Source organism: Oreochromis aureus, linkage group 4 (assembly GCF_013358895.1).
Source record: "Oreochromis aureus strain Israel breed Guangdong linkage group 4, ZZ_aureus, whole genome shotgun sequence".
Lineage (NCBI taxonomy): Eukaryota > Metazoa > Chordata > Actinopteri > Cichliformes > Cichlidae > Oreochromis > Oreochromis aureus.
This window is the reverse complement of record NC_052945.1, coordinates 9,144,354-9,419,209: the sequence shown is the minus strand read 5'-3', so window position 1 is coordinate 9,419,209 and position 274,856 is coordinate 9,144,354. Positions and strand designations below refer to the sequence as shown.

The 274,856-nt window shown below is 39.8% G+C and overlaps 11 protein-coding genes across 19 annotated transcripts; 10 read left to right on the top strand and 1 right to left on the bottom strand.

Moving 5' to 3' along the window:
* Window positions 1–9,239: 9,239 nt before the first annotated feature.
* atp6v0a1a (ATPase H+ transporting V0 subunit a1a) lies at window positions 9,240–23,091 on the bottom strand. 2 transcript variants are annotated; one of them, XM_031729898.2, is made up of 22 exons: window positions 22,927–23,091; window positions 21,733–21,904; window positions 21,186–21,264; window positions 20,906–21,003; window positions 20,691–20,819; window positions 19,802–19,884; window positions 19,470–19,596; window positions 19,303–19,385; window positions 19,121–19,214; window positions 16,288–16,500; window positions 14,938–15,088; window positions 14,533–14,672; window positions 14,234–14,400; window positions 14,039–14,129; window positions 13,750–13,868; window positions 13,436–13,652; window positions 13,229–13,336; window positions 13,030–13,137; window positions 12,456–12,500; window positions 11,841–11,958; window positions 11,538–11,709; window positions 9,240–10,241 (listed from the first exon to the last, which is right to left on the bottom strand). In XM_031729898.2, exons 2-22 carry the CDS (start codon window positions 21,847–21,849, stop codon window positions 10,148–10,150), a joined length of 2,553 nt encoding a protein of 850 aa, XP_031585758.1. In that variant the 5' UTR covers window positions 21,850–21,904; window positions 22,927–23,091; the 3' UTR covers window positions 9,240–10,147. The 2 variants fall into 2 exon arrangements, with proteins under 2 accessions (XP_031585758.1, XP_031585761.1); XM_031729901.2 differs by lacking the exon at window positions 12,456–12,500.
* Window positions 23,092–24,953: 1,862 nt separating this feature from the next.
* Window positions 24,954–42,754, top strand: cavin1a (caveolae associated protein 1a). Its single transcript, XM_031729896.2, has 3 exons — window positions 24,954–25,175; window positions 26,088–27,076; window positions 40,040–42,754. Exons 2-3 carry the CDS (start codon window positions 26,576–26,578, stop codon window positions 40,802–40,804), a joined length of 1,266 nt encoding a protein of 421 aa, XP_031585756.1. The 5' UTR covers window positions 24,954–25,175; window positions 26,088–26,575; the 3' UTR covers window positions 40,805–42,754.
* A 459-nt stretch (window positions 42,755–43,213) lies between these two features.
* On the top strand, window positions 43,214–55,419 carry stat3 (signal transducer and activator of transcription 3 (acute-phase response factor)). Of its 2 annotated transcripts, XM_031729894.2 has the most exons (24): window positions 43,214–43,445; window positions 45,907–46,056; window positions 46,383–46,626; window positions 46,719–46,811; window positions 46,905–46,986; window positions 47,090–47,190; window positions 47,784–47,935; window positions 48,168–48,326; window positions 48,518–48,610; window positions 48,771–48,830; window positions 48,942–48,971; window positions 49,068–49,161; window positions 49,247–49,294; window positions 49,471–49,554; window positions 50,063–50,161; window positions 50,306–50,441; window positions 50,538–50,590; window positions 50,683–50,777; window positions 51,133–51,272; window positions 51,363–51,584; window positions 51,733–51,775; window positions 53,156–53,215; window positions 54,055–54,152; window positions 54,394–55,419. In XM_031729894.2, exons 2-24 carry the CDS (start codon window positions 45,929–45,931, stop codon window positions 54,432–54,434), a joined length of 2,355 nt encoding a protein of 784 aa, XP_031585754.1. In that variant the 5' UTR covers window positions 43,214–43,445; window positions 45,907–45,928; the 3' UTR covers window positions 54,435–55,419. The 2 variants fall into 2 exon arrangements, with proteins under 2 accessions (XP_031585754.1, XP_031585755.1); XM_031729895.2 differs by lacking the exon at window positions 53,156–53,215.
* An 8,134-nt stretch (window positions 55,420–63,553) lies between these two features.
* stat5a (signal transducer and activator of transcription 5a) lies at window positions 63,554–116,029 on the top strand. 4 transcript variants are annotated; one of them, XR_005612795.1, is made up of 21 exons: window positions 63,554–63,719; window positions 96,011–96,067; window positions 98,823–98,966; window positions 99,133–99,289; window positions 100,436–100,525; window positions 102,205–102,379; window positions 103,004–103,134; window positions 104,116–104,267; window positions 104,695–104,850; window positions 108,497–108,676; window positions 109,759–109,846; window positions 110,337–110,459; window positions 110,736–110,828; window positions 111,229–111,435; window positions 112,347–112,441; window positions 112,572–112,714; window positions 112,862–113,017; window positions 113,142–113,193; window positions 113,694–113,804; window positions 113,932–115,697; window positions 115,806–116,029. XR_005612795.1 is itself a non-coding variant. In XM_031729892.2 (20 exons), the coding sequence occupies exons 3-20, from the start codon at window positions 98,839–98,841 to the stop codon at window positions 114,053–114,055; spliced, it is 2,361 nt and encodes a 786-aa protein (XP_031585752.1). In that variant the 5' UTR covers window positions 63,554–63,719; window positions 96,011–96,067; window positions 98,823–98,838; the 3' UTR covers window positions 114,056–116,029. The 4 variants fall into 4 exon arrangements, 3 of the variants coding, with proteins under 3 accessions (XP_031585752.1, XP_031585753.1, XP_039466971.1); XM_031729892.2 differs by having other exon boundaries at window positions 113,932–116,029; XM_031729893.2 differs by lacking the exon at window positions 96,011–96,067 and having other exon boundaries at window positions 113,932–116,029.
* A 10,758-nt stretch (window positions 116,030–126,787) lies between these two features.
* Window positions 126,788–195,671, top strand: si:ch211-210g13.5 (inactive phospholipase C-like protein 2). The gene is made up of 6 exons (XM_031729891.2): window positions 126,788–127,631; window positions 166,166–168,652; window positions 174,531–174,734; window positions 178,913–178,988; window positions 190,851–190,960; window positions 193,944–195,671. Exons 1-6 carry the CDS (start codon window positions 127,329–127,331, stop codon window positions 194,406–194,408), a joined length of 3,645 nt encoding a protein of 1,214 aa, XP_031585751.1. The 5' UTR covers window positions 126,788–127,328; the 3' UTR covers window positions 194,409–195,671.
* An 824-nt stretch (window positions 195,672–196,495) lies between these two features.
* hcrt (hypocretin (orexin) neuropeptide precursor) lies at window positions 196,496–198,002 on the top strand. Its single transcript, XM_031729973.2, has 2 exons — window positions 196,496–196,732; window positions 197,505–198,002. The coding sequence occupies exons 1-2, from the start codon at window positions 196,598–196,600 to the stop codon at window positions 197,868–197,870; spliced, it is 501 nt and encodes a 166-aa protein (XP_031585833.2). The 5' UTR covers window positions 196,496–196,597; the 3' UTR covers window positions 197,871–198,002.
* A 1,507-nt stretch (window positions 198,003–199,509) lies between these two features.
* kcnh4a (potassium voltage-gated channel, subfamily H (eag-related), member 4a) lies at window positions 199,510–213,451 on the top strand. Its single transcript, XM_039610763.1, has 16 exons — window positions 199,510–199,993; window positions 204,203–204,436; window positions 204,600–204,731; window positions 204,857–204,990; window positions 205,397–205,649; window positions 206,558–206,715; window positions 207,167–207,374; window positions 207,762–207,956; window positions 208,044–208,243; window positions 209,139–209,388; window positions 209,496–209,710; window positions 210,917–210,955; window positions 211,392–211,747; window positions 211,836–211,915; window positions 212,055–212,128; window positions 212,327–213,451. Exons 1-16 carry the CDS (start codon window positions 199,918–199,920, stop codon window positions 213,083–213,085), a joined length of 3,363 nt encoding a protein of 1,120 aa, XP_039466697.1. The 5' UTR covers window positions 199,510–199,917; the 3' UTR covers window positions 213,086–213,451.
* A 1,564-nt stretch (window positions 213,452–215,015) lies between these two features.
* Window positions 215,016–226,438, top strand: rab5c (RAB5C, member RAS oncogene family). The gene is made up of 6 exons (XM_031729890.2): window positions 215,016–215,127; window positions 221,051–221,387; window positions 223,142–223,293; window positions 223,529–223,651; window positions 223,757–223,850; window positions 224,923–226,438. Exons 2-6 carry the CDS (start codon window positions 221,222–221,224, stop codon window positions 225,048–225,050), a joined length of 663 nt encoding a protein of 220 aa, XP_031585750.1. The 5' UTR covers window positions 215,016–215,127; window positions 221,051–221,221; the 3' UTR covers window positions 225,051–226,438.
* Window positions 226,439–228,770: 2,332 nt separating this feature from the next.
* On the top strand, window positions 228,771–239,585 carry kat2a (K(lysine) acetyltransferase 2A). Of its 2 annotated transcripts, XM_031729889.2 has the most exons (19): window positions 228,771–228,857; window positions 229,176–229,463; window positions 229,749–229,872; window positions 229,978–230,123; window positions 230,255–230,344; window positions 230,457–230,638; window positions 230,746–230,937; window positions 231,089–231,195; window positions 231,475–231,579; window positions 232,075–232,211; window positions 232,515–232,723; window positions 232,830–232,956; window positions 233,132–233,242; window positions 233,334–233,477; window positions 233,578–233,692; window positions 233,811–233,847; window positions 234,125–234,188; window positions 235,246–235,330; window positions 237,540–239,585. In XM_031729889.2, exons 2-19 carry the CDS (start codon window positions 229,236–229,238, stop codon window positions 237,731–237,733), a joined length of 2,397 nt encoding a protein of 798 aa, XP_031585749.1. In that variant the 5' UTR covers window positions 228,771–228,857; window positions 229,176–229,235; the 3' UTR covers window positions 237,734–239,585. The 2 variants fall into 2 exon arrangements, with proteins under 2 accessions (XP_031585749.1, XP_039467461.1); XM_039611527.1 differs by lacking the exon at window positions 228,771–228,857 and having other exon boundaries at window positions 229,056–229,463.
* A 5,549-nt stretch (window positions 239,586–245,134) lies between these two features.
* LOC116312506 (DEXH (Asp-Glu-X-His) box polypeptide 58) lies at window positions 245,135–249,870 on the top strand. Its single transcript, XM_031729955.2, has 12 exons — window positions 245,135–245,350; window positions 245,515–245,744; window positions 245,839–246,043; window positions 246,119–246,309; window positions 246,388–246,501; window positions 246,871–247,003; window positions 247,128–247,313; window positions 247,438–247,688; window positions 247,799–248,110; window positions 248,206–248,396; window positions 248,484–248,577; window positions 248,672–249,870. Exons 2-12 carry the CDS (start codon window positions 245,568–245,570, stop codon window positions 248,855–248,857), a joined length of 2,040 nt encoding a protein of 679 aa, XP_031585815.2. The 5' UTR covers window positions 245,135–245,350; window positions 245,515–245,567; the 3' UTR covers window positions 248,858–249,870.
* A 3,852-nt stretch (window positions 249,871–253,722) lies between these two features.
* LOC120432704 (probable ATP-dependent RNA helicase DHX58) lies at window positions 253,723–259,633 on the top strand. 3 transcript variants are annotated; one of them, XM_039611641.1, is made up of 13 exons: window positions 253,723–253,842; window positions 255,011–255,133; window positions 255,248–255,477; window positions 255,590–255,794; window positions 255,870–256,060; window positions 256,149–256,262; window positions 257,233–257,365; window positions 257,487–257,672; window positions 257,763–258,013; window positions 258,124–258,435; window positions 258,520–258,707; window positions 258,795–258,888; window positions 258,974–259,633. In XM_039611641.1, the coding sequence occupies exons 3-13, from the start codon at window positions 255,301–255,303 to the stop codon at window positions 259,160–259,162; spliced, it is 2,040 nt and encodes a 679-aa protein (XP_039467575.1). In that variant the 5' UTR covers window positions 253,723–253,842; window positions 255,011–255,133; window positions 255,248–255,300; the 3' UTR covers window positions 259,163–259,633. The 3 variants fall into 3 exon arrangements, with proteins under 3 accessions (XP_039467575.1, XP_039467576.1, XP_039467574.1); XM_039611642.1 differs by having other exon boundaries at window positions 253,731–253,842; window positions 255,029–255,133; XM_039611640.1 differs by lacking the exon at window positions 253,723–253,842 and having other exon boundaries at window positions 254,796–255,133.
* The last annotated feature ends 15,223 nt before the right edge of the window (window positions 259,634–274,856 follow it).

The following is a 274,856-nucleotide window of genomic DNA, read 5'->3' as shown; positions in this document are numbered from 1 at the left end:
GCTAGTTAACTTTTTTTTTTTTTTTTTTTTTTTTTTTTTTTTTTGTCTTGACATGAATCACTTGGATGAGAATATCTTTATGATGCAGAGGTACATATCTAAACATAGACATGAAATATTATTTGTGAAAAAGTTTAAATATCAAATATTTCATGACGATCTACACCGGGTGTCCAACTCCAGGCCTCGAGGGCCGGTGTCCTGCAGGTTTTAGATGTGTAATTGATCCAACACAGCTGATTTAAATGGCTAAATGACCTCCTCATGTCTTGAAGTTCTCCAGAGGCCTGGAAATGAACCAATCATTTGATTCAGGTGTGTTGACCCAGGGTGATATCTAAAACCTGCAGGACACTGGCCCTTGAGGCCTGGAGTTCCTGGAGGGACATCCCTGATCTACACACTATTAGCACGTCCACGATCTCTCTGCTTGTTTGCAGTGTTGTTGCTTAGTTACAATCACCTAACGGCATCTAACAGCGCATACAAAACAGTACTACGTAGAACAGCAGTGACCAGCCTTTAACATTTGTGATTAAAAAATAAGGTATATTTTCTTCTTGATTCCCAGTTTGGGAACAGTGCTCAGTCTTTGTGAGGCTATCATACTTTGTTATCATCCCATTTCGTATTTTGCATGCTGCTGCTGAACAACAGCCCTTTTCATGCTTTCTGTTTAGCTGCTGTCAGTAGTTCACCTGTGTGTCCTTAGAAAAGCATACCAACACAATTACACTAGCTAGGAGCAGATTTCCTCTGAAAGCATCTGTTTTTCTTCTCAATATGTCTTTCTGCAAGCAGCATCATAAATTTACAAAAAAAGAAGCCCCCTCAGGCTAGTCTTCCTTAAATATCCTGCAGCCGCTGTGAACAGGAAATACCAGGATTATGTAAAGAGGAACAAAGAGCAATCCGTTCCAGTGTAATATAGCTTCTTTCCCTTTTTTTCTCACCCCTGTGATTGTTTACTCGTGTCAGTTCAAACAATATCCGTGCCTGCCAATATCCCGAATTCTTGCTTTAATGTCTTCTTCCTCTTGTTGTTGGCATTGAGCCAGTTCATCTCCATTGCAGCCAATAAGGAGACAGCAGTACTTGTTGTAGCGTCCTGGTCTGGTGGCTCTTGGCTGGATCTGCTGTTTCCCTTAAAGAAAATCCTTCTACATGGAGCTGAGGAATGCCAGAAATGTCTCTAACTGGCCTGCTTCCAACATTGTCCTTCCAACACTGTCTTTTATGCCTCTCTTCCCTTTCATCTTCCTTATGGATTTGTTTCCATGCCACAGTGCACACACATAAACATACGCACTTACTAGAAGTCATTGATTAAGTGGCTGTTTCCCAGAAAGAATCAGGTTCAGTTCATGTAACTTTGATATTTGTGGTGACCATTAGGAGATGATTTAAGGCAGATGTGGAGACAGTTTGTACTGTCTTCTAACTTTGAGTGCACTCCAAAATCTGACTGTGTGGCAAACTAGAACTTAGCTCCTACAGATCCAAACAAATATGAAAAGCTGACCAAAGCTTATTATGGAATCCAGATAACCTGCTTTCAGCAGTCTCTGTGGACTGTCACTCAGGTCTTGCTTAATGGTTTTAAATGATATCAGGCAGCAAATGCTGCTTTGAAACACCGAGTCTAAGCAAAAATCCATTTATCTATCTTAAGTCAAACAGCCAAAAAAGATAACATTAAAATAAATACTGTTTTTGCTTGCATTACACAAAACTTTGACTACACATGATTTTGTTGCCATTAAGCAGGGGTTTGATTTTATGGTAACCAGCTGCATATCCTTAAGACACGTCTGTCAATGACAACCACTGTCATATTTTTTCCCTTGAGGTCTGAAAAATTCCAGGACTGGGATTTGCAAAACGTAAATGGAAAGCTGAAAAGGTTGCATTCTACTGTAATGGTCACAATAATCGGTTATATGAGAAAGAATTGTTGACAGCATGGTATTTTGACTGTGGCATTCCCATCCATCTGCAACTGACAGCTTAGGAACACATTACAAAACTGGCATTTGGGAGGTGGAGCAGGGAGGTGGAGGCGCTGGAGCCCGTCCCAGCTGTCATAGGGTGAGAGGCGGGTACCCCCTGGACCGATCACCAGTCCATTACAGGGCTAACATAGACGCCCACATCCACACCTGCAGCCAATTTAGAATCACTATTTGTTTATGTAAAACATTTTTCTCTGACATAGTCAAATATTTTAAGTTATCTGGATGGATGATGACAGCATGCCGAGGAATATCCTAAAATAGCTTATCTAAAACAAGAGACAATTTTCTAACTTTTAAAGAAGTCCTGTTAATTTCCATACTTGCGCACAGAGCCGGGCACTAAAAATAGACACAGAAAAGCGGAAAGTAAAACAACAGCACAGCAGAGAACTTCAAATGGGGAATTTTTGCAGGACTGAGCTACACAGCAACGAGCCACAACAACCAGTGAAAGATGTGCGGCTGTGAATGACATTTATGATCTTGTTGAAATGCTCAATATTTTGTTGGGAAACTTTGTCTCTTGGAAGTCATGTGGATGTTACTTTGGCACATGCAGTAAACATTATTACAGGCCAAGCACTCCTATAGCGATGGCACTCCCTGCAGCAGGATACATACTGCAAAACACCAAACCACAAATACTGAGGAATGGCTTTAGGAACGCAACCAAGAACACAAGGTGTTGATCCAGTCTCTATACTCCTCTTGAAGAATCCACGTACAATGTCAGAGTTGAAAACACCACAGAGCCCCACTGTCCACATCTGTCCATCCAGGTCACACAGAAGTGTGTGGTTCTAATATTGTGGCATTTTTTCTGACTCTCTGAGTCTTGCTTGCACCACTAATGTGGGTATTCTGAGTGTGACATTATCCATCATGCAATTTCCTTAAATATGCTGTAAATGTGCAACAGAACCAACAAGTTTTGAACTGACATTGTCTGTCTTTTATTACAAAGCCTGTCTGGTACACAAGTCCATTTGTCCTGACTAATTACAGAGATTACAGAGATCAGTATTTATATATATTTAGATGTCATACTGCAAAGACTACAACCACAGTACAGTGCAGGACTTTGTTGCCTAGAGCTGCATTTTTGCAAAGCATTCGCTCTGCTTGGTTTTACCAGCAGATTTCCATTGAAAGGTAATTTTCTTGGCCAGCCCCTTAAGTCTACGTTTCCGTCACAAGAAGAGGAGCGTCCCCTGCACCTCATGAGGCATTAAACTCTCTCAATCCCCCCGAACTCCTTCTCTGGTTGTCTCTTTATGTCCCCTTGAAATGCCATGCTTTCTCGCTCACTGTCTCACTCCGTCCCACTATCTCTAGATCTCTTTCGGTGAACCATTTTCTCAGAACTTGTTATCCTACCACCTTACATAAGGGGGAAATTCCTTTATGCTTATGTTCCCGATTACACTGCTATTATAGAAAGTTCAACGCTGTCAAAAAAACACAAAACATAAGTAGATTAGTGTGGTGTGTGTGTTTGGGCATAAAAAAGTATACATACAGGCTCAATTATTATACATACATTTATTTAAATACAACACTACAATGTCTTTTACCCTGACAAGGCCAAGGCTTGTTAACTTGTTAGTGATCATGATCGACTGCATCTGGTAGTTTCTCTTTGCCAACATAAAAAAGGATTTGTTTGATTTTCACTGGATTGACCAATACTCAAAACCAATCCAAGGAAGAATTATAGGCTCATTTTTGAACAATAGCAAATTCAAAGATCATGGTCAGACAAGAAAAGGATTCAGTGTTTTGGCCACAATGACAAGGGATGTGTTTGGAGGAGTAAAGGTGAACCTTTCAAACCTAAGAACACTGTAACAGCTGTCAAGCATGGTGGTGGTAGCATCATCCCCTGGGGCTGTTTTGCTACTAGCACATTGCACAAATGGTTAGTGCAATGAATAGTAAAAGAGGACTACCTCTAAAATCTTCAACTTCTCCTCAAATCAACAGGCGGAAACTTGGACACAGTTAACTGTTTCAACATGAAAACACATGAAAACTGTTTTTGAGCTTCTGGGATGTCCGTCCCCAAGCCCCCATCTCAACCGCACTGAAAATTTGTGAACTATTCTTTAAAGCCGGGACTTTGCCAGGAAAACAAACCAATGAACTCTACTGATTCTGCCAAGATGAGTGGTCAAATAAACAAAAGTGTCTGGTCAATGTCCAATCTACTAAGAGACATTAAATTAACATCACATTCATACCCATGATGAGTGAATGCAAACCTTTGACTACAACTGTGTGTAGTGTCTAAAAGTGCAATTCAGAAGGCTTCAAAAGCAACTTAAATACTGCTTTAAAATATGTACCTTCTTAATTTCTATGTTGACCCATAGCTCTTGACTCCCTAAATCATACAGTCAGTTCAAGTTGATGAATGAAAGTAGCTGACAGTCACCTAACAAAGTTAGTCTTAACCCCAGAATCATGCAGCATTTCCCAGACATAAAGGCAGCCATGAAAATTGAAAGCCTAAATGTTCCCATTCTAGATGTTGACCAGGGCAAACATGGAGAACATTTCTTTCACGTGTCCCGGAGGTGCTTCCAGACGAAAAAAGAAACAGAGAAAAATTTCCAAAAGAGGCAAAACACTCGTAACCGCTGGTAATATGTTTCTCATGGTGGTGCATTCATAGCAGCGAGGGAGGCAAATGCCTTTGGTTAAGCGGAGTTATTTATTCTGTCCCTGGAAACAGTTGAAGAACAACAAAAGTATTCTCAACAAAGAGTAGCACGACCTGATGCTGCTGCCTGTTTTCCTCCCGTCTGTGGTGACTGTCCTTCTTCAATATGGGGGCACTACTGGCACACAGCATACTCAAAAAGCCACACAATAGGCACGTTCACCTCAAAGAGAACTTTTCAACTGTAAAGCTGGAGAAGAAACACTGCTAAGTTGATCCTTCAGGCTCAGTTTCAGTGTGGGTAAGCGCTTGGAAAGAAACAAAAACATTGCCAATTCTGTTGTTTGGATTTGCAGAGCCCGGTGCACATGAATGCCCACTCACATGTACTTAGACTGTAGTTATATACACACACACACACGCACTCACGAGAGTACCCACAATGAACTCTGTCCTCTGACTCACTACAAGTTGGGAGGAAGTCCAGATTTCAAACTGTCCGGGAACAGATTCTGGTGGTCTGGATCTTTTTGAGCTTTTGATTTTCAACGAGCAGCACTCTCTGTATTTACTATGGTCCCTGATCAGCAAGTTACTGTACTTTCAGCACACAAATACAATGCATACAAATGATTTGGTTATATTTCATGTCAACCATGGCTCTCTTTCAAGCAAGACTTTAGTGATACTTCCAGCCATCATGCATAAAGCTAAGACATTTCTCAAATATTATATATTTACGTATTAAAAATATGTAAATATATCAGCTTTGACTTCTAGCTCCAGCGAAGTGCAGGTGGTGGGGTGACACATGACTGATACTTCCATACCTCAACCACCACTGATAACATGGAAAAAGTAGTCTTTTCTTTCAGTACCAAAGAAATCCCCATAAACATACACTATCACAGAGACAACAGGTTAGAGATTCTGGCTATGATCAAGCTTTTCAAACTGGAGACATTTTTTCATTCATATTAAAGACTTTGGGAGCAGCCACTGGCATTTTAAGGCTAATTTTGTTTGTTTTGGTTTGGCTTTCTTTATGACTGGTAACTTTTATGAGCTCTGTGGGTGTTGCAAAAGATTTTGAGGGTAAAAGAGAAGAAAATGTGTCCTCTTCTGGAACTTGGTGACATTTTAGTTGAACTTACCGCCTCCAGGAATATTTTCAGGGTTTCCACAGCAATTAATTAGTCAAAAAGTCAGCTATCATATCTTTTTATGCAATCGACACGTTCCATCCCCCTCTCGTTTTCCATCTCTTCTGGCTTTTTGTGTTACACAACTCTTTTGCACAAAGGTATGGAGCGTATTTGTAAGTTGCCCTTGTGCTCAACATTGTCATTTATGTGTTTGGTTTTTTTATTGTATAAAGCTTCCGGCCAAATAAGTGTATAAAAAAGTGCCTGGAAACAATAGGTGGAGGCCAGACAGGTCATGGAAAACTGCTTAAAGAACAATGTGATCTGGAGAGCTGGTAATAAAGTCCCAGTAGTGCACAAAAGCAAAAACAGGTTCCCAGACTCACCTAGGCCTCCTACTGGCCTCATGGACCTGTTTGTCGTGGTTTTGTAATCCTGCCAAGACAGAACAAAACCTACACTTACATGGTAGAACAGATTGTTTCAGCCCTTCCGAAGGATCAGGTGCAAAGAAACTCTAAGTTCAAAAGTCTTTACATTTGCCATGTTATCTGCGCAGGAGTATCAGTCTTCTTAGTCCATCATTTATGACTGGTGGAGGACATTTAATGACTGAATGCTTAGAGCACAGAACTTATTCTTGGTTGGTATTCTTACCAACTAAGTCTCTGGTCTGACTCCTGGACTGGTGCCATGTGTCAGACTCAGTCTGTTCTGCTTTCTAATTTGCTGCCTCTGCTGCATCTAAATGCATATAGGAAAAAATGCATATAGATAAGTCATTAGAATGATTGTAATGACTGTCTGCATGACAATTAGGTCCCCAGGTGTTTTGACTGTTGAGAACCTCTGACAGTAGTAATAGTATTGATAATTTTTCCATCCCTGTCCTATGGTTTATGAACAGTTCCAAAAGTGGAGAAGCTGCTGAGTGCTAATAGCAGGTTTTGTGCTGATATCCTAAAATAAAATACATAGCACTTTTTTATCACAGCCATCTAAGTCTTTATGGTGTTAAAGACAACATCTTCATGATAATGATATTTAGCTAAGTGCATACTTTTCTCAGTGTTTACTTAAGTTCCTTTAAATCATATTTTAGCACAAAAGCCATGACTAGGGATAGGATTTAGGAAACAGTATTAGGGTATCAATAAATAACTCGCTAATGTAATCCTTGAAAGTGATGGAAATGTGTAACAGCAGCCTAAGAGTAATAAAATTATGTTCCTCTGTCTGAATGAACTTGGATCTTTGTGTTCTTAAGAATACAATAGTAAACTGTATGAGATGTTTGACTTTTATTAATTATCCGGAATTCTAACACCAGGCATGAACATGTGTGGTGGGAAAACAGAAGACCAAATGACAGTATCAATATTATTCCAGCTGCAGTGTACCAAAAAGGTACAGTGAGTCACCCCACAAAGACGCCGAAGGTGCTGAGAGCCATTCCTGCAAGAACAGTCATACAGCAAAGCCACATTTGTGCAATATTATGTAGTTTGGACTTGTTCAGTCTGCAGAGAATCTGCTCAGTAATTAAAAAAAAAAAAAATTACTAAAGTGTAGCTAGGTCTTTGCAGTACAGAAAACTGATTTTGTGCTGTAAGATCTTTAGTTGCTGTTGTTGTAGCTGTCTTTTCCTGACTATACCATCAACCTGTTTTTCTCTGCCTGCATCAAGAGGACACCAAGTCCTAGAACAGCTGAAAAAGCACCTCCGGTATCCTCAAGAAAACTCTACTACAGCTCGAGAAGAAACACAAAATTCCTGGATACTTGTTTCCTGCCAAACTAAAGTACACTTATTTGTGCACATGTTTGCTTTAGATAAAGGAGCAAAGTCATAAGCTCAGTCTCACTGCGATTCTAGCTTTGAAACAGCAGAGTTAAATTCACTGGATGTGTAAACAGCAAGATATCTGGGGCTCTTATGCAAGCTCACTTTTACCCCTGGTTATACATGACACACTGGGAAATATCAAATTAAATGAGTTTTTCTAAGAAGAAGAAAAAAAGAGACGAAGACAAATAAAGAGTTCTATTATTACCCTGTGCTGTTGTATACCAGAAGCCCCCCACCCCCCCTTTATACAACGAAAGCATGTGAATAGAGAACATGATGTTCCTCAACCCGGAGTGGTGGACGATGTTTGTAGTCAGGCCGCTCACGTTGCCAAAAGGATGTTTTAGACTTTGTCTTGGCAAGTCAAACTAAACGGGTCAAAAGTAACTAAGTACATTTATCAACCACTAAAATAAAAAAGGGGGTCTACATAGAACTTTATACTTCCACCACACTGCAGCCAGTTGCCACGATTAACAGAAAACATAATCAAAAGTCATTATTATACATTAAGACTTGGATTTCCAAGATATTCTACCAAAGATGAACAAAATTATACCACCTTTACCTCGTAAAATTCACACATGCACTCAGTAATTATATGATTAAAAGGCTATTTTACATAACGAGCACTCCTACTGTTTGAACTTTATTTTGATGTCAATACTTTTTTACTTTGAGTACGGTTTTAAAAAGGATGACTTCTACATGACACAGATATTTGCTTCAGATAAAGTTAAACAAAATCTTTCAAAATGGGTCAGGACACAAGTGGATACTTCTTTTTGGACTCATTATAGCATAACATCCCTTAAATAAGCACGGTTGTGTTTAAGAAGGGGCCAGTTAAAACATATCTGTTTTCAGTTCATCAGTGCATTAGCAGATACATTTCCTTTGACAGGTAGCATCATTGGTCACAAAGTACTATAATAAAACCAGTAATCCAAATAGTCAAAAACAACTTTAGGTGTATTTATTAGCTCTAGAGGGATCAAATCAATTCTCATTTTTCATGAACCATTGCAGCTGCATATACTGCCCAATAGTGCCACCTAGAGGAGGTTTAAAGTAAAATAAATCATTACACAAAGTTTGAGATTTTAAAGTTTCTAAAAACTTTAAAGTCCATACATCAAGTTTGTCATGATTGAAGAAAAAAGTCAAAATTTATTTCTAAATACACATTTAAAAAAGGAAACGTTTGTATGTAGCACTTTATAACAATTTCACTCTATTAGGGCGTTAGTACGGTAGTAGCAAATGCTTAATTCATCATTTATATAGCATTATTCCTTCTTGTTATGCCATTTATAAAGATGCATTATGCCTGATATGATTATACTAGCAGTGACGTAGTAGCAGTGATAGCTATAGCTGTATATCGTGTAACAGTAACAGATGGATAAACATACATGGATTTATAAATAGCATACTAAGGATGAGTAATGATATATAAATGATGACCTAAGCACTTACTAACACACTTAATAAAGTGCTACCTTTTTGTTTTTGCTCTATTGCTGCAGCAGAAAGTAAGATATGTAAAAATCAAGCCAAACACCACATTTTAAAGCATTTTCCACTTTATTGTTCATGTGATGCTTAATCCTTCCTGACAAATCATGTCTGCTGTATGTGGTTCTTACTGCTTTCTGTGTCAAATCAAAAAACTGAGCATAAATGAAGACATAATACAGGACCCAAAATCAAAAGTGAGACTGATAATGTGCAATGATTTCAGTGCAACATTTCTACAGAAAATCCACCTACTAGGACACCTATAGATTCCCCTTTTGTCATGTAGATCGTCAGAGAGAACAGAGACAAAACATATCAATGGCTCAAATGGATGAAAGTCTTTTCATTTGCAAAGAACTGGTTAACATTCCCTTTAGAGCTATAGAGCTCTGTGTGAGGTTAGTATGCAGCATGGGTATGCATTTTCTTTCTTATTAAACCAAATAGATGAGCTGTGCAGTGCACAAGGTTTTGACTGAGAAACGATTCCGAAAAGCAATGAAAATTAGAATATAACAATACGAAGACATACAAGAATATCAGAAAACAATTCTGTCGTCCCCTAAATCCATCAGCAGCAGATATGAACTTTAAACATGGTGCATATGGTACATAAGTTGCAGTGCAATAAAGGGAGGGGAAAAAAAATGGATAAATAACATTTAACTAAATAAAACCGATAAAATAAAAAGACCTGACTAAAAGAAGACACAACAGATTAGAATCAAGGCTATTAAGGAATGAATAAATAATTATGTTTGAATACATATTCCAGATACCAATTCTAATGGGAAGTTTAAAACACAAGACACGATGACGAGTGACTAAGTAAATAGTATGTAGTAGTTATGTAGCTATGGTAACAAGTAGGTGGAAACTGCATCACACAAAAATCACTATTCACCACCACACAAATTCAACAGATTAGAGGCATGAACTGAGGAAGAGGATTTGTTCAGTCTTCAGCTCTCCCGTCCAGGATGCTTTCAAAGGTGAAAGGTAAGAACTTAAAGCCGTTGCCTGAGTAAAACTTGTTTTGGAACTCCACCCTACGATTAAAGAAATAAATATAAATTAGTCAGAAAAAAAGGACATGCATACTTTCACACAATAACCTTGTCGTGCATACAGTGACGACCGCTGGCAGCTTGGGTAATGCTGAGCAGAGCAGTAGCGGCTGATGACCCCTGCTCTTCATTCCACAGTCTGCACACACCTGCATAAGCTCATGTCTACATCCTGGGACAGACACCTAAGCCTCTTCCCTTCAGGAAAATGATCAGGGTCTATTTTTAAAAAAGGCCAATGCTAAGTGATGGCTGGATGACCTTTTAACTGAGCAGCCATGGATAACATTCATTCCAAAGCCTGTCTGGTGTGGCAAGAAGAAATATGTAGTATTACATATTGCACATTGCGCATATCTTCCTTCAACACTTCTCACAAAAGTCCTTGGAAACACTCAGAGCTGCTCTTTTCTCAGGAAAAATAATTCAAAAGGATACCATTTTTTCCCACAACTAAACAAAACTCAAAAATTGACAACATATTCCATTTAAAAAAATAAATAAGTAACCCTACTCTTGTGCTTAGTTCTGACATACATTGTATATGCAGTCAGAAAGAATTAGTGTTTCATGCACAAGGTCTCTAGGGGATTTTAGCAATTGCAGATTTGCAGTGTGTTTTGTCTACTGAGAACTAAATCTTTGTCAACTTGATGTTCAGTAATTACATGGTTTCCAGATACAATCACTGGAAATAAAAATATTTTGATTGGGGGAGGGGTCGTTTAGTTTCCCTCGCTTAAAATGTAAACAGACTGTCCATGAAGACAATTTGTGAAAACACGCTCAGCCAGCATTCCTGTGTAAAGGACAATTATCGTGAAGGCCGGCTGCAACACAGACATGCTCTGTGAATGTGCCGGTGAACTATAAAACCAGCGTGACATTCAGCAAAGCCAGACAAAGACATTTACGAGGAGGCAACAAAGGCTCATCGGTGCCGAGCCACAGACTGTTCTGCATGCCACGCATAGAGCATAAATGAACAGCACCACATTGACAAGAGCAGACTTATTCCAGGACAGAGGCCAGGAGAGAGAGCAGATGATTGGAAAACCAGTTTGTTAACTTGAGCACCTGGGATGGTCACTGAGTTATTAATTGTAGCCTGCAGGTGGAGCTAGAGCTTTGCTTTTGTAGCAATGACAGTAATTTGCCTTAAGGAGTCCTATCCTTCAACACTAACAAGTTTTCACAAAGGTATTAGTGTATGTTTTATATCAAACCCAAGCAAATACATATACAAATCCTAAAAAACAACATTAAAACTAAACTTACCAATGCAGTCGCAATGCGTGCAGAAACGCTGACAGGCCTTCCATAATGAGAAGAATAAAAACTGTGAGAACAGCGAAGAAGTAAAAGACTATGGCCAGAAAGATGAAGCCTCCAAGGCTGCGAGAATAAAGGCCTATGCGCATCACCATGGACCACAGCACCTCTGACAGCTCTGTGTATAAGAAAGTACATACACACCAACTTTACTACTCTGATTCCTTTGAGAGTCAAAGCATTTAGGTGTTAATACAGAGAGCCATTTTTCATACTAAATAACTGAATACTGCAGGTGAAGCAACTTACGTGCATGAGCAAGACTGAGGGCCCAAAGCCTCAGATAGGAAGCAGTGTTGGAGATACAACCCAGGCAATACTCTATGGTGTGAATGGCCTGATGCACTGCTACATCCGCAAAGTTAAACTGTGGGTAAAAGTTAGTGGTTTCGTTTACTCAGCATAAAAAAGTAGAAAACAACATATCTACAACAGGTCCTGAGGTCCACAAAGGAGAAGTCAGCTTTAATATGTGTCACCAATGATTAAGGGAATTGACAGAAAAGCAATTTTTTATTGTAGATCATCAACCCCGAAAATAAGAAGAGGCATCATCATCATCATAAGAACCTGTGAACCCAAAGAGTCAGCTGCCCTCCTGATGCCTCATGCACATCACCAAGACCATAGGGAAGCACTGGCCTACTGGCACCCACCACATGACGAATCCCTGCCCATTTTCAATAAAATACATTTAGAAGTCACTGACCACACCATACAATGACAAACATTCAGACGCAACTAGTAGCAGCAGGCAATGGTTGACAACAAAGCAGGAGCAGTAAAGGAAAGACTTTGAAGACATGTATATTAACATGAGGGGATAGGGTGCAGGTGGATGTGCAGCATGAGCTCCTGTCCTACCTCTTCCTCCTCACAGGCCTTGAAAGCAGGTGACAAAAGGCAACGCTTGGTTATTGACATCACACACACGGACAGGCAAACGTCAATAAACAGGAAAGTAACAAGAGAAACAGTTAATTATTTAAAAGGAGAATCGAGTGAAACCAATATTAGCGAATGAGCACATTGTGCTTTCAGATCATCTTAAAATAAAACCAGTAATCAGATTACATCAGTAAAATTATGAAGTCCAGGTAAAATAACTCACTACTCGCCATCTGTTCATGGTTGTGTTAAATCTGTGCAGGAATTACAAAAAAATGTATCCATAATGTCTGTATTCATAATTGATGTTGACAGTAAGGGTGGAAATGGAAAAACAAGGCATCAAGTTTCTGTCTCCAACTAAGGTTGAAAGACTAAATTATTCAAAGATGTGAAAAGATCCTTTAACTTGTGCTTCTCCCGAGTTACTCCAGCAAGCTGCTGTCCTGTTGTTATATGCTCTGTATGCAATTATTGTAATACAAAAAAAAAAAAAGCCATTAACTTTTGATGTTAGACTTCAGTGTTATTGTGGGAACACATCTTTTACCTCAGGTTCATCCTCAGATTGCTGTGCGAGCTGGTCATGCTGGATGATTTCAGCCTCATCCTCAGTGGGCCCATTGCCCACCCTGATTCCTCCAAAGTTCTGTGTACCCTGTAACACCGTGAAACTTAATGAAGTAATCTATTTAAATCTATTATAAAAGTATATTGAGTGACTGTGAGTGCAGACCGTTTTATCTTACCAGATGCCTCCGCCACAAATACTGTCTTCGCATAACCAGAGTTTTTACTATTAACATACAGGGGACACATGCCAAGGCGATTACCACCAAAAGGGATTGTATGGCCATCTACAAAAAAAGGTGGAAAGTAAGTACAAGAGAAAAAATAAGGACAGATGGATCTCTTCATTCATGACAAAAAGAAAGTTGCAAGTATGCTGATCTCACCTGTCCTCTGTAGAATGGTTTATTATTGGGGTCATTGTAATTGAACAGGAACATGTTAATAAAGGCAATAAGGAGACTGGGAGCATCCCTGGAAATGCGTGCACTATAGGAGACCCACTTATAAAAGATCAAAATGACTAGGTAGCCAAACAGGCTGGCCATGAAGATAATCTCTGGAATGAAACCCAAGTAAATATTCAGGGGCTTGTTGAAATACCTGAAGAAAACCACAAAAAGCATATTAGAAGTGCACAAATTCAAAAAGAAAAACATAAGAATCAATGCATAATTATACATAGGTATGGAAATCTCACAGGTGGTTGAAGAGACTTAGTGAGACTCCAAACAGCATGTGAATTACCCCCAGGATAACAGACATCTTCATCTTGAAGGAGTTCAGGAATGACAGCTTGTTGACAGAAATGCTCCATATCTGAGGCACAATGCAATTACGAATTATAAACTATGCGAGTATTCGGGTTAGTTTATGTCTGCCAATGACTGTTGACTTTTGTAGATTTTTTTTTGTAACTGTATAGACAAAATAGCTGGCATAGATGTATAACTATGGAGCTCTAAAAGATTAAAAACTAAATGATTTACTGGATCAATGCCAATGGGGTACGGCCCATTGAAGACTCCATCAACTGCTGGGTCCAACTGCAAAACTGCACTGCCATTAAGTGTACCGTCCCTGAACAGAATGAGGACAGAGATCAGACTTCTGAGCTTACATACTGAACAAAAAAAGAAGTCCTTGTGTTAAAGCTCTTATCAATTATTACCAGTGACACTTACGTCCAGTTGCCTCCAACTTTGGAATTGAACATTGGTCTGACACTCCATCCAGACCCAAACACATTTAGGGACTTTGAGAAGCAGTCATTGTAAATAATGCCGGTGTACATTGAGAAGACTCCCATCAGCAGAATTATGTAGCGCCCCCCAAACATCATGTTGAATATCTGTCACAAAAAGATATTGAACTTTCATGAGGAAACTGTGAAAACAAAAATGCACGATGTCCTGTGGAATCAGAGCTTGTGTGTCATCAACAAGGGATGGTTTAGGACTAATGAGATGGTAATGATCCATACCTCATTATCATTCTTCTGCGCCATCAGTCTGCTTTCTCTTAACACAAGGTATAGAGCAGCACAGGTCATGAGTGTCCCATGGCCCAGATCACCAAACATAACCGCAAATAGGAAGGGGAACGTAATGATGGTGTATGGTGCTGGAGACAAGGAGGCAGGCATCATACAAGGGGGAGGGTGGTGTAGTATGTCAATAAAGAAATAAATAAATGAGTGAAACATGCACAATTTTCCAACATGGTGATAATGGTTGATGAGGCAGCTGAAGTAAAAGCCTTTCATTGTCTGTAACTCAATACTTCAGCCAGCTGAGTAAACAGATTATAGAAACCCACTGCCACATAATACAAAAAGGTCCACACAAACCAGCTAGGCATTAACACACAGAATTCATAGTTTGCTTACCAGGGTTAATCTCACGGTAGCTGCCAATTCCATAAGCATCCACAATGTTTTGGAAGCCGGAGGTGAACTTGTTTGTCTTGTTGTAGGTTGGAGGGGTCTGTTTGGTCTGCATTCTATTGAGGATGGAAGGCACAGTAGAGCCGCTCTTCTCCTAAAACCAGAAAAAAATATTAATGTCATGAAAGTCCTAACTTTAGATCATCAAGTCTGGAACAATGCAAAACTAGCTGTTCCAAGGATCAGATCATGTGCTGAGCCATAACGAGTTCCTGTTATTGTTACTATTGTTCACTATTATCAGGATGTCCTAAAAACTCTCTGAAAAGTCTTCAGCTAATCCAAAATGCTGCAGCAAGAGTACTGACAGGGACTAGAAAGAGAGAGCAGATTTCTCCTGTTTTGGCTTCCCTTCATTGGCTTCCTGTTAAATCCAGAATTGAATTCAAAATCCTGCTCCTCACATACAAGGTCTTAAATAATCAGGCCCCATCTTATCTTAATGACCTTGTAGTACCATATCACCCTATTAGAGCACTTCGCTCTCGCTCTGCAGGCCTACTTGCTGTCCCTAGAGTATTTAAAAGTAGAATGGGAGGCAGAGCCTTCAGTTTTCAGGCCCCTCTTCTGTGGAACCAGCTTCCAGTTTGGATTCGGGAGACAGACACCATCTCTACTTTCAAGATTAGGCTTAAAACTTTCCTTTTTGCTAAAGCATATAGTTAGGGCTGGACCAGGTGACCCTGAATCCTCCCTTAGTTATGCTGCAATAGACGTAGGCTGCCGGGGATTCCCATGATGCATTGAGTTTTTCCTTTCCAGTCACCTTTCTCACTCACTATGTGTTAATAGACCTCTCTGCATCGAATCATATCTGTTATTAATCTCTGTCTCTCTTCCACAGCATGTCTTTATCCTGTTTCCCTTTTCTCACCCCAACCGGTCGCAGCAGATGGCCCCGCCCCTTCCTGAGCCTGGTTCTGCCGGAGGTTTCTTCCTGTTAAAAGGGAGTTTTTCCTTCCCACTGTCGCCAAAGTGCTTGCTCATAGGGGGTCATATGATTGTTGGGTTTTTCTCTGTATTTATTATTGTGTGATCTATTGTACAATATAAAGCGCCTTGAGGCGACTTTTGTTGTGATTTGGCGCTATATAAATAAAATTGAATTGAATTGAATATACCACATGTAGAACTAGACAATTTAGCAAAAAGGACTCGACAGTAAAATGAAAAAAAAACAAAAAACAAAAACATTTAGTAGAAACTGATTTTTTTCAAACATGAAATCATCTTCCTTGTAAAAACCTGACTGGCTAGTTTACACCAAATATAAACTGCTCCTCTGTTACTCACCGTCCCCCTACGCAGGGCAAACTGAATGGAGTCCAGGTCTGAGATGGGACACCACACCTCAGCAATCAGACACTTCTGAGTGACATCGATGTTGCACAGGTTGAGGGTGTGGTAGATGGCCTTCATCTTCCTCACCTTGATAAACCAAACTCTTATTGTCTTGGCTGCAGCCTGTAGGACCCTCTGCCTGTGGTCCTCAGTCTGGTTAAGCACCTTTAATGACAAACAAGAGCAGTGATGGCCACAGTAAAAATGAATTTTTTACATGATTTGTGCATGATCAGTGAGATCATGAAGAATTCTTTTGTCCAAATAAATAAATAAATCTATGAATGTCAATGAGACTCCCTGAAAACAGGTTACACAGAAAGCCAACAGCCATTCCTGCCATCATGTTTCAGCAAAAACTGCATCAGTGTAATGGTGGTGCCTTTTTCTCTGAATCAGAAACCCATTATTAAAACTTCTGAGTATAATTTTTAGAAACCATCATGTTCTTCAATGACATTAACCATTCATAAAAATACAATAACAGGTGTGTGAAATATAATACCTTGTAGTGTCACGATGATGGTGTATTAACAATAACCATTGTATTTTAAAAACGAACTAGACATTGTGTAAATGTCCGTATGGTTTTGTACAATAAAGGTTACACACATCTCTGCACCTCAGTACACATTTATTTTCATTTAGTTTCAACTTCAATCGTTTTACTAAAACCAAGGACATGGTTAATGAAACTACTGATTCATTTTAATAATATTATTTATTTATTGTTTTCAAGCTTTCTATATCTATCACAACATTACTATACATTTTTTGATGACCTTGAAGGTAAAAAATCTAATATTACACAGCCCTAATGTTAAACTGAATCCAAAGAAAACAAAAATAGTAGAAATGAATCAGACATTCCTTTTACTGGCATAAATGGTGAGCAAAAGGTCATGCTAAAGAGCAACAGGGTTTCTAATCCATTAAGGGATTCCCATAAGGGAGTCAGAATATTAACAGGTATGTTGCTCTGTGACTAAGATTAAAAGCCCAGCCCATGACTAGCAAAGAGAAGGCTCATATCTATCTCTGTTGTCTCCCACACTCAAATTCTTGCCTGCTATTGAGACAACACTGACATGCCATTCTGTTACGTAGATCTCATGCCCAAGTAGCAACAAGCATAATCCACAAACAGAGATTCACATTCCCCCTGCATGCAGGGGAGCAAAGAAGTATCCATTGATTTGTCATGCACAGGGCATGCTGAGTATCAAGCAACTGTCTTGTGCAAGTTTTTTTTAAACTTCCTGTGGTTTAAACTGTCATTGTTTCATCAATATCCGAGTACCCGGTACATGACACTTGAACAGTGCTGACACATCAGGTTGACAGAGTGAAGTAGCATGTGGGACCTCAGTTATATCTCAGTCTGTGTAACATGACGTAAAACCCCCATAGCACTGCATGTACAGTGGGTAAAATAAGTATTAAAAATAAACATAAAATAGTGTAATAATTAAAAATAACACAGGAAAAAAAAAAAAAAAAGTATTGAACATGCTTGAACTGAGATTTGTTGAATATTTCATATCGAGAAACTAGTCACATAAATTGCTCAGGTAGGATTTTATCAAAAAGGTCTCTGTACATTTTCCCATTAATCCTTCCTTTAATAATACAAACTTCGCTGTTAGTATGGTGTTTTTGGGATGGTATGCGGTGCCTTTTGACCTCCAAACATGGTGTGTATTATGGCATCCAAAGAGTTCAGCTTTGGCCTCATCTGGCCAGACTGTATTCTGCCAGTATTTCACAGGCTTGTCTAAATGTTTATCAGCAGACTTTAAATGTGCTTCAACATGCTTTTTCTTTAGCAATGTAGTCTTCCGTGGTGAGCATGCATACAGGCCATGATAGTCGAGTGCATTGCTTATCGTTTTCTTTGAAACAATTGTACCTGCTGATACCAGGTCTTTGTATAGCTCTCCACAAGTGGTCCTTGGCTCTTGGACAACTCTTCTAACTATGCTTTTTACTTTATGGCCCCAACAGTGCTCATTGCAACCTTCAGTAGTTTAGAAATTCTTCTGTAATCAATGGCATCAGTATATTTTGCAACAATAAGGCTGCAGAGGTTTAGAGAGAGCTCACTGGATCTACCCATCATGACATGTTGGCATCTTGGTAATGAGACAACTTCTTTTAGGTCATCAGTTGGGATTGAACTAGCTAATATTAATTTGAACTAAGTGGCAGGATTGTTTTCTAACTCTAAGATAAGTTTCCACGCCTTTATTATACCTTTCTTTCTTCATGTACTTAATACTTTTTCTACTATGTCATTTCTCATTATTACACTTTATGGACATCTATGGTTTCATTTCTTTTTATGTTGAAATTTTATGTCAACAGCCCCTTTAGATATATATTTACTTAGGAAATGAAAACTGATTTGTGTTCAATACTTATTTTACCTGCTGTATCATTACATGGCCAAGAAGCAAGAGGAGTGTCATTTGCAAAGCAAACGGAAGGAGGGATTTCCTTGAGCCACTTTGTTTGGGAGTAGACAACTGCTATGAGGAGTTAGGAAACACACTGCACTCCACGGCACAAGAAAAACAACAACATGGTTTCCTGTTAAAGGACATGTCTCTGCACAGAAAATAACTCACATCCTCATGAGCAAGAGGAGGAAATGTGGTAACGTCTTCAAGACAAATTAGAAAGAACAATGTCTTGCTGACAGAGCAAAAATGAGAAAAAGAAAGAACCAACCAAATGAAGCTTGCTTTTCAGTGTTAGTGAGACAATTCTGAGTATGTGTATTTACCATTTGCAGGTCATCAATGCGAGCATTCACCCCAGCAAGCATCTCTTTCCTCTCCTGTGGGGTTTCTGGACATGGGTACAGTGTCGCTCTGAATCTAGAAACAGATTAATAAGTAAGCAAAAAAAAAAAAAATCTATTGGTCATCGACACTTCATTAATAGTAGAAATGCAAATTCACGTACCCCTCACAGATTTTCTTCACTCGATTCTTCAGCTGGTCTCCTTGGAAAAATATGATGAAGACAGATTTGTGGACTTGATCACCCTGTGGAAACATCACCAAGTTAAGTTAGAAAACAGAAACATCTCACCTACTTTCACAAATGTTTAATTTGTGAGCAGCACTTACCGTAGTTGGGTCTTCCAAAGGATCTTCAATATCTGCCTGTTTCAGGAACACATTACCTCTGCAAACTCTCCATAGCATCCTCTCAAAGTTGGGAATCCGCTCCCTGCCAATGACTCCAGCAACAAATCTATAGAATATGTTAGAAAGATAAATAAAGTACCCTCTGATTAACTTTAAAGACAAGAAAGCTAAAACAATCAGGAATTCCAAACTGAAGATAGATTTTGCATGGATTTCTGCTGAAGGTGACCTTGGATGCCTGACTAAGATGGGCAACCAGAGCTCATCTGTGGGAGGTATTTAAATTGTGCAGTACTACAAAACAGACTCACCCTAGCCTGAGTGGAGCCACTCTAACGGGCTCATTTGGGTCCAGGAGAATGGATGACTCCTCAAGTAAACTGGGATCCTCCATCTACAGGACAGACAACAAATCATTAGTAACAATGGCAACATAATCATTTCTCTATAGTCTATACACACTCATATGAAAATTGCCATGAAATGTCTCAAACTGTTTTTATTTACAGCAATGTTGACATTAAGATGGGAGCTTAATAAAAAGTTTGTCACTCCAGTTAATGGCTAAACATCTTTTTATCTGGCTTAATGATTCACCTTCATCAAAGCTCATAATAACCTGTAAAAGATGACCTAACGTTGTAAGTCAACAGCCAGTTTTGCTTTCAAAGGCAGTGAAGTGGAATAGGTGCTGGCCAAAGGTGAAAAAGCAAGGATTAAGTCTGACAAACGAACAAAGTGCCTGGAATAAAATCAGTGTCAAGTACTAAACAGCAAGGCGTTTAAAGTACAGGAACTACTGTGAATAACCAGTGTAAATGGGTCAGCATGTGAACAGCAAACACTGCTTTACCAAAGCAGCAATAACAGCAATAAGTGCTTCCGTCTGTATGAAACAGAGACCACACCAGGCAGCCTATCAGCAGACTGTAAGCCATCAATGACTTCTCAATTGCCACAATAAATAAATTTCTAAAAGTTAAGTATTGTTTTCACTATAGCCTGTTCTTGGATACAAAACAATAAAAGCCATTTAACAATTTGCTTCTTCCGATGTTACTAGTTAATTATTTGCTTCCTTTTGATTTACAGTTAGCGATTGTAAATCTAAAAGTCACAATTCCCTTTCTGGCTATGGCAGTGTTATACTGACAGGCTGGAGCGCTCCTGTTTTATAGGCCTGTGTGCAGTTAAGCTGACCTCATCAAAAAATTGTTGTGTGCGACGCAGAATGTGCTTGAGCTCGGTCAGTTCCAGGAAGTTCTTCTTTAGCGCTTCTTGGTTGGTGTTTATTTCCTTCAGTTCATTCTCCAGCTTCTCAAATGTGGCCTATGGGGAAACAATGAGAGGGATGATGAGCTGACTGAAATAGCAGATGACAGCACTTATGGTTATCTTTGAGAAGCAAAAATCACCTCCAGGTCAATCATGTCTCTTGGAAAAGGAACTTCTGGGTTCTCTCCTGTATCGAGTATTGGGATGTTAGCCTTCTTAATTTCTTTTTCCACAAACCCTATGAGAGAGATGTAAAAAACGTTTTCAGAAGGTATTTAAAACAGGGATACAAGTGGATGGTAAAGCTTGGATAATGAACTACCATCCTCATATAACTGTATTTTAATATGTTAAGGGGTGGAAACTTAACTAATGCAGTATTCTTTTGGTATAGAAAAATGAACATTTAAGAGCGCTCACTGAGTTTACGATCCATCTCCTCACATCGTCGTACTTCATTGACAAACTTTCGCTGGAACACATTCACATCGGGATTCAGCTGCAAAGGAAAAACACACAAGGTTCAACGAATATAAACAATTCAATTCAAAGAATAAAAAACAATCATGTTAATTCACTGCAAGCTATAATGCAGGTTTTTGTAAACACTACTTAGACTTAATATATTCTATTAAGTCTAAACTCTGTAATGGGTATAGTTTCTTAAACTGATGGAGACAATTTGATGAAATAAGACATGCTGATGCACAGAGCTTCTGTGTTACGGTCCATCTTACGCTCAAGCACAAAGCTTCCCTCAGGACTTGTCAGGAATGACTTTTCTCATGCACGTATGAGGGTCAGCTGTGAGCACATGATTCAGAAGGCATCCACTTTCTCAATAGTGCCACTAGTGATGTTGTTTACGTCACCACATGCATGACCGTGATAATTAATTAATGCAACTTTCAGATAGTAGAAGATAATAAAAATAATGCTTTAGAAGTTTGATAAAAAACAGACTTACGTCACGAAACTGGACCATCCCAATCTCTCCCAGTTCACTGACACAACAGTAGGCAGCTTCCGACTGGAGGAAGAGCTGAGCCAGCGTCATCTCTTCACTTCTGAAGAGCTCTCCCATGTTGCTACAAGATGTGAGCACTCAGCACCCGTAAATCCACAAATCACCTCAACAACTATAAAAGATTAGAGAACGCTAAAGCAAAAAATGTAGTGGACCTGAACAGTTCTACATTCTGCACTTTTCTCTGTCACTAATGAGGAAGGCCTTTAACAGCGAGGTGTTAGTTTAACACCAATGTGTCAAGTTTTTTTTTTAAGAAAGAAGAAAAAAAAAAGCCAGGCCTCATGCTGATCTCATGATCAGTGCAGGAATGCACTTATGGTCAAAGAGTTTGATCTGCACGACTGCAACACAATAGGACTTCATTTCTGCTGTAAATATAAAACACAGGTTAAGAGCCAAGGCCATGTGAAAGCACCTCTTAAAGAACGTTTGCCTAAAACTAAAAGGTGAAGATTTTATGCTTTGCAGCTAAGCAGTATAATAACCCCCTGCTGTAAAAACTACCACACAAGGCTTATGTTTGGATTAAAGGGGAGCATGTGACCTGTAGCTGTAGTAAGCTTCACCGACTACAAGACCTCCATCACCGCTGATTGTACATGTAACTAAAGCAGGTTTGGAAGCATAAGCAACTACACCTTTTAAACGCCTTGCATTTAGCTCAATAATTAACAGCAGAGGCGCTCAAACACGTCAGACAGGTGGTACAACCACCTGACTACAGAGGCTTCACCCATTACTGCCAAACAAGTCAGAAAGCCTACAAGTAGCTGCTTAGAATAAACAAAACCTTTGTCATTTTTACAAGGTATTGATCCAGCAACACTACCATGACAGAAGAGCCAATTAGCGATGGTGGAGCAATGCAAACACGAGCTGACAGCAGTGCTCAGAGTAGCCAGCGTTACTGGTTAGAGGCTAACTTTAACATTAGGGAAACGACATGCTATTTACTATTATCTACTGACATCGGGCTGTATTAACTTGGATAACAATTAATGAGCAGCCTAGCTAACGCTAATTTGGCACACCTGTTGTTCAGCAATTAGCTTCACTTACTTAGCCCACAAATTAATACGTTAGCGTAATATTAATAAAATCGCTTATAACCTTAAAAATAATTGTCCTTACTGTTTACGTGGAGATTGTCTCTTCCTCTTTATCTTACAGTTCCCTCTTTGCTGTTTGTTGTGGACTGCTCGGCCGTTTGACGGGGTTACTCATCGACTTTCGAAGCGGAAGTGTCCCGGCAACCTATGACGATCAACGACACCGACGAACCATAACCACGTGATCACTATGCAACCACCAGGCCTTCGTTCTTAAATCTATTTGAAACTTTTATTTTGAATGCCCTCGCCGGAAGTATTGACCTTCTGTTTTTTTGACAAATTCCAAAATATATGAATTGAGAGTACACAATTCTAATCCAAAAATGACAGCCTGCACATTAAGAAAACCAAAAGACAGATAAATACTTTAAAAACGTGTAACAGAGACATCAAATGACATAAAAAATTATGACATAATCCTTAACACCACTTATTCATCACACTATGGCGGATTTCTCCATAATATGTCTACAAAATTTTGAACTGTAGACTTATTTAGAATATGTATATGTACATATAACCACGAATAAACCATTACAACTGTTAAACACTGTCCCCACTTTTGTATAATTATCTATTTCAGGATCAGTTAACACTTAATCCAAACTAGTATATACATTCAAAGCAATGGCAAGAATTCTTGCATGTGTGAGCTCTTTTTTCTTGTGGCCCCCACCCCCACCCCTGTCCCAACCCTTCTTTTGAGCTCTCTTTTAATCTAATTTCTAAATGAATTAAATGGATAAATGGATTCTGTTTTATTGTTGCATTATTTCTTTATATTCCGGGCATTTGTGCTTGTAGATAGCCACATAATGTACTCACATTTATACACATTATGTACACATCATTTTTCTCTTCTTACTGACTGCTCACAGTGTTTTTAAGTCACACTGTAACTATCCATTCTTGCAGCACTATATACTATACGCTTTAAGCACTTTACCTACCTCTCATTGATGGGCAATTTGGAATCACCATTATCATAACATGCATGTTTTTGTACTGCGTGAAGAAGCTGAAAACCTATACTAGGTATTCACAGAATGAATAAAATGTATAATATCTATAAGTTATAATATAAAATCTATAAGTTCTTCAAATAAACCTCATTGATTTTGTTTGGAAGGGTTTTGTTTGTTTGTTTGTTTTTGTTTTGTTTTTTTCTTGTGGCAAAGGCCTAATTGTTTTTCAGTCAATGGCCTTAACAAAGTTACTCGAGTAAGAGCTGGATGGATGAACAGACATCAGAACTCCTGTAAAGAAGTAATTTTGGCATTCATGCCTTGCAGAAGTATCAATCTGCTGTTGTCTGTTTTAATACATTGTCGTTTAGTAAGCCCTCCATCACAACTACGTCTGTTCTAAAAGAGCTCCTTAGGAGAGATAGTAATTTTTTATCAGTACATATTATTGTTTTTTAAAGATATATTTTCCATTTATCATAAAAAAGTTACAGTAAATGAAGTTCTAAGAATGTAATTTTTTTTTTTTAATAGAAATCAATGGCTTCAATTTCGCTGCCTAAACAAGACCAAAATTGTTGTTGTTGATCATTTTAAAGAGGTTCAGAAGGAGTGGCACTGTGCCTTTGTGAACAGAGAGAAAGCATCTGATGGAGTACCAAGAGAGGAACTGCGGTATTGCATGAGGAAGTCAGGACTGATGTGGTGAGCTGTGTGGTAGGAGTGGCAGGTGGATTCAAAGTGATGATAAATTTAAAATGTGTGTGAATGAGAGGAAAGCAGGTCTAATGACGAACTTACAATGGGTAAAGGTAGTGAAGCTGGAAGAGTTTAAATACCTTTTGCAGTATATATATTTATATGTGTACAAAATATATTCAGCAATATATAAGACAAGCAGAAAATGAAAGGAGAAAGGCTCATTTGTATTAACTTTATCCTGACCTCTGGTGGTCACAGAGACTCTAAATCTCAGCTCTTACTTTGAACAAACCAAACGGAAGTACTACTGCGCTATTCCCTGTGAAATGACAACAGTAGCGTACAACTGTTGTTCCTCCCAGAGACCACTGGAGGGAAGTGAAAGTCAACCACGTTAGTAAATGATTATCTGAAATTAATAGTATTTGTGTTTTTTGATTAAAGATAACGTTTAGGACCAAGTTTAAGTTGTCAAAATTGTCCAAAAAAAAAAGTCCTCTAATTTTAAGCAAGCCCGCAAGCACGTGCTGGCTCGGTACCCGCTACCACGAGCCTCGTTCGGTTCTTAAGTGAGTTTCCTTTATAATACTAGTCTCAGGCGGTAAGTGAAACAATTAAGGAAACACAAACACACACACATAAAGAAAGTGTTCTGTTTTCTAGAGCAAAGAAGAATTACTATTACTACTACTACTACTATTATTATTATTATTACTAAAGAACAAGTAGTATAAGTATAGGATAAATGCTATGATATTCTTTTCCATTTGGCTCGACATGGTAACTATATTCTGTAAAGATGTCAAACAATTTCGCTTTATAATTTTTTTCAATATTTTGAGAGACTAATACGCTTCATATTTTCATATCACCACAATCAGTTATTGATACAGTTTCTAATAATGCTGTCTTCAACTGATCAGGTGTCACAATGGTAACTACTTGAATAACGTTAGGACAACTCTAGTTTTTTCAAGGATTAAACTCAATGTTGTGCAATGCAGGCCTAAATATTTTCAGAGTCAAACAAAACTATGAGAGAATGTGAATTTCAAAGCTACTCTGTCCTCCCTACATTGGTTCCCTATAAAGTTTAGGGTTCAGTTTATACCCCTCTCTATGTGTGAACTACAAGAGCCATCGATCTGTTAGAACAGCTGATCAGTGCTTGTTGGGGATATCTAAGTCCGCCTTAAGGACAAAGGAGACTGCTTATGAGACTGTGGCTTGCAATATATGGAACTCACTGGAAGTGAAGTAGTCTAAGTTAATAATGAAGAGTGTTCAGGCTTGTTTACGTTTAGTTTTATCCGTTTATACCATTTAAATAGTTGTATCTTAGGTTTTTCCTAAATTGCACTTCTGTTTTTGAAGCACTTTTGTTCTTGAAAAAGTTCTATATAAACTTTACTTACTTACTCTGTTCAGTGTAGCTGTGATTTAAAACTCTTTCAACTGTGTCACATTTCCCCGTGCTGATCAAATGTTTCTTTTTTTGTGATATCACACCTAGTGGCGCTCACCTTTCCCTTTTCCCTGGGAGCACTGTTATGTCACTGCAAGAGGTGGAGTCTGGAAGTTCTGCCTTGTACTTGGGGACAGAATAGGGTGGAGCTGCAGCAGCAGGGGGAGCTATGGGTGGAGGCTGGGTGTGAGAAGGGAAATCTGTGACTGGGTGCTTTCACAGGGAGCAGAGGCATTTGACTCAGGGTACACATGCTTGAGCTGTGAGAGGCCCTACTCCCCTTGGCTGGCTGGCATCCCGGAGCAGAGGCAGAGAGAGACAGAGAAAGTTGAATGCGAAAGACTGAGGGTGAAGAGAATTTAAACTGTAAAGCAAACTACAAAGAGGGAAACAAGTGGTAAAGAAAGTTGTCTGAGCGGTAGGAAAGAGAATAAGGGACTAAGTTGAGTACAGCGTGGCTCCTCTAGATTATTTTTCACTAGGATATTTTTATCTGTAGTGAGCGTGCAAGCAGTTTGTATTTGGAATTGAGAGCAATGGCTGATACAGGTGTCAAGAAGGAGCATGGAGCCCTTGCAGAAGTGTCTTACGATGATGAAGAGGTCGCTCTGGTGGGTGCCGCCACAGAGCCGGCAGTAGATGACGATGATCCAGCTGACGTGACCGATCCGGTGCTGGCCACTGGCCCTGGAGGGAAGAGTGAAGCGCAGATGAATGGGGTCATGATTCTGTCTCTGCTCGACAAGATTATCGGGGTGGTAGACCAGATCCAGCAGACCCAGAATGGGCTGGAGGCCCGGCAAGAAGCCATGGAGAAGTCAGTGTCAACCATCCAAGGGGAGCTGTCTAAGTTGTCCAAGAATCACATCGACACCGCCAACACTGTCAACAAAATGCTGGAGAAGGTACGCAAGGTCAGCGTCAACGTCAAGACAGTACGCAGCAATCTCGAGAAGCAGGCGGGCCAGATCAAGAAGCTGGAGAGCAACGAGTCTGAGCTGCTCAAGAGACGCAACTTCAAAGTCCTCATCTATCAGGTGAAATGGCATCTAAGTGTGTAGATCATAAAGTAATGAAAATTACATGATTAATCTATTAGATCTGGCTGTTATAAATATAAATATGTACTTGTTAGAGATGTGTTGCATTTCCCACATCACAAACAAAGGTTGGGAAGAAGTGTGAAATTCACTGGAAAGGCTCTCAGAACTACCTTTAGACCTCATCTCACCAGAGAGAGAGAGACTCACACTGCAGCATGAGTTGACCCTTGTTGGGAAAATAAAAAGCGGACTAACAGTTTTTTTGGGATGCAGGATGGCTCGCTCTGTGGTTTCCATGACATAAATGTCTGAATCACTTTTTCCTAAACCCTAAATCAGGCTGTGATGTTTACCAAGTATTCAACAGCTTTGCTTTCCACTACACTAGAAGCCGTTGAGTAGTCAGAGATGCATTTGTCCTTCCACAAGTGAAGGGAAAACCAGTAGCTGCCATGGAAAAGAAAGACAGGTAGTGACCTCTCCCACTCCATGCGATTATCCAGTGAAACCATATAAAGATGAGTGGGTGTAAATAAAAATATAAGGCCCATAAAATATGGCATGAAGGGCTACTTGAGACAGAACCAACGCCCCACCCCTGAGTGCCCAGCAGACGCATAGTTGGCAGGCTGCTCCCATGTAAGATGAAGATGTCGTTTTTATTGTGAAGATTTCCCAGAAGAGGAACACACTTAACATTCATGCATTCACGGTGCACAAGTTCACACTTGACCCCATAAGTGATTGAGTGGGAGTACTGGGGCAGGCTCAGTTTTATTTCATGTGGCAAGAGTCAGAAAATATGACATGTGACACTGACCAACTCTTTTTTAGCAAGGCATTTTCTTGTGCTCTTGTGCTGGAATAAATCTCATGACAGCATAAGAAAACTGAATCAGCAGCTTTATGCACGCAACACCAGAGTGTCTGCCTAAAAAAACATTAGTAATAGTGAATCTGAGGGCTGCAAGCCTCGCGTGAGTAGAGCTTACTTCAGGCTCTATATTGGCAGGCACAAAGTTTTCACATCAGCCTCCCGGGATGTCCACTGTGGGAGCAGGTTACACTACTGGCATCTTGCAGAAATCCAATCATAGATCCTAGACCTTTAAATTACACTGCAAAGCAGGTGCCTCCTGCTGTTTTTGACACTGCATGTTGTACTGCAAACCAGTGTGTAAATTTGGTTGTCTGTGTTGCAGATTCTTTGGTTTTTCAAGAAGCTATTAAACGTTTCAAATCAGATTTAAGTAATTTGTTTTGTTTACTTGTGATTGCAGACACAGCGTGAATCACCTCTTGCTATTTTCTCACCTGTGACGCACTTATCGCTGGCTGCACTTGATCGTCGTGATATTTTCAAAGCAGTTGTAGGAGCTGGTGATCCCATGTTGCAGTAGCTGTTTTGGGCTCACGCAGTCTATTTATTGCCAGTGAATGGCTGCACTGTGTCCAGTTTAATTGACTGACAGATATTGGCAGCAGTGCAAATTTAAAGCTGGCTCGCAGTCAAGTTTCACCACTTTCCACCATCTCTTTGTGTGTTAATGTGTTAGAGTGGGAAAAGTTTAAGATTAGAACTAGGTTAAGGATGAGGTAAGGGTTACTGTAAACTATGTAGAGGTTAAGTTAGGTATCTGTGGAATTAGTGTCAGGTAGTGTACCAGCGGGTCAGTGTGTGTAAGTGTTGGTGTGTGTGCGTCTGTGCCAATATCCTCGCTGATATTGGCTTTCACCTACACTGTCAGTGAACGTGAATGAGATAAATGAAACTTTTTCAGTGTGGGATTTTGTACTTTACTTACTTGCATTAACTACAGGTTATTTTTCTTGTGTCTGTTTTTGCTGTTCATTATGAGAATAGCCACATAGTCTAAGATTTCTTGGCCCGAAATGCTTTGACAGGGATGCTTTAAAATTAAACCTGCAAAGGCGATAGCTTTCAGGATACCCTGGTAACAGAAGGGTGTGACGGTGAAACCAGATGGGTGGGGGAGCATTCAGCTCTTTACTTGATTAAAGAGCTCAGTGCTTCCTGCTTGGGTTGGCTGTCGTTAAGGAGGTAGAGCCGGTCATCTACTAATTAAAAAGTTGGTGGTTTGATCTCTGGCTGCTCAAGTCTGCATGCCCAAGTATCCTTGTGCACGATACTGAACCCAAAGTTATAAAGGTGCAATATTGCATATCACAAATATTTAATAATAAATATAATAATAAAGTATTTAGGCCTAAATATATTTTTGTTGATGAAGTTTCTTGTGACAATGAAATATCAGACTCACTGGAGTCACACCTGAGCAGATAAATCACAAAAAGTCCTCATTAACTCCAGAATTGCTCTAATTAAAAGACAGCACTTTCTTTTTTCAGTTTACAATTTAAACTATATCCCATGTACAACGTATGCACCATTCTGGGGTTGTTTTAGATCCATGTCTGTGAGGGTCTCCCTTTTCTCTCAGCATAAGACACACCTGGTTAATCTGTAGGCTTCAGATGACCAGTGTTTTCAATGAGCCCCTGTCTTTCACACCCTTTCTGACTGTTGCATTCGGTATTGCTGCCATTTGTGGATCGCATGTCATGTCAAGAGGAGCAACTGTGAGCCCAGGTTTATTTCCTCATCCCCATTAATCTCATGCAGCAGGCATTTGACTATTTTAGTGCATCCAACCAAGGCACACTTCCTGTTTTTTGTTTGCTGATTGCAGTAGCGGTCAGAGGAAATAAACCCAGAGCCAAGTGATAATTTGATAAATCTAGACTTTAGCTTCTTAATTAAAGCTTTATAGTAGCTGTAATGTTACAGCTGTAAATATTCAAATTTTTTCAGGTGGATTTACATTCCAGTAATGATGGAGTTGTACTTTTTGAAACACAAAAAGAAATTAGCCTTTGCTAAGCATGATTACTATCAAAAATAAAAGTAGAGCTTTCTTAGCTTCCTCCTTTTTTTTCCCAGCTCCATGACAATTATAAAAGAAACAGGTATTTAGGGAGAACCTTCAGGTCATACACAAACAGAGCAGGCACAGCTATGTCAGTGTTGTCAGCCTTTGGGTAGCTTAAGTCAAGGGTGTGTAGTTTATTTTACCAAGGGACCACATGAGAACTTAAACTGTTGTGGAGAGTCATGCCAATAAACTGAACTTAGTTCTACTAAGTTCTGCCCCTTGGGAAATTGCCCACTCCTGGCTTAAGCAGTTGCTTTTCAAAATCCTTAAAAGGTCCTACCACTGACTTAGCCCTACACTATGTCCCATATGGTCTGCCTAGGCAATACTAGAGGACTAGTATCGAAGACGGGGTCCTGCTGTGTCAACTTCAATGGATTTGGTGTCATTTGAGGGAAACGAATAATTAGCATATCTACATGCACAGCAAACCAATCATTTTTAATGAGTGCTCTGGCATCTATCAAGTAAAAACAGTTTAATGTTAATGGAATGGACCGATCATGCATATGTGCATAGTCACTCCCACTCCCAAAGATTGAACCAGGAAAATATGACAAGTACTAGTAGGTATGCAACATTTTGCATAGTTTTTACTTTAAATGTGAAAGTAACCCTGAATTTTAAATTGCTGTAATTCAACCAATCAGATCTGTCTGTGTTTTGTAATGCTAATTATCTATGTAATTATGTGGATTAATCTAGTTTATGCAATATGATAGGGTATGTCGATCAGAGTGTGAGACAGTACTGCTGTGTGTCTGGAATTAGGGTGTGTTTGGCTGCAACTCAAGGACAGTGATATCCATGTGGTCAACTCTATCAGGGAGATGTAAGCTTCTCGGTTACAGGCTGCTTATTCCACACTAGCCCCACAGACCTTCCAGAGCTCAAATCGCAGCCAACAAGCCTCACCACCAGCATAATCCTACTTTTCTCTTATAGCTTTTCACCCTGCCCAGACTGTGTAATAACCCAGTTCAATTTACTCCAAACATAGCGATTCAACCAAAGCTCTTTTGCTCTTTCAGCTCAATAAATCTTTGTTTCTGGGTATAAACTGGGTCTCAGGCTCATTAAATACAGGGTTGTTGTGAAGTACTTAGCAGACTCTTGCAGGCAACAGCAACAAACTCTACCAAAAAGCACTCAACCGGCAGCACAAAGTTAGTGTTGTGATTCATCCGGCTGGCATCTCTCTGCCCCTCCTGCCAGCATACTCACTTGTTCGCCTCCCTCCTCCTCTCCCTTATCACTCCCCATCAACTCTGCATTAGCCCTTTTTACTCCCACTCAGACTTCTAATCCACATTTAAACGTCATTCACTTCTCTCAGCCTCTCTTCTGTCTGTCTTTCTGTACTCCTGTACCCAGAAAGATCCTGCTGACTCTACGTTTAAGTGTTACATCTCACCTACAAAGATGAACTCTGTGTGGATACAGTATTCAAAATGTTCATGTTTGTAGTTTCCCTTTTGTGACTTCATGGAGTCAGAATGCTGTTGCTTTAGGCTTTTCTTTGCCAAATTTGGACGTGCTCCTCCGATCGCTCTCTCTTTCCTTCTCTCACATATTTCGTTGACAACAGGGAACAAATGAGCTAAACCCAATGAGCAACAGTAGCCCTTTTTCATTTTCTTTGGAACTCCTTTTTATTTTTGAGCGCCCTGATCCAATATCCTTTTGCGGCAAAAATACTGCTTTGTCATCTGTGTATCAGCTAGCGTCCTCTGCTATTGTTCGGGTTGACTTTCTGTTTTGTTTGCTTTGGTTTATTTTGCAGGAAACTACATAAATATACAAGATTATGTTGAAAAAGACAGTTATTTAGAACAGTTAAGACTGGCTAAGGACTAGAGGTTGGGTAGGATAATTGGATAAACGATTGACAAACAAGCATACAGGACATTTCCTCTCTGATCTACTTTTTCAGATCAAGTGTACAACACGGTGTGGTTTCACCAGAAGTTGAGGTTGGATTTGCTGAGAGCGTTATTCTATCCCTTCCTATGCTTCTCACGCTAAAGTATACAGTTTATACAGCAGAAAGAGGACCCCTAGCTACTTCAACATGTGAAAACAGTGTACATGTGTATATATAATTATGAATTAATATATTAAATATGGCTGATAATTTTTCCTGTGATTGCTTAAGTTAGCCGCTGTGTCAGCTCAGTCTTACACAGCACTTACAGAGAATATGTGATTGACAGGATGTAGTGCACTAGGGAGATTCTGACATAGTGCATGGTGATGTTGTTTAAAGGAAATGGGGCTAGCGTTGTGTTACGCATGAAAACCAAAAAACCCTCACCATTACCTGTGACATCAGTGTGCATACGTATCAGCATTATCTTTATATCTAATGTTTTCGTGTGAGCTGTTTCCTTTGCTCTGCAAGAGATCATTCTGTGTTGCGTTTTTTAAAATAACTATATTTTATGTGTCCTGAATTCAAGCCACAGCTGCTTTCCCATCTCACCAAACATCCCCATCCCACAGCAGCAGACATGATTTACCAGCTGGGGCACTGATCAGGCCACCCATCAATTTTGTCATTTGTAGTTGTCATCCAGCTTCTTGGCCAGCTAACAGACATGTGTCCTCATACCACATCACAACTTGGTGGAAGCTGCTGATACTCTCCGGGCTGTTTATTCCAAGATTTGTAGGCACTAGGCACACCCTTCATCTACAAGAGCACAGCCAAAAGAAAAAAATGATATGACTTGGTATATTTAAGGAAACTGTTATGTTGCCTGTTGCTATAAATACACCAGTAGCAATGCAACAAAATGCCACAGTGTCCTGTTTCATTGAGTGGGTGTGAGTTTAACAATGTGGAGTACCATTTGATTGATAAATTACATTACAAATGGCAAATGTGGATGTTTCTCTTTGTATTTCTTGTAATTGTGTATATACTGTAAATTGTATATAAGATTTGTTCAATCGAAAGCTTTCCTGTTGAATATTGTTCACATACCTTTACTGTAAGTGGACACTTCACGGCTCCTTGCATATATAGGTGTCTCTTAAAGACATATAGATATGTTTACTATTAATGTGACCAAATGTTATTCTTGTAACTTAACATGAGTGCGTGTGAAAGTAAGGTCTGGACTGTGCAAACCTTCAGTCTAAAGTGGAACAGTCAGGTTTCCCAATGGTATGTTTCACTGCTGCTGTGACGGCTTGCTCTTCTTGTCTCTGGCATGTGAATTATAGGCTGTCACTCAGAGTGTGCCAGGACACCGTGGGTTTTGTGTACCCTTGGCATTAGATTTTGCATGCACATGGATGTTTTGGATGATTAATCTATAAATAATGGAAACAGTACTTAAATTATGTTATCAGTGTAAGAGGCGAACTTTGAAGGTTAAATGTGCTTGTAAGCTCACATATAAGTACATAATTAAGACTAAGTGTACAATAGCACTGATGAGTTACTGAATTGACTGCAATCCCATTTTTAATATATCATCATCATTAATTTGCTCTGAATTAATTGCAGAGTCAGTTACTGATTTGGTTGAGTGTTGTATTAACATGAGTAAAATGCACTTGCTTGATTATAACATTACATAATATTATAAAGTGGTAACTGGCATTTTTCTGCAGAAAAGAATAAGGTTACAATAATAACACTGTCACTTAAAAAAGATATGTTCATAGTAGATTATGCAAATGCATGCATACACACAATGAACATTTTAAAATGTAAGATTTGATCATTTCTAAAACTACATCCTATTCTTACCTTGGATATAATACATTTGGATATAATACCATGTTATATAATAAATTTCCAGCACTCTGGCTTTTAGCTCGTACAGGGACGTAAATGGAAAAGTAAATTTTCCATCTTTGCATGAAACTAACCCAGCTGGGATTCCAGTGGTTTCACAGTAATGGATGTGGGAAGGCTGGGCTGGGGAAAAGGGCTTCCCCATGTATGAAATAACAAATTACTGCAAGAGAAAAAAAACAAGAAACTCCCTTCCTGTGGTATAAAATATAACATGGCATTGCCGTATTGACTGTGTGGTATAAAGAAGTCCTCTTTTTTGCAATGAATGTGACTACAGTCAGAGCTGAAGTGGCTGTTTTTTTCCCCATAACCCACAGGACACTTTAACAAGATGCCATCAGGGCAGGTTGTTTAAAAGAAATAGGGGGGCTTCATGAATTGTATTCTTAGTCACAAACCCCAAACTGCCTGAAGTAGGACGCAGCTAATCTAGTCATCTGTGTGTTGCTTGAGCCTTATTTGGGAGAGCGTGGGAGGCCTCAATATTAATGACCAGAGTACATTAGCGTCCCTATTTTAGTCTCACACTCGTTGGGGATCAAAGCATCGTGATTCAGGCCATTGCAACGCTCTAACACACAAACCTTCTACTCTGCTTCTTGTCAGTCTTTCATTTTGCCTTTTTCAGTTCTCGGGGCGGGGGGCATACGGGTCAATGAGATCACTCATTGTGAAAGCTAAGTGCACAGCTGCAAGGACTGCTAAGGATCAGACAGCTGCTCCTGTGACTCACTGGAGAGGCCTTTCATCACACTGCCTCAAAAGGATTGGTGTTTGTCTGTTTTTCACTTGTGTAGGTGGATCAGGGTTGTCTGTTTTATTGTGCATGGCCTGATTATATAACAATAGTCAGGCTTGCTACATTTCCAAAGGCAACATCAGTTATCAATGAACTGCGTTGTTTTTTTAATTCTGACATTTTTCATAGGTTCAAGTAGGGAAGTAAAAAAAATCAAATGTTTGCAGTTAATCAAAGCAGAACAAAGCCACAAACACCTTTAGATTATGATTACACATACCACAAACTGAAAGCTGCGCAACCACCTTCTAGACAAGTGCTGAGCAGAGAACACAGTCACTGTGTTGTGCATGTACAAAACTTCTGACTTTTAATAATCTTGGCTTGACAAAATTATGCTAAAATCTTGTCAGCTACAGTATAAGTCAGCAAGAATGTTAGTAAGGGTCTTTTAGCAGATAGAAAGACAGCGAGATGCCAGCGGCTTTAGTCAAAACGTCTGTTGTCTCAGTATAGTGCTAATTGAGGACACTGTTTCCTCTGTCCTTGGTAACAGACTGTATGAGTCAGACTAGTAACATTAAGCCTCTGACAATTAAAAAGTGCTGCTGTTGTCATGTAAACAGTTTTAATTAAATTTTATTTTTAGGCAAGTTTTCAACCTTGATTATAAATATTCTTGTTCAATTTTTCATTAAAAACCAATTTCCTCAAAGCCAGAGGGTTTGATCTCCCACAGGTTCTTAGTGTTTTAATCTTTTCCTGCTTCACTTTTCTGTTTCAACTGTTTTTCCGTAATTGATTTAGCTGTTTACCGCCTTTTTCTTTTTCTAGGATTCACGCCATTCGTTGAGTAGAGCATACATACTCGGTCACTTTTCCCCTGGAGCTTATTAGCAAATGCACACAGAAATACAGTGCTCACTTTTCCACAGCTATTAAGTGGAAGGAGTGAGGAAGGTAACACAGAGACGCAAATGGAATTACTATATTTGTCCTCAAGCTCTTAAGGGGCGTGTACACAGGAAGAGACAAACAGCAATGCTGCAACTGTTAAGGAAATCACTCAAAGTCCTGTACAAAAACTTTGCTGCAGTGGAGTGTTTCATGTTGAGTGATTCGCTTTTTATGTAAATCAGTGTTAATCTCTCAACTTGTAATCTCGCTCTTAAACCCAGACAGGTTGTATCACAGTTTCCATAGAGTGGGCTGTATCAGGTTTTCAGAATGTAAACAGTGAAACTTTCCCATGAGCCTAGAAAGGCTAATTGAAGATTTTATAAATGCGAAGTGCGACGCAGTACTCAGATTCATCATTATAATTTCTAACAGAGTTATACTTAGAGCTCACGTAAGCTTGTGACAAATAGATTTGTATATAGTATGTGTTTAAGTCGTAGACTAGGTTTGAGGAATAGTCTTAAATACTGAAATGTTGATCTCTACACTCTAACATGTTACAACTAGACTTATAGGCTATATCGCAAAAAAGAGGCATCCATATAAAGGGTTTTTTTCTTTGCTTGTTATATATTTATGTTTAGGAACCACCTTTAAAAAGACAATCGTGGATTGCAGTGTTGGCCAAAATGTAATTGGTCAAGCTACACTCTCTAGTTTAAAAACAGCAGCTTTTACAGTGAATATTTAGGACAGAAAAAGACAAAAATGAATAAAAGAGAATAGAAAATGCTGAAGGAGCCAACCCTTCTCTTTGTGTAACATGCTTTTTTTCTCCATCAGTTTTAAGTAAAACGTTTGTCATTTTTCTCACAAAAGTATTCCGGCCAGTGATTTGATTTGCATTATATAGCTCTAATGAGGTGTATTATAACAATCAGGCTCTTTCACCATGTTATGTATGATTTCACCTGTTTCCTGCCAGGCACTGCTGTTTTCCATTGGCTCCACACTTTCTTTTCAAGCGCTCAGTATAGCTTCATGGGAAAAACTGTGAATAACAGTGTCTCTGTTTCTGTCGGCTTACATTACTCATACTTGCTCTCAGTTACGCCATTTTCATGCCTTTTCTTTGTGTTATGTCAAAAGCACAAAACACTAATAATATAATGTATATATTTGCACATAAAAGTTCTTCAGGAAAATCTAAGAAGGGGAGGAGGAGCTGGTGTATACTTTCTAAGGTCACCTAAATAAATTAAATCAATTTAATTAAATGAGCACATTTAATTCTGTGTGTTGCTATCCTTAAGTGTGTATATAGAAGTGGTCTTAAATATGAGGTCACGTTCTACATCAACAAATGGGAAAGTGTTGCAGTATTATGTGTTTATGCATTCAAAGATATATTTAATTATCATCGCGTTACACAGCCCTGCTGTGCTCACTGAGCAAACCTGCAAAGCATTTGCAGTATATATTTTAGTTTAAGAACAATATGCTCAGCAACTGCTGAACACATGTCAATATATTGTTGTAGACATGTCAGCTGTTTGTCCAGCTAAACTTCACCACACTACCCACCAGAGACTGCATGAGGGGGTGGTTGCTATGGTGATAGAGCGCTCTGTTTATCTGTTGCTGTGTGGGAGGGGAAGGGAGGGAGCTTCTTGGTGGTGCAGTAGTCAGTAGCCAGAGAACAGTACATGGAATCCAGAGAGCGGGAAAGGCCAGCCTAAAATAAACCCACACAGAGTGGGTCGAGCAGGTCTATACTATATACAGTGCTGAATACGGTTGCAATGTCCATTTTATGATAGGATCGCGTGGCAGTATTTGAATGGTGCAGGGATATGTGCTACTGATGTGATCTGACAGGTGTTTGTCTTTTAGAAGTTAGGAATAAGAACTGATAATACAGGTCACTTAATATTTCGTGTTATACTAGTGATATTACAGTTGTTATATTACAGTAGGAAACTATTAATTATCAAAAAACTATAACTTTCTTAAATTTTGATGACCATGTGACAAGTAAAGGAACCAAAATACAATTTAGGGCCACACAAGAAAAAAAGCACCTGTGTTTGTAATGTGTTATTTCAGAATGGTGGTTTATGCTGGTAGCTAATGCTAATGCAGTGTACTTCAGCTTTTAAAGTCTTACTGACCCCTCAATGTACTTTAGATGTCACATTTATCCAGCATTTGTCTTATGTACTTCAAGCACTTTATCTAGATCACATCAGCAGTCAGTTTAGAATCAGTTTAGAATTAACTTGTTATGTGACGGCTGTGTGCAGGCAGGAAAAGGACCCAAAGTGCAGACTCCGGAGACAGACGTGAACTCAAAAAACAGCTTTAATGCTGAACTCAAAGTAACAAACTTCCAAAGTACAAACATTAACACAGGCCGGAAAACAAAACACACAGCATGAGTGAGGGTAGATAAGAGTAGATCACGACACAGACCAAAGAGAACACAGGGCTTAAATACACAGAGGGAGCAATCAGGAAATGGGAGACAGGAGGGAAACACAGCTGGGGCAAATCAGGCCTAACGAAACAGGGGAAGCAAAACCAGACACATTAACATCAGACATGGACCTTCAAAATAAAACAGGAAACATAACACAGACTGAACTACAGACACAGACTGACTGGACACAGGGAGACAGCAACTAGAGAACACAGAGACAAAAACCATAAGACATAACTCTAACAAAGAAACCAAAGACTAGAAATGATAAATAATATAATGAACTCAAAACCTCTGGGTCAACGACCCAGGCATCCTAACATAACTAAGGAAACCCCCACAGGTACAGGGAGAACATGCAAAAAGCAAGAAAGAACAATGAGTATTCTTGCTGTGAAATGACTGAAATGCTATTTACTCCACCATCAAGTTACCTAAATTGTCATTTAAAGCATAAAAGGGCAACTACTGCCTAGGCAGTATTCGCATTTAAGTTTATGCATTGTAATTATAGCAGCTTATAATAACAGTGACTGACAAATTATTCCCACCTTATTGAAATGTTTCTTTTTACAATTTTCAAATAAAGATGTGTCGTCCCTCATAGTGGAGAAGATAAACAAACCTTTGCTACATGCAAGCAGCGCTGTATCTGTTTCATGTGAGTCCGTGTTCTGCTGGATAATTATTTGTCTGATTGTGGCTCTTTAGCGGACTGATATTAGACAAAATAGATATGAGGCTTTTTATGCCTCTTAAATTAACTTCAGATGTAAACACTCATTGTTATTTGAACCCTAGATGTCAGACTGTGAACATCCTAAATATTCCTAAATATCTATGTTGGTCTCATGAATTACTGATTTTTTTAATGTGTATCTACAAAGTCAGTGACTATAGTGATGGTGCACTGAGGTGTGGTTCAGCAGGGTGGGACGACCGATCCCTCTATCAGTAACTGACAGTTGGGGGAATCACATTTCTATCATAGTACTGCTCCTCCCTTTGTGGATATCTGGAATGACACTGACAGTGTCCTGCCAAACAACATGGGAATGTGGTCTACTTTGTTGACGGGTGTAAAATTAAAAATAATTTAAAAAAAAAAACAACCAGAAAACCTTCTCATAATGCTTTGATTTAAGGTTTTGTTTTTGGTTTTTTGTAACTTGTAGGAGGGTATTCAAATAGATGCACATCCAAGTGGTTTGACAGGGTGATACCTTCCTGTGTAGCTTTGCATAGAACAAATACAATGGTCCTCCTTCTGGCCTTACCTATACAGCAATTTCTGGCCATCTCTGAAACTGCTGCACTTTGCATTATGTGCTAAACTGAAACTATTCTAACCACTAAGTATTTCCAGTGAAATTTAACCACCAGTCTCTATTCTGCATTTTATTATCAACACTTTTCCCGACCAAACACAAGTTGAAATTGTCTACTGAGAGATTTAACTGAAGATTAATTCTTCAAAAGTGGGTTCAGACTTTTATATAGAAATGATATGTAAGTGGCAGGAAATAAACCTGTGGTTAGATGAACAAATTGTGAGCTTCAGTTTCATTATGACTAAAGTTGCAGATAATATACGGTTCCTTTCAAGTCCCATAGTTTTACTAGAGTTTAAAGACATACCATATAATAATTACTGTAAATATGCCAGGCTACATTCTTTTATTTTTCATAACTGAAAATTTGAAACCATTTTGTTTGCACAATAATCAGCATATAAGTGACACCACTAGATGGCACTCCACACCAGCTGCAAACAGTGACATGTTTACACTGACTACTTGATGACGCATGACTCTGCAGAGTTTCAGGCTGATATTTGCAATTCCAATGCACACCTTAAGCCCATTAGCTTAATTTTATATAGGTGGTACATTTGAAAACATATTGAAACACATGCTATTTTTACATTAATCATATAATGCAATTATTGAAACATCATGTCCACTGAAATTTTTGTAAAAGTGGTTGAAAAGCTTGTTTAACTCAGTCTCGCTCACTCTGCTATGGTGGCTTAATGCTCTTCTCTCTTTCTTATCCTTCCTATTTTGTCCCTTAGGACCAAGTGAAGCCACCAAAGGCATCCAAATCCAAGACAGCAGAGGCGGTAGAAAGTAAAACAGCGGAGGGTCTTGAGCAAATCCCTGAAGAGGGACAGGAGGGACTCCAAGACAATCTTAATTCAGATGAAGAGGTGGTGATTGAAGAGGAGCTCATAGAGACTCGTACAAAGCGCCTCCAACGCACCACAAAAGAGCAAGTCGATAACATAAAGAAAGCCTTCTCCAAAGAGAAAATTGAGAAGACCAAACTAAAAACCAAGGAAAACTTGGAGAAGACCAAGCAGAGAACCCGTGAAAACTTGGAGAAGACAAGACAGAGAACCCGTGACAACCTGGAGAAAACCAAGCACAGTCTTGAGAAGAAGATCGGCAAGCTCGGGACCCGCATGACCCCCAACCAGGAGCGCAGGGCAAAGATAAAGAGTTCCAAAGAGAAGATGAAGAAGTCACTCACCCCTGACCACAAGATGTATGCTCGTTCCAAGACCTCCGTGTACCGCGTTCCCCCTTTTACCTTCCATGTTAAGAAGATCCGGGAAGGGGAGGAGGAGGTGGTGCTGAACACGGAGATGGTGGAAGTGAGCGAGGCTGAGGTTCAGCCAGAGGGAGAGGAGAACGGGATGGGTGTGCACGTGGAGGTGGAGGAAGGGGAGCTTGTCAGTGTAGACAGCCCTGAAATGGATACTCTGTTGGAGGTGACTGAAGACTCTGACCTGGTCAGGGTGGATACAGACCACCTAAAGAAAGCCCAAAGTGAATAGAGTCTCATAGCTCCACAGGGCTGTGAAAGCAATTATATAAAGATGAAGAAGGAAACACAATATTGACGAATGAATATAATCACAAAGACACAGTAGGGACTTTATAGATGATTACAATCTATGACATCTTATTTGTTTTCTGTTCTCTTTGTATTGTTCCCAACAGGGATAACTTTCATATTTGTTCATATTTAGCACTCAAATAATGGAAAAAAAAGACAAACCCGGAATTATGTTACAGGCTGACTGGATATGCTACACTTAGAAATTAGAGTATTTGTTGTTTGTTGTTGGTTTGATTAATTGTGTGGCTAAAAGAAAAACAAAAAAAAATATTGTGATTAAGAGACAATATTTAGTGTGGCATTCGCCTTAACAAATATGGGAAAATGAAGTTTTTGGCAAGGTTTTTGTTGTAATGGACGGGTGAAGTGATGTGAATGTGTAAAGAAAAATAAATGTAAAAGTTGTAGACGGATTCTTCTACAGAAGAATTAACAAGTGAAGAAAAGATCTGTTGCACTGGACTTACACTAAGGCGTTTAACTAAACTGTACTCCATATTTCGTAAGATTACAAACATTTTCCCAAATGTTACAATACAGTGTTTCTCATTGTTAAGCACTTAAGTGTGAATGGCTGGAAATAGATGTGCAATTTCTATTAATATATACTAGGAACCATGAACCTGTGACAAATTCAACTATCACAATGTTTAAATGCATAACACCACACTAAAAAGCAAAATATACTGTTGCGTATGTGGGGCGGTAAAATTTTCAGCTCAATTTTCAGCTTTCATTCAAATTAAAAAGGAAAAACTGAATGAAAACGTTAATAAGATTCGGAATGTAACTTTTGCTATAGTATAAACAGTGTTTAATGAGGATACAACGTTTGGCGTGTCTGAACACGTTCTCACTAAGCTGCACATATTGCACTGCTGCACAAAGGGGAGGAAAAAAAGATAGTATTGCCATGGTCACAGCTCATCACAGTACATTTTCATGCCCATTAAAATTTCTCAAAGTAATTACAGACAGAAAAAAAGATGGTCTAAAGAGATGCGAGATGACAGTTTAATGACTGCTGTATGTAATATGGAGAAGCTGAACTATTACAGGAACATCCAAAGCAAAAAACTATGAAAATCTGGTCGTAAATTATACAATTTGGTTGGCATATGATGGAGAAAACAGCCAAGCAGTAATGAATGTAAACTGGTATGGCAATGCGCAGTCAGTCTTCTGATTTTGTAAGGCCGAGCATATCGCTCTCCAGACAAAAACAAGGTGAATGTATGTCTTCCATTTTGCCTCCCTGGAGACTTGAATGACCTTGATGTGGTGCAGACACACACACAGAGGCCTACTGTGTAGCATCGACCACCATTAAAGTAATCAATGGGCGGGGAAATACAATTAAGGAGAGTGCTCGGTCAGAGAACTGCACAAACCAGAGAACATTGAGAAAGACAAAGGGGATATGTGTCTGCGTGTCTATGTGAGGGAGGGAGAGACTAATAAATGGTGACAGTATGTGCATGTCACGTACCCAAGCATGAAGCTGAAATCACACAAAACAATAAAGAAATCAGCTGTGGGCCTGTAAAATCACATGGGCATGTTAGTTTCATAGCATTAGCCTTTTGTTTATTTTATGTTATTTTTTGTAATTTTTTTTGGCAAAGACAACCTTTACTTTATCCATAATACTCGCTGGTTCCTTTAGAAGAAATGTGTGTTTTTGTCACCCTGTTTATTTTGTCTTGTTTTAAGCTGCTGGTTATTCAGAAAATGAGCTTCAACACTCCTGCAACCTTATGTGACATAATATTACTCTTGGTGTTACTGATTTATATTCAAATAATGACGCTTGACTGATTATGTTGTGTTTAAGGCTTTTTATGCCTAACAAATTCAATATAAATAAACGCCTTACTAAATAATATGTAGTGCCTGGCATCATTCTTACGAACCTGGCTGATAATGTTGTCTTGTTTGTCAGTTCATAAGTTTATTTGTGTTCCTTCACCTACCGTGACCAGAGGGTCGAATTATGACTAAAGGTAAATAATGAAGCGCTCTAGTGTTATTAAACTCTCGATGACGTCGGCACTGCCGGTAATTCAGATGACTTCTAGGCTGGCTGTTCCGTGAAAACGTTTGTCCCCCCTCCGGTGCTACCCAGCTTAAACGTCTACTCTGTGGCTTACCCGGGGGGAGGGTGTTCAGAGCAGAACAGCGCAGTTGCGACAGCGGTACAGCGGACCTCCTCAACCAACCTCAAGCTAGTGTCCCGCCTCCTTTGCTTATAAGCTGCATTGTGATTGGCGACAGCAGAGTTGCAGACCACTATTGGCGGCTGGAAATGTCAGTAAAATAGTTTAAGGAGTTTGGCTGGCTGGAAAGTCTGCAATGTAGGGGATGGGTTGACTGATAGATCCGTACTTGCGACGAAGAAGCGTTTCTCGTGTTGGGAAGAGAATATAAAGACTTACGGGGTTTTTTCGAGCGCTTTCCGTCGTTTTTGTGGGTAAAATCTTTACGAAAGTTGCCACTGACCGTTATCGTCAGTGTGTTTTATGAGAAGGGTTACTGTTTTGGCGGAGAAACTTTCTAAATAAGTGGCATCGAGCCAGGTAAGCAAATATAAATCGACTTCTGCTTTTGGTGTAAATTCTATATTTTTAACGTAATGTTAATGCACGTCTACTTCTAATATCGATAACGCTGCTGGGGTACACTTGCAGTACTTTATAGGTTCTTAGTTATTCACGTTGGAGAAACCCCCTCTGCTCACAGTGATACATCATTTATTAAAGTGGTAATAACGTTTTTAAGTGTGTTACAGTTCTGCTCGTTTCTTGTAAAATGTATATTACAGACGTAATATTTAAGAGTTTTTGTGTTTGTGTGCTCTATTTTACTCGTCTACTCTCTAACGCCTCGTTTAATAATGGCAGTACATCTGATATGCTTTAAAAAGGGAAGGTGGGCTTTAACGGGATGCCCCTTTGGACCGAGGAAAATTCAGTTCAGTCCTTTCTGTTTTCTTTAAGCTGTCACGCCCATCACCATGCCATCAGTTGGACAGCACACCCACTACCTAGCCTTATGATTCAAGGCTTGCATTCAATAAATTAGGCTTTACTTGGGGACAGTGAGTTAGCAGATTATTAACTTTTGGCGAGTTTTGAATATGGACGCACATCATAATCAATCAGTATTTTTATTTATTTATTTTTGCCTAATAACACATGTAGTTGTACTATTGTTTTCATCCACTGCCAGTGAAGGTTGACATGCTTACTGTTTCTCGTTGTTGTCTCAAGGAAGTGCTTCCTTGAATATCATAGGTATGAGTTTTAATGAATGGCACTTTGCTTTACCGTTTGTGCCACCTACTTCCGAGCATAGGGCAGTGGACAAGCTGGGTAGACAGGTTTATTTATGATAACTAATTCTGAGTTGTGGATTTTAATTTGAGAGCTTTAGATTTAGTTTTTAAAGCTCAGACATTGATAGAGGTGTGAAAAGAAAAGGAACACAAAATGTGTGAGACCTAAGCAAAATTTCTAAGTTATGCAACCAACAGGTGGGTTGTTTAGACTTTATGGATTCCTTTCATCTGACATAAACAAGCTGCTGTTCTAAAGTTACTCTTGATTAAAAATACAACACAACTATTTCTGTAACAGTACACGTATAATTCTGCAGAGATCTCACAGAAGGGCTTAGTAAGTGTCAGAATAGTCCAGCCATTTCAGGAGAAACGGGATAAGTAGCTTACACAATAAACGTACAACTGCGCCTAAGGGTCATGGAGAACACTTGAAATACTGTTTTGTTTTTTAATTGAGCTGATAATGACTTGGCTATTCTTTGATTTGATTCTCCCAGGGTTTTTACATGCCCAGAAATCTACACCATGCATGAATGCATCTTTTTCATATGTTGTGGAAAGAGGAACATGGGTCTATGGGAATATGGGACAGTTAGTTATGTGGCTTCACTGCTTAAAATAGCCACGCAATATTAGTGAGGGTTAGTGAGGGTATTAGTGGTTTTGTTTTTTGGGGTTTTTTACCGAAACTAGTGGCTTGCCTTGAACACTGATTTCAGTGAATGTTGGAAAATCCACTTTCTGTTGGTGTTTTAAAATGATGCTTTTGAGAAGGCATTATGTTACTTTGCACTCACCTCCATGTGTATGAATATGGAGCCTACATAGCGTTGATTTGAATAATGCTAATACCTAGACAGATGGAAATTCAGGTCCGTGTTTTAACCTATTCAGATATGAACAGCACTATTTCAGTGGTATGCTTTCTGTCAGCAGAAGAAAATCTTTACATTTGGAAACAGAAAGTGAAGTTTTGTTTTTTGTCAAGTACATTTCTGTGTCAGCAGATACCAAGCATGAAAGCTTTGTTAAACGTCTCTGCCTATATTTTAAGTTGAACTTTAAGTGTATTAGAGAACACAGTATACACATTCAGTGGAAGGATGTTACTGCAACACTATCCAACATGTTATGTAAGGATTAAACAAAGGAAATGGCTTCCTTTTGGATTTATTGAATGTCTGGTTATTGTTAGTGTACAGTAGAAAATTCTTCAGGGAATGGTGTACCCTTTAGGTGAAAACATGAGAAGGCTAGCAGAACATCTCAAGTGGATCTGATGGAAAAGTTATAGTTACATAACCTAGATAAGAGTTATATCTGATATCAGGTTATTGAAAATAAATGAAAGACTATTACTCAAATTGCAAAGTACAGAAAGTGCAGTGAGATACCTTCGAGGCAAAGTTACCACCAAAGATCATTAACTCCTGTCTGCTCAGGGAGTCGACAGCTGTTCATGTTGGCCTAAATTTCTTGGTGGAGGCGTAGTGTTTCAGTGAACAGGAAGTGACTGTACTGAATAGGAAGCCTCTCATGGGCCTGTCATCGTTTTCAGAGAAAACTTGATATTTAGCTATTTCCCTACAGTTAGTTTTACTGATTCTATCAGGAACTGTGGCAGTATGTATTATCAGTTTGTATTTTCATAGAATTTTTGCAGAATTTATGTTGTCTCACTCATATTTTTTATGTAGGCCAAAGGAGGTGAGTGTCAAGATGGCCCAGTGGAACCAGTTACAGCAGCTGGAGACCAGGTACCTGGAGCAACTCTACCACTTGTACAGTGACAGCTTCCCCATGGAGTTACGACAGTTTCTTGCGCCTTGGATTGAGAGTCAAGACTGGTAAGAAATAATTACATTTCTAGGCTCTGTTGTGAAATTACATTTTAATTCATGTAATTTTCTCTCCCTTTGGATTTGGAGATGGCCACTCATTATGACTTCCAAAATGTTTTTTGGCTTTAACATTTTTTTTTAATTTATTCATTATCACCCTCTTCTTTCCTTATAACACCACCACAGGAATCAGAGTACTCTGATACAATGTGTCAGTGTGCTTGTTAACCCGAGTACTCATTTTTGTGGCAAATGGGGATGATTTTGACCTTAATGTATGAGGAAAAATTAGAAATGAGCACATACTGATCACTTTACCTGTCGTTTACAAGGGCTTACGCTGCCAATAAGGAGTCACATGCTACACTGGTGTTCCACAACCTCTTGGGAGAAATAGATCAGCAGTACAGCCGTTTCCTGCAGGAGAACAATGTGCTCTACCAGCATAACCTACGCAGGATTAAACAGCATCTGCAGAGCAAGTACTTGGAGAAACCGATGGATATTGCTCGCATTGTTGCTCGCTGTTTGTGGGAAGAACAGAGGCTGCTGCAGACTGCCACCTCTGCTACACAGGTTGATACAGCAATATTGACCTAGCTTCAGACTTTATGATGTATAAAGTTAGTACAATGGCTCTACGTAGTATATCTTTTATTCTCTTGCAGGATGGCCAGGCAGCCCATCCCACTGGAACAGTAGTGACAGAGAAGCAGCAGATACTGGAGCACAATCTTCAAGACATCAGGAAGCGGGTGCAGGTTAGTTCCCATTAAAGAGTCACTTACTGTATATTTACGTAATTGGTCTTTCTTGGCATAAATGTATATACGTTATCACCCATTTCTCCACAGGATATGGAACAGAAGATGAAAATGCTTGAAAACTTGCAAGATGACTTTGATTTCAATTACAAGACCCTAAAAAGCCAAGGAGGTATAATTATCTTACTATATTTTTAATGTAACTTTCTTAGCTGTGCCGCGTGTATTAACAGCTAAAAGTTAATTTAATGGTGACCTGTTCACCTTCTTTCCAGAGTTGTCCCAGGATCTAAATGGAAATAGCCAGGCAGCTGCAACGAGGCAGAAGATGGCCCAGCTCGAGCAGATGCTGAGCGCCCTGGATCAGCTCAGGAGGGTGGGTTTTTAAACTTGATTGATTTTAAGCATGTATTATATCAAGTGCTTTAGGTAACATCTAGAAAACAAGGATATTCAAAACACATTATAATGCCTTATAAATGTAAACCTTTGTATTTGTACATTTCAGGGCGTGCAAAAATGTATAAAGAGGCATTTTAGGAAGTAATTAGATCGAAATGAAACAACACCTTTGGACTTACGCTGGCACACCCAGTTTAAGTTTGCTAGCTAGCACAAAAAGCGATAGATGTGGCATTGCATCTGTGAAACCAAATGTCCCTTAGTTTTGCATGCTGCACATATGTTGACCATTAAATTTTGCTAGACAGCAGTGTACTGCACAAGCAACTCCTGCTAGTTACATTCATCAATGGTGAAAATAGAAATTTGGCTAAAAAATGATAAATGCAAGATTGATAAACATCAAAATGTTTAGCTGAATGATAGTAAAGAATAATCTTAGTCTTAAACCTGAATATTAACACAGTCATTGTTTGAATCTTTAACAGTGGTACAAAGTTTGGACCACAGATGGATTATAGCTCTTTATGCCAATGTTTAATGTGTGCTGTGTTTGCTTTGTTATAGCAAATTGTTACGGAGATGGGAGGCTTGCTGACTGCCATGGACTACGTACAGAAGAATCTGACAGATGAAGAACTGGCTGACTGGAAGAGGAGACAGCAGATTGCTTGTATTGGAGGCCCTCCAAACATCTGTCTCGATCGCCTTGAAACTTGGTAAACAGTTCTGAGAACTTACCCTTTTTTTTTTCAATAAAAAAAGACTTAAAATTGGAAACTGGTACAGAGATTAATCATTGACTGTTTATTATTAGATATGTTCACAGTAGGTTTCGCATCATAAATGAATGATTCTGGCCAAGTGACTGTGGACTTTGGTCTCTGCTCTTCTTACTCCCTTCATATAGACATGTGTCTGATTTGCACTTTGTATTATTATTTTAATCAGGATTACGTCCTTGGCTGAGTCCCAGCTCCAAATTCGTCAGCAAATCAAGAAGCTGGAAGAGCTTCAACAGAAGGTGTCCTACAAAGGAGACCCCATCATTCAGCACCGGCCCGCACTTGAGGAGAAAATTGTGGACTTGTTCAGAAACCTAATGAAGAGGTACATTTGATGTTTATCTACTTATACAGATTTTTGTCTTAACTCGATCTGCATGGATTTAAGTCCATAGTCTCTCACAGTTTTTATATTGTAAATGTGAAATTTCAGAAAAATGTAAAATTACTGCTTAGGGGACTTACACCTTTAACACTGCTCATCATGTATTGATGTGATGCTTTTCTGCGTCATAGTGCTTTTGTGGTTGAAAGACAGCCTTGCATGCCCATGCATCCGGACAGACCTCTGGTTATCAAAACAGGCGTGCAGTTCACAAATAAAGTCAGGTGAGATTCAGGATTACAACACCAGATTGTACATTTTTACACTTGGGATTATACATTTTATTGAAACATTTTTTGTGTCCTGCATAACGGGAAGTGTAACAGTCATTTTAATGAGTGAATGAATTTGTTCTGTCTTGTCTCTTTTCTCAAATTTTTAAAGGTTACTGGTAAAGTTTCCTGAGCTCAACTACCAGCTGAAAATTAAAGTTTGCATTGATAAGTGAGTTTATTTATATATTTTTATCATCCAACATTTCTGTTAAGTTTTGACCACTAGGATAGAAAGACAAAACAAATTTACTGCTTTACTCATTGCATCTCTATTTTTCAGGGAATCTGGTGATGTGGCTGCAATTCGAGGGTAAGACTTTGAGAACAAACTTTCAAACCTCAGAGCATTTAATGTGTAGTATTTTAGAAAAGGTTCTTACTTCATGCTCTACTATGATTTTATCAGATCACGAAAGTTTAACATCCTCGGTACTAACACAAAAGTTATGAACATGGAGGAGTCCAACAATGGTAGCCTGTCAGCAGAGTTTAAACACTTGGTGAGTCAAACGTCTTACCGGTTGAAAGCTATGAAGTAATCTGATAAAGGCCTTCTGTGGAACACTGACTTCCTGTTTGTTGCAGACCCTGCGAGAACAAAGGTGTGGTAATGGTGGACGGACCAATAGCGATGTAAGTTCTACTTCTTGTTGGACTTGTGTAATGTAGTGAACAAAGTGCTCGTTTCAGAATCTTAGCTGTATTTAGCATGTGAAAAATTCTGCTTTACCTGTAATTAACAGTCCTCTTTATCTTGTATACATATAGTTTTATAAAGAAATTTAAGTAGGTTGTTTTTTGTTTTCTAGGCCTCTCTGATTGTCACTGAGGAACTGCATCTTATCACATTTGAAACAGAGGTCTATCACCAGGGCCTGAAGATAGATCTGGAGGTGAGTACTGCCACTGTGTTTCATGAAATGGAACATATTTCTGCTTTCACTATTAACCCAAGCAACACTAATAATCAACAAAATTCAAAACACTCCCAAACCATAATGCAGTTTTGTTATATGACACCCAATACAAAGTCAGTCACCAGACAAGTTAGTCATTTATGAAGTCGTCCGCCTCCAGTCACCTTCATCAACCCAGCTTCTACAGGGACTGATTCTGAAAACACAAAATTTCTTCTGTTTGCCCTTTTTCTGACCTGCCCACAGTTAATGGCAGGGTCACTGGCACTGAAAATTTGCGCTGATTTTGATTTCTTAGAGAATCATATTATTTGAATTTGCAGATACTTTAACAATGCGTTAATTCTAATTTAAAATTAACTTTCAAGTCTTTTTTTTTTTTTTAAATGAAAAAATGAGAAAATATATGAGAAACAACATAATGTATAAATAACATTTGAATGATGGGTGTTGTTTTTTTGTTACACACACCATGTTTTTGCAGACCCATTCCCTGCCTGTGGTAGTTATATCAAACATCTGCCAGATGCCAAATGCCTGGGCTTCAATCCTGTGGTACAACATGCTCACTAACCACCCAAAGGTAAGACAGCACCCTCTGGTGGAAAGGGACTAAACTCTGCATGAGGTGGATCATGGATGGTGGATGAGTTGAAGATCTGTTTGAGTAGAAAGTAGAAAATGTGTATATTTTCAAAACATTTTGCTTTGGGGGTTCTTTGCACAGAACGTGAACTTCTTCACCAAACCTCCAGTGGGGACATGGGACCAGGTGGCTGAGGTGTTGAGCTGGCAGTTCTCTTCCACCACCAAGAGAGGCCTGACCATTGAACAGCTCACCACATTGGCTGAGAAATTACTAGGTTAGATGACAAGCCCTAAAATATCCAAGACTGTTTAGTTTTTCATGATTCTTTATATTAATTTGATCTGATTTAAATCCTTAATTATCTATATAGGACCATGTGTCAACTACTCTGGATGCCAAATCACCTGGGCCAAGTTCTGTAAGGTACTACAACAAATGGCACTAAATTGTTCAGCGTTATTGTTAGTGATATTTTATTGTTTTGTATGAGTTATTTTTTTTCTTCCACTTCACAGGAAAACATGGCAGGCAAAGGCTTCTCCTTCTGGGTGTGGCTTGACAACATTATTGACCTGGTGAAAAAGTACATTCTTGCATTGTGGAATGAAGGGTGAGAGGTCATGCTTTGTTTACAGTCAAGCCTTCCTTTCATATTAGAACATTTTTTGACATGGAGGAGACTTTCTTTAAGCTGTTAAGCCTGAACCATGAAATAATTATCAGAAAATTCAAAATGTTTGATACTGAAGTGTGTAATTTAACCTTATGACACATTTAAACAAAAATATTAATTATAAATTAGTGCATACATGTTTTAATTGGTATCTTTTTTTTTTAATATAGCTGGTGTTTTTGTGCAATAAAGGTTTTTCTGACAAAAAGAAATCTGAAAAAGTCTTGTTTTAAATATGACACACTTGGTGTTACAGGGTTAAGAGTATTTTCATTTCTTCATATGTCTACAGGTATATCATGGGTTTTATCAGTAAGGAGAGGGAGAGGGCTATTCTGAGTCCAAAACCTCCCGGTACCTTTCTGCTGCGCTTCAGCGAGAGCAGCAAGGAGGGGGGCATCACCTTTACATGGGTAGAGAAAGACATCAGTGGTGAGTATTTCAGAACTTCATGCTGTTTTCATGGTCATTTTTTCATGTGCTCTTTTTGCTGTGATGCTGAACTTTCTTGTGTTTATATAGGAAAGACCCAGATCCAGTCAGTGGAGCCTTACACCAAGCAGCAGCTCAACAGCATGTCGTTTGCTGACATCATCATGGGCTACAAGATTATGGATGCCACCAACATCCTGGTTTCACCTCTTGTCTACCTATATCCTGATATTCCCAAAGAGGAAGCCTTTGGGAAATACTGCAGGCCAGAAGCAGCTCCTGAAGCCGAGATGGGAGGAGACTCAACGAGCAGTAAGTTACTGCCTTGTTCTTCAAAGTCTTTATTTAGTTAAAAAGAAAGTCAAACATATTGCTCAGTATGTTTATAACAACATTGAGAGTGTTTTTTTTCATTTGTTTTGTTTTTAATAGTGCTCATCAATTTTTTTTCCCCTAACAGCTATTCAGCCTTATTTGAAGACAAAGTTTATCTGCGTTACCCCGTAAGTATCTTCCACTCCCTTCTTCTGTATCTCAGAGTGATAATATTTACAGGATGGCCGCATGCCAAACAGTGACCACCACTTATATTAGTTCTTAGTGCTTCCTGTTAATGTTTTCTTTTGTGAAGACTGAGTGTTCCTGATTAAGATACAAACTTCAGACTGTTTCATGTGGCAAATGTTACCAAATGTTCAGGAAAAAAAACAACATAGAGGTTTTAAGGAGTAAGGAATAATCATAATGTTCAGAAAAAGGGTTGTGAACCCAGGTGTGTGTAGATTCTGTAAGGAACTGGCTTAGACTGACTTTGTACATGGGCCATCTGGCTGTGTATTCACTGAGCACATGTGAAAGTAATTTATTTTCATTTTCAACATGCGAATAGCCATGTCTCACGCTTTCTGTACGCCATTATCTGACTCACTGGCCATTTCCAAATATTTAGTATGGATTTTTCTCTTATCATACATAGGGATGGGTACCAAAATATGGTATTAAATGGGCACCAGTGCTGAGCGTAAAGTATCAATAACCTTTAATGTTGTCAGTTCTTCTCACTGGAGAGATTATCATGTATTGTAGTCCCTAGCGAGAAGAAAGTTCTCTTCCTTGGAATCTATAAATGAAGGGCAGGGGCAGCCCCAGAACTGTGCACACACACCCACAGATAGAGTATTAGTGATGGGGGTGGGAAATTTAAGCATTCATTTTCACTAGAATTGATATGGAAAGTGCTCATTACCGCAAGTACAAGAAAGCAGATATGCCAATACATCAGCGGCAAAGAGTTCACATATAGAGTTCATTATAACTCAGTATAGAATAATGGAGAAGTTGTAAAAAGTAACCACAACCCAGCTAACTGTGTAATCATAGATTTGTTGATTAATATTAATCTCAAATGGTTAGGGGTTAGAGCTTTCGCTTCAAAGGGGTGTCCACTGTACTGATAACAGTGGGGCAAAATCTAAACAATACCCATCCCTAATCACAACTGAAACTGCTGTTTATTAGACCATATTTAGACCGCAAAATATACATTAAAGTCTTAAGGATGAACAAAAGGAAGCACAAAGCAGCATTTTAAACTTCTAAATTTTTACTTCTACCAGTTAGCAGAGAAAAAACATGAATGGAATTCCCATTTTAGAATATTCAGTATTCACGATTAATATTTATTGACAATTATCAAATCTCTCCTGAATGTCTGAGATGAGCACAAAATGAGAAAGGCAGAGGAGTGGGACGTTAGCTGCAGGTGAGTTTTATAGAGTGAGATCGACTGACACGAGGGGAATGTAGAAACAGGTCATCCGCCTTGTATGCTAGTAGGTTTGATGGTGAGGTTTGCTCAGTGAGATCCTGACCTGTCTCCGTAGGTGTCCCTCCGTCTTCATGGACTTGCCGGACAGTGAGCTGCTTGGGAACGGATTCCCAGGGTAGGCCACTCGGGGGGAGTTGGCATGTAGGGCTGTGTGTGCATTTTGTCACTTTGTGTGTTTGATGGGTAGTAATTTCACCTACATAATTCCTATTTTGAGTCCAACATACAGGCATTGTTCCTAATACAAAAGTAGCTCCCTGCCTTTCATCAGTCTTTCACTTATTTCACCCCCTACTCTTGTTTCCTGCAGGCATTTCTTCATCATTCCTCATCCACATTGCTTTGTAGGGCTTAAACGGTCCGAATTAGATGTCATAATAGTTTGAGTGACAAGTGATTCAAATAATATAAAAAAGTAAAACATTCAAAATCAATTCCATAATAAAGTGGACAAGGCAGAAGCCATGTGAGTTTGGTGGGAGAAAAAAGACAAAAAAGGGGACTTTCTTTTCTGAAGCCTTAACAAAAGACTGTGGTGGCCTGTTCGATCCACTTAGTCCTCTGTACTAACCAGTTGTTGATTGAAGTGTAGTTGCAATTAACATCCATTCAATTTTCCTTCTGTTCAGTTGAGCACACTACTGCCTGATTTAAAGCAAAAAAACCCAAACCAAAACATTAAACATCCTTTGGATTTATTGACCTATGCTGTTCTTTTGCAACGATTGTGTGCACAGACCAATGTTAAATCATCTGCCAGAGTGTGATGAGACAGAAGGACATTTGTTTATCAAAGCAGAATCACAGCTCCTTTTTTTAAAACTTCTGATAGCTGCATCACATTTCCTCATCACTTTTCTTACCACAGATAGTATTTCATATTTGATTTGTATAGCCATTGCCAGGCATAATACTTAATATTATACTCTTTATTCTGTTGTTTGTTTTTCACAGCACAAACTCTGGAAACACCAGTGACCTGTTCCCCATGTCACCCCGGACCCTTGACTCCCTGATGCACAACGAAGCTGAAGCTACTCCAGGGCATATGGGTGAGTCTACTTACACACACACGCACACGTATTTGTACATTTCCAGGGCTTTACCTTCTCACCCCAACACTTATTTATCTTTACAACCACGTGTCAGACCCTTTGAAAGGACTTGGACTTCCCAAAATGTCCTTATGTTCAAAAGATGTTCTTACTATAAGACCTAATCTTTAAGCATAAATGTACTTCATTTGGCTGAAATATTAATTGCTTTATTTTTGTTTATTTATTTAATCTGCAGATTCACTCACTTTGGAAATGGATGTAGCATCGCCTATGTGAAAAGAATCATCAAGTACTTCAGTCACTTCCTTCTTTGCTGGGTTTCATATTATGTTAGAGAATTTCTTGATTTCTATTTCCCTCCACACATAGTGTGCCTGTACAGTTTGTTTCTTTTTCTATGTAAAAATTTCTCACTTTCACACAATATTGAGGTAGTTGATCTTGGAAGGTTTTCTTTTGAAACAGAATCGGCACTTACTCTTTTTTTAATGGTTCTCCTTATAATTAATAGATATTTTTTTCTTTTTTTTCAATTACATTAAACATTTAAGCATGAGTTATGGGTTGTTTACTTTTTGAATAGCTATGAATAATGTCTTCTTTTATTTGAATGACAAAATGTAGTGAGAGTAATTGTTGTATAAGCTAAGCTTTTTCAGTGTCCCTGCCAAACGCAGCATGGTGTTGTTGTTTCACCCTGTCTTGGTTGTATAAAACGGTTTCTGTTTCATTACGCTTTTTACACAAATTGGAATATTTCTTGTATTTGTTTCAACCAATCAAGGTGTGTAAAGAGACAAGAAATTTCTGGCAATTGTGAAATTATTTTCACGTAAAGTTCTTTTCTCCTTTAGCATTGTGAGAAGTTCTGAAATGCAGCTTTTGTCAGCTCACGGTTTGAAATGTTTCATTTTAATATTGTACAATTTAAGCCACATGTTTCTTTGTCTTTTAATGAAGGCACCTATTAATGGTGCCAGAAAGACTAGCACAAGCAGCGATCCCTCTGTAAACCTTCACATGATTTTGCTTTGTGTAACTGTGTGATATTTTGGTGTCAGACCACAGGGTGCAATGTGTGGTGGGGTCATTCAGTATTTGGCATGTTATTTTTAGTGGAATAGACAACTCAAAACCGAGCCTGTTATTGCCACAGTGTAAATCTGCTGTCAGTTTGGCAGTTTATCAGCAAGAGTTACTGAATGAGAAAACGGCATTGTGCTCAAAATGTAAATAAACCATTTTAATGAATTACTCCTCAGCCAGTAGTGTTGTTTGTTGTGTTTGAAGGAGGAATGCCAGTAAAACAGCCTACGCTGAAATATAAATGAGTGTAAGTTGTCCACAGTTGCTTCATAGTTCATGGAAAGCTCCTTCATTTCATTAAAGCACCATCTTAATTGCATAAGACTAATTGAGGAAGCCAGTAACAATGGATGGTGTCACTACCCTATATTTACAGACAGGTGTTTAATATCCTGGAGAAGTGCTGCAGGTATCTCTGTAGCTGATATATTTATGCTTAACCTTCGCCAACTCCTTTTTACACATCACACACCTGCCTGAACTAAAATAACACTTACACTTGAGAAGTCCACACAGTTATTGTGCCAAATATGAAGCACTTGGCACTTTGTCCTTGCTGAAACATCAGAGGTTTTCTGAAAAAGATCATAAAGAAAGGTTAGTGCTAAAAACAGTCAAGTAATATAACCACAGACTTGGGAGGGAAAAGGATACTTTTCACTTTCATCTATCCAATAAAGTCAGATCAGTTCTGCAATCCCAATTCCAAAAACATTGGGTTGCTATGTAAAATGTAAGTAACAATTCAATCTTTTAAACTCATTTTATTCACAGTAGAATATATAAAACATCACTTTTTTCACTTGGTGAAAGATCTGGACACAGGCCATTTCAGCACCTAAAAACACCTAGAAATATGTAAGGCTTTCTCTAAAAAACACAGTGTCTGGATGGGAATGTATGTTGCTTTAAAACCCGTCTATAACTTTCACTCCGATACCATCAAAAATGTATCCTTTTGGACTGAGCGCTGATAAAAAAACTGGATGATCCTTCTCAAGTATATGACGTTCTTTTCCAAAAAACAATTCCAGATTTTGATTTATCTGACCACAGAGTAATTTTCCACTTTGTCTCAGTCTGTTTTAAATAAGCCTTGGTCCCAAAAGATGGATGTTGTGGTGAACTATGTTCACAGACAATGATTTCTGGACTTGTTCCAGTGATTACAACACAGAACTTTGTCTGTTTTTATTGCAGTACCCCCTGAGGGCCTGAAGATCACAGGGATCCAAAACTGAATCTTGTTTGCAGATTCATCCAGATTCTTGCAATCTTATGAAGATATTAAAAGTGTTCACAATTTCACATCCAGGGAAATTATTCTGAAATTGACAATTTCAAAAATAGTTTGATGCACTTTTCTGCAGATTTGTACACCTCTTCTCATCTTTGCTTCAAAGGCATTCTGCCTTTCTAAGATGCTCTTTTTATAGCTTACTTATCTGTTGCTAAATAACCTAATATATACAGGCGCCACAAGACAGGCTGTGTAAAGATGCTCCTGAGACAGTCCAGCACATAATAGCAGGGTGCAAAATGCTAGCAGGCAGGGCATACATGGAACGCCACAACAAAGTGGCCGGCATAGTATACAGAAATATCTGTGCCGAGTATGGCCTGGAAGTCCCGAGGTCGAAATGGGAGATGCCCCCGAGGGTGCATGAGCGAGCTGAGATCCTGTGGGGCTTCCAGATACAGACGGACAATATATGTACATATATATATATATATATATATATATATATATATATATATATATATATATATATATATATATATATATATATATACGTATATATATGTATATATATATATATATATATATATATATATATATATATATATATATATATATATATATATATATATATATATATATATATATATATATATATATATATATATATATATATATATATATATATATATATATATATATATATATATATATATATATATATATATATATATATATACACACACATATATATATGTGTATATGTATATATATATATATATATATACCCGACACTAACAAGCTGATCTACAATACGGCAGCAGTGATCACTGAGATGCTTGGCTACAAGTTGAACAGCCACAAGGGGCAGTACCCTCCACGGAGAAGGAGGCTAGAGGGCAAGATCAAAGTAGCACGGAGGGAGGTTAGCCAACTAACGGAGTTGCAGAAAGGTGCGACAAAGAAGGTGCATAAGAAATACTGCAAGCTGTCCATACCTGAGGCCTTGGAAACTGCCAAGCAAACAAATGAACCAGCTGCTAGTTAACGAGAGACACCCGGAATGGCTAACCGAAGGTCGGACGGTCCTGATCCCCAAGGACCCCAAGAAGGGACCGGTCCCATCCAACTACCGACCAATCACCTGCCTCAGTACTACATGGAAGCTCCTGTCAGGCATCATATCGGCTAAGATGAACAGGCACATGGGTCAATACATGAGTGGGGCACAGAAAGGGATTGGCAAGAATACCAGAGGCGCAAAACACCAGCTATTGGTAGACAGAACAGTCAGCCGAGACTGCAAGACCAGACTGACCAACCTGTGCACTACCTGGATTGATTACAAGAAGGCCTATGACTCAGTGCCCCACAGCTGGATACTGGAATGCCTAGAATTGTACAAGATCAACAGGACCCTAAGAGCCTTCATCAGGAACTCAATGGGGATGTGGCGTACAACGCTAGAGGCCAACTCCAAGCCCATAGCACAAGTCACCATCAAGTGCAGGATCTACCAAGGAGATGCTCTGTCCCCACTGCTGTTCTGCATAGGCCTGAACCCCCTCAGTGAGATCATTAACAAGACTGGCTACGGATACCGACTATGGCACGGAGCAGTTGTCAGCCACCTTCTGTACATGGATGACATCAAGCTGTATGCCAAGAGTGAACGAGACATCGATTCACTGATCCACACTACCAGCATATACAGCAATGACACTGGAATGTCGTTCGGACTGGAGAAGTGTAGTCGGATGGTAACAAAGAGAGGGAAGGTAGTCAGAACTGAGGGGATTGAACTACCAGAAGGCAACATTGCAGACATAGAGGACAGTTACAAGTACCTGGGGATCCCGCAGACGAATGGGAACCATGAAGAGGCCGCTAGAAAGGCTGCAACCACCAAATACCTGCAGAGGGTCAGGCAAGTCCTGAGGAGTCAGCTGAACGGTAAGAACAAGATCCGGGCCATCAACACCTACGCCCTGCCCGTGATCAGGTACCCTGCTGGGGTAATAGGCTGGCCAAAGGAGGAGCTAGAAGCCACTGACATCAAGACAAGAAAGCTCCTTACCATGCATGGAGGGTTTCACCCCAAGTCCAGCACCCTGAGGCTGTACGCTAAGCGGAAGGAAGGGGGCCGGGGACTGGTGAGTGTCAGCACCACAGTCCAGGATGAGACAACAAACATCCCAGAATACATTGATAAGATGCCCCCAACTGACCGAGTGCTCAGTGAATACCTCAGGCAGCAGAAACCCAAGAAAGAGGAGGGAGACGAGGAACCATCATGGAAGGACAGGCCCCTGCACGGTATGTACCACCGGCAGATAGAGGAGGTGGCTGATATCCAGAAATCCTATCAGTGGCTGGACAAAGCTGGACTGAAAGACAGCACAGAGGCACTAATCATGGCAGCACAGGAACAAGCTCTGAGTACAAGATCCATAGAGGCTGGGGTCTATCACACCAGGCAAGACCCCAGGTGCAGGCTGTGTAAAGATGCCCCAGAGACAATCCAGCACACAACACCAGGGTGCAAGATGCTAGCAGGCAAGGCATACAAGGCAAACAAGGCAAACATATTTATTAGGACCCAAAAGCAGGACTCTAACACGAAGGGATAACTAAAAGAGGCAGTTTTTATTTGCTGCAACAAAATACTCAGATACTATATGCAAGAAAACAAAACCTAACACTGGAAACTGAAAACTAGAAACTACCAGCAAGGGAGTAGCAGGGGTAACAAGGCACATGGAGACACACAGCAACGTGAACAACACGACAACAAGCAGAGGAAGACAGAGGACATAATTACACAGAGGATAAGGAAAGGATGGGAAACAGGAGGGACACAGCTGGAAGTAATCAGACACAATGAGCGAGGGAGGAAGCGAAACTGAACTCACTGAACACAGGATGAGAGACTGTCAAAATAAAACAGGAAACACACTGAGTCACAGAGTAAGAGACAAGGGCTTGACACTGGGACCGAGGGAGAAACAGACATGGGTACAAGACAGACTGAGGAGACAGAGAGGGCGAGAGACATGACGGGCTGGGGAGAACACAGACGGGACAACCAGAGCACAAAAGGGAACAGACTCAAAGAGCAAGAATCTAAGAGCTAGAAATACAAATGACTAAACTAGGAAGAGCAAGGAAACAGAACCACGAATAACACTAAATCAAAGAATATGAATTAAACTAAAAAACACATAAACACTGGGTCACAGACCCAGGACCATGACAGTGTTTTGCTAAGGTTTGTTCTGTAATTAAACTTTGGGTTTTTTAATCATGAACTGCTTGTAATAAGTTTACTGGGGCACTTAGAAAGGCGTATATGCTGCATCGACTTGATAAGCTATAAAAGCAGTCTTGAAGGACTGAAGGAATGTGGAGTACACACAGATGTGTGTAATAAAAAAGCAGGCGTTAGTAACTGCTGACTTCCACTGAATTGCGTGTGTTTCACGGCACTACTATTGTGTGTATTGGTTGTAGGTCAAAGTGTCATAACTTGGGACATTTGAAGAGAACAGAGCAATCTTATTATAATTACTAACTAATATGCTTTCTCTCTACCTTGGTAAGCATATGTCTGCTATGAAAATTAAAGAGACCCTTCATTATAGAATTGTGTATCATTTTTGGTTTTCTTATTGCTGTACACACTCACTGGCCACCTTGTTATGTACACCTGTTCAGCTGCTCATTAATGCAAGTATCTAATCAGTTTATCAGATGGTAGCAACTCAGTCTATTTAGGCAGATATACATGATCAAGATGACCTACTAAAGTTCAAATCAAGCGTAAGAATGGGGAAGGAAGTAAATTTGAATGTTTCTTAGTTGCTGCTGCAGGAGATGCTGATGTGAGTATTTCAGAAACTGCTGATCTACTGGGATTTTTCACACACACTCATCTTGAGAGTTTAGACAGAACGGTCTGAAATATCTTGTTGATACCAGATGTCACGGGAGAATAGCCACAATACTTTGATACACAATACTAATAGGAAGGCGATGGTAACTCAAATGATCACCAAATCAAGTGATGCAGAAATGCACCTCTGAACACATAACACATTAAACTTGGAGGCAGATGGGCCACAACAGCAGAAGACTAGACTGAGTACCACTCCTGTCCATGAAGAACAGGGAAGCATGGCTACAATTCAGGCAACAGAAGATTGGCCTGATGAGTCTTGTTTACTGCTGAAACTTTCAGATGGTAGGGACAGACTCTGATGTAAACATTATTTATCAATGGTTTAGATTAATGGTGTAATGGTTTGGAAGATATTTTCTTGTCACACTTTGGGGCCTTTAGTGCAAACTGAGCGTTGTTTAAATGCCTACCTGAGTATTATTGCTGGTCATTTACATACCTTTGCCTGTTTTCAGCTTGATAACATGCCATATCATAAAGCTCAAATCATTTTAAGTTACTGCATTTTAACTGTCACCAGATTTCAGTCCAATAAAGCACCTTTGGGATGTGGTCCAATGGGATATTTGCATTGTGGACGTGCAGCCAACAAGAGTGAGTCAGTGAAACATCCAAATCAAAACCATATATAAAGATAAAAATCGTAAGTAGCCGCTTAAACAATGCTTGATGAGGGAACTCAATGAGAAAACTCACCCAACACAGTGGAAACGTGTAAAACATGTTTACAAGTGAATTTCAATGTCCAATAAGTTTGGCTTTAAAATTCCAGGAACTGCTTCAGGGCCACAAACAAGTAAGACTTCATTGCAGAAAATATACTCCAAGTGTACCAGTGTTAAGGGAATATCAGGAATAACATAGAAAACAAAGACAAACTCCTGATAAAAAAGACAATAAATAAGTGTTTTAAGTCTCCATGAAACAGCTGAACCCTCTTTTGATGAAGAAAAAAAAAACATGATGAAGTGCATTTGATGAACTCCTTTATTGAGTGTAAGTAGATTAGTGTACATAAATAAATCCGAAACAGCCATTTGGCTGTACAAAATATTTAAACTCATGCTTCTTTCCTTCTTTTAGATGTATTTATTTACTTGGCACTATGAATAAATAAGAAAAACTTGGGCAACCATTATAAAAAGGGCTGAATATATTTTAATGAAACTCTGCCAAGGTAGGTTTTAACAGTTGTAACAAACAGCAACCTATTGTACATTTATACAGCCATAAAAAACAGACTTCTGTGAAGTCATAAGAGATGAGCTGTTATCTTACTTCCCATTTTCAATATGAGAGTTTTTCACTCTGTCTTTGATGAAAGATCTCTCGGCACATGATTGCTGGATTTCCCTGCCTGGAAACCCCACGTTGTTTTGTTTGCATCTTCAAGTGTAACAATACCAACGTGAACAACAGCCCTGCCACCGCCTGGATTCCCAAGGGTCCAATTGCAAATACATGACAACAGAGAGAGACAGCAAAACAAACAGAGGAAGGAGGCACTTTCTAGATCACTAAGTCTCTGCCATGCTGTCACACTCGGTTACTCTCTGTCTTGTGTATATTTGGTTAGCCTTGAGGATAGGAAATGAACACAGGCTGGTTTGAGGAGATGAGGGGGTGTTACGATGTAGAGCTATTACCGACAGCAGCTGCTGACTCAGCTGTCTCAGGAAGCAACTGTCACCCTTCAATTCTGGACCGCAGCCAGTCAATCTGGAGAATCAATGAAGCTGTACGTGTGGTGGCTGGTGTGTGTGTCTGTGTGTGTATGAGAGAGAGAGAGTGCTAAAAATGATGACACTCTGACAAGCAGGTGAGAAAATGAAGCCATTAATTTCTACAGCATCACAGGGGATTTCTCAGAATATACTCAGCCACAATTGAAAAGCAAACTCTGGACTTTTTCAAATTAGGTCATAGGTAAAGAATACTGTAACAAAGCACATCTTTACAATTAATGTACTGGATTAAAAAAAATCATTTTTAAGAAGAAAGTATTCATCAATGTATAGCTGATAGACTATCTGATAGTTCCTCCTTCCTCTTCTTTTATTTTTTGTTAGAATTAAAAACACAGAAAAAACTAAATGTCTTCAATGTTTTTACACATTATTTTCACAGCATTTTCAGACCAAAAGTTAAAAGACAATATTTCACATGCAGTAACCTATGAATATATGGATTTTGGTACTACTTATTTATCTATGAGATAAATAAAGTAGCTATGATACACTTAAAATGAACAAGTGTTTGTTCTTCAGTGATGAGCAACTGTTCACTTGATGTCACCGTTTTCTTTATTTAGTGTCACACAATAATGTGTGGCTCTCTGTTAGATGGCTCCCCGAGGCCACACTGTCCTCTAATTATTTGTGGCAGGTTTATCTTTGGTCTCTGCCACCTCCTGTTTGTCTCAGCCTCTCAGCCCACAGACTGTTAGATTGTTAATAATGAAATATTGAGTTAACTATGGGGCAGTTAAGCTGCAGAAAAGTAGAATTGAAATATTCCTTTAAGTCCTTATACTAAAAATACAAACAGCTATGAATGGTGCAAACAATATATACATTTTTTAAGTTTCTTTCGCTTTGTTGTTGCTGTTTTTAGAACGTTATGTTCAATTCTCACCAGCAGGTGTCGCCATTCTTCAATTTGTGGGAGACTTATTATCGTGTGAGAGATTAGGCAAAATCTAACCAACGGATCTACGCGTACAATGTGCAGCAGAGAAGAGCCCTGATTATTATTGTTATTTCCTTTGGTATTTTTGGTTCTTAAGTAGGTTATCTTTACATCCAATATGTACCGTGGCCCAAAGCATTGTTGCAAAGTTGAAATTAAACGCCGTGTTGATTACCCTAGCTATAAAATCAGACTCGATGAAACGTACATAAAAAAAACAAATCTGAAGTTTCAACATGGAGAACACGGCTGTAACAGATTTATTTTGTGTGTTTTTACTAAATGACAAAAAGCTTTCAGAACCTCCCGAAATCCGTCATCAGGGCAGAAATCAGTAGAAACTGTTACTCTTGACAGACGTGCAAGAACCGCCGGAAGTGGGTGGTTTGTCAGCGAGCGAGAAAGACACACACACACACACACAAACACACAGAGGGAGAGATAGAAAGAGAGAGAGCGCGCAGTGAACTGTGAAGCGAACTGTTGGGAACTGACTGACGGAGAGGTCCATGTTGTAGGTTGCACACGTCTCTGCAGCCTCACCCCACATTTTATGAAAAAGGACAGCAACTTCATTCGATCCACAGAGGTGAGTGTAACAGTTTAATTCGCTTGAATGTGCTTCTTTTTCTCCCCCCGAAGAGGTGAATGTCCTCGCCTTGTCCCACTGAAGGTGCCCGTTGCGAAAGAATATTGTGACAGCGCTTTGTAAACAAACTGCGAGTGCGGCAGCGCTTCTCCGTCTGCAGACGTTGTGAACCAATTTGGATGCCAGTGATATGAATTGTGCTGGAGTAGGCTACTTTTCCACATTTTATCTTTAAAATTTCTGGGGCTTTATTAACGCGGATGAATCAACAGGCAGGTCCCCCTGCGCGCGCGAACATTCCCAGTAATATTTCTAAATTCGGGCTGACAGCGTCTCTGTCGAGCCAGTGAGTTTGCTGTCATCTTGGCCTACTACTCAGCATATTAGACCTCTTTTTCCCCCCTTCTTTATGATGCTTGTATATTGTTAAAGGTGTAAAGCTCTATTTATGGCAAGCAACCATTTCATCTTCGCTGCTGTAATGGCAGGCTTGACGCACGGTCATGTATAGCTTTAAGTTTTCTCTATGGTCAACTCACCCTTCCAGCCTCGCATCTAGTACTGAGCAAAAAAAAAAAAGTCTTGAGCTACTCCTCATTTCTTTAAGTTTTTTTTTTTTTTTTTAGGAAATGGGTGAAGCAATTTCCAGAAACGTGCAAACATAAATGGAATCACAGTACATCGGGCAAAAAGAAAACAAAACAAAAAAACAGTGCTGGTGAGCTTGAAAGTCAATATTTGGTGTGATCATCTTTATTCGTCAACACAGCCTGAACTCTCTTAGGCAGCTTTCTTTTTATTTCTTTAAGTAGTATTGAGAAGTAATTCTCCAAGTTTCTTGAAGACTATTCCAAAGCCTTTCTTTGAATGTTGGCTGCCTTTTTGTTCCATTCTCTTTCAAGATGATCCCACACTGCTTAAGTAATGTTGATGTCCACGATCTCGGGATTCCAATCCATGACTGATAGTGTTCCACTGTGTGTGTGTGTGTGTGTGCGTGTTTTCTATTCAGGTATGCTTTTACTGCATTGGCAGTGTATTTGGGATCATTGTCATGTTCAAAAATGAAGCATTTGCCAGTCAGATCCAATCCAGATGGTAATGCATAGTGGATCAAAATCTGATGATATTTTTCTGCATTCATAATTCACATTAATTTTGACAAGAACCCCAGCACCACTGGTTTAAATGCAGTGCCAAACCATGACTTAGCCTCCACTGTGCTTTCCTAGACATCAGGAAAGCACGGTGGAGGCTGTAGACATCAGATGTTCATCTGCTTTCAGTAATTTTTTTTAGGCCTGTCACGCCTTCTTTTATCTTGCACTTATCTATTTTCCTCAAATTTTTTTAAGACACACTGCACACCACATAGAGATATACCAAGTTTATAGCTAATAGCTCTTTGGGAATCAACTTGTTGGTGTTGAAAGAAAAAAGTGGGAACAAACTTTAGGCACTTTGCTAGTAACAAAGTACCCAAAGGTATAATTTAACTAAGTTGTTTGTTATGTGTAGATGCAACACTGGTTCATCCCTTGAGTTAGGTGCCTTTTCATGCTTGAATGATTAATAGGTCAGTGTTAAGTGGCTTAAAAAACAAAAAAAACCCATTACTTTGAAAATGGTTGGGTACAAGGACTGGACTGAAAATAGGTGAAAAAGCTGCTAACATGCTCTGTGCCAGCTTTGTACTAACTGCCATATTCACATAAAAATTGAGTTACAAATTTAAAAGGTGCAAGGACATTTTGAGCGTGCCTCCATAATTCATTTCAGCTCTCCCAATTGTTGCTGTAAAACAGAACATTTTTGACACTGTTTGCTTTTCCTGTTGATATTTAATTTCCCAAAAGCATGAAAGGATAGTGCTTAAAGGTCAAAACAAAGCTGTCAAAGGCATGCCTTCTGTACCAAGTCTACAGTTTGTGCATCTTGCAAACAACATTAAAATGTCACTGTTTCTTTGTTGTATTTGTGTCTTTTTCAAGAATTTGCAGATGAGCTTAGCTGCAAAGATCATACCATCCTCTTATCTTTTGTCACTTTGTTGCTCTGGTAAGACTTCATATTTTTTTGCCTTTGATAAACCTGTAGCATTTTTTTCTTGATAACTGGGGTGACATTGCCTTTGCTTCTTGTGGCTCGGAGTAATTGAGCCATCCTCCATCCTCCTGTGATAATGTCTTCTGGAAGACGCTATGACTACTCTTTGACTTCTCTCATCTCAATACAGCAGCAGGAGTTGGTAGCTTGTGCCTCATTTTAATTGAGAAATTGGCTTGAGGTGAGTTTTTAGTAGTGCTAGAATCAGTTGGTGAAAAAGCGGCTGTTGTCATAATTGTTTCATTTGTTGCTGCAATTTTCTCTTTTAGGCTCCTTTGCATTTGGGAAAGAACAATTTCAGAACATAACCCCAAAGGCAGGGAAGCAGAGATATGAATTGTTTATGTTTATAATTTGTGGATGTTTTGGTATTTCATTGACTGATGTTTACACCTCTCAGTGTATGACTCAAGACTATTTTCTTGTAATTTTTTGTTTTATTATTGTTATTATTTCTTTTAATTGTAATATTTTTAGCCATTTTTCCATTTCTGCTCTTTTAGTCATGGAAAAAAAATTAAATCAGTCTGCAGGAAATAGTTGTAAGTATTTTTAGCATTTAACCCTGTTGGCCAGAGCTATGCTATGCTGCATGATCCCTACATTGCTCCTGTGCATTGTGCATAGGAATTAAGTTTCTTTGAACAGGAAGACATTTTCAGTTGACATGGGAACATGGCATGTTGGCCAGGCATGAGTTGGCTGGTACACGCCGTCCCTGACAGGAACCCCCTGATGCAAGAGGGATGGCAGCAGGGGAGACAGGAAAACTCAATGTTTTGTCCTATAAGCCAGCGGTCCCCAACCTTTTTTGCGCCACGGACCGGTTTATGCCCGACAATATTTTCACGGACCGGCCTTTAAGGTGTCGCGGATAAATACAACAAAATAAAACTAGTACTGGTACCGAAAAAAGAAGATTTATTCATAACAGACGTGAAAAGACCCAGGAAAACCGAGTTAACGATAAAAACGATAACAAAATAACGCTGAAAACTGATAAAAACCCTGAAAACCATACATTTCACACCTGAGCCTCAACTCTCGCGGCCCGGTACCAAACGACTCACGGACCGGTACCGGTCCGAGGCCCGGGGGTTGGGGACCGCTGCTATAAGCCAACTGTGCCGTGTGGTCAAAGCATCCTTAAGCTTGTCTTTGCCTTTCCCTTTTTCCATCCCCACTTTCATACAAGTATAGAAAAAACATTAACATAAGTAGAGAGGTTAGTTAGGAAGATTATCACAAAGGAGTTGTTCTAAGCATTGACCTCATGAGTGGCTGGAAATGAGAATAATAGGGCAGTGGTTTTGATTTGACTAAGTTGGTGAGTCAGAGCTGAGGTGTCAAAGATGTCACTTACACACTAATGATTGTGATAAGCGTGGAGCTTCTTGTCACTATGAACAGAGGAAGAGAGTGCGCAGAAGAATTACTTGAATGGAAAGAGGGTAAGAAGTTTCTTTGCTTGTGGTCCAACTGTGTGTCGATGAAAGTGACCACAGCCATTTAGTAATGTAGTAATAACAGTTACGGACAAACAGGGATTAGGGGAGATTCAGGGTGAAAAAGAAAAGGGGAAACACATTCAAAGGGAAGTGATCAGGAAGCATGTGGTGACATGCTTGCTAACCCCCTCCTCCTTCAACTGGGCTAACACTAATCCATTAGTCACGTGACCTTGAGCTTTTAGCCCAGTTTAGGTCAGGAGTGCTCTGATCCATCTGTCGAATGGCATTGCTGTTTGTTGGCATCCACAGCATGTACGCTATGATCCCTGCCTGCCTCACACAAGACTCGTTTGATTTCCATCAGCTAATTACTTCTGCAGGATTTTATCAGCAGTTTCACAAGAATTGCCCTCCCATTATCAGTTATTCTTTTGTCTGTCATTTTGCCTAACTTAAAATGAGTTGTCTTTTCTTCAGTCCTTTGAATGGGGGGGGGTGATGGTCAAACCTTGTAGACACCAAGAAACACGATAAGGCTCTGGGTTATTATCTCAGTGACACATCAAGAATAGGATGACTACTCGTAAGTTTGCACTGTGCCAAAAAAGCCACTGACAAGTCGTAATAGCAAAGTACATGCATTGTATGAATTCCAGTGAATGCAAGCATGCAGTGTAATCTGAGCATACTTCCAATTTTTTGTTTTTATTTTACATTACGTAAAAAGATTTCGAACGGAGTTCAATCCAGAATACACCTAACAGATTAATGGTCTGGATTAATCATTTTCTCATGTTTACACAATACTCATTTGGAGCCTAAACACACAGGAGCAAAAGGCACGTCTAGCACATAAGATTCTAAGTATCCAATTTGTTTTATGTCTCGTGATAGTATATGTTACAAGTGCGAACAAATATATTCCAACTCCCCCCAAAGTTAATTTATTAGAGTATGGCAACTGTTGCAGGTGTTCAGCAGTCATATCCAGTGGTTTGATCCACACTGTTACTTTTCAGTAGGGAGACATACACAGCTGAGGGTTGGCAGCTTAGGAATCCGAGTGAGTAAAAAAGACTTTGACATCAGTGAGCTCTTGTAAATGGATTCTTAACTCGGAGAAAACTGTGTTTGTGGTAAAAACCGCAGGAATAATATATATAATAATATATATAAAAAAGCAAACCCTTCTCAGTTTGCTGCTGCTGTGTTAGTGTAGTTGTTTAAACATATGAAAGCTTAATGAAAGGTTTTTGCAATGTTGTCACTTGGTATTGATCTCCCACACTGCACAGCCTCTTTTTATGTTTTATGTATGCCTTAGGCTCTGAGTCATGCTTCGTTTCTCATGCATGAATTATGTGGATGAATAACTTTAGTTGTGCCCTAAAGGACATTGTATCATATGAAGTCTTGAACGCGGAAAGAGAGGAATAGATGCTTTGTTTAATTATCGAAAATGTGCACTAAATATTGTCAATATTTGTGATAAGTAGTGCGGTCTTCTATTGTTTGAATTGGTAAGAAGTGCAAAGGTATTAACATAACCAATATACCCATGAGCAAATTAACAAGCGCACATCATAAAACTGATCCAGTTGCGAGTATACTTTGTCCTGACAAATGATGTACAACAGACACAGGATTATACACCATACCTTTTCATATTCTAAAAAAAAGTTTTTATTAAATGTTTGTTTGCAGTTTTAACTGTTTATTTTTGGCAGCAATGCTATTTCTGTTGTGGGTCGTGACCTGATACAGGTGACCTGCTGGCCTACTTCTAAGAGGAGTGTAGATTATCACTCAGAGGACCACTGAAAACATATTTGTATGCATCAGCTGGTTGAATGTCTACATCAGTACTGGTGCAAAGGAAAAAGACTGTAACTATATTGGAAATTTCTAATGGGACCAGAAAGTGCATTTTAATGCAGCAAAGTCTCAGGTAATGTAAAAAAGAAAAAAAAACAAACAAACAAACAAAAGAAAAGAAACTTCCTTTGTGTCAATATAAAGTCTTGCAGTAAGGATTCAATGTTTATGTCAGTATTACTTAGCATAACATTATTGTATACTCCTTTCTCTGCAGTAATCTATTATTAAAACTATTATTATTAGATGTTTTATTGTCCTAGTATTAAACTTGGCAAAGACAAAATCCTCCTCAGCTCATCTTAGGGCTGCCCTTTTTAACATCCCAGCACATATCACTTTAATTAGGTGTCTACCCTGAAATGCAGTGTAACCTGAGGCCAGGTGACCGCATCTCTTGCCACAGAGGAAGCAGACAGCAGACAGGAAAGAAAGTGCCAGGTCTCAGCGTGCTGTTAAACATCATTTTTCTTGGCTTTTTTTGCCTCTTACAGTCACGTTTTTTTTTTTTACAACGTTTACAGCATCTTGAGAGCTGCTGTTAAGCACATCATGGCCCGAATTCTGTAGCAGTTCAAGACCTGAAAGTAAACTCCACTCAGCAGCTACCATTAAGACAGATCACATAGATCAGAGTTGAAGTGACAATGGCTAGTATAATTAGGCAAACTAGGTAAACTGCAGCAATCAATTATATTGAATGGCTTATTGGCATACAATTAGATAGCACAGACAACCAGGCAAATTAAATGTAGCGTTGGTGTACAGTCAGGACAGCGGACTGATTAAATACTAAAAAGTCTTACAAAGCCTAGTGCACATGATTGCATTTCGTTGTAATCTTGGGCAGAAAACACCAGTAAAAGACGTTGTACAAGACGTTTTGCAGTCTCTAGTTTGCAGTTATTATGCTATTTGCAAGTTAGTAAAGAGATGCCTTTCTTAATTTAGCACTGCAACTTGTTGTTGTTGTTGTTGTTATAGCCTTTATATGCCATGAATATAGAGGATAGATTTTCTTTCTAAAAGAAACAGTGCTACTTTTTGCACTGCAAGTTATTGATGCTAAAAACGGGTCTTCAGTAATGTCTGCAGAGAGAGATCGAGCGAGACACGTAGTATTTTAACTGAGCTGGATGATACCTAACTGCTGCTGCCACCACTGCTGTGTTCAAGCCTATTACAGGCTTACAGCAAACGAGACATATTGGAAACCCAACTGGTAGCTCACAGATAAAGTTTGTAGGGGAGGAAGAAAATGTTGGAGACAAACAGGACAATATACTCAAAGTAGAAAAAATATTCTGCTAGTTGATGAAATTATCTTAGCAATTGCTTCTACAGTGGCAACGCACAGATAGCTTGTGTATGCACATGGGAGACGCAACATAAGCAATTAAATTGGTTATCATTATTCATGAGCCCTGTTTGAATGCTTTTCTGTGTCTAAGTGTGCATGTGTGTGTGCTTTGTCCAACTAGATTGAGGTCATGGATGCTTTCTAGTGTCTGGGGAAAGGGCTAACATCTGCACAAGATTACTGTAAGGAGCATTTGATTAAAAAGTGATTACAATGATAAAAAAAGAAAAAAAAAGATTTCTCAATTATTGAGGCTTATGTTTCATTTATATTTGATTGTATAGTGGATTAAAGTGTGTTGGATTAGAGTAAAACTGGGTTGAATGTTACATTCTGATTATTACAAAGAAGACCAGATCTCTCTATTATTTAACAGTGTATATGAATTTCGCTGCCTTCTCTGATGTTTTTGCACGTTTAAACTATGTAGTGTAACATGTATACACCAACAAAAGGGAGAAGTAAATGTTCTCTGTCTCTATTCTTGCTTGTAGAGTCACTGGCACAGTATAATGCAAAGTCGGTCTAGATTTGTAGAGCTGTTATCCTGTATTGATCCTGTGGATTCATCCATGACCACAGCAGAATATCCCTAACAAGGCTCTCGGATGAGCCCTGCATGACATCTCCAGCTAACCCACCACTCCTACTGCAAAACAAATCATCATTACATAGGTACTTTTGGCGTTTTATTTAAAGAATGGTTGTGATGTAGCACATTGCATTCTTGTGATTGCTGGATGTTAGCACAACAAAGATTCACTTCCTCTTTTCTTTTATTTTTGTGCGCTTGTGCCTGTAATATCTGTGACTTAAAGCAAATGTTTAGCGTGTTAGTTTAGTTTCCACAAAACAAACTGTTGGTATTTAGGCCAAAGAGTGTAACTACATCTATTTAAGATTACATTCAAACCTTTTCCCAGGCTTGTGTAATGTTTCAATTGAATATTTGGCAAGTATTAACAGAAAAACATACGAGATTTTAGTCTGTTCGATATAGTTGATAATTACGTCCAAATCAATGTTTCTGTCTGCTTTTGACCATGTGAGTTAGTCACATGGACTCTTAAAAAAATACACTGAGACATGGGGTTAGGGGAAGATAGTGCACTATGGCTAATGATGTGTGGCAATACCATCAAATCACATTTAACACTTTTTTTCATTCTCACATGATCTGTTATCCTTTTTCTTTGCTTTACACAGAGAAAAGCATGAGGCAGTATGTGTATAAACTTTAAAGTTATGAATTATAAATTGACAAATATTCCCTTAGTTACAGGGAATGTAACTGCTGATATTCTCTTCAAAATTTGAAAGGCAGCCTACCTATTGAGATGAAAGACCTATAGAAACTTCCTTTACATTCACTGAACGGGCATGCAGGACTATGCTGTATTTGTAATGCAGCACACCTTTGTCATTCTACATATGTTTTTATTCAGTCTTTCATTTAGTGATCACAGATTGCAGTCACATTTTTCTATACTGTTCTTTTCAGTGTAGCTTATACTGAAAACTGTCTTCATTCAACAAAGTTGACTAAAGTCTGATGGTCAAGTGCAATAATGGGGAATGAAGGAATTATTTTGCCCAGCGTAACAGGATTAATCATCTAGCATTTACTGCTGTGATGCTTCTGCAGGCTGGACACTACAATTGTATTCTCGTGAGTATTAGGTGACCATGAATATAATCAGGAAGGATGCTATAGAAGGAACCAAAGACGTGCAATGAAACTTAATATGAGATTAGGTGTTGTATAGATGAGGTATGTCAAGGAGTATTTTAATTATGCATTATCAAACACAATGCAAATGTATAGAATTCACACTGAATTTAGAAAAGTGTGACCAAGAGGGAGGATATAGCTGTGGTACTCTGTATAACCTCTGTGTCCATGTTTAGCTTATCCAGATAATCCCTCTGCCACTACCGTAATCACTCAGACAGCTACCATGTATACAGGATCGTAAGGTTGATGCCTTTGTTTTTCTATTTTAATATGGCAGAGGTGAGAGCTCCATCCTGTTTTTCTGTTTCTAAAGGATGGTATTTCTATCAAGAGCAGCTCTGCCACATGTAGCAGCAGGCCATTGTGATGGTAAATCCCCATATGTCCAAAAAATACTATCAAAATATATATCTGAAAGTTGTCATGTGTCAAGAGCTATTCTGTTAACATGCTGTGTAAATAGTACTATATATATGTGTATTATATGTATAAGAGAAAAATCCCTTTTTTGTAATTCTGGTGGCTGGCCATTAACAAGTATCTAACAAACTGACATCCTGGAAGCTCTAAATGAATTCACAAGAAAAGGATGGATTTCCTCTGGGAAAACATTATAGCTCATACACTGCTCTCTCTCACTGACAACAGACAAACACTCCCTCTACTGAGTGTGTTGTGCTTTTTGATAAGCTTAATCAAGAAGCAACATTTTATACTACTTATATAAAAACACTTATGTATTTGTGATTTTTGGTTATTTTTGAATTTAATATTCAAAAATTGCTTGTAGTGTCATTGGCACAATATCATTTGGTAAATTGCGTAATGAATTGCACAACAAACCTTCAGGAGTTCCCAAACACAATGTTCTGCACTGGGACCAATACATCTCATGCAATTCATACTTTCCTTAGGCAGCATTATTAAAGCAAACTTCATACACTACATTTGCTGTACAGATGATCGCTGGCTATATCTACCTGAGACGAGATGTCACCAATCGCTTTGTTAAAGTACAGGTATGTCTCTAAGATATAAAAATCTGGATTAGCTGTAATTTTCTATGTCTGCATTTGGATAAACGGAGCTTAGTGTGCTTGACTCTCTAAATCTCAGAAATGTGGTTTCTAAACTGAATTTAAAGCCCTTCTTTAAGGGAAGGCAGTTTTCAAAAGTAGAATGGGAAGCTGAGTTTTTAGATCCCTCATGTGTAGAACTCTTACCAGTTTAAGAAAAACTAGTCCTTAAATTTCCATTTTAGCTTAGAGTTAGTACTAGAGCATGTGACCCTGAACCATCAGTTGTATAAGACCCCGCTGCTTGGTGACCTTCCAACCAGTCCTGGTGGATGGCTGCCTCTCCCTTAACCTAGTTCTGTCTTAGGTCTTTTCCCACTAAAAGTGTCTTTTTGGGGGTTTTTTTACCCTTCCCACAGCTGTCAAGTGCTTGCTCTTAGGAAGTCATTTGAATGTTGGGGTTTTCTCTGTAATACTGTAGGGTCTTGACCTCACGGCACAACGTGCCTTGAGACCACTATTTTTGCACCATATAAATTAAATTAAATTGAACTCAATAGAAATGATCTTCCCACTTTTTTGTTGTTTATTTTGTGGTTGGCTTGCAGCCAGATTATCACCATCTTCTGGCAGCAGTATTGTAACAAGGATGGGTGAAAAGAACGCTATTTGAAGATAAAAATAGCTGCTGACCATTGTCTCCAATGAGTACTCCCTGACAAACTGTGGTCTCCCAGTAAGATACTCCATTATCCAGGATATTAAGTCATCTCAGTCAGTTTACCTCTCTGAATGAAGGGTTGGATAGTTGGACAGTATAAGAGAAATCACAGTTGCTTACCTTCATTTGGTAAGCAAATTGATATGTGTCTACTGAATGATGGACCTGAGGTCTTTTGAAAATGTAGCTGTAGCCTTTCCAGGGTCTTCATGATGTCATATGTTAGTATAATTGGCCTGAAATCATTCCTATCGCTGGCTTGTATAAAGCATGGAGTCTTCCATAGGTCAGGACTTTACCCGGTCTCAGGTTTGTGTTGAATGTATGTTGAAATCTCCCCCAGTTTGACTGCATGTGCCCTAAGCATCCTTGAACACACTTGGCTACTAGACTTATTGATGCAGTCTTTTCAGTCCTCTTTTGTCCTGATCTGAGGTAATAATAGAAGAAAGTAGAATTTTGAGGTCCCGGATGTGCTTCTATGTCTGGTGGGGGAGGTTAGGTGTTGAGAACTGTTTGTGTTTCTCCAGATGGTCGGCGGAGGTGTGGGGGTGATAACAGGCCAGGTGGCATGGACAGGGCAAGCCTGTTTTAGAAAAAAGAAAAAAGTGGATAAACTGGTTTGCAGCACCATGGCTGTTCTGTGATGATTTTCATGCTTTCCAGACCTCCTTCACATTGTTCTCCTTACAATTCTGTTTCATTTTTCTTCTGTATGATTCCTTTGTCTCTCTCAGCCTTAGGTCAACCTGTCCGTGTATCGGCTTTGTGTGGTCTCTGTTTTACTAATGAGGAGATCCTTGACACGTGAAACAAGCCTTGTCATTTGAAAAGCAGCAGTTTTATTGAAAACCACAACATCCATACAGAAGTGGATGTAATCAGTGGTATAATTTGAAACCTTTGTCCTCAGTCTTTTAGCATACTCTAATCTGTAGATTCAAAGCAGTTCCCTAGAGCCTCCTTTGCTCGACTGTTTTCTAAGGTGTGGTAGCGGGTTGCCTCTGCACTGGTGGCTTGAACCTGAGGTGTAGAAAGACCAGGTTTTCAACTGATTTTCCTAGTGGGGCCAGGGAGTGATTCTGTTTGCATTCATCATATTAGCATAGACGAGATCACTTGTTGTGTTGTTCCTGGTGGGGCACAGTTGGGTAAAAGGCAAACCAGGCTGAGTATTGTCTCACACAGTCTCTGCAAGCACCCATGAAGGAATGTAAACACCAACACCAATAATAATAGCGTGCAAGAACTCCATCAGCATGACATACGGTCAGAGACTTACAAGCAACAGTTTGATATCGCAACGGCAGATCTTGTTTACAGTCACATACCCTGGGTTGCACCACCTGTTGTTGATAAAAAAACGTGCGGGAATCCTGCCTTTGCACTTTTCACTTAGCTTTGGGTTCCTGTTTTCCCTCCCAACAGATCAGCATTAGCTGAATTTCGGTGAAGCCCATTAAGCTACACTCTGTAGATCTTTGGATTCCTCACTTGGCAGCCAGCTTGTCAGTCTTATTAACCAGTGAATTTACATTCCTCATGACGCCTGAAGGAATGGAGGCTGCTATCTCCACTGCTCCGCAGTATCATAGCCTTGAGCTTAGCAGTATCTCTGCTGCCTTAAAAGAGTCTCTTAATTCCTCTGGTATGGATTAAAAGGCTTATGGTATGTCCAGTGTTGGGACTAACGCGTTATTAAGTAACGCGTTACAGTAACTACGTTATTATTGTGGTAACGAGCACGGTAACTAGTTATTATGCCAAAACCAGGAACGCGTTACTCGTTACTGGGATTTAGATAGGCTCGTTACTCGTTACTTACTGTGGTGGATATCGCGAGCTTCCACAGATTCAATAACATTAGCAAGTGGTGGAGGCCAGCAGGTGGATGAAGGAAAAGGGAGGCAAGAGGAGAGACCCGAGCGGCCGCCGGTCCGCGTGTCAGGTGAACTGAACTTCAGGTAAGAAGTTATGACCTGCAGTCTATCGGAGTCAGATATAAACCAAGTTTAGGTGGAGTTTATTTTCGGTATGCTGACTTTTTCGTACTGCGTACTAGCTAGCATGACGGAGTTTCTATACAGCTGGGTGGGTGCTATGTTACTGATGTTGAACTTTATTTTGTTCATACGGTTAATTATTAGAGTTGCCAACCGTCCCGTAAAAACAGAATCGCCTGGTATTCAGAGAAAATATTACGCGTTTCGTACTGAGGTGAAAAGGAACACAGTTGGTCCCGGACTTCAGCTACAATGAAAAGACAAAGCTGAAGCTGCACAGCTGCCTCTTCTTCTCTCATTCTCTCCTCTCCGCTTTCTACTTCAATCACGAAACTGATCAATGATCAGCTGATCGGCTTTTCTCTCTTGTTTATTTATCGCCCACTTTGCGCCAGAAAGAGGAAACCAGCGGATGTCGCGTTAAACAACAGCAGCACGTTTAAGCTTGATCAGCTGTTGTTAGAATTTATTTAATATTAATTTCTAGTATCAGCTGATGTTTGCTGGAGCCACAGCTGTAAAGCTGCTGGTCATGATATCGGTTTGGATATGTGGTGAGAGGGAAACATGCAGATGAAACCAGGAGATGTCCTTACTGAATCATCAGAGCTGAACAGGTGATGGAGAAACAGGTTTACCTTTTAGGTGACATGAATGAGTTGAAGGAAGTTATGAACTGTTTCTGAGAGACAAATAACACCAGGATCCTTTTCTATGTAGCTGACAGCTGGTAACTGTGCAGGGGCGGGTCTAGCAAAGTGTGTCCAGGGGGCCAGGTAGGGCATTAACAGGGAAAGGGGGGGCACAAGGAAATACTTTTCTTTATTATTCTCATTTAAAATGTCTTGCTTTTAAAAAATAATTATCTGAGTCTTACAACAAACAATTGATAGATTGATACATATATACCATCAGAACAGTGTACATCACTGTCACAACAGTGTTTGTTTTCATTCAAAGGCTTTATGATTTTTCCTATAATGGTGGGCGGTCTCTAGTCAAAATGCCGGGACGATTTTTTTTTTTTGTCCCAGTCCAGCTCTGTATGCAGCTCATCTGCAGTCTGGTGTTACCTACATCTTCCTATTCAGAAGGCAGAATGTCCAAGTTCTGAGTACAATCAAAAGCACCACGACTGCAGTTTTTGTGTTGGATGTAAAAGCAGGCTAGAATCATGGCGGCGGTCAATGACGGTCCAGGCGTGATTTCTCTCGTGGAAATGTGCACATTATTTTTTCCTTTCTGTTGGTAGGTGGCACAGTGCACTTGTGGCAAGTAAGCAAGCTAGAAGACTGGCAGTCTGGCTGGGTATCCAGTTAGGGAAGCAACACATTAACAAGAGAATTCTGAGTAAAACCAAAGTTACTTTCCCTAGTAACTAGTTACTTTGAAAGTAACGAGTAACTTGAAGTAACTGAGTTACTTTTTTAGAGAAGTAACTAGTAATGTAACTAAGTTACTAATTTAAAGTAACTTACCCAACACTGGGTATGTCCCATTGTTTTCAGTGAGCAGCTCATCGTTGGTATAAACAGTAATATTGCTACTGATTCAAAGTTGTTATATCCATAGCAAGAAATATATATCAAAGTTGTAGCTAGAGAGAATCAAATAAAAGTTTTCTAAAAAAAGTAAGAAAATGTATTAAACATACAGAGCTACTGGAAAAGCTGCTACTTGTGTGGGCACCACCAATCCAAAGTTGCACTTTTTGAAATGTATCGACTGAAGCACTGAATCACAACTTCACTGGGAAACGTTCTCCGTTTCTGGTTTGCGTCACCATTTTGAAAGTTTACATTTTTAAATTTTCACGACCATTCAGAGAGCATGAGTGTTTGCCGACCAGTTGGCGCTTCCAAGAGTTTAAACATTTAAATTCAACATCCTGCACTGTATATTGCACCTTTTTAAGTTTCAAAATCTGTTCTCTTTCTTAAAATGGTGCTAGTGCTGTTGTTGCTGTGGGGGCAGAGCTCTCTGTGGGGTAAAGGTGGAGTTGACCTTTACTGAAAGCAATGAGCTTGCCATGAAGGGAGGGGAGACACGGTAAGGGAAGCAACTGTGTGTGGGGGTGTGTGTGGGGTCAGGGCTGGGCAGAGGTCTGGTGAGTGAGTTAAGATACTGTGTGTGAGAAAGTGCAGCTATCTGACCTCTGACACATGACGAGCTGGAAAGATCAAAGGTAGAGCTCTCTAAAGTTACGTGCATTGGTGTTTACAGATGCACTGATATAGTGGAAAACAAGAGGGTGAAAGAGAGGAGGACTTACCTTCCAGCACCAGTAAAGCTGTACTGGATATAGAGCAACAGTGAAATCTAAAAAAGGAATTCAGTATAAACCCTATTCTAAGAAATGAATTCTCAAGGATACTTTCATAGATGCTGGCTGGATTGTCGTTGGACTAGTTCGAAGATGTTGCAACAATACATAACCCATATTTGCCTACCACCCTCCCCCTGCCACACACAAATACAGCGTGTATGCACACAAACCCTCTGCTTGATTCTTGCAACATGATGTGCCTCTGAGATTGTGTAGAGGTCACAAAGTCCCTTATCATACCTGGTTTTTCCTAGTGTATCTTGAGTGATTCTTGAGTGATTTGATTTCATTTGAATTACTTCATAAACATTAATGAAACAGGAAATGAACAAGAACAGAAGTTCTTGTGTTTAATAATAAAAGCCAAATGTTGTAGAGTTAGGATGTTTAAATACAGATGAATTTGGTGTGATTTGAATTTCTCAGGTAATTTTATTATAGTTATAGAGGCTAACTAATGTGATCACTTCCAAATGCCCCGTGATAGACTGTATTAAACCAATTTAGCTGCCTGTTTTTTGTTTTTTCGGGGGGTTCTTCTTGTTGATGAAAAGCATTGATTGAACAACCTTAATCTGATCATTTTCCTCATGGATGCAAACTCATGCAGTGCATAGTCGACTCCTAACAGCTCCCCACACAACAGGAAGCCCGAGTTCATGCCAATGAGGGTTATGAAGCAAGGCCCTCTTACCATACATTTGTCTACAGGGAAATTACTTGGTTACTCATAGTCAGTCAGGTTGGGCTAGAGAGAAGTGTTATTTATTAAATTAGACAGAACAGAAATAGCCTGCATGATAAACTGCATGAATGAAATTAGGAAGGAGCTGCCTTGTCAACATAGGAAAGAATGGACAGGCAAACAATGGAAACGTCAGTGTCATTGGAAATGCAGTGTTGTGTTTGGTCAAATGTCAGATCAATAAGGTTCTGTATTTCATCACTACAGATAGCAATGGCAGAGTACATAGCTTATGTTTGCAGTTTCTTTTGAGCTGTGTGATATGTTTTTTGTTTTCTTTTTTAATTTTCTTTTTTTTTTTTTGGTTGTGTTTTATTACCTCCACCAAAGGACAGGATAAGCCTAGTGCTGAAATCTGCTCTGGCTCCCACTTTATCCCCTGTCTCTACTGACCCACTCCTGTTTTCTCATAAAACTACTACAAAATGTGCTGCTTTTATAGGGTAGCCTGCAAATAATGAAAATAAAGAGAAAACTAGACAGCAGTACACAAATCATTGCATATGTGTATATGCTTTCAATCTTGACAATAGTATCCATATAAACTATTTGTCTTTGTTTTAAAGGCGAGCTCACAGTATAACCAAATGTTAATTCACTTAGACGTACTCAGGTTGGAAAAACCTCCCCAGCAAGCATCGTTTTATACAGTTCTTCTTTGTCATTTATTAACTGCCTAATTAAGTTTTCCCCAAAACACTATCAGTTGTGTCCGCAAATCCCCCCCCCCAAAAAAACCCCCCAGCTGTCTTAATTAAATTGCCAAAAGCAAGTTTTGACTGTATGCACTACAAAGACTTGTGTACCCATAACATGACGGTATTTTTAACCCAAACCATATTTTTGTGATCCAGCTTTTATTATTTTTATGTTTAGAAAGCACAGACAAGCGATGTTATCCTGCTTTATTAGCCATTCTGGGGGGAAGTTACAAAGACTTTGGTTTGTTTAATGTGAAAATGTGAAAATATTAGCAAAATTTAAGAATAATGCGTTACGTAAAAGTTGTGTGAGTATGTGAATAAGAGCATCATCATTAACTCAAGCTGAGAAAAGGGAATGTCAATTTCATAACAAACAAGTTTAGAAGTAAACAAGATGAATGTCTGTATGCATATGTACGTATGTAAATGGGTATCTACACTAGCAATCCTCAGCCCAGCCATTTGAGATGAATACTGTCAAGTTTATCCAATAACGATAAAATTGAATTTTCTATTTTGTGAGATTTAACTCACTAGGTTTAATTTCCTTTGCTCTCTTACAATCAAATAGCTTCTGAACATCTATTCTCATCCTCTGGTAAGTCTGGGGGGTTTAGGTAATACATTCATCTGAGGTCTTATTGCAGCTATTCAGGGGCCAAACAGCCCTTTTTACACATCCCGTTTGGGGAATCTGCACCACCCGGTCCTATTTAGAGACATAGTAGGCCTTTACGATGTTTGTCCACTTGTCAGTTTTATTTAACATGCTATGTGGGAAGACAATAAGGATGGTGCCAGAGGGGGTCAGTTGGCTGATAGCCTGATAAGCAGGATCAAAGTGTGGGAGATATTTGTACCCTAAACGAAAGAAGCCCCCTCCCTGCAGAAATGCTTAAAAAAATGCAAAAGTTTTTCTGCATTTTTTTTTAAGTGTGTTTTCTATATGGCGTCTATATTTGTGCTGCTGATCACAAACATGATGAATATATTACCGTTTTATGACAAATGGAAGCTTTTTGTAAAAAAGTCATTTGGACTACCCTGTGTAACTAACCAGTGTAACTATAATGTTATCTTTTGTCAATGACATTTTTTTTTAACATTTCATTATTTTTTATTGATATATTCTTTATTTGCCTTTTAAATTCATTTATTTTTACATTTGTTTTGGTAGACGTCAGCTGAACTGAATTTTAAGCGTTTCTCTATGTATGTGCCAGGTACTAATTTGGCTTAGCTTTCTCTCCAGTGTCCCTGTTAGCAGATCTGGAAAATGAGTCGTGACAAGGCCTCCCCTGCCAGGTCCTGCATATGAAGAATAGTTTCAGTGCCAATGTGCCGCTCTGCTACACTAGCTGAAATAAATAACTGGAGTCTAATTAGAGATTCACAGTTGAACAGTATTAATTTTCAGGAATTCTGTTTTGTCTTGGGCAAATAACTATCTAGAACATCCACCAGAAGTAAAAAAACAAAGATAAAATCATCTTTAATAAAAGCGTTATGTTGGAAAATGTATAGGCCGCAACATTAATTGTGACATGTCTATGAGACAGAATGCACTTTATTGTCAATTCATGCAATGGCAATGACACAGCAGCTGAGATTTAAAAACCACCATGTTGCCAAAAGCAGATTAAAGTTCCCACTGAATGTGCTTGATAAAGAACTCAAAGGGATGGGACATTATGACAAATACCCTAAATGCCCTCAGCTAGCATACGGACCAGTGATCTTATTTATCTGGATCTGTTGCATGTTCATTGTGTCCAGTTCATGCTGTATGTAGGTTAAGCTTCGTGCTAGGTGATTATTTGGGAAAGGGGTTTTCTCCAGTTGGCAGAAACCGTAGCTTGCTGTTTGTATTGAAGTGCTTTTCTGTTGGTAACAATGGCTAACAAAAGAGTGTTAGTCAATAGCCCACTCTTTAATCAACAGTGGTGAGCTCACAGGAAATGAATTTGAAGCAAACATGTTAAGGTTATAGTCTTCAGGGTTACTGTGTCCAACAGCAGGATGTTAAATCAGTCAGTGATACATGGACAATATTTGGATGATCTGATTTTTGAATTCAAATTAAATTTACTATGACAACTTGGAAGAACAGCTTGTTTTTTCTTTATCTAGTTTCCAAATTTTGCACAATATCCAATGGCAGCCTAGTATATTCCATTAAAAGTTTTAAAAAAATGTTTCCATGAAGCACAACATCCTTCAAGGAACCCATATTAGTTCACAAATCTTGCCAGACCAGAGTGAGCAAAATACGATTTGTGGGCTGGCTTAGCAAAGCTAATGCATCCTGCTGATAAGTGTTGCTTATCGGAAGAGAATCATAGTAGTTTGTATGTTTGTGAACCCAAGACGCAATCTGTCATAGTCTAGATCGTAGTCATGTTTTGTTTTCTGTCTCTTTTGTGATTTAAAAACTCTGGAGAGAGATTTTAAAATACTTTAGTTAGACCTTGGTCTCAGGTTCTCATACTTGAGAATTTGCTGTTTTGTGATCTACTTAATTGTAAACAGATGGGTTTTTTTTTCTTTTTTTCTTTTTTAGAAAAACATGATGTTTTCATCTTGGACACTTATCATATTTGTCATTTTTATTCTAAACATGCGATTCTTTCATTCCTTTCCATTTTATTTTATTCATTTACTTATTTGGTATGTGGTAGGGAGAAGAGAGTAATAACAATACCTAAGTAGTTTGGTATTGTATAGTTAGTCTTAAACCTAGAAGAAAATTCCTCAGCGAGTTTATGAAAATGGACTAATTTTACTACCTTTACTGTTATAAACACTCATTACACTGAAAAATGCAACATTACCAATTATTTCTGTAATGCAATGGATGCTAGAAATGCACACTTTTATTCCTACTACGATGATTATCTTAATGATTAATATTAGATATTTTATTTTTCCACTTTGGACTTCTTATTTCTCAAACCTTTTTTAGAGATAATGTGGCTAAAATCACAGGCTTGTATAAAGTTGTGTGGTGTTTCTGCAATCAGGTCTCATTCAGTCACTGTAGTTCATGACAACACCCCCTACATCTAGGCATGGGTTGTGGCTGCTGATTGGCTCTGAATGTAAAGGGCGACAGTTTGAGTCTATGACCGGTGTCTGTTTTTCTAAGTCAGCTGCCACTACCCTGCTCTGATGTCTCGTTTTAGCAGACTGCTGGACAGTGACAACTGACTAGCTGGTCTCCCCTGCTGTGTGGCTCTGCTCAGTGATTTTCTGCTGCTGGGTACTGCACCAAAAGTGGCTCCACTCCAATAAACTGGCATTCCTACTTCCCCTTGCAAGAGTGTGAGGCTGTGTCCACATTTAACTCTCCCTCTGGGCTTGATATTATATAATGTAATCCACTCGTGCTTTGTAGTTGAGACCCAAATGCATCAGTGCACCCATATGTGCAGACATGAACACCCACATTCACTCTGTGTGAATATTGACATGTAGCATAGGCCACATTCATCATTCAGAAGAGGAAAAATTAGATCGTCACTGTAGTGGGCAAGGTAGTGACAGATAAGACAAATACAGAAGTAATAGCTTTTAATAAACTAAAGAAGTCACTTCTTTATTTTATTCTATGCATTGCATTGTTGTGTTATTTGCTTTTCACACTTTGAAATACTTGGATAACAACAAGATTTGTAACTTGTTGTTTTCTCACTAGACACATAGATACATTACTGTCACGTTATCTTATGTTCACATAGAATATGAATTATGTCTTATCTCTAAGCTCCCACTTTGTCACTGCCCACAAGGAAAGATTGACCTCAGCTCAGCAGGGGGTGGGGATCAGTGACACTGTCTGCAAGGAGTTCCCGGGGTGGAGGTGGGGCTTTTAAAATGCTCACAGCATATGCAAGCAACAACACAACTGTCAAGTTCTGTGACCAGAGCACTGACAGCTGAAGTTCACATCCGCCACTGAAAGGGAAGAATTAGTGTGTCTGTAGTCATTTTTTAGCAAGTGTGGAAGTTGTCTAAACTGTTTCTTCTGCTCTACTTCTTTGTAGAGCATACGACTATTTTTTTCCAGTACAAGACATTTGTATTTACTAATGAAAATATGTAAATGTAACATTGTTATCTACTGTCTTGACAGGATTTTATGTTGGCTGTGCTGAATTCTGTGCAGAAAGGATTGGAAGCTACTCCATCTGTTTAAATATTTTCTGTATCTGTTCCTACATCATAAAATAAAATGCACACAAACAAGCACATACTGTTGTTTCACATGTGCATGCTGAGCAGTTATATACACAAAGGAAAAAAGCATATGCTCCACCAAACCTATACTGAATTGATATAGAGAGACCTGAACTGCATTCATTCTTGTTATGAAAGGGAATATTCCACGTGACCAGCTTTCATTGTGAATATTTTTGTGCTTTGTGACAGTTTATTCTGTCAGAGCTAAGCTTTGCACCCAATTGACAAGATGAAGCTTATCTTGCACTTGAACAAAAGAGAGATTCGGTCTCTTATTTGAAGATACTACAAAGCGATTTCCTTTTCACACAGGTTTCAACCTTGTCACCTCAGATACCTGGACTTGATCTTAGATGCCTGTTCACATGGTTGGAAAGTGTGAGGCGGCAGAACAAAGTAGAATGTTAGCTGGTCAAACTCTGGAAGGATTTTAGGGCAAAGGCTTTTAAGTCTATTGAGCCAGCTGAGCACAGTGAGGTCACGCTGCTAGGGAATCGGCACCTACAGCTGCAAATTTTTTGCAAGGAGCATTCACCGTCTCCCACTGAAGTGCTGGATGACGCTGCATGCTGCGTATGTTTTGTTGCAATTTTGTTTTTCAGATTAATTCTAAAATTACTCAACCGCTATTGAGTATCAACATGTCTCCTTGATAATTTCTGTATACATGCCTTTGTAAATTATGAACATATTTTGAGTTAAAGTGTACTCGCTGTGTACTCGAAAAGCTGCTTTGTTTGAACTAATGATCAAAATAGCTTGAAAAGATATTACAGCTTCTGTAGCAGGTCATTTACTTTAAATAGTCTCTTGCTTTTGCAAGGTTGCAAAAGGCTTCAATGGCTGCATGTAAAGTAAGCCTTCTCTGCTGTCGAAAAATGGCTCACAAGAGAAATGTGCGAAAAGCTGCATGAAGAAAGTATCTTTGACTAGCTAAATCTAGTAGAGTCTGTTCCCAAACCCTAAGTACCATTTGCTTGTTAGTTTGGGGCAGGTCAATGACACACAGCGTTATTTTAGAGGCATGACAGCGCAGTCAAGCAGGACCGGTTGGCTGTGGTGTATTATGTCTCCCCGATTCATTTCACTTCACACTGACTATTGCTTCATCAATCAGACTGCAGGCTGCACAGCTTATATCAGTAATGCAGAAATAACAGATTGCTAAGGTCTGGATTTTAATCAGAAAAGAAAGGTAGGTACCAAGCACAGACGCTGCAGTTGGTATCCGGTAACTGAGACCACTGGAAATATGTATACTGTGCCATTTTCCAGTTTAAGCTGAGCGAGCACCTTAACTCCCGTGCCAGTTATTTTCCGATCCCTTCCGATCCCTTCCGATCCCCTTCTGTAGACCAGATTTTTCCCTATGTTTGTTTGATTATAAATAATGTCCATATAAGGGTCATTTTTTCCTGGGTGTGATGAATGCATATAGGTAAAGAAATAAACATGCTTATATGAGGGAGGGGAAATAGCTGTACCACAGCATTCACATATATTCAGATAATTATTGTAATACATCACCAAAAAATAATATTTTAACAGTTAAATGTAATTTTAGTGGCTCTATAGTGTAGTGGTTTACAGATTGCCCTGGTTCGATCCTCACTGGTTCATCTGGTATAAAAATCAACAAAACAAAATCAAAGATGTGGAGCTCTGTGCTGCAGTGACCCCTTGTGAATAAGGCAGCGGTTGAAAGTAGATGTCACTAATCATTATTCATTTGGTTATAGCACTGACGCATCTTTTTATTACGTATACTCTTTATTTATACATGCCCATGCTACAGTATTGTTTGGTCTAGGATTTTGGTCCATTGTTAGGTGGTTGCTAAGCAACGTGATAAAGTCATAATTTATCGTGGCTAAAAAAAGGTTTGGAATTAAATGACATGTTATTACAGCGAAATTAAAATGTTACACTGCTTTTCTAAGGTGCTATAGGTTAATAATGCTACAAATGGGTCATGTTAATGCTTTGGTTGGCAGTTGTTAGGCAACATGCTGACGTCATAATATCTGATATTGACAAGAACTTTCAGACCTTTAGATGTACCTATGTGGCTGTTTTGGTTGCTCAACTTGATCGTATTTACAGGCAAACAAGTTGACATTTCATGTGTTTTAGCAAGATTTCCTACTGGAAAGTTGACTTCTGCCATTAATCACGTTTCATTTAATGCACTCTGATTTTCTCAGCACCTTTAGCGTCACACCATTATACTTTACTAATGGCTGTTTTATTTTAGATTTCTTTTCTTTCAAATGCACATTCATGCACTGAATAAGAACAGAGAATTCTCTGAGGGAATTTCCGTGTTCGCTACAGAATGAGAAAATTCCTAGACAAAAACAGGGAGGTGATCGATGCAGACACCAAACTTGTCCCATTCCCATTATTTGTACCTTTCTGAATCCCACAATGCCACAATGCCAGCTGTCTGCAGACAAGCAAACCATTGTACTCCTCTTTGTAACAAGCAGTCTTTCTAAAAACATGTCTGTAGCACTTTCCATAAGAGCAAACCTCTACTGCAAGCCTCTTCATCATACCAAGACATGCAGTCTTATATGTAGTTGTAAAGCATTATTGCTTTGCTTTTGAGCAAGATTATATACTATGCAACAGAAAATCCTGTAATAGCTTTAGGATTGGATTAAAAATCTTTTTTCTTACTGGAAAGGATTTCTGAAAATCGATGTCATTATTTCCATGTATAAAGTCTGTCCCAAAGCAGCCCATCCTTAACAAAGGTCAACTATTGAAAGTTTATCTTGAAACAAGATACCATCTCCAAGGTTCTGGGGTGCGTTGTTATCTCAGACCACCAGCATGTTTTCTTTGATCTGACTCCCTGTGGGTCTCCCCATATGGGGGTGGGGGGAATGACAGTTTTCACTTTTCATTTCTGCCTCAGCAGATGACCTTCTGGTTACTTAAAATAGTGAGCTCTTGTCTGCTTTAAGGACGAGCATCATTGGGGGGATTTTCCTAAAGCTTTGAAAATTATAGTCATGTGCAGTCATGTATGTGGAGAAATGTGTTTCATCCCTTATCTCATCATGGCCTGTTCTGTTTGCTGATGTGATCACTTAGAGCTGAGATGTTTGAACTGTAAACCGTGCAAAAAATAAAAATAAAAAATTGCATTGTAAGTAGTCAATAGGAGTAAATACAAGTATAAACTAGTGATTTTCAGCATAGTTTTAATGTTTTTTTTTTCCCAGTTTGCCAAAATGTCAAAGAACAAAGGCCTTATAAAGCAAGGCTGAGGTGGGCTCAAACTGCCAGACTTTGAAAAAGCAAATGATTTCTGGTTGCTTGATCCTGTTTGCAGTGTTGACAACATCTACACAATACACCCTGCAGGGCATTGATCACCTGTGTGAAATGGCTATATAATGCCTGTCAGAGATTATCTTCTCTTTTTCGTTGTAGCGGCTCATCATCACAGCGGCATCCCGAGGCCTCCGGTTCAGCACCACGGGTAACTTGCTACCTGGGGGCTTTTGCAAGCTTCTCTTTTATCTCTACGCAATTACATTTGATCTCATAGATTAAAATATGTCTGGGCGTGTCTGTGTTCTTTAGATTGTAATACAAAAGGAAATATTTCCGCTCAATACAAAAGTGTGTGTATTTTAAGGTTTGCGTCATGAGACTGATGCTTCACAGTCAACAAATCCTTAACAATTGTTGATCGGGATTTGTGTAGAACTTCAGTGCAAGTTTTAGTTTGTATTTTGTCACTTGCAATGTTACTTGTGGCATTTTTTTTTTAATATTTCAAATTCTGAGCATTATAATTAGGGTATGCTGCATGTAGCCTGAATTCCTTCTTTATCAATATTATAATATAGTCTAAAAAATGATGCTGCAGCTGCAGACAGCTGTTGTGGCTCTTTAAATGCGCATTTTTATTTTCTATATTATCATTTATCCAAGCCACAGCATCCTTTATTTCTCTTGGTTTTTCTGTGCATCTGCTGTGCAGACTTGTACACATCGTCTTCTAACTTACCCCGAGTAGTTGGTGTTTGTGCTAATCTTAAATATACAAGCTTTCACATTATCTTTTCTACATGACTGTGAAACGGTCAGTGGACCGTTCTTTCTGTCTGATTTGTCAATTCTGTGTCACTAACATTTTTACTTAAATTCTCAAATTCTCTCAATTAATCCAAACCTCTTATAATTCTTAAATTTGAGACCACTGAGTATCTGTGTGAATTCTGAGGTAGTACAGTGTGTTCCACGGCAGTTCTTGACAACTTGTTTTTCTGTTGCTTCTGCGAAGGAGTGACAACAGATTATTGGCTAAGAGCGGAGAAAATCAAGACCATGATAACTTAATTAGCTTAGAGACTTTACAAGCTTACAAGCTTACAAACACACACACATATACACACAAATTAACTCTCATGAGCTTATTCTGCTGGACATTTTGAATGATTATAAGTGGTTGCTTGCAGGGTGTTAGGTTATTTTGGCCTTCATGCCAGTGATGGTGGCAGACACACTCAGATCTGGTCTTGTTGCACGAAGAAATAACAACAAGACCTTCTGACATGGTGGTTGATGGAAAGGCCTGCAGGGCAGAGATGTTCAGTTTCTAATGTGATTTAGCCATCAAATGTGATCCTTTTTTAAGGGTTAATTGAGTCATGTGAGGTGCATTTAATTAGAGTTATCCGCATTCAAATGTGAGTTCTGTCATCAGCCGACAAAAGTGTCCAAGCGCTTGCAAACAAAAACACGTGACTGAGCTAATAAATGATCTCCCTTATGTTGACAGCGTGATGGGATGTGGGTTGGAGCATAGCAACAGTACCTCAGGGCAGGTTGGACGGCACAAGGATCCTCTTGTAGTCGCCGTTCCCTCTCTGTGAGCCGCTGGCACATTTGTTTGTCATGCGCTTCTCTGTGACAACAAGTTTCCCATGTCTTCTTCTCTATTCTTTGACTTTGTGTCTTCATTGTGAATTAGCAGAGAGATTTGTTTTACTCTCAGCAAAGTCCCTTTTATGTGTTTGATAAATGTTTTACACATCCACAAATTGGTCCCAGACCCAACCCCCAAACCAATGTTTTAGACAATCGTTACACTATATGGCTATGTCTGTTTGTGTGTGTCTACACGCGTGTGTGTTGTCCTCTTTTCAAAACAGAAACTTTGATTGCTTGCATCTGATGTGCTTAGGGATATCTATAAATTCTGGCTATCAAAAAAAATAACATGGGTTACACTTTCTCCAGGTGGTCGCTGCATTAATATTTGCGGTTTTTGTAAGAACTTACTGTGAATTAATTTAAGTGGTCACATGTTTGAGCCTCTGATGAGCTGTACTTTGGCTGGCTTAAAGGGTTTGCGTGGAGGAGAATAACTGGCAAGATCCATGATAATGATGTAATAAGGATGTTTGGTCTGGCTGAGATAATGGATTTCATCTTGACTCCTGCTCTACACTCTGCCACATTTCAAGTTTTTGCTGTTTTATAGATCCATGTTTCTGCCCTGCTTCTTGCCCTTTCTGCCCCTTCTCATCTTACTATTCACAAAAGCGTTGCTCTGATGACATGAAGGATCTTTTTTTTGTGTCTTTTTTACTGCAGGTGACGTGTTTTGTCAAGGTGATTTGGTTCTTATATTGGGCCACAGTAGTTGTGGAAATGTATACCGCCATGTGTTTCTGGATGTAATACTGGATCTAAGTTATGGGCAATGCGGTTTTACTGTGACATGTTATTTATAACCGCTGGCTAAGAGTGGGTGTTATAATGCATAGTCTCTATGATGGAGCAGCTGGACTGTGGGGGAGAAGGAGGGCGAAGGATACAGGATGGGAAGCATAGCCGAGAGACGGTGGAGAGAGCAAACATTAAAGCTGGTTGTTTATTTGGGGCCTCTATTATTTACCTGGACAAATAAAGTTATGTGTATTCAGTGCTGTTGTATAGCTCTCCTCCTTGGGCAGCCTCTAGAATCAAGTGTGTCTTTATTCTGTTTTGTGTTTCTTTGAAAACTGCATATCAAAAAAAAAAATCTAAGTAAAAGAATAAAAGTACTCATCTATGGACAGGTATTTAACAGTTATGCTTCAGACTTTGACTTTTGACAGTTTCAGCAGCATAACTGACAACATAAAAACTACAAAACAGTCTCAGCGTGGATAGAAATGATTTTTAAATCATTATTTTTAAACTGAGCTGTAAACCTTTTTTTCTTCTTCACAACTGTGACTGCATTTGCGCTATGTATTAATTTTACACATCACAAATTTGTACATCTATAGTTCTGTGCAAGAGTCTTAACCTACCTCTTTTTTCTTTATCATTATGATATTGTAGGAAAATGGGGAATATGTGCAGTTATTTACACCTATTTTCCTGCATTGCATCTGGATCATTGCCATGCTGAAAAAGGAAGGCACTGTCAATCAAATGTTCTCTGGATAATAATGCATGATTGATCACATCCTAACTGTAATTTTTTTTGTGGTCATATTTCCATCAGTTTTTAAAAGATCCCCAATGCCACTGACTGAAACGCAGTGCCAAACCATGACAGAGCCTCCACCGTGGTTTACATTTGGCTCTAGGAACTCACTGTTTTACAATCTCTCCACCATTCTCTGTACATACTGACAATAATTTGATCCAAAAATTTCAAATCTCCGTTAGACCTGTTGCCAGTGATTTCCAATACAGTTTCTGTGTAATTTGGCATAACTCAGCCTTTTCTCCCTGTTTCCCTTCCTTAAGAATGACTTGTGGATGTCCATCCTTCTTTTCATCTGCTGCAGATAGTGGTTTTTTTTTAGGCATGCCAGGCCTTTTTTTAGCCTCCACTTGTCCATTTTCCTCAAATTTTTAAGGACCCATTGCATGCCATGCCAAGATATGCCAGGTTTGTAGCTAATAACCCTTTGGATACCACCTTGTATGTCCAAAAATACTATTTTTGTGCCTGTCAAACTGTGTTGTCTTTGACGTTTTTTCGTAGATTCAACAAAAAAATGTGAATAAACTATGTTAAAAGCCTAAAGATCCAATTTTAAAAAAATTAAAGTTGGTTCTTTGCCCAGTTGTCTGTTATGTGCAGACACAACACTGATTCATCCCTTGAATCAGGTGCTTTTTGTATGCTTGATTCACAGGCTTAACAAACAACAACAAGAAAAAAAATTCCTCTGAAAATGGTCAAGTTACAAGGGCAAGAATGAAAAATGAAAATGAGTCGATAAAGCAGCCAGTGTCTTAAGGAAAACTTTGAAAGACCTTCAGAAATGCTGGAGAACTATTGCTCAGCACCACTTTAAATAATTACAAGAAAGTAATAATTACTTTTGGTCCTTGAAAGTAAAATATTAAGAAGTGAGGGATGGCTCAAGATGTTTTAAAGGAGAGTACCATGTTACTGCCATACTAAATACTTTCTAGAACTCTTTCTAGTATAACACTACATTTAAAGCGTGAAGGATAGAATGTAAACTAACAGTTTACATGAGAATAAGGAAAAAATCAATAAATTTAATCTCTTGACTGTCAACAGCAGCTGGTTCAGACTCATGAACTCATTGAACTCAGTCGAAATAATAAATATGATCTGGTTTAAGTATTAAAACACTGGTAAGCGGCCCAGCAGTCAACACAGACAGATATTCAGTTCACATCATGCTTTGTTTGTTGAATTATCGCCAATTCTTTCGGAAAGTTCACCCAGACCTTAGCGACCAGTTTTACCGCTAAGACTAAGATCTGAATACCAGCATTGATCTCATAACTCACTTTATGAAATTAGCATGTGTAAAATGAAAAATAAGTAAATAAACATCATGTGAGTATTGTTGATAATCGCATTAGAAAGGTTATCACGAGGCAGCTGGTCGGTTGAACCAGTCGGTGATAGTGCTTCACACATGTCTGTAAAGTCTGTACTGTGAACTACAAAACCTTTTAATTTAGCATAAAATTAAAAAATGAAAGCAGATGCAGTGAAACAATAAATAAAGAAATAAATAAGACATGCAGAAGGAATGCTGGGTAAACATGCAGAAAGTGTGAGCAAATACTGTTGACAGATTCCTTTGTTCCTTAATCCTTCAAAGAGTATTTTATTCTGAGCATTCACGACCTTTACAAACAGTGTTTACACTTCTAAAGCCATATTTAAAGGCAGCTTGGATATTTTTCTTTAGTGATGAGACAAACCAGCCCATCCTCATGTTCTAACAGCTATTTATTATAATTTAAATGATATATATAAACTATGTAGAATATTTCGGTAATGCAAAAAGTGCTGGATTTGAATCTATAACTTGACTTCAAATAGGTTGTTTTCATCATTTTACACTGTGTTAAGTGACTATGAGCTGCTTCTGCTTATGAGAAGAAATGCCTCTATCAATCAGAAAAGCTTCTGCGTATTTTCTCAAATAGCGGTTAGCAGTTTTCATGCCAGATTAACACTCGTGTCCCTTAAAAGACATTCAAAGTACTCGCAGTGTTACATGACATGTTGTTGCCGTGTTTCCTTTCTGTTTTGTATTCTCAAGGTAAGACTGCTCTGAATGGTGGGTGGCACTTCAGTTTCCTTACAGGAAGTGCTGACGTTAATGAATGGCAATTTTTCCTCAGAGGAAAGAGTGGGTGACACGAGTTCGTTGAATTAACATGCCAGTTTATTTCGAGACCCCAAAACTTCTGAGCAGAGCTTTAAACCCACCCGTTTGTAACACTCTGTAAAACCCTGGTGTGACTGTGACGGGCTGAGAGAGGACATCAAACACACAGATGATGTTTCAGGGCCAGTGCAAGCGGGAGTTGTAGTGTTGTTTATGTTCCCTGAACGCTGGAATATAGTGCACCTTGGCTCACAAGCGAAATTAATCGGACCGTGTCAGCAGAGAAGGATGTCTGTTATTTGGATTGTTTGGTCTCTTTTCACACATACGCAGAGAGTACACGCAGAGCTTTTCTCTATTTTGAAGCTCAGAGCTTTCTGGGAGAACAAACTCTGTGAGGGTTTAGCTGTATTTCTTTTTTGTTGATTTGTCCTATAATCGAGACTTATTTAAGAGCTCGTTGAGTGGTAGGGATACTTTGAAGCTTCCCCCTGCTTAGAAATCAGTCTCCTACAAGGATTTAGCAGTTCACTTTAGCAGTTTGTGTGACTGGCATTAATATCTGTGATATATATTGGTTGGACAGAGCCTGCTAAATTGCTTTTAAGGCAGCAAATGTTCAGTGGCTATTTCAATTCACCTGTAATCAGAAGAAGGGGGAATAAAGCGGTCCTCCTCATTATGTTGTTTTTGCCCTTTCTGGGGCATTATCGAGAACCTTGTGCAGCTGGTTTAAGAAAGGGATTTGATTTATTTGTTTTTAGCCGTTGTGCAATGCTAGCTGGAACCTCTTCACTTGGATTTGTATCCAGGCGTTCCGAGCTCATAAATTTGCAATGAATCTGCACAGCGGGTGAAGTTGTTCATTGTGTGTTTGCCAGTAATGTGTGAATATAGTTAGGGGGTTTTTACTTAACTTGCTGTCCGGTTGCATTTTGTTTGGTATCTTAGAGAGCAGAAGCAATCCGTGGATGTCGGAAATAATTAATTTATTTAACTTCCAATTAATCAGTGAAACGAGAGTCTGGTGTTGGTGTGGCGTTGGATTGAATTAGTCGACCTGCTTTTTTTTTTTTTTCCGTTTTTGCGTGTGCGTCAGAGAGCGAATATGAGAGAAGCACAGGAAAAAATTTACTGGCAGTACAGTTTGCAGTAAATTTATATTGGACAACAAAAAGCTTGAGTGACTGTGAGAATGGCTTTGAAGATGGAGCAAAGGTTATCCTTCTTTTCCAAAAGAATGACAGTACAAATAAAAGAGACTGGCAACTGATAATCTTTGATGGATGAGCGAAGGCAAAAGTCAAGTGCATTTGTGCGTGTACTTCTTTATTCTCATAAACAAAGACTACAGATAAGCAGCAGGAACACTTTTGCAGTTCAAATAAAAACCGCAAATTAAGTTTTAGAACAGCCAACAGGCACAAGGAACTAAAACATTTTATTTTGCAAATGCTGTGTTTGTCAGAACTTTTTTCCAATTTATCTGGATTATAGTTTGCCCTTCCTTGTTTTCTGAAACGATACAAAAATGTGTGAGTCATCCGACTGAGATATTATCCTTTTGTATCAATTCCAAAGGCTTTTCCTCTCAATTAGTACTACTGTTTCCAGAAAACCAAGCCAAAAGTGCTTCATAGTTTCTGTTATGGGAAGAGAAACACATTAGAGGACATTAAGTATAAGGATCATTTTGAGCTACGATAATCATCTGCAGTAACTGCTTCGGTAAACCTCTCTGGTGGTATAAAACAGCACTTTAGTCTCTCTTGCTGCACAGTGATTTTTGTCTGTTATGGCTGTGGGTAATTTATGACGTCAAGCCGCTGCTGGTATTAACATGTGATTCTTTAATAACAAATCAAGGAAGGATTTCTAAGTGACATTTGTCTCCACTCTAACTTTCAGCTGGCCTTACAGTCTTGCAGTTTTTCAATAAGTTTAGTTTAATTTGAGTCACAACACGGTCAGTGTGCACAGTATGTGAAAAGATGCACATTACAAGCAGAGCTGCAGAGGTGATGAGTCAAGTGACAAGTTTCCTATATGCAGTGACGAGTTGAAATATTCTAGACAAAGCCTTGAGATGAAACGGTTTGATTGAAGCTTCTGCTTTGAGAGAGACAGCGTTTTGCTTACGCACCTCAAGTGGAAGCAACTTTTTAAGGCATTAACGGGAGTGAGCTTGGAGAAAGAAAGGCAGGAGTGCAGAGGAGCTAAGAAGAAGGCAGGGAAGACTTATCCAGACTGTAAAATAAAGATGTCACATTTTTGTCTAGAGCCAACATGTGGCGTCCTGATGTTTTGCTTCTTCAGGGTACAACCAACAGTGGGAGTTGTCTCAGTCATCATGAAAAGCCAAATTTGATGTGTTTTTATATATTAATGGATGAAATGCATGGCCTTTAGGTTGTAGTTTAGATAAAGCAACCGACATTTTTCAGCCATTTAAATGAAACCTGAGAGAACATTTATAGAGCGTCCCATTGGTTCAGGTTTGAAGCATGACTACTCAAAATCTTACTTTAAAAGAGCTATTTCGGCTGTGCTTTTACCCTTTGGTAATTAATTATTGTTATCAATCACTCACAGATTGGATGTTTTAGTTTAATATAATTTTGCAAATTTGTTGCGAATGTGGCTCATATTCTGACAATTTGCTTTAAAATGTGAACCAAATGTGATGTTTTGTTTTGCCCCCCCCCCCTTTCAGAATCAGTACTCCAAAATCTTTCAGATGTTCAAGTAGACTGGCTTCAGCAGTACCCCTGTATTGACAACTGAAGTGCTAACTAGCCGTGCCAAACAAGTTGTGTTGTTGTTTACACGCAGCACCCGTTGAATGACGCTCTTCTGTTAGCGGGTGATGCTAATTTATGCTCTGCAGTTTGTCGTGTTTTACAAACGTAGTATTTTTTTAGCGCCTTTATGTACTGCTGTGGTTATAAAGTTGCAATGAACTCTAGTTTTCTTCTTCTTCTTCTTTTGTAGCAATCATTTAGGGAATTGAACGTCTCTTAATTCTCTCTAAATCTGATTTCTGGCAACACTGTTGTTTTCCCATAAATGTCTTTTTAAGTGCATCAGCTTCAAAATCCCCACATAGTGAAAGAACCTTTCAGGCTTGGGAAGAATTTTCCAATATTATGCTATTATGTTGACATGTCCAGTTCATCTGGAATAAAGTGAAATCTGTTCAGTGGACTTTCCCTTTTTTTCATGCTTTTTGTTAAAGCTCTTGTCCTTGTGAAAAAAAGAGAGCTTCCTCAGAAGCGCCCAAGTTTGACTCACTTCCTCCTTTTGGTCTCTGTCTCTTTCTTTCTTTCTTTCATTCTCTGTTTCTCTCTCTCTCTCTCTCTCTCTCTGTCTGTCTGTCTCAGGTTTGTGGTGCTCCTTTTTAGAGTTTCCTGCTCTTACATGGTAACACAGAGCTGAAGGTAAGGTGGATTTTATTTATTTAATTATTTGAAGCCAAAGTGAGGTTAGTGATGAAATAGCAGTGACATGTTACAGTGAGCTTCCTGTACATGGAGGAAAATGGCAAAGGCAGATCCGCTGACTTGCTTTTACAGTATATTTCAGGTTCACGCCAGGATGTTTGTATATTGAGGTCAAAGTAAAGCAGTTGCTTGGGAGCGTTTAACTTTTTCTTGGGGATGAGAACTGAGGTGCTATTGGTTGTCAAACTGTGTTTGCAGCCATGTCTTTAAAGATCTGTTGAACACACTAAAACACCAGTTTGTCCCACTGTCTTCTGGCAGCACAGCAAACACTCTTTTAAGCTGCAGCTCCCATTATGTTCAGCGTTGGTCTATTTGTATGTTTGTGAAATACAGGTTGGTGTAGAAAGAAAGTCCTACACCCACGATGGGTGTCACAGAAAGAGGTGGTAGAAAAGTTTTGTGCTCTTCCTGTCGGCTCCTCCTCCAATCAGCTGATTTGCAGTTTTGGGCTGATGCTCTCTGCTGATTCCTTTACAGATAACATGTGTAGGTTATTCATTTGAAAAGCACTTGACTGTCTTTTCAAAAATCTGTCTTTATGCCTTGTGTATGCTTGTAGTTTTCTTTCACACAGACAATCTGAGAATAGTTTCTTGACATTTAACATGCAAGAAATGCTTATGCTTTTTTAGGACTTTTGTTTATTTTGAAAATTTAGCTGTAAAGGTCAGCAGGTGAAGTATAGGACACAATGAGAACCGTAAGAGCACAGGAACAGTAAAATAGGCTTTGTGTTGCCAGATTGTGTCGACAGATTGAGCGGAATTACCTTTTTGACCCTATTTCACCTTTGTCTACAAAGACATACAGTCAGTTAGCGAGCATGCATGTGAGCCCAGCTATTAGGCATTTATGACATCCACATGCACAGGAAAAGGCTTTTGAGTTGGGTTTTTGTTTTGTTTTTTAATCAAGTTAATTTATTGTCTAATTGGCTCATGTTTTCTTGTACAGATGACAAGAGGTCACTTGTGGAAGTCATGGGATATTTTTGTGCAGGGAAATGGCTACTGTTCTTATGCTTTATCTGTAGCAAAATGCACGTTTTCACATGTTCTTTATGAGGAAGTGCAGACTAACAAGGTAGAAAAAAGCACTCTTCAATCGGTACAACGTGGACAAGATATGTGACAGAGACATAAGCTACAATGGAAGAAAAAAGAGCAATGACGAAGAAGAGGATGAACATTTTTTCCTTTATTGTTTTTGTGTTTTTGTTTTTTGATGCAGTGTGTAGTATCAATTACATGTACGTGGATATAAAAACTATACATGTACTGTCAAGCAGAACCACTGACACCACAGGCACCTACAAATACACACACGCACACGCAAACACTCACACACATACACCACAAACTTCCCGCGTACTCATATCTCTCAGTCTTTTACTGACAGTGACTGTGCCAGTTTTGAGAAGGGTGAGTGGGTGTGTTGACTGGAAACAAGCAGCAGTGACCCAGTACAAAGCCCTCTCAACCAAGACCTAACCCTCAGTATGGAGTTGTTGGCTCCACAGAGGAGCATGTTTAAGTCCTCAACATGTTCAGTGAAGGAGAAAGCAACCCAAGCGGGCCGGGCAAGTGGCCTGGATCTGCAGTCGTAGAAGGAAAACAGAGACGTGTGTATTAGTCCTAAATTTAGTCACTTCATAAAGCGGATTTAATCAACGTATAAAAAGATAGAAGTGTTTTAGTCATTTGTTTACCATAGCCAATATGTATTTTTAAAACTATTTTTATCTGTATGACTGATTCTTTTGTGATAATGTTAAATATTTCACTTAAGAACATCTCTCTCTTTACCCTGTACATTTAAAACATTTGTAAAGCTGCTAAAACCACATTGTATCTCAGCTTGCATCCCACAAACGCAGGTTGTATCCCCGATATTAAAAAGTATCTTTCTCAAGGATTAGAATGATCAGAACAACACTTCTGGAGGCATTCTTCTCGTGCACAATTTTACAGCAAGTGTTTGTGGCGTGTTTTCACGTGTGTGGCAGAAGATGGGAAAAGATGCGTAGAGTAAAATCCATGTTTTACTCCTGAAACAGAATGGCCCTGACTAATTACTACTGGAGCTGAATCCAATTATCACTCGGTGGAAACAATTTGAATTTAAAAATATTAAGTTATAACAAGTTATTTTACATGTGGTGTCTGGGAAGTATTCTTTGCTTTTGCAGAACATTACCAGCTAGGATCAAACACCTGAATTGGCATAAATGTTTGTAACTTTCTGTCTATGTAATATTACACTATACTTTAAATGGCTTCATAAACTGGCTTTTAAATCTTTTAATTTAGGTGTCATGCTAGTTAATGAAAGGTTTTTAGGTTTATGCCAAATAAACATGTTGTTTGTATCATTCCACATACTTTAGCTGCTTTTTTGGTCTGTTCTTTTTTAAAAACAAAACAAAACAAAACAAAAAAACCTCCAAAACTCACCACCCTTCATATTCTTGACAAGCTATGGTTGTTGTGCTGATTTCTGCAGTCGTTGTAAAGGCGAGACACTTGGCAAATAGTAAAATGAAAGCGAAAGTTTCATAAGTTGATGAGAAGTGACCTGAAATGATCTTTTTCTCACCACTTTACATCCCTTTAGTTACTGTTTTCAGTTTAAGTATAGTAGTGTAACATATGTTCCCTGCACTCTAATTAATAATTCTCCCCTTTTTCAGCTTAAGGGTGTTGAAGATGGCGGTGTGGATCCAGGCCCAACAACTTCAAGGAGATGCCCTCCACCAGATGCAATCTCTGTACGGTCAGCACTTTCCAATTGAGGTGCGACATTATCTGTCCCAATGGATAGAGAGCCAGCTCTGGTGAGTTTATTTGATGCACGTGTGACCAGAGAATGTAAAGGATGTAAAAAAAAAAAAAAAAAAAATCCTAATCTTTTTTTTAACATTTCTATTAGTTCTGTCCAACATCTTACAATTTATCGTGTGTGTTTGTGTGTGTGTGTGCATGTGTGTGCGTGTGTGTTAGGGATGCCATAGACCTGGAGAACCCACAGGAGGAGTTTAAGGCCAAACGCTTACTGGACAGTCTTATACAGGAGTTGCAGAACAAGGCTGAGCACCAGGTTGGGGAGGATGGTTTCCTTCTTAAAATTAAACTGGGACACTATGCCAACCAGCTCAAGGTGAGGCTTTTATTCAAACGCCACTGCATACTTAATATAGTTCCTATTTAGTGCTTGGTTACCTGGCAATAGCTAGTAAGCAATAGCTGTTGTGTTTTATTTAGAGTTGCTTGGCTTTGATTTGCAGTGGGAACATGTGTATCAGCTGTGGCTTGTTTGTCAGACCGTGATTTGACCATCTGTGGCTAGAGAAATAAGGAATGGAAAGTACTGGTTCTCCAAGTACTGGGAATGTCAAAAACAAGTCATTGAAAAGCAACTCTGAATGAATAATTGGAACAAAACGTACTAAATGTCAGTATTACACCTACCCAGACTGTAGCGCTGTTTTAAGAAGAGCATAAAATTGTTTACAGTGTCACAAAATGATAAGCCAGTGATTGGAAGTCACAGCTGTTCAGCTTAACTGCCTCCCTTACTGTAGTTCTCAGAAAGAGCGCATGTTGCACAAAATGTTTTAAGAACAGGTTGTATCCACTGAGAGGAAAACAACAGGACAGCTCGAGCGAGGGCCTCAGTAGCTAGCCAGCTCTGCTATTTATGATCGAACTCCCTCTTCGCAGATCTGTTCTTCTGTTTGTTTTCTCCCCTCCCTGAGACCACGAGGAAAAACAGGGAGAATGGGGCAGGCTGCGCAAATCACACTGCAGTCCTGAATTCCTACCACACTGTTTCCCAGTTTATGGCGCTGAGCACACGTGTATTCATGTGGTTGAGAGTGACATGTTAAATGTGTCACTTGGGTTCCTCTCTTTCCTGCAAAAGTCAGAAAAATGCAGATATATCGCTACTGTGAATGATTTCTCTCTTTCTGTGTGGTATGAAGTGAAAGCACAACGAAAGCAATTCAACTTGAAACTTAATTCCTTCACTTAAAACAGGAAACAACAAGAGTATCACCCGCAGTTTTAAACTGAAACAAGATTTTGTTACACTGTAACAGACAAACCACTTAACTGGGCGTATCCTAATGAGTCATGGCCCTATATGAAGTGTGCTCATTAACTTAATAGGTTTTGGTGTGTCTGCAGTGTTAGCTCCAGAACCTTTGATTCTACTAAATTGGCGAGCCCTGTGTGCAGAAGCCGCTCTACTCGTCAAGAGCTAACAGGCCTTAACACAGCTCATGTGCTCCTTGTCTTTCAGAGCACGTATGACCGCTGTCCTCTGGAGCTGGTCCGATGTATCAAACACATCCTTTACACAGAGCAGAGGCTCGTCCGAGAGGCTACAAACGTAAGTAGGATTCACGTTTGTGCATCCAACATGTATGAAAATGAATAATTTCTGAGTGTATATGTGAAAAAGTATTTGCCACCTTCCAGTTTGTCACACTAATATTTTCAGATCATCAAGCCTATTTTAATATTAGACAAAGAAAAATACAAAATGCATTTTTTTAAATGGAGATTTTATTTATCAAGGGAGTTAACCAAACTCTTCGTGACCCTGTGGCAAAATAACCCCACCCCCAGTTTGTAAAATCATGATTTAACTGTGATTAACTGCTTTTTTTTGGAAAGTTTGACACATCTTGCCACAATCTCAAAGAAACATGAGAACAGCTGAGAAACAAAGTCACTGACATCTATCAGCCTTGAAAGGGTCGCAAAGCCATTTCTGAGGCTTTGGGAGTCCAGTGAACCACAGTGAGAGCCATTATCCACAAATGGAGAAAAATTGGAACGGTGGTGAACCTTCACGGGAATGGCCGACCAAATAAAGTTACTCGAAGAGCGCTTCGGCAACTCATCCGTAGGGTTCACATAGGGCCAGGAGGTCACAAAAGAACCAAGTACAACAACTAAAGAGCTGCAGGCCTCGCTTGCCTCACTTAAGGTCAGCGTTCAGGATTCAAGATTAAGAAAGAGACTGTGCAAAAACTGCATCCATGGGAGAGTTAGAAAGAGAAGATTACTGTTGACCAGAAAGAACACAAAGGCTCGTCTCACATTTTCCAAAACACACTTTGATGATCCTCAAAAGTTGAACCATCATACGGACAGTAAAACATGGTGGTGGTAGTTTGATGGCCTTTGCTGACTTAAATCCATTTAGCTTTATGCTTACATGCTTCAGTTCAAAGCAAACAAACCATTGATGCTTTAAAACCCTCTAATGTGGTTGAATTAAAACAATTCTGCAAAGATGAGTGGTCCAGAATTCCTTCAAAGGGATGTGTTTTTTTTATTTACTCAGGTTGTCTTTGTCTAATATTAAAATTTGTTTAATGATATGAAATATGTAAGTGTGATAAATATGGAAAAACCAAAGAAATCAAAACAGCAGACACACACCTGTGGCTTCATAGCCTGCAAAACGCAAACTACATAATGGTGGCTGATTCGGAAAGTGGATAACTATTCTCTGTTTCCTGTATTTGTTTATCCTAGAGGGTCTCCTGAGTTCATTGTATTCGAACATTATAAATGTGATATCGTACCACAGCCTATACAGTCATGCTTTAAAATGGCCTTGTAAAACCAAACCATTTGTATTTCCCTACTTTAACAATGCAATATACAGGAAAGTCAGATATTTCACACTTTTATAACATGCAGTGAGTTATAAAACCATAAAGCCAGCCGTGCGTAAAACATCTTCCTTGAACTCCTGTGGTGAATTGATTTTCAGTCACAACATGCCTTTTCTGTTAGTGGAGTGAATTTTAGCCCGTTACTGAACCTTTAGGTACAGTAATGCACTTTTTCAAATTGTGGTGACCTTGCACTCTGCCTGAGAATGCAAATACATTTCTTCCTTATCAACGTGCACCGTTGCCATTATCCTTGTGTTCCCAGGGAATTTCTACAGTTAAATAGTGCAGGTGCTGGGGTCTATCCATCGGTCAGTGCATCATGTTCATGTCTGTCTCTGTTTGCTGGTCTCTCAATTTCATATTTTGCAATTGACAGTCAAACTCTCCAGTGGGTGGAATGATGGACAGCATGTCTCAGAAATACCAACAGATCAACCAAGCTTTTGAGGAGCTTCGCCTGCTGACCCAAGACACTGAGAACGATCTCCGCAAGCTCCAGCACAACCAGGAATACTTCATCATCCAGTACCAAGAAAGCATGCGCATTCAGGGTGAGACCAGAGGGCTTGCATCTTCTTAGCACTGCACAACAATAATGACAGAATCAATGTTTGTACTAATGCAGTTTTCACAAACCTATTACCTACTGCAAATATCAAAAAAACATATAATTAATGTCTCTAACTGTTGTTAGTCATTTAGATTTGCTGCTGTACCATTTTAATTCCTTGTTGAATCAAGAAACAAACTGTAGTTTATCTGCTCAGTTGTTTGGTCAGCAACTTGCTTCAAATAGATCTTTTTTTTCCAATTATGCTGCTCCCTTTCGGTTAATCAGTCTCACTTAGTCTGTTGTGTGCCGCATGTCACTGTTCAAATTAAATATAAAAGATCATTCTTCATACAGCTATCTGAATTTTGTGTTGAGTCATGTAGATTAACAGCGGGAAACTGACAGCTTCTGTAACACTACAGATTTTTCATGAATGCTCCATGTGTCAGAAAACATCGAGCTTTTTTAATATCTGAGCTATGCAGGAAGGGGAGGAGGGGGTTTTCCAGAGTAAATCATTATTCCTCAGATGGGACATGAATATTGCATGTGCACAGGTTAGAAATTGTTACTGCTTCTCTTCTACTCCCTCTGTCTTTAACTTGTCCCCACCCCTCTTCAGCTCAACTGGCCAGCCTGGCCACACTGCCCCCTGCTGACCGCCAGCTACGAGAGCCTGCCCTTCTGAGCAAGAAAAACACTGTGGAGGCATGGCTGACGAGAGAGGCCAACACACTACAGAAATACAGACTGGTGAGACACACTTGCACTTACTTATTTTGTTCATACACGTGTGTATGTGTCAATGTGTAAATGACACTCCATAAAGATAAAATTAACTAGAACACATTGTGGAATGGGATCATATCACTGCAGTGCAAGTGCAGTTGCCAGATTACACCCATCCTTGAACTGGGCCTTGGTTTTGATTTTAAACTATACAGAAAATCTTGGACAGCTGATAAAATCTCTCCACAGACGGACATATAAACACCTGGCAAAGAAGTTGAAGCCAACTTTGTGGTAGTTGCTGCTACAGCTGTTGTCTCCCAGACATTTTATCATGATGACTGTCACACACATACACGCACAAAGCTGGTGCTGCGTTTGCTTTTTGACTTTAAGTAAATATAGTATGGTATATAGTCACGGATAACACTACACCCACAGTGAAATCGGCCATCACTTTGATTTTAGTTACAACCCTGTAAAGTTTTGTGACTGCACCTTGTACTGTTTCGAGGCAGTCCCATCCAGACGGACATACAGAATGAGCGACTGTTCTCTGCAGCTTTTGTGGTAGTTGCAAACGTTGCACTCCCTAAGTTAAGTCTTTACCCCTTTAAAAGCGTAATAGGAGTAACCCTTGATGCTTTATCCTGAACTGAGCCATTTCTCTCATATTTCGGGCCTGTTTATAGCATAAAATGACTCGGTTTGCATCAGAATTAACTGAGCATGGTCTCTGCATATGCAGGTATACTTGGAAAAAACCCAGAAACTCTTTTAATAGTCATCAAACCACATTTTTATTGACATGTATACTGAGGTGGCAAAAGTAAGAGTAAGGCGGAGGTCACCAAATGTCGCATTTATGGGGAAAAGAGTCTCTCCATAATCACAGTTTACTTCGATGACGCACACATTTGTAGCCCACACACAGATTCACTGGAACATTTTGACCAAAACTTGGTTCTGGTGAAGTACACATGTGTCTTGCTTGCTTGTGTGCAGGACCTGGCAGAGAAGCACCAGAAAACACTGCAGCTGTTGAGGAAGCAGCAGACTATCATTCTGGATGACGAGCTGATCCAGTGGAAGAGACGGCAACAACTGGCAGGCAATGGGGGACCGCCGGAGGGAGGCCTGGACATCCTTCAGTCCTGGTGAGTTGGGGGTCTTTTTCGCTCTACCTCCCACCAAGATCACAGTAACTACACTCTCTCACAAGGCAAAAGGTCACAGGTTTAAAAGCTTGCTTTGGAGTGGTCCTGTGTGGGTTTTTTTCAAAGGTTATTGGCAGGCATAGGCTGTGTTACATATTTTCTGTTTTTTGCTTTAACCCACAGTCAGGGATCCCTGGCTGTGAGCCCTTTACATTTTTAAAGGCCTCCCTCATTCAGCCAGATCTGAAAGTTTTAGTAGTGTCAGCTACTTAAATTCTGTCTAATATTACTGAGCTCAGCTTTCAGGAGTTCAAATTAAAATAAGTAATGGTGAAAAATAATATTTCTGGCACTGGTCATGTTGATCTTCAAGTGTTATTCTTATTTGTGTGTCTTTCTTGTGGATGCGTGGCTGGATTGATGCCAGGTGTGAGAAGCTCGCGGAAATGATTTGGCAAAACAGGCAACAGATTCGGAGGGCCGAGCATCTCAGACAGCAGCTGCCTATCCCTGGACCTATTGAAGAGCTCCTCAACGAACTCAACAGTACTATCACAGATATCATTTCAACACTGGTCACCAGGTATGTGTGTGTGTTTCAAGTTTCTCTACACATCAAAGGCTGCAGCACCTGGCATGCTTATGTGTTGTCTGCAGGTTTTATGTAGAGCTGTGCAGATCAGCTCACTAGGAGTCGGGGGGGTTGGGGGGGAATATGTTAGAAATATGTGGAACCACTAATGTGGGCAGCTCTTGTTCGTGTTTGTCTTGCTGTTGGTCCTTAAATCCAGCCGTGAAGAAGCCATTATATATACAGAGCTCTTAAATGTTAAAAACGATAAATACGATCTCTATCTGCTCAAGTCAGATTTTTAACCAAGCAGCATTAAACGACTACACAGAATGTTTACACTCAGGCTATGTGATATTTTTTAGACTTTATGCAATCACGTCTGCATTTGTTGAATACCCATAATTCTTCGCTCTGCATACTCAAATATGCACACTGAGGGAACATCAATGAGGGGTCATAAATGGCACATTAATCTTATCTACAACTTTAATTTATTTTGTGAGTGTAGGCCAGTATAGGCGGTGGGCGGATCTGTTTTGCACATTGAGGAGTTGCCTTTTATGCACTCAGGTCACTGAGTGCAAAAAAGGGCAATGAAAGGGCAGGTCTACTTGTGCACCTGGTATTGTGGTCAATAGAGTGAGAGATGTCATCTGTTTGTAAAATGAAATTACTCTGGCATTCAAAATTATCCATCAAATAATGTAATTCAATCCACATGCAAAAATTTTGTGAAAGTTTGGGTTTTCTTGTCTCTCTCATACTTACTGTGAGACTGTTAAAGCAAAAGTAAGAACTCTTTACCTTGTACTTAAGTTATACTCCTCATGTTGCTGCAGCCTGTTGTGGTAAAGAGAGCTGAGCAGAAGGCAAAGCTTTGCTGGACAGTCTGCTTTCCTTCCTTGACCTATGGCCACAAGCTGTTGGTAGTGACACACATAACCTTCCTTCAAGGGGTGTCTGGGCTGCCCTCAGATATGTCAGACATGTCTTCTAGATACCCCCTTTTTGAGGTATTTTGGGCATGCCCCACTAGGAGGAGATCCCAGGGCAACGTAAATGTCTCTGAAGAGGAGGAGGCGGTGGCTGAAGGGAGGGGTGTCTCATCATCTCTACTTAGATTACCACCCCTGCAATCAGTTAAACAGTGAAAGTGAATAGGTGGATGGACTGTTCTATGGCATCCGATAATGTGATAATGTGGAGGTACGTTAATACACATAGCACTGTAACTGTAGACATCATTAATCCACCATCAAGACCTCTTTTCTCAGTGTAGCCCTTGCACAATTTAAGCTGCGTAACTGTAAACCAATATCATGTATTACAATAACCTGGGTCCATAGTGCTAGAGTCTGGGTGGTAAAGGGAATTTTCTGTTATGGACTTTGGCTAACTGCCCCCAATAATGACTCCCACACTCCCACATAGACAAGTACTTACACTATGTTAAACTGCATAAAACAAAGTCAAAAAGTGGGGTTTCGTTTACTGTAATCTATGGGGATTATACCTTAAAAGTTAGATTAAATTTACAGAATAATGAGTGCGATAGCAATGCATTGAGAATTTGAGTTTTAGATTTCATGAAATACGTACGAACCCAGAGACAAAGAATGAAACTAAACAGATATGCAGAAACAAAAAGCATACACTGTTCGAGAGCTTAAAGGGAAGGAAGGGCACAGGGAACTTGTTTTAGTCCATTATTTTAAGCCCCAAATGCACATATGCCAGGGTCTTTTAGTCATCCAGCATCTCTGAACAAGAAGTATTCTGAAGTTTCTGACAGTGTCCTCTCTCACTTTCCTAGTAGATTCCCTGCAGGGACCCATAACCCACTAAGAAGTCATGTCATTGTCACAACGATTTTTGACTGGCCACAGACAAGTCTGAAACCAGACAGTAATGCACAGCTATCAAGCACAATATGAATGCAGGTTATGTTTCCTCCTATCTTTACTCCCTAGGAGCCCCGGGAGGTTTCACGCTGGCAATTGCAAAGTGCAGTCTTCTCATAATCACTTAGTTCAGCAGTATTTGTTTGCTTTCAAGCTCCCTCTGAGCCTGCAGGATTAATCATTAGGCTGATTCTGCTGTTATCTCACTTCTTGGTCTCTTTAATGTTAATGTGGAAATCAGAAAACGGCTACACCGCCATACAATAGAAGCACCAACTCTTTGAGAAGAAAGTAATTGTTAACCCTGTCGGTTAACTGGAAAGCGATTACTTACATGACCTTCAAATAGTGCGCAAGGCAGCAATAAAGGTCATTTCGAAAGGTTAATGTTCTCAAGCCTGCAGGTCATTAGAGCATAAAGAGTTTGGAGTTTTTATTAACAAAACAAAACAGTTTGCTGAACATTACCCCATCATAAAACATGCTCCATCCTTTATATGCTTAAAACTTTTTCCTTAAACAATTAATGCAGTAGAGAGTGCACACTCATAACAGGTTCTGCTGCAGTGAGGTTACTGATCTCCTAATATTTGTTCAACTCTGCCTTTCACTAAAGTTCACTAAACTACAGCGATACCAGTCTTTCTAGCTTTAGGTCTCTAGAGATGCAATTGGACATTGACTCGTTTGCATGTTCTTTGTCCCTTCTTTTCTCTGCATGCTTAAGTGTTTCTCACAGCTTCCCACAGTCTAAAGACATGCTTATAGGTTAACTGGCAGCAGGTGTGGATGTGACTCTTAATGCTTACCGGTCTCTCTGTTAACCCTGTAATGGACTGGCAACCTTTCCGGGACCTACTCTACTTCCTCGCATGTGTCAAAATACGCCGTCTTGGCTATTAAAAACATGTTACAAGTTCATGGTCATGCAGCTTAAGTAGGATGTGTTTGCTTTCAAGTTGCGTCTCAGCTCAGACAAATCATTAGGTTGCGTTATTGGGCCAATCACGCAACAGACAGTAAAAGCAGAAGAATAATTTCATAAGAGACCTGTTGTTTTACTGAACAGTCATTACCTATATGACCTCCATTAGTGGGCACAGTTACAAATAAGGTCATTTTCACCTTGTGAAGTTTCATTATCAGGACAGAGTTTGCAACATTTAGCACTTTTAGCATGTTTTACATCATAAAACATTCATGCTGTCTTTTTTATGCTTTAATGCTGTTTTATATTTTATTGAAACAGTTTCAGCGAGTAGACAATACGCTTGGTCTTAGGACGAGGGACTTTTTCGTGCACATTGTCAAAGTTGGCAGTCTTCTTTGTGTACAATTGTGTGCATAACCTGCACAACTGGAATGGAAAATTAACTGTTTCCTAAACAATTATTTCAGTTGAAACTGCAAATACTCATCAGCAATTTAAGACAGAGGTAGAGCTTCTAATCTGCAATAATCTGTGCAGCTGTACTAAAGTTCACTAAACAACAATGATACTGATCTATTTTGCTTTTGCTTGCTTTTGGAATTTGACACTGACATATTTGCATACCCAAGATTTGCACATGTCCACTGTTGGTTGTTCATCTGACACTGGTACGTACTACCGGAGCTGTTATAGCTATTGGACAACCCGTTAATTAAATGGACGGGTGGTTGGATGTCGCTTTAAGATGTGCATATAGTGGCAGTAGGTATCTGATGATAAAGACTTTTGTCACACTCTTAAACTGTCACTCTTCTATCCACAGCACATTCATCATTGAGAAACAACCTCCACAGGTCCTTAAAACCCAAACTAAGTTTGCCGCTACAGTGCGCCTTCTAGTGGGAGGCAAGTTGAACGTACACATGAATCCCCCACAAGTCAAAGCCACCATCATCAGTGAACAGCAAGCCAAGGCCCTGTTGAAAAATGAAAACACAAGAAAGTAAGTTTGGTGCATTGGTGCAAATGGACTTGTGCTTTTCTACTGATCACTCAAAGAGCTTTATACAACATGCTTCATTCACACATTCATACAGCATATACATACATCCCCTTTTTTTAAACGCTCAACTTTTGGCGTTCCAACTTCCTTGACAGAGAGAGAGATAACACTGCAATAAGTTACCATCGCGCAATTAAGATAAGCGGTTTGGATTTCTTCAGAGATTACGGGATCCCATGATGAACTCTGACCTAGTGTGTTCCGAGACCTCACCACAGAAACATGGCTGGAACTTGAACAATGTCTAAGAGGAATCTATGCTGTGGACACAGAATCCGCATTTAGCCTGTTCCACAGCCTTGTTCCACATTCCTCCTAACTAATAGAAACCTTACAGGACTGTAGGTCTGCCAGGCAGCCAGTGGGAAAGTGGCTGAGCGGCTACAGCTTAGCAAAATCTACAGAGAAAATCTACATACATCTGCTGTGTCTCATCTAAACTACTTGTCGAGACTTCTGCCACAACGTCTCGCTCAGAAGCATGTGACTAAAGTGGGACGCCACATGAAGTGTAGTCTAGTAATGCTAAGCGCTTTTACAAACCATACAGCGGTGTGCGCATGTCAGTAAGTTAGTATGCAGGCAGTGTCTGAGGAAGTGAGTAGTGAATGAATGTAAAACCAAAAAGCACGACATAGCTCTGCCGGTCAGTGAGGAAGTCGAAGAGATAGAAAGTGAGCAAGATGATCTTGCTAGGCAGCTTAATAGTCTCCTGAGCCCAACTTGCTCAGGTGTGGTTTCTATCCAGGTTGTCTCCACCCACTAATTTCCTGGAAGAAATAAAAACACGCAGGCTACAAGGAAAGACAACAAGTGAACAGCCCTGAACCTGCCATACTTGTGTTTAGTGTTTACTATTTAGAGAAGACTAATGGTGGTAGTTAAACCTGCCAATTATGCACGCAATTCCCCCCCTACACACACGCACCTACCAACCACTCCCTCCATACAAAACAAAAAGCTCCTGCTGTGTAAACATGCATTAGCAGATAACATCTAACTTTATTGTCTGTGTGTTTCAGTGATAGCAGTGGTGAAATTCTTAACAATAACTGTGTGATGGAGTACCACCAGACTACAGGCACTCTGAGCGCCCACTTCAGGAACATGGTAAGTATGAGCTATTAGGGAAGATTATTTTTTCCAGGTAAAAGGGGGAAAAAAAGCTGAAGTAGTATTGCCATTGTTCCTTCTATACAAAAAGTCTCTTAGCATTTAATCTAAAATAATAGCTGCACTATACACTAAACTGAGGTAAACATGTGATTGTCTTGGGTCTATACAGGAGAGTTGCTCAGCCACTTATATAAGGGAAGTAATTGCCAATCATTATGTCCTATATAGCATTTTTTTCCCCTTGGATTAAAATTGTGAACAGTAGTATTTTGGAGGATCAGCCTGCAGCTTCAGTGAAGTTCTCATCTTCATCACTAATGTTGTTAGCAACAATCTCCAGAGCCCTCCATGGATTATTCACATATGATCCCGATAATCTGCCTCAAAGGGACTTGCATGCATGTACTGACTGTGTGTGACACTTATAAGCCTAACTGCGTAGTTAATATATACCATTTGTTCTTGCACATCATTTATCATGCAGTCTTTAAAGAGGATCAAGCGATCGGACAGACGAGGAGCAGAATCTGTCACGGAAGAGAAATTCACCATTCTGTTTGAGTCCCAGTTTAGTGTTGGAAGCAATGAGCTTGTCTTTCAAGTGAAGGTAAGAGGATGTAGGCAAATTAATTAATTAAAAAAACACTATTTTAAATCATACTTTAAAAAAATAACATTATATGTATATGTGCGTGCATGCACCAGCTGCAAGTAAGAATCTGGCTATAGTACTCCCACTTGTTCCTTCTGTCTTTTTCCCTGTTGTTTTTATCATGTTTTACAAAAATGTATGAAATGCAAGAAATGTTTCATTGTGCAGCAAGTGCATTATTTAATTTTGCAGTATTCCTATAATGATTTCCTCCTTTCTTTCTCTGAACAGACATTATCACTTCCTGTAGTGGTGATTGTTCATGGTAGCCAAGACAATAATGCCACTGCAACTGTATTGTGGGACAACGCTTTTGCAGAGCCGGTACGTAAATGTTTCAGAGATGTTGCATGCAATGCAAACCTTCCTGGAACAAGCATTAAATAATTATTCAGCTTAGTGATATTTTTGTATCTTAATGCAGAAGTACTGCGTTAACTGCAAAAGGCCTTGAATCAAATATTTCTGAAGTGCGCACATGTTTAAATAGTTTAGCTCTTACAAAATAATTGCTAGTTCTTTAGATGTAATGTAATGTGTGCAGCCCTGAACTGAAAATTTATATTTAGGTTTTTAATTTAATTATGAAATATTAAAAAAAAATTTCTTTTAAAAAAATGTTTATGCAAAGGCATAACGTGTGTGTCGCTTATGGTTTGTGTCTTTGTGTTTTATCTGTTGATATAAGTGAAAATTCTTTGCCGTTTTCTCCGCGTGTCTGCAGGGCCGGGTGCCTTTCCTCGTGCCAGATAAGGTGCTTTGGCCTCAGCTGTGTGAGGTCATCAACATGAAGTACAAGGCAGAGGTGCAAAGTAATCGAGGTCTGTCGGAGGAGAACTTGGTATTTCTGGCTCAAAAAGCCTTCAGCAGCTCCAGCAACAACCCTGATGACTACCGGAGCATGACTATGACCTGGTCACAGTTTAACAGGGTTAGAAACAGCCGCTTTCTTACTCATGATCCTGTTTGTCTCTATACATGCACACAGCTTTTATGAAGAGTATTCCATATATCTGTTTTAGCTTGAAAGTATAGATTTCTGTCGTGCTGCACTTCATGCATTTTTAAAAAGCCTGCAGGCGAAGTTCAGTTAGTCATTTGAACCACATGCTTGTTCTTCATGAAAGGATTTACTATTGCCGTGTTATTCATACATAGAAATATTTCTTGCTCCATTTGCAGCAGTTCAAGGGGTTTAATAAATGTATCTCTGATATAACTGAACCTCTGAAAATGAGCGACTATATATCAAAATAGCCGTACTTCCTAATTAGTTAACGCAATATGTTTTGTTAAACTCCTTTAATTCAACATGAAAGACTTCAGTCAAATCTTGATTGTTTTATCTAAAACCTACTGTGCTCGTGCACAGTGGTAATATGACAAAAATTGTGTCATTGTCCAAATACTTACTGACCTAAGTGTAGGTCGGTTTAATGGGCTTGTTTATCTGCACAGGGAAAAAAAATGCTGAAAGCCTCATTTTCTGCTTCTAAGTAGCTTGTGATTCGGAAAATGCACTCAGATTCACCACAGGCCACGGGTCTTATTAGATTACAGGAACATTAAGTTTTAATCACTTCAGAGATGTAAGTATAGGTTACAGAAATATGCAGAACTTAGCCCAGAGACGTGGAAATGTACAGCTGCACACATTTTTAAATCATAAAGCAACTGTGATTACTGTCAGCGGTTGAGGAGATTTTCATTATTATAGACTGAATGAGCATTGGGTCATCTAAAAACATTTTAACAGTTGTCAGTTCAGTCTGGAGTTTTTTGTTGTTGTTTTTTTGTGTGTTTTTAAAAAAGGAAATTTCCCCAAACTATGCCCCTTTACAGGAAAGCTTGCCAGGGAGGAACTTCACATTTTGGCAGTGGTTTGACGGTGTGATGGAACTCACAAAAAAGCATCTGAAACCACACTGGAATGATGGGTAAGGAAACTGCTGAGGGGTTTTGTTCGGTTTTAAAAGATTCAAAATGAGAAGGGACAATAAGGGGGGACAATTTTTATTTTTTTATTAGTATTGTTTTTTATAAATGTCTGTTTTCCTCTATTTTTAGAGCCATCCTGGGCTTTGTGAACAAGCAGCAAGCTCAGGATATGCTCATGTCTAAACCCAACGGTACCTTCCTCCTGCGCTTTAGTGATTCTGAAATTGGAGGAATTACAATTGCCTGGGTGGCAGAAAATCCTAACAAAGCAGGTAAAGCGTGCAAAACATAACATTTCTCCATTTTTGTTTTTTAAACCACACTGTTCACCAGACGGGCCTCTTTCTAACAAGCACAGAAGCCACAGAGAAATAAAGGAATCCCATTCAGTTTTTCTTTTGTTGCTGTTTTTTTCCCAGGTGAAAGAATGGTTTGGAACCTCATGCCCTACACAACCAAAGACTTTACCATTCGCTCTCTGGCTGACCGCATTAGTGATCTCAACCACCTTCTATTCCTCTACCCTGACAGACCCAAGGATGAGGTTTTCTCCAAATACTACACTCCGCCTCTCTGTAAGCGTCCTTCTGAGCTGTTACTTTCAAATTTTAATCTCACAGCTGCAAAGCCTTCATTACTGAATGATGATCACATCGAGCCATTACTTATTCTGTCTCCCTGTGCTTGTCTGTTTTAAAGCTAAAGCAGTTGACGGTTATGTGAAACCACAGATCAAACAAGTTGTGCCTGAGTAAGTGTCCGGCTTTCTGTTCTCTCTTTTTCTCGTGTCCTTCCATCACCGTTTCCTCTCCATTCTTTTCTCATTGCCATCCACCCAGCATTTTATTCTGTAAAGCACAATTTAGAGTTAATCACAAAATACTGGGCCATGAATTCAGATCAGCTATTAGTTAGCTGTTACAGTTGGAGGAGGCCAATTAAGCGCGGCCTGGCTTCCTGCGTGAGCTCGTCTTCTGCTGATCATAAGAGTTAGGCTTGTTAGTTAGCAAGGCACGCTCCCTGCCTTTCTCCACAGTTGGTTCACCTGCAGATATGGAAAACGGCCATAATGATACAAGAAGGCCTGAAAATCATGCTGAGGATCGTTGCTTAGGCAACTGCTGAACACAGGCTCATGGGGGGGTTGTTGTTTTCTTTTTCTTTTTTTCCCCTGTGTCTATGTGTAGATACATTCAGAGATGTATATGTTCTTTGTTCATTACCCAAATGTGGTATTTTGGTTGTTTTCAGGTTTGCCACAGCCAATCCAGACCCAGCAAGTGGGAATCCAACTTACATGGATCAAGGTGCCTCTCCAGCACCTGTCAGTCACCCTCACACCTATGGCATATATCCAGCTATGTGAGTTTACAACATTTTTTCTGTTTCCCAATTTTGTGCGTGCAAGGAGTTTCTTATAACTCCTGATATTTGATCGCTGTTATGCTGAAAGCTTCTGTGAGTGGCCTCTATCTGTTTCCTGTGGCAGGGGTGACTCTATGTTGGATGCAGATGGAGACTTTGACCTAGATGACACCATGGACGTAGCGAGGCATGTAGAAGAGCTTCTCCGGCGGCCTGTAGAGAGCCAGTGGAGTGGCCAGCAGTCGTGACCTTTGACTGTTTAACTCGCAACAAAACCAAATGAGCCCTGCCTAGCAACTTGCCCTACTCTCATCGACATGGTTTAATTCCATTGGTCTCTCTCATTTTTTTCATATTGCTATAATGTGAAATGTTCATAATGGTTGTGATTTTTTTTTTTTTTTTTTTTTTTTTTTTTTTTTTGCTTTCCAGCATGAAAACATGCATGTCAGTGACTTCTTATTGTTTTTATTTGTGTAATCAGTGTTTGTAAAAGAGTATAATGCAAAACCTCTAATGTTACAATATTATGAAAAAGAAGTAATGGTCACTCACATAGTGCATGCATTTTCAATTGATTTAAACTGATTTTTAAAAATGCTACTGTATGAAGTTATTTTAGAAGTTGAATGTTTTTATTTTATATCGTCTTCTTTGTAAATGGGTTATTACTATTTTATTAGTGACATTGAACGTGCCCTTTGACAAAAAAAGAAAGAAAAAAGAGAAACTTTAATGAAAAGTTTTGATTTTGCTCCTAACAACATAATCCAAGTCACTGCTCTGGAGAGTTACAGTCATTTTTCTTCAAACCCATATACACTAACCTAAAGGCAGAGTGACTCTTTGCTCACTGCAACTGACAGCACACACGCTTCAAAGATACACATGCACAAATTTAAGGTGTATTTGTTTCTGATTTGTTCACCAGCTGAAAGGAGGGGAGAATTATGTACCTCCCTTGCTCTCACAGGGCTACTTTTTCTTCTGTTTGTACCTGAAATGCAAATCTGAGCATCTACCCAGTGCTGCCTGCTTGTCCTCTCAGGTCCCTCCGTGCCCCTCATCAGTGCTACCTCGCATTATTCCACTGACAGTCTCTGTTAATGATTCTCTTGTTGTTTTCTGCACCACATTCACACCATAGGTACGGTCAGAGGTTTTACCTTTTTTTAATTTGCATTATTTTGTGTGAAGACGATCCCTTGCTGCACAGGCTAACTCTGTTGGCTGTTTTTATGCTTGAAACTGCTCACCTGGAAAACACCGGAATCATGAAGTGTCACGTCTGATTGTTAATGCCTGAATATTTGAGGCTGTTCTGCTCCAATGTGACTTTTCTGCCTTTTACCTTTTAGTGCATATATATATTTTCATTTTTTGGGGGGGGGTCCTGTAGCTACATTATGACACTGTGGCAAAAGAAAGTATGTGCATGCTTCTGTGTGACAACATGACTGTTTCAGGAGCAGAAGTTGAAAAGCATCTATGAACGAGTGCAGACTTTAAATGCTTGCACATACTCACAAGCTGCTGGGTCATGTTTAGGATTCTAGGATGTTTCTTTGCCTGACTTTTGATTTCCCATATACCCCCACCCCTCCTCTCCCCCCTCCTCCACACACACATAAAAAATAATTGTCTTGCATCTCAGGAATGAATCACTTTGCTTAGCTGATGTATAAGCCAAAAAGAAGAGATCTATGTATACAAAATATATGACTTTATTTTCTCTATCTTAATTGTATTTTATTATTATTGTTTCTCTGGCACTCCCAAATTGAATGTAACCTTTTGCATGACCGTATAATACTCTCTCCGTCAGATAAGAAGTCCCCGTTGACCATAAGTAGCAACTGAAAAAGGACGCACGGCAACTGGAAATTAGAGGTGTAGTTCTGTGTTTGTCCAGTAAACACAACAGTATTTGAAATATTTCTTTTCCTTTTTTTAAAAAAATTTTTTTTTTCTTTTGCATCACTTTCTTTCCTGTTTTAGAAATCTCAAGCTACATGGACAGTCTTGTGCTACGTCTCTCATTATCATCACTTCTGAGCTTTGTTCCACTGTAGTCTGTGTATTTTTTTAACGATATAGATGGCGCTGTGTGCTGTTTTATGTACGTACCCTGTTTGTGGTTTGGGTTTATGACTTGGAAGTTTTCCAAGCGAAAAAGCTGTTGAGTTGAAAAGAAGGAAATAAAGTTTTATAAATAATCTGAATTCAATCTGTAGGAATGCTTTGAATTTTATATGTCTTGTGGTAAATATGTTTTGTATGTGCAAATATACAGAGTAAAACAAGTAATATGTAATAATATGCAGTACAACATGATATCACAGTGTTGGACTAATCTATATTCGATGAGGCCTTCCATATGGAGAAAACAAATAAAAGTAATTTATGCCAGATTAAGAATGTGAGCTGAAGTCATCACCAAGGATTCTTGATTCTTGACATGGAATTAAACGACTAAAAACAGTACTTTAAAAGAACATGCCTAGCTATTTGCATGAATATATTGACGATTGCACAAACCATACCACTGTGATTTAGAGTTTTACACGTTTCTCCGCCAGGCAGTTGTTTCCTACCATAAATTATAATTCACCCACACTGCCTGTGAAGCTTTTGAATGATGTTAAGCTGTTTTCAACGGTGTTAACAGGCTTGCAAACTGGAGCATGGAGAATTCAAAATGCTTTTCATATTGCACAATGAAAAATTACGTGGCATTGGGCCAACGATAAATGCAATTAAAAACACGAGATTCACATTCAGTTATTTTGAATGATCAACTCTAAATAGTATAGAAACAGAAAGCTTATTGGAAAAATAATAGACCATTTGTCAAAAGTCAGATCATCCCTGATCTGGGGCAGATCTACTGTGGTGGTGTGGACTAGCATGTCCCACCCCCAGTGCCACCATAGTTTTGCATATGACAATGCTGGTTATTAAAATAAGCTAGAATTAACACTTTGAGCCTAGCTACAATTAACATTGAATATAGTTTCTAAAACTGAATATATTGCATAATATAATATTGCATAGCAACCAACATTGCTTTATTTTCTTGTTTTTAGTAGCAACTGACACCTGTAATTGTGCCTGAGCACAATTTGAATCAATAACATGGGCATTTCAGATTTCAACACAGGTGGTTGATTGTTACACTGGAAATGCCATGAAGGTGGCTGGGAGGTTGTTCCATCCTAGCAGAAGTCCACTCTGCAGGTGGGGAAAAGACACAGGAGAGGTGGAGAATAAACCTAACCTGGGTGTCTGTTGTCTTGTGCAGTCTGGAGATGATTGAATGTTGGGGTGGGTATAGTTTCCTCTGCGGTGGGGTGGGGTGGGCTTCCCCAGGTCCTGTAGGGCTTAGCGGTGCTGCTGCCATAGGCCCCGGTCTGGATGTGCCTGGGCTCCCTTGCCTTGGTGGGTACTAGAGGACGGGGGTGCCTACTGGGGTCAGCCGGGGAGCTGGCCCTAAGGAGGGGCATTTTGCCCCTCCCTTCTTTTCCTCCCCATCCCCGGCTGCCTCCCTCTTCCCGCTCCACCACACCCACCCACACAGGTAGGGCCTTGGGGTGCGGGTGTGTTACCAGGGTGCAGGGAGGCATTCCCCCCTCTGTCCCCTTCTGGCCACCTGCGCCTCAATTTTATTTCACAACTTAGACATCCACATTATTCACACTCTCATAACACACACACACACATATGTAGGGCCTTGAGGGTGACCACGTTAACGGCGTCCAGAGGACGGTCTGTGTATTCAACCCTACCTCTGGCGCCGGTGCCCACCTCTCAATTTTAAATCCATGTAGACATTGAGGGTTCTCGGGAGGGGCCGTGCTAACACCTGCTGCTCTCTGGCAGCAGCACCATGCCCTCCTTGTTTTAAATGCACTTTAGAACAACACGCAGCAACACTACACACGAGCGGGAGGAGGGAGGTATGGGGTCTTCACACACCCCGTTCTCTACTAGCCATCGGGGCGGGGGCTGGGAGGAGGTGTTGGCCGTCCGATTGGCCTCCCTGCTACTGCAGAGCCTGGGCGGTCTGCTTGCCTCCACCCCGGGGAAAGGGTCACATATCTTGGGTCTGGGTGCTGCTTCCCCTGGGGGGCGAGGGTACCTGGACCCGGCATAGAGTATGTTTGGGGAGTATGATTGTGTGTACATGTCTATGTATGTCTGTCCCTACGTTGGGTGAGTGCTGAGTGTTTGTATATGTGTGCATGAGGGTGGGAAAGCATGTTTATGTCTGTGTGTGCCTGTTTGTCTGTGTCTATATGTCAGGTCGGGTCTTAGACTCCACCTCCTGGGTACTCCCAGGCCCTCCAAGTGTGGAGGCCTATCTCCCCTCACCACACCCCTGCTGGTAACTGATGCCCTCAGGGGTTGGTGCATTGGTGGTTCTTGGTGTCCGGGCTGGGCGCTCAGGTATGCACCAGCTCACTCCCGGTGGCTAATTGGCGGGCCTGGTGCCTGTCGCCGGTCAGGCCTCTTCCGAGCAAGGGGGCCCTCGGGCCTCCGGCCTCGGGGCCTGCAACTCGGTTCACTCTGGCACAGCTGGCTGCCGGCAGAGCCGGCGGGCACGCCGGTGCAGCCCCTCTGGCTTCTGCTCCGTGGCTACTGGGTGACCCCTCGCCTGGGGATCTCCTCAGCCCTTCCCAGGAAGGTGGCACGGATGCCCTCCGTGTGGTCCTCCTTGGGCTCTCGCACTCTGGGGCCTCTGGATGTCTGGAGCCTGGATCTCCTCCATGCCTGCTTCATGCCCTGGGGACGGGCTATGGGCCTCCACACCCTCTAGCAGACCGTTACATGGGGAAACCTTTTGTATACAAGCGCGTTGATCCACACAGGTGTGCACACGGGTGTTCACTGTTCGTAGACAAACTACACCTTTCTTAGCTGCTACTTCAAAGCACATTGTGCGCTGTCTGTCCTGCGTGCTGCACAACAACTTTCAATATTTAGTATTTACTGCTGTTCACACTTAGCTAGATTAACGTGATGGTGTTGTGTTTAGTATGTTGCTTTGGTTTTTTTTTTTGCTTGTCTTCTCCTTTTTCTCTCAACAGGTGATCCAGGAGATTTTTTTTTTTTTCTCTCTCTTTGTCTTTGTAAGTGCCCTTTCTCACTGTCCCTTTTCCTTCTGTTTTTCTTTTCCTTCCTCTCTTTTTTCTCCCTTTCCTATCCCCCAGTCATGTCTGTCCCATCTGTAACAACTGAAAATAAAATAAATAAAAATAACTAAGTTTGATCAAATGGACCAATACGGCAATGCCATGATGATCCATTTGGCAAAATAAATCCATTTGGTATCCTTGTTGGTCTTCAGACAACAATTCTGACGGCTAAAGAACCAAATGGGACAGACAAAAAAAAAAAAAAAAAAGGAAATGCCATGAAGGTGAGTGTTATGTAACCCAGTAAATCATGAAAAATGAAGTTTAAATGTCTGGTGGAAAAAGACACCCATTTCTTCATGACAGTGTAGATTTCTGACATTTGGTGTAAATTTAAACATGTAACAATTTGATTATTACTAAAGACTTTTTACTGATCCATCTCATGTGTAGCTTTCTGGATTTCACACTTATTCGGCTACATGCTTATTTATTATATAGGCTATACAGTACATAAAATCAAAATTGGCATTTTTTATGTAACTGAAACATTATTTGGGCCCAAGCCAGTAAGAAAGTTACAGACTATGTTTTATAGGAAACATGTATACCTGGTCCATTTGATGCATTTAAACCATATATAGTACATATTACAGAATTTGCACCGTGTATGTGTAAAAAAAAAAATGACTTTGAGTTTGCCACCCTAAGAAAAAATCGCTAGATCCACGCTGGTGTCTTCCTCTATTTGGAAGGAAATTATTTCACATGCTGGGACTCTCTCTCTCTCTCTCCATATATATATATGTAAGCTCGTTTCTGCCATCTGGTGGAGGCAGGAAACATGGCTTTGTGGGGGTTTTGGGGCTAAAATGTCACTTATCTGGCTTGTGTCATGCCTAGATAAGATAAGATAAGAATTATTTTTCATTGAATTTTGTAAAAATTAACCACATTCTGCCGAAATTCTTTTACTGTTGCTTTTTATTTAAACAAATAAACAAACTATTGTTAAAGCTTAAAGGCTTGAGTTTGCATATGAAGACTCAAGTAGAAGTTTTCCTGTAGAAATTGGGCCCAAAATAATTTACAGTACAGAAGGGACTGTAGAATAACTGCAGGTAGGTCCATAAGTTTATAGACAATGGCACATTTTGGGGGTAATTTTGCCACTTTACACTTCCACCTTTACATGTCCACATTCAACATGTGATTAAAGTGAAGACTTCCAGTCTTAATTTAACAAGTTTGATAGACAATAATTCTGATAGACAATAATTCTGATGGCAAAAGAACCAAACGGGACAGGTTAAAAAAAAAAAAAAATTTTTTTTAACAAGTTTGTTTGATTTTTATACATAGTCCCACATTTTCACTGAGTCAACCGTAAGTGGACTGGCAATCAGTTTGATGGCCAAGTCAGGCCCATTCCCTGAGTATCCATGACAAAGTCTGGATTAGATTTGGAGTTGATTCCAAGAGTTGAATTTCTATTTAGTTGCTTTTCACTGGAACTCTTAGTATGAAGTGCAAAGAGATGTTAATGCGAGGAGGACATCAATAGGCCAATAAACCTATCTGAGACATAGGAAAAACTTCATGAGTGACAAAATGAAGAATCTGGTAAATTCTTTTATATTCTTTTATTAATGGATTGGCTGGTTCTGCAAAACAAAAGACAATTAAGGTGAATTATGACAGAATTCTACAATCCAGTCAATGTCTCTATGAAGTTAAATATAAAAGGTTAACAACAGTGTTAGGCAACAAAACAAGCAACAAGCAAAATTGGAGATTTTCCTACAATGATTTTCAACACTCATCCCAGCGCTCTGAAGGAAATAAGGAGACGAACAGAAACAGCTTGTGATCTGAAGCATGGTGGGGGCAATATTATGGCATGGGCACGTATGGCTGATCCCTGCATTTGTTGATGTTGTGATTGCTGATATAAAAAGCAGGACGAATTCTGAAATGTACAGGGCTTTACTTTCTGATTAGTTTTCCAAATCCTGCAAAACCGACAGAAATTGTTAAAAATTGGATATTATTTGAAGACTAAGTCACAACCCAGTGACGCATGCTTAGTTACTGTAGACAAAACTGAATGTAGACTAAAGGCGGCTGCAGTAAAGGCCCGGCAGAACACCTTAAAGGAGATATGGCATTTGATGATGTCCATTGATCGTAGCTTTCAGGCAGTCATTGATTGCAAAGGATTTTTATCAAATATTGAAAAAAAAATCTTTATTTAAAAAATATATTTTTCCTAATTAGTACTGAACCTCGTAATTAAGGGAATTATGCATTATAATGGCTGCAAGTCCCAGTTAATGCAATATTATTTGATTTCAAATCCATGGTGTACAGAAGAAGAATTGCCCCAAAAATGATACAATTAAATCAAATAATAAATCCTGAAGATAGACAAAGTGAGATATATGAGATTATGCTTTTATAATTAGGCTATAGTAATTATGCTGTGTCCATTTGCAATGCAAGTAATAAAATACATGATATATGTGAGTTATGAGGGCGCAGATTGTTTTGTAAACTGCTAGGTCAACCAAAAAATAATATACTCATTTTAAAGTGTGGTTATTTCCTTATGCTTCGATGCGTGCCCAATCATCCAGGTAAGGAAATCCCAAAAAGTTGATTCTGTTCTGCTCATGAAAGGATGATACTTTATTTTCCATCTATAGTTGTGTAACTACACATAGATATAAGTCAGCACATTTTCTGAGTTAAGGGCATAAAAATAAAAGTATATATTTTGACTTTGTAAATTGTTACTGTGTCTCCCTTCTTTGATGTCCTAAATGAGCCTAACATGAGGGTGACAAATTTTATGACACATATATTAAAAAACACATTGATTCATGATATTAACAGCAAATCATTCGAGGACAGTCAGCTAAAATTAAACAAAACAGGAAACTTTTAAAAGAAGCAGCTGTTAGTCGTATTCTCTACTTTAATAATCTTTATTCTAGCTTTTATGAGCCAAAATAAAGAGCCACCACTAGATGTCAGTAAAGTCCACAGGATCAGAAAAGGGCCACCTATTCAGTGCTTGTTGTTAAATTTCAATTGATAAAGTGCAGATTATTAACAAAGCTTATTCATGCAGACTGATATCTGTTGACTGGAAAGGTCTACGTGTTGATGGCTTGGGTCTTATTCATAGCACTGAGCTGGCTTCTTTTCACATACAAATATGGTCATAGTGCAGAAGATCTTTTTGCATCTAAATAATGCCTCCCATTGGCCTGTGGGATATTCAGGTATTTTTAGGTGTCCTGTATATTTGGTAACCTATCTTCTGGTAATCCCGCCCCTTCCATCCCGGTCACTTCTTTGCTACTGTTAGCATGCCCTTTTCCTGTCTGAATACCATTTCTGAAGATCCTGGTACACTGATGTCTGATTCACTCCTGACATGCATGCTATTCATGTATATAGGTTGTTCTCTTCAGAACCTGTATCCATATCCACATTTTCAATAATCTGGCTAAAGAGGTGCTTGTCTTGGTCCTATGATGGATAAAAAGTACAGCTTTTTCTTTTGAAGCACATAGGAGGAATAGCAGAATTGCAAAAACTGATTTCACCTGATAAGGTAAAAGACTTTCTTGTCCATTGTTGCTTCTATTCACATTATCAGGCAGCGTAATCATTACGCTGTGTACAAAGAGTATTTCAATTATTTACTGTCTAATATTAAGTCATGAAAAATTGTCCTCAATATTTTGGCCCTCCCTGGGCCAAGATTAGGCCACTGTCAGTGGGGTAAATTGAGCTCAGTTTCCCCCATTATTCAGAGGAGTCATTATCTAATGATCTTCTGATTTATTACTTTGTGAACAAAGCTGATCATCAAATTACTACATCACTACAATGCACATAATGATAACTGGCAAGGCTATCGGCAAGGTTTCGACAAGCACTCCAAATAGACATATAGTAAAGGCTAGTGAACTGAAGATGAGAAATACATCTGATAATAGATCATCGCAGAGCAAGAAACTCTTCTTTATGAGCAATGAAATCAGTTCTTCAGATTGTGAAAGTGAAGTTGATGATGCATCGAAAGCTCAGGCACCAAAGACGACTTTAAGGGTGACTTTATTCTAGTCAAAACGAGTGTCAAGATGTGTATCATTTACTTCATCTCGCACACTGATGCAACTGATAGCTGATTAGGCATCGACAGCGCTGCCTTCGTAGCAGATCAAAAGATGTTGTTGTCGAGAAGTTATCTTAACCAAGATATGTTTAGAGCTGAGATACAAGAAGCAGCAAGCTGTACACCCATGCTGCCTCGGGTGAGCAAGTGCAACATTAGTCAAACAGTTGAACTAGTTGACAGTCCACATTTCCCATTTTTAGCATTTTATGTAAACTTCTGCGCACATGGTACTCTTTCTATAATTGTCGTAGCCACGAATCTATCTATCAAGTTATCTATACAGTAAGATGTAAGCTGGCTGTTTACCTCTGGAGAAAAAATCTTCACTTTGGAGAACAGTGTGTGAAAATATGCAAGTAATAAGTAATGACACAAATGGCCCTCTCCCTAACTTGCCCAGTCTCTCCCTGTCCTGTCGTGGGAACTACCACAAACATGTTTTAAATATGTTGCAAGCTGTTTATTGTTCCATCTGTCAGTTTGATGAGTTTGTCAACACAACAGTGTCACTTTAAGATTGTGTAGTGTGTCGACATGAAGGATCGGCTTGGTCATTGGCATTGCAGCTGGCTAGTTATCAGACAGTGATCTCTTTTGACTTTGTCCTTAAAAAAATCAATTGGAAGTGCACAATTAGTGTGTAAAAAAAAAGCACAGTTCTAAAAAAACGTATCTAATGTTCATTCTTTTATTCGTGGTTTCGATTCCTGATTAACCAATTATCACATGTGCTAGCACAGGAAGTGGTGACAAAGATCAGGAAGACACACCCTCCGCTCCCCATCTGTGAATATCATGAACTTCCTCTATAGATAGTCATCGCTGATATTTAGAGTTCTCATTTCTCACCATATACTAATATATGCCTTGCTGTTGCGGTTTCATTTAAATGTCTGAGAAGGCGACTCCTCCCAGCCCTCAGGGAGGAGAGAGCCGTTAGATGCTTGCAGGTATGGCAACGGCGATTCCATTGGCCTGAACCTGGCAGCTACTGCAACAGCAGGGAGCAGCGCCTTACTGTATACAGCTATGGCTGACATCCTGCCACAGGAAACTATAACAAACCTCAATGGTAAAAAACAAGGTGTTATTTTAGAGTATCACTGCCATTTCAATGTTTAAAACTGCTGATGCGGCCTGCTCTGTAATTCTCTTTCTTGCTCACAGTTATTTTAGCTCATTTTACTCTCAGTCAAACAAAATGATGTTTATTTAGTTCCTGTGATTCTGATGTGGTAATTCATTGGGCCTCGATGCCCACAGTGAGTAAAGAAGTATATCACAGCTCAATCTAACATACAGTTAATGTGGGTGGATAATGCCCCTTTAAAAAGACTGACTGTGGTCACATCTTGGGAATTCTTTTGAACTATCACTTGAGTTTGGAGACCGGTCGTCTGAGGCCTTTTCACATTAAAGTGAGACAGCTGGGGTGGGTGGGGAAGCTTTTAAAAGCAGGATTTTTGCTAAATAATTTCTGAGAATGCATAATACATGACCCTCAGAGATCGCGAAGGGAAAGGAGGGAGAGCAGCGAGCGAATAAGGGGAAGAAAAGGGTAGAAGCCTCTAGCTTCTCTTTTAAGAAGTCACTGCCTATTTATATCAGCAGTCGTTTCATTCTCTCATCCCCTTGCCACATCCTACCTGTCCTTGAGAAGAAGCTGTAGGGTGCTTGCATATTTTTTTAATGTATAGGAATGCATCGTGGTCTCAGACTGAGTAGAAACACAGGCATCCTGAATGAGAACTTTAATTTCTACAGACCTTCATACCCTTTGAACACATCTGATGATTGTATACTGTTCACAATAATCTTGTGTGTGTCTCCTGTGGGTGTTGTGATTTAGCAGACATAATTTCTCCACGGTATGCAGCATTCACGTAAAAGATAACCACCCAAATATAGAACCAAATCTGCTCGTGATATAGAGATGCTTTTGCACTGATAAGTCTGGCCACATTTCACAAATCTGAGCATAAGTCATGCTCTCTGCTGCACATGTCTCTTCATATACAGATTGGACATGATTTGATTTGCCTTCTTAGTGGGTTATAAAGGAGGCTGCTTATCCCAGCTCAAGGGCTATAGCTCAAGTGATGATGTGAGTTGGTCTGACACTGAATGTTACACCCCTCATTGTTGTAGTTTTTCTCGTCTGACCTCAGAAATGTCAGCAGATGCTCAGTTTGTGGTATGTATGCGGCTGTATGACAAGAGTATTTTCAGTTTACTTTGTGAATATTAAGAATATTGTAAATGAGCTCTGAATACTCAGTGTCCTCTGTTGTGTCGTCCTTCCTGCTGATTGTCCCTAAATTAGTACATAAGTAGGGAAGGGAGAGTTGGGAAGGTCATCCTTGCATGCTACATGAAGAGTGATAATATAACATTGAAAAAGAGCAAGAGTTCTGGCATTAGCTTTAACTGCAAAACATGAAGTAATTAAACAGTGTACATATGCACATCATAAGCACGATTGGCATCATTTAAACTACAATAAGTACGTAAATGTGGAAATGTACTTTATTGCCCTGAATATCCAAAAACCACCCAGGAAATTAGGACACTGTGTTTCTGAGGCTAGATCTGGTCATTATCATACAGTTGCTGCTGCAGGACTGACCTGTATGCTCCAGTCTGCACCACCTCAGGAAATTAACAGATGATGAAATTTTGGCACCATATAATGCCAAGGGATAAGTTACACAGTATTTAAGATGTTGAGCCACAGCATCCTGCCTGCACAGCTTCAGTGTGTGCCTGGGGTATTGATTTTACAAGTCTCTGGATCCCTGCTGCATGCTGCTGATGGAACATTATTCTTCTAAAAGATATTCCCCTTATTTGGTGTTTTGATAATTATGGTGGAACTTGCGATTTATATAATGTCTATATTCAACCCAACCATTCAGTATCCCCGTGTGTCATCTGAACGAGTGCATTCACATCAGGACAGAAATGTTTCTTCATAGGATTAAAGAAATCACCCAGAAGAACTGGTATTCATCAGCAGTGACCCTTCCCTCTATGGGAACCAGTGGACCCAATTCATGTAAGCAAAATCCCCCGATACAGTGTGGGCTCAAGGGCCCAGGTATTTATTTTTATAAAACACCCACTTCTTTCCCACTAGATTAATTTGGATTAAAGATTTGACCACGTTTGATGTTGTTTAAATAAATTTTTATGTATTTTTGACCTCAAAGGTTGGTGTATTTTCCTTTTTCTATTGGTTTTTGCAATAAAACCATATGGGTACTGATAAAGAAATTCTTAAAGCTGATCTTCACTAAAATGAGGAGAATGAGCTAGAGTAAATCGCTGTATTTTAAATTGTAGTTTTAAGATTATTTTTTACATTTTTGATTTTTACATTTTCTTCTTGGCTCTTTTATAGGCTTCCTAGAGCGTCCTCTAGTGGAGCCTGCAGCCTGCTTGGCAGAGAGAGTTTGTGAGTTAGTTACGAGCGCTTAGTTTGACAAAAATGTCTTTTTTTTTTCCTACTAAAACATTAAAACTGTAGAAATGTTAAAATGCTCACCCCAAATTCCAGAACACTCACACAAACGTGGTGGGCTTGCTTCAAATCTTAATGACTCTGCGCGCGCACGTCACGGAATCGAGCCGTGATTGCGCACCCGACACTGGATGGAGTGGTACACGCACTTGTCCGTGTGCGCACGCGTTTATGCGAGTGCGCTCTCACGTTCTTGAATTTGTCCCGCGGATGCCTGAGAGGGGAAGATCTCCTCCAGTTTGCAAGCACTGCAAAAGTGTTGCTGGCACGAGGCGATGCGCGCACTGAGTCTAGAGAAGCGGACGTGGTGAGACAAACAGATTTTTTTGAGGGCACGGAGACGAAACTGCAAGCGATAAACAGGAACGACATCATCAAACCCCGATCATAACTCTGTATTTCCATTTTTTATGAGCACGAGCTTACAGAAAGCGAAGCGGGGGACGTCGCGCGTGTGGGGTGCACCGTCTACTTGTTATTTCACCAGGACAGTTCAGTCTGACCGGCCCGGCTCTCGAGTACCAACGCTGCCGTGCGCTCCGATGATGGACCAACCTCGGTAATTCAGTGAAGGAGACGAGCCGCCCCGGATGACAGCAAGTCCACCGTGGTTTGAGAAAATGGGTTGTTTTTACATTGTGGCGGGGAGGGCTCTGCTGTAACACCGGCGGATCATGGCAGGGGTACACGCTTCAGATGGGGTGTCGGGACATTTATTGGATCCTGCCATCAGCGCCCCGCCAGCTCAGGGCGCGACCAACGCTGCGGGGATCACCGGCGATGCGGCCGCTCTGCCTCTGACTGGTACCCGGACGTACTTGGAGGTGTCGGCCGCCGCTCAGGGGTACGGGGCGGAGGGAGTTTACACCAATGGACGGTACAGGGACCACGGCAGTCCAAGGATCGGGAGTGGCAGCCGTGATAATTCAGCGGAGAGAAGTCAGGGAGCTGGAAACACACCTTGCGGCATCATGAAGGTTGGCGTTTAAAGCACTTATTCTCATTGTCACCGATCCTCAAGGTGACACAAGGGGAATTTGCAAAGTGGCGGTGCTACAGCTGTAAAGCAAAGCAGCCAATGTGTGCAGACTTCCAGAGTTTCCGTAAATGCCCCATAAAAAATGAGAATTAGGCAGCTTTTAGTTTTGCAGCGCCCCGTAGAACTTCGGCACAATGTCAAAATTCATAAATTCATAAATTTCATAAAGCCGAAAAGTTCGTTAAGGTTTCTGTAGAACATCTTTATTTTGTTTTTCACGTGTGGATTTTCCTGCTCAGTGTCAAACCAGTCGGGACACTTTCAGTCACCTTGAAAACCTGATATAAGGTTACCGTAAAGGTCCGTATTATATTAATATTAGTTATCCTTAGGTTGTATCTGAACTGGAATTTGTTACAGGGGTAAGAAATGTGGGAGTGGAAGAAAGTCGAATTGATGGTGTGTAGAATTTGGTGTCCTTTGAAACTTTTTTTCCCACAATATAAATTTAGATCGTTGGCCAGGGCATACGCATTTCTTCTTATAGCTCCTTCAGTAATGGATAGTGTCATTCTAATGTTTTTAATGGCGCCCAACCCTAATTAGTGCTCCCATTACTAGAGGTTAATTAACTTGTCTTCCGCAAACCTGCACTGTCAAAATGGCAAGTTTCCTCATGTTATATATAATGCGACCCTACATGCTTTTAGTAGGCTACTGCATAATATCTGCCTTGTTGCAGTCTGTTAGCACGACAGACCATCATGGGGTCTCTGGTGGATATAGAAATATTATGGAGGTGGGACACACTGGAGAGTTGCAGTCTGTCATATCAGACTCAGCTTGCATAGCAACTGACAGCATGCAGGCAGGTTATTTGTTACCCCCCATTATTGGATTTCCCCTGAATGTGAACAGACACAAAGTACTCTCCTTCAGACCTTCAAAAAATGAACTTTCATATGTAAAATCCACTGCAAATTCCACTTATAGTGCCAGTAAAATACCTATAAAGGAGCCATTATTTGCAGCTTACATTCCTTAAAAAACATATATTTGTCACAAACAAAAGATGATCTCAAACCTCAGGTTTGTTTGTTATTCATAACAAACCTTCAAGGCTGATGGCTCATTGGAATCAACAAAAAAACCCAAAAAAAGAATACAGTAGGTATTTGAATATCCGGAATTACATGAAATATCTGTGAAAAAGGCTTATCATTAGTGTTACTTAATTACAAGTGATACCTTTTTGATGCAGTATGGTCTCTTCTGAGAGGTGCACTGATGTTTCTGAGGCTATTTTTTTCTGCTGGATGTCCGTGTGCACTTGACTGCATCATGCATGTCCTTGGTGAAATAAAATAGAAGGCACATAAGATAGAATTTTGGACCGACAAGAAGGCCAGACTGATAAAAACACAAGGAAACTATAAACTGGCCATAGTTTGAATTCCCTTTTTTATGTTACACGTTACATGGTACAGTGTTAAGTTTAGAAAAGTCCTCTGCTCTATAAGGTTACTATGATACTTCAAATATTGTTACAGTTGCTTGTCTTGACATGTAGAAGAACGTGTAGATATTCGCCAACAGATATTCATATCTTGAAACGTTGATACTTTCTAATCTTCATCGTGCATCCAAGTAGGGTTTAATTTCTCTGGTCAGCGCTAGAACGATGCACTCCACTAATAAGATAACGATAAAGTATACACTGGTCAAGCAGGGCATGGTGGGAAAATAGATCAACCATTCTGTGCAGTTGGTTTCTGTATAGCTTCAGTGCACCAGTCTGCTTTTCAGCGGTTTACTGCATGTATGTTTAGGGCAAGGTCTAAAAGGTGAAGGGGTTGTGGGTGCATGTGAATCAGGAAGCAAACGAGCTATTGCAGCATTGCATCAGAACATTAACTTGGCCCTCGGTATGCAAATCTTGGAAGGAAGGAGTTTGCATGTCTGTCCTCTTCTAATTTCCTCAGCGGGGTGACATTTTCGTGGTGGAGAGACTGCAAAGTGGCTGGGGAGGTGGGGAGGTGGGGGGTGTTTGTGATGCAGCCTTGTTATGTAATGTCGGACTGTGGACAGCTGCAAGGCCGGCTCCAGCCTGGCTGCAGGGTGGAGGGGACTAACAACTAGCGTAGCTAGTGAAGCAGCAACCAGTGTTTTATGAAGAATGTAAGGCGGATATTCTTGCAAGTCAACAGAATATACAGTACATTTAGCATATTGTTCCATTCATCTTTATGCATTCTAGATGTTTTTTTTTTTTCAGGCGAGTACAGGCAAGGTAAAGCATTTCGACCTGCAAAGTCAGGTTCTAATTTATTAGAAAAGCACAGACATAAATGATATAAACCCACTTTGACAAAAAATAAAAATCAATACGGGTCACACCGTTATCAGTTGTTCTTGCATAAGAACATCTCACCCTTTCACCTCTTTTCTCTTTTGCCACGAGAGGCAGGACATCACTTCAAATTTTCATTGATCTCATGTAATAGATTTGAGTCAAAATGACCCACTGTACCCCTCCCCACCTCCAGAATGCAATAGAATACTTTAAAAGAGCCCGACCTTGCGAGGGGATTAAATCATTGAGTGAAGTGAATGTCCTGGATGAAGATAGGGGCAGGTAAATGCTATGTTCAAATAATCTCAGATGAGACATTCAAGTTATTTACATATTTGCATGCAACTCATGCAATTTAAAGATAGATGCTGAGAATGTTTTTCTGTTATCTAAAGGACAAAATGTTCTCTGGGTTAAAACCAAGAAACAAAAGATTTTTGGCACTCTTGTCTCTGTTAGAGAAAAGCGTTCTGCCAAATAATTCCAAATAATCCTCGGCGCTGAAATGTTCCTTTCAATCTCAAGGTCATAGCCCTCCACATATTTATCATATAAATAGAAAGAGCAGTTTATTACTGTGTTGACTACCCCTGATCTCGATAACAAATCCAGGACATCTTTCCCTTGTCTCAGCCAGATGACCTGTATGGTATCAGTGTTAAAGCTGACCAGGCAGATATCAGTGGATTTCATAACGCTCCAAGGTTGATGAGGGAGCAGTCCTAGTTCATGCCACAGGGGTTTTGTAAGATTAATTGGGAATGGTCACCATGACATGAACTGTTATTTCAATTTGAATCTCCTTAGAATTATTTCTGCAGGATTCTTGCAGTTTGATTGTATTTTTCAGTATACTGACTTGGAGCATGCTTCCTTACTTTTTACAAGAACACAATAACAGAATTCTTCGAAGACAGATCTTCTGGTTTGTATTATTCCAGTGAAATTTAAAACATTTCGAACACCTGGATAGAAACATAGCTGTAGGGGATCTTTCGCGTATGAGACAGTGTCTTAAATCTCTGCCTCTGAGTCTGGCTATTGTTTCACTAATGTGAGTTTTGTCTGATCCTTTCCAGGGCTGTGGACAACTCAGTACAAGCCTGAACTAATAACACTGATTACATATAGAGGGATCATCTGAGATGATGAAAATGAGAATTGGAATAAGAGCCTGTTTATGCATCACTACTCCCATCACAGGGTTTATGAAAAATAATAGCTTTCTCCAGAAACTTACTTTAAAGGGAATATGGGTGCAGATAACTGAAGTTTAGGTAAAATGTGTGTCTGTTCATGGATTTCAAAGAGCATAAGTAATTCCCATGTGTCCTGCAGCAGCAACTTGTACTAAACGCCTAGATATTTTTGGAAGGCAGAGATCTGCACTGCGTTGAAAAAGAGGCACCAGAAGATGTGAAGTGGTGATTACAGACGTCTGGGGCTGCTGAATCATCGCTCGCTCTCTTGGCTGGTTTTCTAAAAGCAGCAATCTACGAAAGACAAACATCTCGAATAGGCTTTATTGTATGTGAAATCGCAGCTTAGCATCAAACGGGGAGCTAAAGCATAAACAGTTTTGTAAAGGTCACTCACCAACAAGAAGCGAGAACAAGCTCACGATCAGCCAAATCCAGTTATTGAACAGCAGTGATTTTAGAGTGTAGAATTATGTGTGTTTTAAGGTTTTGACTTGCTATTTTAAGCATATTTGATAGGCATAACAAAACACTTTCCTCCCTTGAAGCTGACTTGCGTCATAAAGTATAGAAAGGACAAGCAGCATAAGTGCAGCGTGGTGTCATAGTGGTTAGCAATGGTGCCTCCCAGCAAGAAGGTTCCTGGTTGCATGAAAGTCTTTCGACTTTGAGGTGGTGACTCTAAATTGGTTGTGGATGTGACGTAGATAAAGCGCTTAAAGTGCAGAGAATAAAGCACTGTGTGAATGTGTGGTAAAATGTAGCTTGGAGGCTAAAGCGCTTTAAATGCCAGTACGTTCGATCTGGTCAATGGGAAAGTTTGATATGCTTGAGCCACTGTCTTTATTGGAGTTTTTGAAGCTTGGTTATAAACGCTTTCTAGAAACAGATTAAACTTATCCAGGTTATTATTGATGACTAGGCAAATTTCTAAATACAGTTCTAACAAAGATTTGGAGATTTTTATATCAGCTTCTTTAAAAATTGTTAAAAGGTCTCACGAACCAATCAAGTTTCTCTTGTACTTTTGGCCATTCATGTGCATGGAGCAAAGGTGCCTCCTAATCCTTTGTCCTGGTTTATTTCCTTGAAGGATAACAACTTTAACTATAACCCCAATTACCCATGTGTCAAATTGCAAAGAGATCAAACGAGAACAATTGATTTGATTGGACACCGTCAGGGAGTGTTTGAGGTGATGGCTTATCTTGATGATCCTTGAGGGATGTGCACAACAGTGATGTCATCAGAGGATAGGCAGGTTGTGTATGTAAATGTGGTACTCATGCCAGAGAAAATCTGCGGCTGAAACAATCCAGGCAGGGCATTGGTTTAAACATACACTATAGTAGAGTCTGGTATGGTCTTGGCTCTTCTGTAGAGTGGTTGTAAGGTTGAATAATGGTCAGATATGTCATCTGATCATTCCCAGGTTCATCTGAGCTAGGGGATGAGAGGTTTGAAAGATAACTAGAATATGTCTGTCAGAACTGCACCATCTCCATCAGGCTTTGCTTTTGCATGCTTTTACTGCCTTCATGCCACTTCCTCTCATCACATGTTTTTCTTCTGTCAATATACAGTAAGACAGAAAGTGAATGTAACAGCGCATCCTCAAGAGTACTTTATGTGAATGATGAAACAATTTGCAATCCTTTGCAAAATACAAAAGCTGCATGTTTCGAACCATGAACATATTGGACGGATGATGACTTTTTTTTAATGCCAATTGCATAATTAGTTCTGTTTGTTAGTAAGAATATTGACTGGTCCCCTCACTGATTCTCACTTAGAGTCCTGTGTGGAAAAAACATGCTTGTTTTTGATGCAGGTTTTTGGTACGAGCAGAACTGTTTGTTATCTTTGAATCTGAACATGCTGTAGAAATAGAGAGGGAAAAACCTCAAAGCAAAAGCTTCGCTGTCGGTACAAATGCTCTACTGTCATAAGGCTTATTTTACTGTTACTGTTCCACTGTGCAACTGTCAGAAAAACATGCCAGCATTGATAAAAGGAACAAAGGATTGGGAGGTTTACAATTCTTTTGGATTGGATCATTTCAACTGGAACCAGTCAAGCTGTTGTGGCTGATAATAAATGAAGCAGTAATAACTATTGAGTACAAATGGATAGGAATATGAAATCCCTACAGTATGGTGATCAGGATCACGTGTTACCACGATCACATATGCACATAGGCGCCTGTGTGCACAGACACACACTTACACAGAAATACAAGAGGAGAAAAGAAGGCTCGTGATAACATATATTAAAGTCAGTTTTTTCATTTCTTTTATTGACTCAGTCATTCTTAGGTTTGGTCTGTCAGATAGAGAGCTCTGTCTTCACGTTTGCATCATTTATTCATCCTCTTCTGCAGACAAGCCATGCCAGGGTGGTCAGGAAGACTTATCTCTGAGACTGAAATTTGAACATGAGGAGAACCTGAACAGTAGAGGGAATGATGTGAGGGATATGGAAATTTCTAACAGTTATATGCGACTAAAGACTGAACTTTCAGCCACATCTTTCTGTGAGAATACAATAAGATGAGAGAAAGTTAATATTGTAAGATAAGACCAGAGATTTGCTGGAGGAAGAAAGCGAGTCAGCATCTGACCGTCTGACCTTCTGGGTGGATTTACATGAAGGCATATCAGAGCTAGTATTATAAGTTTGTGTTAAAGATACTAATAAAGCTTAAAGTCTTTATCACTTGCAACAGTAATTCCCCTACAGGGAAAAAAAGAGTGTACTGCTGCACTTTTGTTGTCATATTTTTTGATTATGCAACACTGAAATACACCTTTTAGACTACTATACATAAATGAGGTCTTCACTGTTGTGAGCCTATCCTGGCTGTCATAGTGTAAGAAGCAGGGTACACCCTGGACAGGTTGCCGATCTGTTGCAAAGCTAAGGCACTTAGAAAGGCAACCCGTCAAACTGACAGCCAGTTTAGAATGATCAATTAACTTAACCCCATGCATGTCTTTGGACTGTGGGAGGAAGCTGGAGTATCAGGAGGGAACCCACAAGACACTGGAAGAACATACAAACAGACTGGGTTCAAACCCAGGCCCTTCCTGCTATCACCACGGTGCCGTCCCCCCTTTATTTGTGTATTTAATTAATTCATGTGGATTTCCATGAATGAACCAGTTAGCACTTGCATCGACTGCTTCTTTTGCTAAAATTTTTAGAACTTTAGGGTTCTAAAAAAAGGGTATGAGGCTTTATTGTCTCTACTCCAGCCTGTCTCATCAGCATTTTTATATCCAGCGCTGTCCTGCATCATGTTTGCTGTCTCCAATTGGTATAAGTTTCTACAGCTATGAACAGTGATTGATTTCAAGAGACCTGTAGCTTCATTATGCTGTCTGGTTTCAGTATTTCTTTCTTTTTGTCAGCGTGGACGCTCGTGTACTCGATTTCTGTGTACCCGCTGTGCTAGATATTTATTTATTAATTTTTTTTATGTGTGCTTTTCCGCTTCGAGGCGCTCACCATGTCAAGACCTAGCCAACCTCAAACCTCAGCATATTTATAGCTTTCATAATCGTGGGACTGAGCTTATGGTAATTCACACTGAAAGCTGGACTGCACAAGTGCATTTTTCTGCTTCTTAGATGAGAAGAGGAGCTTGCTTTGTTTTCACATCTCTGTTGATAGATGAACGGTGAAATTACTGTATTTTATAATCCGTTTTTGGCTTACAGTCAAATATTTGTGGTTTCAGGGTGTAAATCTCAATACTTCTTTTTGGTACTGACTGAAATGCATGTTCAACACAAAGTAACAAAACCTGCCAAGTAGACCAAAATATCGAAACTAAGTCTGATTCAGTTTGTAGTCTTCATTGTTTAGATTTTTAATCATTGATCAGACAGTTTCAAGTTTAATGCTTATTCTATTAGAGACTTTATTCATAATTGTGATTGCTTAACAAAACATTAAAGACATTAAATGTCCAGTAGAAATGACAAACAGCAGCAATGATTAGCTTGATGAAAATTACTGTCTCTAAAACTGATGCTCCTTTAAATGATCATTCAGATGATGCTTGTAGGCTGACTCTTTCCTCAGTCTTATTTAGAACCACAGCTTAATACACAGAGTGATATGAAATTTTCAGCCTTAACATTGAGTATTGTGCTTGTCAAGATGCCAACTTCAGGTAATCAGCGCAGAGTACTGTATAACCACAAACCTAATTGTGTGAAAATCATTGTGTGCACAATACCAAGCTGCCTTCACTTTTTGCGCTGCTTTAAAAAAACAAAACTAGTCCAATGCATTGCAAAAGCATTATTCAAATTGCCCAAAGCATTATGCAAAACTGATACTGGAAAACAAGACACATCATCTTTTGGGTGGTAAAAACTTGCATGATCAGGTTCCTGTCTACTAACTGTGCAACTGTTGTACTCACTGTTATGAATCTAACTACTGGAACTCTGTCGGTGTTCAATTACACATTTAAGCTTTTTGGGCTTTATGGTTAGTGATTGAAGCAGCACATCACCAATGCTCATAAACAGTATTGGCTAGAATCTAAAGGCCTGCTGTCAGCTCAGCTATGCTTTATGCTTTCTTACCGTTGTGGCTGACGATAGCCACTAGTACAGAGAGTTTGCCAAGGATTCACAGATGGTCCCATTTTCTCTTTCTCTGGCACAGATTACATATGAACAGAGAATTTGGGGCTTTAAGTATAAGAGCTGAATGTTCATATCAATGGGAAGAGATATGATATAGAATTAATTGTCTTGTTGTGTGATTCAATTATTGACCCTTTCTGGGAATTTGTGTTTGTGTCTTTGTGTCTCATTTCATCCAGGAAGTGCTTAGTTTAAGCCTTCTCATTTGTGCATTTGATGGTTTGTGGAATTTGCCAGAGTTGCTGTGTCCGCCCAGTCATTCTTTAACTGCATCACCTACACAAACGGAACATGAGTTGGAATCAAATTTGCCTCAAACTTTTCAAACAAGATCTTAACTCTTAGTAATTCCACTGTTTGTTTGAAATCTTGAACAGATGCTGCTTAGACCATATGCCTGGTTTATTTTAAAGATGTAAAAGTGGCTGTGTCTTGTGCCGCTGTGTCCTCAGTGATGCTTTCTGTGACCTAGTATGTATTGCCCCAGGGTGTCTTTCTGCAGGTTACAGTGCAAGCACAGACATGTGACTCAAACATTCCACTGATGTTCTGAAGACACGCACACACACGCACACACACGCACACGCACACATGCAGATTAATACTTTCAATGCATATGCATATATAAATGACTCCTTTGCATTGCACAACTGGGTTTTTGTGTTTCCAGCTCTGTTTATCTGTTCATTACATCACCTGTCCACTATATGTCTGCAGTATTGTATTATATGTGTGCACTATATATATGTACTGGTAGTTATTGACAAATTTTAGGATTGGCAGACTAAGCTCAGGGGTGTCATGCAATACCAGCTTTCTATTTGCAGTGGACTTCTGGTCTGCCTTCCCAAAGCTGCTGAATGTACTGTGCATCGGTTTGTATATTTATATTTTCTCTAAAAGTACACAGTTTGTGTGTGACTAGAGAACAGATAGGGCTTTGCTGTGACTTTGGAGTAAAGGATTATATGTGTGTTCTTTTCATTGCATGTGTAGGGTTCCTGAGAGACATAGATCTGGACTTTACAGTGTGAAATATGATACTATGCAGTGAGCTCTTCCTGGAGCTGGGAAAATAATAGACGGAGAGGGAGAAAGGAGAAGAGGCACAACCTGAAAGCAAATGAGAGAGAGCTCATTAATGTCTGTTTTCCTGAAAAGATAGAATTCATATTTAACAGCGCAATTTGTAGAAAAAGAGGTTTCCCAGAGGTCGCTGTTCTATCTGTTAAGCCGTGTCGACATTGTGAAGGCTCATTCATCATCATGTACCGATATTTGTGTTTTAATACTGACTCAGAGGACTCTTGGATCAGTGTAGAATACATCAACAGAATGGAAATTTATCCAACAACCAACCTGCATGTTGATCTGATGGATAACATATGCAGTGATGGCTTGCTGTAAAGACCAGGCATCTAGACTTCGCTCGATGACATTAGAAACAGTCTGCCAGGAAGCAAAACTTTGACAGAGGAACAGTGGTTTTCTTCACTTCTTCTTCAATCAACTCTTTAAACCAGTGGTGGTTTATACACCAGTCCTCATTTGTGTTTAGTCCTGTTTCCCTACCCTCACCCCTAATTGGTTGCCCTCTGGCAGATTCAGACTTCAAATTCAGGAGGTTTCTTTTTGTTAAAAGGGAGTTTTCCCTTTCCACTGTCACCAGGTTCTTGCTCTTTGAGGGTTGTCTGAGTGTTAGGGTTTCTCTATATTATTGTAGGGCAGGGGTCTCGAACTCCAGTCCTCGAAGGGCGCTGTCCTGTTGCAACACACCTGAATACAATTAGTAGGTCATTAGCAAGACTGTAGAACTTGACTGGATGCTGAGGTGGCAATTCAGCCTTTTGATTCATGTTACAGAAGCTCATGAGTGAATGAACACGGTGCAATAAAAGTACTTGCAGAAGTACATTATTCCAAACACTTACATTTACTTAAATTTACTTGAGTAGGGTTAGGGGTTGCCACTTCAGCATGCAGTGAAGTTCTATTCTCTTGCTCATGACCTACTAATTTTATTCAGGTGTGTTGCAACAGGGACACATGGAAAAGTTTCAGGACACCGGCCCTCGAGGAGTGGAGTCCGAGACCCCTGTTATAGGGTCTTTACCTTTAGATATAAAGTGCCTTGAGGAGACTGTTGTTGTGAGTTGGCGCGACATAAATAAAACTGAATTGAATTGAAATGGAATTGGTCCCTGCTCAGCCTAAAAGCAACCCTCAACCCAGCCTGCTGTGTTGTCTTCTGTCTAGCCTGTTCTTTAGCTGTTTTTGCTTTACTTCAGCATGATTGACAAGAGCTCTGAATCATAGACTGTTTAAAAAGGAAAACAGCTTCTTACTTGCTTCTTACTTTTCTAATGTTGGACTGGGGAAAGACTGGTTGCGAACATGACTAACTATCCTGTCTTTAGGCCCAAAATGGTTCGGGTGCTACTTAGCAACTAAATTCACGTCTCTGCATCATAATACATAGAGGTTCTTAGAGTTGTCATTCTACTTTTTGGGACAGAAACGGAAAGAAAGGGTTCTAGACCACAACCTGCCTGTGTGTCTTAAACCACATGATTGATGCATGGTGTGACAGCTGACACTGGCTAAATGCTTAAGTAGCAGGAATAGTATATCCACCACCTTGTGTTTATTTTGGCTTCTTTGACTGCTGCAGCTCCAGTTGAGCCTATCAGCAAGGAGCAAACACCTTTTTCTATTACAGTAAGATGAACGATTAGTCGGGAAATAGGTGATAAACGTCTGTGAATAGCAACAAAACGTGTAGTGAAATGCCCCGAATTCCTGTGGTTTAGCCAACCAGTTCTCTAAACCTTTCTTCTATTTAACAAGTTACTGTAAGATGGATGTCCAGTCTTCAAAACTAGCCGCCATGAGTGTTTGCACCAGTACAGACCAAAAAATCTGCTTTCATAAACTTCAAACATGCCAGAGTAATACATTGCAGGCAACATGTTGGCTCCATGTTTTTGCCTTCTTGCTTGTCGCTGGAGTAAAGCAGTTGTGAGCAGGAAATGTTTGAAAACTATGCTGGGTGGTCTGTTATTGGACATTCTGAGCTCCGACATTCCTAAAAAAAATAATTTACGTATGAGGTGGTTGTTTGAAAATGATGGCAGGGAAATCAACATTGAACAGTTTGCTGTTGGTTTTGACCAAAACAGGCAGGCAGACAGTCAGAAAGGAAACTTAAAAGTAATGAAATGTCGGATTTCCTTGAATGCATTCCCATGAAGGATTATTGCACCTTCTTACAACTGCAGTTGCATACTTTGAAACCAAAGTAATCAATTTGGAAACTGATAAATATATGCAATTTATTATTAAAGGAGGTGCAATAATGGTCCTTTATTGAGATCCTACTACCTAGATGGCCTTTTTATGCATTTACCTTCTTAATGCCATTGCGTAATGTCAGATTCCAATTAGCTTGAACAGAACAGGCCAGTCATAGTAAGTGAATACAAATTCTCAGCCCAGTGTGACCCAGATGTCAACTGCCTTGACAAGTTGTGTGAAAGGAGCGCTTGTTGTCATTGGCTTTTTCTTTCTTTCTCTTTTTTTTCTAAAATTGAGGCAGTTTAAAGAAATTGGAGGGAAAAAAACAGCTCGACTGTCTGGAATACAGTTTCATTTGTAAGCTTGTGTGTCTGTGTCGCCATATGATTGCACTCAAGGAGTGGATGCAAAGACATGAGTCAGTGTAACTTTGAGTGTGCGATTGTGTAAAAAGGTCAGACACTCATGCAACACAGAAGTCTGTTTAGTAATCAGGGAGAATTAAGGTCAGTGTGTAGATCTGATTGCCAGTGAGTTGTAGGTGCTGGGAGGTGTGGGTGGCACGCAGCGCGGGCCAAAAATAAACATAAGGATCTCAATTACATCTCAGTTTTTTTTTTAAATGGATTTAAATGCATCCACATCCAGCTCAACTTGATTTAATTTGACTGCGTATCCTAACTTTAGAAGGAGAGTAGGACATTTTACGGGAATACAATAATCAATGTCAATTTTCCCAATCAAGTGTTCCATTGATTACTCTGAGGGTTAATCATGTTAATCGATATGGACACAAAAGTAAATAATCTTTGCATTAACTTCATTAGTGACTTCTTTTTTATGGAAGTGGTGGGAAAAGCTTTGAGATCCTAGATTACCTACACTAGTGTATGTGTTATATTTGAAATTATTACATTGTTAATAAGGTATCAACCTCGTGCAAGCAATGTTTTTTCTGGATGTTCTGAATGTCAAATGGCCTGCATTGAACAAGAAGTGGGGGAATAGCGTACCGATCAATGTTCAGACATCTCTGGTGAATGCTGTTCAACAGGGGAGAGGAGAAGAAAGAGCAAAGATGGAGCATGAAAAGGAGGATGAACAGAGGACTAGACCAAAGGAGAAGGCACTGTGTGTTCTACAGCTATAGGCCATTAGCACCTTCAGTTGGCAGTAAACCTGAACAGCCAGAGCTGCAGTCTTCTCCCAACAGCCCAGTCACGAAGCGGGAGGATGCAGAGAGAGGCAGGGAAGTGAAACACAGATGAACGAAGAGAGTGAAGATATGAGGGCATACATTTTGCATGTACATGCTTCAGTGAAGTCACAAGGGTGTTCCTCCTCCTTCTGCCTCTCTGTCCTCATTTAACCTGAGTATAGCGTGGGCGTTATCTGTAATTTATGAGAAGTTTGACTTAACAAAAAAGAAAACTGCTGTTTGTGTGGGTACCGGACGGATGCTATCTTCCTGAAGAGGCTCACGGTTGTGTTCATCAGATTTAGAGCGCCAACTTGAAATGAATTGTAATATGACTACAAAACAGTGTAGCTGTGTGCCATAGACTGAGGTCCTTACTCAAAGGGGTTGATTTGCGTGCGTGTGTGTGTGTGTGTGTGTGTGTGTGTGTGTGTGTGTGTGTGTTCAGATTGATGTGAAAACTAGTTCTAGTTGATCTAGATGGATGAGCTATAATGGCATATTTAATTATATTGAGTGACAGTCACCAAAGTAAATCGGTCATTCTAATTTTTTGGAGTTTGATATTCAAATCTTAGATTTGTTTAAAGTTTAGGTTTTAAAATTTATTTGCTCAATTTTCAGAGGTTTGTGCTTTAGTTCTAGTTTGTATTAATGGAATTTAGTCAGTTCCCACATCGTTTCCCCCCAAATGTTAAGTTTATTCACGTGTCTGCGTTTCCTGATTTTCAGTTATTTTACTTACTTCCTGTTTTCTTTGTAGTCTTTTATATGTTTTGTCTTGCAGTTAGTTTTACTCCCCCTGCTGTCTCAATGTAATTGATTGTCTTTATCTGTGAGATTACTTTCATATGCGATTGATTCAAATTCCCTAATTATCGTCTTCTACCTAGTCTGTGTTGCAGTGTCTGTTGATTCCCCCCTTTGTGTTTTTATGAGTTACTTTACTTAATAATTAATCTATTCATTTTCTGTTCAAGACAATCCAAGTAGTTGCTGGAAATGTGGACATTTATACATGGCAATACAGATTTTTATCAGCATACATGTTAAATATTGAATGAAGTAACAAACTGGCAGTTAAACTTTTGGCACACCTGATGAGAGTATTTGAAGATCTTTATATTTGTAGTAGGGGCCAGCGATATAACCTCGAAACTATATCACAATAATTCAAGAAACTTTTTTGATGACATTTATGATACAGGAAAAATAGATTGCATCTTGCAGGCAGCAACATTTATTAGCTCAGACAAAAAAAAGGGTATTTTCCATCCTTCTTTTTCAATGAGCTCCTGTCATTGATGAATAATTATCTAATTCAAAGAATGAATCTATTGCCATGAGGGGGTTGCTGCAGTAGCTTTATAGCAGAATAAAAGTGTCACAACATTAGGGTTGTGGCATATCCTGTAGTCGGTGTGCTATAGACTGGTATAAAGGTAACTTTTTGTGTTGTGTGTCAGCCTCTCATGGTAAAAGCTACTTAACAACCTCCAGCAAAGCAGAACGCTTTTATAATACAATGAAACAGTTCCTGCTAAAGATGGAAACAAAAAACTTGTTTCACTGCTTGAAGTGAAAACACCATTGAGTACAACCAGACTGCAAAGGAGAAGAGGTGATGTGCGACTCAAAAGTAAACAAACGACTCAACCAAGTATGGCTGTAGCACTCACTAGTTGCACGCCATATGACAGGAAGATCAAATGGTCGGTGGATATTACTGATGAGGTAACATGGCGAAAAAAGAGGACTTTAAGCACATGGTTAAAAAAGCTCAACCCATTTTCATTTTTTTATGTCACAGTTTTGTGCATCTTGTGCAGAGTTGCAAGGTTAGCATGCTTTTTGTGTTAAACAGTGAAGCAGACATGTTATACTTTTACTAACTGAACCTATATTAATGTAAGAGCAATATTAATATATGAGATTACAAACTTTTTTTACTTTGCCTCTGCATGCAAACAGTCAGGGTTTAAAGTGAGATTTGGCAGGTGGAAGAGCCCTGATTGGTTGTAGTGGCTCAGCATGGTGAAACAAAATAACAATAATTTCTATTGTGAGCTTCAGTAGATTTTCTTTGTGTTCAGGATGTTTTTGTCTGACCTGTGCTGATGCTGCTGCTCCTCTGACATTTACTGCTCTTTGTGGGTTTACACAACCAAATTCAACAGGATGTAACCCAATATTTCACCTGCTATCTTTGCTGATTTCCATTCTCTACACGAACAATATGCTGTTTATACCAGACAGTATAAAGTTAGCATGAAGTTGGAGTTTAAATAATTAATCTAAGCTAATAATTAATCTAAGCATACACTATATGTAACCTAACACTGACCATGAACATTACAACCACTGTGCAGTAGACAACAGACACACTGTTCTTCACTGTAAATTCACCACAGTACAGCGAACTTACATATTTATCCTGCGCTAAACTGCAGAGTATTTTCATGCAGTTTGTTTAGCTGTATTTTGACGAACATTTCACAGGATGGAAAACGACTCCACCTCATTCAGATCCAGTACCTAATTTAAAAAATAGAGCACCTTACAAGTAAATAATGTACATTTCCAGTTCACTTTAACCTCTGATCATAACACTAAAGATTATGCATAAATCATCTTTTTGCTTCTCTCTTATATCCCTTTGTATGTGATAAGCGTTGGAGATGGAGACACCAGTGGGATTGTCTCTTATGTGTTATTGTTGCCTTCATAGTGTTAGGTTAAGGCTGTGTGCAGGCAGGAGTGGTGGTAAGGAGGACCCAAAGTGCAGACTCTCGGAGGCAAAAAGGTGAACTCAAAAACAGCTTTAATGCTGAACTCAAAGTAACAAACTTCCAAAGTGCAAAATAAACTCAGGCAAGCAAACAGAAACACACAGCATAGTAAACGGTAGATCGCGACGATGACAAACTGAAACACAGGGCTTAAATACATAGAGGGAGCAATCAGGGAATGGGCAACAGGAGGGAAACACAGCTGGGGCAAATCAGGACTAACGAGACAAGGAAGCAAAACCAGATATATTAACATAAGACATGGACCTTCAAAATAAAACAGGAAACATAACAGACACAGACTCACAGGCAGGCACTACAACAGAGGGAACAGAGACATGGGACCAGGGCAGACACAGACACTGACTGGACACGGGGATATAGCAACTAAGGATACACAGAAACGCGAACTAGACAAGGGGATACAGCTGACAGGGGAGACAGAGCAACTAGAGAAGACAGAGACATAAACCATAAGACAGAACTCAAAGAAACCAAAGACTAGAAATTATAAATAATATAATAAACCCAAAAACCCTGGGTCAACGACCCAGGCATCCTAACACATAGTCTCAAATCAGTTTGATCTTTGAATGCAGTGCAAGGAAATAAAAATTTCCCTCAAATGCGTTGAAACTTAACATAACAAACCTGTTTTGAAAATGTAAAGAGTAGAAAGTACAAATATTTTTGTAAAAATGTAGGGAGTAAAAGTAAAAAGTGAACAAGTACAGTAAAAAGTACAGAGAACAACAGAAGTCAAAGGTAAGAGGAAAAGTATCCTAGGTCAGCGGTCCCCAACCCCCGGGCCTCGGACCGGTACCGGTCCGTGAGTCGTTTGGTACCGGGCCGCGAGAGTTGAGGCTCAGGTGTGAAATGTATGGTTTTCAGGGTTTTTATCGTTTTTCAGCGTTATTTTGTTATCGTTTTTATCGTTAACTCGGTTTTCCTGGGTCTTTTCACATGTGTTATGAATAAATTTTCTTTTTTTCAGTACCGGCACTAGTTTTATTTTGTTGTATTCATCCGCGACACCTCATTGCCGGTCCGTGAAAATATTGTCGGGCATAAACCGGTCCGTGGCGCAAAAAAGGTTGGGGACCGCTGTCCTAGGTAGTGTTTTACTTGAAAAATGTAAGTAAAAGTATAGTATAACATCTTCTCACTGTGCTTTAACAATAACTACATTAACATAACTTTGCAACTCTGCAAACTGCTTTTTTGGATGTTTTTTTTTTTCTTTCTTTCAGGCAAGTAAAACAGATTTTTGTTCTAACATGTTGCTATGTATAGTTTCTGAGTCCTTACTAAGTGAATATGACAATGCAGATTAAAAATAATCTATTTATTGTGAGAATAACTTTACTCTTGCTCTGCTTTGACCAAAGATACATCCATTCGTGGACGGCTAAAGATTGTTTCTTATGTCTCTTCTACGCTTTTTAAATTTTCATTTAGTGACTAACAAATTAAAATGATTTGCCACTATCAGTATTCTAATAAATGGCTAACACTGGCTGATAACATTGGCCAGCCGATATATTTTTCTGCCTCAAGTATGAAGTAAATGCTAACGCAACTGGAAAATGTCCTACTGCTCCAAGGTACACATTAAAAAGTTTTGACCGCCAAAACATGAGCGCCTGCAGATGAGCAAAGGCCACAACTAAAATTTGAGTTCTGAGAAACATTCAAGGAAACTTTTGAATGCGTTAAACAGAGCAGATGCATCTAGGTTGTCAGTAATCGAGTCACCTCGGGTAATTAGTATTGATGCTGTATTACAAAAACACATCATGCTAACGAAACTCCCTCAGGCATTACATAAATAGCAAATGGAAACAGGTGGACATTTCTTCTTTGTTTACACTGTTTGTGGTTGTGAGGAGGGTGAAATGTGGTGTGTGTGTGTGTGTGTGTGTTGTGTTGTTTATGCTGTGGAAGAAGCATTCATGGTGCTACCCCTTGTGGTGCAGCCTCTTTTCTAACTACCACATACACACCAGTCTCTAGAGACCAATAGATTCGCAGTGTGTGTGCGTGAGAACTGCCTTAAAAGACTCATACAACCCACACAATGGCACCACAATCGAGCTACCTGCTATCACAGTCGGAGCTGAGTGAGGGGGGCTAAAGTGTGCAGATGAAAGAATGAGAAAAGGAGGTCTGGCAATAAATGCAGCTGAAGGGAAAAAACAGCAATTTTTAAAAGTGTTGCTGCACAAGGAAAAAAAAGTGTGATGCATTTTTATGTTCCAGAAATGAAGAAAATAAAAACAAGCAAATTCAGGAGATGAGAGAAAAATGCTGGTAGTACAGGAGTAGATGGAGATTGACAGTGAAAACTGGCAGGAGTGCGGTTGTTTACAAGACAGAGAGGTATTCAGTTAAATGGTGGTGGAATGCAAATAGGAAGGAGCAGGAGAAGAAATTAGGGGTGGAGAGGCAACGCTGATGCTGTGCTTAGCTAAATCTTGCTGGCCATTAGATTAGCAGGAAATCTAATGGCAGTGATCTGTACAAATGTTAGTTTATAAAGCACACCGATGCTTTGGCAAAGGCCAAACCGCACGACCAGACCAACATCGGATCACAAGCAGAAGCGTACATTTGGCCACGCATACACGTGCATTGCTTGCTAATGTTGTTAAATCCTTTCCTTTCTACGCAGAAGTTTGTCCTTGTAGGAGTACATGCTGCTCCTCCCTGTTCTGCTGCTCAGCCCCTCCCACCTGTGTCTAAACTCACTGCCAGAAAAGAGAGAAATAGAGAAGGAGAAGAAAGAAGATCACATTTCCCAGAGTCAATGCTGCATAGGTGATATAGGAATCTGGCAGCCGACTATCAGTAATAAGCATCTACCAGCCGAGCCTGCACCAAGCACATCCACAGCCTCCTCCCCTACATTAAGTATTGATTTCTGACAGACAGGACTTGTGATTGCCAACGTAGATCTGCCACTGTGTTTGTCTGCCCTGACTTGTGTGATACCTGTCATGTATGTAGGGGCATTTGCATGCTTGTGCTGTCAGGGCGATTGCTACATCTCTTATTGATGGAGCTGTTGACTGCGAGTAAATTGGAAAAAAAAGGCTCGCACAGTGGAAATGTGTTATTGACTGGGGCCATAAAGTAAAGTATATCCCTGCAGTCCTGAAGAGGTGAATTGCCATGCACGCCTACGGGGCCCTGGCTTCCAGCTAAATAAAAGGGTCGCTGTGACACTGTGTGAATTATATTCTGTTTTAATGGGGTGCACTTCATATTTAATGTTTCATAATAGGCACATTTGTATGCAAAAACAAATAACTAAACTCCCTATGCATTAGCGTGTGTAAGTATGACAACATCCATCTATCCTCTTCTGCTTATCCCTTTCAGGGTAACAGTGGGGGGTCTGGATCCTATCCCAGATGTTATAGGATAACAGGTTGCCAGTCTATCACAGTGCTAACACAGAGACAGATGACCTCACATCCACACACATGGCCAATTTACAATAGCCAATTACCCTAACACGCATGTCTTTGGTGAGGTGAAATTACTTGTCTGGGCGTGCCACTGCATCAGGCAATAAACGTGACATATTTTACGTTGGCATGAAATATATATTTTTGTTTAAAAAGAGACAGCCGAAATGAAAATGACACAATAAACAAGGAACTGGAAAGCTGACTGCCATTTAGATCATCCATTTTTGTACTGGAAATGGAAATGCACAAGGCTGCGCAACAGCTTGAAATTTACTCGTGCACTCTTTTTTCTGATGTCCTCCCTGCCATGCTGTCAAGTTTATAGTGATAATGGTGTGTGGCAGATTCACCATAAAATGAAAGATGTAACTTTTAGAGCAACCAATCCCTTTCTGCTGTTGGTAGAAAATCTCAACAGATTTTTTGTTGTTGTTTTTTTTAACGTAATATTGTCCTGGAAGTCTTGAGGTTAATAGATGTCCAAAACAAAGACTAATTGCCATCGCCACCGTAGAACTACTTTGTTCCGGTGTTAAAAGCGTAATGCTAGAAGGACAATCAGAAAGGGCAAACTTATTCCAAAGCCATTTTTTTTATCATGTGTAGGACCTTGCACACTACGAGCAGAAATAACATTTATTCAATTTAATTCAATTTTACTTATACAGCGCCAAATCACAGCAACAGTTGCCTCAAGGCGCTTTATATTGTAAGGTAGACCCTACAATAATACATACAGAGAAAAACCCAACAATCATATGACCCCCTATGAGCAAGCACTTTGGCGACAGTGGGAAGGAAAAATTCCCTTTTAGCAGGAAGAAACCTACGGCAGGACCAGGCTCAGGGAGGGGCGGGGCCATCGGCTGCGACCAGTGGGGGCGCCTTATTAAAAGCATTTTGCTGATTGCAGTAGCTGATTCTAAAGAGTTCCTGAGAAAGACCTCACTTCTTATTTGGCAGCTTTTCTGCTAATTTCCTATGATGGACAAACGGAACAGAAACTCAAATCCAGATAATTTTAGTGGAGCATGATCTGAAGAAAGTCTGTTTTCAAACCACATCTTCAATTTTTTGTTTAGCATGTTTAATAGCCATAATTTTGCATCGTTTCTCTATGCTGGATAATAGCTAGCAAAAAGTAGTGTATCATACATTGTTTTGATGATGTTCTGATTTTAATGATTTAAAATAAAAGTTTTAAAAAGTGCTTCTGAGACTGACGGGGAATTGTTGTTATGTAACGTTTGTGTGTGCGTGAATGTGTGAAAGTGACTTGTAAGCCACACAGTACATGAAGGTCAGAATTATTCAATAGTCTAGCCTGCTTTTGAGAGATGCACTGCTTGCATATCAATGAGAAATATTCTCCTCCTGCATGTCTCAACATTTCTTCATGTTTGCAAGATGCTTAATGGAGGAGACACCTAATTTCATGCCTCTGGTCAATCCATTGTGTGTCTCATAATTTTCCCCTCAAATTTGATCATTTTTTTTTTCTTGCCACGAAGGGAGCCTTGCAGTGCCACTGACTCATTTAACCAGTGATTTTCCACTTAGTCATTCATCAGAATTCTTTCTGCTGATTAAAGCGCATCAATCAGGCTGTAGATTTGTGATATCTGTGGAATTTTGTTTTTTAAAAAGCCCAGGATGACACTTGTACTTGTACAGCCTTCAGCTGCACATACGAGCAGGGCAACTCACATTTTTTTAGACAAGGAAGATGGGAATTTAATCAAACATGCAATGGTGGTGTAAGTCATTATTGTCACTAAAGGTGGCAACGTAATACAGTAGTGGCATTGCAAGACAATTTTCTACTATGCAATTATCATATGTGTTTAATTGAAGCGGGGAAAATAGAGCTAAGAAGGCAGAAACTATATCTATTTACTGTATTGTGGTTTTAGTGGGTGTAAATTATTGTTATTATACAGTTTTGATAATCTGTGCTGTATGAACTGAACGGTTTGCTCTCATTCAATTGATAAACACCACCGTAAGGTCTCAAGGCACTGCTTCTGCTTTATTTCTTATTCTGATTTTTTAAATAATACTATAGATATATTGATTGATGCCTATATATAGATAGTTGTACTGCAAATTACAAGTGAAATTATGTATAAAGTCATTGTTAGATATTTTTGATAATTTGAACATTAAAAGTAAAAAATGTGCTGCAGTGGCTTTTAAAAAGTGACAAATCAGCTAAATGCGCACGAGTCTGAGTTGTAAACGTGAACAACGTAAACTATCACACTTGCTTGATCATCCTGAAGTCTCCATGTGAGCTTTTTGTTTATTTATTTCAAGAATCACAACTTTGTCTGGTTTGAGAGCATGGCAAAGCGAAAGAGGATGTGTAGCTGGAAAATGTTTTCTCTTCACTTTAAAAAGCAGAAGCTGAAAGTTGAGCATTCAGCTGGAAGAAGTGTCAACTTGGCTGTAATTTTGCGTGAATGTTTTTGAGTGAGAGAGAGAGAGAGGGAGGGAGAAAGAAGGGGGAGAGAGACATCAAGACATCTGTGAGGTAATGCCTCATAAAATGTTGTCTGTCTCTGTCTGGCTTTATTTTGGAGGCACAGGGGATGCTGGGTCGAGTGTGTGCATGCGCAGCTGCTTGGAAAGAGCCTGTAACAGACAGCTGAGACTGAATTGAAAGGACAGTGACCAGTGAAAATTTGCATGCCTCAAGGCAACTGATGTGATATTTTGCAGGCTTGGGTCAGACTAGTGATTTGCATGCTTGCATCATGCTGACTCAGCACCTAAAGGAAAAGAGAAAGAGCCAGAGGGAGAAGCACTGATGGCAGCTCCTTGGTGCCATTGAACTCTTCTAAAAACAGCTCTACATCACTCCTTTCCTCCTATCTTTTTATTGATGATTGATGTCTGGTGTGATAAAAGCTTTTGTGTGCAAACTGAAACGAATGCTGAAAAACTGAGACAAAGCTGTGATTTCATCTGTGTTTTTGTTTTTTCTTTTGGTAACTCTGCTTCAGAAATAAAGCTCAACCTGTGTCCCGTTTGTGCTTTCTGCCCTTAACCACTCGGCTGGAAAACGCATAAGCAAACACCCACAGCTTCACCTACGTTCTCTAACCCTTCAGTCAACCTATGTATTGATTCCTCACTGGATTTTCAACCAGTTTGAACAAAACTAAAAAAAAAAATGACTCATTTCTCTGTCCATTGTTTTCCTTGTGAACTGGCAGTACACACCGAGATCAGCGTCCTTCAGGACGCCTCTGCATAGCTCCTGAACTCGATACACAAGGCTCAGCGAGTGGTGCAGAGCAGCCCGTCTTGTCATCTCTTACTCGAGATGAGTTGGGCTCCATCGATGCTCATCACCTACAACTGCTTTGATGTGTAGAATCAGTGATGTGACACTTTAGGGCTAATCATTTTGGCATGGCACATACATTTCATAGTTGCCAGTAGAATTTCTGTGTCGTTAACGCCTCTATATTTTAAATATATATAATATGGAACATGGACAATTATGGTGAACTGTGAAGACATACAGTGAGGAGTGTTTCTTTTTTTTGAGAATATATTATTGGCAATTTGTTTATGTATTTCCTCTTCCCGCCTGTTTGTGTCGGATCATAGCGGTTCCTTCTTCTGGTGGCTTTGAGTGTAAATTAACAACTGAAAGACATCACTGAGTTGCTAAGCAACTTAGACACCCTATTAACCTCATTGTACATCTTTGACTACATTTCAGATGAATGAAATGTTGGAAAAATGCTGTATAAACAGAAAGATACCACTGTATATACAGCATTGTACATAGTATACAGTACATAATGGCTTATTCTTAGGCTACATCAAGTTGCCAGTTTATCATGCGGTAATATTTAGACTACCTTCATTTATATGCATCTACATATATATTGGAGTTGCACATTTAAGTAAACACACTAACAATAAATGTTGATGTTTTGGAGCTGACCTTTTGAAGTTTTTACCGGCAGCAACTGTGAAAGAACTATATGACAACTCATCAGTAAACAATCAACATAACCTCCCCAAATGAAGCACATTTATATATAGGCGTGAGCAAAATGCACAGAAACAAGTAAGTTGATCACTAAACTGTTACATAACAGCATTAATATTTACAGCAATGTCTTAATTTAATAATGTGCACAGAATAATCTGGCAACTGCATATGTAGCATATACTGTATAAAGCGAACGTCAAAAATGTATCAAATTATTTAATGTGAGTTTTTTTTTTAAGATATGTTCATAATTGTATCTGAAAGAATCGGTGGATTAGTCTCTGCACTGCTGCTCAGTTTTTTTTCTTGCCTTGGCAGAAAAGCCATCAGTTTGGCTCACAAGTGTTTTAATTAATAAATCTTTTGGCCTAAGTGTGACAACACTGTTTATTTTATTTGTTGCTCTTTTAATATCCTGCTTTAACAGGAAGGAAGCACATTTTAAAATTCGTCACAGTTATGTAAAAGAAGTCACAGCAAATGGGTTATTCCCTTTTCGAACTTCACAACTCTTCAAGATAAAACCAAATATTAAAGCATTAAATTTTTTTATGCTATGTTTCTTAGAGTGAGTTTAACAAAAGGTTTCTTTTTTATTAAGAATGAAATTATCTTAAATATTTAGCAGGCCTCTGTTTCTTGCTGTGCATGCTTAAACTGTATATACAGTCTCACAATATTTATGAAAGATGAAAATGTTATGCAAGCTTTCTGGTGTGCAGTGAGCATGCAACTTTTTATGAATTCATACAGTCGATAGACTAAATTTAAAACAAAACCTCTCATCACCTCTCTTTTTTTTTTAAAACTTCCGTCTTGCAAGGCTAGTTGGGATTTATTAACATTTGACTTTCCTCCTGAATGTTTTTTTTCCTGGGATTACCCACCGTGGGGTTTCCCTGTTAGACTGATCTGTGTTGGACTAATTGCAAAACATGGATTCAAATTCCCGTCACATATCCTGTATTATAATTTTTACCTTTTTTTATTTATAGATTCTGGAAAAGCAACATATGTCAGTGTCCCTCCATTTTTAACTTTATCATTTTATCTACATGCTGACAGTATGCTGAACACCACATGGTTACTTTGGTTACAACCAAATTTCCCCTTGTGGGACAATTAAAGGATTATTCTATTCTACTTTATGTATTTGCAAAATCTTGTTTCATTTTCCAGCTAATATTTTCCCAGTTATCACAGGAAAACTTGTGAATAGTATAAAAATCTGGATGCAGTTATGTAAGCGCCCCTAAGGGAGGCCTTTCAGTTACTTATACTCAAGAAATTGGCAGTCAGTTGTAATCATGGTTCATATTTAGTCAACTTTGACATCACTTCACACTTGTAGCTCATGAAAAAAAAAAAATCAAATCTGTGTTTGATGGGGAGGAGTTCTGCAAGTACACCCTGCTGTGCTCTACTGAAAAACATGGATTAAATATACATATGCATGTGGTATTTTCATTTTTCATTGAAAGTGAATACTGAATCTTCTTTTCTCAGTTCAGCTTCAACATTATGTTTGCTCACTGATGCCATTCTTCAGGATTATGCACCTGGTTGTCTCTTCTATCAGCCTAATGTTTGATCAGATTAGTTGTGGCGCATTTGCATTGTGTGGTGCATGCATGTTTGCAAGTGTCTTTGTTTGCTGTGTGCGACTGTCCTTCAGTTCGCTCACAGCGCAAAAAGAGGACAAACAGTAAGAACAGATAAACAGAGGCAGAAGCAAAGGAAGGTCCAGGCATACACCTCTACCATGTAGTAAAACTCTCAGTGTTATCACTTTGCTGCACTGTTATAATTGTATTAAATCCCTCCTGCACACTAAGCCTATACAGTGGAGTAGTGCAGAGCTGGCTGTTGTCCCTAATAAATGTAGTAAATCAGCCAGGATGCTCAAGGATGCAGCACGCTAAATCACAATAAGCTCTTTGTGCAGGAAGTGACAAAGGAGCTTCCACTTGCACGGCCCAGTGATTGAAGGCCTTCTGGTAAACTGAACAGGCAATAACAAAAACACAAGACAAATGATGGTCATATTTAGCTCCTGCTGAGGATGAGGCATACTGCAGATGCAGCTGTTTAGACCCGGAAAAGAAATGAAAGTAAGAAAGACAAAACATAAGGCGAAGTCGGGAGGAAAAGCAAAGTGCCCCATAGGACCCACATTGTGTATGACGGTCTGGTGCACTGACGTCAAATGGTGTGGAGTTCAATAAACTAGAGAAGATTGGTCATTTCAGTGTGATGCTGTCAGCCCCTAAACCATGCACTGTAAGAGTATTGATTTTTCAAGCTCACCTAGGAATTTCATTCACTTGCGTGTGTAAGCATACTGTAGATGTTGTGCAGATGTAATCGTCTCTCGGGGCAGAAAAATTGCTAGATCCTTCAGCTGAAACTTTATTCAGCTACAGCTTAGGATTTGTCACTTTAAGAAGATCATGTTTATGTGGATTAACTGTGCTTTGTGGTGTGATTTTTCTTACCTGCTGATTTTTTTTTCTCTAACCTGCAACCCCCCAAAGTCCTTAACAGCTGCTCAAACCCTGGTTCCCCTCTCCCTGCCCTTGTAACACCCACACATTCCACCCTAATATGTCAATGCGCCCACTGCAGAGGCTTTATTTACTGCTTTATTTTTTCTTGTTGAAGGACTTAGGACACCCTACCCTTTCCTTAGTAATTAAACAAATGCACAATAAAAGTGTCCTTGGAGAGATGTGAGTAATACTGGCGCTTTGGGTTTTTAAGTAAGACCTCCATCTTTGTTTATGAGCTGCTTTAAAATAGGGCTGTAGTTTCCCAGTCAGATTGTCAATTGGTGAGAAGCGCTAGCTTTCCAGGAATGATCCATTAATTCTGACAGCTGGAAGAGCTGAATAGATGCGAAAAACAACATGTTTTTTACAGCTTTGAACTCATTCAGCTAAAGGGAGATTGCCGTATCTGCCTTGTTAAAGAAGTTATTTATGTGGCTGCAGGTTTTTAAATGGTCATAGATTTAAGTGTAAACCTTAAACAGTTGTTTGCATATCACAGCTCAACAAAATAGTCAGGTATATGCTGGTCATCTCTGAAATCTCTGTTTGTAGTTATCACTGCGCTGTTAATACTTGATTTTTATGTTTTTGTAAGAGATTTTTCCTCCCCTAAGACCAATCTGTAGATATGATATCAGTTGACAAAAATTGCTTGTTCACTGCAGATATTATGTGTCTAAAGATAGCAAAGAGAATAGTGTGACAAAGCTGTGAAGTAGTCACTAAAGTAATGGACCAAAGATGAGATATACTTTTGTTTTTTTTGCAATAGAATTTGAGGAAATTCCGTGTATTTTATGCAGAACCCGACCTTATTGATCCCTACTAAGCTAATGCTTCTGCTAGCTGCTGGCTCTGGGTGTATAAGGTTTCTTGTGCTTTACAGAGAGCCATACAGTCAACCGCATCAAGAGAAAGCTCTCTTTGTGATACAGCCACTGTGCACCACTCACTTACAGTATCACACTGCTAGATGCTGTTTCCCTTTCAATACAGACTTCAGTTTTCCTTATTCAGTAAGTTGCAAGGGAAGATGGATATGCAGCTGGGATCTTCATACTGTGGTGCTTTAGCGTTCAGAAGTCAAACAAACACATAAGCTGAAAATCTGAGCCATTTCAATGTGTTTTCTAAAGACAAGAGAAGATGCTGAGACATAAAGAGAAATATTTCCAAATAGACCGTTTTTGTGACCCATTAAGAAAACGCAGTGATATTGTGGTCTCATTTTAGAGAAGGCCCGCGTCCTTTAAACAACAGTTTATATGCCAAGCACGATATTCCCGTGATAAGATTAAACTGTGTGTGATTGTTTGGGGCCCGTTGCGTCCCCCATGTGTCAGAAAAAGAGGACAGTCTGAGGAAAATATGCTGATTGTAGACAATAATACACAGAACGTGCTTCAGTTCAAGACAGTGGAATAGTTAACCATGTTTTTGTTACCCCTCTCTGATTAACCTTCACATGACCTTTAGTAACAATAATACATCCTTTCCTGCGTTTATATTGATGCCTGTTATTAGTCTGTGCTTTAAAAAAAAACACATCCTCATCAGATTCATCTTCCCTCCTTCTGTTCAGTTCTCTCCCAGGGAATCCTGACTTCCCCCCTCTTCTTCCCGGTAAAGTAAGGCCGTTACTAAAAATAGGAATTACAATTCTCCTGCTCGTCTCTATGCATATCAACCACCTTCTTTCCTCCTGATTCAAAAGACCTTCAGTTTTTTCACCTGTGACGTGCGTCAGCCAGGCCATCACCAGTGCCATTCCACCAAGCTGGTTTCAGATTGGATTGTCCTCGCTGCAGAATTTCCAGGCAAACACAAAGGTCACCTTCAACCAGAGCTCCTCTGCAAAGTGGGCACATTGAACCACTCTCCTCACGTGTCCTGTACCCTCTCTTTACTCTGCATTTACACAAACATGCTCACTTCCTCCCATGTCCTAGATTTGTCTCCACTGCTGTGAGAAAAAGCTTTTAGAACTGCTGTTCATCTTAGCGTCAACTCGGTTCCCAGCGCTTAATATGTGTTGCTTGTCATTCCAAGATATTCATTTCCTTAAATGAAAGCTGTAATTAAATGAGAGGACTCTTTGTCAGTGATAACTATATGGGTATATATGATGTAGAAAGATTTTAGTGATGTTTGTTTGCCTGCTTGTCTATGGTTACCAAATAAAATTTAATTAAAACCTGGTGGATGGTTGGAGTGTAGTCAAACAAAAAAAATGCACTGTATTGGGCTTGACAGTTGTGTTTTTCAAGCGCTCTTGCAGCTATTAGTGCGTGATTGTCTGACCCACAGACAAGAGGCACGGACAGGAGACTGTCACAAGCCAGGATGCTGGTAGTGTATCATTTGGGTTTTGTGGCTCACTTGATCTTGTTCAGTGGCTCGTGCTGAAGCCTGATCAAATTGGGATCTGGGGATTTTGGAGGTCAGGTCTCTGCTTTGGGCTTTTTCCTGTGCCCTCATTTTCTGATCAGTTTTTATGGTGTGTTGGAGGATAGAGGTCACTCGGTCTGCAACAGTGTTGAGGTAGCATTAAGTTAAGCACTAAGTTTTAGTTGAGTCGGTTATATTTTATGTAATACGTAATCATATCTGATATCCTCATCCTCAAGTATGATTAACTAAGTGCAATGGTGAATGATTATCAAAGTAAAAAGAAGGTGGCTCTTCATCCAGCAGATCAAAGATAAGCGGGTGTAGATTGCAAGCAATTTTTCTTTTACAGTGGCCCTGGAACAGTCCATGAGTCGGTTTGCCAGCCTCTTGACGAGACAGAAGGAGCCTAGCCAAGGATCAGACTCACGGGGATTATTTATAGACTTGAGTGGGCTTCACGGACGCAGGCGTGGAATGTGTCAGAAAGAAAATGCATCATTGATCAAAGCTTGCTCAAAGACATCGTCTTATTTTTGCCAAATGCTGAGCAGAGATGGGGGATTGGGAAAAAAAACAACAGCGCTCACCAACGTCTCTATGTGTGCTGTGCTATAGTAAGCTTGCTTGCTCCACCACCCACACAGAGTCCTCTGCACCTACACAGGTGACTGGACTTCACTGAACACACGCCAAATTTAGCCTCCTTATCCTCTTTCTCTACTCCGGCATCTAAATAGCTTCTCAGCTCTGGATGTTTAAAATACATACATGGTGGGTGTTTGAATGTTGAGTGTGCTGCACATGGAGGCAGGTGTGTAACTGCGCGCTAATAAGTGGGTTTAACAATGAAGTAAAGTGTGTTTGTGTAGGTGTATATGAGGAGGCGTAGAAGAAAAAACAGAACCTCGTAGGCGTCGGTTATGGATTGCACATCTTGTACCCCATGTGATTTTTTTTTCTAACATTTTTACCTCAGGAAGAGAATTGCTATCAAGGACAGGCTGTAGTGATGTGTGTTTATAGGTCCTTCTTTTTTAGTCTGCATATCACACTAAGGAGCATCTTTCAGAGGACAGTGCATGATGCTATTCCCTCTTTATCCCCACCTCCTGCTTGTCCTGTTCGCGAATAGAAAAGAGGGGAAATGTCAGGTGAGGTGTAGGGCGTGAAATGGAGCAGAGTGTAGTAGAGGTGTCCTGTGCTGCTGCTGATGCTGCTGCTGATGCTGCTGCAGCACAGCTCGTTGTTGGCAGGAGGGGGCACTTTTCTCTCTCTGCCAGTCGCTGCAATGCAGATGGCAGTCAAGGTTATGCCTGTCCAACCACACCGACAGACTGAAGTATTGAGGATGCTCGTGCAGGAATTCCAAGAGACGACAATTAAGCTTTGGGAAACTTTTGGTCATGTTGTTCTGTGCTGGTTTTATTTGTATGCTCAGACTTGCAAATGTCATAACAGCTCCTTCAACTGTAACAGATGTTTCTTTGGCTGAGAGGCAATGTTTTGGTTCTTGTACACTTCACTAACATCTTTTATTTTCCTCTTTGTTGGAGGGTTGTAATCTATGGCTGGTTGTCATTTCACGGGAGTATTGTATTTGAAGTAGAGGGTAAATACTGTGGACGTGGATAGCACGGGACTGGCAGCGTGACATTTGTTGTTAATCAGCCTCCTGCTCATCCTCAGCTTCCTCTGTCTGGGTGTGATAAACATGTCAGTCTCAGCCAAACTGCAACACTGAGTACCACAGGCTGTATGTGGTCAGTGCTTTGGAAAAGTATGTTCAACGTTTCTTTGGAAGTGGATCAGAGGCCATGTTTAATACTATTGTATTTGAAAGCCACTCTAACATTCTCACTTCCTGTTCAAAGTGAGCTGCAGTCTTACACGGACATGCTGAGAGAAAACAAAAGAGGATGGGCAAATTTCCACATCCTGTGTGCTTGTCTATGCGCGCATGCACCCAAAAAGAATTCCTCTGGGTTCCCCTTTTTGCTGTGCCTGAGGCTGAGGCAAACCAGTCACTGTGAACAGGTTTAAAACAGCTGCCTCTGTCAGATATTATTGAGGAAGTGATAGATCATTTTCCACAGGGTGGAAACATTTAGCACACCACTAGAATGACCTTAATTGTTTCCCAGTATCAATTTGATCTCTTTGTTGATGCTGTATGAAGGGATATGTTTAGCGAAAGAGCAGATTAAGACCAGATAAAAATGTATTGTGAACCAAGAGATGCAATGATGATGACAGAAAGTGGAAACATGAACGACTGTTAGAGGTGAAAGGGCAAACGGTAGAAAAAAGGAGGAGACTGACAACAAGACCCAAGTGTTGAAAGGCTAATATCAACTAATATCCCTTTATTGCCCATTATCAGAAGTTAGTCAAACACACTTTCATGTCACACTCCCCTACAGCCTTCACATCTCTGTCTCTACATCAACACAGCTTAGAACAATTGCCTGTGGCTGAAGACCATTTGGAGAAATGATAAAACACCGTGGTAATGAACGTAATGAGAGGAATACTTTGGAATGAGACAAAACTGTTTAATTAGGCAATAATGACCACAAGGGGGTATTAAACTTAGTTAAATTTGACGTTGGTGGTTCTAATGTAGTGATTGCATGATGGGCTTGGCACACAGCTCTGTTTGTTAGCATACGGCTGTTGTGGGATTAATACCTTGCAAATCCCTTTGTGTTTTGTTTTTTTGCTTCCATGATTTTATTATAATAAGGTGACCCAGCTCTCCTTGAGCTGTGCAGTTCTACCAGCCTTTGAATTATTAGGAAAATAATTAGCCTTGTGTATTTTATTCAAACACAAACATCCCTAAAGAAGCACTGCACAAAATAAGATTCCTAACTTAAATCAGCTTGTTTTTCCATATAAAATCTACTGTCGTGATCTTAAATGCACAGGAAGTTACTAATCCAAGCGTAAGATGAAAGCATTAAACTATTGGCTAAACAAAAACAAGGCAAATACGAGTAAATCTCCCCTGTCCTTTTTGGTGCTTTCAGTATAATGCGATCAGAGAATAGTTGCTCTGCTATGAGGATATCTGAGAAATAATTCTTTAAAGTTTTTCTATTTTTCTATCACTGTCACTTCAGTATGCAGAGGTCAATTTGGATGCATGAGGAGATAACAAATTTAATTTGTGCATAGTCTTTTAAATATTAGAACCCTGTTCTCCATTGGCACATTCTATTCTGGGACACTCAGACATATTAGTTAAATGGGGGCAATGTGCTCAACAGAGGAGGTGCAAGATAAAAATTGTGAACATGAGCTGATAAAAAGCCTTCAAACATGCTCTGCTAAACAAGATAAAACTGTGGAGTGGATGCTGGTCTGGTGATGTTAGAGAATCCAGTGGCAGTTAACTGGAGCAATTATCCCCTCAATTCCCACGCACCCCACCGCCCTCACCAGACACAAGGATTATTCTATTATTTTACACAGCTTCCATGAAATTACAAACATAACCTTACATAATCACTCGGGACATTGAATTTCTACTTGGACTTGCCTGAAACAACTAATCTAGGCATCTAGTAAGCATCCTAGTCCAGTGGTCCCCAACCTTTTATGCGCCACGAACCGGTTTAATGTCAGACAATATTTTCACGGACCGGCCTTTAAGGTGTTGCGGATAAATACAACAAAAAAAAAATGATGCAACCAAGACAAAAACTGTGGTATTTTGTAAATATGATAATAAACGCGAATTCACTGTGTAATTGTGTACGTTTATTAGCAGCTTCCTCCTGAAATGCACCAACAACATTGAGAGTAAAATCCTCCTCTCTGCCCCTTAATGCTCTCTGGTCGCTATGGTAACGCGTAAATATTTCTTTCAAAATAAGACACACAACTACATCATGGGAAAAGACCCAGGGAAATCGAGTTAACAATAAAAACCCTGAAAACCATAAATTTCATACCCGAGCCTCAACTCTCGCTGCCCGGCACCAAACGACTCACGGACTGGTACTGGTCTGTGGCATGGGGCTTGGGGACCGCTGCCCTAGTAAGTTGGCTGAAGCAACTCAACTAGCTTCTTTTGCGTAAATGAGTAGCAGCTCTACACTAAAGCCATCCCGTATAGCCAAGCTTCTCACCCACTAACCTAATCTCCAAGGGAGACTCCAGACACCCTTCAGAGGAAGCTTGCATCCATTCTCTTTCTTTTGGTCAATACAAAGAGTTCATGGCCAAGGTGAGGGTGGCAGCGTAGCTTGACCAGTCTCAGACTTGGAACTGGTCCACACTCTGGACAGACTTAAGGGATCTTGTGCTGAAATAGCGCCTGGGATCACTCGGACACTCCTTCAGCACGATAAGGTGGTGATTTATGGAGGACCTTTCTCTCACTTTATACCTATACCTGAATATCCTGAACAGAGATGTGAAATATGCTGTGCACAAAATAAATATGTGCACCTTCTAACATGGTTTTACAAATTAATATATAAATACATTTATTAGAATTGGTCAAACTGATAATGCAGAGTTATAGAAACTGTATGGGGTCAATGAGCATGGTGTGATTGACAGTGACTTGCACAGTGTGATAAAGTGTTCACCAAATCCACAGCAAAATCCTTGAACATTACACTGTACATGTCTATGGACTTGTTATACATGTTCAAGGATTCAGATATGATCGTATTAGGTGATAATGGTATGATAGGGAAAAGAGACACATTACATGCTCTGTGACTGAAGTATCTAGATGGCAGCAATTGGTGTGATTTTTGTGTTGTTTCTTTGTGGTCCCTGGCTCAATACCATTGACTTCTTCTTCTCTGTGGGCCAGTAATTAGTCAGACGATTCGGTGGGCTCTGACTTGTTCAGAGTTCTCTGGGGGATTTCCACTTATTATCTGACCGTGAAGAAACTAAGCTTTACATTCCAGGCACAACAAGTGTCAAACACAATGGACCACCTGGATGAAAATGTAAATTCATTTGTGGACTAGGACAAACACAAGTACGTCTGCACACAATCAATTCAGGCATCTCGCATTCCCTCGCAGACCTTGAATTTTCTCGGCTATTCACACATTATGTTCGTGTTCTGCAAAACACTCACTAAGATGGTGTAGTGGGTTTCGCAATGTGCAACTAAGACCACTGCTGTGAGATTTTAAGCACTCGGCCACATTAGCGATTACTGTGACAAACAGTGACGGGCCCGGCTTCTCTCTCTTTTTCACTCTATTTCCCTTGTCTGTTTTTCTTCATTCTCTCCATCCCTTTCTCGCCTTTCCTATTTCCAAATCTGTATTCAATTCCAAGATGGTTTATTGGCATGACAGATAACAATACCATGTTGCCAAGGCAAAATGTTACTTGCATTTTATTTATCTGTCAATCCCTGCCTTTCTATCTCCTTTCCTCCTATTAGGAGTCAGTTTTTCAGCTAGATTTAATTTGCCTAACTGGCGCTGAGGTTGCACAGCGTTGCCAAAACATCTAAACAAATTAAAGTTAACATTATCAAATCATCTTTCTTTCTCAATTTCTGTCAATTTCACCTTCCATCTCACATGTACTGTCTTAGCTTTGGCCCATTTTATCCCCTTTTTCACTTTCCCTTTTTTTCCCCTGTGGATGCCTATAACAGAGGATAGAGTCTGTTAGAGGCTGAATGATGTCTGCCCTAAGCTCTGGATTCAGACGTCAGTTTAAATAACTATCTAGGATGTAGGGAAGGAGAAGGCACTGCGGTGCTTTTGGGGGGGGTGACGGGCAGCCTACATCTGAGGAGGGGACTGACTGTGACCTCTCACCTACCTCATGCAAGCAGACCCATGCTCACTGGCTTATGAAATCCTCTGCGGTGAAAGTGCTCTTTATTTTTTAACACCTAGTGCTTCCGCCCGGAATGGTGTTGGTCTTGCTGGACATAACCCACGGTTACACTATCACATTCATCTGTTAATTTAGTTTCTGCTGGGATTGTCTAGAATAAAGACTGGAAATAAATGTGCCTTGTGACAAAGACAAATTTTGCCTAGTTACTCAGATTCACCCTAGGCACTTTGAAACAGTAAGCATGTGCCTTTGCGATACCTGCGCTTGTGTTTGACATGTCAATGTGTGCGTTTGCTGTGTAATGTGGCTTGATCCTGCGGCTCGTTTTCTATGATCCTCAGGCACACATGCTGGCAAACAGAGCACACATACTGTGACTCACATGTTGGAGAGCACGTCATCAAGAGGCCTCTGCTCTGTTCTGTCTTCACTCCCCATTACCCACGCCCCCCTGTTGCCTATTTCGCGGATTCTCATTGCACACACACAAATGACACTGGAGCTCTGTAGGCGAGAAGAACTGAGCCATGCCTGAATACTTTCTGCAAACCTGTTTTAGAGTTGAGATATGATAGCCGTGAGTGGCAAGCGGCCAATACAGCCCTGGAGGAAGTAGGATAGTTGGAGGTTTGCTAGAATGGGGTGGAAGTGGGCCACATTAGTGAAAATGAGCAGTATGTCTAAAGTGTCATGGAAAGTCATGTGTTTAAAAACAGGATTAGCTGAACTCCTAACCTTTTTGGTTATTTTAACTGTTGCAAACCTAGTGATGGAGACAAGAACTGTTTTTGGTTTTGTGTTTTTTTTTCTTTTCGCCTGACACACTAGAGTGTTGTATTTTGGAGGATGTGAGTGTGTGTGGTAGCAGTCAAGTGGATCATGCCACCACACAAACAACTGGAGGAAGAGGACTTTTTAATTTTGCTTGAGCACACACACAAACACTCCAGTCTGTGGAGATAAAGGAGGAATTAATCTCTCTGATAATGTTGCTTTCCGGCTTCCACATCATAGTGGGAGAGTACAGAAAAGCAAAGGAGATGGACTGTATACATTTTATAGATTATATGCCATTGCAAATATAAAGATTTAAAAACTATGCAAAGACAGGAAATCTGTTAATATATTGCATCTATTGTACACAGCAGTACAGTGAAGGGTTATTGTTTTGATGTGAAGTATTCAATAGGGGACTGGAGTGTACAGGCAACCTGGGAGCCTGTTGTTACCTGGGAGAACAGAGAGTTTTTTCCATTAATTGCCTCCCTGGAGTTATGTTCTGCAGTCACACTGCTTATGGTGCCCAGTGTCATAGTGTGAAAACAATGATAAGAGAAGCGAGAGAGCGTGACACACCACTGTCTTTCAGGGGGTGTTGAAACACTCATCTCACCCTTCCATCAGGAAGTATTTGACCAAGACTCAAGTTCCTGGTGTTCCCATTGAGGTTTTGTAGACATGTGACTACTAACCATGTGGCATTAACTTCAACATTTTGGACCTGTGACAAAGCAATGTCAAGGTAATAATGCATTTGTTAACCACTGGTCATGAGAGAAACATGGGTATTCCCCAAGCGGTTGCAAGAAGTTGCTGGATGGTTGGTTGGTAGAAGTCACTGGGAAAATGGCTGCTAAAGGCTGAGTCACACAGCCCTACAGACTGGTCAGTAAACCCCTGGCAACCATCTGTTGCTAGGGAAAAATCCATATTCGCCACCTGGTTAGCAAAAACGTACTTGTTATAACTGCTTTGATCGTTTGCGCGGTTGTAATTTGAATGGAGGTGGTGGATTTGTCTGCAAACAGCAGCCAGCTACTCTCTGAGCTCTAGTGAAATTATGAAAAGTGCAACACAAACTGGAACTGTAGACCATTTACCTTCAAAGTAAAAGCTGTGCCTTATGCAACATGCAGCACTTGTTTGCATTGCTGTTTTTCAGGTTTTACTACCCCTTGGCTAGTAGTCGCAGACAAACGTGAAAAACTACAGGCAACTGTGGCAATCTGTTAGCAACTAGCAACCAAATCAATTACTAGGACGTGTCTGGTAAAGTAACTTATTTGCAACCAATTTCACCCACCTCTCGGTGGCCAGCAGCCTTCAGAATCCTCTGTCAACCAGCTGAAGTACACATTTTATCCTAGCAATTGCTGGTTGTGTCACATCCAACAGGACAGACTACTTTCAAGCAAGAGGCACATGATGTCACGTTAGAAACCTCAATAGAAAGGGGAATGTGGGAGCTGTGGAAGATTACCAAAATACCCCAACATCACCATAGCAGCAACAACAGGCAGTCAAGCATACACACATAAACACACGTACATAAAGAAACACAGGGCCAAAGGGGATCTGAGAAAATATGTGAATCAGAAATAAAAGAGCGCAAGAAACAGTGAAAGAAGGTTTAAACAATTGTAAACAGGCAGTTCAAATCATTAAATTAACAAAAATATTTTCCATGAACTTTGTTAGTCATGCATGTACTATTATATTATCATTTCCAACTAGTGTGTAATCATTTACTACTACACTACTAATCCTATGAAAAGCAGAATTGTTTTCAGTTGTGTTTTGCTGCTTAGCTTTGATTGAGGGGCAAAGAGAAACAGCATGCTGTCTTGTCTGGTTGTCCAGCTAATTGTAACAGCATGTTAATGAGACACTAGATTACCCTTATAGCCTTTGACCCTCTGTGGCTACATCACTTCCCTGAAGAAGGCCTGGAAATAATCAGACCTGAACAGATCTTCCCTCGTAGAACCACTTGCTCAGTCTGCTTTCAGTCATATTCCCAATACCCCAGTTAATGTTCATGTCCATCTGGCTGATTTTGCAAATAGCTCATGAAGAGCAAACCAAGGGAGAGACCAACTGTCTTTCAGTCTGTTTTTTTAAAAATAGACTAGAGTGGTAGCTGTAATTTTCTGTCACATGAGGTGAAAGGACCGTGCTCGTCAAAATAAAGTGCATGACATTTGGGTTGAAATGTGAGCTCTTGATTATGGCCTCCAGATTTATCTCCCGCTTCTCCTATGATGGATGGGGCTGAATGATCTACTGGAGGAAATGAACGCAAGACAAATAAGGATCTAAGGACAGAATCAACTCTTTGGCCCGTTTATCTACTATGTGAAGTGGTTGATGAGCCCATATTACTCTGTAAAAAAAATTTGGAGCTACAAACTGACCAAACAGCACTGTCTTACCCTTACAGTCTTGGCACGGGTCCATGCATTTCCATGTGCCTGTGGCTCTTGGCACTAACTCTCACAGAAATTGCATGCAAGTGTATCTCAAGGGGAATAACACAAATACTAGCTTTATTTTAACGCATTGCAAGCAACCTTTTTGACCTGGGTGGTCCAGGCATGATTGGGCTAAAGCACACCATCTGGTAAGATCAGTGATCACTGACTAAACTTATCCAGGAGGTATTCTCAGAAGCACTGAAGAATTAAAGATTTTGACATTATGATATTGAGTGCTTATGTGTAGGACAATGAGATAGAGGTCATAAAACAAGGGCACAAGTGGAGTAATGATCATGTCATTTCTTCAGCTCTGCCTAAAATGGTGCTCATTAATCGTGATGAGTTGCTATGCATCATCTGCTTCTGGCTGTCAGGTGGAAGATGGATAATCCGGAGGTGTTTCACTGTGGCTAAAGTTGGACCACGCTTTGGGGAGATTTATCAGGCCTGTACAAGCAGTCACTGTCTTGGGTGTTAAGGGGATGCCCTGAGGGTGGCTGCCCTTTCTGGCTTTCCAAAAAACAAAACAAAAAAAAGATGAAGACACAAGAGACAAGGTCAAATTAAGTGGCTTTGGTTACATTTATCTTCTATTGGAGGTTAAACAAACCATAGCTACCGATATTGCTCTGTAGTAATGGAAATGCCCTTTTGAAAGAGTCTCAAAGGTGTTGTGTTTAGAGTCTTTAACAGTAATTTGTGGCTTGGTTTAGGTTTTTAATGTACTGTTTGTGCTATGCATTATTCAGCAAGCCTATTTTCCAAGTTTTAAACCAGGCCATGTGCATTCAGGCTATCTAGCTAACCACAGCTCTGTGTGGAAATAGGACAGTGCTGTGTACTCTCACCAGTTAGACTAACAGACCTAAAAGCTGAAAATGTTCAGGCATGTCATTGCAGGTGGTGTTTGCAAGTTGCATTTTACTTGCAAGTTTTACTTTACTTTGCAAGCTTTATTTTAAAACTTACAAAAATTTAGCCCGGGGCTGTGTAGAGCGATGTCTCCTTTTCAAATTATTCTGCACCAATATTCTAAAAGTCTCACTGCAGTCTGTCATTCTCTCAGATTCTATATTGTACAAAAGAAGATTGAAAACAGATTAACTTCTGGGGTTTTCCTATGAGAGAAATCATACCATCGTACCGTCCAACACTGTGTCTCATCTCTTAAAATGTTTATTTGAAATAGTTATTACTAAATCAGAATTAATATGTGATTTAGAGTTATTAATGTGTGATGGATATTTAGTAATAACTTATTAAAATTTAATAGTTTGTCATATTTAAATTATTAGCAGATGGAAGTGGTGCTGTTGTTGTTGTCTGTCTTTACCTTTTAGCAGCTATAGTATGGGATTTTCCTTCATTTAATTCAGTGTGGATTTACATATCTACATATAGATATATTTAACTATAGACATAATGCTATCTTTTTGTTTCCTTTCTGCTTTTGAATTCACATATAATATCTAACATGAAACATTTTCTCTCATCCAACTCTTCCCTACCCCATTTTGTTCCCAGGATGGTTCCAAACAGAGGCAGGTGAGGAAGAAAACGGTATCCTTCAGCTCGATGCCGAGCGACCGCAAGATCAACAGCACAGCTGCTTGTATGGCCTTCATGATGGAGGGTTGTGAAATGAAGAAGGTGCGCTCCAACTCGCGTATGTACAACCGCTACTTCCTGCTGGATCCGGACATGCACTGGTTGCGTTGGGAGCCATCCAAGAAAGATTCAGAGAAGGCTAAACTGGAAATCAAGAGCATTAAGGAGGTCCGTTTGGGGAAAAAAACTCCTGTTCTCCGCAGCAATGGTCTCTCTGATCAGTTTCCTGATGAATGCGCTTTCTCGATCATCTATGGGGATAACTACGAGTCCTTAGACTTAGTGGCTAGCACAGCAGATGTTGTCAGCACCTGGGTGATGGGCCTGAGGTATCTGGTGTCTTATGGCCGCCACACTGTGGATATGGTGGAACCGAGTCAGCAAAGTCTACGAACATCTTGGATTGGATCAGTGTTTGAGCTAGCGGATGTGGAAAAGGAAGGACACATAGACCTATTCAGAGCCACCCAGATAATTAAGGGGCTCAACCCTGGAATGAAAGAGTCTAGGATACAACTGAAATTCAAAGAACTCCAGAAAGCTAAAGACCAGTACGGAGAGGCAATTAACTTGGACACTTTTGTTGAGGCCTACTGTGAGCTATGCACACGGCCAGAGATTTTCTTCCTGCTGGTGCAGTTCTCCAGTAACAAGGAATATCTTGACAGCAAAGATCTGATGCTTTTTGTAGAGGTAGAGCAGGGTGTGGAAGGAGTAACAGAGGACATGTGCAGGGATATTGTTCAGAAATTTGAGCCATCTGCTGAAGGCAGGGAGAGAGGCTACCTCTCCATTGACGGTTTTACACACTACCTCCTGTCCTCAGAATGCCACATTTTTGACCCCCAGCACAAACGTGTATGCCAGGATATGACTCAGCCTCTTTCCCATTACTACATCAACTCCTCGCATAATGCTTCCCTTCTGGAGGACCATTTCTGGGGTTCGTCAGACATCAGCAGCTACATCCGAGCTCTGAGGATGGGGTGTCGCAGCATTGAAGTAGTTGTATGGGATGGCCCTGATAATGAACCAGTAGTGTATGTGGGCAGTTCGGTAGCCTCACAGCTAGCTTTCTCTAAAGTTCTGGACATTATTAACCAATATGCTTTTGAGAGCTCTGAGTACCCCCTTATTCTCTGCTTAGTGACCCACTGTTGCATTCCCCAGCAGAGGGTCATGGCACAGCACACGAAGAAGATTCTCGGGGACAAGCTGTATATTGACTCACCCAACAAGGAGGAAAACTACCTACCCTCTCCTGAGAAACTCAAAGGTAAAATCCTCCTTAAAGGCAAGAAGCTGCCACCCAGCTGCACTGATGCTGAAGGGGATGTGACAGATGAGGAGGAGGGTCTGGAAATGTCCCAAAGAGTGGGAACTGATGAGAAAGACCAGCTGAATGGCTTGGGCTGTAAGACATTCAGGCTGTGCAGAGAGCTGTCTGATCTTGTATCTCTCTGCAAGTCAGTCCAGTTCAGGGACTTTGAGTTCTCTAAGAGGGAACAAAAGTACTGGGAAATATGTTCCTTCAATGAGGTAGATGCAAACAAGTTTGCTAATGAGTTTCCAGAAGAATTTGTCTGCTATAACAAGCGCTTCCTCTCCAGGGTATATCCCACTCCCATGAGGATTGATGCTAGCAACATGAACCCCCAGGATTTCTGGAAATGTGGCTGCCAGATTGTGGCCATGAACTATCAGACTCCAGGCCTGATGATGGATCTCAACCTAGGGTGGTTCAGGCAGAATGGCAACTGTGGGTATGTTTTACGGCCAGCCATTATGAGGGCGGAGGTGTCCTACTTTAGTGCCAATGCTCGGGACTCCCTTCCAGGAGTGTCTGCACAGCTTCTTCACATCAAAGTCATCAGTGGGCAGAATCTTCCCAAGCCTCGTGGTTCTGCTGCTAAAGGGGATGTGGTGGAGCCCTACATATATGTGGAGATACATGGCATACCAGCTGACTGTGCTGAGCAAAGAACCAAGACTGTGTCTCAGAATGGTGACAACCCTATTTTTGATGAGAGTTTTGAATTCCAGATTAATTTACCTGAACTTGCAGTACTGCGTTTTGTGGTTCTAGACGATGACTACATCGGAGATGAGTTCATTGGCCAGTACACCATCCCATTTGAGTGCCTACAGCCAGGCTATAGGCATGTCCCTCTGCAGTCTCTTACAGGAGAGTTCTTACCCAACACGACCTTGTTTGTTCACGTGGCCATCACCAACAGACGTGGTGGAGGAAAGGGTCATAAGAGGGGTATATCTGTCAGGAAGAGTAGGAAGGCCCGGGAGTACACCACAACCAAGACCACAGGAATCAAAGTAGTGGATGAGCTCTTCAGAGCTTCCACCCAGCCTCTCAGGGAGGCCACAGACCTCAGAGAAAATGTGCAGGTAAGGAACTACATACTAAGAAAATATTAAGTTACAGTTCAGAAACTGGCTTCTCAGTCTATAGATGGCTGGGGTGGGGTTTGTGGATGTGCTCTGCATATTCCCCCATCACTTCCTTTTGATTTAAAATAAAAGTACAATGAAAAAACTGCCATATATATGTGATTCCACAGCACAGATCACTAGAACATCAAATTCAGATATGATTTTCTTTGGTAATATGATATTTAAACTGGCTTATATAATGCAACATAGGGTAAAGACAGCATAAGAGTAGTTTATTTTTTTAAGTTTACCAGTTTTTTCTAAACATTTTACCTAGATTTTGAGGCTATAAAACAAGCTGATAATATTTACTAACCTTTTTTAGCCATTTAATTAATAATTTGTGTAATATCAAGGCTTTCAAAATAAATTTACATAATATTTTATTGCATCCATAGCAATAAAAGCCATTGTAAATGTTTCGCATTGTACTTAGTTCACTTGCTATTGTGGATAGAGGCTTGTCACTAATTGTGCTCTATTAATGTAATAAAAGAAAGGGGCAATAAAGCGACATTGGTGTACAATTCTAAAGTTTATGAATAGTGTAATCATTAATGAGGGACAATTACTGCCCCAGGATGACGAGTGGGTTGCTAGGCACTTAGTGCAGTATTTTAATGCTCCTCTCAGCTCAAATGAAGATTTGTAAGCACTGATGAGCAGCAGCACGGGCCTTTCAGTGTCTTTGTTGGTGGTCATTAATATATGGTGTGTGGCGACTGCAGAGTGGCATAAATGCTTGTGCCATTTGTGCTGTCTACAAATTATAACTCAACTAGAGTTGGCTAGAGTTTTTTTGTTGTTGTGTGTGTTCTTAAGTTGTTAGTTTACGGCGGCAGCCTCTTGTCGTGTTTGAAGAAGGTCGTTTTTGTACACTGCTGAAACGGCTCCAACAACAGGGTTCCATCTTCCACTAAAAAGTAGATTTTTAAGTGAAAGAAAAGACTAAAATGAATAAATATATGCATGTTTGTTCTTCTTACTTGCGTATTGATCATATGTGTAAATGAGCCCATGACTGGAGAGAAATGAGAGATTTAATCTTTTCCTCAAAGTCTAGTTTTAAAACATTACTGTAAATCACTTTACACATTTGTGCACATGGAACAAAGTAGTGATATTTTCTTCGTTAACAGAATAAATTTCTGGACTTTTTTCAAGGATAGCTGCATAGGCAGAGATTATCCTCGCTAACTTCTGATGGAAGCTCAGTCATTTTGTTCTATAAGCCGGCCTGAAATATGAAAGAAGCGGCTCAGTTCAGAGAAGAGCCTCCAGGCATAGTCTTAGTAGGCTTTTAAGGGGTAAAAAGTTAGGTCTTCAATACACTTGACTTGCTGTGTAACTGGTGAATTTTTATAGCGGCAGACTTGACTGAATCAAATATGTAATGATGATGGGTTTTTTTATAAGTAGAAATAAAATTTCGAGGTGCATGCAGCACATCGCTTCTACGTATCATGATCATGAGGTCTGTTTGTCTTCAGATAGCAGCAACCTCAGTCTAATGGTAAAGCAAACTAGGGCTGCCACAAACGATTATTTTGATAGTCGACTAGTCACCGATTATTTTTGCGATTAGTCGACTAATCGGATCATGCATCCATTGGACGTAAAACGTACAGCTTATTGCACCAGCAGCATCTGCTCTTATATAACATTAGCTTACAGTTTTAAGTGTTTAGGGTATGTGCTAACTAAAAATAAAGACAAGATGATAGTTTATTCAATTTAATGATTTTTACAGATTGTTTCGGTAAAGTTTAATAAACTCCTTGCTATCTAAAATATAACGGGACACCGGAGTATATTCTCGAACATCTCACACTTCTGATAATCAGTTGTCTGCTTGACGTTTATTCAGTCGTGTATAAACTATAACTTTAATCTCAGCCAAACCGATTTACTCAGGAACAAATAAAATACTAAAAAAAAAAAAAAAAAAAGGCCAAACAATAACATTTTTAAGTTATCTAACTGACTTATATATGTTTAACCTGAGTAGCGAAAGACAGTGGTGGGTTTGAAAACGATTTGCCGGGAGTCCGGTGTTCTCACGGGCTCTAGTGAGCCTTGCCCCCGGCTAGCTATCGAGCTAGTGGGTAACAGACGTCTCCGAAAACGTCGGAGCACTTTTGAAAATATGCAGTGTCTTGATAAACTGAGCAGATATTTGAGGTTTACACAGCTACATTCTCGCCTGAAAATATGTTAAACGTTTATTTTGTGACCCAGAAAGATTAATAAGAGTAATATTAAAACTAACTAGCTGCCGCCATTGTTGAAAACTGAGCAGGGCCGCGCTATGAATTCTGGGACACTGCTGCTTCTTCTTCTTCGGAGTGTAACGGCAGCTGGCATCCTTGTACATGCAGTGCTGCCATCTTCTGTTTCAGTCCGTTATTACACTCTTAAATCCTACTACTTATTCCTGCGTCTTTTGTGATCTTACAAAGCTTCAAACGACGCGTCGACTATTAAATCAGTCGTCGACGATTTTGATAGTCGACGTAATCGTGACTAGTCGACTAATCGTGGCAGCCCTAAAGCAAACAAAAGACAGACTGAACTAAATTAGCAGAGATGTAATGATGATTAGAGATCCCGTGGCATGCAGTCATGCATTTTTTTGTTGTGGAAATGGGCATGTTCTGAAAAAGGGCTTCATTATTCCTGTTAGCACAGGAGAAAATATGTTTGTGTTCTAGGGTGAAACTGATCCTGTGATGCAGAAGAGGAATAATAGGAAAGTACGGTATTTCCTTTTTTTCAAAATTAAGTTAAACCTGTTAATACAAGCAGTTAGTCAGCACCACTGACTGAAATAAACGAATAAATAAAAAAATCCCCAGCCTGACAAAACATTTTGACATGTGGCACAATCACATGTTTTTCTTTTTGGCATGAACCAAAACCTTGAGTTTGTCATAAGGTCCTCTTAATCTTTACTTTGATGTCTGTCAGCAGAAATTATTAAAAAGTCATGAAATATGGCCAAATCTGTCTTATAAATCTCTGACAGCCTAATAAATATTCTTACTTTTGTAAGAGTCAAATAAAATTACTAATGCAGATTAAGTATTTCGTTGCAGGCATGCCATGTGTCACAGTTAAGACCCTACAGACTCTGTTCTGTAGCTATGATTCATCTCTCATAACAAATGGCTTTAGCATTTTAATTTATAAGGCTTCATGAAAAATGCTTGGTGGTTGAAAGTGAACGTGTGTTCAGCTGATGCGATCGTGTTGGCACCTCTTATTAAACCACATTTTCTTCTGGTTTGAAATGTAAATACGCCTTTTTGAAACGAAGAGATAAAAGTTGATGAAATAGATGAAAGAGGTGAAGTTATGAGGGAGGCTTTAAAGAGAACAAATAAAGGTGTTTTTAGAATGAGGCATATTGCCTTTTAAATGTAAAATAATGGACAAATGGGAAGGGCTTGTACAGACCAGCTGCAGAGAGAGCGGTTCTGTGGATCTGGAGACAGCTGAATGAAAGGATCTGTGGCCAAAAACCCACAAGGCGACAACTAGACACTCTTTAAAAAACATATCTGTTGTACTCAGTGCGCACACACGCTTAATTTTTAAATATATTAAGCAAAATGAATTACTTGATTGCTTTCATTCTTTCAAATAAAAAGCATTATTTCACCTCACTTAGCTCTTCTAAGACTCCTTCATCCTTAAGCTGCAAAGCTTCCAGGTGTTCTGCTTTGAATAACAAAGGAACAAGAAGTAAATTTGAATATTAAAAAGACTAAGGGAATCCATGAACATTGACCAGTGGGCTATTATAATAAGTTGGCATTTTTAATATGTGGATCTATCTACGCAGCAGATTAATTACTTCTGCGGGAGACTTGAATAAAGTCCTTTTCCGAGTGCTGCTGCCCGTGAATGTTATAAAGTGTTGATGGATGAGAACTGCTGCCAGCCTGGATTTTCTTTTTATTTGCTGAAAATCATGTGGGCCATCATTGGCGCGTTCACCATCACTTAGTGCTGCGGGCAAGAGAGAAGAGAGTTATGCAGAGATAGAAGCAGAAAGAGAGACAGAAAAGGGCAAACTGAAACAAAAGCAAGGTCCTAACTGGACACAGAGCTCCCATTTGGGAAATGCTGGAAGAGGAACAAAGTGGGGAAGGGAGTAATTAAAAACACAAGCCTCTCATTGGGTTTTGTAACACCATGGCTTGGAAAGACTGCGGCTTTTATTGCTCAACAATTATCAAAAAACATTTACTCGTGTCGTCCCAAGCACACATGCGAGGAATTATACAAAACATAATGAATGTTAATAACTTTAGCTCAGACCACACTGAGACATAAACACATGCAGCCACACATGCTGATCGTTCAGGCACACGCATAATCACACAGTGGTTTTTAATCAAGAGCCCCAGAGCTGTCCCACTTCCACCATTGTTTTTCTCTGTAGCTGTGCTCAGCGGTCCAAAGGGTGTTAACCGTGTATGGTGCTCAGCATACAGATCCTGTGTCCCCTGACCACACTCTTTGTCTACAGTAAGGTTGGGCCTCCCAGTGACAACACGTCCTCTAACGTATGGGGATTTTTCTGCAGGCCTAGCCCAGGGAGACAGCTGGTTTCCCAAGCAGCAGACTCCACTATGTGGACTGATTTCCAAACACCGACACCAGCTTGTTTTCTCTAAACTGTTTTTTTGCTCTCTCATATTCTCTCTTTCGTCACTAAATTTTAACACCCTCTCATACCTTTTTGTTTTCTCAGTGTTTCTCATTAACTGTCTCTCCTTTTTTTGCTTTTTCAGTTACTCATGCTTCAAACATGACTGTTTGTTCACACTCCTTCCCTTTCTCCGTCCCTTTCTCTTCTCTCACCTCACTCAAGGATAAGGTCTGCTTGCTTAAATTCCCATGCAAGCAAAAGAAGAAATTAGAGTATGTGCTTACTAAATGTTTATGTTAGATGGGTTCTTTTTGAGGAATTAGTAAGCAGATTCAGTATTAGGTTGCAAATAAATTCCATGACTATAAACACATTTCAGTTTTATTTAAGGTGTTATTGACAGCTGTGCAGAATTCTGTATTTTGTTTTAGTTAACTGTACAAGCAAGTACCTGTAAGACACTAAAAAAGGCAAAATTACCCAAGGTTTTTAAAGATTTGGCTGGAAACAAGCCTTGTCGACTTACTACAGTGACACATACTGATCAATGGGAGTACTTCAAGATTCAGTATCATCCTCAAGGCCTCTTGAATCTGTGACAAGAAGGCGACTGAGGTTTGGATCACGCTCAGTCGTCAGTGATAGGCATGCAAACATGATTTGCTGAGATAGAGATTTTAGATGATTTATTTTTAAGCAGACTGATATTATAGGAAGTGGGAATAATTTTAGGGTCATCTTGGTCATCAAGAAAAACACTGTGCTGATTTATCTTGTTTCTAATCAGGCGAGAAACTCACAACTCTCTTTATTAAATCTCTTTACTTAAACTGATCCGAAAAAGGAGTTGTATTCTATTAGGACAACTATGACGTCATCAGTCACCAAGTGCAATATATCAACAGGAATTTTCCTTAGCTGGATACATTGGCAGTTGAGATAAACACTGCAGTAGCTATTCTGAGACCAATGACATGCAAGGGCACAGAATGCTGTTTATAGAATATTTATGTTTATTGATTTATTTGTAGTTTAACATTAACTTTTAATTAATGGAGGATCTTGAAATCAAGAACAATGCCCACACAAATGTGTCACACAGTCTTTTTTATGTCCACCATTTGTACCTGTTTATAACCAGATTCCTATTTTCTCATGTGGGTGCTTCCTTCCCAGAACGCAATGGTGTCCTTCAAGGAGCTCTGTGGTCTGACCCCTGCAGCCAACATGAAGCAGTGTATCCTGACGGTGTCTACATGGCTGATGAACAGCGAGAGATCGCTGAGGGTAACTGTGGACCTGAGCGAGACCTATCCCACCATGGAAGCTCAGGGTGTTGTGCCTGAGCTGCTGCGCAAAGTACTGAACGCCTATGACATGGTAAAAAAACAAACAAACAAAAAAACCCCAGCACACACAGAAAAGAGTGAATGCCACAGCCTTTGACGCTGTCAGGCAAACAAATGCGTTAATAATACAGATGTGCGTAAATGTTATGTGAATGGATCTGAATTTTGCACTGGAAGTACTTTTGTGTTTTCCTTTTAATTTCAGTTGTTCAAATTCAGTTCACACAAACATTCAGACACACTTGATTACATTTCACGCTGCGTGTGTGATGAGAGACAGTAACACCTGTCCTTTATCGTGCAGCATCCAAGTAAATATCGATTTGGGGTAAAGATGAGATCTCAAAGCATAAAGCCTTCAAGTGTAACAACAAAGTCTGCGCTGGGATGATGTGATTTGCATTTCTTGCCCCGTGCAGATTTTCATACATGCTCTGCTTACAAAGGTAAACTAGAAAAAAAGGCAAAGCAGAGAGTAAACTTGTTCCCTGCCTTGTTGCCTGATTGCTTAACATTTCATGCGTTAACACAGCTGGTTGAGTCTTACACGGCTTCTAAACATGGCTCAAACCAGCTCAATGACCAGCCGGATTGTATAGCTTCAGCTACTCATTGTATTATTTCACACGTCCTTCTCTGTCTTGCCTCCTCTCTTGCAAGAAAACCATATTTTTCACCCACTCGACATTGGCTGTGCTCAGAAAGGGGGTTGGAGGACGCTGTCTGTAATTAGTCATCACCCGCTGTTTGTCCTCCCCTCCTCTCTTGTGAGACTTAGTGGGAGCTGATGAAGTGAACGAGTGGTGAGGAAAAGGTTGTAGCATGCACACTGCTCGGGTCAACAGCGCTCCTGCTGTTGACACCTACAGATGCACGCAGACATCAGAAAGAGCACAGGGCACAGCTCCACGTACAGTATAGTCTGCTTTGGCTTCACAGCAGGAGGCTTGGTCCTATCAAACCAACTTTCCAGTCTACCTACAAAAAGGTTTTTGGGGAAGAAGCTAAAAAACAGGCCCCAACTCTCATTGTCCATTGTAAATATGTAAGAAAAAATTGTGTATGTTTCTGTTCTGTGTCCTGTGTACTGTTTGTTTGTATATGTGTCTTTCTGGCTGCTGTTACAACCAAATTTCCTCTTGTGGGACAATTAAAGATTCTATTCTATTCTTCTATTCTATTCATGTTTCTCATGTTTGATGTTCATTATTCTCCCTGTTTCTCTCTCTCGTGACAAATCCTGTCACCTTCCCCGATTTATTCCCAGTGTTTTTTCTAGCACTTGTAATTGTTCTGTTAATTGTGTTATCTTAGAGGTTTGCGGTTCTACAGCAGATACCCAAGGTCTAAGGAGCTAATAAAATGTTGGATGCTCAGTAACCTATAGTCTTGTCCCGAAGCTTGGGGCTTGGCAGCTGTGTTTGCTTCTCTGAGATTGGCTTGTTGCCACACTCCCTGCTGAAGAACAGAGGACTTAGTGTGTGCGTGTGTGTTGTTTGTAAATGCTTGTAACTTCAAGAGAGCATGGCTGCCAACACAAGGCCGTTTACTGTATAATTTCAGATTGTAGTTCATGTCCCGAGTCACCCACAATTGGGTCAGTGTGAGCTACTTACAAGACCAGAGTGTAATGCAGCTTAGAGATATGTTGCATATCTTTTCACTTTTGTAAATGTCCATGAAATTAACAGTACTAACTCCAGTCTATGGGGTTTTGTGAAGATTTTTCATTTAGAAATATAGATTGATTACATATTATACATGAACATTTTTTCTATTTCTACTGTAATCTTAAACCATACTCATAATGACATTTTTGTCCCAAATGACTTCCCATTGCATAATTTCTGCATTTAAACTAGTTTTCTTGAAAAGATCAAAACAAGAAGAGGCATGTGCATGCACACAAACACACACACACACACATTATGAGAGTCCACTTCCTGTCTCCCACAGGAGTGTGAAACTTCATTAGCCTCCTCCTCTGTGCTGTAGCGATAGTCCAGCTGCTCCTCATCAGCACTGTGGTGTGATGTCTATGGCTTAGAGTATAACTTTTCCATTAATAATACTGATACTAACAGAGAGAGCTGTCTAAAGCATGTTTTGTTAGATAATTAGGAAATAATGTCTGCTTTAAGACTCATTAACCGCTGACGTACCAAACACGTTGCTTGCAAGTACATTCGTCTCGTGAATTTTACCTAACTTACTTATATAATTGCATAAAAGACAAAGGAAATCTCAGCCTTGTTGTTTATATGCCCAATTAATTGAAAAGAATTTTCTGATTATGATCTTACCAGAATTAATCTAATCAGACGTTTACATGGCAGCTTTGTTGCCTTAATTGGGTTAGGCTGAATTGTTATTGTCCCTGTAAACGTAGCAATTACGAGCTCATTCCAAATACTTCAAACTGAGCCCTGACTGAGGGGATCAAATCTGTTATAAATGAACAAAAACAATGTGGCAGGAAAGACAACTCTAAATTTTTTTGGAGCGTTTCCCTCTTAGCATTTTTATTTGTTCTCATCTTTATATTCATTGATTAACCACAGCATTAAAACCACTAACCTGCCAAAATAGCTCTGGCATAAGCTACCTCAGGGGACGACAGGCACTGTAACATTGGCAGTCCATCCCGTTGCTTAGAGCCCTGTATTATGAAGCATACCCAGAGTATCTTTCCGTTATCTGGATTCACTTACCCTAATACTGGCAATTGGGATAAGCAGTCACTCAAAGCTGGTTATCAACTCGTTAAGTTAACCCAACATTTCCCCCCCGCTCGTTCACATGAAAGGAGTGTTGTCAGCATCTGATCAATCACAGACATGGAGGAGTATATCAAAAAGTAGAGCATCTGATTTTACAAAGGAAGATAAAACTATACCACAAAAAAATATGCAGCTTTTAAACACATATTACAGTTTGAAAGTAACACAGCTGCTGCGGACAAAGCGGCGGTGTGAGCGTGTGTGAGAGTAAAAGCACTGTAGAGTAAATATAATGTAATGCTGAAAGTGTGTGCTTTGAAGACTGTAAAGAAAGCTGGCAAAAATGCTGACTTTGTAATTTAACAGACTTATCAGTATCATAGCTCTATCATTAAAACCTTCCTGTCGTGTTCGACTCAAATCTTTACAACTTACAACTTTACAACTTAAAACACTCATAAATATTGTGTTTTACATCTGATTGCCTCAAGGCCTTATGACATCCTCCACACTATGCACTTGAACATATGAAAGTGATGAGCACCTCTTTCATTGAATTTTGAGTGTTTATATCAACCTAGTTACATCTGCTGTGTTCCCGATCAAAAGTGAGCGCCATAGGAAATGAATGGGAATCCACTCGACCCCCCACCCCAACCCCATTGGCCCCTGACCCCCTGAATGGCCCACTGAATGACCAAATGAAAGACCCACTGAATGACCTACTGAACGACCCACTGAATGACCCATTGAACTGAATTTGGTGGTGAAAAATGTTTGTTATGCTAATTTAAGAGCTTTTAAAACTGACCGGTCAATTTTGACTGGGAACACTAAAGTAAGAATCTGATGGACTATAATTGTGTACTTCATTAAGTTATTGTTTAAAGGACAGTTTTGGTTTTTATTCTTTCCTTACATCCAATGTGGACAAAGCCATCAACAACTGAGGTGACTAGCAAACAGCTTGCTAGCTAGTCGATGCCTACCTGCTTCTTTCTGCTGTAAATCTTAATGTGTTTCTTATAAGGACTGATTCACTTTTAGAACCACCTTCAAGTGGCATTTCGAGGAACTGCAATTTTTGGGGGTTCTTCCAGTGTGGTTTCCCAAGCGGGGGTTGCGGTCTCTGAGCTCCGTGGATTAGGCTTGTTCTGGCACATCCCTCTAATGCTTGATTGGATTGGGATCTGGGGAGTGTCGAAGCTGAATGAATTCCTTGAGCTCTTTTTCATGTTCCTTGCACTGATCCAAGGAACATTGTCCTCGCTCGTCGGGGGGCGGGGATGTCGTGTTGTGTTGGAGATTGCCTTTGCCTTAGGAGTTGAGGGTGGTAATATCCACATGAATGCAAATAATCCAAGGTTTAGATGATCGAGTTTATTCACTCTGTAATTGCTTTTAATGGTGATTTTTTTCCATATTGGGAGGCCCTGGTAGGGCATTAAGGTGTTCTACAAATTAACTCCATGTCTTCTTTTTATTGTAGCTGATCCAAACCAGCAAAACGCTGATTGAGTCAGCTGATGTGGTCTACTCCAAGCTCACACAAGCACAACGAGCAGGTATGTACCACTGTTTAGTCACTGTTTAAACTCAGAAATATGCTGACCTTTATGCCTTTTCATTAAATATCTAAACAAATAAAAAAAAGAGGATATGGACGTGTAAATAAGGATCTTAAAAAGAGGCTGAGATAAACGGGCTGTTAGCAGCAACATTCCATGACAAAACTTATATTTATAACTGGAAACTTGAGTCAAGTTGATATTTATCCTTCCCGTAGGCTGTTAAAAATGTGTGATATTGTACTGTTCCTTCCTGTATTCAAAGTCTTTCTTCTTATGACACTTAAAAAAATAAGCGTTTCTATGAAGCAAAGCAGGAAACCGCAATCTCTCTGCTACTGTGATGAAAATGACTCATAATTCAAGGACAAAATTTATGAGAAATAATTTAAATTACCTCTCTTACTGGCACATTTTATTAATTTGTTTAAGAAAAATAAGATCCACAAGAAAACAGCCTGTATTCATTTAAGGAGGGATGGATGTTTTTAGCTTCTCTGCTTTAATCCCAATGAATCATGTGATGTACGAATGTGCATCTGCACCCTTTTAAACATATTGTGTGTCATGTCCTCCTGCCCAGCAGAATGAGCATAGTGTGTCTACTCCTACAGCATCTGCATCAACATCAACAGCCGTGGCTGCTGTCAATAGAGCAGGCCATCATCAGTGAGTCAGCAGAGTAGTAATCATGTCAGTGGGCAGGTGAAAACAATCATCCAGCCACACAGACAAAGGGCTGCAGGAGAAAGAGGACAGAGAGCATAAACATCCTTTGAGAGGAGGAGAGAAATGAAAAGGTTTGACAAAGTGTGCAGTAAGAGGGGGGAGGAATGGAAAACGGTGAGAAAGGACTGATTTAACAAAGCATTTTATCAGTGCAGTCTTTTAAAAGGGCTGCTTGATGCAAGAGGTCCAGTGTTTTAGGAGAGAGGATAAAATTGACCATAATAAGATCATTAAGGGAGAAATGGCTTAAAATCAAGAAATCCTGTGGCTTGTCTTCTCGAGCCTCTTTTAAATTCAGCGCTAATTCCTCCTCATTTGCCTTGCTGCTTTGCTATGCAGCAGTGCCTCTGCTGAAGAGCTCCTCGAAAAGGAGCTCAGTTTGAATAGTGACATCTTCATTTTTCATGTTGACATTTTATGGCTACAGGAAACCAAAGGCATGGCTTGGGCTCTGGAACTAGTCTCCTGGAGAGGGGCTGGACTCTGTCTCAGTCTGGAGTTGCCCCTGGTGAGAGGCGGCGGGCTGGGGTGGGTATTCTATATCCCCGGCTTGCTGCCGGCACGCGTTGGGGTTTTTCCAGTGGATGAGAGGTTTGTTCCCTGCGCCTCAGGGTCGGGAACGGGTCCTGACTGTCATCTGCGCTTATGCGCCGAGTGGCAGTTCAGAGTACCCAGCCTTCTTAGAGTCCCTGGGGGGGGTGCTGGAAGGTGCCCCACCTGGAGACTCTGTTGTCCTACTGGGAGACTTCAATGCTCACGTGGGTAACGACAGCGAGACCTGGAGGGGCGTGATTGGGAGGAACGGCCTCCTGATCTGAACCCGAGTGGTGTTTTGTTATTGGACTTCTGTGCAAATCACAGTTTGGCCATAACGAACACCTTGTTCGAACATAAGAGTGTCCATAAGTGCACGTGGCACCAGGATGCTCTAGGCCGCAGGTCGATGATCGATTTTGTAATCGTATCACCAGACTTGCGACCATATGTTCTGGACACTGGGTAAAGAGAGGGGCTGAGCTGTCAACTGATCACCACCTGGTGGTGAGTTGGATCAGGTGGCGGGGAGGACGCTGGACAGACCCGGTGCACCTAAACGCGTGAGTGAGGGTGTGCTGGGAACGTCTAGCAGAGGCCCCAGTCCGCGAGATCTTCAACGCACACCTCCGGCAGAGCTTCAACAACATTCCGAGGGAGACGGGGACATTGAGTCCGAATGGACCATGTTCAGCGTCTCCATTGCCGGGTTGCTGCATTGAGCTGCGGCCGCAAGGTGGTTGGTGCCTGCCGTGGTGGTAATCCCCGAACCAAATGGTGGACACCAGAGGTGAAGGGAGCCACCAGGCTGAAGAAGGAGTCCCATCGGGCTTGGTTAGCCTGTGGGACTCCAGAGGCAGCTGACAGGTATCGACAGGCCAAGCGGAATGCGGCTCGGGCAGTGGCTGAAGCAAAAACTCGGGTGTGGGAGGAGTTCGGAGAGGCCATGGAAAAAGACTTTCGGACTGCCTCAAGAGATTCTGGCAAACCGTCAGGCGTCTCAGGAGGGGAAAGCGGTGCTCTACCTGCACTGTGTATAGTGCTGGCGGTGCGCTGCTGACGCCGACTGAGAAAATTGTCAGGCGGTGGAAGGAATACTGAGGACCTCCTTAATCCCACTGACACGCCTTCCGAGGAGGAAGCAGAGTCTGGGGATGAGGGGAATGACCCGCCAATTTCTGGGGTCGAGGTCACTGAGGCAGTTAAACAACTCCTCGGTGGCAGAGCCCCTGGTGTTGATGAGGTCCGCCCGAGTTCCTGAAGGCTCTGGACGTTGTAGGGCTGTCCTGGTTGACACGCCTCTACAATGTTGCGTGGAGATCAGGGGCAGTACCCTGGACTGGCAGACCGGGTGGTGGTCCCCATCTTTAAGAGGGGAGACCGGAGGGTGTGTTCCAACTACAGGGGATCACACTCCTCAGCCTCCTGGGAAAGTCTATGCCAGGGTGCTGGAAAGGAGAGTTCGTCCGTTAGTCGAACCTCGGATACAGGAGGAACAATGCGGTTTTCGTCCTGGTCGCGGAACACTGGACCAGCTCTTTATCCTCTCGAGGATACTTGAGGGTGCATGGGAGTTTGCCCAACCAGTCTACATGTGTTTTGTGGACTTGGAGAAGGCATTCGACCGTGTCCCTCGGGTGTCCTGTGGGAGGTGTTGCGGGAGTATGGGGTGTCTGGCCCACTGCTACGGGCCATTCGATCCCTATACAACCGTTGTAAGAGTTTGGTTCGCATTGCCGGCAATAAGTCGGACTTGTTTCCGGTGGGTGATGGGCTCGCCAGGGCTGCCCTTTATCACCGATTCTGTTCATAATTTTATGGACAGGATTTCTAGGCGCAGCCAAGTGGCGGAGGGCTTCCACTTCGGTGGCCTCAGAATCTCATCTCTGCTTTTTGCGGATGATGTGGTTCTGATGGCTTCATCGGTGGGGGCCTCCAGCTCGCACTGGAACGGTTCGCAGCCGAGTGTGAAGCAGCAGGAATGAGGATCAGCACCTCCAAATCTGAGGCCATGGTTCTCAGCCGGAAAAGGGTGGAGTGCCCACTCCGGGTCGGGGATGAGTCCCTGCCCCAAGTGGAGGAGTTCAAGTATCTCGGGTCTTGTTCGCGAGTGATGGGAGAAGGGAGCCGGAGATCGACAGACGGATTGGTGCTGCGGCTGCAGTGATGCGGACGCTGCACCGGTCCGTCGTGGTGAAGAGGGAGCTGAGTGTAAAAGCGAAGCTCTCAATTTACCGGTCGATCTACGTCCCGACCCTCACCTATGGCCACGAGCTGTGGGTAGTGACCGAAAGAACGAGATCGCGGATACAAGCGGCAGAAATGAGCTTCCTCCGAAGGGTGGCTGGCCTCTCCTTAGAGATAGGGTGAGAAGTTCGGCCATCCGGGAGGGGCTCAGAGTAGAGCCGCTGCTCCTCCACATCGAAAGGAGCCAGTTGAGGTGGTTCGGGCATCTGACAAGGATGCCCCTGGGCGCCTCCTGGGTGAGGTGTTCGGGCATGTCCCACCGGGAGGAGGCCCAGGGCAGACCCAGGACGCGCTGGAGAGATTATATCTCTCGGCTGGCCTGGGAACGCCTTGGTGTTCCCCCGGATGAGCTGGAGGAGGTGGCTGGGGAGAGGGAGGTCTGGGCTTCTCTGCTTAGGCTGCTGCCCCCGCGACCCGACTTCGGATAAAGCGGATGAGGATGGATGGATGGAGGAAACCAAAGACATGGTTGAAACTAATGTGAACCTTCAGATTTGGCTCCGTTATAGACCTGGTGTGAACTTGAAAATGTGTATTTTATTTTATTTTTTATGTGTGAAAACTGGGGTTGGCTAATTGGCTCATGTCAACCCAATATCTTGAGGCCATTAAGTCCACTTTAAGCCTGCTTTATTCCCCGGTGTCACTCAGAGGCAGACATATGCTTAACACCCCTGACCACAGCAAGCCAAGCTGATATTTGTGCAGCGCAGTTACACAGTGAAGTAGGCTAAACCCTGGAGCTTCAATCATAGAGATGCCCTCCCGCTCCAAGGTTCCCCAGTGCAGAGCTAGAAGCATCTTCAAAGGCGATGACAGGAGAGTTAAGCAAAGCTTAAGCCTCACACAGCTACAGCCTCAATCACATCAGTGTCTGCTAAAAATCAGAGGTTTCAGCTTTGTGTGCTGCTGCAGACACATGAAATTTTTTTAAACGGAACAGTAATAAATGAACCTTGTTCTGTTTTGTAGATTAAGTGTATGCTTTTCTGACATAACTGAAATAACATTCAAAGGGGCTCATCAAAAGCCTCCCAAACCAAATGAAATGCAAACATTAAAGTTCCTAAATATGGAGTTACATATTTTCTTTCTAAATGTAAGTTAAAAGAAACATACAGGGACACAAAAGGTAGGAGCAACAGCCTTCAGGGGCCTCAGCTGCATGCCAAACACAGCATTTTTCCTATTACTCACTCTAATTCCCTCTGCCCCAAGCACTCACACACATGCCTCGGTCCAAACCATGCAGTTCTCAAATATACATCTCCTCCGTGTGTATGCGTGTCCGTACTTTCAGGCATTGTAGTTTTGATGGCAGTAAATGAGGCAGAAAAATAAAAACACGTTGGCCAAAGAGCAATCGTTTTCAGTGACACAGTATAACATTACAGCAGGCAGCAAAACAAACACTTTCCCCAACAGAGTTTAGAAAATTTAACTTACTTGGCTTTTTATGCATAAAGTTACCTATTGCCTAAAATCAAAATTGGAAAATGGGAATTCTAAGCTTTAAATAAAATCTAATCTTGTTGACTTAAGTGAATATAAAGGCAAGTTAGCCTTTATTAAGTAATTCTAGCTTAGAATAAACAGAGCCGAGTGAACCTAACACCAGTATTTCATACCATACTTGTTTTGTTTTTGCAGCTTCACTTGCTGCAATGCCATAATAATTGGCTTAATATTGTAAGATTGCTCCCTGTGCAGCAACACATGTAATCACACTTGGTATAAAGAACAAAAAACACACATTTGTATTTGTGTTAGAACATTCTTGAGGGCAAAATATCCCGCACACTATGACACCACCACCACCAGCAGCCTGAACTGTCAGTACAGCGCAGGATCTTTGCTTTCAAGTTGTTTGTGCCAGATTCTGACCCTACCATTGGAATGTCACGGAGGTATTAGAGACTCATCGGACCAGGCGACGTTTTTTTTTCGTTTTCTGTTGTCCAGTTTTGATGAGCCTGTGTGACTTATAGCCTCAATTTCCTGTTCTTAGCTGACAAAAGTGGCACCTGATGTGGTTTTCTGCTGCTGTAGCCCATCTGCTTCAAGCTTTGACGTATTGTGTGTTTACTTCTGCAAACCTTCATTGTTACACTTGGTTTTCTTGAGTTACTGTTGCCCTCCTATGAGCTCAAAGCAGTCTGGCTATTCTTCTCTGACCTCTAGCATCAGCAAGCATTATGGTCTAGAAAAGTTGGATACTGGATTCTTTTGGACCGTTCCTTATGGATGGCTATGTGGGAAAATCCAAGTAGATCTGAGTTTCTGAAATAATCAAACTAGTCTGTCAGGCACCAACAACCCACTTTCAAAGTCGCTTAACTCACCTGCGTGAACTTCAGCAAGCTGTTGTACAATGTCTGCATTTGAAATTTTATTTCAGTCAACAATAACACAACAAATTAAAATTTTTTTAATGGATATTTGGAGATTTGCATTAATGAAGAGTTGAACAGGCACTTCTAATAAAGGGGACACTGAGTGTATGTATATCTACTGATGCCTAAGCAGTATTGGTGGTTCATGGTGGTTCCTTAAATTTAAAATCTGCGGTTGACAGAAATCTTGAAAACCCTCATTTGATAAATTATGCCAGTATTTGCAAATCTTACTTCTCTTATCTAACCCTCTACCAGCAGATGAACATGGAAACAAACCCCAACATTTTGCTTCATGCACAAAGGTCACCGGCTTAATCACATGCTAATTTGGACTTTTTATTTCCTTATACTACTAACCAGAAGTCAACTCATGATCAGCGATCACAAACCTGACAGACGACCGTAGGCGCAGGCTTTTAGTTCCCTGTTGCAGCACTTAAAATTCAATATACTCTAAGGTTATTGTGGATTATTTTACTGTAACATATAAAAGATGCTGCCTGCTTCATCTTTAAGTGTTCAAATGTGTATTTTAACATAAATATGGATCAAAAAGCAGCTTAATAATGCAAAGCGAAACATACTGAGCTGCTTGCTGTGAAACTTCTCTAAAATTTGTTGGTGGACAAATAAAATTCTAGACAGATTTTCTGCAGTAATGCTACAGTGTCCCTTAATAGACTTTCCCTCTGTTTTGATCATGTTCTTAACCTGTGTCTCAGTTCATTAAAATGATTTCTTAACCCTGGAGAAAAGAAAAGTCATGCATTGCACTGGGTTTGACTCGACTCCCCCACCAAAACTCGGCATCATTCTGATGGCTTGGAAAGCATGAATTTACCTCTCTTGATAGATTGACAAGTACTGAATGCATCCTTCAGAAGCCATTCCATCAACCATATGATTATGTACATACTGACAATGACAGTAGCATCAGCCTGAACATAGAGAGTCAGTGAGAGGCATGTGAAGCGCGAAATGATGGATTTGCATGGAATAGAAGGTTTTGTCCTCACGATCAATCCAGAAGTCGAAGTTATAATTTTGCTATAATGGCTCTGTGAGAAGCAGAAAAGGTGCTAATGGAGGACAGGCTGTCAGTATCCAAAAGAGAATGTGGAGTAGGATGCGTGAGTATGTTCGCTTCATGTAAGCACATGCACTCATTAATTTTAGGACCTGTGATTGAACCTGACACTTTTGCCCTAGACATTAAAATTGTTCTCTGCTCATCAGCTAAATGCTGTTGTGACAAAGCCATAATCACACCAATGGCCACGATCTGAATGAGAGGCCCAAACTATCCTCTTACATCCTAACCTGCCCATTGGCACATTCCTCATTTTACGAGTAGGAAGTTAAAAATGGATAGTTTGGGGTTGCTGTGGTTTTTAAGTCTCAGCAGCACCACCTCCTTCCTTCCTGTGCACAGTTTTTCCCAGTTATTATTGCAGCTAATCAGTTCAATTTGGGCAGTGAAGCTGACGTGTTGATGAGGATGGAGAGGTGTTAGATAATTCCCCTTGGGCACTATTGATGGCTCACTATCACACACATTGCTAATGTGGGACCAGGAAAACAGCTGGGATGCACACTCTGGCACCTCCAGATGCTACCACTGTGTTTTTGTGCACATTGTGTACACTGGCTTATTTGTCTGCATGCATATCTAATCTGTGTGTGGGTAGCCCGGTTTCCAGTCATTCTCCCCACTAGCCTCTGCTTCACTAGCTTATTTAAAGATTTGTTCCAGCAGTGTTTCTCAAAACTGTAACGCATAAGCTTTGTTGTGTCCAGAATTCATTTAGATGTGTGTGTGTCGTGGTGTACTAGTTTGTCAGTGCACCGATTTACTCACATCACAAAGAACGGAGCATTCATTTTCAAATGCAAATGTGGCATGACTGTACCTTTATTATGAAGGTGATATACTTGGTGATCAGATGATATAAATACTTAAATACACACGTCCTGATTGTGGGAGAAAGATTCTAAGCAGAGATGCCTAGACCTCCCTCTTCTTGGCCACATCCTTTAACCCTTCTTTCGGGACACCAAAGTGTTCCTTAACCACCTGAGAGATAAAATGTCTCCAGCATGTCATGGGTCTACTCCGGGCCTTCATCCCATTGGGACATGCCCAAAACACCTGACCTAAGAAGCGCCCAGGAGAATGTGGAGAAGTACATACTCTGAGCCCCTCCCCAATGAGAGATAAGCTGAGCACCTTATCCTGTCTCTAAGGCTGAGCCCACACATCCAGGCATTCAGAGGAAAGTCATTTCTGTCACTTATATCCACCATCTCATTATTTCGTTCACTACCCACAGCCTGTGGCCATAGGTGAGTGTAGGTGGACCAGTAAATCAACAGCTTCGCTTTCCCGCTTTGCTCTCTCTTCACCACAACATACCAGTACAGCATCTGCATTGCTGCAGATGTTGCAAGAGTATTTCTGTTAATCTTCTGCTCTCCCCTCACTCATTAACAAGACCCTGAAGTACTCCGACCTAAAATCAAAGGTGCTGATTGTCATTTCTCACACTCCCCGGTGCAAGCTGGAGGTCATGACTCAGTGAAGCTAACAGAACCACATCTGCAAAAAGAGGAAAGATTGGGAGACCACCAATACTGACATCATCTACCCCTTAGCTGTGTCTAGAAATTCTGTTCATAAAAGATTTTAACAGAATTGGTGCCAAAGGGCAGCCCAGTGAACTCAGTACTCACAGGGAATGAGTCTGACTTGTTGCCTCAGAGCGAATCAAGCTCTCACTGCAGTTGAACAGAAACCAAATGGGCTGAAGCTGAAGCAATCCTGAAGCACGCCTCACATTATACTTTGAGAAATGCAGTCGAGTGCTTTCTCCAAATTCCCAAAATGTATGTAGACTCATTGAGCAAACTTGAATGCATTGTTCTTCCTGGATCCAAGGTTCGACTAACAGATGAACTCTCCTCTCTGGTAACCTGGCATAGACCTTCCCAGGGTGTCATGGATTGGCTGTGTGGGAGCAAGGGTGGAACTTTATGCAGGACTCAGGGGAAATGGGAATAACTCCAAAAAACTGCTTTAATGCTGTCAGGCAAAGAGTAAACAAAAGCCAAAAATGTACGCAGAAGAGAGCCAGGAATTCCAAATACCAGAAATGACGGAGCAAGGGAACAAACAGCAGTGAGGGACAATATGACAAAGGACAAGGAGAGACAGAGGCAACATATACTCACAAAATAATGAGGGAGAGGTAGCACGTGAGAACACAGGTGAGGATAACTTAACATAATGACTCAAAAGGAAGTAAAACTAAACACCAAGCACAAGAGACAAAAGACTACCACAGTAAAAATGGGAAGTAGCAAAACACAAAGACTAAACAAGACACGGAAACACAAGGGAGGCAGGAACTCAAGGATTTAAATATAAACCAAAGTATAACCATAAACAGAACTAGAAGTGAAAATGAAGCCAGATAAAATCAGTGCAAAGGAACCAACCAGGAAATGCAAAAACTCAGAACAATTCTCAAAACCAATAGAACAGTAATTTATAGAAAACTCAAAACCCAGGGACTCTGAGAAAGGGAGGCTGAGGAGTGAAGTTAGAGCACACCCTCCTGCCCCCCTTCTTGAAAAGGGGGCACCAGCTGTATTTCTTGGCACCTCTATGTATTCCACGTCTGGTGGCGAGGTGTTCAGGCATCTGGCTTGAATATAGCCATGCATCATGCCATATTAAGGCAGGTCCAGGAACAGGTGCAAGCTTACTATATGAGTTAAAGACCCGCTGCCTCTCTGCCAGCCCTACCATGTGTATTTATTGATGTTCTCTTCCTTGCAAAGGTTTTCGCTATGATGAACCACTGTTTCAGTCAGCACTGTGTATTTTATTGCCAGTAGAAAAGATGAAGAACTCCCCCTCCCTTTATCTTCCTTGGATTTAACCAGTTTTTCTCCCAGCTCATCAGCAGCTGGAATATCCCATGTTCTGCTTCATGGCATTGTGTTGGGCTTTCCAGTGTGTATGAATAGAGATAAATTAATGAAACACTGAGCTGACTGTCATGCATTCCCCACTCAGAGCATTTCCTATCTTTTTATTCATTATTTCTTTTCATCAGATCCTGTTTGAAGGTTCTGTTTGATTTTATTATTTACTTACCTTTCTGTCTCTCTGCCTGAAGCCACTGTATGTTTTTGAAGCAGAAGAGGTGCTGCTGCAGTACTCGTTACAAAGGCAAAAACCCTCTCTGCTCTTTACTCTACTGAGGTGTGTGTGTGTGATATGTTTGCATTTGTTTGGCTACTCAGAAGAGATATATTATTCCCTAAGTCCTCCTTAGGACCCGACTCTCCCTGTCTCTCTCTCTCTCAACGTAAAATTCAATCTCTTCAGAGTGTGCTACAGGGCCACATTTTTATTAGCTCAAATTTCACATAGTTTAAGTGACACTAAGGAACAGCAACATCAAGACTGTTAGGGGAAGGGAAAGCTTCATAATGCCAAATTAAATGCTTCAAGAGCTGTATTGCCTCCTCTAGCTAATTTGCTAAATTCATGACTTACTCCGCTCCCTGCCATCCTAACTCCTCGTGTCCTGTGAACACAAACTTCCTTGGCTCCTCTCTGAGCCCATTAACTACAACAGATTACGAGATCAAATCAGTCCTAATCCCTGTTAGCAGAACTTTCAGCCTCTGAAACAGATATTCTGCATTGGTTGTACATCACCATCAAGTTTGGAAATTATAGCACAGCTGTTATTTTTGGTATGGTTCAGCCTGGTATGCCCTGAAAACTGGTGATTGTGTCATTTTGTTTTTATTTTTAATTTTTTTTTTTTTTTTTTATCTTGACTTCATAAAGTCAACATAGTCTCATTTTTCTTCTTACAAAATGAGAGGCCTCTATATCCCCTTGCATGTTTCTGTGCTTCAAGGATGCACTCTGAAGATGATAACACAAACAGTTTGTCAAATGGGGAACAATGTAGCTACATTACAAAACCAAGATGGCATCTCATACTTTCCCAGCACAAATTTTGGGTGTTTTGTTGAATATTAAAACAAACAAAAAAAAAACCCCCTAACAAAACAGTGTTTCGATATTATACGGCTCTGGTACTTGCTGACAGTACAGTAAGTCTCCTACTCTCCACCAGTTCAACTAAAGAATGTTCCTGAAAAGAGGTTTGTTGCAGTACCTGCCACCTGGAAATGTTCAAAGACTAAAGAAGGAATGACTTGAGGTGACGGGCTTCTTGTGAATTGTAGTGTATTATGTTTCATCATTGTTTTTGCAGTAAATCGAAGCTGAAGAACCATAAGGTCACTTGTCAGGGACAGACTGACAAGCAGGCTGAGCCTTAGGTTTAGGAGGAGTTTGCTCTTAAAGCCCGGGGGATTAGTTACGGTCTGCCTGGGCTAAATGAAGCAGGAAGCACTGATAGATTAATTAGAGTTTAGCCTGCTTCATATGACCTCAGTTTAGACAGCCATAGCAACACAACACACTGCATGCTAAAATCCAACTGTAGTGCTCCAACTTGGTTGTGGGTACAAGAACAAACAATAAAATGTACTAAAAGATGGTTATATTACAGTATGTCATTGGATTTTATAATGTATGTGAATTTATATGCATAACAGATCTGGACTAATATGCATTAATGCATTTATGGCAGAGTTTTGTACACTGCAAGACACTTTACCTAAAACTTCTCAGCGGGCATATTTTGTTTCATGGTGATTTTTGCAAAATTGCAAAATGTAGTTATTTTCCTTGGTCTGCATACATGAGGTTATTTACTCTTGTATGAAATTTCTTCTACTAAACATTGTAAAACAAATACTCCAATGTAGACTATGCCTAAAAGTGTTTTTTGCATTGTATTTTTTCCACTTTAATATGTTTTGCTTTTATTTACATGGCACGCCTGCCTGTGTGTTTGTCCAGGTTTGGACTTCCATGAGGACCTGCATCGCATTGGAGCAAAGGAGGGTCTGAAAGGACGTAAACTGCAGAAGGCTATGGAGAGCTACGCTTGGAACATCACTGTGCTGAAGGTTAGTGAACCCCTCCTACAACACAGCAACAAGCCTAATAATTAATCTAAACCCCCCATTTGTATAAAGTACAGCTATTAAAAGTGATTAATGTGCATTTGAGATTACTTTGGGGACTGTACCCAACTGGACAAGCAATCTGAGACCATGTTGCTGAGATTAAATAACATAATGTCTTAAGAAAGCTCACTGGGCTAATTGTATTTCCCTCTTCTCTAATCCCTAAACCTCTTAATTAATTACTGTTGAGTCCAAGTACCATTTTATTTATTTGGTCGTGTAACTATCTTGACAAGACATGATAGGATTGTTCGCGCTTGTTTGTAGACACACATATGCTGCTCTGTTATTCCTCATAAGGAGACACTGGATCCCCTAGACATGCCTTGATGATGATGCATTCTTGTCTTTGCCTGCCCCTTGACACAGGAGATAAGGCTGCTCAATGCTCTCATCTCATTTCCTCTACGACTGCTGCCGGTAATAGCAACGCTAAAATAACGCCACATGCTAAGTACAGACAGAGTGGCTTGAGCATTAGGATAGATAGATGTCTTCTCCTTTTCATGCCAGTCTTGCCAGATGGAAAACAACAAAAAGGGGGTTGCATTGCTGTTAGGGTTAAAATGATGTCCTCCACCCATCTATGGTGCAATTTACGCCCTTGCTTCCTTTAGCTAGACCAGCTGTCCAGAATCTATCCCAGTACTAACCACATTCACACACCTTATTTTTCCGATCGCAGTCTCCCCCCCGTTTCGTCTGTTCTCCTGTGATGAGCCACCCTTTCAACAACAAGGTGGCACACACATAACTCCTTCTTGTCCTCTTCCCATTCTTCAGTTGTAATCTGCGTCTCATAGTGAACATTTGGTGAGAGCTTGGTGCTTGTTTGCCAAGGCTGGCAGCCGTACCCAGTTATTATTTCACCTGTCAGCCTCTCCAGATTCTCAGCAGGCCAGGAAGTACTCGCTAGTCGTTAGAGATGGAAGTGTGGGACGCTGAGAGGAAAGGCGAGGGAAGAGTCATGTCCTATCTGTTTGTCAGTGTTCGTCTCTAGCTCCATCTCCACCCTTACTTTGACAGTTTCGGTCAGTTCGGGGCTGTCACGGTGAATGAGGGTATTTGCCCATTTCTGCCACTTATTGTTCCAGTTAGTCAAGAAAGAAGAAAAATCAAAGAGACAGAAAGAGATCCTTTGAAGCAAATGTCAGCCACATTGCTGTCCTTTTTAGAAGAATAACAGGGTTTGAAAAAAGACGTGTCTCCCAAATCGCTCACGTTTGTACTTTCTAGTGTTATAATCTGTTTTCTTGGGCAGTTACATATAATTAAATAACCTCCTCTTAAATTCACTCAGATTTTGGCCTCTTCAGTCTTTTCTGTGCGAAGCCAATGTAACTCTAACCCTTTTATATGTGATTAAATCAAATTCTCGCAGATGTCTTGTTGTTATGGTTAATCCTTAATATAAGAACTGACTCAGTCTATATGTTCCAATGATGCTTATACTCTGCTGTCTCTTCTAACTTCCCATGGATGTCTATAAATGTAAAATAATACCTAGAGGCAGGTTATCGACTACTCAATTTCTCTCAAAGGAGTGGTCCGTTTCTGATAAACAAAAAGGACACTGGTTTAGAATTTAATGAGGATATAGTTGTGGGATTTAGTAGCTGTCCTTACATGAGCTTAGCCCCCTGCGGACAACGTTAGGCCAGCTGTAGGGGTGAATGCATTCAAAGACAAGTGTAGCCGTTATTTGACTCAGGCAGCACAGGATAAGCTTCTTGCTGCCTTATTTTATGCCTGGTGAGTCATGACTTACATAATTTCTTTTTTTTCCTCCTTCTTCGTTTTTTTATTCCAAACATATGACATGCTCATACTCCCGGTTTGCGTGCTGTATTGGTTGAGCTAAAATGCCACTTGCAGTGTATTAACATCACCAACGAGTAGATCGCAGGCCATCGTCTGCAGGGCATCACCTTTAGTCTTACCCCAGTATGTCATACCGCTGTACCTGCCTTGTGGCACTAAGAACTTTATCCCTTTCGCCGTTTATATTTTAGTCTGGTCCACAACAGGTCAGACTGTGTCTCTTCACAAGGAGGTTAGCCCAGCAAGCTGTCGCAGCAGGTCAGACAGACCGAAGTTCAGTGCGAGGGAGGTAAAATATGCAGATTCGCAGATAAAAGGAAAATTGCTTTCAACTTTCTTGTGAGCAGATGTTGAAGTGGACATGCTGGAGGAATCTGGCGAGAGTAAACCCTGAGGGGAAGAGTCGAGAAATTAGATTGTTCAAGTGGAGGGAGTTTGTCTGAAGCGTGTGGTCTTTCTCCCTTTTTTTTCATCTCCTTTGGACAGTTCTAATAATATAAGCACCTCTTACACACAGAAATAACTGCCTGTGGAGAAAACTCCACCACATTTCCACATGGCAGAGACAGCTAGCTTAAGGAGGGAGGCAGCCATGGCAGTGGCCCAGATTGACTTGACAGTGCCGTAGCGCAGGATGCCTGCCCTGACCACTTCCTCCACATATGGCAGGGTTTCATCTCTGGGGTGTTCAAATAAAGAGCAGAAATGTAGTATAACATTGCCACCATATGCCAGCAGTACTTGCAAGCTGAGAGGAACAGTACAAAGGGCTGGCAAGAAACCAAAGGCCTTTCTTCATTGGCTTCATACTGCCCCCTTCTGCATCTTTTTGAGTAATACATTAACAATAAGCAATAATATAAGCACCTTTACTTTCTTCTCACTAAAAAGTCATGCAGATAGTGGTCGTTTAGAGATTAAAATCTGTTTTCTAAAAAACAAAGAAGAGGGATAAAAGGAAATTGCATTGATGGTGTTATTTAAAATAGAGTTAGTATAAGTAGCCTTTAGGGAATGCTGTTTGAATGCATTTAAATTTTATATAGTTGAGTGATATTAACAAATGTTTCTTTCTGCCTCTTCTTCTGTGTCTAATTCTTAGGGCCAGGCTGACCTGCTAAAGCACGCAAAGAGTGAGGCACTGGACACTCTGCGTCAGATCCACTGTGCAGCTCAGTCCTGTGGCCTCAGTAAAAATGGAGCAGCTTCCCCACAGCTTCAGCACCATCCTCACCACCAGCCGCAGCAGACACAGCAGCAGCCTCAGGCCAAGACCCACCCAACGCCTCCACTGCTGTGCCAACCCCAAAATCAGCTCCAGTCTCAGACCGCACCTCAGGCTTATCTGCACCCGCATCCCCAGCAATATCCCCAGCTGCATCCCCAGCTATCGGCTCCTCCTCTGGCCCCACCTGTTCCAAAACCACCTGCCTACCCTCAACCGCCACCGCTACCCCAGCACCAGTTTCAGTTCCAAAACCAGCAGCAGAGGGCAGCAGTACCTCTCGACACCATCCCCGAGAAAGAAAAAGAGACTGTCAGTGACAGTCCTGCGGGATCCTGCTGACCCGCTGCCTGTGCCCACAGAGAATCCGTCCCAAAGAGAGACAGTGAGACAGAGAAGCAGAAAGGTGTAGAAAGAAAGCAAGAGGTCAGTAAAGAAAGAGAGATGGAAGAAGTTGCTGAGAAATTAAAAGAGATGATGATGAGGAGGAAGCCTCGTCGTGTTAGAAGCGAGACGCAAGTTTGAGAGGTGATTTGTGTTGGCCAGAGATATGAAAGAGAAGAGAGATACTACACTTCAGCTAGAAGTGAAAAGCAGAAGGATAACGGCTGAAAACATCAGTGAGTTACATATCCCTGTCTCTCTCTGGGCACTGCTATTTTCAAGCCCCTCCACGATGTACTCTAGCTCTGTGGGTACAGGCTTTACCTCACTTTGGCATTTAATGCCACAAATTTGCCTTTTTTATTTTCAGAGACTCCTTGGCATGTCTTCAAGTGTTTATTTCTTCACATTCACACTTTCCCTCCCACAACTAAGACATACAGGAAACCCTCACTTATTTTGATGATGAAGAGGAGGCCATTTTAATTTAGTGGCACAAAGTAGAGCAGCTCTACTAGTCTGTAGGGGTCACAAATGGCCATTTCAGCACAAAATAAGCAGCTATAGTGCTAAAATAGAAAAAAAAAAATCACCCTGATGTATTATTGCTGGTGTCAGTCTTCATCAGGCCCCTCAGATCTCTAGTGTCATTTCTCTTAGGGTTTAAGTTCTCCGGCATTCTTGGACACTCCCCACACAATCTTTTTGTCTCCTTCCTAGGGGCTACGTATATGATGTTATGTGAGTTGATGTCCTGGTCCCTAGGATGGAGCACGTCCTTAAGTGGCGGAGTTCACCAGTCAGTCACAACTGGAATATTTGACCCCTCCCGTTAGAGGTCAAAGATCATCAGGAACATGATACTGCTGTCTATAAGAATAAAGTGACTATAGATGTAAAATGTATGCAAAGTGTATGAAGGGAACATATATTGCTATAATAATTCTCGGACATTCATGATTGATATTATTATAACTGTTGTTAGTTTTATTGATATTCTAAGTATTTTTTAACATTACTTCCACATACACAGTGATTTGACACCTGTTGTTCTGTGGTGCAGATCAAGCCAACCAGTGCATGTGGGATTGGAATGAAAGGTTTAGGGGTTAGCACCACAACACAACAGTTGAACAATAACCTGACGTGTTTCACTTCAAAGTGAGTGTGGATTCTGTAAGAGATCTCTTAAGTGGCCCATTAAAACTGGCTTCATTGTTTCTCCTGTCTCCTCTTGTTCATTACTATTTAATAATCATTCAAGTAGCTATATGTACAAATGAACTGGGATAAATGGATGTAAATGGATGTTCTTTGCAATTTTATTTAGATTTTTAAACTGATATTTTTTAAAAAAAAAAAAAGGTTTTTACTGTGCAGGGTTCACACACGGTGCCACTGCTTTTCTTTTTTTTAAAGAGACCTAGCCATTTAAAAGCAACAATCAATATAGCTTTACAAAAGTGCACTGTAATGCATAGTCAATTCTCAATCGATCTTAAATGATTCCCTTATTACTAAAATAGATTTAAGCCATTTAGTTTATCATGAATGAGATAGCACTGCTTCCTGTTGTCCATAAGATGGCAACAAACATTAAGTAAATGGTTGTGGGGATAAAAACAATCAAGGGTTCAATATTTGCTTTTAAGAGTTGTTATCTTGTTATTTTTACTGCAAATTTGTCCCTGATTTGTAAAGCAGATCATTTGTGCACAGATGTGCCTGACATGCTTGACACCCTACCGGAAGTCTTTTTTCTAGGTCTTTACTTGTGAAGTGCTTTCACTATGAGAGAGAAAAGTCCATGCATCCTCATTAGCATAGCCTTTGAATGAACTTGTCATTAGAGCAGAGAAAGGGCATCCGTTTTTTAAATATATATATATTTGCTAATTGACTTCAGCCCCTCACCAGTCATTGTAATGGTATGTCTTAATAAACCTTTAGCATGCAGCCACAAAAACATACCTGCAGTGCATCAAAGGTCCACTCAGGCGTCTTGGAGATGACCTGGGATAGGCCACTAATTAATGGCAGCGAGCTTTACAGCAAACTTCAAATGAGCAAAGACCAGAAAAAAAGAGAATCAGTGGTTTTGTGCTACGTTTGTCACTGGTCTAAATGACGTCCAGAGGACTGATGGGATGGACGGCACAGGGCAATATAAAAGACACTCATTCGACCCCTGGGACCAGATGACTTCCCTTCAGACAACAGAGCAGATGTTGTGGTTCCCCACCAAGTTCCAAGAAGCTGCTGGGATGGAAATGAATAACAGGGTAAGAAGACAACTTCATTTTTTTTGTTTGTTTGTTTAAAATTTTCATGGTTTTACTTTGCTGATTTTTTTGTTTGTTCTTTTTAATTGCTTTTTCTACATTAGCATCCCTTTGTGCTCTAAAGGTATAAGCAGCCTACTGAAAAACAATTTGGGATATTTGGTATCAGTTATTCAATTCTCAAGTGTAGTGGAGGAATAAATTTAATTTAATGCATTTTACTGTAAATATTTAACACTGACTGTTTCCTACTGAATGTGGTTTTATCATGTCACTAAGCTCCAATGATAAATATATATGTACATTTATTATACAGCATCTTCTCTTCTGTAACCCAGGAGTGAGGGGATTAAAATAAATAGAAGAATAGAAATAATTTACCTATGATATACGATAAATAACAAGTTATGCCTGGCTATATACATATATGTTCAGGCTTATAAGCTTTATCATTAAATGGGGGCTGTTTGTATTGTACGTAATGCAATGTTGGTTAAAATTTAAGCTTACCAACATGTTGCATGGGCATGTTGATACTGACTGACTAGTGCTTTGGGTTTATTATCATTGTTTATAATAGATTTAGATAGATAGTATTATTTTATTATAAATTCAGTGATTTATATTTATTATGCATTGGAATTTGTCCATTCAACTTCATATTAATTCACATTTACATGTACTTCATGCACTCTGTATTTTTTGTTATTTATAATCATACCTCTTTAATCCTAAAAATCATATTTTTAATCTAATTTCTTTTAATGACCAGAAAGCTATGGTATTGGTCTTGCTGCTGCTACTGTCTCAGCTGGCCTGTGACGCTCACAGCGTGTCTGAGTGCTGCAGAGAACCGTCTCGTCCCTGCCGCCTTTATGTGTTGCTGTGTCGCTCAGACAACAAGGGACCGGGTGGAGTCCTCACGGATGATGCGGCCGCTGGGATCCTCACTCTGGGCAAACGAAAAGAGGACGAGTATCGCTTTCAGAGCCGACTCCAACAGCTCCTACAAGGCTCCAGGAACCAAGCAGCAGGGATTCTGACAATGGGGAAGAGAACCAGAGAGAGAGCTGGGGAGCAGTACATGGACTGGATGGCTCAATCTGGAACGACCATTATGACACCCCTGCCTGTTTGAAACTAAACGAGTAAAACCAGGGACGCTGTTTAAATGAAAAAAGTCACACTTTACACCAAATGTATATTTTTTTTGCTCAGAAATAATGTGAATTTGAATGTGATGTTCAAATTTTAGGAAAAATGTTCTATATTGTACATAAAAGGGTCTGTGATCTAATAAAAAAGAATCAAAGCTGATCAACTGTTAACTTTCATGACTATATACAAACGTGACAAATACTCAATTTTATATTCTGGAATAAGTTAAGCATTTGATAGACATCACATACAGTAATGATCATTTCTTGGGTGATGGGATGAATACGAGATAAAAAGCACACTGTGGAAGACACCCAGAGATTAAAAATAGATAATCAAGATTTATCCACTAGAAAATCACAGATGAATGCCTGACTCCAGCCAAAATATAAAAACAACCTTTGTGTTAGTCTATAAGCACAATCCATCAGCCACACCCAAGGTAAATGGTAAACAGCCACCATGCATGTAGGGTGCTTCAGGTTTCTTAAATTTAATTTTGCTTCATCTAAGTGTAGTACGGTGAAAAGATATAATCCCTGTAGCTATAGGGAGAATAAAACATAAAGCATAAACTATTTGTTTTAATTGCTTCCTTACCAGGTATTCAAGGCATAGTCTGCTAATTTGAAATATTGGAACAGACACATGCCTCCCTGTAATGCTCGCAATCATTGCCAGGCACCTGACTTAAACTCAGTCCGGCTGGTGGTTTTTTAAAGAATTTTTTACATCTGCCAAACTGACACAGATGCATATAAATCTCAAATCTGTCCAACAGAAAGTACCTGTGATTAAAACGAACAAAAACATAACTGTTTGTGATTAAAAATAGAAATTTTCATGGGTATGAATTTATATGCGTAACTAATATAGTGGATTTGTGTGCACAACAGCTTTATGCAACCATATGGAGTCGAGAGGAAATGCTAATAAGTGACGATGAAACATAAAGAACCAGTGAAATCTGCTATTTCGAGGTCAGTTTATGTGTATAGGTTTTTACTGCATCTTCTACAGCAACTATCTGCGTGGGTGTTTGTTGATGCATGGGGAGTAAATAAAAAGTGAAATAGAGGTGGTGATACAGACAGCAGCCTGTTAGATTCTTCAAGCACATCAACAAAAAGCCTAGCAGCAAATTGACTGTTATTACACTGAGCCAAAACGTGAATCGCTTGATGCTGTGCTTTATTCAACTTGACCTAGCCTCATGTGTCAAAAGAAGGGCTGATAAAAACACAAAATCTTTCCAGAGATGCCAAAGAAGATATTCAGTTGCTTTCTTCCACAGCAAACAAAACGTGCACACACCTCCCTTTCTGTGTTATTAACGCGGGATCCAGCTGTACCTCAGAAAAATGATTGGTAATTTAAGTGAGAAGTCTAAGCAACAGAAAACCCTCTTCTGCCTCCCATTGTGGAGTTTCACAAAAGATAGAGGTGAGAGCGTGAGAAAGCAAGAGATGGAAGAAAAAGGAAAGTTATTTCTAATAACTTCTCTGGGGAGAAGGCAAGGTTTTATGTGAGAAAGAAAGTGAAGGCAAGAGATATTTCATAAATTCAGTGGCTAGAACGGGGGATGGTTCAAGCTTTTGTATGAGAGAGAGGGAGCGAGAGAGACGGGGAGGGAGGGAGTGAGAGAGACTGGGGACTCAATGGCAAGATTCATGGAGAGTGGAGTTACACTGACTGAAGAGCAGCTGAGACTTTGCTGTGATACTGGAGCAGTGCTGAGCACAGAGCGATGCACAACTGAACCTGAATACTTCTGACTCAGGCTGAGAAAAGCTTTAGAGCTTTAGCACGGCAAACCTCTGAATTTTCCTTCAAAGAAGAAATGGAAAGCTCTGTGATACATTTCAGTAGTTTTATCCACTCAACATAGAATATATAAAACTTCCACTCCACTGAAGAGTTACAAGCAAACTCAAGAAGCAGTGTTGAAAGTCTAATTCGGGTCTTCTATAGGGAATGGTGACAAACTACTTGAAACTGGGACTCTGCAACCTTTTTTCTGGTGAAAGATGCCTGTAATGAAGGGCCTCCTTGCTCCACAAAATACCTTCTTGGACACCATTGCCAACCACTTTGATGGAACTCGTAAGTATTTTGGGGAGAGGGGATCACTTTGCATTAATACAAATTTTTTAAAAGAATGCTGATAATGACATTTCTGATGAATATCCATGAATAGTACATCGATTAACCTGCAGACCAAGTATTTGGAATCTGCGACTGATATTGTTGGACAAGTCAAACTGCTATTGCCCGCAGATTTTGATCAGTATGTGTTCTTCTTAAAATGTGCATTACTTATATTGAAAGAAATGGCATATAATACATTTATATATGAAACATGATGCATGCAAAAGGTTTGGTATCAATTTTAAAGATGAAGCTTTCCCAGCTTGCGTTTAGGATTTTTGCCTTTGGCATTTCTGTAACCCAATTTAAGACTGTGACAGGCACTGATAAACACTGCTGTCAATCAATATGTCCAACAGTAGTGAGATCCCATTAAATATGTTGGAGCTGAAGAGCCACTTGTTGAGATGCCGTGTTACTTGTTAGAATATTTCCCTGTTGAGAATAATGTCAAGGTCTTTCTCAACAGCAAACAACAAAAAACAGGCAAATCAAATTATTCATGAGCAACATTAAAGTTGTAGAGCTAAAGTCTGGCATCTTTCTTTCAGTTTGAAATCTACCGAAAAAGAAGAAGAAAAAATATACATGAGCTTTTTAAAAAGTTACTGAAAAATCTACTGTTTATTCTAAGACCGACTCAGCACTGTGTTGCTAATTAAATAACTATGTGCAGCAGTTAGAGAATGATGCTAATAACTGTGAAAACACTATTGGATTTAAACACTAGACTTTGCTGAATAATTAATCTGATTAAAGACCAGCTCTAATAAAACATATTACTTTTTAGCATTTAATTACAGCCATGAAAGTTTCAAATTAAAATGTAGCTTATGCATCAAGCACTTGAAATGATTTGATTTTTGCTCATTATGCGAAACTAATGCAATGTAAAGCTAATATTTACATGTGCTTGGATTAGTAAGAAAGCACAATTATTTTTCCAGTCTTATGTAATCTAGCATCAGATGAAGAGGCAGATTAACCGTATCACTCCACACAATTTATAGCACATAGAATATTGTACTTTTTTTCTTCTTGTTCCTGGGTGATAAGTGGCTTTTCTTCCTGCTTGTTATGCTTTAGAAGCAAAGAAATTAAACAATATTTTCAAACTATAACACTTAATACACAGAAACAAAAATCTTATTACCAAGGCATATGGAGCAGATCCACCTGGTTACACCCACACAAACACATATGAACCATACCAGGCATGGAAAGTTACATCTTACATCAAGTATCCAAGCATGTCAGTTTTACTCTACATCAGATTTAGTGAAAAAAAAAAAAAAAAGAAATACATCAACAAAATATATATATATTTTCAGAAAACAAGAAAAGTGGTGCACAGGTCAGACGTTACGTTTCTCTCGCCATTGAAAATTCTCCATCTGTTCTCTGAGGTTTTTTGCCCTCGCCTTCACATCCGCAGAAAGCAGATATAGAATTGCATTTCCACAGATCTGGGCAGCAAACAGTGCCTCTGTATGAGAGTCGTGCGTCGGTGGACTGATCAAGTCACTGAGTAGGATGTAAAAGGATCAACTGACAAGAGATGGCTTCAGCATAATGCCGCAGGAATCCAGGAATAGTCGAAAAATATGTGTTAATTGATTTGAAAGTGTTTCTATGAAAAACTGCTTTTGGATCACATACTGTGAGGGTGACTGAATATAGGCAGTATGATCCTGACATGAGAGGAGAGAGATTAATTTAGATGAATTACAGCATATGCAAGAGACAAAGAGCCAATCAAATATAATTTGAGGTGTGGTTCAGTCAACCTGTGAAAGCAGGAAAACTCTACTTTTTCACCTAGTCACTCACAAATTATACAGGGTACTGATGTTAATGGACAATTTTAAAGCTTTCAGGATAATAGTCATTAGATATATGTGCATTGTAACCTGTAGAAACAAAAGGACTCTACCAAATATGTTTGTTTTTGTGCTGAAATTGCAGTTTCCTCCTCCCCACATGCTGATGTGGATAGTTAGGAATAATAAATGCATCTGAATCAACAAATGCTTGCATTTTAACAATGTTTTTGCAGTGATTCACATCATTTTGAGGTTTGATGACTGTCAGTGTTAACCATGGTCATGGCATGGTGAGCCACCTGCTATTCAAACCTTTTGTTTGTGAGGGGTGGCTAGTCAAAAGAAAGTCAGAGTAGCTTAAGACACTCAAAAAACGCCTTGTTACATAAAGTGGTTAAACTGTGGGCTTGCACCAGTATAAGATAAATTAAGGTTATCTGAACTGTAAATCATGCACAGCTAGTCCAATAATGTCCAAAAATACAAATGTGGTGCAGGAAATTATCGTAGCAGGTCCCCTTTGAGCAAGTGGGCTTAGTCAAATCTATTAAATGTGTTTTGTAGAAATCAGAGTGAGGGTACTGTTGCAACATTACCATTTTTTTCCTGCACAAATTGCCATGGCAACATAGGCGCAGGAAGATCTTAATTTAGCTTCTTATGGGATTAAGTGCACACACTTCAGGTAAAAAAAATAAAATAAAAAAAACTTCACTAATTGCACATGTGTTCTTCTGGATGCAACACTTTGTTAGCACCCTTTAGTGATGCTGGCAATTATTTTGTGGTTGAAAAATCATTTCAAATACAATACCGTATGACAGCATGCATCTGAATAAACTGCTATTATCAGTCTCTGTTTACTTTCCAAGCTTTAGAGAGAACACAAAGCTTCAGCCTCATTATATCTGGCCGCAGTACAGGTGCTTGGTGTTGTCCTTGCAGCTATATCATCATTGGAGTGCTTTGCTACATAAGCAAACAAAGAACTTTTGGGGAATTAAATTTCCTCGCATCAAAGTGTGTTTGAATGAACAAATAAAAGATGACATGTCAGTGTACTCAGTCTAGTTGTCTAAATATTGATGGGTTGGACAACTGAAAGCACACTTCCATTAGTCATTGAATGATGAAGACATCTGGTTGTTGCGTCCCTTTACAATAGAGTCTAAACTGCATGACCCCAAACCATTTATTTCTATATTTCAGTTTGTAACTTAAGGAACTTGGCAAGTTGGGTAAGCTATTCTATTTTCCACCATTTTAACAGGTGATACACAAAAAAACAGCTATTCTTACACTGTTATTTAATTATTAATTATTTGGCAACAATGATAAGAGCTATTGTTGGTGGAGTAAAGATGTAATGTACAGTCTGTCAAGCAGAGTGGTGGCAGCATCTTACTGTGGGGCTGTTTTCCATTCACATTGTCAATGGACTGATTCTTATATAGTACTTTTCTGCGCTCCCAGAGCACTCAAAGCACTTTATACAGCATCCCTCATTCACACACCTTCAACTTGGGGTTAGTATTTTTCCCAAGGATATTTAGCATACAGACTGGAGCAGCCAGGGATTAAACCACCAACCTTCCAACCAGTAGTTGACCCGCTCTTGAGCTACAGCCACCCTGACTCACTGTGAAGCGAATGCAAAAATAAAAAAGGAGGACCTTAACCTAACCTCAAATCAACAACTAGATGTTTGAAAAGATGTTTGCACACAGAATTGGTTTTGGAATTGATAAAGTAGGCTAACATTAAGCTTCTGGATAGCGTTCCCAAAAACTTTAACCTAAACTTCATTCATAATTGTGCCAGCTTCATGCCAGGAAATCAATCAGTTTAAGTGAACTCAATTCTGCACAGTTTGGTCGAGATTTAATTGTACATTTTGGTTAACAAGATAAAACATTTTAGAAAATATTCATCAGTGCAAAGATTGAAAATGTTTCAGAACCAGAGCCTCACTGAGGTCGTGGGACCAGCTGGCATCCGGCATATATTCTTGGACTTAATGCTCACCAGCAGCAAACTTCAAAGCTCTCTTTGATGTACACTAGATAACTGCCAACTTCAGGGTTCTGAGCTCAAAATACAAAGAATGATGCAGATAGGAGAAGTTACTTTTTGTGCTTCAAGAGAATTTGTATTAAAAAAAATTATATTAAAAATATAATAATTGGCACATTTAAATGTTTTCTTTCAGAACTGCAGCTATGCAATTTGGTTACATCTATGCACTTACTCATTTAAAATTTCCTACTGTTCGGTTTGCCATTTCTGTTTCTCCAGCCACAGTAACTTTACCTGACCTTCGATCTTTTCATTTTCCTCACAGACTGTAACTTCCTCCTGGGAAATACTCAGGGGAGCTGTGGATACCCCATTGTCTACTGCTCCGATGGCTTTTGTGAGTTAACCGGCTTTGTTCGAACAGAGGTGATGCAGAAAACCTGCACGTGTCGTTTCCTTCACGGGGCTGAGACCAGTGAAAGTGTGATTCAACAGGTAGACAAAGCCCTGGAAGGCCAGCAGGAGTACCAAGGAGAAGTCTGTTTTTACAGGAAAAATGGTGAGAATCACAGTCACTCAGGGGCACAAACGAGAATGACTTGAGCTTGGCAACAAGAAAAAAATATTGTTATTTCATCAGTATTAGAGATCTAATCATCATTTTGGTGAATTAATTGTCTGACAGGGTAATGTCTCTGTAATAACATTTTTAATACTCCCAGGAAATCCATTTTGGTGCCTCCTGGATATTGTACCAATTAAAAATGAGAAAGGTGAGGTTGTGCTGTTCCTGTTATCCTTCAAAGATGTCAGCGAATCACATGGAAAAAAACATCGCTGTACTCAAAGAGACGGTGAGGCCTGGCTGCTTGCGTTTCTTTAGTTTTTATGAAAAGCACCTTCTTTTTGTGTCATTTAATGTGCATTTTTGGCATAATTTACACACAGTTTTATTTAGTGCGTATTATTTTCCTTACAGGAATGTTAGAGACTGCTCACCAGAGCAGAAAAAGTGGACAATCACACTTTTTTCAAAGTAGAAAGAGGGGGAGAACCATTCTACACCACTTGAACAGGCTGTTCACCAAGAGGAACAAGAAGAAGTTGCCTAATGTGAGAGCAAACCACTGGCTTAGAAACAAATACATAAAACTAAAGCACCCCTTTGCACTTTTACTAGCTAAACATTTACAACTCAACAACAAAGCGGTCCTTTGTTATGCTAGTAATCAGGTAACCCTGAGTCAGGTGAGCTTTGCATTTAGTGCCAAGGTACATACTTTGTGTACCAGACAGGGGCAGTTGGCCCTACTCAAACAGCTGTGATGATGACGATGTGTCATACTTTTAGTGCCCTTCAGGAATTAAAGTACCTGTAAACAAAGTCCAGGCTACTTGAGATTTGCAGGCTTGTAAAATTAGCTTACTCTCTCCATCTGTGTCATCACTATGCCACCAAGCAAGGAGCTGAGCAGTCCTGATTTGAAGTCTAAAGCTGAATGACTTGTTATCTTTTCAGAGTGTGTTCCAGAAACCGTCCCTGCCCGAGTACAAGGTGGCAGCTGTGAAGAGGTCCCGCTTTATCCTGCTGCACTACAGCATGTTCAAGGCTCTGTGGGACTGGTTAATCCTTCTGGCAACTTTCTATGTCGCAGTCACAGTGCCTTACAACGTCTGCTTTGTCAGCCATGATGAGAGCGGTGACCATCGGCCACTTGTCAGCCGCAGTACTATAGGCAGTGACATTGCTGTAGAGATGCTCTTCATTCTGGGTATAATATATTTGTATTTATTGAAAAAAAAATAAGGATGCAATAGTATAACCTTTAATATTTTTTTAAATAAAACTGAACTACTTCTAAACACCTTAAACAAATGAAAATGTTTTTCCAAGAGGTTCTGATCTGCAAGCTACTAGTCTCTTCTACATGTTACTTACATTATGAAGAGACAACAATGTTAAGTTTAAATGAAGAAACATATTCCCCAGTGCAGCTGCAGTAGTTTCCCTGGCAATGGCTAACACACGACTGCCTCCTACTTTTTCTCACCCACTCAGGCTGTCTTTGTTGCCCTAGGTTAGAAATCATAATTAGATTTCTCTCACGTCGTCCCATTTTTCCTCCGAAGAAAGTGCGATAGCACATGTGCCACGAGGCTCGCTGACTTCCTGTCTCTCAACAAGTTTGTCTGGGGACAGACACCATCACAAAATTAGCTCACCTGGTAACACGTTTTTCCTTTTTTCTTTTTTTTTTTTCCTCAGTTCAGTCTTACTGAAATGAAACAAACAGTCGCCTTTTCAGTGTACAAAAGAGAGTTGGGTATATTGCCAGGGAAACCCTGCATTAACTGCTTTGTGTTTCTTGTGCTGCAAATTCTATTTGTCCTTGCAACATGCAGCTTGATATGTTTCTTTGTTTAACATTGTTGATCTGCAACCCCCGCCCCTTACTCATAGAATCTGTGCAACTTTAATCAGCACTATAACTATGATTTAATTATTTGCTGAGGTAAGGTTTTGTATCTTAATATCCCACTGTCTTCTTGAGCTATATTGTTGTAATGTATATTATTTTATATATTAACTGCCCCAGCTATGACTCTAGTGAAATCTTGTTTTCTTTCTTCTGGTTTGTCATCTTTCTCTTTTGTTTTCAACTTTACTGTTCCTTTTCAGATATTCTCCTGAATTTCCGTACCACCTTTGTGAGTCAGTCAGGTCAGGTGGTGTATGACACCCGATCCATCTGCCTCCATTATTGCACTACCTGGTTCTTTGTAGATCTAATTGCAGCACTCCCCTTTGACCTTCTCTATGCTTTCAACATTACAGTGGTAAGACTTTTATTTCAGATATGTGAAAATCTAAAATGACCTTTGTTTTATACTTTCCAGTGTCTTTAAATGGATTAACTTTAAGCCTATAGTGAGTAATGCTATAGTGCTATTTCCCCCAGAGAAGAGAGTGGAGATGATTATCCTTCTACATTCATGCCCTTCACTGAGCATTCTTGTTAGTCTGCTTGCTTCGACACTAGTACTTCTCATGGATTAGTCTTAGTTTGCCAAAGGCAACCTCAGCTGACGCACAAAGTCATCTCCCTAACTGCATTTTTGTTTTGTCGGAAGTCCGCTGCAAACTCGCCAGCTATTACGCTGTTCTAACTTTGATAGTATTTGAGGACGTGTCACAAGTTAAACACACTCATACAGATCTTTGAAAAGAAAAACTACTAAATAAACTAATCTGCATCTTTGATGTTGTACTTTTCCACTCCTTTTCCAGACTTCATTGGTGCACCTGTTGAAAACGGTCCGTCTGCTGCGTTTGCTACGGCTGTTACAAAAACTGGATCGATATTCTCAGTACAGCGCTGTGGTCCTGACCCTGCTCATGTCTGTGTTTGCATTGCTTGCTCATTGGATGGCTTGCGTCTGGTATATCATTGGACGCAAGGAGATAGAAAGCGGTGACCCTGTTACCTGGGACATAGGTGGGGACACTGCAGTTTTGTTTGAATAGTCCCACACAGTTAAAAGTATAATATTCTCCCTCACTCGTTTGCTTTACTGAGACAAATTAGGTGTCTTTTTTTTGGCAACATCGCCGTGTCAGTGCTGCACATCTCTGCTAATGCTTGAATGCTTCAGCATCATTTCATCCCCTAGCTTGTTTCCTCAGAGGAAGTGTAGGTCAAGAAATGATTGCATTATATCACCAGTAACACATTATGTCATTCTATATTATATCATGTATTATATCACCTACGACAGCAGAAAAGTTCATCCATTAAAAAACAACAACAAAAAAATAAAACATTATTCTATCATTAGTTTAGTCACTCACATAATCCTGCGTAACGTCTCACGTCTTCCACCAGGTTGGCTTCAGGAGCTGGGAAAACGTCTGGAGACGCCGTACATCAACAGCACCATGGGTGGTCCATCCTTGCCTAGCGCCTACATTGCTTCTCTCTATTTCACCCTCAGCAGCCTTACTAGTGTTGGTTTTGGGAATGTGTGCGCCAATACAGATGCAGAGAAAATCTTCTCCATCTGTATTATGCTGATGGGAGGTGAGCTTAAAGGACATGGCAGGAAATTCCAACTATATGAAAAATGTTTCAACATTGTCCCCATATTTCCGTCTCTGTCACCTCCAGCCCTGATGCATGCAGTAGTCTTTGGCAACGTGACTGCCATCATCCAGCGCATGTACTCACGTCGCTCCCTCTACCACACCCGCATGAAGGATCTCAAGGACTTCATCCGTGTGCATCGGCTACCTCAACAGCTCAAGCAAAGGATGTTGGAGTACTTTCAGGCCACCTGGTCTGTCAACAATGGAATCAACACCAATGAGGTGGGTAATCACACTTTAGCCGTGTTCTCCTGGCTCTTTGTGCTTATGAAAAAATATTTGCTTGGACATAATAAGTTATTTTTCTGGCAGAATGCATCATTTTTAATATGTAGCTGAAGGGTCTGTGGGCTTCCTCAGGAAGAATATGTCTATTCTTTTTGGATATTGGTTATTCTACACTCAGAAATGCCATTCTTAAAATATGGGGCACCTCAGATTCTCTGGAGTCTTATTCCAGTTCTTTAAGTAGATAGTCCTTTTTTGCAAATAGAATTTCAGTATACCGCCAGAGCCTATCTAGGAGAAGTTCCTGTAATTACAAGGGTTGGAGCTGAAATAGAGAGAGCACTCATTAACACCCCCAACCATCAGTATCCTCAGATAATTAATTCAGTGTGTTGAAGGTAACAGAGAGAGCCACTGGTTTCTGAGAACATGCTGGCAGCATTGTCGTGTCTTTAAAAAGACAGTCTGTCCTTTTTTTTATATGTTTAATTTAGAAGTTGTTAACCATACCATATGTGTAAGATTCTTAGTAGCACTACTGCACAGTCAAATACCTCTAAGCAATTGTCTAAAACAAAAAGATTGAAGTATTTTAAAAGGAGAGTACCTGGTGATTTTTGACTACAAGAGGAAGGACAGACTTTGCAGGAAACATGTAAATGCAGTACTGCAATATTCCAGTTTTATCAAGCCGAAATGTAGCAAGATGAGAAGGCAGTGGAGTTTTGTTTCTGTGAGAAGAATATCTGGGTGAACAATGAGCTGATAATTACAAGTACTTAAAAAAGAGGGTAATTTGTGTCTTGCAAAGCTCTATATGCATTTAAGTACTGAACAGTGGTTAACTATTAAATAGTGGTTCTTATTTTTATCGTGTCCTCGCTCTTAGCTGCTACATGACTTCCCAGATGAACTGCGAGCTGACATTACCATGCATCTGAACAAAGACATACTGCAGCTGCCTGTGTTTGAGCGAGCCAGCAGAGGGTGTCTGCGCTCCCTCTCCCTCCACATCAAAACTTCCTTCTGTGCACCAGGGGAATATCTTATCCGCCAAGGAGATGCCCTACAAGCTAATTACTTTGTGTGCTCCGGTTCCCTGGAGGTTCTGAAAGATGGCATGGTCCTAGCGATCCTGGGTCAGTGTGCACTAAGAATTTAAATGTTAATCTCATACAGATTTCTCTATATATTAGCTGTATAGTGTCATATTGCACATACTATGTTTATGTGACAATCCCTACAGGCAAAGGCGACCTCATAGGGGCTGACCTACCAGAGCATGACAAGGTGATCAAGACCAATGCAGATGTGAAGGCGCTGACGTACTGCGACTTGCAGTACATCAGTGTCAGGGCTTTGAGGGAAGTCCTGGGGCTTTATCCAGAGTACAGCAGTCGGTTCAGCTTGGACATCCACCACAATCTCACCTACAACTTGAGAGAAGGCAGTGAAGCTGATGTAAGACATTTACTTTGAAGCAATGGAATAAAACTGAGAATGAGACACATTCAAATGCACTAGGGCTGCCACGATTAGTCGACTAGTCACGATTACGTCGACTATCAAAATCGTCGACGACTGATTTAATAGTCGACGCGTCGTTTGAAGCTTTGTAAGATCACAAAAGACGCAGGAATAAGTAGTAGGATTTAAGAGTGTAATAACGGACTGAAACAGAAGATGGCAGCACTGCATGTACAAGGATGCCAGCTGCCGTTACACTCCGAAGAAGAAGAAGCAGCAGTGTCCCAGAATTCATAGCGCGGCCCTGCTCAGTTTTCAACAATGGCGGCAGCTAGTTAGTTTTAATATTACTCTTATTAATCTTTCTGGGTCACAAAATAAACGTTTAACATATTTTCAGGCGAGAATGTAGCTGTGTAAACCTCAAATATCTGCTCAGTTTATCAAGACACTGCATATTTTCAAAAGTGCTCCGACGTTTTCGGAGACGTCTGTTACCCACTAGCTCGATAGCTAGCCGGGGGCAAGGCTCACTAGAGCCCGTGAGAACACCGGACTCCCGGCAAATCGTTTTCAAACCCACCACTGTCTTTCGCTACTCAGGTTAAACATATATAAGTCAGTTAGATAACTTAAAAATATTATTGTTTGGCCTTTTTTTTTTTTTTTTTTTTTAGTATTTTATTTGTTCCTGAGTAAATCGGTTTGGCTGAGATTAAAGTTATAGTTTATACACGACTGAATAAACGTCAAGCAGACAACTGATTATCAGAAGTGTGAGATGTTCGAGAATATACTCCGGTGTCCCGTTATATTTTAGATAGCAAGGAGTTTATTAAACTTTACCGAAACAATCTGTAAAAATCATTAAATTGAATAAACTATCATCTTGTCTTTATTTTTAGTTAGCACATACCCTAAACACTTAAAACTGTAAGCTAATGTTATATAAGAGCAGATGCTGCTGGTGCAATAAGCTGTACGTTTTACGTCCAATGGATGCATGATCCGATTAGTCGACTAATCGCAAAAATAATCGGTGACTAGTCGACTATCAAAATAATCGTTTGTGGCAGCCCTAAAATGCACCACAATTCAGAATATGGTGTACAAACATACCTATGCTATACGCGACACTTTACATGTTCAGTTTACAATGTGAGTGTAATGCTTTGTTCATTTTCACCTCCATACCTTTAGGGAGTAACACGGTTTCAGCTGACACCCAGGCAGTCTCAGGTATGTCTGCCTCATTAGGATGATTAATTTAGCCTTGACATGCTTGATACAGGCGTCAGCTAAATCTGTCTTAGCTTAAAGGATTAGTCAGCCTTGCATTGCATTTGAAAACTTAGAACTCTTGATAAATGTCATGTAGATATGAAAACACTTAAAATGCCTTTTTTTTATAGCTGAGATAACAATGCTCCAGTTGCTGCTAGGTAACAGAGAGAAATGAAGCAAACAGCATACACTATATATGGTTTCTACACTCTAGTCATCAAGAAAAAACACTAAGCTTAATTAAAACTATCCTACAAGAGAAGTATTTCTGACACTATCAAGATCACTAGACTAAGAATTTTTGTAGCAAACAAATCTATTACCCAACCAAAAAGCATGCACAAATCTTTGCGATCAGCTTCATTGAGTTTTCCATCTGTTTTCTCCTCAGTTTATGGATCATAAACTACCCTATATCATTCAGGGAGCTGATGCAAAACACACAGACAACATAAATTACTCTCAGCACCGGAGACTGCCTTTACTACAGAGTATGGGCAGCCCTGTCCATCAACCCTGCCTCAGCACGTTGCTAGGCGAGGAGCTCCGGCACATCAGCGCACTGCAGCTCTGCCGATCGCCTGCTCAGGGAAGCAGGGGTTGTAGTCCTTCCCCACAACCTTTTTTCAGTGAGGGGCTCTCTCCATCTCCTTTACCCAGTCTTACCAGTGACCTAGACTTGAACCATCGGCCTGCCAAACTCATGCCATCTGGTTCTTGTATTAGTCCTCTGAACCTCAGCCCCAGGTGACCTATTCATTCTCCTTTGGTCAAATATCAATAATCTGTTTGCATATATTTAAATGAATATAACACCCATTTGTCTTACTGTCAGGGTCGTGGATGGAATTGAGGATAATGATCACACATTTCAGTTTAATATGGAACAGAGCGAGGCAAAGACTAATGTTGCAGGTAAAGTGTCTGAAAACTGCATGATTAATGAGAAATTGTAAATATAAGCCTTTCTATTAAGGACTAGACATTAAATATAACCCAAAGTCGGGACAGATTAGATGAGTTTCTCACTTTTTAAAAAATAATCCTCTTTCAGATCGGTTACACGTCTGTAACCTGCTTCTTGAGACAGAAGAAGTGAGACAGAGCGTCAGCAAACTGAGCAAAGAGGTATGTTCCCTTATTAGGCAAAAGCGCTGCTCCTTGAAATATGCCCAAATGTGTTTTGTGAGGACACAGTAACCTTTACCTTTGAACAAGAAAATCTAATCAGTTACAGCTTGAATTCATATCAACTTAACATGATAGCAGTTACTAATAAACAGTTAACAGTTTTGAATAAAAAGTCAATTTTTCTCACTCTTTCAGGTAATTAACTTAAACCAAGATGTTTCCAACCTTGCCAAGGAACTCCATGACATAATGCATTTTCTGCATTCTCATATGACAATGCTCCACAATGACTCTCCAGCTTCCACATGTTCATGTGGCACTCAGGTGCTCCCCAACCCAAGTGTGACAACGTGTAGCCACTGGCAACCGGATGTCCCTTTAAATATCTCCACTGGGTTACCAACTGTTCATGAAATGATTAGCCATCCTGCTAGAAATACATGGCACTCCAGTGGAATACCCTCCCAGTGCACAAGTTCCGCCTTGCTGTACTCATCAAGCACAATGCCATCCTGTTCACACCTGGGCTGCTCTGACAGAGACACAACTCAAAGGCTTCAGTGCTTCTCTAGCCCTTTCCAAACACCCAGAACATCTCCAGGCTCTCCCTACATGACCTTCTCTCATGCCCATGGAGGTCCACCCCTCGTGGGCATCAGTTCTGCCTTCAGTGGCTACCCATTAAGTTGTCAGGCCTCACACATGGTTAGTAGTGCACAAATCCACACAATAAGCAGCACCCACTCCTTATGTTCTACGGTAAACTGTGGCTACTCCCAGCCACCCCTAAGTGTTCAAACCAACTCGGATTCTTTACATAATCAGACCAAATCCCAGACACCTATCCATTTATCCACCACTCCTTCAGCCCAACCACAGTATCACATTGCCTTCAGCTCTTTGACGCCATCAAGACCCCACACTTTGATATACACAGGATACGAGGACCAGTGAGGTACTGTCGAAGGCTCCAGACAGAATGATCCAGTAGGATCCAGTCCTGTCCACCAAACACAGGACCTGGCAAGTTCTCTGATGGAGCAAGTACCAAACATGGACTGCAAAGCTTCACTGTATAAAGAGAGGACAGAGACCATGGAGTCTCATTCCACAGGGGACAGCATTCTTGATATGAAAGAAAGGCCACACTGATGACATCCCTATCTGGTTATGCTATCAGTGAGTAAATAACAAAGCTGATGTAATGTTTAGAGTACCTTACCAAGAAATCTGGTGTGAAGTTTGAAATTAATAAATTGTTATTTAGCCAAATTCTCAATCAACTATTGGAATCCAACTGCCACTACAGAATAAACCTTTTTTTCCACTGATGGTTCTTGTGTTTTTATCTGGCATTAATAATGTTTGTGAATTCTGGTTGAGATTAAGGCATGGTCTGCATATATCATAGCTGAAGCAATCTTATTTTCAAGCCATACACTCTCACTCAAGCATTCAATGCAAAATTGTTTGACTAGTTATTCATTTTATTTGTTTATTTTATTTTTTTCTATCAAGTGAATTGTAACTGCTGTATTCATCCACAAAATGTTTCCAGGGTTGACTTAGAAGCCACAAGTGGATGGGCAGCACCCCTGAGTGGTGATATGTCGTTACTACAACAAACACAAGACTGACATTTCGTCACACTGAGCTCAAAATAACTGATCTGAGTCAGATATGGCCTTTTGGAGCCACAACCAAGCTTTTGACCTGTAGAATGATGTAAAATATTCCTGAAACATGTTAATTATATTTGACCAATCTTGGTCCAACCAACCTGGCATATAGCAATGACATTTTCTACAGACTGCTGAAAAACCTTGATATTTTTATTCACTGGTAGTATCATGGCAGATATATTTATGTCCATGTGACTCTTTAGCATTTAACAACAATTCTGAAATTAATAATATACCGAGGGGCATCATGTAAGATTTTGTGTCATTAGTCCAAGCAAAGAAGGCCATTCTTTCACTATTAATTAATCTTTTGTTTTGAACATGTAAAGATGCAAGAAGAGATAGTGAAAGTTGGTGAGTTTAACAATGAACAGTGCCCATTAGTGGTGAAGAAAAATGAGTAGGCAGGTTAGAGTGGGTGGAAATGAGTGACAGGTGATTTGTGACAGAAGGATAGCAACAAAAGTGAAAGGAAACATTTACAAGATGTTAGTGTTTGGAGATGGTGGCACTTACAAAAAGGCATGAGGTTGAGCTGGGGGTGGCAGAACTGAAGATGCAAAGATATTCATTGGGTTGTAACCAGGATGGACAAAATTAGAAATGAGTATATCAGAAGGACAGCTTAGATTAAGTGGCTTGGATACAAAGTTAAAGAGGCAAGGATGTTTTGGACATATATAGAAGAGGATAGTGGATATACTGGACAAACACTGAGCTGCCAGGCAGGAGGAGAAAATGAAGCCCACAGGAGAAGATTCATGTAGTGAAGAAAGATATGCAGAGGATTAGTGTGACAGAGGAGGATGCTAGGGATAGGGTGAAGTGGCGGCAGATGATGTGGCGACCCCTAAATGAAGAAGCCAAAGGAAGATGAAAATCATACATACAGTTCGACATTGGATTAAAAAGGATCCTTCTTTATGAAAGCAGCTTCCAAGCTTATCCCAAGCTTATTAAAAATATTACGCTAAACAAAATTTGTTACAAATTTTCACGCCATTTGAAAAGCACAAGTTTTATTGTCAGTGTACATAATTTTCATAAACACCATATCATTATATTATAATTATATTCAAATTAACATCATTTAAGATGTTATTTATGACTAGATATTATAAAACCTTGATAAAAATGCCGTGCTGCGGACTGGAGGGTCTAGCGTAACCCGCTGTCCTCATTGGTCAGAAAGCCACTGACAAAAAGTGGGAGGTTCCCGGAAAAATTGCTAACCGGAAGGGAAGGCCGGAGCCCAAGAAGAAGAAGAAGAAGACAGCTGCTGCCGATGAGACCAGCGAAGGAAGAAAAAGTAATGTAAGTAAAACAACTTGAAATTAAGAGTCATGTTGGTGAAGAGCAATACTGAACGTGTGTTGGATTATTTTGTCGACAAACTGTTTACTATAGTTTGATCTATTTTGTTATTATTATTTTTTTCTGCTTAGCATATCAGCCAAGTCCGGGCTCAACCGAAATGCCTTATCAGACTGGATCGAGGGGAGCTACGAGCTGCCCTGTGGGACAAACATTCTAAATATTGAAAAAAATATTAATGCCACGGCAGAGCCCTGAGGTTGCTTAGAAAAATATGACATCGTTTCATGCCAGCAAGTGCACGCAATAAGAAGTCCCGGAGTTTCTCAAACGTCAGACGGCTGACGACACAGGGCCGAGAAAAGGAAAGTTGTCTAATGACGCTTTCGACTTTTGGCCATAGCTGCTAACACAGCTAATGCTATCAGAAGTCAAGTTTCCTTGCCAAGAACATAGCCTTTGTTTTCTTTGTCAGTTTAGGCTAGCAAATGGGTGCTATTGCCAAGTAAGCAACAAGGTTGATTCTTTCACGTTGTGTAGTCAGCGTTCATTTTGTTAGCCAAGTGCTTAGTGGAACTCACAAGTCACAGTTGTGTCGTCTACGTTAATGATAGCGGTTCCTTACCGCACCTAAATGTAACGTACCGTTTTAGCCAAGACAGGTTGTTGTTTGATAGTTATTTTATCGATTGTTTTGAAGCAAGCCTTAGCTTTACAGTTTAAGTTGCCTTATCATTGTGCTTAACCCGGCATCGACCGAGCAAAACTTCTCACTTACTTTGAAATATTAGTTGTAGATTAACTAACTTAATATGTTACGTTCCTGCCACCGGTTAAGTGTCTAATAACTGGTTTTATGTGCGAGGTCTAGGCTCAGTCGAGGCACATCACAGTCGTCTTATGTTCTCTAAATTAGATGTAGTATCAAGGCAGCTGTAATCTCTTTTCACAATCTTGTGCTTTTTATTATCAGTTGCATTTGTGCATCACATTGTGTGACAGAGTAAATGTGCGTACATAGTCTCTTGCTTACCTCTGAAGTTGTATTTATGGCAGTGCCTTCTCATCATTAAAATGTCATTACTGCTGACTTTGTGGTGTAACATCCGCATATTGCATCGTTGGGGTTGTTATGTGCCTGCACGTGTGTCTTCTTGCATTTAACAGCAAATACTTTTTTTGTATGCTGTGTATCTTCACAGTGTATGTTTATGGCTTAATAAGGGGAACGGAGCTTGGCCTTTGAGACAAAGATGTGATTTACAGTTGCTTGCCTGAGCTCTCATGTTTATGGCATGTGGACCTTGTCCTTCTTAAACAGCCACTCTTTTTGACAACCCAGCCCTAAAATAAAGAAGGACTGCAAATTAGTTGAACACTAGTATGGATAACATTTGGGTGCTATGTTTTGGCATTGCCTTTAAAGTTGTAAGTTGTTGTAGTTAAACGGACAGCTGGATCTACTAAGTGTCACTCAATCAACTAAACTCCATTTTTGAGTAAATCTGTGTAAAGGATCAAATATCAAATCCCATTATTTAATAATTCACTTAAAATCACTTGAAGTCATAAAGGGGACAAAGTCTGTTTTAAACAATTTGATGAGATAAAAGGTCTCAGTTTGGGATCCATCTGACCATCCATACAGATATGATTGTATTTTTCATTTCAGTTAGATTTTAAGAGAGCTTTCTTTTTTCTTATTGCTATAATTTTGGTAGGTAAAGATCTGACCTCTGGCTAATGCTGATTTTAGGCTTAGTGACTAAGGTTTTCACTCATTCATCACAATAGGGGGGGAAAGTGCCAGTGATGCTCGTGTTGAGTGTGCTGTTTGCTTTTCCTGTATTGTGTCACCACATTCCCATCTAAAATCACAATGCCAAAGCTATTCTTTGTTTTTAACCCCCCCCCCCAAACTGTAAAAGAACCTATCTTGGATTCAGAGCATTTCCTGTTTCTTTCGAGTTCCCAAGAATGGTGCTGCTTTTCAATCTTTGTTTACAACCTAGGACAAACTATTACCTTTGGCGGCAATAGATAGGCCTTTAATATATGCTCACGTGTCCATGCAAATTTGGACACAGCCATCTGTACAAGCAGATGGAATTATAAGCAAAAGACAAAAGTATGGTCATGGCAGCCCCTCATCAGATACCATTTTTTCCACGACCCCACCCTTCAAATAAAGTGAACTGCACATGTCTCTGCTTGCCTTCTTAATTACAGTGTTTTGGTGGCAGGTTGTTAATCTAGTTTATAAATTGAATGTGAAAGTGATTTTCTTTTATTAAAATCTAGTCTGAAGTTTAAGGAAATTATCATACTGTCCAAGCAAACCAAAATTTATTAATTACAAAATGTCATTTTTAATTGTGTGACCAGGAATGGAGGATTAATCCTGTTATTTTCCTTCTGCAAATATGGTCTTCTGAGAAATGGTGTTAGGGTGTTAGGTGACACCTTGTTTTCTGCATAAGAAGAGCCTCGATGATGCACTAGTACAACAATACAAAATCTTCAAATCTAGCAGTCACAAAAACACTTGTAAACTGGTCATAGCAGCTGGTAACCTGATCTTTCTGCTTAATTTTTCAGTATAACTAATGTTTAACGATACCTAGAGTTTGTTCACGGAGCAAAAGCAATTAAAAAAATGTTTTCATTACTTCTTTGACTGTTTAAACGTATTTAATTTGTGCATGCATTCTCCAATTTAGATTGCAATAAACCGCAATCACTAAGTTCTTGGATATTATGCCAGCAGCAGAACATACAAGGGGGCCACAATAAATATTTCACAGCCTCTCCCTCTCGTCTGTTGCTTTTTCCTGCCTTTTTTCCTCCCCCTCTGACCTATGTCCCACTGTCTCTCGTTCCCTGACCCACTTCCCTGTGGAGGTTTGCAGTACCCATTAGGGATGCCATCACAGCATCCGTCAGATGCTGCTTAAGATGTGCGAAGGTCTCTATCAGTGTAACAAAGAGTCTCTGATTGCAAGCCTGTCAGCTGCTTCCAGCTCTGATGTTACTGTTGTGGCTCTCAGTCATTACTAAATCATCAATCCGGCAGCTAGGCTTTGTGGATAGAATTTGATTTTTAGTACTTTGTTTTCCCATTTATATATCCTCTTTTTATTAAAAAAAACAAACTACATCATGGTCCTTGGTTGAAGATGAATTTTTGCTACCAAAAGATGCCTAACTTGTGTGTGTTTTATTTACGAATGCAGTGCTTTTGTCATCATCAAAAGTTGAAATACAGTATTAAATATTTAATATTATTAATAGTAGAAAATAATTTTCTTAAGGAATGTTGGTTGAATAGGTCTTAATTTCCCAGTATCATGGGAGAGTACCAGTACAGTTTATCTATTACTATATAGCTTATTTTGAAGAACAGAAGAATTAAGTTAATTCTTCTGTTTTAAAAAGGAAAAGAGAAACAACTCATTCGCCTAGTGAGGAATGTTAATCTTATGAGTACAGACTGACTTTTCCAACTCTGCTCTGCTATAAAGGATTTCCTTTCACTGTTAGGCTGTGAAAGAGAGCCGATCTACTAGTTAAGGAGCCCAGCGTAAACTTTAGTGTACTGCTAGAGATATCTACTGTACATGTATACAGCTGTAATCCCATGTAAGAGTTAACTGACTTTAGTGCTTTAATGAAATTGTACCATAACACATGTAATGCCTGTGTCTTATGGCCATCGTTTCTGTTTGCGTAACAGGAAACTGTAAAGGAACTGGTGTATTTTTTTTTTTTTAAATAGCTCCTTATATCTCCAAATGCTAAATTAAACCAGTTTCTCCAAAAACATAATGGAAATGTGTGGGAGACAAGTTAGTCTGTTGAATGACTGTAGCATGGGTGATTCACTGTCAAATAAAACATGCCATTTCTTAATATTTCATTGACAAAGCCATGATCAGTCACATGCTAAAGATTAAGCATAGCTCAGCAACAGGCGGGGTGGAGCTGTCACAACCAAATCATTAGCCATGATGCTGCCTCTTGAATTTCCCTCATTCTTGAGATATCCCCCTGTCTTTAAGGAAGAGTCCTCATACGTGGCTTGATTGTTCATTATGCTTCTGTGTTCAGCTATTCCTGTGATCAAGCTGAGACTATCCCAGGTTTTAATGTGCTCAGCAGTAAAATGTCTTCTGCAATCTTCACTTCCTGCTTTGAGCTGAGTTGTGTTTCCTGTCTTTTGACCAAGCAGAAGCTGGCTGACCTCATGTGTATCACCCAGCTGACATGCACGCACGCACACACACAGGCAGGGTTTCACATGCTAACAGCAGACGAAATGAAAGGAACAAATTGGTGGTGTCCTGTTCACACCTAAGCTACAGATTTTATTTTGTACCAAATTAAACTAACCCCCCCCCCCCTTTTTTTTTTAAAGGTTTCTTTTTATTCTTCTTACAGCCATATAGTCCTTGCAAAACAAAATTTGGCCAATAGCCACTGTTGGCATTCTTTTGTGGTTGATGCTTAACTTTTAATGAGTTTATCTTCTTTTCTATATAGATAACAGCCACAAATATATTAATGATGCATGACTATATCTTTGAACTGTGGCTATTTTTGAAATCACAGGAACACTTTGAATTGTATTACATTTATATTTGTGTATTAGGTAGGGCTGCCACAAACGATTATTTTGATAGTCGACTAGTCACCGATTATTTTTGCGATTAGTCGACTAATCGGATCATGCATCCATTGGACGTAAAACGTACAGCTTATTGCACCAGCAGCATCTGCTCTTATATAACATTAGCTTACAGTTTTAAGTGTTTAGGGTATGTGCTAACTAAAAATAAAGACAAGATGATAGTTTATTCAATTTAATGAGATTTACAGATTGTTTCGGTAAAGTTTAATAAACTCCTTGCTATCTAAAATATAACGAGACACCGGAGTATATTCTCGAACATCTCACACTTCTGATAATCAGTTGTCTGCTTGACGTTTATTCAGTCGTGTATAAACTATAACTTTAATCTCAGCCAAACCGATTTACTCAGGAACAAATAAAATACTAAAAAAAAAAAAAAAAAAGGCCAAACAATAACATTTTTAAGTTATCTAACTGACTTATATATGTTTAACCTGAGTAGCGAAAGACAGTGGTGGGTTTGAAAACGATTTGCCGGGAGTCCGGTGTTCTCACGGGCTCTAGTGAGCCTTGCCCCGGCTAGCTATCGAGCTAGTGGGTAACAGACGCCTCCGAAACGTCGGAGCACTTTTGAAAATATGCAGTGTCTTGATAAACTGAGCAGATATTTGAGGTTTACACAGCTACATTCTCGCCTGAAAATATGTTAAACGTTTATTTTGTGACCCAGAAAGATTAATAAGAGTAATATTAAAACTAACTAGCTGCCGCCATTGTTGAAAACTGAGCAGGGCCGCCCTATGAATTCTGGGACACTGCTGCTTCTTCTTCTTCGGAGTGTAACGGCAGCTGGCATCCTTGTACATGCAGTGCTGCCATCTTCTGTTTCAGTCCGTTATTACACTCTTAAATCCTACTACTTATTCCTGCGTCTTTTGTGATCTTACAAAGCTTCAAACGACGCGTCGACTATTAAATCAGTCGTCGACGATTTTGATAGTCGACGTAATCGTGGCAGCCCTAGTATTAGGCAAGTTGCTTTAACTGGTAGTTAAGCCAAAAAATTAAGCAAAAGTAAGAATTTCATCCTGTAATGCATGCTTCAGCCATTTAAATGTTTAATAACCTAACCTGTGAGAGCAAGTTGGAGGACACAATTTAAAATCAGACTAAGTGCTCTCCTTCGGCTCTTGTTTATAGTAAATAAAGTTAGGTTATAAACTCTGTGGATGTTTTGAGTAGAAATCTGTTTTGTTTGGAGTAGAGCTTAACTAAATTTGTTGTGTTTTGCAGCTCCCACTGGTGAGGCCTCCTCTTCTTCCAGTAAATCTGCCAACCAACCTAAACTTTCCTACATCCAGCTTAACGTCATCAGCTCCCCTATAGTAAGCCCAAGCCTGAAGTCAGCCATACACCCTCTTCCCCCAGCTCCTCCTTCTTTCTCCCAATTTTCAACACTGCAATATGGCAGGGCGAGGTGGACCAGCACGGACCAACGGCACCGCAGCAAGCAGCAAGATCTGCCAGTTTAAGCTAGTGCTGTTGGGAGAGTCGGCAGTGGGCAAGTCCAGCCTGGTGCTGCGCTTTGTCAAAGGCCAGTTCCATGAGTACCAGGAGAGCACCATCGGAGGTGAGGGGGGGGGGGTTTTGTTTGTTTTTTTCCTTGCTTGATTTCCACAATTGTCTATTTTATTATTCTTTGACTTTCTGCTTTACTTACAAACATATGTAGCATCAAAGCTATATATGTCTTGTGTGTATGTGCAGGTAAGCAGACTCTTAGTGTATGTGTGAAACTGTTCATCTACAATGTAAAAGTAGACTTTACAAATAATTTCAAAACATTTAAAACGCAATCATAAACAAATGTTTTTATTTTTCTTCTGACTCTTAAAAAGTTTTAAACTTAGGCGCTCAAGCAGAAAAACATGTCCTCGCTAGTTCAGAGAACTGCTTGCCTGCAGCTCTTAATCTTTTCCGTTACTAGAGTCTACGCAGGAAGAGTCGTGTAACCAGTTCTTTGCAGCTAAAATGAGCCACCAAACTTCTCACATGTATATTTGATGATATTAAAATATATTTGAGGTGATGGCTAAATATGTTTTTCTCTACACTATGGAATCTTCTGCCTGAACAAAATCATTGGTCCAGCTGGACAAACAATCACTGAGTTTAGTTATTAATATATTTACTCTCCTACTAGAATTCCAGTGCTGAATACTCAATACTGTACAGAAATAAGAAATTGGTAAAGTAAACAAACTAATGCATGTATTTGTAAGCACGTAATGGAGACTGAAAACCGATTAATGACTTTAAAAATGAAATTAATTGATAACAATTTTTTGACAAATACAATGTAAGGAGGTGTGCAAAGTATCTGTATTTGTTTCCTGGGTTGCAGCCATGCACATGCTTCTCAATGTTGGGTTTATATGGAGTTTCTTTACAGTTGTAAAAACTGTTAAGTATGTTGTGATTAGCAAGCCCAAAAAGATCTTTCTATATAATACAAAGGCATGGCAAAAATCATTCTTACCTTAATGACAAAGTTTGAGTTCAGTGAAAGTGAGGGAAAGCTTCTTCTTCAGTTCTTCATCTACCTCATCTCACCTATCTCAATATTATTGCTGCAACATTTATTACACCACCTCTCTGCTCATGTCTGGATCCAATATTTATGTATTATTGCAGTTTCTCACTTTTAATTAAAGTTGTTTGTATTGCAATTCTGTATCAGGTGAAAGCCAAAAGTAAACTGTGTTAAATCAGTGCTGAACATTTGGTTCATTCGTTCTGTCTTTTCTTTTGGTTGTTTTTCCTTTTGCTTTGTGTAGAACCAACTTTCCCCATGTTTCCTGTATCAGGTTGCTTCTGAGTAATGTGGCTGTAGGATGTAATGACAGGAAGCTCAGTGCTTACACTCGCCAAAAGACTTGAAACGAGTCAGCATTTTTAATTTTTTTTCCCGAACCTGTGGTTGGTCAGCAGCATGCCTAGTCAAAGATTACAAAGCTTTAAAGTATGTGCTATGTGAGTGCTCTGTTTTCTCTGTCTTGTGACAGTTGGCTAATTAAATGGAGCTTTGCCTCTGTTCATAAACCGTAGCATGTTGTATGTACCTCGTAGCTTCTTTTGTTTTTTCTTTTTGTTGTTTTTCTGCTTTATAGATTTATCTCAATAGCTGGCATGTCCTCTGGAGTCTGAATTTATCAGCAAGTTTTAAACTTCTTTTCATTCAATGACTGATTTCCCTCATTATATTAATTATATTGTGATTACAAAACCAAGTTTAAATATGTAAGTCCACCCCCAGAGATGATGACTTTCTCTAAACCCCCTCTTTGTCAAATATTGAATAATTTCTTTCTACTTCCTTTCCAGCTGCCTTCCTCACACAGACGGTATGTTTGGATGATACAACAGTTAAGTTTGAAATCTGGGACACTGCTGGACAAGAACGGTATCACAGCTTGGCACCCATGTACTACAGAGGAGCCCAGGCTGCCATCGTGGTCTATGATATCACCAACACAGTAAGTAACATGCACTGTGACAGGACTGTGGACAGTCAAAAGTCGTATGTCATTTGTTTGCTGACCCTTGTCTTCCAACTTGGGTTGATGATTGCTTAACAGCAATCAGACCTTTGGCCTTCTATTTTTTTTCATTCAAATGTAAAATGAAAAACCTGCAGTAGTGATTTAAATTTTAAAAGCACAGCGTTATGTAATGATGCACATTAGACTTTTTTCTTTTCATTTTTTAAAGGATACATTCACACGTGCAAAGAACTGGGTGAAGGAGCTCCAGCGACAAGCCAGCCCGAATATTGTAATTGCAATTGCAGGAAACAAAGCAGACCTGGCCAACAAGAGAGCTGTAGATTTCCAGGTAATGAGGAAGTTCTGAAATCAATTGCTGAAGCTCGTGAAAGCTTCTGAAATTATTTAACAGACGATTGTGAATTCATACTGCTTGCATTTTTCTTTTTTTTAGGAAGCACAAGCATATGCAGATGACAACAGTTTGCTCTTCATGGAAACCTCAGCTAAGACTGCAATGAATGTCAATGAGATTTTTATGGCTATAGGTAAGTGTTAGACAGGGATAATAGCTTATTAAGTATTGAAGTGGAAAATAAATCAGCAACAATCCTGATGATGGGAATTCTTAAAGTCTGGATTAAGTAATCATTTTCTTACAACGATGTGAAGAAATGATGATAAATGTCAAGAATGCAAGGTGGCAAACTTTAGACTTCATTTTTATGCACTGCTCAGTCCATCGGCCAAAATAATCATTTCATACAAGGAAGAAAAAGGGGGATTGCCAGAAATCAAAACATACTGCATAAGACCACTGATGGTCATTTCTCACGTAAATGTTTAATTGAATTGCTGAAGATTGTAAAATGTGAATTTGCTGATTTTCTTCAGTTTGCATTACACTAAATTGGATAACGTTGGTGTTTGGACTGTTCAGAGGAAAAAAAGGCTTTTTGCTATTGAGACATTGACACCAAAAATAGATTAGGATATTTTCCTCTGTCCTACAGTGCTATTTATAAATCTAGACTTGTTTGTGAGAGTTGCACAGTTCTGGAGATGTTGTCAGCATCTATGTCTTCTCATAATAACTAATAAATGATAATTATCATTATTATTATTGAACCAGATGGCATTTGACTTGTTGTGGGCAAAGTAGAAAAAATAACCCTTTGAATGCATCGTCTGGTTTAGAAATGATACCCCCCCCCACACAGAGACACTTGTGTACAAAGACCTTAAAGAAACCCTCTAAACCATGGTGTGGGCCTTCTGTTAGTATCGACCAACTAAATGAAATGCTCACTGACAAGAGACGCCTTTTAATATTTACATCCTGTTACAAGTGTAAGCCTCTCATGGGTAAACAGGTGCCTAGTTCTACAGTCTGGCACCTTTCATGCTTTGCAGGTGTAGTTCAGTAAAAGAAACTGACGCTGCAGGTCGCATTTTCATGTCATTACCAGAAAAATTCTATCTGGAAAAATAGCCCTACATGTTCCTTTTAAGTTATTAAAAAAAATCTTATTACTAATGAAAATAGCAGGTTGTTGGACGCTTACTGTCATGTTATTATAGTACAGGAATTAAGTCTTTGTACTTTGTACCACAAAACAGCCAAGAAGCTTCCGAAAAACGAGCCTCAGGGTGCAGCAGGCGCCGGCGGACGAACCAGAGGTGGCGTGGACCTGCAGGAAGCTGCACCACAGGGCAGAAGTGGCCAGTGCTGCGGGGGCGGCAACTAGCACAATGAATCGGCTGATGCAACCAATCTAAAGCTTCGATCAACCCGACCAGAAATTAGCCAGCTGTCAAACGATGTCCCATTGGTCAAACCAAACCACGGTCAGACCAACCACCCTATGAGCAACACGGCACCAATTAACTGTTTGGCAAATGAATCCACTGGCCAGTAAACTGCCAGACTCCACTGATGGTTTAAACTGGCGAACCAAGCAACAGATCAAGAAATCAACTTATTCGTAGAGAATCATGTTTCATGCCAATCCATGACCTCTCGATTGATGATGGACCCTTGATGTCATCTTGGGGGGGAAAACGCATCCCATTCATGGAAGAAGGAAAAAGCAAAGCTCAGTCATTACCAGTGGCACTTACTAGCGCCACTCATTTTTGTTTCTGTATTTGTGTAAAGGATTTCAAAAAGTAATGCAACCAGAAGGAGTATAAGAAGACTCACTAGCCCTACCCTTTCTATTCTGCCCTCTTTCTTTCCCGTGCACCATAAATTTCTGAAGTTTTTCCGTCTTTGTCTTGAGACACAGTTAAAACTCAAATAGAGGTGCATGCAGCATCCTTCACTTTTCTGTCTTGTCCCTGGTCAGATTTTGGAAAAGGGTTTCTACCAGGAGAAGAGGAATGGAAACATATTTCCATCTTGATGGAGCTGTGTAGATTGAAATAAATCATTATTATTTTTCTGTTTCCTTTTGACACAAGCTGGTCAATATGATTTTAAAGCCTAGTCTTTAGGTTTTACAATCATCCAACCATGTTATTAAACAATAAACAGTAAATAGTACTTTAATAACATTGTCACACGTGTAATTTTTAGCATTAATGAAATGTCTTTGAATCATCGGTGTAAAATGGCAAATGCATAAAGCAAGATTTGTTTTTGTGACCAAAATCACAATTGTGTACTGAAAACATATGACTGTATTTGTATCTGACTTTTCAAGTTTATAATCAAACAGTAGTTCTTGTCAAAACATTATCTTCCCAATCTCTACATGATGTTTTGTCAACCTTAATTATGTTGTGATTTTTCTTTTTTGTTTGTTTGTTTTTTTTCTATGTCTTAATTTTTTCTCTCTGAAGATCTATGGTATTAAATGCACTGGTTCTGTCTCATCATTTTGGTGAATTTAGATGTTATCCTCAGCTTCCTTTTTCTTTTCTCTCTCCTTATTTGTATTCTGCACATCAGGGAGGGATTGCTTTTCAACACTGTTGTCATTATCCTGTTATGGCATCAAAGACTAGCACAACAGAACTTGCACGGCAGTCGCTGCTGTTAGGTGAGGGGGAGGGAGGAGGACGCTGGGTTGTGGGCGGAGGAGGAGGAGGACGAAGGAAAATGTAATTTTATGAATAAACAAGGGTAAGGTTATGTTTCTTTGTATGCCTGTTTAATCATTTTGTCCTATCTAATTAACTATCACACTGGATTTTTAAAAATATATCTACATCAGCTTCTGCTAGTAATGACAGCTATGAGTTGTACTGTTGTGGCTGAGTAGATTTTAATAGAATATTTGAAGCAACACTTGTAGATGATTTTATCCCACTTCCTGACGAGAGTTTAAAAGGCATGTATTATCTGTAGCTGGTCACAAATTGGCTTTGGCCTTACTTTTACTAATTCTCTATATTTCCAGATTCCTTTCCTGTTTCTTTTCTCTCTGGGGTATGGTCTAAATATCCTGCGATTTCCTAAAGATTAGATTTCTATTTAAACTGGCTTTGCTTTCTTGGCTGTTAACACATGCTGACTAGAGTTTCCTGGAAAATACCAAATATAATAATCCCTTAGCTAATCTAAGTGTGTCTGAAGAGATCAGTAAAGTAGAGAGGTAGTTGTTCAGTTAGCGCTAAATACAGGTTTACTGTTAGGTTTTTGTTTGTTCCTGTTATCCCCCAGGTTTTTTGTGAAAAGGTGAATCCTTTGTGCCAACCAAGGTTGCAAAGTGGTTTGTAGAAATTTTAGACTCATAAATCGTAGGCATCTCATCCAAACAAACAATATAAACTATTTAAATATATAATTATATAAAGATGTGGACAAAATTAAAAGCCCTTCTATGACTTTTTTTTTGCCAAAAACTTCCCAAGTGCTCTTTTACAAAGCAAGGGATTTTCAATGTAATATTTCTAAATGGGCTAGTTTTCTTTATAAGCATAAATGATTTCTATTTGCACACAATGACATAATTATTTTTTTTAAGTTATAAGTTGCCCACTGAAAAACTGACCTTTTTAAATGACCCATAGCACACTGCTCTACATTGACCTGCTTTAAATTTGTAATGCTCAGAGCTTGTAAATTACATACAGTATAAAACTTCAGCAAGATTTCCAGCTGCCGCTTGAGAATGCATCATACCAAAAACAAAAATAAATTCAAGACATAAAATAAATAAGTAACTAAAAATTTCAAAGACCCCAGAACTGCCAAGACTTAGCCAAATTGATAAATGTCGTCTCAAAGAAGACGATCATTAGACCTCTCCACAGGGATGGACAGCAGACCAAGAAAACCCCCACATCTGCATAAGAGACATCTTCAAGCCAGACTGAAGTACACTAAGGACAACCTGGAGAAAAATTAGACGTACTGGAGGAATGTCTTTGGTCAGATATGACTATGTTACAAGTAGCTTTTTGACCATAAAGACACTGCGCAGGAGACAAGGGTGTGACATGTTGAAAACTACAATTTAAAACACAATTGATTGCTCGCATCAGGCCCTGGTAGTTTTTGGTTTTGTAAAATAACTTTGTTTACCTGCATAAAACAAAAATAATGTTAAAAAAAAACAGATGTTTTAAAAATCCCCTGCTCATTTCCCAAGTCCCCCAAGTCATTCACAAGTCTGTGAATGGTACTCATAGCCACTGGTCAGTAATCATGAGAATTTGCATATTGACGATGATGAAACTGAACTCACTGTTAGTTAGTGGTGCTACTTTCAGTCGTTATGCAAATGTACCATTTATAAGGCTGGGGAAACCTGTAGTCAGCTGAAACTGAAGCTGTACTTTGCACTAAAAACACTGCGACCAGATAAACAGAATGAGCTCTCTGGGATTTCATTACTGTGATGATTGAATATTCATCAAGACATGATGTATAAAAGCTACTTAAGGGGTCGTGTGAGTTGAGTTTTATGCCAAATATCCTGCCTGACACAACCCCTAGGGGGATTTGGATCTCTGGCTAGAACGGTTATTATTATTATTATTTATTGTTAAATTACATTTTCACATTGTGGAAACTAACATGCATACACACTTGAGGTCAGTTGCTGTCTGTGGCAGCTGTTTTGCTGACATGCCTAAAAGAGGACATGTATAAAAAGGGATATTTAATCCTGAATTTGGATGTGTGGAGCTATCCAGTTTAGTTATTCCTTAGTCAGAATGTGTTTACTCTGTTTGATAAACAGAGTAAAAAGTCCATCTTATCCTTTAACATTGTCCTATAGAAAAGGGCCAAAAGGAGCAGATTTTAGCCTTCTATAATAGTCCTAAAGGAATCCTAAAACTTTACATTTACCTGATGGGGTTTATTTGATAATGACACTTCCGTTTAAACATTTATATTGGATATTTTTTCTAATACTTGCTGTGGTTTGTCATTTACTTCTGGGGTGCATACAGTGACATCTAGGGCTCCTTTTACGTCAAAAAATAATTGTGAGAGCTGCAGATCCCACTATAACCAATAGAGGGTGAGCTGCTAGCTAAAGAGGGTTTAACAACACACGGCAGGAAGGTGGGCAACGAAGACATGCAAGCGGAGATCTGTGGTAACATTTACGTTAACGCATTTTAAATAAAAGGACGTATAACTGACAAGATTCCTAACCTTACAGGCACTTAGTTAGCTATTTTTGCATGTGTTACACATGCAGAAGTGTAGCATATTAAAGGAAAAACCTAAACCCTCACAGTGAGTTGATTCGTTTGATCTATGCTGTGGGCGGATTTAACTGGTCGGGGTCCGTTAAGGGGAGGGGCAATATAAATCAGTTGTCAATAAATCTGAAGAAGGCTATATCGGGTCTAACCGTAGACAGTACAAAATAACTTTGCTGCGATTCTAACAAATCCTACTTTGCCGACAGAACTTGAATGCAGCATATGAGCTAAACGGGAGCTGAGGAAGAGACTGTAGCAGCGTGGATATGTCGGACCCGGCGGCGCAGGCCTTACAACCCCGGCTTCTTCAAGCCCAGTCTGCTGGGTCAGCGAGCTCCAGTACTACAACTACTGCAGGCTCAGGATCAGGGAATAGCGACCCGGTCAGACCAGGGCTCAGCCAGCAACAACGTGCAAGCCAGAAAAAAGCACAAGTCCGAGCTTTCCCACGGGCGAAGAAGCTTGAAAAACTTGGCGTATTCTCCGCATGCAAGGTAGCTAGCATCGCTAGCCAAAGTTCACCATAACAAAGCACTCTTCGGACAGTATTAGCATTACTGTGTATATTCAGAAACAAACATGTACCACGTAACCTAACATACGTGTTGCAGTATCAGTTTTTAACTGTCAAGGCAGTCTTGTATTTGCTGTATTATTTACATTAAAGCCTCAAAATGCATTTATTGTTAGCCTAATTGAACAGTCATTCATTGACGTACAAAAGCTACAGTTGTGTTATTGTGTAAATCGATGTGTATGGATTATTTGCGTATTTTCAGGCTAATGACACATGCAAGTGCAATGGATGGAAAAACCCAAACCCACCGTCGGCCACACGTATTGATCTGCAACAGCAAGCAGCCAGCTTGAGCGAGCCCTGCCGCAGCTGTGGACATGCTCTGGGTACAAACTAGCATCCACGTACTGCTCACCTTGAAAATCCTGTAAAAAAGAATAAACGTGTATTGCAGTCATTTATTTACATTTTTCTTTACACCTTAATTACAGCTAATCATGTGTCACATCTGGAGAACGTGTCTGAGGATGAGATTAACAGGCTGTTGGGGATGGTGGTTGATGTGGAGAACCTTTTTATGTCTGTACACAAAGAGGAAGACACTGATACCAAGCAGGTCTATTTCTACCTTTTTAAGGTATGTAAAATGCATTCACGCATTAGTGTGATCGTGATAGTGGTTCAGTTGGACTCAGAAGTTGATGTACATTACATTTTTTTTTAGCCCTTTATAAACTTGTCTCGTTACTACTTCACTCTTTCCGTCAGCTGCTGAGGAAATGCATCCTTCAGATGAGCCAGCCCGTCGTAGAAGGATCCCTCGGAAGTCCACCTTTTGAGAAGCCCAACATTGAGCAGGTAAGGTTTAAGAAAATAGCTTTGGTGAATGTTTTGGTCTTAAGCAGTGTCTGACTGGCGAGCACAGACTTTAAATCTTTAAATATTTTTTGTTTCTCTTTTAATTTCACAGGGGGTTTTGAATTTTGTCCAGTATAAGTTCAGCCACCTTGCACCAAAGGAAAGACAGACCATGTTTGAACTGTCAAAGATGTTCCTTTTGTGCCTAAATTACTGGAAGCTTGAGACCCCTACGCAGTATCGTCAGCGTACCCAGAAGGACGATGGGACAGCTTACAAAGTGGACTACACTAGGTGCGTTCATTTGATATTAGAGAAAGCTGATGCGTACATTTACTTGTTTCTAAGGTGACTATTGTATGTCAATCTGTGCAATAAGGTGTTTCTTTTTATGATCGCAGGTGGTTGTGCTATTGCCATGTTCCACAAAGTAATGACAGCTTACCGCGCTATGAAACTACTCAGGTGTTTGGGCGCAACTTGCTCAAGTCCATTTTCACCGTCACCCGACGCCAACTCCTGGAGAAGTTTAGAGTGGAGAAGGATAAACTGCTACCAGAGAAACGTACACTTATCCTCACACATTTCCCCAAGTAAGGACAAGCTTTATTGAAACAGTGTATGCTTGTATTCAAGTTAAAAGGAAAACTGAAAAGCTGCAGAAAGATTATCAATGTACTTGATGGTGCACTGGACAGTGGGTATCACTTTATGGTTATTACATTTGTACATGTGTGTCTTCAGGTTCTTGTCCATGCTAGAGGAGGAAATCTATGGTGAGAATTCACCCATATGGGAGGCTGATTTCACCATGCCTGCCTCAGATGGCACACAGCTCGGACATCAGACAGGTGAGGCAGTCATAAAGTGGTACAGTTGAGCTTTTGCAGTGTGTTTGGTCTATGTGTAAGGCATAAGTTTAAAGGCAAATTAAGAGTGAATGTGGTAGTATGCTAGCAACCCAAGAAGTCACAAGAAGGTTTTCGGTGCAGCACACAACGTTTCAAGGAATGTGCATTTTTCTTGCGCAACCTATGGTTGCCAGGAAGTCTCTAGATCTGTGTTACTGAAGGCTTAGTTCCTGTTGTATAGTTTGTAAATATGTCAAGTCTTTGTGTCTGTCATTGCAGTGATCAGTCCAGCTTCAGTCTCTGGCTCCCCTGCTCTGTCCAAGTGTCTGAACAGCAGCTCTTCTGTCAGCAGCATGGATACTGGAGGAGCAGAGCCAAAGACAGGTGTGTAAACCAACATTAAAACCACCTGCACAGGACTCTAGAATGTCTTGTAATGTCTAGTGCTTGGATGCTGTCAGTGGCCTCTGTGGATCAGACATGTTTTCAGCACCTCCTGTGGGTGCACAATTGGATGAGATTTTGAAGGTGAACCAGCAAATTGGTTCCTTGTAGTGTTCCTTAAGTTTCTGAACAGTTGTTTTCCAGTAAGGTGGGGGAGGCCAACACTATATCCTTGGTTTTTAACAATCTGTAGGTAATGCAATATGTATCAAATGAACATAATAATGAATTCTCTAAGGGTTTTTTTTTTTTTTCCAAAATGTTCAATATTCACTTTGCATGTCACTGGATTTTACTGTTGTGGCTGATCAATATATTCTCTTGAGATGTAGAGACTTTTTATTTTTAATCAGACAGTCCTGTTTCATAGATCACTGTTGGCGAATGTTTATGCTTTTTATTGCTTTGATCTGAGAAATGTTGCACTCTTTTCAGGAGAAAAGCGTAAACTTCCCGAGACCTTGACCCTGGAGGATGCCAAGCGGATTCGTGTGATGGGAGACATACCAATGGAGCTGGTCAATGAAGTCATGATGACAATCACTGACCCTGCTGCTATGCTCGGACCAGAGGTCACTTGGTTAAACTCCATTCTTTTAATGTTTGGTTAAGCTCATAACATGTGTCATGTCTAAGGAGACACCCTGGTCAATTTTCTGTGATCAAAATTTTAACTCACCAGGCAAGGTAACATTTTTAGCATGGAACAATTATGAATGAGTTCAGTCACATTTACTATGATGTGTCATAACCGCCTAAGTGGTTGTATTTAAAAAGCTTTGACTAAATGTAAAGAAATTGGTGTTGTTTTGGTACAATTTTAAAGACATTTAATATTGATGTTGTGTTTTGTTTTGTTTGTTTAATATTGCTAGACTAATCTGCTGACACCAAATGCTGCCCGTGATGAGACTGCAAGGCTGGAGGAGAGACGTGGTATCATAGAGTTTCATGTCATTGGAAACTCACTTTCCCAGAAATCAAACAAGAAGATCCTGATGTGGCTGGTTGGCCTACAGAATGTCTTTTCACATCAGTTACCTCGTATGCCCAAAGAGTACATAACACGACTGGTGTTTGACCCGTAAGTCTAACATTCTTTCCACATGTCGTGCCACCTGAGGCCTACACATGTTTGACATCTGTCTTTTTAATTAATTAATTAATTAATTTTTTTTTTTTTTTTATAGGAAACACAAGACCCTAGCCCTTATCAAAGATGGCCGTGTCATTGGAGGCATCTGTTTTAGGATGTTTCCCACTCAGGGCTTCACAGAGATCGTCTTTTGTGCCGTCACATCCAATGAGCAAGTTAAGGTATATAATAAAGGCTACATTTATACTCAGTAAAAGTTTTCAGTTCAGAAAAAACAGCTTACTTACACGTACCTATAGCAAAAAAAATACACATGAATACGATTATGAGCAGTATTGGTGAATATTGTTGGAATTTCTTTTATAAATACGGTGTTTTTTCTCGGGTCTCTTTAAGGGCTACGGTACCCACCTGATGAACCACCTTAAGGAGTACCACATCAAACACAATATCCTCTATTTCCTCACCTATGCTGATGAGTATGCCATTGGCTACTTCAAGAAGCAGGTACTGCAGGCATGACTTGTGCATTAACTGTCCCTCGTCCATCTCTCGTTTTTGTCTTTCTATTAATTTTTTTTTCTTTTTCCCTCCGCAGGGCTTTTCCAAAGACATCAAAGTGCCGAAGAGTCGATACCTTGGATACATCAAAGACTATGAGGGAGCGACCCTCATGGAGTGCGAACTGAACCCTAGAATCCCTTACACCGAGCTTTCTCATATCATTAAAAGGCAGAAGGAGGTATGTCAGAGGTTCTCATTAAAGCAAACCTTGTTTTTCTTCATTTTTGTGAACATGTCGGTGTGTTTCTTATATGAGATAAATTTGAAAATGTCAATAGATTATTAAGAAACTGATTGAGAGGAAACAGAGCCAGATAAGAAAGGTTTACCCGGGTCTCACCTGCTTCAAAGAGGGAGTACGACAGATCCCAGTGGAGAGCATTCCAGGCATAAGTGAGTGTTTGTTTTTGTGTTTGTGAGTGTATGCACACTGAAAAAATATATAATAAAATGCTTATTAATGTTTTACTTACAAGTATTTTTATGCATATTTTTTTGTCTTTCTATTCAGGAGAGACAGGCTGGAAACCCAGTAACAAGGACAAAGGGTAAACTCTTTGGATATATTTTTAAATGATGTTGCTTTGGACTGTGACCTCCCCTGCAGGGACACTTTCATTGAACAGTTTAAGATATAGAAATGACTGAGTAGTGAAGAAGTAAACCGTAAACAAAAAAAAATATATAATTAGAAATGCCTACTGAAATATAAAATTTATCGAAGTTGTTATGATTTTGGTATTAATGCTAAGATGCCACTATTGTTCTACAGGTCCTCTAAGTGTAGTCAAAGGTTTACTTATTTATCATTTATATCTTTCATAGGAAAGAGGTGAAGGATCCTGATGTGCTATACAACATGCTGAAGAACCTTCTTGCCCAGATAAAGGTGAGGATCACCAGAGGCCTGTATTAGGAAGCAGTATTTGGGGCTTAACTTCAGGGTTAACCATAGATTTTTGCTGTTATAAGGGTTAACTTTTTTACCAGAGTACATCACAGTGCTAAAAAGTTCCCATAAAAAGCCTCATCCATGAGAGGTGAAATGTCTTAAAACAAACACAAAAAAAGTCCAGTTGTATTTGTTTATTTTCAAGCTCTCATGGCTACCATGACCTGGATGAGTGAGAACCTACACAGACAAGTCACTGTCTGCTGACTGCAAATTTCCCTAACCTTATAAACAGTACATTTGCATAACAGTCAATTTGCATTGACTAACAATGGACCGTGAGTTCAGTTTCACAATCTCGAGTATTAAAATTGTCATGCCTATCGATCTATTTCCATGGGTACCATATTCACGGAGAGTTTGGGAATGGCCGCTGTCACAGTATTGTAAAGCCTGGATTATACTCTATTGCACACACGGACAGTTGGAGACCCAACGGCCGAATACTCATTTCTGTTATACTTCTTCAAAGTCCGCTGCCTGGGCATATGTGTAGTTTGTGCACTGTAATGTAAATTCTGCACAGACAAGTCTGCCCAGTCACAAAACAACAGGCAGGCACATGGACATTCACGTATATCCTCAGGCTTGATGTCCGATGACGAAATTTAGGTCACAGTCTGCCCAAGTGGAGTCATGGATGAAATATGTACTCAAAGGCCCCCTCCTCAGTTCAAAACTGGTCACTGCCTTTTCATATAATTGACCTCCTTGACTCTCCACTCAATCCCACACCATTGCTTTGGATGCAGCACTTGTGTGGACTTCAGTCAGTATTTTTTCTAATGTTGTAGTTTTCAATTTTTGTAACATAAGCTGCTCTGCTGCCAGCAGATTTGCATGTTTGTCATTGGACACTTAAGGAAAAGAGAGTTTTGGTATGTTGAACTTGCTTGCAGGTACAAGCCCCAGCTAACACCTGAGTGGAGCACACACAAGGATACACCCAGACTAACAAGACCTGAGATTAACTAAAACTTTGTCACCTCTGCAGACTCATCCTGATGCTTGGCCCTTTATGGAACCAGTGAAGAAATCTGAAGCTCCAGATTACTACGAAATCATCCGTTTTCCTATTGGTGAGTAAGCCTCGCCTAGATAATATACCTTGATAGAAGTTATTGTTGTTGTTTTTTGTTTTTTTTAAATGCCCAATCATGTTACTGATCTGTTGTGGATTAACCTAATTTTTAGTAAAATGTTCCTCCCATCTTGACTTGACACATGAGTAGTAATATACCTACAGCTTTTTTGCCCCCTCCCCTCCGCACACACACGCGCGCACACACACACATATTTATGCCACTGTATAAAAAAACCATATCCTTAAACCATGTAGTGTGGCTCTTCTATGCTCAGTGGGTAAGGATTTAACCTCCAGTTTTCAACCCCTCTGGCACCAACAAGACTTTCCCTGTCATCACATACCCTGAGAATAATAAAGTCATCGGGTCTACGGTTAAAACGATCAGCCTCGCCCTGTAAAGCTCAGGGCCTGTTGGACTGTTCCACTGGGAAACATACAGCATCTCTGGGATGTCTACATTGTCCAAGACAGCGCAAACATGACTTGTGACTCAGCGCAAACATGACTTGTGACTCAGCGCAAACATGACTTGTGACTCCCCCCCCCCAAACACTCCCTCACCACAATCTACGTGAAGTATAACTGCTCCGCTGTTATATTTAACGGTATACACATACCTATTACTGCCTTGCTATTCTAACTTAAATTTAGACCCATCTACGACGTTTTCACAGCGTTGCTTTTTACGATGAGGGCATCGGCTATATACACCTGTACACGTACCTAGAGCTTCTGTGGCTTGGCCGATGTTCTGGCTGTTCGTCATGGTTGATGCCGACGTCATCCTGCACTCCTTAGTTAGAGGTGTCTGTGTTCCTTAGGTCACTCTGTTGATGTTCCAAATGATGAAAGAGTCTTTATATGTATAAGGGTTAGACCAGACCACTAGGAGGTGTCATTAACCCCCGGGGTTGGCCATTGTTTCAGTTGTCCTCTGAGATGCAGAGATAAAGGTGTGGGGGGGTGTGTAAACAAAAGGTGAAACCTGTTTGGAGGATCGGATGGTCAGTAGAAAGTGTAATGGATAGATAAAAGGTGAAAAACCTTTGGTGGCTCCGCTGGACCTGGTTTCAGTTGACCTCTGACATGATAAGATAAAGGACACTGTTTGTAATGGAAACTATGGAAGTACAGTTGAGATGCTCTTGATAAGGATGACCTCTTCTGCTGACTGTAGGGGGTCTAACTGTAAGCCCCCTCTGTCTAACTGTTGCAGAATTAAGAATCTGAAGTTTTAGATGTATCAGAGCAGGAATACCTTCTGTTTGAAACTATTACCCCCTGTGTGTTTCAGAGCACTAAAGAAAAAGCAAAATGCTCCTAAAACAGTTCAATCATCTATGTGTGTTTGTGACTAGTAGATAATTCTAGGACTATCTACATTAAAGGAACATTGGGGGTTGTTACAGTGATAGTGTGAATATGTGTTTTTTAGAAGGTGGAAAAACTTTCTGTTTAAAACTATTAGCCTCTGTGTGTTTCAGAGCACTAAAGAAAAGCAAAATACCCCTAAACTAGTTAAATTAAATCATCTATGTCTAAATAACAGACCTATACAATCCTTTAAAAAAGAGTTTAATTAAAACACATAATGGTTTCATTAAATAAAACGCTATTAAACACATGTAAATACATATGACCCCTGAACTCACAAGCACGTGCAAAGTCCGTTCACGCGCACATGCCCTCACATGAACGCGCAGGGGGATAGGGGAGGGGGGGATGCGGGTGGGGTGGGGGTGGGGGGCAAAAAATGCTGTAGGTATATTTCTACTCACATGCTCAATCATCCAGGTAAGTAAATCACAAAAAGTTGCTTCTGTTCATCTGGATGTAGCGTTTTCAGTGGGAGAAATATTGTCTCTCATCCAATTGACTTCCTCAGACTGAAGAAAACGCTATGACCAGATGAACACAATCAACTTTTTGGGGTTCCTCCCAGCTGTTTCCCTTGAATCCAGTTTACTTTTCCAGTTGCTTGTGCCTATGTTCCACCTTCTTTTTGAGATGTGTTACTGCCATCAAAATGTTTTGTGATAATATAGATAATATATGGATTTGAGATTTTCACATCATTGCATTTCATTTTTGTTTACATTTTACATCCCAGTGTTTTTGGAATTGGGGTTATTGTTTATGGTATTTAAGCCATTACTTTTTAATTTATGCAGATTTTCTTTGTCCTTGTTTTGCCCTCACAGACCTAAAGACTATGACAGAAAGACTCAAGAACAGATACTATGTGACCAAGAAACTTTTTATTGCCGACCTACAGCGAATCATCACCAATTGTCGCGAGTACAACCCCCCAGACAGCGAGTACTGCAAGTGTGCCAACACCTTAGAAAAATTTTTCTACTTCAAATTAAAAGATGGCGGTCTGATTGAGAAATGAAGCCTCAGAACTATTTCGACTGACAAGGAGTTACTTTCACAGCAGCCAAACGCCAAGATAGAGAAGATTTTTAGGTATTGTCATATCTTGGTTAATAAAAGGTTATGTTCAAGGGAAAAAAAAGAATTGCTGAAAAATTGTTGGACTTGCATCACAGCCAGTTGAATACTACAAGTTTCAAAATGTGATCCAGTAAAACTTACCTGATGATGTCTTCTTTCAGTACTCGCAGTGGGTGAATTATCTGCTAATACATGTTTCAATGAGTGTACCAAAGTTACAGGTCCAAGTAATAATGCGACTTTCCACCATTCTTTGTAGAGTGACAGATTCAGTTTTGTTGCATTTTACAGGAGCCAGTGTTTAAGTAGTGTAGAGTTCATTCAAAACAAAAACAAAAAAACAACAAACTGGACCTTGGGACCTAAAGCCACGTTGCCTTCCATTACTGAGACACTTGAGCATCCCAGCCATTTTCATAGGAATGAATATAAATGCTCTAAGGGGCAAAGAAAATGGGAAGTACTTTGCTAAGTAGTACTGAAACAATTGAATTAGTCATTTGTTAAAAAAAATGAAGAGTAAAATTGTTACTCTCACATGAAGTGCAAATTCTGAATGTTTGCAAGTGAGGATTTTTTTTTTCGCTTTCTTTTTTAATATTTACCATCTATTGATTTTGAATTATTATTATTATTTTTTCTAAATGTTTGACTGTTGGTCATGATAAAAGAAAACTGTCATTTGGATAAATGACTAATTATGAGAACAGCACTGCAGATGAAAATAACTGCTGGTTGCAGCTCTACTGTTAAGACAAATTGAGGCACTCCGTGTGATGGACTGGGCATAAAATACTTCCAGCACTTGTGTGCTAAAGAAAAGAAGTAAATCAAAAGTTACCTTCATAGAAACGTTTTCATGCTAATATAATACTTATTTATACATAAAATATAATACATAATGTTTATGCAGCATTCCAAACGATTTTTGACGAGGTCACGGTTAGTATAGCTTCTTTTGCAGGTGTTTACTGTATGTGTTTGAACTGATTTGTCCTGTAGGACTGTCACCTCCACATAGGCAGTGTTTTGTGTGTAGCCTCACTTTTGTGGTGGTTCCATGTTTACTGGTTAGTTTTTGTTGCAAACAAAAAACAGGGGAGGCAGAAGTTAATCAGCAGTCCTGTATAGATTATGACTTTTGGAAAGAGAACATGACTTGGTTTATTTTATCACACTGTCCACAAGCTGTGGAAGGTGTTAACGCATGGCTACAGTTTACAATGTGCATTAAAAAAACAAAACCTTCAGGCACAGTTGCAGTCTTTAAGTGGTTTGGTGTTTTTTGTTTTTTGTTTTTTGGTTTTTTTGGGGGGGTTTTTTTTGCTTGTTTGTTTTTTTTAAACTTTGTTTTTGTGCCTGTTCTCTTTTTGTTCTTTTACTGAACGTTTTTTGCTCAGCGGTCAGTGTCAGTGCTTCTTAAGATGCATCCGAAGGGAAGTAACTGTCGAATGCTGGTTGAGCCCTGCTTTTTTTTTTTTTTCTTTTTTCTTTTAAACTTTTCATCAACATTGTATGTTTGCGTGTGTGTGTGAATGTCTGTTTTGTTTTGTACTTGAATCATGACAAGCTTTGAATTGTTGGAGTGATGTCAGTGTTTCATTATTCAGGGTTGTCAGTTATGTAGTTCATCCTCAGACTACCAATGCTACATTTCAGACTTTCTTAAAAGGTGTCTGAGTGAACCTTCCAGCTGTTTGAGGATGGCTACTGTTGAGTTATGGTTTAAATACCATTTACTGTAACTGTAATACTGTTCACGACAATAAAGTTGTTGGGGTTGTTTTGTTTTTTTGGTAAACAATTCTTTTCATGGTCACTTGACTGAATAAAGATAAGGTCACCAACAAACACTTAATCTGAGCGAAAAATATTAATAAAATCCTAAAAGGCTTTGTAGAGGAAAGTGAACATTATAACCTAATAACACTAGAAATGGTGTGCCTTTAGTTAAGGCCAGGTAGTCTGTAATGGTTTATTCCGTCAATGTACTTTATGATCCACTCAAATGTAAAAACATTGCGTGCATATAACTAAATAGGTGACTGTTATCTATAATGCATCTTTATGCTCTCTTGTATGATTGTGTATAATAGGCTTTAGAGTTCTGTTTCCTGATGCAATGAAAACAACACGGGTGTATTAAGGGCGTGGTGCATGCGAAAACTGATTAAAATCTACAACGCCCTAAGGTTTACACAGTACTAAGATATATTTAGGGTAACTTTTCAGTTGGCCTGACACTTTCAACTAAAGGTTTCATCAGGAAAAATATTTATTTTGTTCAAAAATACTTGAGGCTTGTAAAGGCTAGTGGATCATTAACAGTGCTACCTAAACCAGTTAGATAAAATAAAGAAATTAGTCATCTCAGGCAAACGTCCAGCTCCTCAGGGTAAGGAGGTGGTGTTTTTCAGTTGTGGTTTGTTTCTTGTCAAAGAATGCAAAGTCTTAAAGACATTTTGGTAAAATCTAATGTGAAAAACAATGAATTGTGAAATTTGAATTATTTATGGACACACCCAAAAAGATATATTCCTTTAATGTACAGCAATGGTATACTTTACTTCTTTTCATGGTATTTGTCATTGTTTTCTATGAGTTACAAAGAACCCAAATTTCCTCCACAGTTAACTGCAAAATGTCTTGCTGCTGTATTATGTAAGGCTTGTAAAACACAACTGCTTTATTGTCAATGACATTTAGGCTTTGTCACTGCATTTGAGTTGTGATTTGTTGTTCCTCCAGAGCCTCCCTCAGTTGGCCCATTCTGCACAGAGCTTTTGATTTCGTTTCTCTGTATCACACAACCCGTCCACTCCTGTTGAAAACTTCATTAAACCAGAAAAAGGAATGTGATATCACATTGTGTGAATCAAAGCACTCCTTACTGTTGATATTTTTGTGCTGTGACTCACATAGTGGATAGGTAATGGAAATTACCAAAGAATTTATTAGAACTTTATGCTTATTGTTTACACAGTGCTGTAAAAAAGTAGTAAAAATTCCTACTTGGAATCAGCTGGGATTTTTTGTACATTAACTTTAACTTATCCTTTTGCAACTTTCACAAACTTGGATACATACTATGAAAAATTAAATCAGCTGGATTGGTTTGAAGTACAACCCCAATTCCAAAATATGGGGCCCTATATAAAATGTAAATAAAAGCACAAAGCAATGGTTTGCATATCTCATAAACCCACATTTTATTCACAGTAGAACACAGTAAAACACACCACATGTTAAAACTGAGAAACGATACTATTTTAAAGGGAAAAAATATGTTCATTTTGGATTTGAGGCCCGTGTTCACCATAGTGTAGCATGCTCTCCTCTTTTAACGCTTTACGAGATCTGCAGATAATTGCATTTTGTTTTGATATTTTACACGATGTCCCAACTAATTCTAAGGAGCTTAGAAAGAAAGCCACAGGACTTTTTAAAGTTTCATGACGACGTTTCTTCTGTCATCTGTTGCAAAATCAGTTTTACCCCGGTTCTTTTATTTGTCGAGGGATCCAGAGATGGCACCGGAACTCAGTAGTTATTTTTACAAAATCTTTATTCATCTTCATTTAAGCATGCACTTCTAGAAGGGAAGACGAGGCCGGTGTCCCTCTGAAACAATCTTCACCCCTTTGTTAGTCACAGCCAGCTTTATAGAAGTGGCTGCATCATAAAACCCCCATAATGTGCTCCAAACTCTGTCTCTGTGTGTATGCACGAGCACGTGAGTGCCTGTGTGTGCGCGTACCCACGTGTCTATGTGAGTGCACGTGAGTGAGTGTGCATGTGGATGTGTGAGTATATCAGTTAAAACACTGTGGGTATGTGTCTCTTCCTAGGGGCCATAAATACCATCTCCCCTCCAGACCACAGTTATCAAGTTAAATGTTGAGACCCCCACCTAGGTATGCCCTGAGGAATTTCCACTTAACATTATCTCCTTTCTGTCTTAGCCTCACAGTTCAAACTGGGGGAGGGTCTCCTAAGCTCTACTCCTAAGTTCATGATACAGTCAGGCCTTTATTTATATCCAGGGCAGTGTCAGTGTCTCGACAATAATTCTACATTCTATCTAACACATTTCTAAACTCTAAAATAAGCTAAACATTTCTACACATCCAAGAGGCTTCTTCAGTTTGTTGAGACAACGCCGGTCTCTGCGATTCTTTTGATCCTGGTAGAGATCACGCTGAGATGTTTCCATGTTTTACACAATCCTTTTATTACCCATTATTCTTACAGATGCATCTGGAGATCAGCACACTGCATTCCTATGCAGTCCTATGCTAAAGGCTGATCTAAAGAACTCCACACAACAGTTACAGTTATAACCTCTGGTCTCCTCCCCCCTACAGTAAACACCCCCACAATGGAAATACACTAGTAGAGTGGCCAAGGGTGCTGACACTCTGACCCCCATCTCCTTTTATGGTAGTGTCCGTTTGCCCTTTGTCTGCTCCTCACCCTCAGTAACTCTTGCTGCTGTTCTGGGGGTGGGGGTTGATTGTCCTCCTGCCTTGCACCTCAGTTCTTTGTTCCCATTCCAGGCCTTCTTACACCTATTAACCACCATATTGTAATATTACAATCAATCCCAAACTATATTCTCTTTAACTCTGATGTATATTAAGGAATCTATTCTCAACAAGTTCTAAACAGCCAGTCCAAAAAACATGCATGGCGTAATATAGAAGAGCCACCTCGACTCAGTGGTACATCTGCAGCTAAAGGATAAAGGTCACTCTTTTAAGAATGCCAATGTTCGCATTTTGAATCGAGAAGATGACGATGGTTTCAAAGTGGAGTAAAAGAGGCCATAGTTGAACAGAGTGGGTGGCTTATTCCACCTTCAGTGCAGTTCTGAGATCCCTTCCAAGGTGCCTTAACCCCGATTCACACCTTGCGTCACGTTACCTTAATACAGGGGTTCCCAAAGTGGGGGGTGCGCCCCCTAGGGTGGGCGCAGAGCCATCAAAGGGGGGTGCAGTATGAGTTTAAAAAAATGCTTGGACATTGCTAGCATAATGGACAGGGTTTTGACGGGGCTCCCACACAAACGCAAAGCAGAAGATGAACCATCACCAAATATGCTTCCAAACCAGCTTCATTCCAAGCCAAAGACTAGAAAATATGAAGAAGCATATCCTGCCTTTGGCTTCACCTGCACAGCGGTGGTGCCAAAGTAGGTATCCCCGGCAGAATTTGTCTCCCCTGCGTCGGGAGCACATGCTGGTCTGTCCAAATCATGGACAAACAGTATCCCACAGTTGTTTATGTTTTTAAACCCTTTTTGCACAGAGAGACATTTTTTGAAAAATGTATTGATAGCAATGTTGAGTATTCTTACACAGTAAAAACAAACAAACAATAAAAAACCCCAACTAGATGTAAAATATTTACACCATAAAGATGGTTTATTTTTCTATTATTTTTTGCAGTTTACTTTTATCTGTTTTATTGTTTAAAAAAAAGGTTTGGGAACCACTGTCTTAATAGGTCACATGATAGGTTGAGGCTTCTCACCCTCTTAAGGGACAACCACCATTAAGGCTTACATACCTGAGATTCTCCACCGTTTGGTTTTAGAACTGAAGAAGCCACTTTCTTTCCAAGCTCCTTTTATACCATGACCTGGATGACTGAGAACCTACACAGACAGAACGCCCCAACTAATTGGGAATAGGACATGTAAATATAGGTTGGCTGAAATTTTTTTTAAATTGTTGTATTTTTTCCAGCACTTTTGATCACTAATTACTTCTAAACTACATGATGTTAACACACAAAACTTTCAGCAATGAAAAATACATTTAAGCTCTGAAAACAAGCCTGGTGCTTAGGTGCTGTTTAAAAGCTTTATTTCTATACATGGCTTGTTTTCACCCTTTTTGAAGTTTAACAAAAACATACTTTTTTAGGTACATACTTTTTTCCCCACTGAATTATTAGAAAATAAAATCTTTTCTGTTACTCTACATCATCATAAGACATTAAAGTGGTGGTGTTTTAGTCTCCTAGCTGTAATGTATCCCATGATACCAAAGCTCAAAGTTGTTTTAAGGAAAGTGGTTTTGAAAAAAGGGCAACTTTGGTTTTAGTTTTTGGTTTTGGTCATAGTTGAGCGTATGGGGGGATACATCAGAGAGAGGCCTGCTCAAAATGAGACCCTTGAGCGACAGTTGGATCACATTGCGGAACGGATCACTGCAGCTGTGAGGTCTCAGAATCAAAAGAATGACAACAACACAGAAAAGAAGTTTGATACCATCATGGGGAGGCTCGCGGCTCTCCAACGGGAGATTGAGGGACCAGCGTCAGAGTGTTAAAGAGCAGCTTGACATTCTCCTGGCCTGCTCGCATGAAAAATCAACAAAACCAATATCGAAATACGGACATCACCACGGCGCCAGCTGCAGGCCCAAGGCTGGAGCCGAACAATTACTCCCTGATAATGACTTTGATGACTATTCTTCCCATCCCTTGCAAGGTCACCTGGATTGGCTGGAGGACTGTTTACTTAGCCTGATAGGGCGAAGGACAGTGTCTCTGCTGAACTATGGACACGCAGACACATACACTTACACTGATACGCACTCACTGATCCCCCCCTCCCCTCCCAACATCTTCGATGCTTACCTCCCCCATGATGTGGACATCGGGTCAGCTGGCGGCGCAGTCGAAAGGTTGCAGCAGTCCCAGATCAGATGTGCAAACTGTGTTTATTGTGTTATGATATTCCCCTACCCAACCCTGTGGCTTGTCGTGTCTTTCATAATGTTGTGCTGTGGCCATTCATGTGCTTTTTTTGTGCAGAGGAGTTTTTTTGTTTTCTGCTCTCGTGCTGTCCTGCCATGGAAGCACAGCATGAGAGGAGGTCTCTTTTTTTTTCCTCTTGTACCGTCCCGTTGTTGTGTACATTTCAGTGTTCTTTTCTGCAACGCTACCAATCTCCGACTTGTAACCCCATGTGATGTCTGTGTAATGTGTGTAAGGTCAGGGGGGAGTTTATATAGTTTATATGTTTTCAGACAACACAACTTTTATGGTGGTGACTTAAGCTGTACACAAGCTCTGTAAAGCAGCCAAATACTGTTGAAGCTCTTTCCTTGCCAGAGGGCAGAAAACAAGTGAATGAGTACATGTAAAAAATCCCCATGCCTTTTTTAAAGATTAATTCTGACAAGCTGTGTCTGGAAAACAAAACTACAAACAGTGAGTACGTTAAGTTAGGGAATATCCTTGAATAGATTATACATTTAGATGGGATATCTAAGTAGGAGCTTGGGTGTGGCTTCTCTTAGAAGAACCTACTTTATTTCAGTGAAGCTCATTCTTCCCTTGTCACTGCATAATGATCACCTGCTGCCGTTCTTCAAGAGACTCCCTCATGAGGCCCACTGTTCTCAGAACATAGAGGTTTCGTTTTCCAGTTTCCACGTGACACAGCCTGTCCAAACAGAGTTTAAAACCTCACCAACTTGCAGTGCCTGGTGACAGCGGAAGAGGAAAGAAGCAGAACAACACAGAGCGCTGTCAGCATTGACTGGTGAGTTAAAATTAAATTTTCTTTCTAACAGCTCATATATAAATGATATCAAGTGTTTCTATTCACTATGCCTCTCAGAATGCCTGCTTGTTTTGTCACCAGCTTTACTCCTACAGACGTTTAAGCCTTCAAATTGCAATGTGGTGTCCATTTCTTTTCTACAGTATCTGAAATCTATGCCATTCTAAAGTATTATTGGACAAAAAGACACTGGAAAATGGCAGATTTTGGACTATATACCTACCAGCAGGAAGTGGTTGAAAGGGCACTTAAACGAGAGAACATCATAATTTGGTTACCGACTGGAGGTGGAAAGACCCGTGCTGCAGTGTATGTGGCCAAAAAACACCTGGAGACCACACAAAATGCTAAAGTGATGGTCCTCGTAAACAAGGTACCTAAAGTAGAAAGAGGGCAATAAAAACCATCATAAAACTGGTATAAGAAGGTGACTTCATATAATGTTTTTGATGGGTTCTATTATTCAGGTTCATCTTGTTGACCAACACTACAACAAAGAGTTTAATCCTCACCTGGGTCTACGCTATGCTGTTAGGAAAGTGAGCGGAGAGAGTGATGAAAAGGACTTTTTTGGTTTAGTGGTGCAAGACTCAGATGTGGTCATCTGCACAGCACAGATCTTGTACAACGCTCTGATTAACAAGGAGGAAGCAAGACATGTCGAGCTCTCAGGTGAGTCAAAGTGAGCTTAAACATTTCTGATTATGCTGTTATGCTGAAATGAACTGACTTGAGGATTTTCTACAGATATTACTCTGCTGATAATTGATGAGTGCCACCATACTCACAAGGAGTCAGTCTACAACAAAGTAATGAGACTCTATGTGGAGAAAAAGTTGAAGGGAGAAAAACCACTGCCACAGATCTTGGGCCTCACAGCATCCCCAGGAACAGGGGGAGCAAAGACCCTGGACAAGGCTGTGGAGCATGTACTGGAGGTCAGGGATTCACTTTTTTATATATCATTTGCCACAAATGTGCTCCCACAAGTCTCATAATTGACTATGCTCTCTCAGATTTGTGCCAACTTGGATTCAGCCATAGTTTCAACTAAACAGTATGCTCCTGAACTGAAGAAAGTGGTGCCCAGACCCAGAAAAACCTTCAACATTGTCAACAAGAGAGATAGAGTAAGCAGATATTTTTTTAAAACCAAATGATGGATTTTGAAAAACTGCATTTTCTTGTAACATATACAAATGCACTGAGAGACTAATCCGAGAAGCCTCATCTACTAGTTCACCTCAGAAATGACCGCAAGTACTCCTATTGCCACTCCCAAGACTAGTGTTAATGTAATTCCATCTTGGAAAAATGCTAATATAAGAGTCAAATATATCTGTAGTAGAAGAATCTAAAATAAAGATTTTCAAAAACTTCCTTTTAATTTTGCCTGTGCTAAAAGACTGACTGTCTGAGGCATTTTTTCCCCTGGGATAACAACCACCTGGCAAAAATTGGGACCCGCTAGTAAACACAAATACATGTTTTTCTTTGAGGATCCTTTTGGTGATCATCTGAAGTCGATGATGACGATTATCCACGATTACATGGATATTCCTCCAGATTTCAAACTGAGAGAGTGTGGAACACAAGAATATGAAGCAGATGTGGTGGTTCTGGAACAGCGAGGTAAGACCATAGCATTTAATCCTTCTGCTGATGGCAGTGGTAAATACAATGGATTTTGTGAGAGTTAAGGTAATCAGTATTTAAATAAAATAATACTGCTGTTTGTATCTGTCTCTTTGACCAGGAGTACGAGACAACAACAGACTGCTTGCACAATGTGCGTTACACCTCAGGCAGTACAATGATGCCCTCCTCATCAATGACACCTTGAGGATGATTGATGCTTATCGTTCCCTAGAGGAGTATTACTCCACAAAGAGCACCATGGCCATTGATGGGACAGACTTCTTCTTGTTGGGACTTTTTGAAGGTGAAAATCCTAATATTTTCATCACTTGCTGTTATGTGTTAATACCATAACTTTATGTTGTAGCTCATAATGCAACTTTTGATGATTTCAGCCAATAAAAATATTACTCTTTTGTGGCACACAGAGAATCAGGTGGAGCTAAGGAACCTTGCTAGGGATTCTCGCTTTGAGAACCCAAAGATGGATGAACTTCAGAGCACTCTGTTAAAACAGTTTGGTTCAGGTGTCCCATCAAGGGGAATTCTCTTCAGTAAAACTCGCAAAAGCACCCACTGCCTGAAAGACTGGGTCCTCAAAAACAGGGCATTGAAAGATGCTGGCATCAAGGCAGACATCCTCACTGGTGCTGGTAATGGCATCACCTACATGACACAGGTATGGTGATATACAGTCTTCGCCTATAAGCTTTGAGTCAGTCACATTCAGTAACATCTCTATGGACATTTCTGCATGTTTCTATGCTTTTATTTGCATATTTCTTATAGAATGAACAGGCAGAAACAATCAGGAATTTCCGTATGGGTTCTCTGAACCTCCTGATCTCCACCAGTGTGGCCGAAGAAGGTCTTGATATACCTGAATGCAACCTGGTGGTGCGCTACGGACTCCTTACAAATGAGATCGCCCAGCAGCAGGCCAGTGGACGTGCACGAGCAAGAGACAGTCAGTATGCAGTCGTAGCCCAAGCAGGCGGGCGTGAACATCGCAGAGAGTGCATCAATGAATATCTGGAAGAGCTGACTGGTAAAGCCATTGACCGTGTACAAAGTATGAGTCACCACGAGTTTTACTTAAAGGTGATGTTTAAGGACACTACCGAGCCATAACTTACTGCTCTCGCTCTCACTGCCTAGTGTCACTAACATTATCGTGCATTCTTCTGTGATTCTAGTTAAGTGAGCTTCAACAAAAGGCAATTATTTCTAGTAAAATTGAAGAAAGCTGCAAAACGGAGAAGAGGAGGAGTAATACTGCTTCCAGTATCCAGTTCTTGTGTCGAAACTGTTTTACCCCTGTGGCTTCTGGCAGTGACATTCAACTTGTTGACAATATGCAATATGTCAACGTCAGCCCTGACTTTAAGTGAGTTAAAGATGTTCTGATTTAAGTGTTAAAGCAAAAGCATGTTGAGACCAAATAAAAATATCTTTTCTTTTTGTTTGTCCTCAGGAATCACTACAAAGTTGCAGAGCGTGTGATTCTAGAAAGGAGCTTTGAGGACTGGGAGCCTGGGTGTAGAATCAGATGCAAAAAATGCAACATGGTACAGTGCACTCACTGTTTAATACTGTATCTAAATAGATCCACAGTTCACGCTCATGTTGGAATCTGACTGTTATTCTTATACAAATTCACAGGAATGGGGATTCGAGATAAAGTACAAAAAGCATGTCTTAATGCCAAATCTAGCCATTAAGAACTTTGCCCTGGAAACCCCCAAAGGCAGGATAACAGTAAAGAAATGGAAAGATGTACCTTTCACTGTTGAGGACTTCGACTATGAAGAGTACTGCCAGGAAAACTTCCCTGACCTCTTTGGTTGAGCCACGAACCAGAAAGCTCTGTGTGGTTTTCTTCTGCACTTTACTTGACTTTGAGACTCCAGTTTCTTTTAGAAAACCATACTGTTGTATGGTTGGAGGTTTGCATGAACACAGACTTCAAAAATTCACTCCACATATGCTCGGTCTTTGTTCCGTGGTGCCTGAGGCAGCTAAAAAACCTCAGTGCATCAGTCATGTTTATAATTAGCAATTAGTGGAAGCTTCGTTTATGCCCATTGCCTGAGTTCATTTACGTTCCCCTATAACATGACCCTTAAACATCATGAATATTTGACATGCCATCAAGAGGAGATTAATTAACATGAACTGTTTTAGCTATTTTAAAATGTGTTCAGATGTAATGCTGCTGATGTGTGTATGAAGTTTGACATTGTGGACAATTTCTGTGACTAAATCAGACGTTTTATGAGAGCCTAAACTTAAGAATTATCATTGTTCACTAACAGATGAAATCATCCTTTTTATATTTTCTGTATCGTAGCATATCAATTTTTAAACTAAATCTAAAGTTGACTAATTTAAACAAATGCTCCTTTTGAAATGATTGATTTTTCATAATTTTGCCTTTATTAATCAGTAGGTGTCAGTCTTGGCTAGCACAAGAAATGGTTGATCATAAAGCCAGGATTAAAGCTTTCCACGAGGATTTTCACAATGAAAGATGTGGACATAACAGAGATGTCTGAATCTGCAGATAATGTGTAAATATACTGAGAATGAATGACTCACAAGTCACAGTCAAACATGACAGACCCATGAGCAAGGCATTTAATCCCCAACTGTTTCTGTAAACTGTGGTATTATCCACGTCACGAGTACGGTTGGTCAGATTGTGCAGCCTTCTGATGTGTCTAGGCAACCACTGTAAAAGAGATGTGCATTCAGTTGACTGAATAGACACATATTATTTGCTGGGATGAGGATATAAAAATATATATTTCTGTTTATATGTCTGTGTTGCATAAATAAAAACAAAAAAAGATATGTGAAAATGCTGACTTGAGAGACTTTAATGAAATGTTTTAACACCTGGGGATGCACCCTCAGCATTACTGGATCAATACATAGTTATGTACTTTAACTGTTATGGTTTTACACCATATAACTGATCTACATAGGAGATATGATTATTTCAAATTGCAATTTGTCACACTGGAGTAAGGCATAAATTTTTTAAAATTATAAAGTCTGTTTAAAGCAGACTTATTCCCAAGAACAAGTCAAACAAATATATTTTACTGTGATCTGGCAACGGATAAGTGGTTTAACCTTCAATAAGACGTGGGACAGTATTAGTTCTGAACACTCTGAATCTTTATTAGATCTATTTAAAAGCTTCAGTTTAGATGTAATTTATCACTGAGTCATAAAACAAATCTATAAACTCATTAATTCAAATTATTACTGATTGTCTGCAGCTCTCTTGACTTATTTGCAACACCAGTGCTGGCTTTAGCCGTAAATATTCTTTATACATCTTTGTTTGACTCACTCCTAATGTCTCTGAACTAGACATCTGTCAAATCTGTCATTTTTCTGCAGAAGAAGTGTAAAATGATCCATCAAATGCCTTATTTCCTCTGAGTGCACACAGAGCCCTAAGACAGAAAGCCTGGCTATGTCAAACTTGCTTCATAAGCTGCTCTGCTCAGAATTTCAGAGTTCACTGCTGTACAAAGTTGAATTTATAACCCAGTGTCCACTTCTGTTGTACAATATACATATGGACACAGCAAAAGTTTTGAACTCTATTTGTAGACAGACAGAGACCACACCAAAGGCTAAAGTGATGATCCTGGTAAAAGTGGTACATAAAAAGCTCAAATCTGACAGGATAAAGAAATCAGACACTGATATCTGTTAAAACACAGTTTTCAAACTTCTCTAGCTGAAGATGATGACAAGTTATTTTTTAATGCAATCTATAATTTAGGTTTGTCTTGTTGGCCAATCCTGAAGAAAAGAGTTTGAGAGCAAAGAGCTGGACCAAGTCAGTGGAGAGACCAATAAGCAGTGTTGGGTAAGTTACTTTAAATTAGTAACTTAGTTACATTACTAGTTACTTCTCTAAAAAAGTAACTCAGTTACTTCAAGTTACTCGTTACTTTCAAAGTAACTAGTTACTAGGGAAAGTAACTTTGGTTTTACTCAGAATTCTCTTGTTAATGTGTTGCTTCCGTAACTGGATACCCAGCCAGACTGCCAGTCTTCTATCTTGCTTACTTGCCACAAGTGCACTGTGCCACCTACCAACAGAAAGGAAAAAATAATGTGCACATTTCCACGAGAGAAATCCCACGCCTGGACCGTCGTTGACCGCCGCCATGATTCTAGCCTGCTTTTTACATCCAACACAAAAACTGCAGTCGTGGTGCTTTTGATTGTACTCAGAACTTGGAAATTCTGCCTTCTGAATAGGAAGATGTAGGTAACACCAGACTGCAGATGAGCTGCATACAGAGCTGGACTGGGACAAAACAATCGTCCCGGGCATTTTGACTAAAGCCTTTGAATGAAAACAAACACTGTTGTGACAGTGATGTACACTGTTCTGATGGTATATATGTATCAATCTATCAATTGTTTGTTGTAAGACTCAGATAATTATTTTTTTTTTAAAGCGAGACATTTTAAATGAGAATAATAAAGAAAAGTATTTCCTTGTGCCCCCTTTCCCTGTTAATGCCCTACCTGCCCCCTGGCAACACTTTGCTAGATCCACCCCTGCACAGTTACCAGCTGTCAGCTACTTAGAAAAGGATCCTGGTGTTATTTGTCTCTCAGAAACAGTTCATAACTTCCCTTCAACTCATTCATGTCACCTAAAAGGTAAACCTGTTTCTCCATCAGCTGTTCAGCTCTGATGATTCAGTAAGGACATCTCCTGGTTTCATCTTCATGTTTCCCTCTCACCAGATAACCAAACTGATATCATGACCAGCAGCTTTTACAGCTGTGGCTCCAGCAAACATCAGCTGATACTAGAAATTAATATTAAATAAATTCTAACAACAGCTGATCAAGCTTAAACGTGCTGCTGTTGTTTAACGCGACATCCGCTGGTTTCCTCTTTCTGGCGCAAAGTGGGCGATAAATAAACAAGAGAGAAAAGCCAATCAGCTGATCATTGATCAGTTTCGTGATTGAAGTAGAAACAGGAGAGAATGAGAGAAGAAGAGGCAGCTGTGCAGCTTCAGCTTTGTGTCTTTTTCATTGTAGCTGAAGTCCGGGACCAACTGTGTTCCTTTTCACCTCAGTACGAAACGCGTAATATTTTCTCTGAATACCAGACGATTCTGTTTTTTTACGGACGGTTGGAAACTCTAATAATTAACCGTATGAACAAAATAAAGTTCAACATCAGTAACATAGCACCCACCCAGCTGTATAGAAACTCCGTCATGCTAGCTAGCACGCAGTACGAAAATGTCAGCATACCGAAAATAAACTCCACCTAAACTTGGTTTATATCTGACTCGATAGACTGCAGGTCATAACTTCTTACCTGAAGTTCAGTTCACCTGACACGCGGACCGGCGGACGCTTCGGTCTCTCCTCTTGCCTCCCTTTTCCTTCATCCACCTGCTGGCCTCCACCACTTGCTAATGTTATTGAATCTGTGGAAGCTCCGCGATATCCACCACACGGCGTAACGAGTAACGAGCCTATCTAAATCCCAGTAACGAGTAACGCGTTCCTGGTTTTGGCATAATAACTAGTTACCGTGCTCGTTACCACAATAATAACGTAGTTACTGTAACGCGTTACTTAATAACGCGTTAGTCCCAACACTGCCAATAAGAAGCATTTCTTTGTGTTACTGGTGCAGACGTCAGAGCTTTTCATCTGCACAGCACGGCTCTTATACAATGCTCTGACTAACAAGGAGGTATTAAGACATGTTGTGCTCTCAGGTCAGTGAACGTCAACATTTCTAACATTTTGGGAACTGGGCGCCTGGATGTAGAATCAGATGTAGTAATTTAAACAGGGCACAGTCTTTAATACTGTGTTTGATAATAATAATAATAATAATAATAATAATAATACTATAATTTAATAATACTTTAAATACTAGTGTCAATTTGGGCTGCACGATTCGTTGACATAATCGATGACGTCGACTATAAAAATTTGTAGATGCAGAATTTTACTGTCGACTTGTCATACTAATACTAATACATATGTTTTTGTAATACACAGTATATACACTGCAGTACACTACAGGAAGATTGCGGTCAAGTGAGCCCTGGCTTGCGAAGTCACAGTCAAGCTCGCTGCAACGCCAGCCGTACCTATACAATCCTGTTGCACTTTTCATACACATATTACGGTACGGGTGCCGACTGGCTTAGAAACACGAGCGTCTTCTGAATACTTGCATTTTTCACTATTTTACTTCTTAATCCACTTCGAGTTTTTAAATATTAGCTATATATATATATTTATATATGACATACATTAATTTATAATTATTACAGTACACGTTGAAAATAATAAAACAAATTACAAATCCGGCAAGAGTTGACAGTACCTTTCCAAAGCATTGTCTTCTCACTATACTGTGCATTTTTGTTCAACCTGACCTCATCCCCAACTAAATAAAACTGCTGTACTGTATTTTTGATATTGTGTATTTTTTAAATTTTATAACAAGAAAATTGTTAAAGGTGATGCGAATATTTCACTGGATTCTTACTCTGGATCAACCTCACTTTTCACCCTCCGCCTCACAGCCCAATGAACTGTACGGTCTCAGAGAAAATAACAGTACGGTACTTTGAATATTTTCAGAAGTGTTGCTAAGCCAGTCGGCACCCGTACCGTAATATGCGGAAGAAAAGTGCAACAGGATTGTAGGTGCGGCTGGGGGTGCGGCTAGCTTGACCTGACTTCGCGTGTGAGGGCTCACTTGAACGCAGTTACAGGAAGTACCCTGGAGCTGTGACGTCAACTCTGAATGGGTCAGTTTGAGAGTTTGAGTTGACCGTGTTTATGTTAATGCTTGTACAGTGATATTTATGTTCATGTTTGTCCAGCAATGTTTATGTTAGCTTACCGGTCGGAAACCTCTCAGGATATGCTAGCTAATCACCTGGGCAGGTGAGGTACTGGACCCTAGAACAGGAGGTTTGCCTACAGGAAGAGTTATTGAAATACTCGTTGACTAATCCAAAAAAAAATAAATAAAAAAATAAAAAAATGGAAGATTAGTCTTCTGTTGCAGCCCTAGTGCAAATAGGCCCATAGTTAGGGATTGTGTTGTTCTTATGTAAATGCACAGGAATAGGATAACCTACAATAAAAAGCTATCCTATTCTATTCTATTCTATTCTAAAGAAGTCTGTCTTACTGCCCGAACAAAAGAGAAATAAATATATAAATATTACTGCCCCCCCCCCCAATAAAAAACATCATGACGTTCTCACAATTGAGACCCCTGTAAGGGAGGAAAGGGGTTTTTCTTTTGCAATCAACTGGAGTTTGTGAGCCTATTTTCATTTAGAAAATGCAATTTAACCATTTTGCAGCTGGAAGTTTGCATGAACCCAGTCCACGCCCATTGTCTCATCCCCTTTGCATGTTGTTGTAAAGAGTTCTTCACTTTCCTCTCAAGTCCAGCACAGAAGTAAATGATAAAATTATCTCCTGCTGTAACATGAACCTTAACCATCGTAGACACTTTATATCATCAAAAAGATGAATTTACATGAACTCTTTTAGTCATTTTACAGTGCACTTAGATGTAATACTACAAATAGGTTTACAAAAATATGATATTGTGCATACATTGATTATCTCAAATTTAGATGTTTCATTTGAGCTCAGTCTTTAGAAAATGCCATTGTCTACTAACAGATGAAATCTTCTTTTTTTATGGTTTAGATCTATAAACATTTAGACTACATTCTAAAGATGACGGATTTGACTGTAACACAATGAAATGAAACTGAAACCAAATACTGCTGAAGCTCTTGTCCTGCCAGAGGGTAGAGATCAAGTTACGTGAGCTGTTACATCAGGAAAGCAAAACTAAAAACAATAGGCAGAGCGAGTTAAGAGTAGATATTTTAGTGATCACCTTCTGTTCATCCAGAGACTCCCTCATGAGGGCCAACTGTATGATTTCAGATAAGTTTCATTTTCCAGTTTCCACGTGACACAGGCAGTCCAAACAAAATTGAAAACATCACCAGCTTGCGACTGTCTTGTACTGCTGAACAAGAGACAAAACTACACAGAGCTTCGTCTCCGGTGAGTTCAAAAGGCTGACTGTCTTTCTGTTTGTTTTGTCTCGAACTTTGCTCCAGCAGACTTTTAAGGCTAAGAGTTTGAAGTCACAACTGGGTGTCCATTTCTCTTCTACAGTATCTGTATTCTATGCCACTCAAAAATATTACTGAACAAAAAGACACTGCGAAATGGCAGATTTTGGACTGCATACCTACCAGCAGGAAGTGGTTGAAAGGGCTCTTAAAGGAGAGAACATCATAATATGGTTACCGACGGGAGGTGGAAAGACCCGCGCTGCAGTGTATGTGGCCAAAAAACACCTGGAGACCACACCAAATGCTAAAGTGATGGTCCTCGTAAACAAGGTACCTAAAATAGAAAGAGGGGATTTAATTTTTGAGACAATAAAAACTATTATACACCTGCTGTGACTTAAGGTTACTAAATCTAATGTTTTTGATGTGCTCTATAATTCAGGTTCATCTTGTTGATCAACACTACAACAAAGAGTTTGAGCCTTACCTGGGTCATACCTTCATTATTAAGAAAGTCAGTGGAGAGAATAAGGAAAAGGACTTTTTTGGTTTAGTGGTGCAAGACTCAGATGTGGTCATCTGCACAGCACAGATCTTGTACAACGCTCTGATTAACAAGGAGGAAGCAAGACATGTCGAGCTCTCAGGTGAGTCAAAGTGAGCTTAAACATTTCTGATTATGCTGTTATGCTGAAATGAACTGACTTGAGGATTTTCTACAGATATTACTCTGCTGATAATTGATGAGTGCCACCATACTCAAAAGGAGGAAGCCTACAACAAAGTAATGAGACTCTATGTGGAGAAAAAGTTGAAGGGAGAAAAACCACTGCCACAGATCTTGGGCCTCACAGCATCCCCAGGAACAGGAGGCGCAAAGACCCTGGACAAGGCTGTGGAGCATGTACTAGAGGTCAGGGATTCATTTTTCATTTGAGCTTTTTATATAATTTATCTCTATTTAATCAGCTGGCTTTGCTTGAAAATGCTCCTCCTTTCAGATTTGTGCCAACTTGGACTCAGCCATAGTTTCAGCTAAAGAATATGCTTCTGAACTGAAGGAAGTGGTGCCCAGGCCCAGAAAAATCTTCAAAATTGTGAAAGAAAGACTTCAAGTAAGCATATTTTTTAGACCTGTTTTCATTTCAATAAGAGCATTTATTTGAAATGCAAAAATTACAATTTTCTTGTATTTATAAAAACACAACACGTTGTTGTTGTTGTTGTTGTGACAGTAGCACTAGAAGCAGTTTTTCATTTGCTGTAGTAAAAAAGAAATTACCAGATATGGGATAAATATTTCTTATCTTTCTTTAAAGTTTGTTTTTCCCTTATTATCTTTGTTTCTATTCCCATTCCTAACTTTATTCTATGGTGTCATCAGCTCTTGGCATGAAACACAAACAGAGCACTTGTTAACCTTGTTGATCTTATATGAAAATTGCAAGACTAACTCTAAATTCGAATGTTTTTGTATGTATTCTTTACTTGCTCATTTAGAAAAAATGATGGTAACATTTTGTAATGCACTTTTAAAGAAAAAAAAAAAGAAATAATCTATCAGATCTTCCGGTGATTTAGTGACAGAATTTTAATACTTTCCCTTTCTTTGTGAAATAATTCACTGTGCTGCTTGTAAACCTGTTTGTGTTTTTGACTGCTCACATGTTGCCAACAACATGCCTTTCACATGAAAATGCTTTTAGATACACTGGGAAACTCAGGTTTGACTTAACGGCCTGTTTAACACATTTGCTTTACCACTGACGTTACAGTTAGTGAAGCCAGTTAAGGTATCGTGGATATGCTGAACTTGCATTGTAGCAGAGACCCCCAGCTATCACACACATATTAAGTTTAGATATCTTAAACAAATCATGGAAAAATGCTAAACTAAGAAGCAAATGCAAATTTTAATATATAATATATAATAAATAATAACCCTGTAGTAAACATTTTTTTATTTTTAATGTAATATTATGTTATTGGTCCCAGAGGTATCATACAAATGTTGGCCTCAGGACAACAACCACTTGTCGAAAAACAGTATCTGCTAGTAAACACAAACACGTGTTTTTCTTTGAGGATCCGTTTGGTGATCATCTGATATCGATGATGAACATCATCCACAGTCGCATGGGCCTTCCTCCAGACTTCAGACTTAAAGAGTGTGGAACACAAGAATATGAGGCAGATGTGGTGAATCTAGAGCAACGAGGTACAGACTTAGTTTTTTATCTTGTAATGTGATTTGTTTTGAGTATATTTTTTCATAGAATTAGAGTAAGTAAATCTTTAGATGAAACAATGTTTCTGCTTACATCTGTCTCTTTGACCAGGCGTACAGGAGAAAAACAGACCGCTTGCACAATATGCGTTACACCTAAGGCAATATAATGATGCCCTCCTCATCAATGACACCTTACGGATGATTGATGCTTATCGCTCCTTAGAGGAGTATTACTCCAAAAAGAGAACCAATCCCATTGATGAGACAGACACCTTCCTGTTGGAACTTTTTGAAGGTGAGAGTCCTCATATCTTCATTATAATCCACATTTTCATGGTTTCAGCAAATATAACCATCACTTGCATCACTATTTTGTGGCACACAGAGAATCAGGTGGAGCTAAGGAACCTTGCTAGGGATTCTCGCTTTGAGAACCCAAAGATGGATGAACTTCAGAGCACTCTGTTAGAACAGTTTAGGTCAGGTGTCCCATCAAGGGCAATCATCTTCAGTAAAACTCGCAAAAGCATCCACTGCCTGAAAGACTGGGTCCTCACAAACAGGGCATTGCAGGAAGCTGGCATCAAGGCAGACATCCTCACTGGTGCTGGTAATGGCATCACCTACATGACACAGGTATGGTGATATACAGTCTTCGCCTATAAGCTTTGAGTCAGTCACATTCAGTAACATCTCTATGGACATTTCTGCATGTTTCTATGCTTTTATTTGCATATTTCTTATAGAATGAACAGGCAGAAATAATCAAGAATTTCCGTATGGGTTCTCTGAACCTCCTGATCTCCACCAGTGTGGCCGAAGAAGGTCTTGATATACCTGAATGCAACCTGGTGGTGCGCTACGGACTCCTTACAAATGAGATCGCCCAGCAGCAGGCCAGTGGACGTGCACGAGCAAGAAACGCTCAGTATGCCTTCGTAGCCCAAGCAGGCGGGCGTGAAGATCGCCGAGAGCGCATCAATGAATATCTGGAAGAGCTGACTGGACAAGCCATTGGCCGTGTGCAAACCATGACCCCTCAAGAGTTTTGCTCAAAGGTGAGCGTGTATACTCTACCAGTCCTTAATGAATTTCACAGCCCCGTGGTATTAACATCATCTTCCATTCTTCCTTGTCTCCAGATTACTCAGCTTCAAGAGATGGCAGTCACTTGCACCAAAATTGAACTGAAGCGCCAAGCAGAGAAGAGGAGTCGTAACACTGCTTCCAGTTTCCAGCTCTCGTGTCGAGGCTGTTTTACCCCTGTGGCTTCTGGCAGTGACATCAAGCTAGTTGAGAACATGTACATCAACGTCAACCCTGCCTTTAAGTGAGTTAAATATGTTCTGATCTAAGAGTTAAAGCAAAAGCATGTTGGTTACAAAGTGAAATATCTTTTCTTTTTGTTTGTCCTCAGGAATCACTACAATGTTGGAGACAAACCGACTCTAGACAGAAGCTTTAAGGACTGGGAGCCTGGGTGTAAAATCAGTTGTAAAAAATGCAACAAGGTACCCTCTTCAAATAAAAACAAAACACAATGTTACGTTCATGCTCGTGTTGGATTCTGAGTGTTGTTCTTGTGTAAATTCACAGAAATGGGGAAATGAAATAAAGTACAAGAAGTGTGCCATAATGCCAAATCTAGCCATTAAGAACTTTGCTCTGGAGAGCCCTGGTCAAGAGTGGCCACCAGTGAAGAAGTGGAAAGATGTACCTTTCACTGTTGAGGACTTCAACTTTAAAGAGTACTGCCAGGAAAATAACCCTGACTTGCTTGATTAAGACATCATTAAGAGAGCTCTGTGTGGGTTTTCCTATTCTCGAATTTCTGTTCACAGATTTGCTCCACAGATGTTAAATCTTTGTTCTGCGAGCCCTGCGTGCCAAAACCTTTAATGCACCAATCATGCTTGTATTATTTGCATTTGTTTTGTACATAGAGTATTTCCTCATTTACATCTCAAGTCAAGTACAGAAGCAAAGAACATGAACCATCATGAGCATTTGACATGTCATTAAGAAAAGATTAATTTTACATGAACTTTTAGCTATTTTACATTTAATTTAGGTGTAATATTATCAATGTGTGTTTGAATTATGTAAGTGGGAGTACAGTGACCATCTGAAATTTATATAAATGCTTTGCCTAATGTTAAGAAATTGTCTAAAAGTCTAAATCATTTTGTGTGTTTAATATTAATTAATGTTACATTAATTAATATCAAATAAAATCAGACATGTCTTTTGAAATGATTAATTTTGACTTTATTAGCCAGTAGGTGTCACTGTTGGATAGCCAATGTTCACAATCTGCAAAATGTTACAGTTCTCATCTGCCCTCATTACTGCTAACAAATGGTGTGACTAAAGCCAGGATTGAAGCTTTCCATGTGGATTTTCACACTAAAAAATTGTCCTCTATGGCCCGAGGCTCCGATGTAATGGAAGTGAGTCTGAATACACAGATGAAGTAAAGATAAGGCTGAGAAAGAATGAATGTGTGACTCTACTCACAGTCAAACCTGTCAAAACCCTTGAGCAAGGCATTCAATCCCCAAATCAGTGAAGTTTCTCATTAGCGACAACATCGAGATGGTATAGTCTCCTGATGTATGTGTGGAGTATCTGTAAAAGAAATATCAGAATCAGAATACTTTATTGATCCCTAGGGGAAATTATTTTTCGTTACAGTGCTCCATCATAAACAAACATTAACAAAGACAAACAATACACTAACTAAGAATAGCACAATATGTACAGGCATATATATACATAAAAGTCACTTTTATAATAAGTGCACTCAGTAGCAAAGCAAATACTGTGCACTCTTTTCAGTCAACTCATATACAAGAAAAGATGCTTTTTATATCTATAAGTAAAAGCGTTACATGAAAAGGTGGTACTTAAAAACACTGTCCTCAAAGACCGTCTGTTTACATATTTAAACTTTAACCTGAATGCTGCCATGAAATGTTTTGACTGTTTCAGATCACCATGCTTCTTCTGCATCGCTAGATCAATATGTGGTTATGCATTTCAGCTCGGATCATTTAACATCAAATAAACAGGGGAAGTGATTTATTATACTTGCAAATTTTCATTTAAACATACAGAATTCAAAAAATACATTTAGTTGCATAATGTCTTTACCGGTTTTTCAGAACCCTCACATTTTGGCAGCACTCATAATGCAGACCTAGACAGCAAGACTTGGAGTTTCATTAAGCTCCTGTGTTTACATACACAAATCAAACTCCACATACATAAGCAGCACTTTGTGGTTTATATAGAACAGTTTGCAAAACAAACCCATAAACTGAAACTAAAGAGACTGGTGGGGAAACTATAAATTAAAAAGCTGGAAAACATATTGGACAGATTCATGTCCGATGTGACCCATAAAAGACCCATAAGTTATCTTTGTGTGTTTCTCCACAAGATTAGGTCAACCTCACGGTGTGACACGCGGCATAATCCTTTCAAATCTGGCAGCGAGCTGGAGTCTGTAGTGCTGCCATGGACATAATCACACTAAAAACAGGCTCTGTTCCGTCTCATTCCCGACTCCGATTCAGGCGGGCACAGAGGAGACGTACAGTCAGTATATGATTTACTCTGATCAGGCTCTGGCTCTATAATCAGCACTGATTACTTCCTTTTACTTCCCAGCTCAACACCCCATGCATCTTAATTGCAATTAGGTGTCTTCTGAAATTAAAGCAAGTTGGAGTAGTTCAGCAATGAATGATTACATAGGCAGGTGTACATACACAGAGATTACACACACAAATGCAGTGTAGATTTGTTTGTACGATATAGGGAATCCTTAAAGTCACACAACAGAATCATTAGTTTTTATGGCATGCACATCTGTAAGTACAAGCAAGACAGAAAGTATCCTCATGTTTTGAAAGCGGCACTGGGGACATTCTGTCTTTTGAGACATTGGAGATATGGAAACTCACAGGCTGCGTTGGAGCTGAACTGTAATGTGAATTTTAATTAGACAAGTTCACCAACAGAACATGCTTGTTTTGACATCAGAGTGCCTTTTTCGAACAAGATTTAATTTTTCAACAATATTAAGAGTTGCAGTGATTTTGTCATGCATAATAATAATAATAATAATGGACATTTATTATTTACATTTTGTGTGCACACTTTTCCTAGATCTATGTTTAATTATTCATGTAACTGTGTGAGCCAATGTTGTCCCCTTGTTTTTTTTTTTGTTCAAAATTCAAATGATGATTAATCTAGGAAAAAATGGTGGTACTAATAGATGAAAATAAAAAGATGGAGACTCAGTGTTCACCCTCTTGGTGAGAAGGAAAAGATTTGTCTTACAGGCAGCCAGTGGATCTTCAAATATGAATCTTGAGTGCCTCCTTCAATTTGACTGAGGATCAATTTGACCTAATTAGCAACTTGTAATGGTAGCTAGGTGACCTGGCCACCTCTGCTTATTAGCCAAGAAACTAACAAAGCTGGCTGGATTCTTTTTAAGCTACGAAGGGCAGTCAACCACACTGATGCTACTGCAAATTGTGGTGCACTGCTCTGTTCCTATCTTCTGATTCAGCTGCATGTTCTAAGTGTTTTTTAATTTAGCCTAATTACAAATTGGCATCTCTTTTTTTTAAACCGCAAAATGAGCTTTTTTTCATTTAATGCTAATCAGCCTGTTGGTATTACTTGCATTTCATTATGACATACTGACCTTGTTCTTTCCAGGCTACGCTGGCTTCTTAAGGTTGCTCTCAGTGTGGATGAATAGCCTCTCAGGGGAGGACAAACTTGTAGATGCTCTGTAGCAACTGAGTACACGTCTCATCTGGTTAAAGTTCAGCTTAATTTCTCAATTACTTTATTTTTCTGTGCAATAGTGAAATGTATTTTGAGGAGAATTATTATTATTATTATTATTATTTAGCAGTTCATTTTTAAGCCTCTGCTTCGATATGAATGGAAACTTTAAAGTCCATCAGTTGCTTGATGGGTCAGTTTTCTGCCTGCACATTAAATTCACAGCTTTTAGACTAGTGCAAACTAGTCTAAACAACCAATACATTCATGATGTCAACGGTTCAACACAATAGTGTTTTCTCCCTGTGTAGCTGTCAGACATACTCACTCCAGGACTCTCACACAGGACACAGACAGACACAAATATCTCCTAGGGTAAAGTGAAGCTGTCACCGAGATGGGCTTTTCCTCCGGGGCCAGGCTACTTGTCAGGCAGCCACTTTTGCCACCTGAGAGGTTGCTGTGTTGCTTGTCGACCTTCTTGTAGAGGTGACAGGACTTCACTGTCCCTATTCTCATGGCAACAATAACGGATCGGGTTACCTTTAGTGACAAGCTGGCCTTGAGATTTTCAGTGTCTGTCTGTATTTTGTCTTATTTGTAGTTCAGGTCAGTGCATTGCAGTCCACTTTGCTGGATTCTTTTGATTTGGAGGGAGTGTGGGTGTTAAATTTTATGCACAACTACAATTTCAACACATTCAATTTGTTTAACACCCAGATGCTTCTGTTTTTGGGGACATGAAAGCAATTATACTGTGCACAGAGTACATCTTTGTTGTTGCATTTCTTCTTTGATTGAGGATGTAGCTCTCTGAAGTGGACTAGTGTCCGTGCCAAAGCCACGACTTAACCAGCCTATTTCATGCTTTATTATGGAGCAGCTTAAAAGAGGTGCTTGTCTTTACTGTCTGCCACTTTCCGCCTGAGCTTTTGTCTGCTCCTCGCTGTCTTGTTCCTTTCTTCTGCCTTACTTGTGATAGAACTGCCTGCTTGATTACTAGAATCTCAAAGACGAACTCCCAATAAGTGCTTCATCAGGACCTTTGATGCCCCTAAACTCTGCAGATGGTTCAGCTGTTCTACTGGCAAAAAATGAACTCTTAAAAAGACAAAACAAGCACAGCTGCCTTTTAGTCCATAAAGCAGGATATCAAAGCAGCAGCAAAATTACTTGAAAGTTATGAAATGTTATATAATTGCACATTGTACTGTATGTAGACCTAGTTGTTGCCAGATTTTTTACAAACACTCAACTTGGCCATGAATGTCACGGTAGTTTTGAGCTTTTAGAAGAGAAGAGAATATCTGTATTGTATTTATAAAGTTTAACATATATAATTAAATTAAATGCAATCCTCATCACAAAAACAATATAAAGCTATAAACTATATAAATACTTATAACATTCAATCTGAAATTGCACACACCCTTTATGGCACAGAGCACGTTCATGTGGATATTGTTATTGCAGCATTTAATGCTTTTACAGCTCTGGGATAAAAACATTTTAATGAATTCTTTGAACTGTTTTTCCAGAGTGGAATGATTGTACTACATATATCTTTTAATGGGGAGCACGAGTTTCCTATTCCATACTTGGTCAACATTGTACATTATATGTATACTTCTTTGTGGATTAGAGAAAATTCATATTAAACACAAATTTGTGCACTGAATTCCTTTTCCCCCACTCATTAGTACTGTAAAACTATTCCACCCCGGAAAAAGAACAGTTCACAGAAATCACTAAAAGCCCAAATTGCTGTGATATCCACTGAGTGTATGTAGACCTATGACCACAACTGTATACTTGTAGATTCAGACCCAAATAAATATGTCATTCTGTCCCTTTTTCCTTTGTCTCTGCTGCTGGTATATGTCTCACTAATCCTTGTTATTAATCCATGTTGAGTCGCTTTGACTCATTCAGACTAGTGAAGATTATTGCGGATTCGTATGAAAGCACACTGTGTTTTTTTGTTTTTTTTTGTCTTTTTTACTCATGTCTGTGCTGATCATTGGAGGATGATTGAGTGTGGTCCTGTTTAAATGTGTACAAAAATGTATTTCTTTTGGGGTGATGAAGGATGAAAGGGCTAATTGAATATTTTAATTTGAATGCCTTTAACTATAACAAAATATTGGTTCCATATTAAATGAGTCCAGTGGGAAAATGAATGACTATTAGTTAATTGTTGAAATATTTAAAAGCAAAGAATCCTTCAGAGACACACTTTTTACATTTTTAATATTGTCTTGGTTGAGCCCTGTGTTTGTGTTGATTTCCAGTGAGTCAGAGACATGTCTGCCCTCTAAGAAACAATATATTTTTCCACCATTTTTGAATCTTCATTAAGTGAATCATTTGACGATTAATCAAAGAAATAACAAGGGGATATTCAGATGTATAATAATAAATTATAATTGCTACCTAGAGCCTTACTTTCTATCATGTTATTAGTTCATTTAGTAAAAAGCAAGCAGCTTCTAAAATATGACTTTTTTCCCCTCGTCATGTAATCTGGTTTTGTCATTTTTGATTCAACGTCTTGTGCTTTTAGATTGATTGTTCTACAACAAATGGCAATTTGACAATAATTTATGGTATCTTATGGTATTCCAGTGGTTCATTAATTTCTAAGAAAATATTTAGAACATTGATCATCTAAATTGGCTGTTGCAGACAACCAATTTGCAGATGTTGTGTCTCAATGTAGTTCCTCAGTATTTCTAAATGTTTGTTTATTTCTTATTGTATGAGGCCTATGCATGCAGACACATTATGTGCAGATGCGTAGAACTGAAAAAACACAAACCAGTCTTTGTTATGAAGATGCCTGGGCTCAGGTAAGCAGTGAGGAAACAATGACGAAAAAGAAAAAACAAAACAAAAAACTGCCTGAAAAGTCTCGCAGAAAACTACGCATGTGACAGAAAGAGGCAGAAAATGTACAATAATATATTAAGGTAGAAAAAAACAGAGCTATATGAATACCTGCATAGAGTATAGAAAAGTCAGGGGTTGAATTAGTCAGGAGGAACGGCAGCATATGTCCTCGGGATGAAAAACTAACTGAAAGTGAAGTCGTTCATCATCTGTAACCTTGCCAAGACACGGGACAGGCTCTGATGGGAATAATCTGATGTGAACCGAATGAGACAACACAACATGCTTACAGGGATGGCTTATAAACACTTTTCCAGTCCCCAAGCAGCGCAATCAAAGCTATGGAAAAACCTTGTTTCTGTGTGCAAGTATAGCCACAGATAAATACAGGGTTCATGTAGCATAAAAGGATTTCTACAGATTTACAAGGCTCTGGCGAATTGAGGTATTGATCCCCTTCTTCCATCCGAGACAGTCAAGGGAGAGAGGATACTTCTGCAAATCTTAGAATGGTTTATTTGAATTGTTCTCGTTTCCAGAGTGACTTACTGTAACTGCAGGGTAAGACACTAGAATTATTGAAGGGGCAGAAGCAGAAGATAAAGTGAGCAATGTAAGGAACTGTTCAGTTTTTAGTACTATAAAACTAAGATGCTGTCACAAAATCACATAGAAGTTATTTTAAAGAAACTTATTGCAAATGTGTAACAGTAAATCTGAGACTTTTATCTTTGCAAACTGCTTTCTATGCACGAAAAGAAAGGTGGTGGGTTTAGCATTGCTACTTGCATGACAGCAGTATGTAAATGAAATCAGTGTCAGACAAAATGTAACAGGCATTTTGAATGAGCATCATTAATGACAGCATCATCATCATCACCACCAACAACAACAGCGACAACAAGAGCAAAATAATAAATGGAACCATTGATCATGCTCAGAGAGCTGCAGGTCATGGGCTGCAGCTTTGCCTAATAGAAGCACTACATTAACTGATAGCGAGTTTTGACAGATCCAATTAGAATGAGTTCCACACCTCTGCCCTGCCCTCAAAATAACCCTGACACAAGCAGCTATATGGCAGCGTGGCATACATGGCGCTACAGCTTGGCCACAGCCTCACTGGTCTCTAATATTCCTTATGGTTACATAGGAAGAATCAATATGATTAGCAACATCATAAAAGCATTGATTGTCTTGGTTTTTCTTGGATTTGACTATCACAGTAATAACATACTATCCCCAGAGCATGAATGAATGTAGTACCATGCGTTTTCTAGTATTGGAAAATAAATTTTCCGTGCTGAATGCTTTTTATGCTGCCACCACACCCCCATTTCCCCACATCCCTCAAAATGTCTATTCCTGTCTTTGGTGAAGCCGCTTTTCTCTCTTCTGTCCACAAATGTCCAAATGATAGGTTTTGTGTCTAAGGAGAAGAGGGAGTCATGCTTCACAAGATGGAGCGCAGCAAAACATCTGATTCCTGCCAAGGAGTGGAAACAAAGCAGGCTCATTTTTGCAAAGTCTATTCTTTTGTCCTCATCTAAGGCCTGCTTTCTTTGTGTACCCTTCACTCTGCCTTCAGCCGCTGTCCTCCCTCTCATTTATTTCAGTGAAACAACGCACTTGTCAATCTTTTCTCTTTCAATAGCTAATGGTCTAGCTATCCTTCTCTGCCCAACAGTCAAGCCAATTAATTCGATCAAGCTGTTGAAAGTCATTTTCAGTCACGGCGGGAACGAGGGCACTGCCAGACTGACAGTGCTGACTCAATATATTGTCAGGAATATTCCTGACAATATCCATTGTTACGAGAAGAGCAACACTGAGTAAACCGAGGTAAATTTGCCTGAATGGATCCTGAAGTCATTTTATATATGTACTGTTCAATTATGGGTTTTTTGTGCATCATTTCACTGTTATTTCCAGTCGTACAATACAATAGAATACAATACAATAATGTGTGTACATGCATGTGTACTTTTGCACTCACATCCGGAGGATAACATGTGGTTAGGCTGTGGCATGAATCATTATGTCTTGTCAGAGGGAATACATATGAGACCATGAGAAATGATACTTTCAGCCTGTATGGCCTTGACATTGACGTAAGGGCATGTTGTCTTTTCACATATCATATCTCACCTCTATTCCTTATACTTTTTTTTTTTAAATAGTAATGGATCGTGGCCTCTGGAAATGATTTCCACTCTTCAGCTGTCTAAACAGTTTTTATTTGACTTTCTTAAAAAGAAGCCTCGGAGAAAAATGGAACCTTGGTTGCAAGTGGATTGAAAGATGATGAGTTGTTCAAATGCTATTGAATAGGACTTGTGAGTGAATTTTTTTTCTTTTTTGCTGATGTGAGCTATAAAACCCGTCATGCAGGCCTTTGATGTAGCTCTCCATTGTCTTGCAGAGCTGCAGGAAATTGAAAACGAAGATCAGGAGAGTGTTAGTGAAGGGGAGAAGAGGAGGAGGACGGGACTGACGTGCAGCCCATCAGGGTTTTCTGGGACACAGCACACGGAAATGAACTAGCCTTGCATGACCCTACTCTCAAAGTGTGAGGATGTGCGGGGCAGAAAAGCAAGAACATTTGTTTTAGAGAACACAAGAGATCAAATAAGTGATTATATTTATTCAGTAAAACACTCAGGGCACAAATCCAGTTTAATATTTCTGTAACATCCTCTCCATCCCACGCATCCTCTCACTACTGCATCCAAAGCTCTATTTTAATTCAGGGAAAACACTAAACCTTTGAGAACTACTGCACTTGCTCAGCCTTAAAAGAGCATTTGTCCCTTGAGTGTTAAGAGTAAAATTTTAATGGAACCAAGATTTGATTTGCAACTTTTTGTGGCTTGGACGAGAGAGAGGGGTTTCTTTTCACTGCCTGTCATTTTCTTCACTGTAAGTGCTTTCTCCATGTCTGTCAATGAAAAGTGCTGATAAATTATAATGACAGTATGAAGGCTGTTCAGGTTGGGAAGTACAAAGTGATTTTAGGCAAGGTTTAAAAGTCCATTTCTTTTCTTTTGTGAGTTCTGGAAAGTTATATTAGCATGTTCTTTCAACACTGCCGTTGCACGTTTGTGATTATATCAGAATATTTCATCCCATTTTGAAGATTTAATTAGTAAAGTTTGTCAATAGAATTTCTCATGTAAAGTGCTGTTGAAGAGGGGATTCAAATGCACGAACAATGAAAATGGGCAAAAACAAAACAGCAGTTCAAAGTTGAGTGGAAGAAGCACCAGGCAGATATGCAATGGATAAACATGCAATCTAAGAAAAACACAGGGAAATACAAGAGCGCATTCACACATGCACACACTGTAGGCTGACTACAAAACAAGATAAAGGTGGAAACCAGGCACAGGTGGGAACGGTCAAACACAGGTGTGAAGGTGGACCCCCGCCGTATAAACACAAGAGCACTTGTGGTGACAGCACATTTATTTTTATTGTAATAGTTTACTATGGTTTTGGCACACGCTCGGGACACAGGCACTCCCGCTCGGCTGTCACGTCCTCTCACCAGCCCTCCTCAACTGTCACTACAACATAAAAACAGTCACAATCAATCAGGTGTCTCTAGCACACCTGTTCACCCCGGCTCCACGCCGTCCCGGGAGCTCACTGTGCCACCCTTCCTCTGCAGTGGGCTAGAGACCACACCCATGCCACAACAGGTAATACAAATGAGGGTGCGAGGCTAAGAAATACAGGAAGTAGTAACAAGACAGGTGATGAAAAACCACAAGAAAAAAACATGAAAAAAAAAATAAAAACACAAAAACTGACACTAAACCTGATGACAGACAGAAAAACGTGAAAGACAAAGTGGCACTGCAAAGCTAACAGAATACCAGGACCACGGAAGCCTTTGACATTGTGACCATTTTTTGTTGTTGTTTCAGATTGTTTAAATATAGAACAAGGGGTAAATGCCTACAGAAGACAATGGAAACACTCTGTTATATCAAAATGACTGGCAATAAAGGAAGACCGTTATTTTTCCCCCTTCACTATTCTACTCAGGTATTGGAGAAGGAGGTGGGAAGTGAGATGTGGAACGAGGAACGTGGCAGGTCAGACCTGGGAAAGTGGGTTTGCTCTGGCGGGAAATGGCTATTTACGTAGCTGAAAATGGAGTGGGCCTTTCTGACATTTTCATAGCCCTGCAGGCATGAGTAACCTTCAGTGCAAAACAGAACGATTAGAGAAAAGGGAGGGGGAGATGGAAAGGGAGACGCAGAGTGTGAGGTGGGGCAGAAATCAGGGGAACTGATTGCATGGGAGAGTTAAAAAATGATTGGAAACTGAGTTTGGTAGAACGGTGCAGGCAAGGGAAATAAACATGGACAGAAAGTATTTGGAGGTCATGGAAAAGTGTGAAAGGAGAGCACAAATATTGACAAGTAGAAAATAAAGAGGATGCTGGAGCGTAATACAACACAAGGTTAACAAAATGCATCAGTGGAATGTTGTATAGACTTTATTCTTGTAGATTAGTTGTAACAGCTTTACACCCTGTTGTACCATTTAAACATCACTGTCAGATAAGTGACTGATGTCATATGGCAGCATTTTTGTTTTTTTAAAGACATCAAGCATAAAGGACCACATTTACTAAGAAGAGCAAATTAGCTTTGTGCACAAGTGCAGAACAAATGGGTCAGAAACAAGCAGATCTAATCTACTAGCAAAAATAATATCCTAGAAATGTAGATTTGATTTCTCTCTGGGCACAGCATGGCAATACTAATAACTGGCAGCCCGGCTTTAGGAGATTTGATGTGCTGAGATATCAAAGCAAACTCTTCTGTTGGAAATCGATGGTGACTGTAAGATACCTCGGAGGTTGAGGAAGCCATTCTCTGGATGAACCTAAAATCTGACCTGCAGAATGTGTAAAAGAACCCCAAATAATGTTTGCCATCAGATCCTGACTGAATGTCACTGACTTTACTAACCGCAGCTATCACAACCATATCAGAGGAAAAAATTGTTTTTTTAGTATTAAATAATTATTTTTCAGTAAATAGCCTACGACAAACCTTGGTAAATGTGTTTGCAAGATTTATTTAAATGCTCTTCTTTCCAAATTTTGCACTCTGAGAGAAAACCTACAAATAAATATGCAGTACTGCAAAGCTAATTGTGCTAACCTTACATTTCAAACACATCAATGCCTTGCTTTAATAAATGGCAGCAAATATATTTTTAATGCAAAAAGAAGGTGTTTTAGCCTACTGTTAACTCTATCCCAAAGCCTTTGTTTCTCTGCTGCTGTCTGAGCGTAAGTCTAAATGCAATTATGTGCAATCATGGGTGCAGTCTTCTATGCATATTTCATTGTGACAAACTCAAAAAGAAAAACTCTATCACGCTGACTAGACAAGCAGTTAAGAACACGGATGGATGGAAGAGTAAGTCATATTAAAATGTTCCTTTTTCTCTTTATCTAGAGCTGTAGTGCCCTTACAGTGCACTTTCCTCAAGCAGCAACATCAGATGATCTGCCAAGGTGCTCGCCTACTATTGAGAGTATCTTGGTCGACCGTGTGGTAGAGCTGGGATGGGCAAAATTTTCTTTGGCCTGTTCATGGCTTAGCTTAAGTAAGATTGTCTGTGGATTAATAGGTTGGTCTAATGTACTTAAACTAAATTTAAAACTGAAATGTTGACGTGATAATGGTATTAGATTCATCTTTGGACCTTCGCGAATGTTCAAACCAAATTGCATGGCATTCTATCGAACACCTTTAATTAGACTTTTAGGTTCTAGGGGAAATGTCATTTGATAATCACTGTGATTTAGGTGAATCTAACCTGAACAAAAATCTAGTAAGAAGTAAAAATCAGGAAAACACCAGGAGTTCTTGCCTATCCGCTACACTACTGCACAGACGGCCACATTTCTGCAGTTTCTACTGGGTTGGACGTAGATGACTGTGGGAAAGGAAAAACAAGCCCACACCAATACACAGATATAAAAAAGGGAGTTAAACCATACACCAAATGAAACAAGGCCTCAGAGAAACATTTTTAGAAGGTTCAGGAGAAACTGGGGGAGAAAATAATTTCCATGTGGCTGTGTAGCCAAATGAGGACTGATTATATCAGTAGGTGCTCCTGATAGACCCTGATTATGAGCAACCTCATTTCCTACAAATGACTCCATTGCAGAGAAGCACGGAGTGCTAGAATATATTATTTTTCTTTAATGCACTGTCTTTCTTTCAGAGAATAACAATGTCACCATAATGAGAAATTTGCCAATGACACAAATGCACTCAGCGTATCTATGCATTTTCTTTTCTATAAATCTGTCACACTGTAATTAAGTGACGGTGCAGGTTCATGAGCTATGACTGTTTCATTACTTTTGAATAGACACAATGTCATAATATAGATGAGAATCCATATCGGGGCAGAATCAATACATCCACTATTACTCGAATCTTTATTAGTTTTATTATAACACTAGCTGCATATTTATCATTCAATATGCGCCAAAGGTTATATAGAAATTAGAAATATTTTAGCATGATGATAAAATAGTCATTCCTTTGCTTCTTTTTTTAGGCAGTACTTTGGTTTATTCAAGGCTCTAGCCATTTGTTTAAAATGGTCAAAATAAACACCATGAAGTATTACTTAAACAGAAATAGGTGTTCTAATTATAACAAAAAGAATATGATTTTAGATATATTGTTCCATGGGGAAGGGTAACCTTTTCAATTGTGTCCCGCACAATGTCTCTTAGAAGAAGAGGTGTGAAGATGGTTCCTGTATGTCATTCAGACAGTAAAACCTGCTGAGGATAGCTAGGCAATCATCTATGATGCAAGTTCAAGTATTGAAAAAAATAAATAAAAATTTTAGTTTCTCTATGGTTAAGTCATTTTCTAGGTTTTAATGCAGGGTCATTGCTTAGATCCTGACCAGAGATTCTTTGCAGCATTTAAAATATTATTCTCAGCCGACTTTGCACAAAAAAAGTAAAATAAATAATAATAAATAAATAAAACCAATCAAGATGGACATAGAAATATTCTCACATACGGTATACACGTGTTGGGTAAATGTTTTGGTATATTGACAGTGGATCAACCCTGTGACAGACTGCTCTGTCTAAAAAGTATGAGGATAAGCATTCCAACTTATTAATATGTATAGCTCTTGTGCCTGCGTCCTCCCAGTGGAATTAAAAATGTGATAGCGCGTAATGGTCGAGAGCCAGGAGGTTCTTTTCCTCACTGGGAAAAATGCCATGAAAGTCACAAGCAGCTCTCAGAGGTTAATTGTTGCACTATAAATCACAGAAGACAGTTTGGCTTTGTGTGCTGTCGCTGCATTTGTGGGTTATGACAAAGGACTGCTGCACCAGGTTGAGTTTGTCATTTAATACCAATATTAGTATACCTTTGATTTGCCACGTGTCAGGTGACTCATTAATGAAAATGTTTGTAGATTTATACTTGAACTTAGTCTTAAGATCTTTTCCAATGATGCTTGTGTTCAATTCATAAAAGGTGCTGAAAAAACAAAACCAGTAGGGAAATCACTTTGAAAAATATCATTTTCACATCAGTCTCACATTGTATAAATAACTATGTAGTTTTCTCTGTTCTCATACTTGGGTACAAACTTCATTGTCAGTTTCACAAAAGATACCCTCAGGTTAATAAAACACAAAAAAGGCACATTTAAAAAAAAATGTTTGAATCACACGAATCACAAAGAGATCCTGGTGTTTAAATGTTACCAATTCACTAAGTCTGTATTCTAATTAATCTCAAAAGACTTAATGAAGGACTCTTTGTGTTAGCCCTCTGATGGACTGGCAGCCTGTGTGGGGTGTACCCTTTCTCTCAGCCAGTGTCAGCTGGGAAAGACTGCAACCCTTCACAAAGCCAGTTCACCTTCCAAAACTTTGAAGAGTTTAAGAAAACAGCTTGTTACAAATTAATTTTGACATTTCAAGAATCCCTTTATATCCTGAAAATACCTTAATTAAGACAAACCATTTTCATAAGAAGAAAAGGGTGAACTGAAACCACTGGTAGGCAATAACACTTATTGTCTTGCAATTATTTCCCAAAGATGGCATGTTTCCTCAAGTGTCAGCAAAGTAAGCTATTCTTTGATAAACTTTTACCAAGAAATGTCCATTTCAAGTCCTAAACGTTTGTCTAAAACACCTTGTGATGTAGCTTTAATCTAGAAAATTATTAGCTGAAGACAGCCTTGTGTTAGCAGGCCGTCTGTGCAGATGGTTGCTGAGAGCTAAAGTTGTGTTGGCAGTAAAATGTCCTGTACACAATTTGCACTTTACCGTTGTGCTCTTCTATTTTATGCAACAAAATTAAAAGTAATGTTCATATCAGCTGATTTTAGCTGCTAGTGTGCAGGAATAAATAAACATGTTTGTGTAATGCTTTTATTTATTTATTTTTTTCAGTGCAGATAACTGAAGAAGCTTTGTAACGACATAACTGCAGCTGTAATGTAATTCCATCATTACATTACTGAGTTATTACATGATTACAATGACCCAACTCTGTATCTGTCAAGAATATTTTCCATTTTTATTATTTTGCTCTTCTCCCTCTGTTGCTTTCACAGTGGTTTTTCATTTTAGTAACTGTCACTCACATATGAATCTTTCCCACTGCAGGCATCTAGAAAATTGATTGATCTTAGATGGACAACCAAAAACTGACTGACTGCCAGACACTTCACTGTCTGAAGTATAGATTAAGCAATTTCTCTTCCAAGAATTCGATAAACGTCTGAGGTAACTGTAACACTTTTTACTGTTTTACCTGCAGTCTTTCATTCTTTCTTCAGACTTGTTCTTACCTTTTCTTTTCCCCATTTGTGCCTTAATGGACAGCCAGCATAATTAGCTTCATCTCACTGGACCCTTTTAATTAAAACCAGTGCCAAGGGCAAGCAACCATAAGCGGAGCAGTGGCCAGCCCCTACTGAATGAAAGTAAACTATTACTCATATTGTGGTTGTTTATGAGATTTTAAGTGCTCATACATTCAATATATACAGAGAAACTCCTAATGTGCAGCTTATATCTCAAAGAGCTCAGTATAGGTGCAATGCAGCAATCGGGTACATTAAACTTGCACTTTATACAAAACATAAAACAAAACAGCTTACTGTAGAGTTTGCAAGTAAGTGGGAGAAAAAGGACACTTCTTTCACTCTTGAAATGGAAAGACAACACATCATCTTTTCACACATACAACAAAAAAAAACATTTCTTTTACTTTTGTCAGAGGGAGACATGTCAAGGATGGTGGGCACAAATAAGTGTGAAAAGGAAATGTTGAATCTAATTGAAGTCATTTAAGAGTCAGCCCTGTTTTAACCTAACATTTCTTCATCCCACTTTTTTTCTTCTTCTTTATACATGCCACTTTGGCTACGCTCTGCTAAAGTTAATCAACTGCCTGAAGGGACATCACTTTTTCCCCTGCCTACCTTTTTGTTTCATTCGCTTGCTCCTCCACTTGCTCTTGCATTTGTTCCATTTCTTCCATTTTAAGATGGGTTTTAAAGTTCACGTTGAATGGACACAGCTTGCCACTTTGGTTGCTGTGGAAACCAGGTTGACGCATGGACAGATTGTTGAGAACAGTGTGAGTGGGAGTTTGAGAGGCTATAGAGGCCTGTCAAGATTTATGGATTGTAGGCTACTGCAGAATTGGACTGACCTTGTAGCAATTATCCACAGATGAGTATACAG

Coding starts and splice junctions, on each gene's coding strand:
- atp6v0a1a (XM_031729898.2), bottom strand. CDS start 21,849: ATGGGAGAGCTCTTCAGAAGTGAAGAGATGACGCTGGCTCAGCTCTTC. Junction 13,869..14,038: donor ACCCCATTGGCATTGATCCA/GTAAATCATTTA, acceptor ATTGTGCCTCAG/ATATGGAGCATTTCTGTCAA. Junction 13,653..13,749: donor CTAAGTCTCTTCAACCACCT/GTGAGATTTCCA, acceptor GGTTTTCTTCAG/GTATTTCAACAAGCCCCTGA.
- cavin1a (XM_031729896.2), top strand. CDS start 26,576: ATGGCTGATACAGGTGTCAAGAAGGAGCATGGAGCCCTTGCAGAAGTG. Junction 27,077..40,039: donor TCAAAGTCCTCATCTATCAG/GTGAAATGGCAT, acceptor TTTGTCCCTTAG/GACCAAGTGAAGCCACCAAA.
- stat3 (XM_031729894.2), top strand. CDS start 45,929: ATGGCCCAGTGGAACCAGTTACAGCAGCTGGAGACCAGGTACCTGGAG. Junction 51,585..51,732: donor GGGAGGAGACTCAACGAGCA/GTAAGTTACTGC, acceptor TTCCCCTAACAG/CTATTCAGCCTTATTTGAAG. Junction 54,153..54,393: donor AGCTACTCCAGGGCATATGG/GTGAGTCTACTT, acceptor TTTAATCTGCAG/ATTCACTCACTTTGGAAATG.
- stat5a (XM_031729893.2), top strand. CDS start 98,839: ATGGCGGTGTGGATCCAGGCCCAACAACTTCAAGGAGATGCCCTCCAC. Junction 113,018..113,141: donor ATACTACACTCCGCCTCTCT/GTAAGCGTCCTT, acceptor TCTGTTTTAAAG/CTAAAGCAGTTGACGGTTAT. Junction 113,805..113,931: donor TATGGCATATATCCAGCTAT/GTGAGTTTACAA, acceptor TTCCTGTGGCAG/GGGTGACTCTATGTTGGATG.
- si:ch211-210g13.5 (XM_031729891.2), top strand. CDS start 127,329: ATGGCAGGGGTACACGCTTCAGATGGGGTGTCGGGACATTTATTGGAT. Junction 174,735..178,912: donor TACTGAACGCCTATGACATG/GTAAAAAAACAA, acceptor TTTTTATTGTAG/CTGATCCAAACCAGCAAAAC. Junction 178,989..190,850: donor CACACAAGCACAACGAGCAG/GTATGTACCACT, acceptor GTGTTTGTCCAG/GTTTGGACTTCCATGAGGAC.
- hcrt (XM_031729973.2), top strand. CDS start 196,598: ATGGACGGCACAGGGCAATATAAAAGACACTCATTCGACCCCTGGGAC. Junction 196,733..197,504: donor GGATGGAAATGAATAACAGG/GTAAGAAGACAA, acceptor TTTAATGACCAG/AAAGCTATGGTATTGGTCTT.
- kcnh4a (XM_039610763.1), top strand. CDS start 199,918: ATGCCTGTAATGAAGGGCCTCCTTGCTCCACAAAATACCTTCTTGGAC. Junction 204,991..205,396: donor ACAAGAAGAAGTTGCCTAAT/GTGAGAGCAAAC, acceptor TTATCTTTTCAG/AGTGTGTTCCAGAAACCGTC. Junction 210,956..211,391: donor TGACACCCAGGCAGTCTCAG/GTATGTCTGCCT, acceptor TTTTCTCCTCAG/TTTATGGATCATAAACTACC.
- rab5c (XM_031729890.2), top strand. CDS start 221,222: ATGGCAGGGCGAGGTGGACCAGCACGGACCAACGGCACCGCAGCAAGC. Junction 221,388..223,141: donor CCAGGAGAGCACCATCGGAG/GTGAGGGGGGGG, acceptor CTTCCTTTCCAG/CTGCCTTCCTCACACAGACG. Junction 223,652..223,756: donor AGAGAGCTGTAGATTTCCAG/GTAATGAGGAAG, acceptor TCTTTTTTTTAG/GAAGCACAAGCATATGCAGA.
- kat2a (XM_031729889.2), top strand. CDS start 229,236: ATGTCGGACCCGGCGGCGCAGGCCTTACAACCCCGGCTTCTTCAAGCC. Junction 230,639..230,745: donor TACAAAGTGGACTACACTAG/GTGCGTTCATTT, acceptor TTATGATCGCAG/GTGGTTGTGCTATTGCCATG. Junction 230,938..231,088: donor ATCCTCACACATTTCCCCAA/GTAAGGACAAGC, acceptor GTGTGTCTTCAG/GTTCTTGTCCATGCTAGAGG.
- LOC116312506 (XM_031729955.2), top strand. CDS start 245,568: ATGGCAGATTTTGGACTATATACCTACCAGCAGGAAGTGGTTGAAAGG. Junction 245,745..245,838: donor TGATGGTCCTCGTAAACAAG/GTACCTAAAGTA, acceptor TCTATTATTCAG/GTTCATCTTGTTGACCAACA. Junction 248,397..248,483: donor AACGTCAGCCCTGACTTTAA/GTGAGTTAAAGA, acceptor GTTTGTCCTCAG/GAATCACTACAAAGTTGCAG.
- LOC120432704 (XM_039611641.1), top strand. CDS start 255,301: ATGGCAGATTTTGGACTGCATACCTACCAGCAGGAAGTGGTTGAAAGG. Junction 257,673..257,762: donor CCTGTTGGAACTTTTTGAAG/GTGAGAGTCCTC, acceptor TGTGGCACACAG/AGAATCAGGTGGAGCTAAGG. Junction 258,889..258,973: donor GTTGTAAAAAATGCAACAAG/GTACCCTCTTCA, acceptor GTAAATTCACAG/AAATGGGGAAATGAAATAAA.